The sequence below is a fragment of the Carassius carassius genome, chromosome 19 (assembly GCF_963082965.1).
Source record: "Carassius carassius chromosome 19, fCarCar2.1, whole genome shotgun sequence".
Lineage (NCBI taxonomy): Eukaryota > Metazoa > Chordata > Actinopteri > Cypriniformes > Cyprinidae > Carassius > Carassius carassius.
Genome location: NC_081773.1, coordinates 11991577 through 12236546, shown reverse-complemented (window position 1 = coordinate 12236546; position 244970 = coordinate 11991577). Strand labels below are relative to the sequence as shown.

The following is a 244970-nucleotide window of genomic DNA, read 5'->3' as shown; positions in this document are numbered from 1 at the left end:
CTGTTTTGATAGATGGCTCTAGCTAAAGCTCAAGGCCATGGTGAGTCCTGCACAGTATAAGCTGTGAGCCATTGTGCCTTTGACCCCATGTCGCTCCACAGAAACTGATTAATTGCTTTGCTCTGTGGTTTTATTTTCCTGTTGACATTAATATTGATTTGAATTTGCATAATCTAACTTTAATACATTTTTAGCACAAGATGCTAAACAGGGGTTATATGGTGTTATTTACATGTACAGATATAAATATTTAAGCTTTTCAGTGTAATGAGCATACATTGCCCACAGAAAACCAGCTAAAGAAGAACGAGTGCTTATCCCCATACTAACCATAAGAGTACAAAGAATGGCTTCGTGCTCAGTTTCAGCCATTTCAAAACACTTTAAGTCAACAGTTGTGCCTGGGAGAAGGTCATTGTGAATCTGTACTTCAAAGGAAGGCTCTTCTGTTACCCTCTCTTCTGTGATCTCAGATCATAATATGATTCACAGGACATCATGCAGCTTTTTAAGATTCATTGCTGATGCAGAATCTATTTTTGAGAAATGTGTCATCCAGTTTTAATGTCAAATATATCAGTTTCTCTGCATGATCTGAAATGTTATGAAGTCAAGCAGAAAAAGTAGAATCTTTTTTGTTTTGTTTTTTAGAAGTGTTGAAAAGATTTACAATACTCACTTTGAGGGATACAGATTCATCCTTTATGAACACTAGGGGGAGGCATGTGTCCACCCAAAACAAATGCTCAACAGAAGAGAGAAAGACATACAGGTTTGGAACAGCTTGAGTGTGAGTAAATGATCACAGAATTTTAATTTTTGGGTGAATTATCCCTTTAAGAAATGCTTTTGCTGGTGACTCCAGAAAAAGGTCAAGATTGACTGTTTTTTCCTTCTATTTCTTTACATATGTTTTAACATTAAAGGATAAATACTAGTACTACTGTTGAGGAATATTGTATGTTTAAAATCAAGTACTCACATGAGACTGCAGTCATATCATTAGGCTAAGCCTTTTTATTTTATGTGGAGGTATTGCCTCAGAGGGGCCACCATGTCAAGATCACATTACCAGTACAATACTACTCCCTTTATCTCAGTAACACTCCTATTAGGTACTTTCAAACACAGAATATGACCAGAATGACATAAAAAAAGATTTTAATCCCCCTTATGTTGGTGTTGTATTTATGTTGCTAGAATAGGCTATCATTTTGTAGTTAGTCAGCTTGCTCTAAGAAAACAATTTGCCTCTCCTGTCAATCCTTTGCTTTTTGCCCTAGAGTTTGTTTGTATTGATTTGGATTTGTGTACTTATGTACCTTTTAGGGTGGTTTCTTTTCAGAAGGCGCCTTTGTATCTAAAGGGAGCATATTATTACCTTAAAGGTACAGTACATATTAGTACCTAAAGTGTATATATTAGTACCCTTTGAAAAGATACTGTCTCAAAGACAGCTTTTATACTTTTTTTTCTGAGAGGAAGGGCTAAATAAAGTACAAAGATCTCTTTGAGGAGTACTGTCAGTGACAAGCTGTACTGCGAAGGTTTTTTATTATTATTGTTATTAGAGAGAAGTTTCATGCATACTTTATCTTGAATTTCTACAACAATGTGGAATTAATATCATATTCTTGTGTAAAAGTATTTGCTGTTTTTCCTTCTTTTACATTTTCAAGGCTGTCTTGAACCTCTGATAAGACTGAAGTCGTCTTAATCGGTTTCTTTTTACAGGCACACATCGGAAATGTGCTATTTTCTGAGACAGCATAGGAAATGTTGGCTGCTGGTCCAGTTCTACACAGCTGTGATTGAATCTGTCCTCTTAACCCCTGTATTCGTCTGGTTTGGCTCTGCATCATCGCACTCTAAGAGGAAATAATTGGTTGCCAGCTCTCCTCACTCACAGACATAAGCATCTACAGTGGGATGAAAATGAAGGCGGCTACCCATCCTACCATAGCCATTTTCTTTTTGACTGTCTCCCCTCACGTTGGAGAACAGTTATGCCCTGAAAACTAGGACAAATCGACACCTGCACAGCTTCTTTCCCCAGGCCAGAGCTCCTGCCAACATGGTCAATTCCCTCAGCATTCCTCTGTAACCCAGCAAACCTTTTTATTCACATTCCAACTTCCAGTAATTTATCTTAAAGCATCTTGTTAAACTTTTTGTTTTCTATGGAAAATAATTCATTTTCTGCCCTTAAGCCATACCATAATGTCACAGAATTATGATAGCATGACCAAGCGAAATTGTATTCTTAAAGAAATATAGCACAAGCTCACTTGCCAAGCACAGTATTTCATAAAAGTTAGCTTTTAAACGATAAAACAACATAATTTTTTTTTAATGATGAGCAAATTTTTATTTTTGAATGAATGAATGAATTAATGTGGACACATTGCTGTTTTTAACTTGAGGGGAACTGACTTTATACTTCCACTAAAGTTATTTTGGGATCAGTTAATGGTCAGACTTGACTTTGTAAACACAACATTTCTATGGACACTGCATTGGTCGTAATATGATGTCTTGCTCTCCAGCATCTTTTTAAAAGCTAAAACAAAATTCCACGTACATTTGGATCATTGTCAATACATTTTTAGGAGCAATATGTGTGTGTATAGGACGTGATTGCTACTGTTAAAACAAGATGCTAGTATTGAATATTTTATAGTTTAGATGCAGTATTGCTGGATACATTGTCTATTTAATTTAAAATGTTCAAAACAAAGACACTGGAGTACAACTGTCTCATCTCTGATCAACACAGTAGTGTTTAGCTGATTTACTTTAGTTTTTGACTAAAAGAGTGTTTTTGTAATCAGTTGAGTGAATAATTCAGTGATTCACTCATAAAAACAGTCATTTGGATGAATGATTCAAATGACGCACACATAAAGACAGTGACTTGTGAAAAATCCCCACCACTAATAACAGGCTGACAGTCTACACAGACACAGACAAGTCCCAGTGCAGATTTTACCTTGTTTTTTTTCTTTCTGTGTAATACTGATGCCCTGCCTTGGCTCTTCTCAAGAACACCCTCAACTTTAGGTACTCTCACCCTTTCAGCAGTACTGAACCCACAGCATTTACTCTTTAGGGTCGCCCACCCACACGCGTAAAGAAGTCAAAGCATCTAACCTCTGCGTTTTTGTCTTTTCAGAAAATTAAAAGAGATTAAAACACATTATGGCTTTACACATAGTAAACAAGTGTTGACAACTGGTGGTCTTTGCATCAAGAAGCCCACACATTTTCCTCAGTTTGTGACTTGCCAGAAAGCTGCAACAAGAAAATTTCTTCCGATCTTCATAACCGGTAAATGATCATGAGTTTTCCTCAATCATCTGCCTCCTCTTTGTTTAGGCCTGTTCCCTCAGAGCTCTTTCCTGAATTTCCTATATCACCTCCCACATCTCTAAATACATCTCCACTGACATTTTGATAAGTTCTTCTTCTCTCTCAGCTGAAATTGCACTTTCATAGATTGAAAATGGACATTCAGTCATCCATAAACTGTATGTATTTGTATTGTGAGAAAGCCCCAGATGCATTTTCACATGGCTAATGTCCATATCCTCCTAATGGCCTTTCTGATGGCTTGAATCTGATTTAAGAGTCATGTGCTTCATATTTATGGAGAGAAAATGAGATACACAGAAAGACATAGAGGCAAAGGGGAGTGAATGATTTCTTTTTTTTCTTATAGCCTACTTAAAAGTGCATCTAGCAGTTTGCCGCTAATTTAAATCTGAATCAAATTTCTGTTCATTTATTTGTAATGCTTATGTGTTTTTTTAGGCAGGACTTTGTTAATTAGGCCAAAATCAGACGCCATATATTCACAGCATACACGAAAGATTTTAAGGCTAAAAGATGCTGCTAACACAGACATTTTGAAACAACTCTAAAATGCTCATAATTTTAGTATTCAATTTTAATCTAAGAGTAATTCAGTAGGACAGATTCAAGATAATCAGAAGCATACATGTTACTGTAAATCATATAGTATATACAATTTCTGACAAAACTCCCTGCCCCCCCAAACACAATTTCTACACAAGAGTCTATCTGCCCCCAAAACTTTAAACAAACCCCTGATATGACTTGATTTTGTCACCCCACTGCATCTGTAAGCATTAAAAAACAAGTTGCAAAATGTAGTAAAAGCTAAGAAGACCCTTATACATTGCTTCAGGGTGCTGTAGAAGAACAATTCATACATCTCTGTAGTGTGAATTCAACAGAACACAGTTCAATATGATACACAACATACAGTTTGAAAGCAGTTAAGAATAGATATAGAATAGCTATAGAAGAATGATGTTTGGTTGTATGTTTTGTGATTTAAAAAAAAAATCCAATGTCAAGAGTATTAAAAAACATACAGGCTCAGCACAGTTCCATGTGGGCGACCAGTGGAAATTCAGAAACATGTTATCGTGTGTTTGATTATTGAAGCTTCCAATGGAGTGTTGGTGAATGCCAGATGACCTTTCAGCACCTTACATTAAACATAACCTTTCTACAAACCTCATTAGCATCATCTTTACCAGGAGAGACTGTTGGTCTGATGGCCTGCACAGCTGTTTACACACCACTATATACATCTAGTGCAAGCAAATTAGCTTTAGTGTTTGTGTAAAAATATCAAATTGCATTTATTTGTCCAATGAATGAAAACACTGCCTTTGTATGCCATTAAAGTGAGGTATTTGGTTTAATGTTTTTTTTTTCTTTGTCCTTGTGAAATATCCGTTATTTTCTTGGCAAGCTTAAGAGGGAATGAAATGTGTATGCCCAGGGAAATGTTGCTTTCTTTTGTGTCTGTCATTTACCACAGGGAACAACTTCTCTTTTAATCCACATTGTTGAAGACAGAAGGGATTGAGATGAATAAAATTGAAACTGACTCTGGCATAAATAAATGTAAGCTCATCTGGGTCTGGGTGCAACACAGGCTGAAAGGAAAAAGACCTGATTCTGTTTGCTCTTTCTCAATAAACAGTCTGTCTGTTACTGGAGGCTTAGAAAAGTGCATTTCATGATACAGACAGATCTATATTATTTGAATTCACAATACAGAAGCAATGAAGGGTAAATTATGTTTATGTAATATTTAAAGAGGTATGTAATTAAAAAAATGCAATTAAATTCTATGGCAGCTTACAATTAAAAAATTATTCCTCTTCTCAGCCGTCTCATCAAAGCAACACTGACTCAATCAGTGCTATTCGAATGGGGAAGAACTATTTGTTTTGAAGCAAAACTTTAAAGGGCTAGTTTACCCCAAAATGAAAAAAAGAAAATTCATTAATTGCTCACCATCATATTTTGGAGCAGTAACACTCTCTGATTAGTGGTGATTTCTGAGCAGAATCATGGGTAATGTAGTTGTCATACAGGAATTTCACTGTTAAAGGCCATTATTAAAAAAAGTTTAAATTATGCACACTTGACTGCTTCTTCAAATTCATAGTCCATTGATTAACAACCCCGTAGTTCACAGTAGGTCTGTCTTTAACAGTTTATATGATATTATTAAAATCAATTCCCCTGTGGAGAAAATGAACTGTTGCACTCTGTAACACACTTCAGATTTAAAGATGTTAAAGCTGAAGTGTGTAATTTCTGCACCACTAGAATCGCAGTCTGTTTAATTCCTTTAGAAAAAGATGTTAAAACCATACTTTGATACTTTATATCATGGTACTAAAATTTATGTAGGGTTTTTACACTTTATTTCAAGGTTATTGACTCTAATATCATACTAGTACCATTTTAAATGTCCAAAAATGTATAGCATTTTTTACTTAAAGTGTCACAACACTGGCTCAACCAATGGCATAAGTGTGAAGTGCGGCTAAACGGAGTCTGAAAATAGTCATCATTTTAACAATTCTTTTTGGTGATTCTAGTGAGTCTCTTTTTTTGAATCTCTGCAGCTTTGCAGTGTCAGATAAAATAGTACATGGCATAGACCTATGTATATTTCATATTGAGCTTACATAGACACATTCACTGCCCATATAAGAGCCATTAATTTTACCCTAGATTGTGTGTCTGATATTCACTGTGCTATAACAACAAAGAATCAACACTTCATCCTCAAAGAGAATGCAGTATCATGCTTTTACTCCAGTCTGCCTCTAGTACCATACTATTATGGCCAGAGATATTAAAGGCCAGAGAAGGTGAGGACAGGGCTCAACTACCAACAAATAAAGCAATGAGACTGAATGTGAATGCTCTCAGGAGTGAACTTCAATAAAACGGTCCTGTGTATTGTCATGATGATTAACCTATCCTTAAACATTGATTATTTAGAAAGATTAATATGTTTAATAAAGTGATATTGCCTGTCAGTGTTAGCTTGTTTTTCTTAGTTGTTATATATAGTTGCAACATATGCATTTTTTTCTGTAGCAGGAGTCAGGGCCGGCCCGCGGCATAGGCGGTATAGACAAATGCTAAGGGCGCCACTCATCCATAGGGGCGCCAGAATGAGTGAATTTTTTTTTTTTTTTTTTGACATATTTTTTTTTATAATAGGCTACTATTTAAAAACCATTAATTCGAAATACTACCAAATAAAGCAAAAAAAAAAAAAAAAAAAAGTCCGGCTCTTCAATCTTCCCCCGTCCATCGAGTGCTTGAAGTGCGACAGAAACAGAGCGCGCGCGATCAGTTGTTGGTAATTTTTTGTTTAGCGTGCCCGACGCCGCATCCAATGTAGTTTTTTATTAATGTTTTACTCTACAGTTGTGCAGTTTTGGGGGGATACAGTACAGGCCAAAAGTTTGGAAACATTACTATTTTTAATGTTTTTGAAAGAAGTTTCTTCTGCTGCATTTATTTATTTGATCAAAAATACAGAAAAAAAATATAATATTGTGATATATTATTACAATTTAAAATAATTTGTTTTCAATTTATTATACTTTAAAATAAATTATCATTTATTTCTGTGATGCAAAGCTGAATTTTCAGCATCCTTACTCCATTCTTCAGTGTCACATGCGACATCCGGTCTATCACATGATCCTTTAGAAATCATTCTGATATTCTGATTTATTATGAGTGTTGGAAACAGTTCTGCTGTAATGTGTGTGTGTGTGTGTGTATATATATATATATATATATATATATATATATATATAAAAAAAAAAAAAAAAAAAAAAAAAAAAAATATATATATATATATATATATATATATATATATATATATATATATATATATATATATATATATATATATATATATGCTAAATCATGAACACAATGACAGGGTGAAATGGGCTGTGATGCATGGGGCGCCAGGTAAAATCTTGCCTAGGGCAGCAAATTGGTCAGGGCCGGCCCTGGCAGGAGGTTTCATGTTGTATTAATTATGAGTGGTTGTGGGTTAACAATAATATGCAGCAATGTTAACTGATGTTTATTAAAAATCCTAGCAATCTCATTAGATTAGATTAGATTCAACCTTGTTGTCAATATGCAGAGTACAAATACAGAGCTAATGAAAGGCAGTTAGCATCTAACCAGATGTGCAATAATATAGTGTTTAATATATATATATAAGTGCAGAGTAAGTGAAGCTATGATTTACAGAATGTATAGTGGAGTTGCTTATATACACTGTTAAGCAGAGTGTGTACAAAATATAAATAGGAATGCAAGGTAGGATAATATGTACATAATAAACAGCAAAAACAAGAGATGGTTGAGTGTACATTCAATAGTACTGTTAAACACTGTATATTCTATGCAAAATATCAGTAGTGCAATAATATTTTATAGTGTGCTTTGTACAGTAACAACGTTAGCCAGTTTACAATGTAATAGCTTGAACAATGTACAGTCTTTGCAAAACATGAGTAGTACAAATACGTGTATGTAAAGTACTGTGACCAGTGCAGTACGAGAGATGGTGCAGGTTAGATTGGTGGTGTGGAGTTCAGAAGGGTCACAGCCTCAGGGAAGAAGCTCTTCATGCTTCTTCTAGTGTGAGAGCGTAGGCTCCTGTAACGGCTGCTGGATGGAAGGAGGGTAAAAAGTCCATGGTTGGGGTGTGAGACATCCCTGATGATGCTCCTTGCCCTGCCCAGGCAGCACTTGTGATAAATGTTCTCACTGGTAGTTAGCTGGGTGCTGGTGATCCGTTGAGCAGTTTTTAATACCCACTGGAGTGCTTTGTGGTCAGATGCAGAGCAATTGCTGTACCACACTGAGATGCAGATTATGAGTATGCTCTCAATGGTACGAGATAGAATTCCACAAGGATCCTGGGATCCAGGGAAGGAGGTGTTTAGGGACCAAGTGAGGTCATCAGAGATGTGGATGATAAGGAACTCGAAACATGCTCCACTACAGCTCTGTTGATGTAGATGGGGTAGGTGGAGCTAAACAACTAGAAGACAAAGGAGATCTCCTTTGTCTTCTAGTTGTTTAGTTCCAGATTGTTGGTGGTACACCACACAGCCAGGTGCAGCACCTCATCCCTGTAGGCTGACTCATCATCATCACTGATCAGACCTACCACCGTATAGTCATCTGCACATTTGATTATGGTTTTGGAGCCATAAACAGGAATGCAATCATGGGTGAATAAGGAGTACAGAAGAGGGCTCAGTACACAGCCCTGTGGAATACCGGGATGTACAGAGGGATGTGAGCAGCTGACAAAGAACAGCATATTTTATTTTATATTTTTATATTTATGCATTCAGCAAAAACTTTTATCCAAAGTAACTTACAGTGCCTTCAGGGTATAAATTGTTTTTTACCAGTATGTGTGTTCCCTGGGAATTGAACCCACAACCTTTTGCACTGCTAATGCAATGCTCTACAACTGAGCCAAAGGAATAGCATAGATCCAGCAGAGTTGGTGTAAGTGTCAATGTCGATGAGAGATTGTGGTGGAATTAGTTGAAGAGTGGAGACAGCAACTTCCAGCCAGATTTTGACAGTTCTTATTGTAGGTTTCACACTTTTGATGATCAGGGTATTCTTGGGGAGCAGCAACAAAAAGAGGAAGTCAGACTGGCCCAGGTGGGGGAGGGATGTGACTCTCTCTTTGGCATCAGTCACATTAGTATATACATGGTCTTATGTTTTATGTCCCTTTGTAGTGCAGGAGACATTTTGATGAAATTTAGGGAGAACAGGTCTTAAAGTGCAGTGATTAAAGTCCCCAGAAACAATAAAGGCCCCATCCGAGTGCAAGGTTTGTAATTTGCTAATAGCACCCAAAGTTCTTTCATAGTCATGTTACCATTAGTGTCCAGCGGCACAGATCTGTGTGATAAAACTAGCCCAATGGCCAGTCAAAAAACAGCCCAAAGTAGCACAATGACCATATCCCAAATATTGAAACTCATATGTTATTTCCCTAAGATTTTACAGTCACTGTTATGCACAATGATCATAAACACAGCTCAAATGCTTCCTACCAGTTTTATCATAGGTAAAAAGGAAAATATTTAAATACAAGCATTTCAGTGAAATTTTATTTGTGCAATATTTTAAATCTAGCCCAATTCCATGGGGAAAAAGCAGACCTGACAACACTGCAACCAACACAAAATACAGGAGTCAGATTTCACTGATTACAGGTCAAGAGTAAGGAGAGAGGGTTTGCTGCTCAACAGATTCTGAGCTCAATGACAAATATCTTTTCCTCGTAAGGATTCTGGATACGATTCAGGAAAGACTCTGGGCTATTATAAGAGCATTAGGTTAGGGCTCCTGCGCATTAGGCCGTTTGTAAAAGGCCAGTGGCATCTGTTACTCTAGGGCCTGTCTTTATGCTGGAAAGGGATGTGGTCCATGATCATTTAAATTAGAATTGGCAGGAGAAAGGCAGGGGTTCCTTAACTTTTTCATGCAATGACCCACCTAGAAAAGTATGTATAAAAAACCACAAGCTTGGTAAAGTGAAATGTGTTCTCTTTAAGTTAGTATTTTTGTTTTCTTTATCGTATTATAAAATGTTTGGATCACTTTCAGATGATAGAAGGTCCTTAGATAGGAGCAGTGTTGGGAAGGTTACTTTGGAAATGTAATAGGTTACAGATTACAAGTTACCCTGTTTAAAATGTAATAGTAGTGTAACTTTTTCAATTACTTTATTAAAGTAATGTAACTAATTACTTTTGAGTACTTTTTGATTACTTTTCTAAATTTGTGAAAATTAAAGAATAATAAATAAAAGCATATACATCAACTTAAATACAGTTATCTAATAAGCATGTGACGTATTCTGTGTACTAAACTCCTGAAACATTGGTGTTTTTTTTTAAACTGCTGTCTCTTTGTATATGATGATAGTTTTCTCAAAATAAGTAAAATGCACATGAAGAGACACAGAGCAGTTCTAGAAATTGTGTTTATGTGCTCGTTTACTCCTATATTGAGGCGGCAGGGGTTGAAAACACTAGTAGGCCTACGTGTAGAAAATGAAACCATGTCTTTGCCATTAATTTACAGGAGGGGCGGACTGGGAAAAAAAATCAGACTGGAAAATTCAAACTCATACAAACAAATTCATGGACAAAACTATTTTTTATCTATTTTAAATCTTTAATTTGGGGACATGCAAAATAATTAAAAGTTCTCTCCTAAACTGCACCTTCACTTCCATTTTTCTCTTCAGTCTCTTTATTTTGCCCTATTATGCATCTCTCTCATGACTTTAATACTCAAGATTGAACAAAACTATACTTTACAATACAATACTCTACAATACTACAATAGCTTTATAGAAAAATCCTAATACTGTACACGAGCCATATTTTTCCCTTACAAAAATTAACCATGCTTTTATTAGCCTATATAAAAGTAAAATAACCTTGTTTATTTTTTTTGCAAATGGATTTGTATTTATTTTTAAATAAATACATTTGTAAAATAATTTTACATTTTTGGTTATCACAGTTAAACAATAGTAACCATTTTCTCTGGATTTATAGTTAAATATTAAAATGTTAATTTTCGTAAGGGTGTTGTTGTCTGTCGTAGCTCCCCCTAAACCTATAAAAAAAAATCGGAATTTTTTTCAGCTAAATTACTGTAACATTACAACAGATAATAATGATGTCCTTTATATAGTATTTTGAGTGATGACTGATGAGAAACGTGCTGCTGCTTGATTAAATAAATAAAAAAACAAAGACAAAAAAGCATCTTTACAGATGAAACTGACCTGAAACCCTGAACAGTAGTTCTGCTTCTCTGCTCCAGCTGTCCACTCTATTCTTTCTCTCTCTCTCTCTCTCTCTCTCTCTCTCTCTCTCGCATTGATTACTCTGAGTCTGATCCAAACCGTTTGGCGGAGGCGCGGAGAGCGCGCGAGTCATGACTAACACTTCATGACTTATTAGAGATTTAATTATCAAATGGCGGATTCGCAAATGATTGCTTTAGTACATTCGGCAGGCAATTATACAATAATGATATTAAATAGTGGGGCAAAATCGGCTGCGAGGTCACCAGGAATTGTCCCGGTTCTCCCGGTGTCCAGTCCGCGCCTGATTTCCACAGACAGGCAGAATGTGCAAGTCATATATTGTATTTTTGGGGCTTAATATTCACAGACACTAGTCCATGACATGTTTTGATTCAAGTGTACTGACCTACTTTTGATTTAGTCATCCAAAATGTGGGATATTCTACGAACCAGACTGTATTTCCGCATCCTGGAAATTATTAGGGCGGTATGTCTCAGAATAGTCAGTGCAATTTGGGAAATAAATCAGCTAAAACTGTATGTGGATCTGTGTAAACATTCAAATGTAATCCCCTTTGTAATCGTTAAAAATTTCATAAGTAACTGTAATTTAATTACTCATTTTTTCGTAGTAACTGTAACTAATTACAGTTACAATAATTTTGTAATTAAATTACGTAACACCGTTACATGTAACTAGTTACTCCCCAACACTGGATAGGAGGGCTGTCAACTATTGTCTTGGACAAAAGTGGGCCCTGAAGTCAAGAGGGTAAGAATTACTGCAACTGGAATGTTTATGTTATGTCTTTCTAACCTTAAACTAGACTGCCAAGACCTGTCAGCTACCCATCATATGGCCAACTAGACATTATCATTCTAATATAATCTTCAGTCTGCTGTCTTTTAAAGCATCAGGAAGTGTAATGAGCTGTACTGAGTTAATGGACATTGTGAACAGGACTGAAAACATCTCACCATGGGTCAAAAGCTTGAATAAAGATTTATGGCTGCAAAAACATGATGCCTTGAAGCAAGAGGAAGTGTGTGTCGATTTCAGGATGTGGATGAATTCCACCTTCTCCACTTAGTATACATAAACAAATTTCTATGTAGAGATTAATCTTTCAGTATAGCCACTCTGTGTAAAAGATTTGGATCCCATGGTGCTAGTAATTTAGAGGATCTTTAAATCATTTATCTGTGTCCCCGATTTTCATCAATAATGGTAAAGTGTTTGCATACTGATAATTGTTGTGACTGGAAATTTGAGCAAACTTCAGCCATCCATGCTTTCTTTCTTTCTTTCTTTCTTTCTTTCTTTCTTTCTTTCTTTCTTTCTTTCTTTCTTTCTTTCTTTCTTTCTTTCTCTCTTTCTCTTTCTTTCTTTCTTTCTTTCTTTCTTTTAAACCAGTGCAATGCAAAATATCCTTTTACTCTTTCTGTTTTCTTGGGTTTAGTTGGAGAGATCAAACATGCTCTACTGAAACCATCAAAACCAGTGCCCATCATAGCAGGACTCCTGCGGCTTTGCATCGGGTGTGATTCTTCATCCTTTACTCACACTGCAACAGAGCCTCAGACACACATCAGACACACTGTCCTCTGAGGCTGTGTTCTTGCTTTTCTTGTGGGAAAAAATGCCTTGAGTTTGCCATTTATGATGGGCTTGAGCAGCTTTGAAGGTCTGCTTTTCTTGACGAACTCTGCCATTACACTCAGTGCTTGATTTTTAGGTATGGGGGTGATTTTTAACTGAAGTTATGTAAATTTTGTTTCATTGTAGTTTGAGTAGTCTTATTTAGCACATAAACTGATTGAATGGTTATGGAATGTATTTACATTTACATATATATCATTACAATGTGACTATATATTGCCAGCAGCCATATCACCCTGTAGCCCAAGACTAGTTGCCCACTGAAGCTAAGCAGGGTTGAGCCTGGTCAGTACCTTGAAGGGAGACTTAAATGGCGCAGGCCTGTAGGTTCACAGTCAGTCTCACATGGCACAGCTGATTGGTTTCTTTTCACAGCAGTAGCCAATGAGCTTGCTGCTCAACGTTCAAATACTCCACTAGTGCTTGCTGTAGCAGTTGCGGCACTCTTCAGAAACCCTCCACCTTCCCCAGCTCCACCTGTATAGATCTGCTACAGGGTGAATCATGTATGCTGTGGGGGTTATTCATATATGTTATATGTGCAGCAGCTGCAGCAGTATTTCTTACATGCTCACAGCAGCATATCTGTGAATGTATTGTCTCAGCAGCATAGCAGATCTATTCCACCAAGAACAAAAACAACATTGTCATGTACATTACCATGCTAACCTCTCCAAGAGTTTTCATGATAGAACTTTATAACTGCAATGTATCACAATTGCAACTGTTTCTTGATTTATGACTGCATATCTCACAGTTTCAACAATCGCATCATAATGTAACTATATCTCCCAATAGCAACTTTATTTTTTTAGAATAGTGACATTGTATATCAAAACTGCAGCTGTTTCTCATTTTTGTGATTTTGGGTCTCTCAATTGCAAGTTTGCTACAGTGTGGCTATATTTTTATTTTTATGTATGTAATGTATATATACAGTACAGACCAAAAGTTTGGACACACCTTCTCATTCAAAGAGTTTTCTTTATTTTCATGACTATGAAAATTGTATATTCACACTGAAGGCATCAAAACTGTGAATTAACACATGTGGAATTATATACATAACAAAAAAGTGTGAAACATCTGAAAATATGTCATATTCTAGGTTCTTCAAAGTAGCCACCTTTTGCTTTAATTACTGCTTTGCACACTCTTGGCATTCTCTTGATGAGCTTCAAGAGGTAGTCACCTGAAATGGTCTTCCAACAGTCTTGAAGGAGTTCCCCGAGAGATGCTTAGCACTTGTTGACCCTTTTGCCTTCTGTCTGCGGTCCAGCTCACCCCTAAACCATCTCGATTGGGTTCAGGTCCGGTCCCTGTGGAGGCCAGGTCATCTGGCGCAGCACCCCATCACTCTCCTTCTTGGTCAAATAGCCCTTGATGCCTTCAGTGTGACTCTACAATTTTCATAGTCATGAAAATAAAGAAAACTCTTTGAATGAGAAGGTGTGTCCAAACTTTTGGTCTGTGTATATCAATCACACTTGTGACTGTGTCTTGTTTTGGGACTTTATACTTCACAAATTACAATTTTACATGTCAATGTGACTCTATATCTCTTAGTGTGACTTACAGTATGACTTTTTATAGATCACAATGTGACTTTAACTTAAATTTGATAAATTTGAAGGTTTTCTCTATGGTGGCTTTCATAATTTGTAGTTCTTTGATTTTTGGTCTTTCTAAAGAAGATTACCTCAGTGTTTATGTGACTTATTTATCTTGTTTTTGCATCCATGTCACCTGATAAAGCCTTTAAACAAGGCTGGTTATTTTTGTCCAGTTAGCCTCTGCTAGCAGATAAGCAATTTTATCCACTGTTGACTATTCAAATGTTGGCATGTCTTTTTTACAGTTTTCTTTTTTTGCATGGGTCATGCAACAGGGTGGCAAATGCCATTGAGATGATGGGAATGCTAATGGACATCTTTCTCCAGGAATAGCAGGCATATTATAAAGTTTAACCCATTGAAGTCCTCAAAAAGTTTATGAACCAGGTGACAAACAAACATACTCTTTTCAACTTGAATCAAAGCAAATTCCCATATTTTAACGTATACAGAGATGCAGAGAGGCAGTATTCAGAGAAAGTCACCTATCTCTCTTGGCACTGTACATCTCTCTATCTCCAAAGACAGCACATGCACACAAGCATGAAATCAAAGCTCATTCTCTCTCATCTTTTCTCAAGGCCTTGATCCCTTTTCAGTTTTTCACTCACATACTGCCTTGCTTCCTTCATTTTCTCTCTTTGCCTATCATTTCACCCATATATTTCTTTCTATTCTCTTTTCACTCTAAATCACTTCACTCCTCACTGTCATATTTGCTTTATTTCCTCTAGGAATATCGGTAATAGAATTTGCAGATAATTTGCTAAATCAGTCACAGTTTATCACCATATATGATGCATAAATATATATATTTTGTATAAAAATAAAATAAACATCCAAAATCCCTGTGACTGAATGGACATCTTTGTTATTTGTAACTGAAATTCCAAGAGCACAAAGCAATAATATATGCAAAAGCCTTTGCAAAATCTGGCCTATTGCATAATGCTCTGCTGTCTCCACAATATATTTACAGAAAGTCTAAAAAAAGCTCTCTTTCTCTCTTTCTCACACTCCTCTTCACACCTGCATCTACACATTAACACAGGTCATTATCACTTATCTTTCTTCTCTGTTTCCTCATGCATTCTCCTCTCTGCCAGTAAAATCTCACTTTTTATTTCCAGCTACTTTTTGAAAGCATTTCCTTCATTTTGCCACCAAACACTCATGCGTCCTATTTCTTAAATCTTTTGCCAAGACAGTCTAGTATCCCCTGAGACACAGCTTGCCGGTAAAGTGAAAAGAAAGAAAGAAAAAAATCACACAAAAACAAAAACTCTTAGTTTGTAAGTTTCTGTCAAGTATACATAGGATTAGTGCAACAACATGCTCTTGTTCTATCTACCTGGTTTGATCTAAACTCTGAGGGAGATATTTCCATGCTCGATAACAATACTCTCTCAATTAAACTCAGAGGAACTTATTTGATAGTGTAAGGAATGTACTTTTCTTTCTGCTCTGTTTTCTTAACATATGATGCCCATCCATTCGTTTAATTACTTAAAGGGAATTTATTTAGCAAAATTCACTTTTACATGTTGTTTGAACATAAATTTGTGTTGGCAGTGTGTGCATACATCCACCCTATTATGATAAAAATCTACCTGCTCCTTTTTTAAAAATCCCCATAAATCATCAACAATGTCTAAGAAAAAGCCGTTGGCACAATCTGTAAAATGTGACGTCACTTTTTTTCAGGCCCCACCCACAGCTGTTGACAGACACTGCTGTATTAGCAGAAACCCCTCCCTGAGATTGCCGCAAACACACAATCCACCATGTTTATCTTCAAGCTTGAGCATTTAAATGTCTTCTTATTGAAGCTATAGACGTTATTCAGTCCAGAGCAGTGAGTGATTTTCTGCTTTTATTTTATAGTTTGGGTCATATTAACAGCGCAGACAGCAGGTACTGTATATTTGGCTGCTTTCACTTAATACACAGATCTAATATGCAATTTCTTTCCCAGCTGTTTAACTTCACAGACATAACTGACTGTGTTTTTAGCATAAACATTTGTGTATCTGACAGTTTAAATGCAATAAGACATGAAAGAGAAGTACTCACATGTAGTAGGCCTACTCACATACTCAGATTTGTGCGCTCAGAAAACCATATTTTAGAGGTTATGGCTAATATGGCTTCAAAACGCATTATTTCAGGGCGACACACAAAATGAATAAACCCAAACATGTTTTTTTTGGCAAAGTATCTGAGGTATTCTCGAAAAGGGCGCGGGGAGCAGCAGCTCATTTGCATTTAAACAGACATTCACGAAAACAGCATGTTTCTGGTTCCACTTAACATAGGCATTTTCAAAATGGTATAATAAACGATCTGTGGGGTATTTTGAGCTGAAACTTCATTGACACATTTTGGGGACACCAGAGATATATTACATCTTGTAAAAAGGGGCATTTTAGGGGGCCTTTAAGGTAATAACTGAAAATATGTGTTAATGTAGCATTACTGGACTGGGAAGGTCATTTACAAACTATAAAATAAAAGCAGAAAATCACTCACTGCTCTGGACTGAATAACGTCTATAGCTTCAATAAGAAGACATTTAAATGCTCAAGCTTGAAGATAAACATGGTGGATTGTGTGTTTGCAGCAATCTCAGGGAGGGGTTTCTGCTAATACAGCAGTGTCTGTCAACAGCTGTGGGTGGGGCCTGAAAAAAAGTGACGTCACATTTTACAGATTGTGCCAACGGCTTTTTCTTAGACATTGTTGATGATTTATGGGGATTTTTAAAAAAGGAGCAGGTAGATTTTTATCATAATAGGGTGGATGTATGCACACACTGCCAACACAAATTTATGTTCAAACAACATGTAAAAGTCCCTAACATGCTTTACATGGTTCTGAATGAGAATGAATATTTGTGTTTAATAATCTGGTGTGCAGAAATTTAGAGGAATTCTGTATGTTGCAGTTTTGAGTGGTTCCATTGTGAATCTTAGACTGAAATAATTGAGGATTGGTCTGTTTGTTGGTTCACTCAAAGAGAAATTTGCCAATACATCGAAAAGTCTTGTTATCCTTGTGCTTCCTGCCAACATATCCTACACATACTATCCTTGTTTCTTGCTGCCCAATAATAATGCTGCAAAAATAAAATTGCATTTACCATGGAACTACAATTGAATTAAGTTCAGACAAAGAATAATTTCTTTCTTTCCCGCAATGTCTATCGGAAAGTCTTCCCAGAAGGATGGAAGCTTTAAGGGGTGTTTCTCTGCAGGGGATGATGGGATGGATAAGATACTAATCAGCTACGGAGCTTCAGGAACATCCAGGGGCGTTACCGTGACAAGCTTGAAGGAGCTAGTGGGCCTTTCCAAAAGACATTTGCATTACACTCAGACTTGTGCACATGTAAAACTCTGATTCTTCCTCTTTCTTTTTTATCCTACTTTTCCCCCCCGGAAAATGTGCTCTTCTTCTGCCACTTCCTGTATGTGTAAATTAATGCATGTGCATGAATCACTAGTCTTGTAAATCTTTTTTATAGCAGTTGATTTACACTGTGTGCAAGATAAGATATGTAAAAGATTCCTTCATTGCTTGCTATGAAAGCATTAAAAACTATTTTTGTATACAATATTCACTCATTTACTCAGTTTGTAGCAAATCAACGCATAAACGAAACAAATGAAATTTTGAAGAAATGTTTAATACATATACTCTAATAATCTTAATATTTACAGTGCACTATTGTGGTCTCTCATCTTGGGTCATACTGTACATTTATGCAAAACCTCAGCAGGAAAAGCACAGAGTTTTAAAGGAGTCATTGGATGTGACACACACTTTTAGAAGTTGTTTGAACTGAAATCTGTGTTGGCAGTGTGTGTACACAACCACTCTAATGATAAAAATCTACCCAGTGGTCTACTAAAATCATTACCCCTTTCTCAAATCAAGCCATTCTCAGCTTCTTGTCTGTGTGAAGTCACACGGATGAAGGCCGCTCCCATGATTGTTGATTGACAGTAGTATTTCAGCATTGACCCGCTCTGAGTGAGCTGTCATCAGTCCACCATTGTTTCCACACTAGAGCAGATGTAGACAAGAATGTCTCCTAAGCGTTTGAGGTGTTTTGTTGTTGGATGTATAATGAACATAGCAGTCATCATTTACTCCCGACATTTGAGCTGCTGAAGACACAGTGGATTACGTTTGTTTTTGAAGGCAATGTGCCCTCAATCCTCCTAAATGCATTTACGTTCACACAAATCATTCGTGATCCAGCCTCACCTACAGAAGTGAGTATAAGATTTTCATGAATCTTTGCAAATCACATTTCCTAACATGCTAGTTAGCAAGTTTCATGATTAAATTTTACTGTCTCTCAGAAAGCAGCTTGGAAGAGAGGGGCGGGGTGAGCACAGCTCATTTGCATTTAAAGTGACATGCAAGTAAATGGCTTGCTCTGTTTTTGACAAGGTAAAAATGGTGTTGTTTTACACTACCATTAAGACATTTTAAACAAAGTATGTTTCTTTTCATGTTTCCAAAGTATGTACCTTTTCATTAAGACCATAAAGAATCATATCATCTTGTGGAAAATGGGCATCTGATGACCCCTTTAAATAATTATTCGCATGAACTATTGAAATTTTTATTCAGTCTTCTGATATGTTAGGTGGGGTAACAAACTTGGCACTCGCAAATTTGGCCTATTTATTTCCAACTGGCACTTAATAATGACTTATGTGGATTCGCTGATGGAATTAACAGAACATGTCAGATCTTCTCTCAGTCACTGAATGTGAACACAATAATGCATTTGTGCTAATGAATCGGAGTTCCTAGCATTTTTATTATACATACTTTTAAACAGTGTTTGCCTGTAAAAATTCAACTTTAAATCCAAACTTCAGCACTTGTCCTTCTTAACAGCTTCATAATGGAAATATTGATGAATTGAGTGTGAATGCAATTATGTTTGATATTTATTTGTGTTTTTAAACACCAGGTGGTTTAATTTGAGCAAAGACCATACAAGAATTTCTTTGCTGACAAAACAATTACCAACCTTTTTCAAATGCAGCAAGGACATTCTATTATAAGGTCATCATGAATCATTGTCAGCCTCTCTGCTGTGTGTGTGGTCATAGCGTCAGTTTTTGTCCTACTGACTTATCTGTGAACAATTAATGTTACAATTAATAATATATATTTCTACACTCACCAGACACTTTATTAGGTACACCTGTTCAATAGCTTAACACAAATTATAGTTATAGGTAACACAAATTGCTAATCAGCCAATCACATGGCAGCATTTAAGCATCTAGATGTGGTGAAGACTTGCTGAAGTTCAAACCGAGCCTCAGAATGGGGAAGAAAGGGGATTTAAGTGACTTTGAACGTGGAATGGTTGTTGGTGCCAGACTGAGAATTTCAAAAACTGCTGATCTGCTGGGATTTTCACACACAACCATCTCTAAGGTTTACAGAAAATGGTCAGAAAAAGAGAAAATGTCCAGTGAGCAACAGTTGTGTGGATGAAAATGCCCTGTTGATGTCAGAGGTCAGAGAAGAAAGGGTAGATTGGTTAGAGATGATAGAAAGGCAACAGTAACTCAAATAACTACTCGTTACAACCAAGGTATCCAGAATGGGATCTCTGAACGCACAACACGTCGAACCCTGAAGCTGATGGACTACAGCAGCAGAAGACTACACCGGGTCCCGCTCCTGTCAGCTAAGAACAAGAAATAGAGGCTACAATTTGCTCAGGCCCACCAAAATTGGACAATAGAAGACTGGAAAAATGTTGCCTGGTCTGATGAGTCTCGATTTCTATTGCAACATTCAGATGGTAGGGTCAGAATTTAGCATAAAGAACATGAAAGCATGGATCTATTCTGCCTTGTCCCAATGATTTAGGCTGCTCGTGGTGGTGTAACTCATGACAATGAGTTCACTTTACTCAAATGGCCTCCACAGTCACGAGATCTCAATCCAATAGCAGCTTCGCATCATGTGTGTGTGTGTGTGTGTGTGTGTATATATATATATATATATATATATATATATATATATACTTTAGGCTTGCTCACTGATGGGTTGTAAAGCATTATTTAATTTAGTTTCATTTCATTTTTATTAATTTTATTTATGCATGTATACTTTCAGCTTTTTTTAATTTAATTTAAGTTTATTTGATATACAGCTATAGTGCATTTGAATTTCAACAACTGCTGTAATTCAAGACCTCAATAATAAGTCCAATACATTTTAAAACGCTGAAATACAATTAAAACCAACCTAGGTATCCCAATTTAACTTTTTGATTTTGTATAACTCTGTAATGTTTGAAGATATATAATAGTTCCAGAGTGTTCAGTTGAACATATGAGGATATGTCTGCCCTGTTTAAGATGGATATATAACTACTGGAACCTAAAACTTTTAACTGTCACTGTATATGAAGTGAAATCGACTCCATACAGCTCCAAAGTTTAGCAATAAGCTGTTCAAATCGGTCTCTTCTAGGCAGGTGTAGCTGGTTATGTGAGCTTTGCAGGCTTGTGAAACAGCACAACTATTCTGCCCGAACAGCAGCTAATTAGCAGATTGTAGATGTTTCATGATAGGGTTCAACACAAAGCAGGACAGCAGCGAGAATCCCATTGCTTAGCAACTATAAGTCAAGACTCAAGACACTGGGCAACTGGCACCATAATGGACACACATACAGTATAATTTTTATCAGTTTGCAGGCCTGTTTATCCAACAATCTCCATCAATGGGGACATTTGGCTTCTCCCAAGTTATGTTGTTTTGGTATCTAGTATCATTATTGTCATACTTCATTGTGGAATTACTCAAATGTGTCTTCAATAAATCATTTTGCATCCCTGTCAGACAAATAACAGTGACAGCTACACAGAGAGCGGATGAATTAGTAATGAGGAGACATACGGTACAAATGCTCTGGGATTTTCAAGCATATAATTTTATGCAGCACCCAGCGAGGGAGCCACTTTGACGGCAGATGCTTGGGATGGCTGGCACAAATATTGTTGAAGCAATGGCATCACCATCAATGCATATAGAGTTACTCGCATTATTTGTGGAGGACAGATAAAACTCACTTTTGTTCCTCTTGTTGACATTTGTACTATAAAATTCTTGTCTAAATAACTTAATATTAAGAGTTAACTTTCCACAAAACTTGTCATATTACAATAAATATGTCACATTATAGTGGAAATGTTCGGTGTGTACCAAGGACACAGAAGTGAAAATTTAATTTAGCACAGAGCTGAATCAATCTTTTGGTATTATTGGAAAGCATTAGGCTAGTTTACACAATATTGCATCCCGTATCACCAGGAAAGTTAATCTTTTTTAAAACAACACATTGTTTCAGTCATAGACGAGATAAATATATCAACCACTTAATCTAAAAATCTTAACACCCAATACTCTTATCTGAAGACAGCTTACACATTCACCTGCACTGCTCGGTATTAATAATAGAATTGGAGGGAAGAAATGCCACAGTCAATATGACATTTTCCCTTAATGCTCCTAGTGGAAGTTTATATGTGAGAGCAAAACCTAGCACAAGACAAGCCGTCTGCTCTTATCACACAGCTAATGACAAAACATTTGTACCAGTGTGGTAAAATTTGAGTTTGTCCTGTTTATCTCTGTCAGCTTGACATTTTCACCTCAGAGTCTTTTAAGTCTCTTTTTTTAATGACATTGCAACTCAAGCATTTCTAGAGACATGATGTTGTCTCAGCTTGTTTTCCTATCTCTAAAAAACAGCTTCTTTAATTCATCCCATGCCTCGATTCGTTGTTAATGCTCTGACATGTTCGACAGTGGCAGGAGCTAGCAACGAATCCACTGAGCTGATGATTCATTAAATCAATTAAACCCGTCACTGGGTCACTTCATTGCCGTCCACACGCTCACTGCACCAATTAGTTTCTCCCTCTTAATGTTTTTGTGCACGCATCTCCCATTTGCCACAATGCTGCTCCACAATTAGCGACCAAACAAACAAGATCTTGCAGTTTCCACAGCATCAAGATCTTAGTTTGTGGCTCAATGAAAGCTTTGTGTGGGTGGGTATTAAACTTGCTGCAATCTGTGATTACAACAAATTATTAAATTATCATAAGTGAAACATACTGTACATGTATATGCAACCACCCTGAGCTAAAGTGGCTTGTTCATAAATGCAGTGGTGAAAGGAGAAACCTTTTATGGATCGCACCTTCTAAGATCTACAATCTTTAGGTCTCAAGACCAGACTGCACCACTTTCTTTGCCAGCATCTGAGGCTTGGTCAGCTGCTTGAATGATAGTTATCAAAGTACGGGCTACTGAATAAATGTACTTTGAGAAAAAATTTAATAACACGTACACTTGACAGTTTTGTACCAGTTTTGTCAAGTGTGCAATATTAATTCAAATAAAAAGCTCAGCTCTTTGTCTCACAGCAAAAATAACTTTCTTAATCACTAATTTAAATTTTTAATTTGGTCTCATTTTCCAGTAAAAACATCAAAACATCCTTAAAACTAGCTAAAATGACATAAAAAGACTAATGATAAAAATACATTCATTCAGAATAAATCTTGAAATAATTAATATAATTTATATTATATTGTATTGTATTATATTATATTATATTATATTATATTATATTATATTATATTATATTATATTATATTATATTATATTATATTATATTATATTATATTATATTATATCCTTTGAAAACAAGTCTAATGAAAGCAATAAAGCAATACTGTATGCCAAAGTAAACTGTTTTAATTATTATATATTGTTGCTGAAAAAAGTAAAAAATAATCATTATTATTATTATTATTATTATTATTATTATTATTATTATTATTGCAGTGTATGAATTGGCTGGCTGATGGGGAGTCTGAATATCAACCATAATCTCTGAAAGCACAGTTGTGTGGTCATGGCTGATGTGACCTGAGGTGACTATCATCAAGCCGTGGCTGATGAGTGATGAGAGGGGACATCTGCTCCTCATGTTCATCCTCTCACCCACATCTGGCTGACATTCAGACCAGCACAGCTTGCTGTCACACACCATCAAAGGCCTGTGGACAGTGACAGCATGTGACATGCAAGAACAAATACAGCCAAGTGCTTCAAACTGTACATCCTCAGAGCGAGATACAGGGTTCACAGGATCAGTGATGGAGCCTGTTTTTTAAAACGCATCTCAGAATGCAGTCTGAAATTGTTTTAAATGGCAGGTTTCTAGGGAACCCGCCTCAGGGGGCCAGACGCACTCCAGCCAACCTGACGCTCAATCATAAAGCAGCATGATTGCCTCAGTCACATTATAAATCCATGTACTTAACTCTAACTGTAAGAGAATAAGTTCCACTATATGGCCATCATGAACAAATCTCAGTGTGTTCTGTTAACTCTGTTACAAGTGAACTTTTTACTATTCTGAAGAAAATATGATTGCAGTTATGATCACATTCCTTTTTAGATGCGTGTATGTAGCTTGTTGATACAAAAAAAAAAAGGCACATAATTGTCATTGGGGCAGGACCCTTTCAAACGGTATAGTGGCTCTCGCACCGAGGACTCTTTTTATGGTTCCTAGAAATATGGAAGTAGCGGCTTTTTGGTGCGTTCGCACTGCATGAATTAGGAAAGTATTTGGTTCTTCTCCATTCAGGGAAACTAAAGGTGCTTTCACACCACGTAGTTCTAAGAGCTTGGTGTCAGCAGGGTCATACCTAGAGAACCAAACATCCATTTTCCTGTTTCCATTCGCAATTGCAGTGGAAACTCTGAAGCAGCCAACAACAAAGTCTTTTTTTTGCAGCATTTACAAACACAAACAACCGGAGAATGGACAACGGCGTATTTTGTGTGTGTGTGTGTGTGATGTGGGTAGCATGATAACAGAGATGGAAAGTCTAAACTGACTAAATCCCCTGACAACTTGAAGAGTTTCATATCATTTAAGCTGAGAAAAGAACAAAATGCTGCAGACAACAGGTAAATGCTGTTATCGCTATTCTCCACGTTCGTGGAGTACATACCTGTATTTTTACATAGCTTTTTAAAAATGCTGGGTAGCTGGAGTTTCGTATGCTTTTGGCCAATCAGCATATACTTACCTCACTAATTAATTGTTTTAGACCCTAGTCTGAAGTAGGAGCTAATTTAGTTCCCCAAAATGGAGTTCCTAGAACTAAATATGTTCCTAGTTCCTGCTATATGAATGCGCCAAAAAGTGGGAACTTCTGCTAAAAGTTCTAGGAACTATGAAAATGTTCCTCAAGTGCAAAAGACTCTTAAATTAGCTCCTACATCAGAAGAGGTTGTGCACCATGTAGTTTTAAGAACACAGTTCTGGGAACTAGCAAGGTGGTTTAGAAACCAATTTCCCCTTCTGACCATTTTCCTGGTTGCATTCACACCAGAAGCAGGAACCGAAGTGGCTGACAGTGACGTCTTTATTCATGCCATATATATATATATATATATATATATATATGCCGCTAATAAAGATGTCAGTATCAGCTGCTTCAGAATTTCTGATGCTTTTTCTAGAATATTTGGGGGTATTGTTTGGGGTATTACTAGTATTTCTTGGAAGTTGCTGTGTCTGTTTTTTAAACTTATTGGCATATCAAATAGTGTCTTGGGAAGAAAAAACTATTTACAGTTCACTGTCTAAATATGCAGTCATCAGCACACCTCATACTTACATCTCTGTGGATTCATTTAGCAGATAAACCTGTTTTTAGATGAGAACTTAATTCAGCCCTGACTTCTCATTTTACAGGAAGCTTTGAAAGAAGCTTGTTTGGCCAGTCAAACACTGATCGGTTTATTAAGTCCTAATGGATGTTGATAAATATTGAGCATGACAACAACGGTGTTGTTCATTATTCCTGGTTACAGTCTCCATGAGCTGGCTTCTGTTGTTTCAGATGTGCTGCTCCGAGGAGGAGATCTGGTGAATCTGAGTCACTTCACTGGGATAATGCACATTTCAATGCTAAAAGCTGACTTTTTATGGTAGTTTATGGAAAAATTATTTTCACTCAATCAGAAATGCTGTTTTGAGATATAAGTAACTGGCAAACACGGACATTAGATTTTGTTTTTCTTCTGATTCGTTGCTGACTGAACTACAATACTACTAATCCACACATAGTTGTGACACAAATCTGTGTATGCAAATAAAAAAAAAGAGAATGGAAGCAAAATGAAAAACTCAAGAATGTTTCAGTGATTTGTCATCCACCTCATTATAGCATGTTCCGTTTCTGTGCATTTCATCTTGTATAAAGGACTTAGTCACAGACCAGTGGCTGGGCTTAGTCGCTCTAAATGTTTCCGGGCCAGTCTCTTGTTGTAGATTTGATACATTTCCTTGCAGTAATCACCACAGATGTCTGTTCTCCACAGTCACAGCCCTCTGACTTTAGCCCTGTTTGAAAGACACTCATTTTCTCAGAGGAGGTTAGGTTCATTTTTGTTTTAAAGAACAAAACTTTGTTTTTCCTCAGCCTTTTTAACAACCTATTGTCTGAATCAGTACTTAGAATAATGAAAATTCCATATTGATATTTGTAGCATAAAAGTAGTTTGGAAAATCATATATGTTTGGAAAAAACAAGTAAATGATGATAGAATTTTCATTTTTGAGTGAACTGTCCCATTAACTGTACATCCTTATGTACAATTATTATCAATAGAAAGGACAGGATCACTGGGTTAGAAATTATAATTTAAAATTGAGTCATCCTAATATGATGACATCTGCATTGGCTAAGCTCCATATCAGCACTATTCGCACGTTTCAGTTGCTGTTCTTTATAGAGATAACAAATTCACAAATATCATCAAAATAGTGCTAGTACAATCCAACTTAACCAGCTGTTTCATGCTTCATTATCATGCAAGACACACACATTTTCTTGAATCTTCAGTTGTAACCTCTAGAGAAACATACGTTTGATAAATTAGATACATTTGAATGATCTATAACAAATTTATCTGACTCTTCAACTATTTTGGTTGCATTTGGTACCAGAAGAAAAATCAACCTTTATTTTGCTGCATCTTAGTGAAAACACTGAAGCCTCGAAGAACATCTGTCCATTTCCATCATTTAAAACATGTTTAAAATGACACGCGCACATCAAGCTGCCTACATGTGTTGACCAAAAAATGAATAATGAGTTATGACTTTTTCCAGTGTTCTGGAAATATAGAATCCTTAGTACTTTCAGAACAACTACTGAACAATTATTTATTTATTTATTTATTTTTTTTAGAGAGAAATTCTGTGATATATTATTTACATCTCAGACATCAATTCTATGTGACATCACTGCTATTTGACTTCATTTACACAAGACTGACTTTATCAGTCATGGGAATACAACACTGCGCTTCAGTATTGTCTTATTGCCAGCAATTGAGTGTCTTCTGTGAAGCTGTTTATTGATTCTCTCTATGACCAACAGTGAGAGAGTTTACACATGATCTGTCACTGCTCAGGTGAAAGATTCCAGAGTGTCATATCAGAAAAAAAAACTGCTTCCTGAGGGAGATGCTAGGCTTGTGTTTCTGTGTTACAGTTTTGCAGAAGCTTTCATATCAACCGTGTGAAGGTATCTGATACAGTGTTTTCCTCTTCTGCACATTAACACATACAGTGTTTTGAAAGGAAAGTGTGTTATTTAATTTAATGTACAGCACTTTACACTACTATGCCTTTTTTGCCATTTATTTTTAGAGTTTTTTTATGATTAACATTTTTTAATGTTTCTGAAATAAGAATCTGATGCTAATTTAGGCATTCCATTTATGTAATCAAAAATATAGTTAACAATATTTTTGTTAAATGTTATTACAATTTAAAATAGTTTTCTATTTAAACATATTCTAGAATGAGTTAATGGCAAAGTCATTAATTAGGTTTTCAGTGTCATAAAATCCTCCAGAAAGCCTCCCCCCTCACAATGTAAAGTGCTTTGAGTACCTGGAAAAGTGCTATATAAATGTAATGAATTATTATTAAATTATATTTGTAATGAAAAGTTAAGGTTGCTGGTTTAGTTAAGGTTCTCTTACGAGAGTTCTCTTGTACTGCGTCTTAGCTAAGACGCTACGGGAAAAGTCTCTTTTCACGAAATACTGAAGCAAAAAATTATCCTTAATTTTGAATTGTTGTAAAGCGCATTTGCAGCAGCACACAGCCATAGGCGAGACGGCTCGCTTGCTCATAGGCTGCTCTGCGGCAACTGCACAAGCCTATCGAGCGCAGGCTGATGCAACAGGCTTTGCGCCCTTCATGCCACTTCCCGCCAAAACGGGTGTGGCCCAACCCTATAAAAGGAGCTCGAAAAGGCTGACTCACCTGATTTTGCATCTCTTCAGCGAAGCTCATGCATCGTTGGATCACGAAAGAAGCAAGCGCCGTCTGATAAGCATCTCAGCGGGACGAGCCACTTCTGAAGCCGCTGGCCTTCGCCGCCTTCCACTGCCGTTCCTGCTGCGCTCTCTGGCACCTATATCCTTTTATATCCTTGTGTGTGTTCGCCCTGCGACACACACTTGTAAAAGAGCTGCGTCTTTATATAGATGCCTTCTTGCGGCTCGTGCAGAGCCCCACTCAGCGAGGGACACCGTCACGTCATCTGTGTCTCCTGCCTGGGTGAGGATCATGCAGCGTTCGCGCTCGCTGACGGTGGCTGCCCTCACTGCGAGCTACTGCCGATGGTGACTCTGAGGACTCGCCTGGCATTCTTCTCCGAGCCTGCATCCTCCGCGGCGCCGCAGCGCCGTAAAAAGCGCCGCTCCCAGCGATTACCGGAACCGCCTCCAGCTCTACCGAGCTCGCCGGTTCTCCCTGCTTCACCGGCCTCCCCTGCATCGCTTCCCGATGGTCAGCGCCCGCTGTCTGCTGCCGTGTCTTCCGAGGAAGTGGATCTCAGGGCCGCGTCGGAGGAAGAGGACACGTGCTCTCTGGTAGCTTCGGGCAGTGAGGGTTGGGCGAGCTCCGGGGATCTCGCGCCTTCTGCTCAGAGGCCCGGCAGACGGGCTGATATCGAGAAAGAGCTGATGCGAGTACTCACGCTGGCCGCGGCGATCTTCGGCCGCGAGTGGTCTGCACCAGCGCCCCCCTCTCTTTCCCGACTGGATGGTAGCTTTCTGCCGGATGAGCGTAATTCTCCCAGCTCGAAGCCCGCCCCGTTTCTTCCTGAGCTTCATGAAGAAGTGGCGAAAGCTTGGAATGCTCCATTCTCGGCGCGAACTCGTTTGTCTGTTTCGCCAGCATTCTCCACACTGGACTATGCTAAAAACAGAGGCTACCAGTCACTTCCGCCGGTGGAACAGGCTATAGCAACGCACCTTTGCCCACCCTCTGCTGTACGGCAGACGAAAGCGGCGTTGCCATCGAAAGCCTGCCGCATGACGTCATCTCTGCTCGCACGGATCTTTTCTGCTGCTGGGCAGGCTGCGTCTGCGCTACACACCATGGCCACGCTGCAGATTTTCCAGGGCAATCTCCTCCGCAAGCTGGATGAGATGGGACCTGAAGCTATCTGCCTCGCGGATCTGAGGAGTGCTTCGGATCTCTCCCTCCGCGCTACAAAGGCTGCTGCACAGGCCATGGGACGGGTTATGGCTTCCGCTACGGTGGCTGAGAGACATTTGTGGCTGACGCTTTCGGACATGGCAGAGTCTGACCGCGCTGCGTTCCTCGACGCCCCGCTGACTCCTGCTGGCCTCTTCGGATCGTCTGTCAACGAGTTTGTCGAGAGATTCGTCGAGGACCAGAAAGCGTCACAAGCCTTTAAGCACTTCTTGCCGAAGCGCTCCGGTTCTGCAGCGAGTCGCGCTAGACCGGCCCCGCAAAGCTCTCAGTCACGCCCACCGCCTCCAGCTGCTTCATCCCGACAGCATCAGCAACGCAGCTCGGGACCCCGTTCTCGCTCTACCAGCCGTCGCCCCACGCCGCGGGAGTCACGGCAGAGGATTACGGTGAAGCCGGAAGCCCCGAAGTCATCCTAGCACTTCTAGGAAAGTGCCGGTGTACGAGTTCCGCTGTGGCCGAGCTCTCACCCAAGCGCCGCTGTTGCAGTTCCAGGAATTGTGACTGTCTCAGCGTTTTCTGCAACGCGCAAGCCTGCACAGTTGCCCGCTTGCCTGCACACAAAAGCCGTTATGATGGCTACCCAGATATTTCCCGAAAAGAGTGTTATTTCTGGTGTTCCGGCCACGGCCGATGGTGCTATAAATGTAGTGACGATGCCCACTCCTCAGTGCCCATCTCCACATATAAGCACAGCCCTGCACACAGGCCTCGCGCCCATAAGATCGACTCAGGTCGGTCGCGCGCGCTACATAGTAAACGTGCCCACTCCTCAGTGCCCACAAACACTATGTCACACACGGCGCGCGGTTTCTGTAAAAACGAAACCCGTGCACGTACGCTCTGCCCAGGCAGACAGCGAGTCGAAAGCAGTAAATGTGCACGCTTACAGCCCACAGTTACTCGCAGACATCACGAGTCCCACGGGACCCGCTCAGCCCTCCCTCAATCGGTTAAGCACCGTGGCGGGGTCGAGGAAGAGCGATCTGCCCGCTGTGATCAGCGCGCTCCCCGCCTCAAATGCCACAGGCATAACGCCCATGGTGCAGCACATTGAAGCGCCGCTGTTGCGAAACGTATGTTTCACCGCTGTTGCTTTTCAGCGCGCGTCGAAACTACGGTCAAATCAGAAGTAGCACACATACTTCGGGCCGAAATATCAAAACTGTTGAGCAAAGGGGCTGTGGAGCCTTTATCTCAAGCTCAAAGCGAAGGGGGGCTGTACAGCAGATACTTTCTAGTGCCTAAGAAAGACGGGGGTCTCAGGCCCATACTGGATCTAAGACAGCTGAACAAGGCATTGGTGAAACACAGTTTCAGAATGCTTACGACCAGGAAACTCCTCGCGCATATTTGCAGAGGAGACTGGTTCATGTCAATAGATCTGAAGGACGCGTATTTTCAAATACAGATAGCGTCACATCACAGGCGATACTTAAGATTCGCCTTCGAGGGCCAGACATACCAGTTTACAGTCCTGCCATTCGGCTTGTCCGTGGCTCCTCGTACGTTTATGAGGTGCATGGACGCAGCGCTCGCTCCTCTCAGACTCAGAGGCATGCGAGTGCTGAACTATTTGGATGACTGGCTGATTCTGGCTCAATCACGATCAGAGCTCGTGGAACACGGGGCCATTTTACTCGATCACCTCGAGAAACTCGGTCTCAGTGTCAACTGGACGAAGAGTTCGCTGAACCCCAGTCAGATGATACTGCTCTTGGGTATAGCTCTGGACTCACGTTCCATGACGGCGCGGCTGTCACCACAGCGCGCGTTGGGCATTCAGCGCGCAGCGAGTTCTCTCCGCTGCGGCGCGACCGTCTCGCTCAGAGAATTTGAGAAGATGCTAGGTCTCATGGCCTCAGCATCACCAGTTCTTCAGTTGGGCCTGCTCCGCATGCGCCCCCTGCAGTTCTGGCTGAGGGCGCGAGTGAAACACAGCCCTGAAACCCTGGACAGCGAACGACTGGTACCAATCAGGTGTAAGCCTGGGGACTTCCTCGACAGTGAAGATGGTGTCGACGGACGCCTCCACTTCGGGATGGGGAGCGCTGCTCGAGGGCAGACCGTCCTTTGGCCTGTGGTCAGAACGGGAAAAGCTCCAACATATCAACTGTCTGGAAATGGTGGCAGTGGAGAACGCGCTGACGCGTTTTTGTCCCCGAATCAAAGGCCACCACGTCTTAGTCCGTTCGGACAACATGTCTGTGGTGTCCTACATAAATCGCCAGGGCGGTCTCGGGTCTCGAAACCTGTACAGGTTGGCGGAACGCCTCCTGGTTTGGGCTCAGCGCAACTTGCGCTCGCTGAGAGCAGTTCATGTGCCTAGGCTACAGAATCTGGGACTAGACAGGCTGTCCAGAAACAACATTCCCACGGGCGAATGGTCTCTACACCCGCAAACAGTCCAGCTGTTGTGGGAGAGATTTGGCAGGGCGGAAGTGGACCTCTTCGCGTCCCACGAAAACGCTCACTGCCCCGCGTTCTTTTCCAAGAACGAAAGCGCGCTGTCACAGAGATGGCTGTGCTGCCCGCTTTATGCTTTCCCCCCGTCTCCCTCCTTCCGCAGGTGATAGAACGGGTGAGGGAAGCGAGATGCTCAATACTGCTTGTAGCACCATTTTGGAAGAACCAACCATGGTTTCCAGATTTGATGCAGTTAGCAGATACTGCCCCGTGGCCAGTGCTGTTGAGGAGGGATCTCCTCTCGCAGGCTGGGGGCTCGATTTGGCACCCTCAGCCGGAGTTGTGGTCCCTCCATGTGTGGGCGCTCAACGGTTACCCGCTGATCTCTCAGTGGGAGTGCTAAATACCATCACTCAGGCTAGAGCTCCGTCGACACGACGGCTGTGTGCCTCGAAGTGGTCGGTGTTCTCCAGCTGGTGCACAGCTCGAGGATGTTCACCCCTTGTTGTGAGGTGACGGAGGTTCTCTCCTTCCTACAGGAGCTGTTGGATAAGGGCAGAGCCCCCTCCACGCTCAAAGTTTATGTGGCGGCTATCGCAGCGTTTTCTGAGACAGCGCTCGGTCAGTCAATAGGAAGGAACGATTTGGTCATCTGCTGCCTCAGAGGAGCTAGGAGGCTGAATCCTCCCAGACCTCCATCAGTCGGTTTTGGAGGCCATGAAAGGTTCCCCTTTCGAGCCTATCCTAACGATTAGCCTCAAGCATCTGTTGTTCAAGACAGTGTTCTTGTTGGCTCTCGCTTCAGTGAAGCGTGTGGGTGACCTGCACGTGCTCTCGGTGAGCCCGTCGTGCTTGGAGTTTGGGCCTAATGACTCAAGGGTCATACTCAAACCTAGGCACGGTTATGTGCCGAAATCCCTCAACACGCCGTTTCGGGCTCAGGTTATTGCCCTGTCTGCCCTGTCGGTGTCAGGAGAGGATGGAGACTCGAGTCTTCTTTGCCCTGTTAGGGCTTTAAGAGCTTATGTGTCTCGCTCCGCTGTCTTTAGACGGACTGAGCAGCTGTTTGTCTCGTTCAGTGGACGTTCCAAAGGAATGGCTGTTTCGAGACAGAGCCTATCCAGATGGATAGTTGACGCCATAGCGTTAGCTTACGCTTCCAGGGGCCTTCAGTGCCCACTGGGCGTCAGAGCACACTCCACAAGAGGCGTCGCCTCGTCGTGGGCGTGGTCTACTGGGATCTCCTTGCAGGATATATGTATGGCGGCAGGTTGGGCCTCGCCGTCTACATTTATCAGGTTCTATAACCTGGAGGTTCCCGCCTTGCAAGCAAGGCTGCTGTCGGTATAGTCGAATCAGGGCCCTATTGGAACTCTGAGATCGCGAGCGTTATGCGCTGCTGACTGTTATGTGGGCAGTATTGCGTAAGACCCGCATTACCACATTGGTCAGGCCTTGCCTCGACTGTGTGATGTCATATTGCCGCGTCTACGGGCGCTGCTAGATATGGGACGGAGGGCCCCCCCCCTCCTGTCCTGGACTCTCTGTGAGTCCCTCGGGTGACTGTGCACTGTAAATCCTGGGCGTTGCTTCCAGATTTATTGGTGTGTGATCCCTGTGCGCACGGCGCTTTACATGGGGTTCCCGTAGCGTCTTAGCTAAGACGCAGTACGAGAGAACTCTTGTAAGAGAACGTACTCGGTTACTAACGTAACCTCGGTTCTCTCTAGAAGAGGGAACGAGTACTGCGTTCTCTGCCGTGCGTACGATTCACTCTGGTTTGCTTCGGCGATGAAATGAATCAGGTGAGTCAGCCTTTTCGAGCTCCTTTTATAGGGTTGGGCCACACCCGTTTCGGCGGGAAGTGGCATGAAGGGTGCGAAGCGCCCTTATTGGTCTGATGTTGCATCAGCCTGCGCTCGATAGGCTTGTGCATTTGCCGCAGAGCAGCCAATGAGCGAGCGAGCCGTCTCGCCTATGGCTGTGTGCTGCTGCAAATGCGCTTTACAACAATTCAAAATTAAGGATAATTTTTTGCTTCAGTATTTCGTGAAAAGAGACTTTTCCCGTAGCGTCTTAGCTAAGACGCAGTACTCATTCCCTCTTCTAGAGAGAACCGAGGTTACATTAGTAACCGAGTACGTTTTACTATTTCTATTTAAAATGAATGCTTTTCTTTTTAACTTGTTTTTAACATTGAAATTAATAAGAAAGCACAGCTAATTCTGAATGCATGTTATTGGGGGGAAAAAAATGTTTTTTTTTAGCAAGTCCAAACGTCTCCATGCTAATTAGCTAAACCATGACTCCTCTGTCCCAAAACAGCAACTTTAACTCAACCAATGATGCAAATTTTAGACCGGGATGAACTGTTCTCAGGTGTCTCCAGGAAACCTATCGCTAGCAATCTTATTTTTTTTTTTGCAAATAAGTTATTTATACAGACACAGCAAGCAAGGGAATGTGAGACAAAGAGAAAAGGTCATGGTGAGCGAATCTCTGAAATCAGACTGAGAGTGTTATTTGTCATCCTTTTGTTGCAGCCATTAAAGCTAACATCCACATGACCTTGACACATGATGTCTTGCTGCTCTAAGGGTGTGTATACAGTAGCAACCACCAGAAAAATACTACTGGGGATAAAAGCACCTCTTTTCATACTTAGTAAAATCTGATAGATTTTAGTATGTGCCCCTGTGGAGAATTCCATGGTAATTGTTAGCATTGAGCTTGCAGAGCTTTAACTGGTGACCACTGTGAGAGCTATGGATCTAAAACAGTCTGAGTCACGACTGAGTCACAACTCAGTCCTTCCTTACTGGCCTCTGAGTACACCTACATGGCCGCCCGTGTCTTTCTCCCCACACTGAGATCCACACACCTCACCCATCAAGCCACACTTCCCTGCCTTCCTCTATCAACATCTCTAAACACTCATTTTTCCTGTAGAGTGAATCATCAGTTTATTCTAATGCTCTGTGATCATGCCTAACATACGTTTGGAAGAGACAGGCAGGTTAAGCAAATATATTAAAAGTTAATTAAATATGCCAGTGCTCTTTAAACTGTTTTTTAGTGACAGGACGGAGCAGAGACCTTTTACGTGTATGTTGCATTTTTAATCTGGCCTAAAATAAGTGTATATAATTTATAAACATATTTTATAATTCCATTAGTGCATTGACATACACCGCGATGTACTGTATAGTAATCATTATTGATGTATAAAGTAATAAACTTGTGCATTTTATATAATTAGGGACCAGGGTTATTAAACTAAAACTAAAACCAAATGTACTAAATAATAAACATATTTTATTTCAGTTTGTTGCAAGGAAACGTTTAACATTTTTATTTAGATTAACTTGATGTACTAAAACTGTAATAATAAAAAAGATATATTTAAAAATTTGTATAGATATATTATAAAATTATTATAAAACTTTTATTATTTAAAAAACAATAATTAAATAAAAATGACAAAAACAATAAAATGTGTAAAACTTTAAAAATACAATAAAAATGGAACATGTAGAAATAACAGTGAAGCATTTAGATTTAAATGCAGAATTAGATTTTTAACTTTACTCAACTTTTTGATTTTTTTTTTGTTAACCATTTTATTTTATTTTAAAGGAAAATATTTATTTATTGAGAAAAAAACAAAACAAAACTAAACATTACTTTAAAGGTAAATGTTCTGCCATTTTTTTAACCTGTTCCGCTCAAAACATAGTTTTGTTTTCTCTAGTTTCGGGGTTTGCACTGCTAATAATAACAGTGTTTAATTAAATTAATTAAAAGTAATTATTTACTTGAATACACTTACACTCTGAATTCATAATACATTGATTATTTAAAGGTTAATTCAGTGGTAATTTGCAATATTCTTTTCAGCGTACATGTAAATGATTGATAAATTATTATATAAAGAAACAAACTCTTAATTAACACCAACGGTTTTGAAGCGAAATACTCACAAAGTATATATGCGTGGTTCTCAGATATTGGCCATTTAGTGCATATGCTACAAGGTTGAATGAAAAATGACAAAATGTGAAAAAAAGGCCATAAAAAAACCCCCACCATAAACGATTGTTTGAGCAGGAGATAGGTTATCTATAGTAACGTGGTTGTGAACTTTCAAGGCTGGAGTGTGTGGTTAGTGTTGGGAAAGGAAAGAGTGACAGCTCTCCTCCCCGATGCCTCTTTCAGGCTGAGCTGCTGTCATGGTGACTGACTCCACCTGAGACAAGCATTGAGAAGAGAGAGAGAGAGAGAGAGAGAGAGAGAGAGGATGAGGGAGGGGTGACCTGACACACACTCAATCAGCTATTAATGCTACAGTTCATGAGGAGCTCTGAAGAGATGCATGCTGTGTGTATTAATGCTCAGAGGTGACTGATATCGGCCCTCCCTCTCATCTCTGAGTGTCATAAATATGCTTTAAGCATAAGCCTCTGTCATAACTGTCACATGTCTTTACCACTGAACATTCATTTTGCTATATATTTACATTTAAGATGCATTGCTTGACATCATTTGCATGATATGTTTTACCAAAAATACATATGAATATCTTCGTTAATTACACACATTCAAGCACATACTAAATGTCAGAGGTATATGTCATTTTTAATATAAAGCTCATTGTGTTCATGAGGAATAAATTCTAAGATTTATGAATTTGTATAAAATAGATTAATATTACATAATTATATAATCTGACCACATGCTGTTTAAAAGCCTAAATATGCTAAGTAAAACTCATCTTGTATAGCAAAGTATAAGTGAGAATTAATTTAGTAAAAAAATGAGTAATGTCCTGACAGAATATTACCTGTTCCTGTTGTGTAGCTAAATTTTGTCCTGCTAAGTTTACAGACACAAAACAATGCAATGCGTAATTCAAAATACAGATAAAACATAAATGTTAAAGAAATCTGTACAGAAAATTACCTCATATTAACATTTTGCATTGTACCTTAACCACTTCAGCTGTTATTTTGATTTTTTGAGAATTAGGCATATGCAATATTGGACCCACCGGTGGGTCCCCAGAGTTGATGTGGTTAATCTTACAGACTTTTTTTACTCAGCACTTTTTTCAAGATAGGAGAAAACACTTTCCTTATCTTTTGTCATTGACATCAAACTGCACAGTATTTTGGCACAAGCTTTTCTGTCACTTAGTAAAAGCAGCCAATGATACAGATCATAAAACAAAACATTCTGAGGATGTTTTTCATCTGACTCAGATCTTCTGTGTACTGCATGTGTGTTTATAACAAAGAATGTCCACAAAGACTTTTTGTCTTTCCTATAGTTTTCTGGTTTCCATTGACTTCTGAGCTAATGATTCTTTCTTTCTTTCTTTCTTTCTTTCTTTCTTTCTTTCTTTCTATATGCACAATATAATTGTGGATGCTCATTTCTTCTATTTTTATACTTTGATTACATGTTCCAATGCTCACTTTGTTTTATTTGAAAACACTATAATTTAATAACTTTCAAAATGAATATCCAGTCTATCAAAATGATGATTGCCATAGGCTATTATAATATTGATAACAATGAATATTGATGGCTAAAATCACATTTTAAATGAAGGATAATTTTTTTTATATACTAAAATGTATTTAGACCAAATAGTATAGCATTGTATTATATATATATATATTTATCCTAACCTTCAAACAAACCTTTTTTTTTTTCGTTTGGATTATTATTAAGTGTGTTATTAAGCCTGTTTATCTTAGAATACATTTTATAATTTGTGCAAAGAATCATGGGGGCCAAAGTGTCCGTCATTAGGATTAGGGCCCTTTGAAGTGGCCAGTTTTGAGCACTTCGGTTTGAAATGGCCCTTCAATATGGCGGCCATAATTGTTTTCACTCTAAAGTGCCATTTGGAGGGCAATATATCCCACTTGGAACGCACAGCTAGTTTCTGTCTCCCCTCGATTGTGTCATTCTGTTCACCTTATGTTATGGGAAGTCGTGGCCTAATGGTTAGAGAGTCGGACTCCCAATCGAAAGGTTGTGAGTTCGAGTCCCGGGCTGGCAGGAATTGTGGGTGGGGGGAGTGCATGTACAGTTCTCTCTCCACCTTCAATACCACGACTTAGGTGCCCTTGAGCAAGGCATTGAACCCCCAACTGCTCCCCGGGCGCCGCAGCATAAATGGCTGCCCACTGCTCCGGGTGTGTGCTCACTGTGTGTGTGTTCACTGCTCTGTGTGTGTGCATTTCGGATGGGTTAAACGCAGAGCACAAATTCTGAGTATGGGTCACCATACTTGGCTGAAGGTCACGTCACTTTTTTTTTCACACCTTTGTCTAGTTTATTATACTCATTTGCTTGTGTATTTAAGTTCCATTGTATTCAGGAAAACAGACCCTAGCTGGCATGTGGCTCTCATGAATGTTTGTTGTGTAATATGATGATGCAGAACAGCATGTGTATTCGACCTGCATTAGACAAGATTATAATTTATTTATGCATATGTTCCATCATCAACAACAGTTTTGCTTTGTGTATCACCGCGTTGTTTGTCTGACAGGATTTTGGAATTTAACGGAGTGAATTTTTGAAAGTTCTTCCCAAAGTGACATGATTGTTGACCAGGACACTGAATTATGGATGAGATACAGCCACTTATTTCTCCCTGAGCAACCTCTTGCTGTCTCTCTCATTCTCCTTCCTCTCTTTCCTCTGTGTGTTGCTAAGTGCATTATACAATTGTCGAGGGTTTGGGAAACAGATAGAAGATGGGAATGTGACTGTGAGTGAGTGGGAGAGAGCTAGAACTTTTAAAAGAGAGAGAGAAAGAGAGGCACACTGTGTCATCCCTTGTGATAAGCGCACACACATGCACACAAACACTGCTAGTGAGGACACTAGCTCAGTGTGAACCGAAATAAGCCTGTGAAATTGCCAAGCACCTCAGAAAGTCAATGAAAGTCATTACTAGTCCACCTGGCCAGAACACAGTCTGTGTCTCTCTGAGTTATTATGTCTGCTTTTCTGTCCTCTGTGTAGTCGCTTATATCATGTAGTTTATGATATGTGCTAATGCAACACATTGATTCGGGGGCAATAGATGCAAGGCATTCTTGTTTTTAGAAAATCAGTATGCTTTTTTCCTCCAGTGAGCTTTGATGAGCTCTTTACTTTGAAATCATGTCTCTTTCTAAAACCCCAAACTGAAGTTAAACAAGTGAGTCTTTAATTACAGCATGCTGTTTGTGATTGCTTTTTAGGACTTTATTTTAGTACCCAGTAAACCCAGATGCACAATGAATACAGTGAATTGGAGAGCATCTTAACACTCTAATTAAAATGTACAAACACATGATAAACATCCTAACAACAGATTCACCATGGCACTGGATGTAAGTATACATTTTATACTTTAAACACCAGCTCTTTTTCAATTCCAAAAATTGAGTCAACAGTTTACTTTAAGTGACATGACATTAGGCCAAGTATCGTGACCCATACTCAGAATTAGTGCTCTGCTTTTTTCCCATCTTAAGTGCACACATACAGCAGTGGCCATCCATTTTTTGCTGCAGTGCCCGGGTCAGCAGTTAGGGGTTCAGTGCCCTGCTCAAGGTTTCGGTTATGAGTCCAACTCTCTAACCAGTAGGCCACAACTTCTCCTTCACATTAAATGTCCCATTATTTATTTCAAATTTTCACTGTGTGTAGTAAGGGAACTTACCTTCTGTTCAGTTAATGGGATATTACAATTTTTACAGCCATTTGCTGGTAAACTTCCACTGGGTTTTTTCAGTGTGTTTGCTGATGATTTAAAATCTATTGGAATAGTTCAACCAAACATTCTGTCATCGTTTAATCACCCATATGTCATGGCAGTCCTGCGTGACTTTGTACAGTCCTTGTGTAGCTAAACATTCAAATAAAGTCATATAGGATTTAGAATGATATGAGGGTGAGTATAGTTCACCCAAAATGAAAAATTACCCCATGATTTACTCAGCCTCAAGCCGTCCTAGGTGTATATGATTTTCTTTTTTAAAGTGAATAAAATCAAGAGTATGACAATTAGTGGAAGCTAGAGATTATGGTTTTTTAAAGTTTTAAATACGGATATTTTTCTTACAAAAAATACAAATAAAGAAAAACTTCCAGGTGGAGCAGTTTTTATGATGGATTTATGCACTTTTATTGAACTTCATCCACCTAACTTTATCTTAAACCCCATTCACTGCCAATTATAAAGCTTGGACATTTTTAATATAACTTCATTTTATTTGTCTGAAAGAAGAAAGTCCAGTACACCTAAGATGGCTTGAGGGTGAGTAAAGCATAGGGTCATTTTTATTTTTGGGTGAGCTATCCCTTTAAGGGTACATTTACTAACATTGATGTACTAAAAATGGTAATGTTTTTCCTTTGTCAAAATAATCCAGTTCATGCAGATCCATGACAATGACTAATAACACTGTATTATTCCTGCCAGGCCAGTAGTTGACAATGTCCCTTTTTTGGATCCCGACAGCCCTTAGTCACTGTGAACCATCATTGTATTGAAAAACAACTGCATATGGGGTTGAAACAACATGAGGGTGAGTAAAAAATAAAAGAGTCAAATTATTCTTTAAAGTGAATTTTGTTCACTATAAAACATTAATCATCAGCGCTCAACCCTTCCTTTCTCCCCGCTCAGCACTCTGCTTTTCATCCTCCACCACCACTTCACCTCCACTGCGTGTCCCAAACCAGCTCACTGTTTTCACACCCTCTCAAGCTCGAAAAAAACAATTACATAACTCACTGTTGCTCAGTAGAGCTTATGCCACTGCTGTGAAACATACAGCATCGGGCATGCAGTGGGAGTGATTAAACGTCAGTGTTTTCATCAGTGCGGATGCTGTGACTGTGCCAGGCTGTGGCCACTCCAGCAGCTGCCCATGATCATCGGGTGAGGAGTGATTGGCATTGTGCTCAAAACAGGTGGGCTCAGTGTGCAGCTGGACCCCTCATCATCAAACCCCGCTTGATGAGAGCAAACAATTCATGGCAGTGACTTCTGGAGGACAGTGTGAACCCAGCAGGAAAAAAGATGCCAGCAGCTGAACTGTTAATGATGATAATGACAATGTTGAATATGCATGTGGCTACAGCTGGGATATGGACATAAATGCTGAATGTATCAACCAAAATGAGTCTCAAATTAATTTAAGCTTTGAGCTGTAATGTGTTTTTGTTTGCTGAAGGATAGTTTAGAAATGTAAAGTGAGTTATCTCCTCCACTCTCTTCCTACAGCCCTCTTGTGTGGTGATGAGCATCCTCTTTAGAAGTCGGAGGCTGTTTTTGAAACCTACCTTCACAGGAAATATACAGAGTTAGGGAGGCATTAAGGCACATCTAAATCTAAAGTTTAAAGTAAAGCACTGATGTATCCTTTCCTGTCTATTACATCACACAATCCTGTGTCCCAGCTGCCTTTGGTGGAAAGTATAAAAATGCTGTTGGGTGGAACACTTTAAAGAATTAAACGCCCATTTTTTTACATTTACAGAGTATCTATTTACACTAAGTGCAAATAGCCATCTTGTTGGCAAAGGCTATTTACACTAACTCCACCCACCATTGTCTGCTTAAGCCAGACTAAAATAAAGGCAGCATCCGTTTCAATAACGCTGAGGTGCAAAAAAAAATAAGCTTAAAATATATTTCCATGTTATGATTGTCTAAAAATATGTGATTTGTTTTTCTAAAAATCTCATCTTTGTTCTTAACCAATAGCTGTGACATTGAGGTGTCTTGGAAGTCTGTCTGTAACCAATTTTTTTAGTAGGTACAGCTTGTTTGGAAACATTAGTTTAAAGTTTTCAATTCATATCCACTGTTTTGAATAATATCAGTATAAATTGTTGGTCTAAGTGCATTTAAGCACCTACAATTATCTTTAGTTATCTAATCCTAACTTCGGCAATCACAATGATGTCATAAAATAATATTGGTTTGGTTCTCTAAAGAACCTTTGAGTATAAGGTTCTTAAAAATAACAGTTTTCTGTGAATTTTAGTGCAAAGAATGACTTTCTGCTAAATCTTTTTGTGAAAATGGGGTTCCATGAATGTTAAAGGTTATTCAACAACAAACTATTACTTTTCTGAAATGCAATATATGTTCTAAGTTTTACTGATTGATTGCCAAATAATAAAGTTAGTTAAAAACCAGTTAAAACAGTTTAGAGGTGACTTTTAAAAAGCTCTATTTACCTTTGTTCTAAATTCATTATTATAATTGCTATTGTTTATTTATTTAAAAGAAAAATGTTTTCACCGTTTATGTTGTCAATGCAAAGTCATGACAAAATAAATTTATGCTAATATTGTCAGAATATTTGGAGGACCCTTTTTGCACAAAACTTTTAAGCCTGTTAAGTCGTTGACCTCTGGTTTTGTATACAAACAGAATCCCTTGCACATATGAATCACCTGAATAGGTGGAGAGCATATGTGAGCCTGTTAAAGCATGCGCACATCTGCCAACCTTCTCCGTTAATGTAATGATTATGAAGTTGTAGAGCAGCTCATCATAATGATCACCTTTATTATAGAGCGAGTCACAGATTATCGACAGACTGGGAAAGATGGAATAAATGGAAAGAATAAAGACCGTGTCTGATGACCCTGCTGTCATGAGAATAAAAGAGTACATTAGAAAGGACTTGTTATTGGGGAATGAATCTTCCTGGATTGCACTTACCCTGGACTAATTCACATTCACCATTCACAAAGCATTTCAAAGCACAGCACATTTTATTTTTGTTTGCATGTTTTAATAAATACTGTAAGTCATCATTCAGAAATAACAGCCACTGGAGGAGCAACAGCATCAACAGTTATCATATGTCATATTTTTTGGTGAGCAAAAATAATTTAGCATTAATTAATTGACATATCATACGTCATTTCTAATCAATATTTCTAATCCAATTTGCACATTACAATTTGTGTACACCCCACTGATGTTTAATTTATGGATGGGCCATCATGCTTAAAAAAAAATCATATACAGATTAATACTAAATAGCCACCTCATAAAATAGTTGCATTTTCTTGTGAGACCAGGTTAGTAAATGTACTATTAGTAGCTTGTGTGAACATTAAAAAGAGAGTTATTTTATAAACTGCAAAAGAGGAAAGGAAAGAGTCATTTTATATTAATACTTCACATAAAAGTCTCTCTGATGAATAATTGATTCAGAAAAAAAATGTAGCAGTTTGACATTCCTGTGTACTAATGAATGGTATAATGACTTTGTCTTGTTATACCCTTAAGTCAGGGCTCACAAGTACAAATTTGCAGGCAAAACCATTCTACAGTACACGTGTTAATGGAAATTATTCTTAGTCAAACATCTATTATTTGTCATAATTGTGTTTGTGACTAAAACCAAGTCTCTGTGAAAAATTACATCGTTTTTTCTCATTTATCTCTCTTTGGTTCCTATAATAATTCACTATAGGTCCTGGGAACATCATCAAAATGAAGACAGTTTTGTTGGACATCTGAGGCAGTGTGTCTGGTTTTTCCTTTCAGAATCTCCCTGGGTCTTCACAAGCTGTCATACACAGCTTTGTTACATCCATTTACACATCAGCTCCTTCAGGAGTTGTAATAAAGAGTGATTTCTCACTCTCCAGGTTGTGTCTACACCCATCATACAGCAGTCTGTGTGAAAGCCTCCATCCAGGCCGGAGACGAGGAAGAATTGCCTCTCCAATGACAATCACATTGTCATGTCAGAATGTTCTCATATCCTGTTTCATTAAACTCTAATTTTAGTTATAAGAGATATTACACTGTCAGGTCCTATTGACCTTGCCATTCTGTTGTCGGCGCTGCTCATATTAGAAAAGGAGGCAGAGGAGAAGAGAAAAATAACAAAAAGCACGTTTTCTCATTCTTACAGCTCATTAATATGAGCTTTTCATCTCTGAGGAGTTATTCCCTCACCAAAGCCCTTTTTGCACAGGATGTCATGTTTTATTCAAATAGTCTCCGCATAAGACATGAGTAAAGTTAACACAATATAATGAAATATTCAATAATTCTTTTGTATTCCATCTCTTCCTCTCTCCAATAGACTCCACATGTCTTGCTTTCTTAACGTTTCTCAATTGGTCTGAAGTTGGTACTTCCATCCAGAGCACATGTTTGTGATGCTCATAGTTCTTGTCATATGGGACCCTGGACCACAAAACCAGTCTTAGGTCGCAGGGGTATATTTTTAGCAATAGCCAAAAAAACATTGTATGGGTCAAACTTATTGATTTTTCTTTTATGCCAAAAATCATTAGGATATTAAGTAAAGATCATGTTCCATGACAATATTTTGTAAATTTCCTACTGTAAATATATCAAAACTTAATTTTTGATTTGTAATATGCATCGCTAAGAATTAATTTGAACAACTTCAAAGGTGATTTTATCAATATTTAGATTTTTTGCACCCTCAGATTCCAGATTTTCAGATAGTTGTATCTCTGCCAAATATTGTCATATCTTAATAAACCACACATCAATGGAAAGCTTATTTATTCAGCCGTCAGATGATGTATAAATCTCAATTTGCTTCAGACGTAATTATTGTCTCCAAATTTCTTTTTTTTGATGCAATCTGCTAAAAAGAGAGCATCCAAGCAACGCAGCACATTACATCGCCTTGCACTTTAATTACTGTGATGATGAAGATGGTTCAGTTCAGCTCTCAGTCTCTTTTACAAGGGAGTCCTGTATAACATGTTCAATCATAAGTTGCAAGACAATAAATCACAATATAAAATACAAAGCATATTTACACAAATCTGCTCAAAGAAATGTTGAATTTGCCCCACTAACACCTCTTCCAGCAGCAACCTAGTTTTCTCAGGAGGTCTCCCATCCAGGTACTGACCAGGCTCTGCCCTGCTCAGCTTCAGTGGGCAACCGGTCTTGGGCTCCAGGGTGATATGACTGACCACAATATATTTTGTGTGACAAACAAATGATGGCTTTGTTTGTTACAAACATGCTTTTCATTTCACAAGATGTTGATTGATGGACTGGAGTCATTATTATGATGTTTTAATGTACTCTGACGGCACCCATTCAGTGCAGAGGATACATTGGTGAGTAATTGATGCTACATTTCTCTAAATCTAAGGAAAAAACAAATTAATCTACTTCTTGGACGGCCTGACGGAGTACATTTTCAGCTATCTTTTATTTTGGGGGTGAAACGTTCCTTTAATTCCAGTGTTTTATTTACAGGTTATTTTAGTGGTTGGTGTCTAATGTAAAATCGCGTCCTAGTTGAGAAGTGGTTTTGCTTGTAGACATTTTAAATTCTTCAACTTATTCTACCCGGTTGTAGTGACTTGATAGTAAGCAGTTTTTTATTCACATGTGTGTGTGTTTTGTTTAAGACTGTTAATGTGTGTGTGTTTTTCTTTGCTTGTGTGCACGTGCGTGTGTGTGTGATTGGACACACTGGAAGAGATGAAGGAGAAAAGAAAAATGGCTCTCACATTTTAGCTCAGTATCCCTTATGAGCTCTCAAAAGAGCCCCAGAGACACGGCAAATGGAAGAAATGAATGATTTATTTACTTTCTTGCAAAATATGCAAACGTCAGATGAAAAGCCTAAGCAAATCTATCTCCCTGAGGCAACAACACAGTGTTAAGTTGCTCCTTGAAGTCATCATAAAGCTTTAAAAACTGACCATGAAACCATTTTTTCTTTCCTCATTATGGGATTCAAAACTATTAAGCGGATGCCTCATTTGTGCATCTTACATATGAGGTTTGGGAATGAATTTAAGCAGATGATCTGCTTTCATAAGGAAGGTAATGTAAGGTATCTGAAGGTGCCTCAAGGTGAGGGGTCATTGAAAAGATTCTGTAGGTTTCTGGTTTAATAGGTCTAGCACTGGTGATGCTGTGCAGAATTGAACAAATATGTACACAGCTGCTAAACATTCACATAACTGCAAAAAAAAGAAAGAAAGAAAAAAAGATACCATTTAAAGGCTTAGTTTTTATTTGTATGATTATTTTAATATTATTAAAAAAATATTTCCTTTTTTTTTTTTTACGTGGAGCAAACTGCCTCTTGTGGGTCGAGATCACAAGACCAGCCAAATGCTACCAGAAAAATAACAGGAGATGGACCTGTTAAATATGAATTGGATATATGAATGGGAATTATGGCTGGTACTCTCTTAAAAATAAAGGTTTCAAAATGGCCATTTTTGGTTCCTAAAAGAAACTTCAATGTTATTTTTCTTAGTCTATAGAATATTTTTTTTAACTGAACATTTTTCCAATTTAAAGAATCTATTCGTGAAATTGAAAGGTCCTTTGGATGTTGAAAGTTCATTATGGAACCATCAATTCCAAAAAAGAACCTTTAAGTGTATAATGACTCCATCTTGCAGTTAAAAGCAACAGTCAGTTTTCACATCACACATCAATGGCACAAAAAAAATTACACACAAACATTTTTATTAAAAAGGTTCTGGACAAGCTGTTGATAACGAAACGGTGAGATAACTGTAATGAAACATTGGCAAGTTTATCATCATCACTTTTTGCTATTATAAAACACTTAGCTATCTCTCTTTGTATATCAAATGACTGACAGCAATCTTATCTTTGACCTTTAAGTATGATTGGGTTTGAATTGATTTTGTAAAGCCTCATCTTGGCAGAGGCAGACGTTAAGTGCATTGCTTCGGGGCATGATGGTGGCGCCTGGAGCAGGACTAGTGAAATCCACTGGGAACCGCTTCAGTCCGTTTCCTAACAGTGATGGAATTAAGTTGTTCAAACTTCCTGATTATTTGTGCTTCTAAACCAATATTCTGTTCCAAAAAGTGGAAAAATAATAAAGTAAGATTAAAACTATTTTTTATTAATGGGGAAAAACTGTCTAAATGTCAGAGCAAAATATTATGCCCACAGTATTCTCTAACAAAAACAACACAGAATGACCGAGTGTTTCATTACAGTGAACAATATGATGATATTGCATCTGGCTTGTTCCCTCATTAGATCATATTTCTTTACATTGACTCAAATATGTTTTTTGTTCCATGCATTGTGATGGTATAACAAATCCCAATTAAAAACAGACCAGTATTGTACTGTATATGCAGCAACAACAATGGAGTGATTGTCCTCATGGTCCGGAGCACACTATCCCTCCACATCCAACCGTGACTGACTGCTGATCAGAGTCCAACCTTTATCATACATGAGATCAGTCTCTGACACTGACTCTCATATCAATAAAGTAATTATAGGCTACACGATGAGTTGTAAAACCATCAGTTTAACCAATTATACATGAGCAGGACAGGAGTGAAATTATACATGAGCACCACCCTCCAATATTATAAAATAACACAGTTACAGGTCAAAAACAAGGTCAAAAACAAGGTGAGAAGAAATCACATCTGGCTTATAATTTGATTTGTGACCACGTCAATAGATATTGAATGACACAACTGATATAATCTGAATCCACAGGTAATTTAATATAAAACTTCCTCATGTTCATTTATTTATTTATTTAAGTTTATATTATGGCTTATCAGATGAGGAGGGTTATAATTTTCCCAATGTACATTCATATTAATGTATAGTTTTCAATTTCACTTGCTTTTACAATTTTACTTTAAATTTGGGGTGGCTGGGAAATACAATACATTTATGCACAAATCTGAATATGCCCATGTTTTCAGCTAGTGGTTCAATTTAGTCTGATACTAAGGTAGCTTGATATTTTACATAAATATTGATATATTTAATATAAGTATATTGAATACTATACATTAATTTACACACTTTAGTGATAATAGGAGATTTCTAAACAAATTTGTAGCGGAATCAAAAGTTCGTTCAAAAGTTAGGGCTGAGGACTAAAAAATGTTTTTTTTAATGTTTTTGAAATGTGTCTTTTGCTCATGAAGGTTGCATTTATTTAATCAAAATACATTATAGTAATAGTAAAAATATTATTTTTTTGACATTATTGCAATTTAAAATAATTGGTTTATTTTAATATATTTTGTTATTTATTTTAATAGCTATATATATATATATATATATATATATATATATATATATATATATATATATATATATATATATATATATATATAATTTATAAAGGCTAGCTATGATGCAAAGCTGTGTCAGTGTCACACGATCCTTCAGAAATCATTCTAATATGTTTGCTGCTTATGAAACATCCCTTATTTTTAGGCTATATAAGCATTGAAAACATTCACGTTTGTTTTTGCAGGATTCTTTGATAAACAGACCCCCCCCCCCCCTCCCCAAAAAAACAGCATTTATTTGTAATAGAAATCTGAAACATTAAACAGAATGTGTAAAAACATAAATTTCCCCAATCCCCATAATACTTGTTATTCTTTAGGCACTGGTTTCTAAACTAGGGGGCAGTTGTTACCTGATGGTTCAGTATGGCATTACGCCAAGAGGGCGGAGTTACGTAGGCTACCGGTAGGTGGGAGGGGCGATAGTTTGAAAGCGCAAATGCAGGACAGCAGGATATACAATTTCAAATTCCCATAATTAGAACTTTCACCTGCGGCGGCGTATGTAAACAACATAATAACACCAACAATACACCTCACAGGAGTGACAGTTTACAGAGCTCGCTGCTCTCCTCTAAACCAGTGGAGATTACTGGTAGCGTGTAATTTCGTGCAACACGCTACGTAACATGCGAAGCATGCGCTGTTTAAAGGTTATTCGAGGATAATGTCAAACAGACTGTAAATGAACTTGAGTAGGCTATCGTTCAAACTAAAACGCACACGTAAATTGCAATTCTTAATGATAAGCATATGCGATATACGATTCGTCTGGACTTCTATCAAAGTAAACGGCGCTTGCGCTTCTAATTCAGGATAAACTGCACCGTCGCTAGTGACAACTGAATCTAGGCAACATAATACTGATAAAAAAAAGTGATTTAGCCATCCAAAACGGTCTAAAGTAGATTTAATTGACCGGTCTCTGTAGGATTCCCTCATTTGCTATCCCCAGGCACCAGCCCATGATTGAAAGTAAGAGATGGGCTGGGCCGCCTCTTTGTGACAATAGAGAAGAGCTGAAGGTGATCACGGGAGCGGCAGCATCACCGTATTGCTCTTCACGGAGAACAGACAGAAGCACCACATCTGCTCTTCAGTCTGACCAACCTACCCCAAGTTTATCCACGACCACAGTAAGCCGGTGATTTGACGCGAACTGGACGAGCTGGTCTCACTCCTCCTCCACGCGTGGGCTGTTCGCGCTGGGAACTGGAGAGCGGCACGAGAGAGCTCCGATCCATCCCACCGTTCAAATCACTATGTTGGGATTCATTCGTGAACGGCGGATGTAATTTATCGGAGGCAGCCATCCAAAGGATTTTTTCAATTGCACAAGCGTCTTCTTAACAAACACGGCTGTTGTTCGGAGGCTGGACACCCGTCTTTTAACCACAAAAGACGCATTTGACTCGGGAGAGACTGAATCGTTGTGGAGTCGGTATACGCACTTTCACGCGGTCCGAACAGGTGTACGCATTCAGAACTCCATCCGGACTGATTTCTGAAGGGCTGAGTGACGATTAGGAATTTATAACCACATTTGCATTTTTTTTTTCTTTGCAATATTTGGACTTAATCGGCAGTGCAGAAACAGTAGAACTATGGATATCAAATGGTTTACTATAGCCTTTGCGGTTTTGGGTAAGTTATGTTTTTATTACATACCTATTCATGATTTTGTGACCCCCCCCCCCCCGTTTAATTACCCCAGAGCTGATTAATAAGAGCTGAATAATAAGATGCCCTTCTAATTAATTACACGAACTTGTTGCAGTTTTGTATCATTTTTGATTAATGGTCCTTGTATTTGAGATGATACATTGACGTATAGGCTGCATCTGGTGATGCTCGACTTTCTTTCCTCGTCTACTTCGAGACGTTTCCATGACTGGATACATGTACCTAACCCAAGTTATAATTCTATGCAATTAGTACATACTGGAATAGTAAGTAGTCTTCGATGTGGTCCAGTCAGCACTTAAACACAGAGTGATAGTAAATTGATGAAGGGTATTGAAAGTTTTCTTAGTGTGATGTTAGATGTTGAAAAGGTTTCTTATGATTCTGTGTATTCCGTAAAACCTCTTAAAGCTGTCATTCTGGCTACATACCAGAATGCAAACATGTAGCCAAATATTCAAGATTATTGTACATGTGGATAATGGGATGCACCTCGTTGTGATGAAAAGGTGTAGATTCTGTATGAGCATGGTTTGAATGTGAGATGTCAATTGTTTTTAAATCTATTTGCATGTTTAACATGGATGTAATGGTGGCTGCTGATTGACCAAGCATCACTAACTTGTTATCCATGTGTTGACAAACATGAGACAGCTGGGTCTCAACAGCTCTGGTCAGATGAGTGGGGGTTTGTTTGGGGTTAATGTTATTTTAGAAAGCCCAGATTAACATTCATTTATGGGGGGCTTTAAATCAACTAAACACTGGGGCATTGATTTGAATTTGATTTGATTGATTTGAGGGCAATACACACAATTTCACTCTTAAAAGTGCACCCAATATATTTTTAAATTCTTTTTTGGCTTATTAGTGTTTAATTTCAAAGAAATTAACACTTTAAAAAATAGATTTACAGTTATATGAATAACATTATATAAAGACTTGAGGCTTGTCAGTGTTCTGGAAAAATCTGATTTTATTGACATGGAGTGGGTTGCCCTCCTATGGGTGCTGTCATGTTGACTGTGTTATGAAATTTCTGTAGATATGGTTCATTTAGGAAAGTCTGTATTTATGAGATAGCACCTTCATAAATTGAATATACACATAAAAGATGCAAAAACACACCTGATGCACATTCTCTATTTGTCATTTTGTGTTTTATAAACTTTGCTGTATTTGTCTGTAGAAAAGGTAGCATACATTGACCAAGGTGATTTGAACCCGCATGACACTGTAATCATTATGACTTTCCCACTCATAAATATGAACTTCTCAAGAGATTTTGAACTACTACTGCTACTACTACTGCTTATGGCAATATATAACAATAAAAATACTGATTGTGATGAATAACAGCTCAATGTAGGCCTACACAAAAACTTTTCAAGTGCCGTTTTAAACCTTATAACAACAGTTTAAAATCTTGACCTACTGCTTGAGGGCAAAGACAAGTCTGTGTCCTTACAAGTTTATGACACTGAAACGCACAATGTCCTTACAAGCCAGACATCACACACACCTGGATTCATTTCAGACTCACCTGTGTGATGCCATAGTGTGTCATTGGGTTAACAAGCACAGTGTGTTAGTCATATTGTATCTCTGTTGATGATGACACTATAGGTTATACACTCAAAAACGGCTGGACAGCCGGAGCTGTGTTTTTGTTGTGAGAAAGCATGTTTTGCCAATTAAATTACAGTAGGTTAAGATGACATTGAGCTTGGACTTCCATGTATTAACCTTACCCCATCCGACTGTATCCCCATATCCGTGTAGATAAGGGGAGTCAGGAAAGAAAAGTCTTATTTTATTAATTAACACTCTTTTCGTCATGCAAAACACTTTTTAAGCTGCTGTCAGTGCTCACTCACAGTCTTTCCCCTAGTGTCAGTCACAGAGAAAACCATTAATGTGTACATTTACATATTCTACTACGTAATCCCTCCCCCATTCGTATTTTTCCTCATCACACAAGCAAAAACCATCATACTCATTCACACAAACTCTCTACCTCCAAACAAGCAACAGATGGCTGTACCATCCTGGACAAGAGGCATGTTAGTTCTGCAGAGAGGGGCCTGGGTGAGAATAGAGCATTGGCTACTGTTGGCTTTCTTCTAACTTTTGATGTAAAAAAGAAATGGCATCAATGAGGTTGCATGCTTTTGCGTTTGCTCTCAGCAAGATGATTTGATCAAATGAGTGCGAGAAGTACAGTTAATTTGTACCATTTTTGAACTTTTGTGTTACTATAGCACACCAGTTCCCTAGATCATCTTTGATAGAAACTTGTACTGTTCCTTAGTGTTGAGGTTCTATTAAATGATATGCCTTTATTATATTTCAATAAAGAAGATCTTCAAAACGCTGTGGGTTTGAGCTCAGGGGAACTCAACGGTTTTTGAGGAAATGTACGAACAGCTTATTTTCATATTCACATATGCAGTTGAGCTGTATTTGAGTGAGCAAAGCAAATCCTTCACGAATGGAGCAGAACATATTTAGTTTCTCATTCTGAGTGAACATCTTCCCACCTCCCTTTCATGTGTTATTCTCTAAAACTGCTCGCAAAACAGAAGGAGAGGTCATAAAAACCTTCTTCGTTCACACACATTTTATAGGGCCACAAAACCGGTTAACACAACTATAAAAAGTTTTTGTACTTTTTTTTTTTTTTTTAATAGGAGTGTCACTGTTGTATTCATAATTTGCTTTCCTGACTCCTGGGAAATATCTTTTTATAGGACCATGTGTGTAGGGCTAGACGATATTGTCAAAAGTATTAACACACTATTGATATTTGTTTTGATATTAGTTTATCATTAATGTGGAAGGAAATGTTTTTCTACATTTTTGTTAGTCCTTGAGAATGAAGGGCAAAATAGCCTGTTTGGTCAAAATTAAACTCCATGGAGTAGGCTAACTTTTAGTTTAGGGCCCTGTGAGTTCTGAGTTTTATGGTTTAATACAAACGTATCATCAAAAATGGTGTCTAATGCAACAAAGTAATTACACTTTTATAGTTTAATCAACCAATGTAATCAAATGAAAATATAAGTTAATTTACAGTTTGTGTGGATGAAACTACACCAATCAATCAGTTGTCTTGCTTATGTCTGTTGTGTGTGTTTAATGCTGTTTCAATGAATCCATATCGAGTAAAAATTTTAATAGCTTTTCATTGATAGACCAGTTTTATCACAATCTCTATATGATATTGTTTATCACCCGGCCTAATTTAATGTTCATGCTTATCAAGATGTTACACTTGTGGTGTTGTGGTCTGGAGATAAGGCTAATGTGTCTATGCTAGATAAAGTTTTACTGTGTTTGTCTGATAGCAGTGTTTGTTTATGCAAAAAATGTCCACATGAGCAATGTTATCCATTTTGAGAAACACACTAGCCTCATAGTATGATAAATTTAACTACTTTTCATCCATTTTAATGCAGCTGATGGAACACTATAGAGGAAGCTGTCATAAAGAGAATGACAGAATGGAAAAAGTGAGTGCTAGAGAGAGATTATTCAAGGTGTTTGTCTGAAGCCTCTATTAGCCTCCTACTGACTTGGGCACAATTAGCCGAGCTTAGCTTCCCTGCATGGATTTCACACACACAAAAAAACCCCAATGCTCTCATTTCCTGACACTCAGACTGGGCTTAATAAAGCCTCACTGAGTGGATTTTGGTTTTATTAATAAAACAGAGGAAATTAAAGGTGCTGTAAGCAATTTTAGGAATTTTTCTAGCTCTGTTTTGCTAGCATGCCCTTGTCAAAACCCCCCTGCAGATTCCTATCTGACTTTTGCTAGGTCTGATAAAAACCTTTGCACATTATTGTGATATTTTGTTCTGAGCTATTCTTAAACGGTAAGCTTTGCTGTCAAATGGGCTAATATGACTAACAGATAGCTTGCTAAGTAAATGTAAATTGGTCATAAAATGGTCAATTTTTTTAAATTAGCTTTGCTCATGAAAATGTCATGCTGTAAACCCATTTTGTAATTAAGAAGAAATTCACCTTAAACAGATTTTCTCCTATTTCTAATTAGGAATCACATAGTCTACCCTTAAGTTGATAATGTTATGCTAACTTGCAGTTTAGTAAGTGAGTTCATTCAGGCAAGTTCAGCGTTTCTAAATGTTTTACTCAGAGACCCTCTGTTGTATGAAATCAGTGCATGTTCTGATTTAATTTATTTTAAGCATCTTGATTTAAAAAAGCATTTTAATAAATGAATATTTTATTTATTAATTACTGTTAAGTCATTCTGCAACCCATTTCGGATATTTGCAGCAACCCAATTTGAGAACTATTGCCTTAGATTCAAACCGTGAGTCCTTTTGGATGATACATTGAAAGAACTGGCTCGTATATTGAATCAGACTACACTGGTTGTGCAAATATGGTAAAAAAAAGTGGTAAAAACAGATGCAGTGATGGTGTAAATTCAACCTTGATGGTTGATTCTCAAAAACCCCCATTGTCCAAGTCAGCTAAATGATTTACAGACAGTGTTTCTGACTGGCTACATAGCATGTCACAGAAACAGGTGTCATTCCTCAGGACACCCATTTCAGTGATGCCAAGTAGAAGAGGCATTTTAGGTGTGGTGTTCCAGAAAATGTGGCTATCAATCCCATCACTGCTGGGGTGAAGTTGTATTTGAAGTGGGAAACATTGGTAATTTATTTATACATACTAACTCATAATAAATACAATTATATATTACAATTTAAAATATATTTTTTGTGATTGATTTGGTTAGAGGGGGTAGGACTCACCAGCTGACTGCCAAAACTGTAGTGGTCATTCTATTCTGACCCTGCCATGTTCTCAATCTACCAGCATCAGAGCTGTTTACACCCAGTGTTCAGCTTCAACACAATGGGGTTAAGAGTTCCAGTGATGTGTAAGATTCTTGTAGAACACAAACAGACACACATTGCACAGATACACAGTGTGTTCATAGGAACATGATCATTACACTCTTACTGAAGGGCCTATTTACACCTCCCACACAACACTATGGTATCTTGCCATGGCTTTTCAGTCAGTCATTTCACTCTGTTGTAGAACATGGTTGTCCTTCAAAACCCTGAGAATGTTGCTGTGGTTGGGGTGCTCTCAGTTGCCTGACTTCCGAGTGACCCGTTGCTCCAGAATGCTGATCCATGAATGTTTAGCTACGAGCGTCTTGCTGGGTGGGGTCCCAGGACTGCATTTGTCATATGTCTGACACATCCTGTGTATGTTCAGGGCTGCCTTGAGATGAGGCCAGTGCTACACGTGTTTATACATTCATGGCATACTGTTCATTTTCCACGCTTCAGGGGATTATTACCGTGGTGAAGATCTGTATATACACTTAAAAAAGCAATTACATTTCAGAAAGTATAGGTTTTCAGTTACAGATAAAAAGGAATTTGAATTAGCCTACTCTTTCAGGTGTTAAATTTAATTTGCACCTGCTATTTTCTTCTATTTAGGCGAGATTGCATGTATATTTTTTTGAAGAAAAAACAAACCACAACAACCAACAAATTGTTCTTCAGTTTGGGCTTTTTTGTGTTGTGAAGTTGCCTCTGTTTTTATACTTCCATTCTACAGAAAAAAGTTGGTTTTTGATCTAGTTTTCTATGAAAATATGTAGGGAAATGTCTTTGACATATTGTAGTCGATATTACATCAGCTAACCCCATATTCTGGATAGAATTTATAGTGTTCAAATATATGTGCATACATTTAAACTTAAAAGCAAGTATTTATTTTGATGTTATCTTGATTCTCTTCAAATTCTCCTAAAATGGTGTCTTAAAAGTCAACATGTCCTGGATGAACTCACCATATCAACATCGTAATGTTCAACTCCAAAGCTCTGGATTAAAAATGTATGAGAATTGAATGAGGTTTCTGCATGCTTTATGTTGTCAAATACAGTTAACTGTCCAAAATAAGCCACAGCTTCATAGTATACTTTATATCCCTTGGAATGCTGGAAGTTGGTTGTACTATCATGAGTTAAAGTCCAAGAAGGCATTTAGTGTGGCGGTGTCAGTTCCCAGTTGTTCGTCTTTATCAGGTCTACTGCTGTGAGACTTTATCAGCTTAAATTGTGTTGCACCTGTTTGTGTGTGTCCTCTCAGGTTCTTTATAGTTTATTTTTGGTTCCTTCTCTGTGTTTGTTTGTTTGTGCAGGTAGGTGTGTGTTGCCTGAAGTGGCTCAGATTAGATCTAAACATAATGGAAACATGCAGCAGGGGGTTGGGGTTAGTAAGCTCATTTCTGTCCCCTTGGCTATTATACAAGATTACCGTAGTTGGCTCTGATCTGTGCCTGGTACCTGCCTCTGGCTCTTCTACACTTACAGGAAAACAGACCCTCTCTCAAGAGCTGACCAAGAAACTGAGGCTTTTTTCCTGCGTGTTGGGCCTCATTCAAGTAGCTTTAAGTGTTGCAGTCACTTCTTTGAATTTCTCTTCAAGATCTCCTCCCCCCAACAGCTGAGCACACACACAATTGCATGACCCCCATACACAGCAAACACCCACAACCCCGCAGAAACACTTCCGTCTACCCACACAAGACACAAGATAATTGACTATTTAACAACATTTATATCTTCTGTAGTAACACTTCCTAAAGTGTGAATATTAAAAAAATCTTCAATTTTGACAGTCAAAACCCTGTTTTGAGTTTTTGACAATATTAGGTTGTGTTCGTTATCATTAATATACATATTCAGATCTGTTATTGTAGCTCTATATGATTAATATCAATTAAAGAGGAGGCATAGAAATCTGAGACCGAACAGGCTAAAAGACTGTGCAGAGTTTAGTGGACATAGCTTGAGATTTCTAGGAGGATTTAAAATCAGTAGTTCTCAGTGGAAACTTAGAAGGATTTGCTTCTGTTTGAGAGCTTGACATAGCTTGTAACTCCTCTTGGAGCTTTCAGTCAGAACTTTTCAATGGAAACCTATAGGATTTTGCTCTGGTTTGAGACTCTGGTGAGTCCAAATACTCAGAAAAGATATAGCAATCTGAGCCAGAACAGGTTGAGTTTGGTGGATATAGCTTGGGAGCTATACTTTTCAGTGGAAACCAATGGGAAGTGTCCTGTCCTGTATGAGACTCCACAACTGGAAAACGGATGTACAGTAGGTTGAAAAAACTGCAGCAGTTTTGAGTCAGAATAGTTTGTATGTCTGTGACCAGTTTGGCGAATGTAGGTCGAAAGGTGTTAGGGTGCAAAGTTTTGGGTTATGGATTTTGAAAAAAACCTAAGTTCAAGTTTGTTGACTCTTTCATGTTAACTTATCTTGAGTTCCTGTATGCCCCTAATACCAGGCACTACCAATAGTCCTGACGTCCCTCTGGGGAAGGTCCTGAACACCAGTGATCGAGCCAACCCTAATAATTAGCATCTGTCATGCCTGAAAACCGCTTTTGGAAGTAGACGAAAGCCTGACTCTATTGAGAGACACTGCCATTACTGGTTTAGCAAACCCAAGGAATCTGAGTGATCGCACTTAAAACAACAGAATAAAGCAGTCAGTCAGGAGCACGGTGTTGGCAGGGCTTCATTAACTCTGGTCAGATGCCTGCTGTCTGATTGTTTTTCTTTAGAACAAAGGAGAGAATGGATGGGCAAAAATGGTGGCGTAGGAATGAGGGATTAGAGGATAAAGGCTTTTACTTTGCTTTTAGGACACACTGCAATCCAAAGACAGGACGTGACTGACAATTGCTACGGAAGCCAGTCAGAAGAGACTAATTAATTACTAATTAGCTTTCTTTCTAATGTTGTGCTGTATGCACAAACATGGAGATGGAGATTTTGAGTTAAAAGATAAAAGCTGTCATTCACTCAAGACACTCAAGTTTAGCTTGAGGTTACATTGGGTTGTCTTTGACAAGTACCAGTCATCATTCGACATATAATGATTTAGTGCTTTAAAGTGTGTCCATACAAAGGGAGCTATGGAAAGGGGGTAGGGAGGGAGAAATAATCCACAGAAGCGAGACAGTCTGGGGGTTTGTGGGTGGCTAGACTAGACGCTTAACTGGCGCGAGTGGCTATCCCGGTGGGATGTTGGAGCGCAATCAAGTCGACTGGTCACAAACACTAAATTTTTTAGCATGTCCACGGAACTGATGGATGGAATGGTGGAGTGGGCTGTCTGCAACCCCCTCATGAATAATTTACAAGGGCACTCAAGGGACAGTGGAAAGGTGGGTCAGTCTATGAGTGGGGGTTGATTGAATAGATAGAGTGATAAGATGGGGTCTTGAGTAGACACAAAGATTGTACTGTTCTGAGCGATTGACCGTAAGTAGGACACTCCTGGACAGCATCTTTTTTTTTTTGGTCTTGGGCAACTTTCCTGCTGGGGCTAATTGCTTCTATTAGACTACACTGCATTCAAAACCAGCATTTGCCAAAGATTTTAAGGGTTCAGTAACTTTATATATAGATTTCGGGCTGTAATTGTGTAATCACCATGTTCAAGGATTTAAAACATGTCCAACTTGTATAAATTATATCCTAAATTAAGTATAGTTTTAGGGCTTTCTTCACACCTGGTATTAAGATGTGTTTTTAGTGATCGAATCACAAGTGGTCAGTTGAGATGCTATTAAAAGGATAATTCACCCGAAAAATGAAAATTCTGTCATTAATTACTCACTCACTAACTCGTTCATCTTTGGAACACAAATGAAGATATTTTTGGTGAAATCTGTGAGCTTTCTGACAGCAATACAACTGTCATATTCAAGTCCCAAAAATGTAAAAAGAAAGTCATTAAAATATTCCATGTGACAGTGGTTCAACCTTAAAGTGCCCCATTATGTCTTTTCAGCTATTACCGTTCATGCACTGTGTAATGTAACTGTGTGTTAACATAAACTATCTCGCAAACACTGAAACGAGTCGTCAGGAATTTTAATCTTATACTGTTACGGCTCTACGTCACGAAGTAACATATTTGCATTTGACACTGAGAAATGTCCTGCTCCAGTTGTGCTTGTGAATCAGTCTCTTGTCAATCAACCACTTCAACCATTTCATCATCAGACTCCAGCTTGAATTAGTAAGATACAATACATATAATATTTGCTATGTATTAACAAGTCTCCAGGGCTGTCATTCTGTAATGGCTTACAATTGGCGCAATTGGCGTTTCTTTCTGACACGCGCTGTACGTGGTAGACCAATCCAGACCCATAGAGAGATATCTCTACTGCTCTGGACCAATCACAAAGGACTACGCCATCTGACCAATCACAGCAGTGAGGGCTCACGGAAAGGAGGGGTTTACAGAGCCGTTTATGAATATTAGCAAACTTAAAAATTGTATAATGGGGCACTTTAATTTCATGAAGCTACAAGAATGCTTTTTCTACACAAAGAAAGCCAAAATAATTACTTTATTCAATTATTTCTTCTCTTTTGTGTCAGACTTCAAGTATTTTATGCCAGAATTTTAATTATTGGGTGAACTATACCCTTTTTAGCATTTAAAGATGCATCTTCCGTTATCACTTATGCTTAGATTTTGTCAAGATACTCCCCTCTTGTTTCATCACTCTACATCACTTTTACAGGAGTATGTAATGTGAATTCTACTGAATATATGAACCCATGTTGCGTGGAAAAGAAAGTGAGTGAAAAAGATAAGGAGGGCAATGGCAAATTCAACTGCAGTCTCTTTTTTTTTACATATATAATTCTGCAACATTTCAATGGCGTAGATTGATGCACCTTCTCTTAACATGTCTAAGAATGATCATGTGTGGGCAGCGAGTAGGCAGAGCTTCACTTCAGGCAGTGAAGCATTCAGGACTGTAGTATTTCCACTGCAAATGTGATGTGATCGCTTGCGTTTTTGAATGCATACACATATGGTTTCAGTGATTCAATCACAAAGCACTTTAGACCCCGTATCCACCTGTATTTAGCACTGATCACTTGTGATTGGATATTCTAAAACGCATTACAATTCCAGGTGGAAATGGGGCCTAACACAGTCCTGTTCGCACTCGCTACACACTCGGACAATTCTGTTTCACCCATTTTTACCTTGCTCTTTTTTTTACTCTGTGAAAGACTCCAGGTGAAGTTACTTCTGAAGTAGTGCAGCATTGGTCATAAATTTGGGATCATTAAGCTGTTTGTGGCAAATGTAATTTAAAGCTCCTCGAGACCCCTTTATGCTCTCCTGCTGGAAGAATGAAACATGATCTGAAATGCTTATACAGGGCAACTTAGACTAAATATGTAAAAGTATTGTTCATGTTGCTCAGCTTGTATGATGCAAGCAATGTCACTTTGATTTTTAGGGAACAAATGTCTTGATTGATGAATACAATATAAAGACTCACTTTAAGATGAAGAGAAATTGAGGAGTTGTTTTGTTGTCTTTTCTCCCTTTCTGATGATACAGTAAAATAAGCAAGTGGAAACTCCGATTACATTTTATCTAGACTGAAATGTACTAGTAAATGAAATAGCCAGATCAATAATCGCTATAGCTACATTCAAAGTATGCAGCACGAATCACTGCTGACAATTTGAATCTGTTGGGCACTTCCTCTGCCTGTGGTTCTAATGACATTGACTGTTTCCTCTGTCTCAGGATTAAGTGAAAGCTGAGGGGAAGTATCCCTGTTGTATGGCTCTGGTGATATAGCCTCCCCCATTTATCTTCTGCACTGTTTTATACAATAAAACAAGAAGCAGTTTTTGGAAAGTGTTTTGTTTCTTGTTTTGGTAATAAGAAATGCCTCCATAGCATAAAGCAGTGGTTCCCAACCTTTTTTCCTAAATAAGGGATAAGCAATGGCTAGTCGTGCATTAAAGGATTTTAAATGCACATCCCGCTTACTCCATGGTAATTTGCCAAGTTATTGACGAGTTAAATTGGCATCGCTCATTGCAGCACAATATTTTACCAAATGGGCTATGCCCATTTTAAATCATATACAGAGATGAAATATTGCTGTAAGACCACATTTTTTTTAATTTTTTGAATGAATTACAGCATGTATTTCAACAACTTGTTGTTGTTCGTAACAGTACCTGCGTGCTGCGTCTGCGCACATCTCTGTACAAACAATTACTTCAAAAACAGCAATTTTACAGCGATCTGTTATCTAGGCTATTTTATTAATGAAAATCATGGGGACAAGAGGTTTGTGTGTGTGCAGTCCAATCAGCGATCTCTGACCTCTGTGTGTGTGTGTGTGTGTGCGCGCGAGTGATGCTGGTGTCCCCCTTAGGGGGTCCCGGACCCCAGGTTAAGAACCACCGGCATAGAGTATATAAACAACATTTGGAGGCTCATGACTCCATAGGCATAGTGTACTAGCCAGGATATAGGTTTTTCTACTCTTATCTACCAACTTCTTGGTTACTTTTGAATACGCTAGATCAGGGGTCTGCATCTGGGCTCTATGTTTTATATCTAAAGCAGGATTTCTCATCATTTTTGTTACAAAAATCCTCCCTGGGGGGCCCCATCCTAAAATGTGCAAGGGAGTTTTATAATTGAATTGATAAAGAGCTAGTAATATGAAAAAGAAACTATGACTGTCAATACAATAAAACATAAATGTAATAATATAAATTATTATATTAAATCATATAATTACTTGTTTATAATAATCCATTATTATTTTAAAATTATTTTAAATATAGTAATGAACTAAGAGGAAAGCCAAGAAGCTAGAATGTATTTAAATGTCTGTTACTGGTTGTCGCAGTGTTTTAAGTAAAATCATTGCTAAAGATTTGGATCTGGCATGTTGGTGTGTGTAATCAGTGTGTTTGTATTCCACATACATCTGTATGTGTCATCCTCTATAAAGGCTTTGCAACATAACTGGGCACAATGAATATTTAAAATGTGTGTATGAGATGTGTAGACGTCATTCTTTCAGTCTCACCTTTGTGTTGCACAGTAAAGAGCAAAGTGTTAGATGGGTTCATAGATTATTGATGCAGAGAACAGTGCTGAGCAGAGCAGCAGATGGTTGTGTGGCCTGTATGCTCCTGCCGGAGAGGAAAGAGAGAGCACTGATTGGCTGTGTTTGCATGTATGTTGTGCTTTATAGTGAAGCTACAGTAGTCATTCCAACCAGACTTTTGTCTTTTTCGGAATATAAATTCTGGACTGCATTTGTATCTTACTCTGGCCAAGAACCACTTGATTTGTAAGGAATAATCAGTCTGTAAATGGCCAACCACAGTTTTTATTTTATTTTATTTTATTGAAGGAGTCCTTAATGCTTCACTTTTTTGTAAAGTGCTGCCATTGCACATTATAGAGCAAAGTAAAGATTTCGGTTTTATTTTCATCATGCAGACCTAGTAAACATTGTCTTGCTCAGGACCGTGTACCATAAATCAGGATTCGACTGATATATGGGATTGCCTATGCGCTGGACCTTTGCCCCTGACTCCAGGTTCTTGTGTGTTTTAAGTATCCATCAAATGTAACCGTTTACATCTGCATGAAAGGAATCGCATGTGCAGTCACACATGTTTTGAATCAGGCCCAGACCTTTTAATTATATTTAGGACCCTTTTTAAAAAAATTATATTTAGGACCCAATTTTGAGTCATGTTGAGCGTCAGATGTCCTGTCTTTGTATACATGCAGTGTGTAGTGGACCGTAGTATCCAACACCACCTGTTTCCGTGTCCCAAGGATATTGCTCAGTTCATATTGTTTGTGTGTCCATAAAGGCAGCCTAGCACACGCTCTCTGATTCATCTAAGACCCTGACCCAGAGTCTAGAGGAGAACTACCCTGGCCCAACAAAAGGAAAAGTGCTTCGTAGCGCTATAATAAACAGCTAACTGCAAAATCCATGAACTGTCTTATCTTCAGGGTTGAAGCTTTTGCTTCAGCACTGAAAATACTCTGAATGGATAACTATAGGTTCACACTGTGCTCGTCTCTTGAAAGAAATGAATCCATGTTAAACACAGGACGGCTCTCTCACCCATTGTGTGCAGCGGCAGGCTTCCTTTTGAAACCAAAGATGGAGTGGCTGTGGAGGGCTAAATTGTTACCAATTACAGGGATGGGCCACAGAATAGCCTTTACTCTTCTGTTTGTGTGATACATCCATTAAGGAGGAAGGGGCAGAATGCTCAGTCCTAATGACTGGCTTGCCTGTGTTGGCCTTATAAGTGCTTTTTTGCCTCACATTGGCTAATGCATCAGCATTTTAAAAAGCACACGCTAATGCAGACTTCAGTGCCTAATGCAGGATGCTTTCTTCACAAGTGCCGTGCACTTACATATGCGTGTATTAGAGGTGAGCTAAACAACATTTTCTGAATAGACTTGTCGGTGGGTTGATGAAAACAACTAGTCTGTTTAACCCAACACGAGACACACAAATTGATAAATCTAGAAGACACCTGAAGATTTCCGGCTTCTTGGTTTTTCTATCCATCTGGGTTCCCAGCAGCTGAGGCCTGGAGGAAATTGCCTTTTAGAAAATTGAGTGAAAAATAAAATAAAACTAAATCATTTGGTAGTGTGTGAGTCTCTATTTAACAGGAGGTCAGTAGCCTAGCACTGCAGTGCTGACCGGAGACCCCTTTCGCCTCATTCGCTCAACACTTCACTGACCTGCTTCATTACCAGCACTCTCACGGCTGGTTCACGGCTTCATTCACATACACAATGCGTTCACTCATGACATGTTTCATTTGAGAGCTGTGTTCAGTGTCACATACACATCAATCTGAATGCAGTAGTCAAACAATTTGCAAGCATTTACCCTGTTTGCTGCTGGCCTTCTGATGTGCAACCAATGATTACCAGACACAGATTATCTGTGTGACGTATCATTAAATGAGTGCTGTCGCTGCATATACTGTGGTATGTATATCATACTTCGTGCTTTCTTGCTATATTACATCCTCCTGTAAAAAATTTTCTGCAAAACACAAAAGAAGATATTTTGAAAATGTTTCATGTATTTGTCAAAGCAAAGAAAGTCAGTGAGGTCCAGTGGATTTTGTATAGAGAATTTTCTTCCTATTTTGTGTTGTGTGGGAGAAAGTAAGTCACCCAGGTTTGGAACGACATGAAGGTGAGTAAATAATGACAATTTTAGGGTCAACTATTAATTTTTAAACTTTAGTCAAATTCGTAACTGAGGTGGGGAATTCATGAACACAGAATGTCATGAGGCCAGTTTAATGCCTCATCTGAAGGATGCTCCTTTTCACAGTCTAAAGTCGGCGTCGTTATATTTGGACTTTTTGCAGGCATTCAAGCCAGGGATTGAGCACCCACCGCTGGCCATACTAAAACTAGTTGCAGCAGCTAGTTACTTTTTTACAAATGGTCTCCCACCAGTGTACTGTCCAGGCTCTGGCCTCCTTAGCTTTTAGTGAAGAACCATGCTCTGCTTACTGCATGCAACTGCTGCATTTGACCTCTGCGCCTTAATAAAGCCGCTCTAATAGAGGTGTAGCTCATCCTAATGGAAAAGGCTCAAGAGACTTTTGAACGATAATGCATTTGTTCATTAAGATTGCATTTTTGAGTAAAACAGCAATTAAAAATATTTTTTTCTATTTGAACGTGTTAACAGGTGACATCAAAAGTTGTGCAGTAATATTTTAATGAAACCTTAGAAAAAGTTGAAAAGAACAGTATTTTTAATAGAAATTGTTTGTAACATAAGTGTCTTTACTGTCACTTTTAATCAATTTAATGCATGCTTACTGAATAAACAAATATTTGGATGGTTTGAACTTGCCTTTGAATGGTAGCGTATAAGGTAAATATCTATTAGTCTAGATTCATTACCGAAAGAACAACCATAGTTATCAAAATAACAGAGACAATAACAGCAGTAACATTGCTCACAGCACAAGATATAAAGTCTACACATTTCAAGACATTTATTGTCTGAACTCTGAAGACGGTGAATTCTGAAGCAGTTCGGTAGCTTTAACTGCATTGATTAAAAGTACTTGAATTTAGAGACGCCACTACTGGTGCCGACTTGAGCATATAGATGCTATAACAGCATACTTGCACTTGCGTCTCTAAATTCAACCCCTTTGTAGCACAGCAAAGGAAAAAAAATCTCTATAAATTAGTTAACCTTACCAGTGAACCTTAATGACCCATTTTTACTAGCAAAGTTGTTAAATATCTCTTCCATGATGCTATTTGCAGTGCTTGTCATGTGGAGGTCAAAGCCACTTGTGTTGAGAGGTGCGTTCAGGCCTCAACAAGAGTCTTATGAAGGGGCCTCTGCTGTCTGACTTCGTTTATCACCTCCTATGACATTTACAGTATCTGTGCCTGCTGGGTTGAAAGATAAAGCTCTCAGGTATTATTATGACTATATTGTAGAGCGAGAGTGATTTTTATGGTAATTGCACTTCCCCATCGTTTCCTGGAGGGTGTCTGTGTGTGTCTGTCCTTGCCTCGGTTTGATTTAAGTGGAGCACGTCCAGTGGATTTTCTGCCCTGTGCTTGTTATCCTTCTCGGCCAGCCGTGTCTGGCATCACAGGTGTTTATTCAAGTACAATGCACCACTTTGTGCGAGCATGTTTGCGCATTTGCTCTTTTCTCTCTTGCATGGATAAAATGCTGTTGGAACATGGCAAACAAGGTTAACTCTGCGGATCTCCAAGTTTTGGAGCTTGTATCATAAAAATGTTTGAAGTGAGGTCTTTGTGCACCTAAGAGGGAATGTTTGACACAGAAACAGGGCTTTCTTGTTAACTTGCGCGAGTTATGGATGAGTCCCAGACAGACAGAGGTGTACAAGAAGTGGGATTATCCATAGCTGGTTTAAGAACATGGTGTCACATTATAATGAAGCAGTGAGATTGTGCCTCTGTGGAGGAAACGTGGCATGCTTCTTATGGATTAGTTCTTTATTCTCCTTATCTTTGTCGTGTGCATAATCTGCACACAGCGTCCCATGTGAACATTTGTCCTGGTTCCCACTCTCAATGGGACACTGGAGCTCCGAGTCCAGCAATCACAAGCTAGATAGAAGGGAACAGTTTGACGGCACAGTGGGTTGGGTAGATTATATTGGCAGCAGAAGCGAAGGAGGTGAAACTAGATATTAGATGTGGGTTAATGCTGTGTTAGGATGGGCAGCTGTGGTCAGGACGTAGGTAGAACGCCTCTGATGAGGGATTTAGGACCTCATTTTCAGCCAACGTGAGATGTCGTTTCACTTTGAAGTCTTTCTGAGCCTGTTAAACCTCACTGAAAGGGTTCAAAGATCTCTGAGACGGACACAAGCAGCGGGGATTCTCACATGTGGTCATGGGCAGAGCGAACGAACGAAGTGGGAAGAAAAAAGCAAGGGAAACTGAAACCAAGAGAGTGATGTTGCTCTGTCTGAAAGGATAAAATATGGTGTTTGACTTCGTTTTAAGTTGCATCAGCTCCCCTGAACATATGTTTAGCACTTCAAGTGATGATATTTTTATGAGCAGTCATGTGCGGACCTCAATTTGCCGCAATCTTCTTACTGACTGAAGTCAGTCTGCTTACAAGCTCTTCAAGCACAAACAGAGCAGCTCTTTGAAGGAGTATATATGGGTGTTATGTACTTAAGGGATAATTCATCTCAAAATAAGAAGTCTGTACTCAATCTATTTTGTCTTTTCTCTTTTATTTGAACACTAAAGTAGTTATTTATGGGTCAATGGCTTAAAGAGTGTCCATGATTAAAAATCTCACAAGTTCTGTCTTATTATGAAAAAAAAAAAATACTTTTTGGAATAAGTTTAAGAAATAATTTTGTAAGCTACTTGTTTTTTTTATTATTTTTTTTGCATGTTGGTTGGACCTTATGGTATTTGTTGGTTGCACTAATTGATTTTGTTCTTGTGCAAAAGTTTTCTAATTTAAATAAGCTGATTTAGAATATTTTCAAATAAAATTTTTCTCCTGTGATGCCAAAGCTGTTTTTTTGTGCTTTTTTTGATGAATAGAAAATTCAAAACAATAGTATTTATTTAAAACAGAAACCTTTTTTGTATTATAAGTGTCTTCTGTCACTTTTGATCAATTTAATGCATCTAAGTATTTCTTTCTTTCAAAAAAAACAAAAAACAAAACCAAGATTCTCCATGGAAGTGTACAATCAAAAGGAACAGAAAATATAATTTTATGTAAATAATGTGTGAAATTTCTATTTGTTCCTCACACTAAGCGGTTGTATTTAGATAAATTACAGGACAAATCTAGTCTGTATCTATTTTCAATATATACAATATATACCGATTGTACATTATGCTATATTTCTTTTTGCTGTTTCATGAAAGACAGTAAGGTTGGAATGACTTTAGGATGAGTAAATTACAATTTTACTGTACTGTTTGAGTGAACTATCCTTTTAAATGTGTGTATAACTCGCATTGTCCTGAAACACGTCAAGTCACCTTTATTTATGTAGGCCTAGCGCATTTTATAATACAAATTGTGTAAAAACAGCTTTATAGTATTAAAAAGGAAAAAAGTATTTCAATAATGCACGAGGAATACAACCCGAATTCCGGAAAAGTTGGGACGTTTTTTAAATTTTGATAAAATGAAAACTAAAGGAATTTCAAATCACATGAGCCAATATTTTATTCACAATAGAACATAGATAACGTAGCAAATGTTTAAACTGAGAAATTTTACACTTTTATCCACTTAATTAGCTCATTTAAAATTTAATGCCTGCTACAGGTCTCAAAAAAGTTGGCACGGGGGCAACAAATGGCTAAAAAAGCAAGCAGTTTTGAAAAGATTCAGCTGGGAGAACATCTAGTGATTAATTAAGTTAATTGATATCAGCTCTGTAACATGATTAGCTATAAAAGCTTTGTCTTAGAGAAGCAGAGTCTCTCAGAAGTAAAGATGGGCAGAGGCTCTCCAATCTGTGAAAGACTGCGTAAAAAAATTGTGGAAAACTTTAAAAACAATGTTCCTCAACGTCAAATTGCAAAGGCTTTGCAAATCTCATCATCTACAGTGCATAACATCATCAAAAGATTCAGAGAAACTGGAGAAATCTCTGTGCGTAAGGGACAAGGCCGGAGACCTTTATTGGATGCCCGTGGTCTTCGGGCTCTCAGACGACACTGCATCACTCATCGGCATGATTGTGTCAATGACATTACTAAATGGGCCCAGGAATACTTTCAGAAACCACTGTCGGTAAACACAATCCGCCGTGCCATCAGCAGATACCAACTAAAGCTCTATTATGCAAAAAGGAAGCCATATGTGAACATGGTCCAGAAGCGCCGTCGTGTCCTGTGGGCCAAGGCTCATTTAAAATGGACTATTTCAAAGTGGAATAGTGTTTTATGGTCAGACGAGTCCAAATTTGATGTTCTTGTTGGAAATCACGGACGCCGTGTCCTCCGGGCTAAAGAGGAGGGAGACCTTCCAGCATGTTATCAGCGTTCAGTTCAAAAGCCAGCATCTCTGATGGTATGGGGGTGCATAAGTGCATACGGTATGGGCAGCTTGCATGTTTTGGAAGGCTCTGTGAATGCTGAAAGGTATATAAAGGTTTTAGAGCAACATATGCTTCCCTCCAAATAACGTCTATTTCAGGGAAGGCCTTGTTTATTTCAGCAGGACAATGCAAAACCACATACTGCAGCTATAACAACAGCATGGCTTCGTCGTAGAAGAGTCCGGGTGCTAACCTGGCCTGCCTGCAGTCCAGATCTTTCACCTATAGAGAACATTTGGCGCATCATTAAACGAAAAATACGTCAAAGACGACCACGAACTCTTCAGCAGCTGGAAATCTATATGAGGCAAGAATGGGACCAAATTCCAACAGCAAAACTCCAGCAACTCATAGCCTCAATGCCCAGACGTCTTCAAACTGTTTTGAAAAGAAAAGGAGATGCTACACCATGGTAAACATGCCCCGTCCCAACTATTTTGAGACCTGTAGCAGAAATCAAAATTGAAATGAGCTCATTTTGTGCATAAAATTGTAAACTTTCTCAGTTTAAACATTTGCTATGTTATCTATGTTCTATTGTGAATAAAATATTGGCTCATGTGATTTGAAAGTCTTTTAGTTTTCATTTTATTAAAATTTAAAAAACGTCCCAACTTTTCCGGAATTCGGGTTGTACATAATGCATCTCACAGTCTCACTTTGTCATATGTTTTCTTTTGTCCATGATGAATCTGGGACATAGAGCCAGACCATCCACTGTGCCCACAATGCTTTGTTTCTGTGGTCTTCCCTTTAAGGACTGGTCAGACAGAAAGGCGCCATGTTTTCTGTCATACAGTGGTTCTTGTTTGCCCTTTTAAAGAAATACTTTCTTACTTGCCTGGCAGACAGCACTCCAGAAATGTATCAAATTGTGAAAACCATCCCACAATGCACCAGTACACGATTAGAATGAGGTTTAAAACCGCTTGCATTCCTTAAGGCCTCCTTTTCAGCGTCGTGCTTATTGCATTTAATTCATTTAAATAATATCAACAGGGCTGTTGGAGTTTATGGGGAGATTTTGTCTCATCTTAAGAGCCTTGAGCAATGATGTTTCTGAAATGATGTCACACTCAGAATGCAAATCCCATTAAACTGCACTTTTGCAAAAAAACAGAGTAAATTTTTTTTTAAAGAAATTCAAGTTATCAAATGGATTTAGGAGCTCAAGGGAAAAAAAAAAGTATCCTGAGACTGAGGGCCTGACAAAACAGCACAATGAAAGCGCTGGAGGGGTGGGGAATAAAGATGGAGTAGCTTTGCATATATTGTAAATATGGCTCCACACAACCACAAATGAATGTCTTCTATTTCATATCGTTTTTTCGACTGGCTGGGTGCAGCTCGGTGTATGAGGCCGCTCATTTTTCATTTAAATAGCCTTTCCGGGCATGTACGCTACTGCTCGGAGGCGCAAGTCCATTGACTGCTAGTGTGATGGAAGTGAATGGGAGACTGTCAGAAAGAGGCCAGCATGCATTAACTTAAAATATTCTACCATGGTGATTTATTGATGAAGTGAATTGTGCCTAAAGACACACCGTTTGTCCCATCTCACTTGCACTTTATTTTTCTGCTAGGATGCATTTTTGCCCCGACCCAGTGTCCGCAACCAGGGGTTGCACAAATTACATCCATGGTCTACAGGCAACGTGTTTTCTGACTGCTCTTTGGTCCTACAGTCTTCTAATTGACAGACATTTTACCTCCTTTGGTTCATTATGAAGCTCTGTGTACTTTCCTGTATTTTCTGCTGGCCTGTTCTGTTCTCTACCCTAGAAACCATGCAGCCAGTCTCCCCCTCAGGATATTACGTTACATCTTTTTCTCCAAACTCTACATCTGCGTATGACCCTCTCGTACACCATGCTGTCCCTAGATTACCTCTCTGATTATAGCTTTGTCTCCTATTCTGAGCCTATAACCCTGTATTCTTATCAGAGATTGTTTTTATCTGTGGCAGATGCAATGCTGCTTTCCAAAAGAAGGCATCTTAGAAGGAATCTCGTAATTACATTGCATAGCTTTCACCTTGGGATCACACCTATGATTCTTTAAAATGATATTGGAGCAGAGGCTTAAGGCTGAGAAGTATAAGAGTCCACACCACAACTATAATGGTAACAGCACAGAGGAAAGATTTAAAATATATCATATGCTGTGCATGCTTATACTTGGTGTGGATGCTAATAAAGCTATTATTATTTTGTTTGTGTGAAGGGGCCTTCAGTACGGTGGCCCAGTAGTGCACAACACAACAAAATCGCCATGATACAGTGTTTTGGAATAATTTTGTTGTTGTGTGCTAATTTCTTTGCGTTGCAGCATGTTTCCGTTGTGTTGTGCTAATTTGTTGTGGTGCAGCTTTCTTTCATTGTGTTGTGCTAATTTTGTTGCATTGAATCTTGTTTCCATTGTGTTGCGACTTGTTTCCACTGTGTGGTGCTAATTACGTTGTGTTGTGTCTTGTTTCGGCTGTGTTGTGCTAATTTTGTTGTGGTGCGGCTTGTCTTCATTGTGTTGTGCTAATTCTTTTGCGTTGGATCTTGTTTCCACCATGTTGTGCTAATTTTGTGTTGTGGCTTGTTTAGGTTATGTTGTGCTAATTTTATTTTGTTGTGTCTTGTTTGCACTGTGTTGTGCTTATTTCATTGTGTTGCATCTTGTTTGCACTGTGTTGTGCAATTTTTTCTGCGTTGCAGCTTGTTTCGGTTTTGTTCTGCTAATTTAGTTTAATTGCGGGGGGACACGATGCCACTTCAGTTTCGTGATTTCTATTATCCATCGGTGATGGACGATGGCATCGTCTATCGGCCCAACACTAATCCCCACATAGCAGACATCAGGACTGCTGTGGTCATAACTTGCTCACTGAAAGGTTTTGTATTGATACAATCAAACCCAGAGCATGCGGTCTTACTACTCATTTTCTGTCCTTCCATTGGGACTGTTGACCACAGCCCATTTCCCCCCCTTTTTTCCTGCCATTGGACAGTTAAATAACTTCCATTCTTAAATAAAGCTAATACTTTTTAAAAACTCATTCATTGCCACACACACCAGTACAGCTGTGCCTCCAGCTGCTCATCCACACACACACACAGGAAGCAGTGTGCCACCCCCGTCTGCCTGTACTAAAAGACTGGTGTTGTTTTTTTTATGCGGCACAGCTGAGGTGCTGACTGGAGTCCCTGTCCTGGCCTGGAAGAAGCAGCGCATATGCTTTTCTCTTTCACACTCTCACACACACGTTTACTTAGCTAATTGGGGGCATTCCTTATACTTTGTTAGCTAGTTATGGAAAGATTTTCTAAATTAGTTTAGACCTTTTGGTATTCCTAACCCCTTTGTTCATTCTTTTTTGTTTATTCATTCTGTCTTTTGTTTTTGTCTTCCAAATTTTTTTTTTCTCTTAAATTTGTTTCCTAAATTACTTGCATGCTTTAACGCCCTTAAATGCATATATTGTTATGTTTTGTTTGTTGTCTAATGATTTGAAGTTGATCATAAGGAGGCCTCGTGTAGAAGGTACGTGAGAACGTAGCCTATTTTATTGCTTTAATGTTGGTCTAATTACAATCTCAGAAATGCAAACAGTAACCAATAGATCTGCTGGCTTGCATTTCTCTGTTTATGTACAGTATTTTGGCACAGTAGTGAGATGCATGGGCTCTGACTTTCTTGTTTTATGTGACTCTGATCTTGCACCTCTCCTCTGAAACCTCATAAGTCCCAAGTTCCTTCTGATCTTCAGTCGTGACAGGCTTCTTAAATCTGCCTTTTTACTCAGCAGAGCTTGGTTAAACCTTAAACATATCAAAAAGCTGCTTGTCACTTTCTGGTTCAGCTCAGCTCTTAGATAACAGACAGAAAGCCAGCACCTTAAAGTATTACTCTATGTAGAATTGAAGTGACAACAATCACAAAAGAACAGGAAATGGAAAAAAAAATCTAAAATACAAGTTTAAATTAACATGAGAGTGAGTGGATATTGACAGTTTCCATTTGTTTTGCAAATTTTAAAGCTCAACTTCAATTCTATTTATTAATTTTTTGCTCTGATTTGTTTTTATTGGTTTGATATTGTTCACTTTACATTTACTACAGGCTCAAACAGCCAGCTAGCTTGAAAGCAACTCCATTTGCACGTTTACAAAATCAGTAAGTCACACGCAGTGCTTATTATGTGTACATAACAAAATAATTGGCATTAAAGAAACCATTCAATTCCAAACTGATGGTTCACGCTCTGGTCACATGGCCATGAATTGGACACATAATCAGATCGAGGACCACATATCAAAGCTGCCCAAACTGGATTGAAAAGATTGGATTTTTTTTGTGTTCACACTGCTCTGAAAAATGAGATCTGTGTCACACGCAGACAAAAGAAATTGGATTTTGGGTTGCCAAATGCTGTGAACTTATATTCCTTCTCAATATGATCCTCTCTTCTGGTCATTTGCCCCGCTACAACCTCCTCTAATTGGCTGTGGTTTCCCGCCAAGCCCCTTTTTTGCTTTCCTTGTGAGGAAGTGCTTACACTCTGGCTTGCATCAAAAGGGCAGAAGAGATTTTGGTAATTGCTCCGCTGGGTTTGGAATTTGTGAGGTGTGGTGATGGTGGTTATGGTCTAGGCCAATTTGATCCATGTGTATGTGTCCTGTTAAACACCAGAGCTGTGTGTGTATATAAGAATGTCTTTTGAGGGGTATTGCGTTACTCTCTTGAGCCGTGAGACACGGCATCATGGCTTGTGTCTGTATACACAGCGGCTCCATTAAAGTGCTTTTGGACTCGATGTGTGAGAGAGAGGCAATTAAAGCAAGACAAACAGCAGGCTTGGGAAAGTGGTTGTCTCTCATGTACCAGTATTTATCAGAGACTTTTGTGCTGACCGAAGTCTAGACTGTAGTCTCCTCCTGCATTGTCTTCCTCGCTCGTTCTTGTATTCTACCTTTTAGACAGGTTTTCTTTTGATCTTTGCAGCTTTAACCGCATTTGCTCTATTTTGCTCTCTTATTCTTTGTCTATTATTTACTTGCATTGTCTTCTGTTTTTTATTTGTTGCCATAGTTTTAAACTGGTTTTGTTCTGTTCATTTTATTCCCGTGGGACTCTCTTTACAGTGATTTGTGTAGTAAAGATTATGGTTGGGAACTGAGAAAAAAATTCCTATACAGTGCTTTCATTTGTCAAAAAATACAGTATCCAAATGATTTTCATGACATTCAGTATTGTTAATATATATAAATGGGTAAATTTTGCTGTCCAACTCTGGAACACTTTTCACAACAAAAAAAAAAAAGTTTATATAATGACTTGTCCTTTATGTAAACTGTGTGAAATGTTCATTTATTGATTGTCTCGAAATGCAACTAAGCTGTTTCTGGAGAGTTTGCGAGAGAAGTTTTGAACATTTTTAGTGAATTGGTTGGTCCAATTCACAGTTTTTTGGTCTTAATGTCTCCAGTCCCCATCAATTGCATGGGAATCAAAATGCCTTTGGTTCCTCCATGGGAAAGAGAGAGAGAAAGCATGTGTTGTTAGTTGTTTTATACAGTATGTGATCCATATTTAATGCTGCAGAGCTGATGGCAGGCCAGAGCTGGTTATTCTGAGGAAGTCTTCTGTGACCCACATGGAAATGCTACTTTCATGAGCCGAGCTCAAAAAGAGGAATGAACCTGACATGAATGTTCCAGTTAAATATCTCCGAAATGTCTCTGGATTTAATGTGTCATATGTCTTCATCCTGCTGAAATCAGACTGATGGTTCATGGTCTAGCAGGCTGTCGCTTTTATGCATTGAATGACAGGGTTTAAATGCTGGCCTGTCACTCCAGGCGTGCCGGAATTGCAAAATAGACCCTGGTGCACTTAAGAATCGAAACCTGGTTTGATCACATTTCATAACCACATACTGTACTGTAAAGATTTGTTTCTTGAAATGATGAGACGGCATGGTTTACTAGTAGACATAATGACTCTGTGGAGTGTTTTTTTTTTTTTTTTTAGAATGCGAGTCCTGCAAATCAATCTAACAGATGTATGAACTCAAACTTGGAGTGCATGGTGAGCTACTGTATGTAACAGTCAGTACTCTTGCAGTGGTCTGTGCTGACAGGTAAAATCTGGTTTTCAGGGGAAATGTCTCACAGCCAGTCTTTAAATCTCAAGACTCCTGAACAGTGGCTCGGAGGACTTTGGAACAGTGAAGCGAAACTTCAGCAGACAGACCAGGGGTCACATCTTCAATAAGGAAGATGGTTGAAATGAGGATACCAAAATTGAGGGTGACACGGATATGAAGTGCAAAGAAGGGTACATTTTTAAGTTAACCGACTGTCTGATGTAGGTTACTACAAGCAAAAAAAAAAAAAAAAAAAAAAAAAAAAAAAACAATCTGGTCAGTGATTGGTTGGTTGCTATGCATCTAATGAAGGTTATTGTACTGTAATTCAACCAAGAAACGGAGTAGAAATAATGGTGCCAGGATAACATACACCTCTGTTCAAAAGATATACACTTCTATAAGATTTTTTATAATATTTTTGAAAGATGTCTCTTATTCTAACCAGGGCTGATTATTTGATTAAACCTGCAGTCAGTAAGTGTTGCCTCCTTTGTCGCCATCTCTGTTTGAGAACCTGCAATTGCAGCTGTTTGCGTAATTTTCTTCCTTGCATTGGTTGTGCGCCGGCAAGGCTCCAGCTCAGATGAATCTAATGTTCTGAGGAGTGCAGGAGTGTTTGGCAGTCAGTCACCGCACCTGTGTGGATATTTACAATCATAAATTCTAGCCTACATCTTTGAATATATGACCCAAATAAGAATTTTCACCGTACTGTATATTGTCATCTGAACATGTAAGTAAGTATAAAGTCTGCCACGTTTGTTCTGTCCAATTGAGGAATAAAGGATTACAATAAATCGTGAAATATGGTGATTTAATCTGAAGATTGTTTAGCTTGTATCACATCAAAACGTGCATATTATTATTGTTCTACTTTATTCTTAAATTATTAATGTTAACAACATCAGCATTGCGTGACTATGAGTGTATTGTGTATAGGGTTGTGCCGATAGACGATAGTATCATGTATCGACGATAGTAGGCTCATTTTCCTATTAATGTATTGGATAATAATAAAAATAATAATAACTATTATTTTTATTTTTATTAGGCGGCTTATTATAATTCGGCTATCAAACTGCCCAGCTATTTCACTTCAGCACCGCATTTCAAACACACACACCCACATGAGAGCACGAGTAGAGCCTGTATTCGGTGAAGTTGTCCGCTTTGACTCTGATAACTCGTTAAATCCATGAAATGAAAGAGATAGAAAACGAGGAGTTGGTGTCCCACACATTTAATGGCTGGTACACAACAACGCGCTCTTCTCATACATGAGAGATTAACTCCTTCTTGGCGTTACAAATAAAGTAAAGACAAAATAATAACAAGGCGCAGAGCGAAATTAACCATAGTAGTTCTCACGTAGTCCTTCTCTTAAAGACTGATCACTTAACTTATAACACTCACTATGTGGTGATGACGTAGAAGGACTACGTGAGAATAAACTATGGATGATAAGTTCGCTCTGCCACCTTGTTATTATTTTCATGCACACCGCACTATAATGTGAAGCATGCAAAATACAAAGTTTTGGCCGTTACAAAGTCTCCATCCACAAACAGACGTACATCGTCTGCAGATAATAGGTATTTCATTGCACTTTAATAAGTAATCTGAATGGCCTATATGTGTGCAATATTTTAAACGAGCCACAGTTATGTTAGAATGCATCTCATTCTTGTTTCTGTGGCGGTGCATCGGTCTCATCACGAGGCGTGTGGTCCGGAGCACTGTATGACTGATGCATCTGTTCAATTCAACTTTACTCCAAATATATGAACTTACCTGTTTTGAATACTTTATATTTAACGTGTTCGTTTATGCCCAATATTAGTGTTAAACTGCTGGACTTTAAATGTACTAATGATTTTCACCATTGACTGATTTTGCTGGACATGTAGACTGATAAATTCCGTGCGCAGATGCGGCGGATTTGTCACAGGACGCGCATTATGACAGCTGCGTTTGACAATATATGAACTAGCTGTTTTAAATACAGTATTTTTATATTTAACGTTAGTTTATCAGTATGTTTTAAAGTACTGTATATATTTTTATTATTACCGGTGATTCCATAGGCTTTCTTTCGCACACCTGTGTGGTTTAAAACACCAAATAGTTATGCTATGACAAGAACAAAGAGTCTCTCTCTCTTGCTCCACCCATACACGATAATATCGTAGTGCTGCAGATGATAATAATAAAAAAAACTTCCTAAGTAGTTTTTTATCATCCCCATTTGTACATGTTTAATTACTTTATATGTCATCTAGGCGGTCATCAGACTACCCATCATTATAGTCAATTATTGTCTTAAAATATGCCTCAATGTGGTCCAGACCTCATGTCTTGCTCTGTGAGACTAATTTGGCTCTATTTGTTGAGATATAACTGTGACTGAATAGAGAACAATTTACTGCACATGAAAGTGTTTATGGGGAGCCAGGTTGGCAGAACGTAAACATGGGTCTCCAACAGAGCCGGATGTCATGGGGGAGAGAAAAATGCAGGGCATGACAAACATCAGATCACCTTGGGAAGTGTAAATTCCCATGTGCACGGTTGTGCCATAGTGCAGCACAGTCAAGATAACACAGCTGTCTGCTGCCATTCTAGTGAGCTGTTTACTGACATGGCACTAGGATGCTGTTTCAGTGGGATTTTTTTAGAGTTTCTGTGTGTGGGGGCAGCTGGTATGAGGAAAGGACAGGCATGTGTGGGCGTACAGGGGTTATGAGAGGGAAGGAAACGGATAAAGTAAGTGATAAAAGCCACTTTCAGTTCACTACGGGATGGCCCAGAGATACAGATGCATGTGCATATTTAGAAGTAATTAAATCACTGACATCTCTTCTGAGGCATGGGTAGCGTTCACCCACACACGCTCCACACAGATCCACACAGATCCACACCAGACGGGACGCGCTAGCAGATGGGCTGCGTCTTTTTTCTGTTACAGATTGGACAATGACTTTCTCCCGGTTCTCTCAACTCCAAATGTTCACACTTGTCTTTCTTTATCCTACGTTTTTGTCAAACTCGGACAGGCTAGGGCGACATTCGTGTATCGGTTAACATCTCTCATTCTGTACAGAACTCTCATTATTCTGACAGAGGAGGTGTTGTGGCTGTCTCAGAGATGCAGATGCTGTAAAACTTCTGAAAGTAAAAAATATTGCCGCTTGTGTGTCCCGTGGTGGCTTGAGAGAATCATATGGTAAATAGTTAATTTTACACTAATAAAAATTCCTGTTAAATTCATGGTGCGCCTTAAAATTCACATTTAAATTTTCACATTGTAGGTTATTTTTATAAAATAGGTATTGTAATATATGTATCAGCAAATACATTTCTCATTAATACTGATAAAAATCTACACTACTGTATGTAGAGTAGGTGTTTATGTTAATAATAATAAGGTTAATAATAATAATAATAATAATAATAATAATAATAATAATAATAATAATAATAATAATAATAAAGTATTATATGATGATTACAATTAATGTTAATTAATGTATTTATTATTTACGTATATGTATTTCTAGGTAGATATACCCTTTTAACGGAGTCGTTGAGCAAAAGTCCATTTTCCAGATATATTGTCCAAATATTAAAAAATAAATAAACTAAGTATACTATAATTTTACAGGAAAATAACAACTTTATACACTCACACACAGATGAATAATTGTCACTTTCACACATGAAAACCATTAAATTGCACTAAAATCGGTAGATTACCTTTTTCTAGTGAATGTTCCACATCTGCTATTCACATTTTGCTACCGTTCACTCATCTGCACCGTAATGCTGTTATAATTTTATAATGTGATTTTGTCTTCAGTCCTGTTTATTGCTCGTTTCCTAAGCAGGCTAGGTATATATTTTTTTTATTAAATTTTTTTTTCATAAATGAGACAATTTTTAGTTTCAGTAATCAGTCAGTAACGAGTAATCATGGAGAAAGATTTTCCATTTTAAAACCTGTCCAATTTGACAGCATTATTTTCCACATCATTTCCCAATCCAAACATACACTTAATTTAGGTCTTAGGTCTGTTTAGGCACATCTCTCGCTAAGTGGGCTTATTTTTATATGTAAGACCTGAACTGAATGTGTTTACATTAACTTATTATAATTTGCTGACTAGTGATGCACCGAAATGAAAATTCTTGGCCGAAACCGAAAACCGAAAAAGAGAAAACCAAGGCCGAAAACCGAAACCGAAACACCGAAAGAAATTATGCCAATTATTCCATTGCATTTATTGCTATGACCATGTACTAACTTTACTAAAATTAAGACATTGCAATTGCATAAATTAATATTAAAGTTTCAAAGATAATTACAATTACATAAATTATAAAAAACATAAAAATACATAATTACAAATTATGCAATATTTATTAAGCACATTGCAACAATGCACAGTATAAAATAAAATTCAAACTAAAAATGTATCCCACTCATGTGAATATTAAATAATAATGTACAGGCCTACTGGCCTGCAGAAAGGTTTTAAAATGAACTGTTCTCTCATAAAAACAAAGTGCATTTAGGTCAAGTGCATTTGAAATTGTTCTCTGTAGGACTAGAAAGTGCATTACTTCTCCAGTAGGCAAGACTGTTATCACTTCTGGGGATGGGGACTTCAGACAGATAACCATCTAGCTGTTGAGCAGTTGAGCTTGTCATCTGCCTGACATTTGAGAAATATTTGAGAGAGTGTATTTAAATAGGGGCAGGGCATAAATAATTTGTTTTATCAAATTAAAGCAGAAATCTAGCAGAAAATCTAGCAGAAATATGGCTACAATCTGATATTATGTATGTATATATATATGTGTGTGTGTGTGTATATATATATAGGCTACTGTAAATAAAATGTCACATATATAGTAGCCTAAGAACTAGAACAATAGCCAATGTATTATTATTTGAGGCACTTTCTTGCAGAATTTCACTGAAAATATCAGACAACGAGGGTGAATGCCAAGAGACGAGTCTTTTTTCCGCGCTCTGATCTGTCTCCTGCGCTTGGCGCTTCTCCGTCTCCACGCGGGTTCTCCGCATCCAGCGCGGCCTGTATCATTTCTCGTGCCTTATTTCCGCATCCAAGTAATGATCTTTATAACGCGGATCAAGCACATTCGCGATGAAGTGCAGAGGATCCGAAAAGATCTCAGTGAGACGTGTGCTAACAGACTCTATAAGACTGTACCTTTCTTTGTTCTCACTTCGTGGTCCGTCTCAATCTCTTTGTTAGGAGACGCTTTAGTGCTGCGAATAAAGGAATAAGAAGACAGAGAATGTTCTCACTGGTGTGAAGTGAATGTCGCGGGGAGCTCGTGGTCTGCGCTATGCAGGTGCACGTTCAGGTCGCGGTTTCTGTTTGCGTCATCATCACAACATTTCGGCCGTGTTGTTTCGGTGATAAAAGTCTTTCGGCCAAAAACCGAAAATGCTCTTTTGGGCCATTTTCGGCCGAAAATCTTCGGTGGCCGAATATTCGGTGCATCCCTATTGCTGACACTTTGACCTTTATTTGGGTGTTAATTATAGTTTTTACAGTGTAGGTTTTTGATCGCAACAGACACGCTGTTTGTGTTTCTTGAAAGGTGATTCTATTGAGTGGCTGTGTTTACTGTATAATGGGCCTCTTGGCTGAAGGCCACTTGATTTCTTGAAGAGTCGATGGTTCTTCACATGCAGCAAACTCCCCCCCCCCCCCCCCCACACACACACACAAACACACACATTTCAAGTACTCGAAAGATTGAAGCATTTCTTATCAGACAGGAGTAGACTTTAAAAAAAAAAAAAAAAAAAAGTTTTTGAGAAATCACTTTTGACTGGTTATGATTCTTTACCTGATTAAACAAAACACCATTTTAAGTCAAAAATTAAAATATTGAGATGTTTATATTGAATATACTCACATTTTTGATCTGTTCTGTCTTTCTTACAGTGGTCTCCTGCTCGGCCCAGCGGCAGGTCACAGTTCAGCCAGGGCCCTTGATCCGGACGGAAGGCTCTCACATCACCATCTGGTGTAACGTGACCGGCTACAAGGAAGGGGTTGAGCAAGACTTTGAATGGTCCATGTACCTTTATACCACTCCTGATCGAGAGATCCGTATTGTGAGCACATCTCAGCACAGCTATGCCTACGCCTTGTACGCCCAGCGTGTCAACAGCAAGGAGATCTACATCGAGAGGCTGAGCGGAGACTCTGTCCTACTGCACATCACCAAGCTGCAGGCCACCGACCAGGGCATGTACGAGTGCTACACTCCCAACACTGACAGCCGCTACCTGGGCTCCTACAGTGCCCGTACCAACCTCACCGGTGAGCCCCCTCTGAACTCTTACTTAACCCTGATTTATAATATAGCATGCTTCCTACAGCACTGTTTTTTTGCATTCATGAGCTTTATTCAAACCGGACCGGTTTTCCCGCAGGAGGCTGGGTAAATGCGTGTTTCACAGACGTAATTTGTGATTTTATTCTTATCTGAATCAAACACATCTGTGATTTTCTTTCACAACCTAGGAGCAAATTACAGAGAAAATTACCTACCGTTTTTCAGATAACTCAGGGGTCCTCTGAGAAATCCAATTCCATCCGGATAGCAATGTCTGTGATTTGTGGGATATTATTATTATTTTTTCTTCTCATTTTTTTGACCTTTCATTAAAAGGCATAACTAAAGCTGTCAGTCAGCTCGTGTAGAATGTTATAGTTACAGTATTGTCCTTGGATTTTGACCTTTTCCACCAGCTTTCTGTATAAAATGGTTGGTGGTTCCAGCACTAGTGACAGCCCATCCAATTTAAAAAGAGAATTAAATCAATAAAAGATTAAAAAGAGAATTTAAAAAGAGAATTAAATCGATCAGAGACAACCAAGTCCTGTCTGAATCTGTACACGAAATGTCAGGCATCTTATGTTAATTATAGGGATGCACAATATATTGGAATATGTAACAATTATATTTATATATATATATATATATATATATATATATATATACTGTGTGTGTGTGTGTGTATATGTATGTATGTATGTATGCATGTATGTATATACACACACACTGATTTTAGAGTTTTCCCAAGCAATTCTAGCAATGTAGTTTTGGATTTGCTTGGATAGTCACTTTTGAGATCTTTTATTTTTTTTATGACATTTTGAAATGCAGCTTTTTTTGGAGCCGTCAGCCTGAATCCTCTCCAACTCGTCATTGCTCATGTTAATGGATCTACGCTAATTGGTGGACTTTTAATGCCTGAGTGGATTTATGCTGCACAAATCAGTCACTGTTCTGGTGGAGTAATGGAGAATCTACCTGACAGAATGCCAGTCCATCTGTGTGCCATCTCACCCTATTATTAAGTAGGGCACAGACTTGTAATGCTGCCGTGCCACCTGCCACCATGATATCAGTATCAATAGTCCTCTTAATTGCAATTGTAATTAAACTTTATCCTTCCAGCTCTGCTCACACTCACATACCGCCGATGTCTCATCTATTTGATAGCACAGTCACATGGGCTTATCAGTGACCATAACTTATTACAAAAAGCTCATTGTTAGCAGTTCGGCTGTTGATTGTGACTAACCGTGTGGGCTGAGTTGTCAACGCCAGGCGTTGCTGCATAGGCTCACATGCACCGCATGTCTTGAGAGGCTGCACAAATGGACATGTGGACCAGCAGGAACAGTTTTAATATGGGATCGGTGACTCATGAGTCGTGTTTGGTGTGGGCTGGGGAGCATCACACTGAGAGCCACCTGTTTAAGGACAGGCATGTTGTTCAGCGCCCCATTCCAAGATCCCTGTCTCTCTTTAAACATACCATCATTCTTCCTGCTGTCTGTACATGTTAAGAATGATTAATGAATCCGGCCCCAGATGACTGGTTTAAAAAAGTACCCTGTATGCTGTATAGAGTTCAGTTACTGTCTTTGAGATGCTAATGCTAGTAATAAAATACATTTATACTGTTCCATGCCAGTTACTCTCCCTAATGCTGCAGGATTTCATATTCCTAATGAAATGCAGTGTTGATCTAAATTTAATCCTTTCTCTAGAACAGGGTGAAACAGAACTGTTATCGTGTTTTAGATACACAAACAGTGTTTGTGTGTGTGTGTGTTTGTGTGTCAGGGTACTGTGACCTTTGCATCTGATCTTTTCTCACATCCTGAAATTCCCACAGTGCACCAGGATCTGCTCTAAAACCTCCTTCAACCCTTTATGTCTCTTTCAGGCAGTGTTCGAATTGAGGGGGGGCTGGGGGGGTCCGGGACCCCCCATAAGCATCAAGGGACCCCCCATAAGGCCCAAAAAAATGACCTTGGGGGGTCCCCTGGTTTTTCATTAAAACTAAAATAGAAACAATATTTGACATAGCCCTATCTATCTATTTTTTACCAAAGTATTGCGCTGCCGCTCCATAGACTGTAAAAAGTGCCGCTCCCATAAAAAGCTACTTCAAATTAGATGTGCATCTGAAAATACGCTCAAGTGCGCCACACGCTGTTTTCTGAAGGAATTTACAGACTGCGGGCGCGACGTCGCTGTGTGATTGGCTGACAGAGTGATCCTTCGTCATTATTTTACCTCACGATAACGGTAAGATAATATTTCTTTGTTTTATTTATTGCTACTGAATAAGTGTTTATCTTAGAATCAGAGAATCACTTATAATCTTGGTCTGTCAATAGTTGTTTTTTTTATCTTATGATGCTAGCTCACTATCGGCTTGTTAGTTGTAATTAGCCATCTAACGTAATTCTGAGAAAAATAGAATCTTGTTTGGAGCTAGCATTGCACCCATTCTGAATTAAACAAATCATTTTAAATCTAGTAACCTTAACTGCTCAAAAACAGTGTTAATTTAATTAAGGACATTATTACTGATGAAAAAGTTCATCAGGTGAAGGCTTTTTTTGTGTCAACGATGATAAAGCAGGGTTGCTAACTCTCACGAATTGTGCGTGAGACACACATGCATTGATTATTACGCCGAAGACAAACATGCAGATCAACCGTTTTTGTTATGAATTGTATCCTATTTTCCATTATGTATAGCCTAATACAATTAGTGTAGTATTTAAGGTTAAGTGGAGAAAAGGATTTTAAATTCAATGCAAAGAGGCAAATTAAAGTCATTTTGTGGCCAGAAAAATAATAATTTCCATTTGCAATGCCATTGTTTACCCACTCTAATAAATATACATACTCTAGTTGCTCAAAAGAGTATTGCAGGTCATAACTGCTTACTTATTTTTAGGTTTTGCATTTAAATAAATATTTAGACATGATCAAACACTAGATTATACATTTTAAAAAGATACTCGTATAAGCACACACAAGTGAATATTAATTAATGCAAGAAAATACTGAGTTTAACCCAAGAAAAGTAAGTACAGTAGGCCTATTCATGTGAATTGATAGTGAATCAAGAGATCAAAATTGATTAATGGTCATCAGCATCGTAATCGTATCAAATTATTTCTATTTTTTCCCTCTTGTAGAAACACTATTGTGACAAAACATATATTTAAACATATACTCTCATTCACCACTATAGAAGTTTACCCAACTATGACAACTTCTGCTTGAAAATATGAAAGGGTTATGTAACTACATTCAAGATAAATTAGTTTTTTTAATGAAATAAAATGCCTACATGTGCACTGTTCAAAGTATATCACCATTAATAACCTTAATAAGTAGCATGAATAACATGGAGTGCTTTCTTAAATATATTCACAGTAACGACAACAAATATAATATTACAACTTACATCTTACATTATTTTCTCAGATATGGACAAGGGAAAGAAGAGAAGAGCCATCTTGTTATTTCATAGATTTTTATTTAATTTTACATAGTAAATGCTCAGCTGCAAAAACATGTTATGAAACACACAAAGTAAATTAAATTCACAAGTAAAGTAAAGTAAATTATATTATTATATGAAATAAATAAATACAAATATGTATATTATTAGTTGGTTTTTTTTTGGGGGGGGGGTTGGGGGACCCCCCAAGAGCTTTGACTCAATTCGAACACTGCTTTCAGGCAAGCTTATGCATGAAAGACAAGCTAAGGTCAGAAGTAAAATGTGTCTAAATTCAATAGCTCTGGAAAATACAGATAGCAACTGATATATTACAAAATATAGGCTATACTGCTTTCCACAAATAAAAAGAGACCTGATTAATGATCACAAATGAGTTTTACATTAGCACACGTTGCTAAGCTAACAAAGCAATACACTTTTAAGTGTAAACATAGTTAATATTTCTTAATCTTTTCTCGTTTGGCTCTAAACGAAGGCGGGCGCACTTTCTCTCCCTCTCCTCCCCCTTACCTTCCCTGCTTGCTCTCTCGTCTCATCTCGCCTATTGTCTAATACTTGAGACACTCTCTCTGCACTGCTCTCCAAACTGAAAAATCATGGATTTGATCAACGGGTCTCTCAATGCAATTGACACCATCTTCTCGATGAGAAGCTTGGGTTCGGGGGAACCTGACTGCCCTGCCGGAACGTTCGAGGCTGGCTACACGATGGACGCGTGGGAGAGGTGGCAGGTCGTGTGTCTGGCCGCTCTTTCCGTGGAGGACAATGAAGATATCTACCTATTTGGAACCATGAAAACAGGTCTTCTGCTGATTGGATTAGGCTTTGCCCTGGGTTATTGAAGAATTCAGAAAATGGGAACAGCTGTCAAAAGCCTCATAAGGCTGCCCGTCATGATTGAAGCAGTTGGCAGAGCGGTCAGCACTGAGACTGAGACTATTAACTGCAATATGGATACCATCACGGAGAAGCTCATGGCTTTGCAAAGGAAAATGAAGTGAAATGTAGTGAAAAACATGAGAAGAAACGTATTTCACGTTAAACGGGTTGTTTTTGAAAATCAGTGCACAAAATAAAGCTGCTCTTAATTTTCATTGATGATTGCAGTGTTAATAATTGTAATTTTTGGCCTATAATTTGTTGTATAAATTAATAAATCTGTTTGAAAAAAACTAACAAAAAACATATTCAACAGGGATTAAGCTAATAGCCTAAACTTTAATTATCTTTAATTATCCTCACAGGTGATGGGCTATGTAATTTAATGTAATTTAATAATAAAAGTAACCTAATAATAATAATAATAATAATAATAATAAACCTTATTATGAGAAGAATGTAAGAGGCCTACATTAAAATGGAAATGCTAAATCCTCTTAATATTGCTTAATGTCTTTAGCTATTGTCGACACATGACACATCTCAGCACGGGGAGGTTATCGCGGGGCCCCACCGCAATGTGAGCCTGTCCGCTATGCCAAAAAAAAAAGGGTTAGAAATTGATTTTAACATGATTTCCTGCTAGGTGACATTGTGAGTGAGTGACTGACACTTGATGGTCAGAAGAAATTACTATATAGTGTGAAAATATAATAATAAAAAGAAAAGAAAACAATGGAAAAAAAATCCCTACTTTCTCTTTTCTACGTGCGTTCATAAATTTTATTAATTTGTAGACGTCATATTTGGCAGTTGGCATTAGAAGTTATATAACTAATAACAGTGGCATATGAGAAGTTTAATACCACAGATGTTGTTTTTTTATGTAGCTTTTTTCGAAGCTGCTGTATATAAAAAAACACAAGGTGTCTGAATTTGCATGCTATTTAGATAGCTGAAGCTTCTAGATGTTCTTTACTTTCACTCAATTTAATTAGTTTTTTAGCACCCACCTCTGAACTGTTAAGCCCCTCCTTAGCACCCCCAACAAAACATTCCTGGAGCTGCCACTGTGTGTGCTTTTTTTATATATCTGCTAGGATTCCAAAATTGGGCAAACAGACACAGCAGACTCAGCAGTCGAACAGACACAGCAGTTGTGTGACCTTCAGGGATTTTCTAGTCATCGACAGGAATAAGTCGACTAATCAAAAATGTCAGTCATGCTCTATGTTAGTAGGTATCTGTAGAATTCCACAGATTGTATACTGGAGCTGTTTGTGTGTGTGTGTTTAAGCTACGCTAAGCTAACAGCTGAAGCATGTGATGAAGTCGTGGAAGCTGATCAGGGCAAATGTAATGCTATGCATCCTTGCCCTATGTAATAATTAGTATGTGTGTTTTAATAGATTAATGGATGATCAGTATGCTTCATAAGTGGGTTAGGAATGTGTGAGCTGAATGTAGGCCATGACTTGGCTGCTGACAGGAGTAATGGCTGTGCTCATTGTGGCCTGTATTTTTAGGCAGTGGGGTGAGCTGAGAGTAGGAAGCACAAATACTAACTGGAGCCTCTGTGTGTCTCTAACCTCTTAACCTATTTCCCTGCTGCCTTGCTCATATTACTGGACAACCCTCCATGCTTTCAATTCTTCACCCCCTGGCAGCTGCATGCGTGCTGTCATCGAAAATCACCCAGCCCTCTCTTTCTACCTCTCTTTCTCAGTTTTGTATTTTTTGTCCTTAATTCGTTCTGTACTCACAGATAAACTCAGGGTAAATATATCAGTATTCCTGTCAAGAACATGTTTAGATCGTATTTCATCTCAAAATCAAAATAACAAAATAATTATGCAATGATTCACAGGCAGTTCAGAAAAATATATATTTTGTTTTTAAATGAAACTTACTCCCCAAATTATTATTATTATTATTATATCTTAATCACATAAAATTATTTTTATCGTGGTTTATTTACAATGCAAAATCATTGCCAAATCCATTACCCACAAAATTGTTACTAATTCAAATACTTGTAATAATTCAGACTTCCAGTGTTGTAAAAATGTATTTATTATGTATCTATTTTTTAAAGAATTAAAATCACTGAGAGAAATAGAGATTTTCCACTATAAAATGTAAAAGCTAAGCTAAGGAGAAACATGGGTAAATTTGTGTAATGATAAAAAAATAAATAAAAAGGGCTTTTATACAAAATTACATTTTCTTTTTTCCTTCTGGGATGAAATGCAACCAAAGCATGTTTCTGTGATATTCACCCTTGTAGTGTTGTTAGTTGTATCTCTGTGAAATGTGCAGTCTTTTTATCTCTTCTTTATTTGTGTTCTGTCCTTTAAAAGCTTTCTCCCTGTAGTCTGTGATGTTTATTGTGCTTGGCTATATCTGGTGTTTTGCATGATGGAATGATGAAATAAGATGATAGACTTCAGTTCTCCTGAATAAACGGCCATTTCTATGCGGTCCCTTGGCGGCTTGCTGTGTCTGACGTCAGTGGGGGAAAAGGAAGTTCTGCTTGCTCCTGCCAGTAAAACGGTTCAAGCAAACGGGCGAAACATGCTCTTTTAATCTGCTTCACTCAGCTGCAATGATTTATTGAACAGTTTGCTTCTGAAGAAGATTTTGAGTTTTGTAGTTGTACATTTCAAATGGTTTCTTCTCTTCTCTAGCTTGGTGCTTTTTTCAACCCTGTCCCCAGTGATGCAATTCTGTTCAAACATGAGCGACACAATCACTACTGGGTGTTTGGCACTGTGTGGTTTTTGTTTTGGGTATAATTTATTTATGTATTTGTTAGTTGAAACATTTTATGGCTATGAGCTTTCAGGCTGAAATCCTCTTCCTCCGACACTTTACTAAACTACAGGTAGGCTGCATTTACTCTGTCAACCAGTTTAGTGTATTTTCCCCACGGTTATATGGCACCAGATTTGGTTACAGAAATGCTTTTTTTGTGGACCACTTTCATATGTTATTCTCAATCCAATGCACATCCAGCATCTAAACATTCCTATCTGATACTCATTTCACAATTTTCTGTATTTAATATCCACTGTAATATATTTTGAGGTCTGCGCAGTGTAAGTATCCTCTTAAAGGGATAGTTCACCAATTTTTTTAATTCTGTCATCATTTACTCACCCTCATGTCATTCCAAACCTGTATTAGTTGCTTTCTTGTGTTGAACATAAAAGAAGATATTTTGAAGATTGCTGGTAATCAAACAGTTGTTGGTTGCCATTTTTTCCTACTATGGAAGTCAGTGGCAACCACCAACAGTTTGATTACCAGCAATCTTCAAAATATTTTCTTTTATGTTCAACATAAGAAAGCAACTCATACAGGTTTGGAATGACATGAGGGTGAAATGATGACAGAATATAATTTTTTGGGTGAACTATCTCTTAAAGATATTTGAAAGAATGTACAGGTTAAGGTTGTATTTGATGGAGTTAAGTAAAACATTTAAGGAAAGCTAGTACGTATTGGCATGTCATAAACTGTGTGTAAACATGGCTTTTACAGAAACAAAAGGGGTGTGGGCTTTTTTTGTATTTTTGTATTTTGTGCCATGGTCTCTGATCTTGGGCTCCTATAGATCTCATCTATTGAGTGTGAGTGTTTTTTGTGTAAAACAGGTTATCTTCATGTGGGAAGGAAATGGGTTAATTTTGTCATTCAGTGAGTGACATTGAGCTCACACACACACCCACACATTTATGTACTGTAGATTAATTGAAGGTTCCTATTAGAAATCAGTTTTCTTCAATTAAACCAATTACGCACATGCACACCATTATCATCACAAATCTTACTAATGACAAATAAGAGAAATATACCGTGATACAATGTAAAACATTTGTATGAATAAAAATGGCTTTGGCATTTTTAAGATGTGGGTGAAGCCATTATTGTCTTGTCTTGTCTAGTCAGGTCACCTTTATTTATGTAGCACTTTATACAATACTGATAGTTTCAAAGCAGCTTCATAGTAGTAAATAAGGGGTGGTGAAACGAATCGATGCATACTTCATCACATATGAGGCAATGTAAAGCAGTTTTAAAAAAGATAGTAGTGTTATTATTCAGCTGGAGTCAGTTTAGTGTTGGTTCAGTTTAATAACAGTGCAAGTTCATCAATTATAAAACAAGTTCAATTCAGCTATAAGCAGCCCTACAGAAATAATGGAGTCGTTATTCAGCTCGAGTCAGTGTTGATGCATTTCAATGACAGTTTCTGTGTTGCTAAACTCATCAAAAGAATGTATGTTTTTTTTATTTTTTTTATTCTAGAATAAAATTCTAGAACTAACTTCTGTGAAGATTTTCAGCTGTTTAACCCCCAATAGGTTTGAAACGCTCAGATTGTAGCTGCAGACAGCTGGACTGTATCCGAGAGAGCAGAGCTGATATGCATGTAGGGTGTTATACATTCCTCTGAAGTTTCCACTGGGTGTGCATGCCAACATATCCCTCCTTATCTCCTTTTCCCTGAAGCCCAGATCATCTGTACTCCAGTCCTGAAGTGTGTCTAAGCAAAGTTTGGATTTATACTAGTGTCTAGAGTTTATTCGGAAAACATTTCAAACACTTTGAATTTATGAGAAGGTGTACAGAAAATGTGGAGGACTAGAGATGAAGCGGAGAGAGAGCCAACTGAATGTCCTGACCCGTGTGGTTACACATTTGATGGATATATCAGGCAGATTTCTGTATGTTTTTCATTTTTGTATTCATTTGTTCCCTATTAAAATGTTCTCAAAGTAGTAAAACTAAATGAATATTATTCTGACATGGGTTTAAATTAAGTCTGACATGCAAAACCGTAACATAAATTAACAACTAAGACCTCCAGAGGGTAAATGCTACTCACAGAAATCTCATTTTAAAGCATTGTTAGCAATTTAACTTTTAATTTTACCACAACCTTTAGTCCTATGACCTGAATTAATACTTAAATGAATTAGCATTAAATTATTACTGGATTTTACCTGGGAGCAAAAGTAGGTTTTCTAACTGATGTAGTACGTGTTCATTTGTGAATGAGGGATCACACATTTTAATACACAGCATGGACTACTAAAATATTTTTTGGATGGCTTTAAAATTGTATAAAAATATCCAAACTCTCATATCCTTCGTGCATACAAAAAAAAGAGAGAAAAACTTGTGTGATTTTTATATGGGAGAGTTTCTAAGGTAGAATTGCTCATAACATTTTAAGGTCATGGCTTAGTGAAAGGTCAGTTGTGTTGCTTTTTCACGTGCTGTTTTTTTTTTTAAAAACTGCTACGTATGCAGTTTCAGGGACAAGCAATGTCTTATCCTCTCTAACCTGACGTAATTCAGGCCCCTGGCACCAGATCACCTTAAACAACCTGAAATGTGAGTGAGGGCAGCAAAGAGAGAAAGCCAGAGAGAACAGAGTCAGTGGTGAGTCAGGCTGAAACCAGGATGTGAGCTGGAGTCAGTACCGGATCGTCAGTGGTGTGTCAGCTTCATGAGAAAGGGAGAAACCGTATACTTCACTAAAACTATAAACAAGAATCATGGTCTTAGCACACCTGGACAGGCTGCAACATGATACATCTATAAGACACACTCACTTTACCCTGCAGGTTTCTGCCTGTAATGATGAAAGGTACTGTAGAGATGAATCTGTGAACATTGTCATCAGTGCCTGGGAAATTAAGAGTGACAAACCACAAGAACAAGATGATCTTTCTTTTGTCTGTCGTCATCTGTTTGTCCATATATGGCAATGTTTTGAGCCCTCATCGCCATCGCTGTAAACACTGGTGCTTTCACTGTAATCAGTGTTCTGGTGACCTTGAGAACAGCGTGTGGAGCTTTTCTCAACAGTTACAGACTCTGTGTCCTTAGTTTGCCTGTTTTAAACAGTTTTAGACATTCTGAATACTTTTTGGAAGCTACAGTTAATGTTACTCTTTAAATATGTTATGATACTGTAACCCCCCCCCCCATTAATGATTGGGTTACACTTTATTTTGATAGTCCACTTTAGGTATTCTACTGACTATAAGTAACTTTGTAACTACATGTCAACTACATATCAACTAAATCTCAGAAATTTGCAACTACATGTCTACTAACTCTCAGAGTAGACTGTTAGGGTAGGTTTAGGGTTAGTGTTAGGGGTAGGTTTAAGCTTAGTATAAGTTGACAATAAGTTGACAAAGAAAGTGTTAGAAGATATTAAGCAGACAGTCTACTAATACTCTACTAACTGCTAGTTGACATGTAGTTGCAAAGTTACTTACTGCTAGTAGAATGTCTAAAGTGGACTATCAAAATAAAGTGTTACCAATGATTGTCTTCAAACAGGTCCCACCGTCTGCTATTGGTTGGATTAGCATTAAGAAACATTACGCTTTGTTATTTCGTCAAGTTGTGATGTAACATTATATGCTTTAGTGGGACTTATAATATAATGTTACATCTAACATTCCCTAATGCGGGTTGCAAAATATGTCGTCAGCATGTGCAATAGAATCTGAGATGTTTTGAAACATCACTTTCCCAGCCTCTCTCTTAGCATTGATCCAGCAGAGTGGGAGAAGATCTGGAGCTGAGCTTTCCAACCTACGCACCAGTCCTCGCAAGAAACACAGAAAACGACAGCCTGCACTTTATAGCATGTGTAGCAGGGAGTCCTCCACCCACAATAATCACATGCTCACTGCTCCATATTACACTGAGAATGATATTAAACCCTGAACAAGGCTATCAGTGCCTCTGAATGCCAGCATGTGCTGCGAGCACTCGTTTGAGCCGGCGATGAGAGACCTCCCCTTTCTTAATCATGGCAAAACACATGAACAAGTTGGGCAGCAGTGCCTGAGTCATAAAGAGCTACGGCGCTAGCCCGCTTCAAAGCTGTCAGCCAGCGTATTTTGACAGCGAGGGGAGTCCAGAGGGCCGTTAGTAATTTAGGAGCCGAGCTCCTTCTTTAAGAAGTGTGCTAGCATGAGTCAGAGGTTGCAGGCTGGTGTTTGGCTCGATACCTCATTAGAGTGTGAGGAGCAGTGCGGTCTGGACTGACTTTCAGAGAGCACTGGACAGCAGCCTAAACCTCTGAGTGAAACCATCACATAGGCTTGAGAAGTTCAAATGTCTTAACCTGCTGTGGTGCAAAGCTGAAGTGTTTAATTTCATCACAACATTCGAATAGCAGTGAACGGTTTTAACTTTTTAATGCTACAGATCTCCAAATCATGTTTTGTATAACAAGGAGAGCAAAGAAAATGCTTCCAGTTTCCTGAGATGTGCTGTATTCTCAGCAAAGATGAGATAGATAAATAAAGAATGTTGAGGATCAAGTTATGGACCTGCTGGGGAGGAAATTAGTTTTTATGAGAATTTAGGCTATTGTGTGAACAATGTTCGATACAGTGAGATACGTGTTTACTCCAGCAACATTTGGCATGATTCTCACAATGAATTATATTGTTTAGAGGCATAGTTGTTACGTTGTTACTCCGAGCCCAATTCTAAATTGATTAAGAAAGGAAAGTTGCCTCAAATAAGGGGGGTAAATTATTATAGTTTTATCTAAGTGTTTTTAATTGAAATATTTGTGGGCTACTTTGGGCAAGAGTGTCCATATAAATGCACCTCTCATGATAGATAGAAACTATATTTATGACCAGATATTTGACCATTTCAGATTTTCCAGATGCTATAATTGCTGTGCTTTCAATGTTAATCTAAATTGTTTGTCATTTTTTATCCATGTTTTTCCTTTTTGTCATTTTCTTTGTCTTTTTCCAATGGCAGATTGTAGGGGATCTATGAGGTTCAAGTAATTAGAAACTTTGCAAGTTTTATTTTTTCTTGCAAAAGAAGTCTCTTATATATTCACAAAGGCTTCATTTATTTGGTTCAAAATACGGTTTGTCAAAAAGCCTTGGAATGTTGGTTAGCCGATCAGAATGAATCTGTGGTTTGAGTACGAAATCATATTAAAGAATCAGCTCTATTCCTCCTCATGAAGAGGACACAGCGTTGGAATGATTGTGCTAAGGGAAAGGGGTGAAGAGTTCACTTGGAGTCCTGTAGCGGGGGTAATGTAGCGTACTGGAAGCATGTTTTAAACTTGGTTCTGCTGAGATCAGCGGGAGAGCTAAAACTGGAGATAGCTGCTCCTCTCATCTCTTTTAGAGAATCAGAATAGAAGAAAGCAATCTGTTTCTCCTTTTATATTTTATCTTTAAAACTCTTTTCAGGCTAACTAAAATGTCCTTTCCCATTATTCGGTGACTTCAGTACATTCACCTCTATGAGGGAAATTGATTTGAGTGGTTGTGAAGTGCTAAATCGTCTTGCCTGCCATAGTTAGGGTAGACGTTTGGTCTTTTCTTGTGTGAGGAATGTCTCAGTGAGAACATTTTTCTTACGCTGTCTCTATTCCTTTATTTTTCACTATATGTGTGCCACTTCTGGTTTGCACTGATATTTCTATCCCTGTACTGTGAGTTAAGTTTATGGCCAGACCGAAGTCGGAGAACTTGAGCTGCACCTCCTGTCTTAGAAAGGACAGTCTTCATATTAAAGGCTCTCTGAGAGTCAGGAAAAGCTGCTTAAACCAGCCAAATAAGAGAAAGTATGAAAATGAGAAAAATGGAGTAGAAGTTGTGGAGACCAAAGGAAAAGGGGACAAGAAAGACACCGTCCAGATGGCAACAGAGGAGAAGAGGGAGGCTGCTGAGAGGTGATGAGACAGACGAGCTGGGAGCCTGTTATCAATCTGTTTTAGACTGTCAGTGTGCTGTTCATTGTCTGGCATATCTTCATGTCTGTCCTGTGGAGCCTGCAGATTTCATATTCCACAGTTAATGATTTTGTGGTTTGTTTTGCTGACTGTTGAAGCATCTGGATGTAGTTTAGTGTAAATAGTTAGTTCACCCATAAATACAAAATATGGTACTATTTACTCACGCATTCCAAAACCGTATGCTGCTATGTTAGTCCAACACACATCAACATACAAAATGTAATATTCTAAGTGACTCTTCTGAAGTCATACGGTAGCTTGGTCTTTGCTTCTTCATTGTAACCAATGATGTATATTTGTATAGAAGAAGTATATTTGATGGAAGAAAGTATTTTCAATTTGAATGCTGCAGTGGATTTGACAGTTATCCTTGAATAATGACTAATCATTCCTCACACAAAGCTATTGTATCAACTTCAAAGGACTTGACAATGGCATGTGTGACTTATGGACTACTTTAATCGCTTGTATAATGCTTTTTCTTTGGAACTTGACAACCGGTAGCCAATAAGCTGTCACTGTATAAAAATGAAATCTGTGTGACAGTTCTTAAAAAATATTTTTGGTAGAAAGCTAATGGCATACGGTTTTGGAATGATAAAGGATGATTCAGAAGTTTTGCTAACTTTCACCACCACCACTGAATTGGATGGTCCCTATCCACAACTACATGCCTTCCTTCCTAGAGCATGCACAAAGAACATGTACAGATTGACAGGCAAAGATAATTTCTGGTCATTTTTTTAAAGCATGGATTTATCAGGACACCTATTAAAGTGATATCTGTCAGGTAGTAGAGGCATTTTATATGATTTTCCAAAAGACAAATCCCAGAAATCAATTATTTTGATTTTTAAAATCTGCAAGTGCTGACTATACAGACGTGTGCACATATGTGTGAGTAGTCTTTAACACATGCTTTCGTTGGGCACATATGAATTGCACTGTTTGCACTGTAGGATAGATACTTTCTTTCAGTTTGTCTGACAGTCCCATAGGCCATCGGAGGGGCTCCTGGAGTAATGACATAATGGTACAAAGTGTACTGAGATTTGCTTTAGCAGTAATTGAAAGATATTAAAGCTGTAATTTGCTCTGAACAATCTCCACCATTACTAGCCAGGAGCTGGCAGAAGGCTATCAGTAGACTGAAGTGGACTGAACGGTAAATGGCTGAGAAACCTATTAAGAAAAAAATGCATAAGGAGAGAAGAAAGTTTAACAGCTTGACGGAGGAAGAGTGACAATACAGTTAGTCAATCTTTTGCAATTCTTTCTCTTACGACCATTGGGTTTGGGTGATCAATCTGGCACCATGGAGCGGTTCTTCAAATAATGGGTGTCCCATAGAGAAAGGCCTGTGTTTAAGCTATTTGCCATCATGTGCTGGAATTAATGGGACTTGGAACCAATGTGGGCCTGAGAACATGAACAATAACAAGCTCTTGGCTAATGAGAGTGGTTTAATGGGTTTATACATTTTGACTGTGTCAACCAGGTTCATCTTTACATTGGGAAATTGTGCCAAAGCATTTCTCTGCTGCATTGCTTTAGATTTGATTTGCTTAAACCACTAAACCCCAGGCATTGTCTCCTCAGCAGTGTCTAATGAATGCAACAAATCCTCTGGAATAAAAAAATAAATAAAATACAAATATCATTTGTGAATGAATTCAGTGGCTGCTGCTTCGCTGTACACCACATTCAGACATTCTACTGACAGCGTCTCACGCGTGATCTGCGTTCCCGCAGAGTTTACTTCCAAGTCTAATCAAACACAACTCAACCAGCTAATCAAGGGTTTGACTCTGCAGGAACGTATATCTCTGTGTGAAGTATTGAATGTCCCTGGTTTAACGCGAATGAAGATATTTCTGTTTTCTTCCAGTGTGTGCACACAAGCGAGATGTTCAAGGTGCCCTTCTCTTTTGACTGTGAACTTATTTGCATGCAGCCCATCAATACATCTTTTCCCTATCTGCTCATCACCGCACATGCTTTTATGATGCTCACCAAGGCTTATAATTATTCCTAGTCAGTTCACCTTTCTGACTGCTGCTCCTTCAGGTCAGCCCAGAGTTATGAAGCAATAAATGAAGCTGAAGAACGGATGAATAAGATACCTATAAGTCTGCAGCAGCCCATTAAAGCCTGTCATGCCATGATCATGTCCTTTGAAAAAGCGTATTGTCTTCTGTTGGAGTGACCTTGCCGTCACAGACGTTTTGTTCGCCAGGTTATTTGCAACACTGAAAATGTTAATGCCTCTATAAATTCACATCCCATTGTTTCAAGCGATCCCACGCCTGTTGTCTTGTTGCACACACACATTTGCATTGTGTGTGTGCGTGTATATGCACGCCCATGCAAATACACACTTGCATAAGCCATAAAACGAAGGCAGTCGAGGTGCACTGGTGCGTGGATAACGGCACTGTAGCCCTGAATCAATAATCTTTCAACTTTCCCTAGAGTTAGTAAAATATATTACCATTTCACCCAGCTCATTAAAATGTTAATCACTTTTCTCATTATTTGGAATAGTAAATTTTGATTTACTTAAAATGTTTGACATAATTAGTTTAAATTTGAATTAAAGGGCCACAGTGGTTTCTATATCCCTTTTCAGTTACTTCAGTTACCCTTTTCATGAGTTGCTCTAGCACAGCAGTCGCTAAAAAACAGAATGACAATGAAATGTACTATATACAGAAGTGGATAAAAGGAATTTTTATAAAGACTAATAAGGAATTATTGAAGAACTAACAGGTAATTATACATTAACACTTAACTCAGTACTGTTAACTACTAAGGAAGATGTGTTAACATCCATATGTAATACAATTTTATGATTACAATTAGCTAATCAATAACTAATGTATTCTGTCATACCTCCGGAAGAACTACTATTAAGAACCTGTCCTCCAACAAAAAACGACCATATAGGCCGTTTGTGCAAACACCTTATTACGACCTATATTTACGTTTTAAAGTTAAGCCCCCTCTAGCGGGCGTAAAAATAATGGCAGTATCGCGTTGCGTCTGTCATCATGAAATGACGTATAACGTCATTACCAATCAAAACGCACGTTTATTTAAATGCAATGTGTGGACTTTTTACACCGATCTCACAGTATTTCCTACATATTTTACTAGGTGGCTTATTCGTTCGAATGACCACACCTAACCCCTCCCCTAAACCTAACCCTCACAGAAATCATGCTAAATTATGATTTATTGAGCATATACATTTTCGTGCACGTCCGTTCCCTGGGATCGAACCCATGATCACATGATTACATATCAAGGTATAACGCAATAATCTACCAACTGAGCTACACGAAACACAAATCAGAGTGCAAATAAAAGAGTACAAAACATTAATATGAAAATGACCTTTTGCCGATAGGGGCGCAATTGTAGTATACGCTCTAATGGGTCGTATTTCAGGGATTTGGCCAAACGACCTATACGAGTGTATTGGTTGGAGGACAGGTTGACTATTAATTATCTACTAGTAATTACTTTTCATGAACTTTAACTAGTAGATAATTAATAGTAGTTCTTCAGGAGGTATGACAGAATACATTAGTTATTTATTAGCTATTAACTGTTATTTACACAATCATACAATTGTATTACATACTGATTAGTTAACACATCTTCCTTAGTAGTTAACAGTAGTGAGTTAATTGTTAATTACCTGTTAGTTCTTCAATAATTCCTTATTAGTTATGAAGTAAGTAAGAAACGGTATTCTAAAGTTTTACCCAGAAGTTTATCAATGTGTATACTGTATGTAAAAAAAGTATGTACTGGGGATGCTCATTTTAACCGGTTAACCGACTGTAAGAATTTTAACCAATTAATACAATCAGTTAAACTGTTTAAAAACCCATTTATTTCTTTTTTTTTCCCCAGTAATTTATCAAAATACTTGAGGTTTGCTGCATGGCTAAAATACACTACATGCATTAAAAAAAAGCTTTTTTTTAGAGAGAAAAAAAAACATAAGTCGTGTATATGTCACATTTTATTATTTAATTCAGAAATAGGGATAATGCAGATGTTTACAAACATTATAATAAACACTGTAAACATAGCTAGGCTATTTTAGTTCCCCTTACTCCACAACAAATCCTTTCAGATTCCTCATTATTCACAGTTCATATTCAGGAAAAACATTATTTTCTGTTAGATCAACAGACACTCAATTATTTATATTTGATCAAATTCCGAATGTAATTGCACTGATGCCCAAAGCGAATGAAAGGAAAACAAGTAAATGCAGTATATCAAAATTTTGAATGACTGTGACTAAACTTTCAAATATTCAGTAGTGCTGTATTATGACCCAGATGTTGGCATAATATGGTATTACTGATTCTCACTCTTAGCAGTCAGTCTGTAGCTCATTTAACTGTTTAACCGGGACAACACACTCTTAAACCCCTCTTTATCTGCAGCCCAGCCAGCCAGTTCTTCAAAGCCCTGAAGATAAGTGCATCATTTACCCAGTGCAGATGCGTCCTCTCTGCTTGCATCACACCAAGCATTTATGCACACTTACTGAAAATCTTGAGCCTGTCTCATTTTCTTGAGGTAAAGGGCTGGGTGAGTGTGCATTCGAAATCCAAATCAACCAAATCCAAACCCTCTAAATTCATATCCTTAAAACCTGTCCGGAGATTTTCATCGTAATTCAGTTCTGTCTGATGCACATTTTAACCCCCTCAACCTGAGACCAGAATTTGTAAAAGGCACTATTAACATTCAGCTGGAAAGAATCTAATTAAAATGAGAGAGGGAATTAAATGAATTAATTAATGGAATGTCTACCCATAAAGCTTATTCAGCCACTCAGGATTAAGTATTTAATTTTTGTTTAATTATTATTTTTTTTTTAATAATTTTATGTATTACAGGCCATGTTGCAGTGCCAGCACAGGGCAGAGTTGACAATCTGTTGTCTTTAAAATCCAACTCATTAAAGCAATGTCACGCTCATGACTTTTTCTTAAACTCCTGACTGCACTGCTTTCCAATTTCAGCTTTTCAACATGAACCTCAGTGGCCAGACAGCAGACAGGGACAAATATCAATCAATATCCTCCTTTTTAGAGCCCTTCAGTCAGGCACTGGACAGATACAGTATCTACATCACAATGTATATAAACATTAGCAGTTTATATATAGCTTGAATGATGTATTAAGATGGTCTTTGAAAGTTAAGATAGCACAGGCTCAAACCTTGACCCATTAGCCAAAATCAATGCATTTTTACATTTATTCTAAAGCCATTGTTTTTAATGTAACATCTATATTTCTGTTCATCAAACCAATTAATGATTTTTACCAGTATTACAGGACAGCTTTTGTTGAGTCTAGTCACTGTCAAAGGGCCTTAAATAATGTACATTATGCATCTCTCTTTCCTGCTCCCTTCTGTTATAGTGACATAATGGGGGTTGTGTATGCTAATCTCCTCAAGTTTATGTCATCCATATTCAATAGACCAGGACAGTACACATATGCTGCCACCTGTGCCCGTTCGCAGTCGCCTCCGCCCAGCCTGTTATTCTGTAGGGAAAGCTCATTCAGCCCATCCGTACATCCCGCCTTCTCTTGGTTGAAATGGAACGGGTGTTCTTTGGTTGCATCTGCTGCCCACCTGGATGTGTGCCTCTACACTCCCTCCTCATTTCTTGCGTCTCGGCCAGACCCCTGGGCATCCACACACTCGCAGACCCTGCCATTCAGATCCTCTTCTGCTGCCCTCAGCACCACCCGTGATCCTGCAGTCTGGCTGGGCATTAAAGGAATAGGTCACCCAAAAATTCAAGTTCTGTCACTGTTTACTCACACTTACACTACATACTTACACACGCACACTACTCACACGTCATTTGAAGTCACTTTTTTCTGATACTTAACCGAGCATCCAAGCTGCTCTTTTTCAATGCAGTAGAAGTTAATGGTGACTGTTGCTGTCAAGCAACATTAGATGACCTAAATTAGATGATGACCCCAGAAGTGTGTAATGTTGTGTTCAGGTTGTATTAACTGTCATTTCTTAAGCTTGACAGCACTTGGTCATCATTCATCATTCAGTCATCATATGCAAAATAAAACCTAGGCTCATTAAAATGTTCCTCTACCTGCAAAACTCCAACTACCTATACATACAATTCACTGCAGTTTCCAGTTAAATTGAACACTAGTGGCAGTAAAACACAAACTCACACAAATTCTGATTGCAGGGGTGAATTATTGAGTAATACAGACTTATTTTCCAGTAGGTTAGTTCATAATACTGTGTTATGGCCTCATAACATGTCATAATAACCAGCTATATATATATATATATATATATATATATATATATATATATATATATATATATATATATATATATATATATACCCACTCACATTTCCAAACTACTGGGATATGTGCAAAATAATAAATGGTGCCTGATTTACCTTCACCTGTTTTGGGGTTAAAGTTGATTTGTGCTTTAGTGCCACTCAATCCCATTTCACTTTGAAAGTATCATGAAACGTGGCACAGGTGCAAATTTCCAATGAGTCTGGGTTGGGGAAGGGACAGTTTGGACTTCTTGCTTAATCTATTTTGTGTTAGTAGATAATGACACATTTAATTTTTGTGTGAACTATTCCTTTAACAAAGCCTTTCCTTTATTTTGCCCCCATGGTCCAGCTGAAGGCTTGCCCTGTTTGGATTGCTTCCTTCTGTTTCTGTTCACCCTCCGTGGCCAGTTATGATATTAGCTTGGCTCCTCTTACGGCTGATTTCTCACTGTGAGTCCATGGTGGTTGCTCAGTCTAGCAAATAAATGGATTTGACCTCTCCTGATGACTCTTTTGTACTTCTAATGTCCAGACTGGCTCAGTCTCTATGGTATTTGTGGTTGTGTAATCAGAGGGATTTTATTATTGGCTCGCCATGAAGGATATCACACCATTCCATTGTGGTTTACAACCAGCCGCTGCATTAGCACTGTGCACCCTTTGTAGCCTTTGTCGCCTTAATCCTTCGGCGAAGCCTTGGTTCTCCCCACGCATGGTTTACGACAGCAATTCCTCACCCACACGTAATGCTGTGACACACTGGCACAACTAACTTATAGTCACACACATCACGGCACATGTAATGAATCATAAACTCATTTATTCTCGCAATGTAACATTTCATACTCTTATGCACGGGCACATTAAACGCACCTCAGCAGACTGATCAGATGGTAAAGCCTGTAACTGTTGCCATCCTGAGGAGTTGTTTAATTGGTCACCGCGGTTGCCCATCTGTGGTATAGGCGGCTCTTTTGAAAAGACAAATGGAAAGTTGGGAGAGACGTGAGCAGGGGCGAAGCTGCTGAGAGATGGGATGAAAAAAAGAGGAGCAGAAGAGGACAGAGAGCGAGTGACAGAAGGACTGAGAGGGGGGCATGCTTATAGGGGAGGAAGTGGGTGCCAAAACCCCCGGAGCACACGGGGCAAAATCTTTTTCCTCATACCTTTTTTTTCCATAAGCTAATCATGAATTTATTCATTTTATTCATTAATCATGATTTCCCCTTCATTATTTGACTGCAGAAGGATTGTGCAAACTGGAATAAAAGCCTACTCCATGTCACAAAACTAAAACAACACCCATTAGGTTTATTAACATGGAATAACCTTTCATTTTTGTTCAATTGCTCTATGTAATTGTTTATTATGATGATCTGATTTGGGTTTAAAGGTGAAGTGTTGCAATTAAATAATGCAAACACCTCTTGAACACATGGGATTAAAACACAAACAAACAATTGTGTTTGTTTTCAAAAATAGTTTTTGGAATTATCCGATATTTGGCATAAATTAAATTTGCAGTTTGGATAGAAACACAACTTTTGGCTCAATCAGTGTCTGGCCAGTGGCAAGATAAGGGCAGTACTTGGGAAACCTTTGAGAAAACAACTGTGATTTTGCAACAGAAATTTAGAGATTTTGCACTTGACCTTTAATCTAAATTGCTGCAAATAAATAAATGACTCTCCTTTTGTTAGGGAAAGTTCAGCAAAAATGAGACTTCGGATCTACTTGATGCGTGCAAAGTTCATTTGTTCTTGTGCATTAAGCAGCATTCGAGTTGATCGGTGTTTACATGTGAATCAAATCTTTAATTAAATGTATTAATTAATCTCTGATTAAACGGCTTGATTCATATGGGTTTATTTTAATGATGTTTTTATAAACTTTTTGATTTAGAACTTTTAGTTGCATAGCATTTAAACGAATGGACAAACCTGCTAAGAAAGTATAACAAATGCCTTAATTTCTGTTCTGAAGATGAACAGCAGACTTATGTGTTTGGTTTGACATGAGGTGAAGTTAAATGCTGACAGAATTTTTTTGTTGTTGTTGTTGGTGGACTATGTCTTTAAACAGACCAGATAAAAGCATGACATCACATGAATAGTGCATCAAAGAATAACTGGCCATCTCTTTTCTCATGCTAATGCAGAAGCAGACATTTGCTCACTGTAAAGCAAGCACTGGAGCCCATTTATTAGCAGCAGTGCTGCAATCCGATTGGTTCTCTGGATACAGGGAATGTGTTCAGTGTATTTTGTGGGAAATACTAGTAATTACTTCTTCATGTGCCTCTATACCTTTTAAATTTCTGCTGATCCAAGCATTCTTGTGGGGGTGGGGATGGGGGTGGGGGTCAGCCAGACTCTAGCAGGACAGCTGAGTTAGAGCTCAAGAAGAGAGACAGATTCCAAAAGGGGGTTGAAATTTATGAAGAAATCGAGAGAGACAATGAGCGATGTACTCACTTCTGTCCTCTACTGTTTACTTCTCTTTGGGTTTAATTCTCTTTTTTTCTCTTCCTCTTGGATCCATTGTCCCATTGTTGTACATCAATACTCTGTGCCCTCTCATCCTTCCGCCTCTCCATCTTGGTTCCCTTCCTGCTGTTGTCGTGGCGTGGTGTGGGTGCTATCCTCTTTCCTCCCTGTTCTTGCCAGTTCCTTATCTGCGTCTTTCTTTGGTGTGTCAGGGCCTTTCTTCAAGCTGGAACATCAATCGTCTGATTCATTTCTGAAAGGACCTTGGAAGCCACGACAACACACATTATGGTAATGAGACTGTGACTAGATGTCACAGATGTATTATCAGTAATTATGTTCGTGCTATTTTTCTCCAGTGCGTTCAATTACGGCACTAAAAATTCTTGATTCATTTGATGAGATTTACAGATTACTGCTTGCCTATTGATTTGTTGCGGTCCCTTATTGTTTCCTCCTTCTGGAAATCAAATTGCAGAACTTTGCTTGATATTTTGGGGAATAGAGGTATGGCTAATGAGCTCATCGCTGTAATCGGATTACAGGGCTCTTGTACCCCTTTAATGATGGGCTGATTATCCCAATGATAAAGAGCTGGTAATGCAGCACTAATCCCAGCTCTACGAGCGAACAGGGTCCAGACATGCAGTCAGACTCTCTTGACAGACCTCTCCATGTTTTAGTCACATTTTGATGGTATTATGAATGGTTATTTATGATGAAATCATCAATAAATGGTGTTTCCATCAAGGTTTTTGTTAAGTGGAGAACCTCCTGTGACTGTCGGTGGCTCATCGTCCCAGTATGGTTTGCTCCTCAAGCTGGAAAATATTTGAAACTGCTTGTGACTTGTTTTCCTTTTGATGTGTGAAAGAAGATTATTGCTAGCTTAGTTTAGCCTTGACACATTTTAGCAGAATGTAATATTCTATCCATCATCACATGACAACAAAGCTTGTTTTCTAGCCATGGCCATGGAATATCATTGAATGAACAGTTTCACTCTTAATCTTTGCCTTACTAGGGGAAGTAAATCTGCTACTTTGTGTCCTTGATTAGATTTAAAGGTGATGTGTGTTACGTCTCAAACCATAAATGTTTTCAAAAATGTCTTTGTCTGTCTGTCTGTCTGTCTGCCCCAAAGTCATGCCATTGGTTGAACCAGTGTTGTGGTGTCAAGCTGGGGTGCACTTTCAAAAAGCATCCTTAGACAACTATGGTGGCAGCTTCTGTTGGCATAGTTAATCGATTCTGTGTTTCCCAAAACCATAGTTCAAATTAACATTCCCAGATGACAGGTAACTCAATTTTTTTCATTTATTCATCAGGTACCATGCTGAGTAAAGCAGTGTCTCGGAGATCTCGAATCAATTAATTAGCAAAAATTAAAAGTAGTCCACGACATTAACAACGGGCCAATATTGTTGAATCAGTATGGTTCAAATAACGGAAATGCGGCCATGTTTGGGAAACAGTTGTGACTAGCTAAATGCACACTCTTCAAAAAGCCGCTTATGGAAGATGTGCTAAAATTATATAGTTTAAAATCTTTGTATATTAAAGTAGAAAGTAAGATATAGATAACACTGCATGTTACCTTGCTTCATATGTGACCATGGACCACAAAACCAGTCATAAGGGTCAACATTTTGAAATTGAGATTTATACATCATCTGAAAACTGACTAAATAAGCTTTCCATTGATGTATGGTTTGTTAGGATAAAGAAAAATCTATGATTTTGACCCCTACAATGTATTTTTGGCTTTTGCTACAAATATACCCCAGCTGATTAAGATTTAGTTAAGATTAAGGTTTGTGGTCCAGGGTCACATATGTGTTTTTAATAAGAAACTATGCTGTAGTACCAACCACACAAGTTTGTTTTTCTGTTTGCGATTGTTTGTTTGAACGATGGTTTCGGGAAACACTGAATCGTTGAGCTATGCCGGTAACAACAGAAGTTGAGATCATAGTTGGCTAAAGATGTTTTTGGGAAACACACCCCTGGTCGGGATTCGTGATTGAGAAATGTCTCTACATATGAACAGTTACAGTTTAATGTTCATTATAGACAGTAGAGGTTTTCTAATTTCCTAATCTATTGAATTTTGTCAGTATGTTTTATATGCTCTTGTATGCATCCATTCGTGTCTCTCTACTGTTGACTTGAGAGTTTACTTGGAAAATGACTCTGTCATATACAGTATATAATATAATTTTTATCATATTTGTTTTGAGGTGGTGGACAAGCACTAATGAAGTCCAAACATCTGCCAGCACTCTTCGGTGTTTCGGGATCTGCCTGCCTGTTATTGAAAACCCCAGACTTCCCTCACTGACTCAGCACTCTGGTTAGCTATGTTACAGCTCTAGTTGTCTGTCTGGCATCAGCATTTTTTCACTGAGGCGGACCAGTTGTTCAGTCTCTGGTCTACAAGCATCATTTTGCCATGAACGTATTTGCCGTAACTGAAGACACACAGTTGTTCACAAGCTGGGGTTAGGGGAAAGCCCCTGTATGCCCTCTCACATTTTTTCCCTCTTTGTGTGGCAGCAACAAAGACAGCCGACAGAGCGGACCGCACTGCTGTGTCAGGTTGCTTTCTGCACTCATATAGTCACACAAGCACGTATCTACACAAATACAGGCTGTGTGCTCAAGGCTAGGATTGATGGTGTTTCCAATTGGGCATTTTCCCTTCTTTCTTTTGTTGAAGTCCATTGTAGTATTGAAAACAGAGCAGCTGTGCCCCCTGGGGTCAAGGATGGGCATATCAGGGTGTGGTTGTCAGTTGATGTGTGTGTGATGGGTGCTTTTTCACTACTAGCCTGCCATTAACATCAGTTTCGGGTGATCTGATCACAAGTGGTCAGGTAAGACAGATTTACACTTGATATTCATGTCTCAATTAAGTATCCTGTGACTGCTTGTGATCTGATATCGAGGTGATGTCTATTATTTTGTGACTACATTTGTCATGTCACACAGTGTGGCAATTCAGAAAAGAGAAACTCCACACACACACACACACACACACACACACACACACACACATAGTCCACAAACATATTCAAAGGCTCCCTACTCTTAGTTATGTTTTCAAAACTTATTTTAATCTATGGATATTTCTTTTTTTCAATCAATTAAAAAGGAAATGAACTTTAATAATTATAAATGCAATTACAAAAATTATATTACAGTAGTTTTAGGAACTGCACGTTCTTCAGGGATTCCTCTCTTTTTAACATATTAATTTACATGACCTTGCCTGTCATTGTGATTTATTTGTAAATTTGGCATAATTTGTCAAATTCTCTAGCCATATCTTACTCTAGCCCCCGGCCTTTCCTCACTCAAGTCGCTGGCCATTCTCTTTGCAAGGACAGTCTGGTGCATCAGACTCAGTCTGTAAGTAAGTTTTTTTATATGTAAGCCACTGATGATTCAAATGTGTGTTTGAGCAGTGTAGAGTAGCACTTGTCATTTTCCGATAACAAACATTTTCCAGAAATGGTTTTATGTTTACGCGGAGCAATACACAACGCGAAAAAAGACTGCACAAGTCATTATAATAAGTAATAATGTACCCACTGGATGGAACAAATGCCTTATTTGTAATGAATTTTATAATTTTTTTGTCCTGTCGCGTCGGTGTTCGGTGAGGGGCGTAACATTTCTGACACACTCTTGAGGCATTTGGCCAATCACAACGCACTGGATAGCTGGCCAATCAGAGCACACCTCGCTTTTCAGACTGATGTGCTTTGTAAAAAAATTACGCGTTTCAGAAAGGCGGGGCATTGAGGAGAAACAATAATGTACATTGTGGAATTTTTTTTTTTACACAAAATAATGTTCTTGTTAGCAATGTCATATGACCCCTTTAAATGAAAGTACTTTATTTTCTAGTGGACAGATTTACATGTACATACTTCACTGTTCAGGTATAGAGAGATTTCTGAATTTTTGTTACGTCTTTGTTAATGTGTTAGCTTGTGTTCCCTGGTAAGCACAGAAGCATGGATATCCACTTGCAGAAAGCAGCAAATATGAATATGTAAACATTAAAAGCTGGAGAGTTGCTGTGGACACCCTTTCCCAGCAGTCTTTGTGTCAGGGATGTGTGCGCAGAGGATTATAGTATAATTAGAATGACATCAGCAGTGAAAAGAAAGCTGGGTAAAAACATGTTGTGGGGGATTTGACTTATTCAGATTCACGGATGTCGTTTACCTCTCAGCACACAGGTTAGCTTAGCCCTCCATTACTTCCATGAGATGAATGGTGTTACTTAGTCTGTCTTCTATATGTGCTGTGTTCACAGCCAACTGTAAATGACTCTTATGAGCTTGTTATTTTTTTGTGAATCAACAACCTAAAGCATAATGGGTGTAGTCCAACTCCCAAACAAATCAGTTTCTTTTAATGCATCAAAATCATACAGATTTACCTGTTTGGTTCAATTTTCAAATGAATGAATATCATTACCATGTTCTTTTTAGTGAATCAAACCATACAGCTTTAATGTTGTGCAGTCCTCATCTAATTAATCTAATTAATATTGTGACCAGATAATTTTTATTACATCATAAAGCTTTACCAGTCTAGTTGAATGAATCTTATCAGCCAAATATTTTTAGTGAATCAGAACCATAAATTATTACCAATGTTCTCTCATTCCCAAACAAATGAATCTTATGAGTCTGTTCTTTTAAGTGAATTAAAACTCTACAGCTTTAATGTGATTCAAATAATTTTATTTTTATTTTTAGTGAATTAAAACAATAAAACATAACCAGTGCAATTCCCAACTGATTCGGGCAGTTCTTTTAAGTAAATCAAAAATATACAACATTTTAGTCTAACTATTAAACAGCTAAATGTATTATGTAAATTATTCAGTGTTTTACAATGAAACTGTACTTATTTTTTCCCATCAGAAGTACTAAAATTGTTGATAGATCCATTAAGATACCAAAATTGTACCTAAAAAAAAATACATTGTAGTTTTTTTGTTTAGCATATATTCGAGTCTCTCTGTGCCATTGCTCAGCTTTGTAGTATTCACTAGCCTCACACTGTATACAGATAGTTTAAGGGGAGTATTTTAATCGTTTGTCTCTCTTCAAAGGATGCTTTTTGCATAAAAGATGGTATCAGAGTTGCTCTGAGGTCATGTTTTCTCCATCAGCTTCACTGCTAATTTCATCAGCTGATTAGTCTGAGTGGTGAAATCAAAGTGATTTTATGTCTTCCGTTGTCTCTGCTTCGGCCCACAGATGCATCTCATCTGTGAGAATGTGTGGGTTTTTGTTTGTAGAATGTGTGACTTACTCATCGCGTTACTCTTAAGTATCATTTTTGTGACTAGGGTGGTAATAGATGTCATATGCTTGACAAATGTATATCATGTACGTTTATTTCACAATGGTTCAATCGAGTGTCAAGTTGATGCTCAAGACATAATGTGGAGAAGCTTCATGTGTAGGTGGCATGATGCGTTTCATTGTTTTACCTTTAGCTTTAGTTATACATCTGTGGTAAATTTAACTTCAATACGAGATGTTAGATTTTTACTGACTGTGCAGTAGGTCTGCACGTTTAATTAAAATTGCTTGGTTCACAGTAAGTGCTACAGAAAAAAACGTTATATCTACTGTGAATTTAGGCTGTTTATGATTTGCATTTGGGAACACAACATACAACAACTATCTTCTTAAAGTTGAAATGAGAACCACTTATGAACCATCTGTTGTCATCAAAAGAGAAGTTTTGAAGGGGTCCCTGCTGTTTTCCATCACAATTAAAGAGCAGTAGTTTAATGTTTGAAAATTAGGAAATTAAGATGGCATAAGAGAAGAAATCTAATACATATTAGAATTGTAACTTTACAATTTACAAGTTATATTCATCTATTTTTCTTAAATGCTTTTTTTCAGTCACAGGGCCTGCAATTGTGATTTACAGTATCATTACTTAGATGTTTTCTATATTTTGATTCTCAGTATTTATTTCCAAATGTGTACATTTTCTCCTTTCAAATATAGGTTGATATCTAATCAGCTAATATATTGATCAATAATAATACAAATAATTATGACAATATCTATTTATTTCCATCTGCGTCCCTGGTTTTGTTCATTTGATCCTATAACAGTGGACTACCTGTTTTAGGCAGTAAAAAAGTCCCACTTTTTTACTGCCTAAGGTTTCTGCTTCATTTATCTGCCCCCTCATGCCATGGAAGTGAGTTTAGTTCAACATGTTTGGACAGCAAATGATGGTATGGTTTAACACAACCTATTTCTTGAGCATCAGTATTGCATCTGTCATTTGTGGCACACTATGTAATGTATTTGTCTTTCTTCCTGTAATGCCTCAATACACAGATCAGCATTAAAACGCATGGCGTCTCCAAGACGGGACACGAACGTTTGCAGTTGTGCAGCAGTTGGAGACAGATGGCTGCATGCTGCAGCGTTTGATGCATGGGCTGTCTGGACCCCTGCAGGGCAACCCCGTCTCTGGGGACACTCAGGCCCATCTCAGCCTGGTGGCTGACGCTTGTCTCCATCTGCACACAGGTATAATGAGCATGTATATATCCACAGGCGCGCATGCATTTACATTTAGCAGTGCCATGCCAAATTGTAGATTACGTGTACCAACATACATGTAAAACCAGAACAATCGCAAATTAGGAAGTTGGGCAACTGCAGATTGTAATTCTAAAAAGCAGCAGCCTGTGTATGGATTGGATGGATGAAAAAGAGAGAGAAGGATCTAAATCTTCACATTGATCTGATGGATGTGTAGATAAATGGTAATGGAAATGAGAGTGCCGTGACTTTGCAGACGCTGTTCTTCTTCAATGCAAAATGGCCATCACTCTTTCTCCAACAGCTCAGCCTTGCCCCATCGCTGCTGAGATGTGCACTGATAAACACACAGTGGATGTGCTATTATGGAGAGGTTCTACAGATTGTGTGTGCGTGCATAACTATCATCAGTGCAGGTGTCGTAAAAAGCATGTTCTATGTTTATTTGAAGTCGTGCTCTGTCATATTATCAATAAATCCTGTTGTTGGCGGCTCAGGGGTCACTAGTGATGGACTTCTGATTTAAAAGTCTAGAGCTGTTCTGAACACCAGTGAGCTGCCTTTCGGTCTACTGACTACATAAGTAGCTACCTTCTGATGCATCATAACTGAAGTTGGACCTCAAAAAGAACTATGGTCTTGTTCAGACAGACAGCAATTTATTTATTTTTTCTTTTTTTATTTGTAGTTTGAAATGGAAAAGGCACATGAAACCTGATCCAAGCTGATTTAAGTTCCAATTGTGAATTATCTGAAAACTGATTAACAACCGATTTTTATTAATGCATCTCCGTTTGAATGAATGGATTAAAAAAAAAAACTGTTTTGTGCAATGAGAACAAAAACATTACATGCAATATGCCACAATCTTGTTTACACTGATTAATGTGATCAGATTGGGATACTGCCATCTTGATGAGAAACAAAATCAGTTGTGAAACACTCATCATAAGTTCATGCATGGTGAACCTTTTCAAACTTGTGCGGTAATTGACAACCAATGTGGACCTGGTAGCAAAAAAAGTGACTCTTGTCTAAACAAAAAATGTCTGAAATGGCCACATAATACTAGCATTTTTTAATGGTCTATATTGCAGAAAAATGTGACTTGGAATGGTCTATACCAGCTCCCTCAGTGTTGCACATTTTGCATGTTCCCTCTGTCTAATTCACCCATTTCAGTTCTTGGAGTCTCTGCTAATGAGGGGATGACCTTAATCAGATGTGTTTGATTATGGAGACATGCAGTTTTGGGGTCTACAGGGACAAGGTTGATAACCGTTAGTCGACACAGACAGTAAAGCAGACATGTATCAGAAACTGCGCTTATGATTGAATTAAATGTTTTGTCTTTTAGAATGTTTTTAAGATAATGTTATGGTGATATACATTTCAAAAGGTACTGATACATACCATTAACCCTCTGGAGTCTAAGGGTATTTTTGGGGCCTGGAGAAGTTTTGTCATGCCCTGACATTTGTGCTTTTTTCAGTTTCTTATACACATCTAAATGGCTAAAGTGTAATCTCACTGTAATCAGCACAAACTGGGCTGTAATAATATGTGAGCATATATGTACATGCTTGTGTTTTTGAGAAAAAAAAAGTTATGCGTGGTTAGTGAAAAACTAAAAATGTTAAATCACTTGAATAAGGCAATAAAACACATACAGAACATTGGTTCCCGGGACTTTTGAGAACTGGAGCTTGTAGCCTAGAATTTTTCTTTCTAAATTATGTGAAAATCATCTTGTTTACTCACTTACAGAAAACAATATATTGATTAAAATAATCTAAGACACTTTTTGTTGGTAAAAGTCATATGCGAGTAGGCGTCAACTATCATGAATATCATTGTGATTTACACCTGAGAAGACAAAGGCCTGCATAATGAGCTGCATAATGAGCCGTTCAGTCAGCGGTGTCACTGAGAGGGAGGAGTTACAATAAAGAATGTGAGAACAAAATAAATATATAAAATTTTATGTTTGTAGTTTATTTATAATATATTTAATTATCCCACAACATAATTTAATATCCACTTGGGGGAGCAGTTAAACAGTTTATTAGGAACAATCAAAGCTGACTTTCAAACTGAATTTTTTGCATCATTACTCCAGTCCCACAATCCTTCAGAAATCCTTTTAACAATCAGATTTTCTACAAAAAAACATTTATTGTTATTATTATTATCATTATTATTATTGTTGTTGTTATTATTATTAATGTTGAAAAGAGCTGAGAATATTTTTCCAGTTTTTTTAGGGGGGATATATTGAAAAAACAGCATTGTTTGTTACATTTGTTACAGTTACCTTTATTTGTTACATTTTATATTATTAACATCAAGCTTTTGTATTGTATAGTATATTGTTATTGAAACTTCATAATATTTTACTTGATTATGCATTTAGTCAGGGATTATAGTTTGGAAAAAGTCTTTGGAAAAAGTCTAACTAGTAAAATGTTTACACTATATGTGAAAACTAGTACAAGTATATACATACATAAAAAGAGACTTGCTCATGTTTATGATCTCTGCAGAATAAAGTGCTTCATTCTTTTTTTTCTGAGGAAATCCAAATCCTGGTGTCAAATCACATCTTTTTGGGGTGAATTATGTCTTATGTCTCGGCACTTGTTTAGTTTAAAAGTAGACATGTCAGGCTTTCTATAGATATCTCTCTCATGTCTCTTCGTTGAGTATTCACTGAGTTCATTTTAAGGACGCGTTTGTTAATGAAGATCAGCGCAAAGAAAGGCTGCAGACAGCACACCTTGTTTGTTATCTTTATTTTATAAGTGCACAAAGTTATGTTGTTGTTATGTATGTATACAAAAAAAGTAGACCCTTTACAGACTGATTGATGTATTGCTCTTATCTGTATGATCAAAACTGAAAGTGTAATTTAAGTTCTTTTCGGGGTTAACAGGAGAAAATGACTCATAACGCGTATACGCGTTAATCGACTCCAGAGGTTTAAGCTACTAATATGCATCCTTTAGGGGTAAATTAGGTACAAAAGTATATCATTTGAAAAGGTAATGCCCAGTTTGTTCCAAACATGACTTTATTTGTTCTGCATAGCACAAAAGAATATATTTTGAAGAACAGTGGTAACCCAACAACGTTGGCGAGTACATTTCTCAAAAATATCTTCCTTTGTGTTTCACAGAAAATAGTAGGTCATACAGATGTACGATTAACTATCGAAGCATAAAATACATTCCACACACAAATATTAGTATAACAGTCTTTTAATTAGACTGAACTAGACACATAGATTTTGTGTCTGTAACCATTTCTCAAAATGGTTGAGAAATGGTCTTCCCTTTTTCGTGCCAGGAGGGAGATGTATGTCATTCCTGATGAATGACCATGGTGAAAAGGAGACATAGCCGAAATAAAGCTATAAATCGCTGTAACACCCTCCTCTCTGGAGCGAGACACTCTTTTGGAGCCTCTGAGTGACTGTTTGATGAATTCGTGCAAATGGAGGTTATCCCACTCTGTGTCGATTTATAAAATATTGTGTTTAAGTTAGTGACGCGAATGTTGCTTTTGTTGAAAAACTGGTGTTTTTTCACAGAAATCTCTGGTGTCAGCGCAGCTTCGTGATGGAGAGATCCTGGCCCCATGTGTTTAGCTTTCCAACCACTGCTTTATAGCTACTCAAGAGAAGCATTTTCTTAGCCTTCGTGCTCCACTATAGCCATAACTCTACCCTGACCAAGGTTTCTTTCTCAGTAGGAAGGTCAGATTCTTCACAGTTGTATAGCCTGCATCTGACTGGCACACATTTATACAGAACTGGAGAGTCAGAGTTTGTTGTGGCTATTGATTAGTTAGAGTGATTTAAGGGAAGAGCTGACATGGCCAGCTGGAGTGCGGGTAAGAGTGCATCCAGTTACTTTCACTACTAAAAAGAGTTTTCTTCTGTGTGCCTCACAGCCAATAAAGACAGAAAAAGAATAGCGAAGAAGTGGGATAATTGAATATTGAGGAACCAAGATGGAAAAAGGAATGAAGACTGAAGAATGGAAGGGAATTCAGCTTGAAGACTGATATTATGACAGGAAGAGAGAAGAATGAGGTTGATGCACAGTGAAAGGGTAATGGTGCCCAAGAGAACGAGGGAGACAGACTTCCCCTGCCAATCTTGCAATTTCAGGTTGATAAACCCCCCATAAAGTATAATCAACCATAAACATGTTTCACAAAAGTCAATATGACTGTTATATTTAGTGATGTAGCAATGTAACAAAAAAAAAATAATAATTGTCTGATAGTTATTTGTTTATTCAAGAATTATTTTCATGTTTAGGCCAGTGTTAAAATTGTATATTATTTTGTACAAATAAATTAAAAATAAAACACTTAAAGTTAAATAGCCATTTCAAAATGCTACAAGTGAATTAAGGCATCATAGCATTATAATATTTAGCATAAAAATTACGCTTTTTAAGATTTGCTTAAGATGATATATATTATTAAACCAGGTGGTTTTTACATTCAATAAGGCTGCACAAATAATTTAAATAAAACCAAAATCGTGATTAAGGCTTAGTATGATTATTATATTGCAAAGACTGTGATTTTATCCAGTAAATATGTGCGACCTTGAACCACAAAAGCAGTCATAAGGGTCGTTTTTTTTTAAATTGAGATTTATACATCATCTGAAGGCTGAATAAAGCAGCTTTTTATTGATGTATGGTTCCATTATTGTTAGGATAGGACACTATTTGGCCTACATACAACTATTTGAAAATCTGTAATCTGAGGGTGCAAAGAAAAATCTATCCTTTAAATTGTCTTTTAAAGTTGTCCAAATTAAGGTTCTTAGCAATGCATATTACTAATAAAACATTAAGTTTTAATATATTTACAGAAGGAAATGTACAAAATATCTTCATGGAAAGTGATCTTTACTTAAAGGGTTAGTTCACCCAGATAGCAAAATTATGTAATTAATAACTTACCCTCATGTTGTTTCAAACCCGTAAGACCTCCGTTTATCTTTGGAACAGAGTTTAAGATATTTTAGATTTAGTCCGAGAGCTCTCAGTCCCTCCTTTGAAGCTGTGTGTACGGTATACTGTCCATGTCCAGAAAGGTAAGAAAAACATCATCAAAGTAGTCCATGTGACATCAGAGGGTCAGTTAGAATTTTTTGAAGCATCGAAAATACATTTTGGTCCAAAAATAGCAAAAACGATGACTTTATTCAGCATTGTCTTCTCTTCCATGTCTGTTGTGTGAGAGAGTTCAAAACAAAGCAGTCTGGATATCCGGTTCGATATACTGGATATACAGTCTGGATATACAGATATATACAGTCTGGATATACACACAGCTTCAAAGGAGGGACTGAGAGCTCTCGGACTAAATCTAAAATATCTTAAACTGTGTTCCAAAGATAAACGGAGGTTTTACGGGGTTTGAAACAACATGAGGGTAAGTTATTAATTACATAATTTTGCTATCTGGGTGAACTAACCCTTTAATATCCTAATGATATTTGCCATAAAAGGAAAAAAAAAAACTCGTAAGACCTCCGTTCATCCTCGGAGCACAGTTTAAGATATTTTAGATTTAGTCAGAGAGCTTTCTGTCCCTTCAGTGAAAATGTATGTACTCTATACTATCCATGTCCAGAAAGGTAAGAAAAACATCATCAAAGTAGTCCATGTGACATCAGAGGTGTCAAAAAAAATATGTTTTTCTTACCTTTCTGGACATGGACAGTATACCGTACACAAAGTTTCAATGGAGGGACAGAAAGCTCTCGGACTAAATCTAAAATATCTTAAACTGTTTTTCGAAGATGAACAGAGGTCTTACGGGTTTGGAACAACATGAGGGTGAGTCACTAATGACATAATTTTCATTTTTGGCTGAACTAACCCTTTAAGACTGGATTTGTGCTCCAGGGTCATATATGCGGTGTGTGTTTCTGAGCACAAGTAGTTCATTATTCGTTTTTCAGTGTCTCATAGAGACTAAAATAGTAGCTTGATGGTTTAATAATACATTATTATAAATGTATAATAATAGAATACATATTGCCGTTGGTGGTGTTTGTACTTTGAAAGAAATATTGATATATAATAACAAAATTTGGAGTCAAATTGTGCAGTCCTACAAACAAGTACAGCAAAAAAGCATGCTCTGTCGTCCTGATGCTGAGATGTGGCCCATTGTGCCGATTGAGTTCCCAGGTGTTCCTCCTCCTGATTGTGGTCTTCAGTGAATAGACAGCTGAAAGAGTCGCAGACAGAGGGCCGATTACTCTCTGGGAGCTGTACGTCTGATGGGGGTTACAGGTGGAGGCTTGAAGGACAGTCTCCACGTCTCGGCCCCACAGAGCGCAGCACTCTAAGTGCCTCACAATTGGGCCTTCTGCTGACAGCAGGACACAATCTTGCCACGCTCTCTGTCATTATGACTCTCCTGGCAGTGGAAAGCCTTTTAACCTGTCTCATGTCTCTGTTTGTCAGGTTGAAGCTATATGACAAATGTGTTTTTTTTTTTTTTTTGAGACTTTACATGTTTGTCGCACAGGCAGAAGGAATATAGTCTATTGGTATCTGTTTATTTAGTGTGTTATGGTCTGTTATTATTACACTTTTTAACGATTAGAACAAATCCTTAACCATAATGGCTTTATTGTTTTTTATTGTTGTTTTTTCTAGTAAATGTTGGAAAGTAAGGGAATATTACAGATTTTCTAATCGCTGTTATTTAAATGTGTATTCTTATCTTTGCCTGTTTTACATTTAGATTGCCTTTGCCACCATCAAACACTTATCTTTAAAAACTGATTAATTCATTAACACTGTTAATTGTAGTCCTTAGCAAATCATAAGGCATTTCTGAATTGAAATCTTTTTTTTTTTTACATTTATGGTGCATTAATTGCAGCATTTAAAGTTTGAAGTGTTTTTAATCTTATTTAATATTATTATTTATTTGCATTGTAAGTAAACCACCTAACCCTAGCAACATAATAGCAGTACACTGAAAACCACTCTAAACACTGTACAATCATGGTGGCAACTGTTGCTCAGGCAAACGTTTGCTCACTTTTTTTTCTTCTTCAATACATATACGTATGTTGCATTTTTAGCAGAGATTTACGAGTCTGTGTGGGCTAACAGGCAGTTTTTGTCCACGCTATGTCTCAAATATTCACAACTTCCTCTTTCACAAAGAGGCATTAGCAAGGATGTTTCTGCTATCTCTTTCTCTCCCTCAGAAAGCCATGCAGACCCCATGCTGTTGAGATTAGTGGCGTTTGGACATGGTGTAATTTTAGAGAGAGTGTTTCTGGGTCTTTGCATGTAGATGTATGTGTGCGTGAGAGAACTGCTACTGTGTGAATGGCGCAGATGCTACAGAACAATAGTGACCTTTTTACAGGACTGGATCTAATGAAGTGTGAACGGCAAAGTGAGATTTAAGGAGCTGTTGGTTTTCGCTGTGGAGATGCTCATGCACACCCACACACACATTGTGAAGATGCTACAGCATTGCTTCTTACACTCTAGATTTCATTTTGCTCTCTGAAGACTGCATGCATTGTTTAAGAGAGCTCCTTGTAGTAGTTCATGTTTAAAGGGGAAATATTAAAGCAGAGGGGCCAATAGGCCTGTAGATGTGAATGAGGATTGACAGCAGCTCCGACAGCACCATGGATGCTCTCTTTAGAGGGATGGCTAATAGTCTCTCATTATAAAGGCTGGTATGAATTATAGATGGAGCCGTAGAAGCCTGCCTCCCCTTAACTACACGACTATTGATCCCTATTGCAGCATCAAGTGCCAGTACAATTAAGACCTCGCCAAATTGATGTGCTATGGAACCCGTGTGTCAAATTTTCCATTTTCAATCTAGATATATCTGATTGAGGGAATTACCTCAGGCCACTTTAAAACTGACTGATTCATTCAGAAACTGGTCCTGTGTGATTAGTGAAGCCCACTTTGACTATGCAAAAAAAATATATAAAGTACAATTATCATTACAATTCTCATTTACGGTATACAGTAAATATGTACATTTACAGCGTATTCATATTTGTAAGAACATCTAAGTGTTAGCTGGCTAGTTTTCCAGTTCAATACAGTTAGGTTACCTATTTTTTTTTTTTTTTTTATAATAGACATTTAGGCTGGCATTATTGTGGCTATAATACTTAGCTGTAAGTACACAAACATAACTGCTGACACAAAAATGTTGTCAGGTTTTTGCATGTGGTCTATTTAGACCAATGTGAACGGGATGTTCAGAATGATGCAAATGCTTAAAGAAAAGCAGAAATGCACCAGTTACCCTGATATAAATTGCCACATCTCTCAACAGCATCTAAAATAGCACACTCTCGGAGTAGGTACTTTTTTAAAATAAGTAATTACTTTGCCATCTTAAAAAAAATTAAGTAGTATAAATGTAATCTGGAGGAACTACCTTTGTCATGTTTTCATTGTCATGGGGCCACTGTGAATTTGGATGTACTACTCTTTTCACATATTGGTTTACATCTTCTATAGGGAATTGATTGTCAATTTGCAAACTGTGTTTTCTGTGTTTGTGAGTGCCTCCAAATCATAGGTTTATGTAACTGCAGAAGATCTGGGCATTTGATTGCATGTGCTAATCTTATTGGTTAGCTATTTTTCTTTGCAGTGTGATATAAAAGAGATTAGAACACCTCTCTGTAAAAGTATTTGCATTGATGGTGTGCGACTGTTCAGAACAGATGCATTAGCTATGGTGGCCCAGTAGTGCACTACGAAATCTTCGCAACACAATGAAATCGCACAACGCATAGGTCTGATTTCATTGTATTGTACTAATTTTGTTGTGTTGTGGCTTGTTCCATTGTGTGGTGTTAATTTCGTTGTGTTGTGCTCTACTGGGCCACCATAATTAACAGCCATTCATTCAAATTAAAGTTTTTATCACACCGAATTTTCAAACATTCATCTTGGTTTAAACGGGCCTTTAGTCATTGCTTTTCAAATCAGTTCTTTGTTTATTTGAACTACCCAACATGGTAATTAGCACAGTCAGTGCAGTAAGTTTGGGACAGGGGTTTGTTAGGTGCTATTATGGAAGACTGAGGAATTGTTTGGTAGAGCTATGCCGTAAACGCCTTACTTTGCAATGGGGAAGTAATTTCTGTAAATGTGTGAGACTTCGGTTTCATTTGTTGCTTTATGTAAATAACTAGAATAATAGCAAAGTGCAGTAAATGGTAAAAGTATTTGTGCTAGAAACCAGTGTTTATGAATGGGAAAATGCATTAAAAATGAGGTGGCTATTATGTAGGCTAATATTAATTTTTTTTTTTTTTTTTTAAACAGTTTTGCATAAACTACAAGAACTGGGACAAAAACTGTGTTGAACTTAATGACAGGCATTCAGAATGTGCTGTAATCATCGAGTTTCTGCATGGTTCTGTCAGTGCAGATTGTGTGCGAGCCCGGCCTACTCAAAGTCCAGCTGTGGAGTGGTATATTATGGATGGATTCCCTGCTGTGTCGACTGCTCTCATACCAACTCTGTGGGCTAAAAGCCCGAGCCAACTCACCACTCCAAACAACATGACAGCATTTTATCTCTCTCCTTTCACTTCGACGTTAATTTTTTCATTATCTAGTTTGATCTTTTCTTTACGTAACGCTCTATTTAGTAGCTTTCTGTGTTTTTTCTGTGCATCTCAGATTATGTCACAGTACATCACAGTATGATGAATTGAGGCAAACGAACATCACACTAACATTTTTGGATTTGTTCTCAGTTTTGTCGTGAAGCCACAAGGGATGGTTAAAAATAGGTTTCTTTAGATATCCTATGGAAAACCGACAGCACAGAACTCAACAAAAAAAAAAACCAAAAAAAAAACCAAGAGTGGCTGAGAAAGAGAGTTTAAAAACATCTGGTATCTGTCCACCGATAGACACTTCCTGCTTATTTATCACTTTTGATAAACCCCTGACAAAAGAACTTCTCAAGAGTTTTTGCTGCTTGTGAAAGTTTTCCCACTGTCCCTCCAGTAGAAAATGGATTAAATTTGGCAAGAAGTTCCTCAGAAAGGTTTACACAAACACTCACACTCAGGCGCAGCTCTCGGCGAGTCATTGAGTGACATGATAAAGGTGATGGATTCCACATTCACACTTTATTCTGCATAGTCTTGAGAGATTAACTGAGATTGCTACTGTGAGTTGGCCAAAACTGGGTGGAGTCCTGAAAGAAGACATGAATCAGTATGGACATGCAAAAGAAAAGTTCAGTGTTTGCTTTCAGTGTTTGATGTGTGACCGAATCAGCTTTCAGTTTGCCTATGAAAAGCTGTGTGAACTTTTAAAATTGAGTAAACAGTGGTGCCCTATTGAGCAGTAATCTAACTGAACCTGAACTCCTGCTGTTGGGTAGTCAATAGTCTTGCATAGCCAGATGGCAAAGGTCTAGTCCACACTGCTAATTATTCTGGTCAAACAAATGAAAAAAAAAATAAATAAATAAGTATATTTAGACAGGAGGTCGCCATATAACTGAAATTTAAAGCAACCAAAGCTCATTTTGTTTGAAAATTGTGAGCTGTTTTTAGAGGTTGTGGTACCTGGTAAAAGGCAGGTGAATAATAAAAGCCATGTGTGCCTTAACAAAACAGCTGGTTTTGCTGCTTGATATTGAAAATGGATATGTCTTGCCATATTGTTTCAATGTTATTTCAAACTTTTGAATAGTAGTGCGTGTTTAATTTGGTCTAAAGTGATTTATAAATTTTTGGCATGGCATGAATGCATTTGAAATTAATGCATGTTGGTGTATTTAGGTGCATTTTTTTTTTTCACTATTATTTATTCTAATCAGCTTTTTTCAGTTTTGGGGTTTGAAAAGTTTGTGGTGAAGGGAGAAATGTCTTTGATTTTTTTCGTTGTGTGTTATTTTTAAATTCCATAAAAACACTGTTTGAGATGCAGATTTTAGCAGAACACAACTGAACAGCTCATGACTGTATGCTGAAATGCATTTCCTTTATGATTTGCATTTCCTCTTCCATGCCTCCAATGACCTCCACCCCTTCCACACACATGCACACACCATGCATCATCTATTCTGGCCCTTCTCCGCCTCCATCATTCTTCTCTCTTCTGCCTTTCTCATCTCTGATTCACCATCCTTTCAATGGCTATAGCCTTTCTATTCCTGTCATTTGCGATTGTGTGTGCAGAAGCATTAGTGGGGATGTGTGTGAGGGCAGTGGTTTGTGTGTTCCTTCCTTTGGCCGTGTATGGCCATTTCTTCATAATGCTTCATGGTGATTAGAAAGGAACAGATAATAGTAATTACCAGATTTGGACTTATTCTAGGCGAGAAACTGGCTCATGCCAAAAAAAAAAAAAAACTAGATTTTTATATATGTGTTTTAGGGCATATCTAAGCTTTTGGCTCCAAAAAAAAGCATGAGAGGCAAAAGCATATTTGATGATAATATTAGATTAAGGCCATAAGGTGCTGGGATGTAATATAAAATTTATTGCTCATGGCATTTACTGTGTTTTTGAACAGTTTTGGTGGAAGTCAGATGAGCAATAATTGCTAAAATGTGCTGTAACACTTTAATATGTGGATCGATTCTCACTATAAACTAGTTGCTTATTAGCATGCCTATTATTATCAAATTGACTGTTTATTAGTACTGATAAAGCACACATCCCTAATCCTACACAATACCTAAAAACTTAACTACCTTACTAACTATTTATAAGCAGCAGTTTGTTTTGCTCTGTTTTATAGAGGCAAAAGTCATAGTTAATGGTTTGCTAATAACAAGAATCGGATGTTAAAGTGTGACCAAATGTTGTGCTGATTAATATTTTTGTGGAAACTGATTTTTTTTACACATTTAAATAAAATATAAATATATTAATTACGTCATGTTAATTACAAAAATATATATAATAAAAACTTGAAATACAACAACAACAAAAAGTATAATGATATAGCAGCTCATGTAACCCTTTTCGAAATTGAGATTTATCATCTAAAAGCTGAATAAATTTGTTAGGATAGGATAATATTTGGCTGAGATACAACTATTTGAAAATCTGGAATCTGAAGGTGCAAAAAAAATGTAAATATTGAGAAAATTGCCTTTAAATAAAAAATGAAGTTTTAATATATTTACATTACATTACATTTACATTTATTCATTTAGCAGACGCTTTTATCCAAAGCTACTTACATTTGAGGACAGTGGAAGCAATCAAAAACAACAAAAAGAGCAATGATATATAAGTCTCAGTTAGCTTACCACAGTACACGTAGCAAGGGCTTTTAAATAATATAATAAATAAAAAGAAAACAGATAGAATAAATAAAAAAGAATAGAGCAAGCTAGTGTTAGAGGTCTTATATATTTTTTTATATTTTATATTTACAGAAGGAATTTTACAAAATGTCTTTATGGAACCTGATCTTTACTTAATATCGTAATGATTTTTGGCGTAACAGAAAAATTTAAAATATTGACCCATACAATGTATTTTGGCTATTGCTACAAATAAACCACAGCAACTTAAGACTGGTTTTGTGGTCCAGGGTCACATTAAATAATTTAAGTTTTTCTAATAATTGTCCTTCTTACCATGAAAACCCAAATCTGCCAATGCACAGGTTTTAAATTTAGCCCAGTGTTTTTGTACCAGGCACCTGCTGCTAAGTATTTGTCACACTAAGCGAATATGGTAATGCTAGATTGCTTTTCACTATTTTAATTTTCATGCACATTGCAATCTGAGACTTCACTCCAGCAGTGGTAATAACACAATTTAATTAACCTCAGTAATATTTACCTAGAATTGCCCTCGATCCATCTCTAACAGCCATCAAACATATTACTTTTCTTCTTGCATTAGTTGCGTGTGTGTGTGTGTGTGTGATTGCCTGTTTTTTCACATGTCTTTTATACACGTGTACTTGGTTTGGCCCAACACAAATTTATGAAAAACTTGTTTTTTTTTTCTTGGGGGCAGGTACAAATCCAGCCACTGAGGTGCTTTAACCTTATTTACTCTGTTTCCACTCACCAAACCAATTACTGCACTCTCATTGAGTTCATATTGTTTGACCTTTATCAGAGAGAGAAAATGGGAGCAAATCAGAGACCAGGAGAGACACTGTGTGCTCCTTGAGGAGAAACGAGCAACATTCATTCTCATATCCCTATATTCAATATTGCAGAATGCAATTAGAGGAGCTAATTATCTTAGCAGCCTTTACAATGGCTGCGGCTCTGATGGTCTCTAATTAGATTTACAGTGGAGAGAAACCCCCACAGAGTTCCCACATACTGTATACTGCGAAACAGAGGAGAAAGTCTTAATTCTTGCGTTTCGGACATGGGGGAAATATGTTCACTGAGGCATACGGCAACATTGTTAGCTCTTAGGTGTTCGTTGTTTTCATGTCAGTAGTACCAATTGTTGTGTCAGGTGTCACTTGCTCTTGTCCTCGTAAACAGTTTACTGTACACAAGCGCAGTGTGCTGGTGGTTACTGTTGTCATCTCTGAGTGCAAGGAGTCAGGATCAAAGAATCCCCAAACACTGGCTGTGAACAAACCTAACATAAAAGCCCTGCCCATGCAAACGGTGAGCTTGTATATTGACTCTTCTTTTGTATTTTCTCCATCCATCTGTTTTTCTTCTGTTTGTCGCTTTAGGCCTATTGATGCTTCGTTCTTCTCATCTTTCATATAAATCACTTTTGTCCACTTTAGTTTTTTCGCTGATCGTCTGTATAATATAAAACACAAAATACTGGTGTTGGAAAGGTTCCTTATGAAGTGACTAACACATCTGCAGGAGACAGTTGGCAATCCAGTTTTAAAAATCGAAATGTGGTTACTGAATATTTACACAGTTCGGTTCTGAAGATTATTGGCACTGGATGGCTTGATAATCTGTAACTAAATAAGTAAATAAGTAATAAATAATAAAACCACAAAAATAAAATATTTAATTGATGTTTTTATTTATTTGTTATGTATTGGTTTTTATTAGTTGTTATATATTATGTTATGTAATTTATTTATTTATGGTGAAATAATAGTAAAAATTATAATTCAACAGAAAGAAAATGTCTTTATTATTATAATAATAATAATATAAAGACATTATTATTATTATTATTATTATTATGTGTTTGTCTAATATTATTTATTCAACTTTAGCAAATTTGTGTATTCTCTTATTAAGTGATGAAACATTTTATATTTTTGTAAAACTACAACAACAATAATATTAATAATAATACCTTCACAAAAATGGAAATGTTTAAATGTTGTTGTTGTTGTGTAAAATCATATTTAGTTTGTGTGTCTGATAATCACTGATAAACATTTGTTTAATTATTGTCAAATAATAATAATGATCATTTACAAAAAAGAAAATGTCTTGTCATTGTTATTATCATCATTTTGTTTTTGTCTAATATCAATTATTCAAATTCAGCGGATTTTGTCTCCTTAAGTGGTAAACATTGTATATTTTTGTAAAATAATTATATTGATAGTAATTATGCCGTTTCTGTCTAAAATAAGTATTTATTTTACTTCAGCAGTTTGGTGACTCCTGCTTTTATAAAGTTTTTGTTATTTACACATCAGCCTTTTTTTGGCTGTCATCCAGCCTCTCTAGATATGGTTATGAATCAATAAAAACCCTTTTAGTTGACTACTAGCACAAACCAACTCCCACATATACCTCTTCTTGCTGAACTTCTGCAAGTTGAATATTGTTCCTGTGTGTGCATTGAGAATTCATCTTTAGAGACTGTGGGGCTTCATTTAGGCAGTGCAAACAGTAAGAGGGCAACTCGCCCCGCAGTCGTTCACACTCAGCCTAGAGCTTCATTTCTTTAGCAAGCCAATGGAAATGACATTTACTGTCTAAACAGAGTGAAGTATATTTATATCTCTAGGAGAGAGACAGTGATTCGAGCTTGATAGTGTCTAAAAATGTAAAGCAAGTTATTCTTCCTTCCTCACAGCTCTGGAGATTCATTAGGTATTCTTGAAATGTTCATGATTGAGTGTTTGAACTCCTGAATAAGTGTCGGCTCGAGTGGGTTTGCGTTTCTGCCACAGTACTTGAGCGGGTGCATATCAATCTTTTTGTCTGTGTTCCCACAGAGGGTCGGCTGTCACATTGCTCTCCACAAAACCTCAACAGAATGCTGCCTTAATGTCCGAGTTGAAGACAGGAGTCGCTGCCTTCCTCTCTAGGGAATGCTGCTGAATGTTTAGCTCTTTAAGACGGTGTTTTCAACCTTCAAAAAAGGAAAGGAAGAAAAAAACGGCGGCTGGTTTTGAGAGCAGATCTCATTTGAGTCTGGCATACTGATGTCTTCCCCTGGGCAGGGTGGTTTAATGACAGCATGGAAGCACTTTTAAATGCTCCCAGCACTCGGAGCAGGCTTCCGGAAAGCCTTGTGTGATTGTGCATAGATCACTGGATAGTGACTAATGACTCCAGTGGTTTGGAGTTTTTTTTTTTCCTCCCAATGGCTTTTATGAATCGAGAGCTCTTGAACCTGATTCATGTGGGTCTCTGTTCCCTCTCAAGACTGATTCTCCAAGGCTTTAATTTGAAGATTGTGTGGTGATGTGTGATCTCGAGCTCAGTCTTTTGTATTTGTGTGTGTGTGTGTGCGCAAGTGTGTGTGTGTGTTCTATATTGATTGTGTGCTGGTTTGATCATTATCTGATTCATACTGAAGCAGCTCTCTGTTGTGAAGACCAACAGGTCAAGGTTTCTTCTGTTTATCATGGTACAGTTAAGATAAGATGAGATATCTTGTAGAATAGTTATATTAAAATGAATGAATATATGAATGAAAATGTATTATATTATATTATATTATATTATATTATATTATATTATATTATATTATATTATATTATATTATATTATATTATATTATATTATATTATATTATATTATTATGACTCTGCATAGAGCAAGTTTGGAAAATGGATGGATGTATTTTATTATATGGAAATATTAAATAATAAAAAATAAACATTAAAAATAATATATTTAAAAATAAGAGTTTGAGTTTGCTTATTTGAATCTTATTTTGACCTAAATTATTTTAACATTTTATATGATTGTTTATCTCATTTTCTTATTATTTTAATAAATATATTTTATATTATGGTACCAGAACACACACACACACACACACAAAAAGGCAATTATTTAAACAAAAAAATCATCATATCATATCTTTTACTTAATGCTTTCCATTCTTGATGAAATATTCTAAAATGGTCTGTAATGTAATGTACAGTTTGTGAGACCCTGCGATGGCTAGTGATTAGTCACATGACCCATACGGCTCAGATGATTGACCCTAAAGCAACCTGTATCTACTGTACTACTGAGCACCCATGAACAAAGATAGCCTTCATGGAAACCAGTTATGTCTCTTTCTCTTTCTCTTTCTCATATTGAAGAGGTCCTTTAATCAGCTCTTAATATGGCTTAAACTAGAATAATGAACCTCATCATCAGTGCAGGAGAAAGAAAAGGAGCAATAATGACCCCTTGCATTACATTTATCACGACTCCTTGACCTTTATCTCCTCCATCCTCCAATCCAGTCATTCATGTACCTGTGTGCATGTACTGGTTGTATAATTGAAAGCACATATCAGTGTTTTTTCTCCTTCCATGATGTTTTTCTTCTCCCTTTCACATCTTAGTATTCAATGACATCCAGAAACATTTTAATTCAACTGTGCATTAAACACAAAGAAGCCTGTGTGACCCTATGTGACTGTGTGTTCGAATAGCAAGAGAGAGAAAGAGCAGGGTTATGGGGCAGAAAGGAAGGGATGAGAAGACAAGGTTAAATTGAAAGAGACTATATAAATTAAAGTCTGGTGGTGGATTGGGCAGTCTATAGCTCTTTTCACACTGCACGTTGGACCTGGAATATTGCTGGAACATTGCCAGGTCGCCTTCTGTGTGAAAGCAAACATGTCCGGGGACTGATTCCGGGATTGATCCCGGGTCGGGGACCTAGCAACATTGACAGGTTCAGTCCCGGAACGAGCGCTGTGTGAACAAAAGCCAGTACTTATGCCGTGTCGTAGTGATGAGGCATGTTATCGCGTGACTCTTTTAGTGAGGGTTTTGAAGGAAGATCTGCATTCGCGACGAAAAAAATATGTACAAACTGTAACGAAGCAGAGATCAGTTAGTTACTCACTTTCCACGCTGAAACTGAGATCGTTCGCCAGCTTAAGTGAAAGTTAATGTGCCTAACGTTTTCGACTCATACAGTACAGGTAACACCCTGATGTCATGTGTCTTTACAGGACCTTTACGGGTTGTTTGTGAATGCACGCACATACTCCGGGTAATCACTGGCAGTGTGAAAGTGCAAAATCTAGCGACCCGGGAACGATTGCTGGAATACATTACCCGCATATTTTCCGGAATCGCTGTGTGAAAGGGGCTTTTGGTATCTTTGCGTCTGTCAGAGGGAACGAGAGACTGAGAGTGAATAAATGTACCATTTTCTTCCTCTCTGTCCCTCTCTATCTTTCCTCTGTGCTTTTGATGTGACAGTGAATTGCAGCTCTCCCACTGAGTGTGGGGTATACAGTTGTTGTTCTAACGACCTCTTTAAATCTCTTCTGTCCCTGTCTATCTACTCACCTCTCTGTGTCTCTCTCTTTTTCAGACACGCTTTGCCAATTATTTTGCTCTCAGCAGCTGTGTGATTGCACTTAAAACGCTGGCCAGAGGGAGAACTGCTCACCCTTTCAAAGAGGGCAGAATGAAGAAAAAAAGAATAGAAGGAAATTTTGTAGATAATGGGATTGACTGAGTCAGGGCAGGTGAAAATCTGGAGGGTGGAGAGGTGTTCTGTTGACAAGCTGCAAAACCTAGTGTGCTGCCTACATAGTGTCTGAGACTTCATACCCTGCTGAGAAAGAGAAGAAAACACCTTCAAATCAGAAATTAGCATCCGCATGGTTCCCTTGACAACAAGATTTTTGCATTGGCTTTTAGATTATTGTAGATCAACATTTTTTTTCACTTTTTGTTCATCAAGATAATCTTCAAAATGACCTCGTTTAATTTTTAAAACTCAAATACAGACTCGAGAAGGGAAAAGCTAAAATTAGGTTCAATGACTTTAATGATCAAATAAATGTAATCTCACCACAACTAAGAGTTTGATAACTCTTTCATCTTTATTGTAATAATTGACAAGTTGGAAAGTTTGGGTTAGAATAGTTTTCAAGAGCATGAGTACAAAAAATGAAGCTGTAAAGATGGACTAGTGAGTAGATGTGTTGATGAATGTCCCAGACAAACTTAGTAGTTCCATTTAGCCACTTGTTTGCAACAACCTTTTTCGAGACACTTATACAAATGCACAAGTATGGTATTACTAATATATTTTATGTTGTAGATTAAAAAATGAAAATATCTTAAGCATGTATTTTAGGCATTAACCAAGAACTCCACTAACTTTGAGTACGATTGAACTGGAAAAAAAGTGAAAAAATACTCAAAACCTTGTTTCTGGGATTTTAAAACTCATTCCTTCAGAACTCTTTATCGCTCACTCAGCTTAGTGAAAATGTTAATAAAAGATGGCTGATGAAAGGACAGCATATTTCATTCAATAGTAAAAAAAATAATAAAAATGGTTCTAATTAAGAATATATCTGGTTAAAATGCAGTGTTTGTCCAATTTTAGTGATTATGATGATTTGTTTATTAATGGTGTTATACTTCAGAATAGTTTTATTAGTGTTATACTGTATACTTAACACTTCATTTGTTTGGAGTTCCTAACTCTATAGCTTGTTCCAGTCACTTTGGAGATTCAGTTTATGATTTCAGATGCAAATATAGTACAATATGTTGGTAGTATACAGCATTGTAGCTCACTAGGGTTTGGAACAGAATCAGTTTTTACAGTAGTGCACTGCATTTAAGATGCTTCTCTTTGCCATTGTGTTGTTTTCCTTCATCTCATGTTTTAAGGATGTTGCTGCTGAGGAGCGAGATGTTCCCCACTTAAACTTCCTCCTCTCCTCTAATTGTTAAATGAATCCTTAACTTGTTTGCATTTGCATTAACTGCTGGATTATGTTAATTTTGAGGCTTCACTTGGCAGAGTGGTGTGTTTGATATTGTAATAGTGACGAGGTTAGCAGACAGTAGTTCATTTGCTGGAGCACCAGGAGGGATAAGCACTCTTTAGCATGTGTTTTTGCTCATCTGCACGGCAAATTGAATTGCAGATGCCGATAAGAGAATGCAAGTTAGTGCTTGTGTTAACCTCTGATAGCTATTCAGGTTGCTTACTTGTTAAGCGCTGCATGGGTTTTATGGTTAGGCCCTCACCTTAGAGCGCCATCATCACTGCCAGCTCATTCACACCTAGGAAAGCCAGGTGTCGCAGGGAATTATGGGCTCCCTGGGCTTTATGAACACACACTTTTCCTTGGGAAAAAGAAACTGAGAACTAATGGCCCACTAACTGACTTTCCCCTCTCAAAAAAGTTACAAGTGAGCTCTTTTCTCCTCCAACTGAAGTGAACTGACAAACTATGTTGCAATACATTTGCATGGGGGTCTGCTCTTATTTTGGTGAGATTCAATTTGATTTGTTGACAAAGTGAGTCAATAGTGAGAGAGAATGTCAAAGCTGTTAATTAATTAATCACCCGTGTTGTGGTTGTGTGATGAGTGTAATAGACTCACAAGTGAGGATTGCTAGAATTTTCCCAGCACTTCTTTTGCTGTTATTTTAAGTTGCTAAGTGGGCAGCTGGATTATGAAGGAGTCTTTGGGGCACCTGAGTCATGCCATCTGCTCAGGTCAGGGAATTCACATAAAATTTAACAAGGTTCAGCTGCACACTTTAGTGGATTTTCTCATCTGTTACCTTTTAAGTGAATAGATGGCACAGACCAGTGGGATAAGAATGGTCTGAGCTGAGATCTCAAACCAAGTGCAAGCCATCATCTTGCCCTGCTGGCTGCATTTCATTTCTGAGTTTGTGCCTCTGGCATCACGCCTGTATTTTGGCCCTAAACCGGTCCAGATAGAGGTCACAGAATCTGAGATGCCTGACATCAGTGGCTATATGACAATATATGACACAACAGTAGAAATGTCAAATTTTGTTATTACACTCATAATGCAATATTTCCACAGAGGGATTTCAAAAATCTGACACTGAACAGAAATCTACTAGGGCACACGGTGTCCCAACCACAAAGCAGTAAGACTTCAGTAGTCTACCTCATTCATCTGGTACAACACCTTTTTTTTTTGTGAAAGTGAATTCATCAACTACCAAAATATCTGAGATTGAAAAAAAATAGCAGCATTCGTTACTTCAATGGCACATGATCCTCCAGAAATCATGTCCTAATATCTTTGTGGAAACCTTAATGTAATATTTTTTCAGGATTTTTTTTTTTTTTTTGATGAATAGAATGTTCAAGAACAGCATTTATTTGAAAGAAAAATCGTTTTATCGTCACATTTTATCAATATGTGTCCTTGCTGAAAAAAAGTTTCTTTAAACTTTTGAACAATAGCCAATATTTCATATTTTTTTATTTTAATTTGAAACTTAAACAGTAGTCCGACAGGCTTAAAAAAGCAAAATCAAAGAAAGATTTGTTGATTGTAATGGTAACGATTAAATCCTTTAAACATCACACGTCACAGTCCATTGTTGACAAGGTGTAGTTTCTTTGCAGTCGCCAATCAATGGAACTATTTTGCATATTAATATAGAATTCAACTAAATGTGCATATATTGGCTGTTCTACAGATCTGAACATGGCTCATCCAGTAGCATTTATAATGTAAAAGTGTTTCAAGTCTTTTATTTTTAAATCATTGCTTGAGGCAGCACTGATGCCTGATTCATAATTTATTTATTAGGAATCATTTTATCTTTTGGCTTTATTTTCCCCATCAAGCTAGCCCAAAGTACATTTATAAAATATATACCTGGCTGAATTATCTGTTATCTAAGTAAGTATTGTCACATCCGTTGACTTCATATCCCAGAAGCATATGACTTTTGAGTTGTTCAATATTTGTCTCAAATAAGTCTCAAATTTTGAGCTCAAACTAATTACGGAAGTGTTAAACAATCATCACTGACCGAGATCCCTCACTTTCTCCGTCAGCCCTGATGTGCTTGTTAATTGAGTGCTAATAGCATTAGATTAGCACTAGCTTTGCGCTTCAGGCCTGATTTGGTGACTTAACTTGGAGTGCCAGTAGTTGCCATCAGTTTCTTTATGCCTTTACAAGTTGAGGATTTAATGTTGGCATGGAAACAGCTAGCTGTTTCCATGGGACCTTGTTGAGTAGTTGTTTTTTTCCATTGGCTTGCTAAAACGAGCTGTTTTTTTTTTTTTGTAAAATATGATATCTGATATTTCGGTATCGATCGTGTTTCCTCCGGAGACTCTGGGTTTTTATTGTTTGTTTAGCATGCGTTTATGCTAAGACGAAGAATCCTTATTGAGTTTCCCCATTACTTACATCATAATGCATGATGGTTATTTGGAGTCAGCGTTGAGTGCGGGGGTGTACGTGGTTCTACAGTAGTGAAGATTGTCCCTCAGGTCCTCGCCTACATACCAAAACACACTCGCACTCCTCCACAAAGGAATCTGTGTTAACGGTTGCTCCCTTTCACACTCCTACACCATCATCTACTCTTCGAGATGCACACAACATAAGAATCGAAAAATAATCAGATGCCCAAATGGAAAAGTCCCTCTATTTTTATCCTTGTGTTTCCCCACCTCGGTTGTGATCTGTGAGGTGGTTGTTCGTCAGGGTGTGAGAGACACCGTGGGCTTTCTTATTAAAAAACCCAGTGGAGAGCCGCCACCTCAGTCTCTCAGCCCTCCCTTTCAGCCTCATTTCACTATTTCGCTTCTTTATTCTCACTTTTTGTCTTTGTGTCTAATATCTGTGTTTCTTCAAAGCAGCGCTGAAGTAACCTGCTGTTAAACAGTGCCGTCTTTCCTCAGGTTCCTCCATTTCGTACCCCTCGTTTCATTTGCATCGCTGCCGTCTGCTGTTCCTCCTCCGTCACGCAGTCTTTCTACCATTTCATTAGTTTTATATAAGCCGTGTCCCCACCCCACCCTGCTCGCTGTTGATTCATTAGCGTCGCGTACGTATTTTGTGTGGCTCGTGCGCTCTAGCTCAGGAGTGATAATGTGTGAGCAAACATGAAGTTGAATAATTGAGCTCTCGTCCGCAGTTGCCCTCAATGCCTGTGTAGGTAAACCAAGAGGATTCATTTTCACAGTGCAAAAATGTGTAAGGAGTGTATGTGCGAGTTTGTTCACTCAGTTCAATAGGATTTCATTTATTCAGGGCCTTTTGCACAGAGAGAGAGAAAAAGAGACGGGCTGATTGATTTATAAAGGCTTTTACACAGCTCTTTGTAAAGGTTGCCCATGCTGAACCAAGCTGCACATTCTGCAGTTCAAAGTTAGTTTTATTTAGCATTCTCTTTGCTGATTTTGAAGAAACGTATGTGCTATAATGTGTTAAATGGAGCTGAGTATAGTTTTCTCTTATTGCTACTGTAGCTGAACATATATTCGCATTAGTGATCGTATTAGGGTTTGCTTTTATGCTTTTGGCTTTTTGTCTGTGTACACTCTATATGTCTGTATCATATTGGTCATTAGTAAATACTATATATTATATATGTTTAATATATATTTTTATACAAATTGTATTTTTTAAATGTGCACATTATTTAATAATTTTTCATTTATCAGTATTATTCAAATATATCATTGTGCATGCTCACTTTCTCCATTTAGATTACCTGTTGCTGTCATCTAACACTCACTTGAAGTTCATAAAAAAATTACAAATTTAATGAACACTTAAATTTTGTATTATTATTATTATTATTATTATTATTATTATTATTATTATTATTCTACATAGAATTGCCAATTATTGCCAATATTATTACCCCAATTAACAACACACCAGCAAATTACATACAGTTAAATAAAACACCCAGCAATAAAATAAAATTTAAAATAGAAGCTTTATGTAAGGAGCCCATGAGTGACAATCAGATTTATTTTAGCTTTATACAAGTTAAAACCTCTTTAATTCACACGACCGTCCATCTTATACTGTGCATTATGATATTATGATCCATATATTCACTTTAAAAGGGTTAATTTTAGTTTATTTTAATCCATTTAAAATAATATAGAATTTAAGCCATTTATCAGTTATGGGCTTTAACATCAAACAGTTAGTTGTAGAAATTGTAGAAATGTGCATTCTTACTTTTTTTATAATACGACTTACAAATTATGTGTTTAAGCTATTAATGCATTCACTACATATTAAACCCATGACTTTGTCATTAACACCATCCATGTGCTAGCGTGTTAAGCTACAGTAATGCGTTCCAATCTCAGGTAGACCGTTTATTTCACTTTAACCCTTTAATAATTTGGTCTTCATTAGATATTCTTCAACCTGATTGTTGACAAGCAATCATAAGCCAGGTGCATGCATCAAACACTTGGAAAACCACTTTACTAAGGAACATTTCATTACATGCTACTCCAAACACTGGCTGGATGCATTTACATTGGACCTGCTTCAGTGCTGGACACATGAATTGCTGGACTCATGGAAGGGGTGACAAGGTGCAGAAAGCACCAGATGCACCTCATCACGCACTGCCAGCAGGATTCCATTTCCATGCCACTCCTATGATCAGCCTGGAGCTGAGCCAGTGATGTAAGATACATCCATAAGCACATAGTTTTGTCTTTTACCTTTTATGGCCACACATTTAAATAAATTTTTATCTTTGCTACAGTTGAGCAAAAGGTTTGATCAAAATCTACAAATAGTCATGCTTAAATAACTATGAAGTGCCTTTTATTTTGCTAAAGGCCTGCTATATTTAGGATTTGTAATGATTTTTTTAAAGTGTCCTGGAAGAGGAAACTTGAGGCATTGGAGACACTGTCAGCTGTCAGCGCCTCATTCAGATAAATATTGTGGCTGCTAGTTTTCGAGATGTCACACAGGTTTTTTCAAGGATTTTGGTTTGTCACAAAAATCCATTTCTCGCACAGTGATGTCAGAGCTGTTCTTTTCGCAGCCTGTGAGATGCCGTTCCCAGTCTGAAGATCTGACTGGTGCTAATCAATGTTGGCAATTCACGGAGACATCTAGCATTAATGGGATGCAGAATATTACGTTGTGGTGGCTCGGTGCTAAAGGATGGTAGCGTGGTGTCAGAGATGTGCTGGAATGCCCTGATGCTGAGCTGGAGTGCGTAAGCGTGGGTTCGGCCGAACGTTTGCAGTGCAAACTGTCCATGAAAAAAATAAATCTGTGTTTGTATGTTTGGTTTATCTGCAGTCATGGGTCTGCTCTCCTTTCATGCTTCCCCAGCTTCATGCAAACATATGTGCATGTGCATCTGCAGCATATTGTTTTACATGTGAGCCTAGCACTTCACACAAGAGAAAGAGGAGAACTGTATAGACTAAACCCAGGGCCAGAAACACACTAAAGCCAAGTAAACAAATGCATACTTCATTTGTCCTCTTACAAACACACGTACTCTAGACAGTGTTTCATTTATATTTAAGCAGATGTGCCTTAAACCAGATGTGCTGTAAGTTAATATGAAAATATTATATCTGTTACACCTGTAGCTTCTCTCGTGGAAATGCTGAGAATAACATTGTGCACTTACATTTCAGTCTGACACATTTTGGAATTCAATGTTGAACAAAGTTTGAGTGTGTGTGTCAGGGCTTGAAAACGAAAAAAAAAAATTCAATCGGTTCACTCCGAGCAGATTCGATATTTTAACGTTTCTGTTCTGCGATCCTCTGATATTATTATCGTTCCGAAACCGGTTCGGGTGGAAGAAATACCGGTTAATAACGTTATTTTTAAAAAACAATATTATTTGCCTAATAATAATAATATAATAATAATAAAGTATAGCGTTTTCTTTACTCAAAAAGAAAAGGAAAAAATAGAGATCTAACGCTTAGTCACAGCCAATAGGCTACAGCATCATCATCTCTAGATTTTGGCCAAATGTAGGCGAAGCTACTTAAAAAAAAAATGTTTTTTAAAAATTAAAAAAAGATTATCAACACTTTAAAGACAAAGTACTTTGAAGATATTTAAAAATGTTTGCTGCATTGTTAAAAGAAAAAAAAAAAACATTGTAAGATTGCGTTTTTGAGAATTAGAAAAAGTTGCGGCTCACGTCGCATTTTATTAGCCCTATTACTTCCGAAATAATAAAGGCTAAAATGCCTGTAGTCTAAAGCAAAATGTTTAAAAACATTATAAAAACAGTTATTAGTTTAGGCTATAAAAACGTCACTCCAAAAACAAATTAATCTAAGGTGAAGCTGATGCCTACCTCTCTCTTTCGGCACGAATCCAAATGTTTCCATTTTCCCGACGTATCTGGATGCTAAAATTTTATTTAATCTAAAGAATATAGAATAATGGTAAATGTATAATAAGTAACACTGTATATGCATCCGAAAGTCGGACTCCAGATTTCATTCTAAGAATTATTTTGAGGTTAATATAGCAAATGAAAACTGTTCAGCTTCCAGGAAATTTGAGAAGCTCCGCTAAGCTATTTTATTTAGTTGTAAAACAACTAAACCTAAAAGACAACACACACACACACACACACACACACACACACAATTTTTTTAAACAATAGCTAATAAAAATACTTAAAAATATTGTTAGATAAATGATACTAAAATAACACCTAATAGAAATGCATGAATATAATATTGTTTATTAATACATTTAGATTACATCTGATGTCTTAAAAATACCTTATATTTAATAACACTGTTAAATATAATATTGAATATCTTTTTTTTCATACTATACATTATAATGTTGTGGTGCCTAAATTAATTTAAAATAATAACATTTCTCTTAAAAATCTTTCTTTTTAGTTTCATTATTTAGTTTTTTATTTATTTAAAGAAAATAGAATACATTTTTAATACTAGCCATTAATCGGTTCGCAGTCATAACATGAGTTATAGGTTCAGCCAGAATTTTAATACTGATGCATCGTTATTAGCATGAAAACTTAGCATTGAGGTACTTGTGCAGAGTAGGTTTCGGCTCCAACAAAGTACATCTTTCAGTTTGTTCTGTAGTCATACTCTGTCTTTTCGAAATATTCTGCCATATTTTATTGGCTAAGGACCCAGAGGCTGACAGAGGGAGAAGAAGTGTGAAGGGGTTGTTGAGGACAAAAAGAGGCTTTGTTTTTTCTTGAGGCTATAAGTTAATAAAAGGGTAGAGATTGAACCGCCCTACAGGAGAGAATCCTGTTTAAATGTTAATGGGACAAGGACTCAATGCCTTTAAGGGTGTGTTTTGTTGTTCATGAGCTCTACTGTCAAACTAACCTCATGCCCTGGTTTCCTCCACAGTGATCCCAGACACTCTGACGGTGATGGCAACTGCTCAGACTCTCTCAAAAGTGGAGGGGGACACGTTACAGCTGAGCTGTGAGGTCACACGCCAGACGTCCCAGCACAGTCACGTTTCTGTTGGGTGGTACCTTCGACCCTATGATGACCCCAATTCTGGTCCACGTGACCTGGTCACCCTGTCACGGGACTTTGTTCTACGGCCGGGTGGACAGTACCGCCAACGTCTGTCTTCAGGAGACCTGCGTCTGGACAAGACCAGCGCCACTTCTTACCGTCTCACCATCTACAAACTGCAGCCCACAGACCAGGGAGAGTTCTACTGTGAGGCCTCGGAATGGATCCAGGACCCGGATCGCTCCTGGTACGCCATGACCCGGAAAGAGTCGGAGAAGACATCTGTCAAAGTTCAGCCCACAGGTGAGTTAGCGTTGTTTTGGGGGTTCATTGCAACATCTTTCAGAGGTTAATTGCTTATTTTTTATCCTAATGGCTGATTGTTCACTGAGATTGATTTAATTCAACACAATGAAGAGTAGTGTTGGTTAAGAAAAGCAAGTTTTCTTGTGGAAAAACACATATTTGAGCCACATTCAGTTGCAGTGAAAATGTAGCCAAAAGAAGACATTTGAAGACTTTGGAAATGAATCTAAGAAACTTGGAAATATTTGCATATACTGTTGCATATATTCAATCTTATGTAAATGAACGTAACAAAATGAACATAACAATAGTTCTCTTACGAGAGCTCTCTCGTACTGCGTCTTAGCTAAGACGCTACGGGAAAAGTCTCTTTTCACGAAATACTGAAGCAAAAAATTATCCTTAATTTTGTATTTTTGTAAAGCGCATTTGCAGCAGTACACAGCCATAGGCGAGACGGCTCGTTCGCTCATTGGCTTGTTCTGCGGCAACTGCACAGCCTATCGAGCGCAGGCTGATGCAACATCAGACCAATGAGGGCGCTTCGCGCCCTTCTTGCCACTTCCCGCCGAAACGGGTGTGGCCCAACCTATAAAAGGAGCTCGAAAAGGCTGACTCACCTGATTTTTCATCTCTTCAGCGAAGCTCACGCATCGCTGGATCACGAGGAAGCAAGAGCCGTCTGGAAGAGCATATCAGCAGGACGAGCCATCCTGAAGCCGCTGGCATCGCCGCCTTCCACTGCCGTTCCTGCTGCGCTATCCGGCGCCCATATCCTTTACATCCTTGTTCTGTTATATCCTGTGTGTGTGTTCGCCCTGCGACACACATTCACAAAAGAGTTGCGTCTTTTTAAAGATGCCCTCGTGCGGCTCGTGCAGAGCCCCGCTCAGCGAAGGGGATCGTCATGTCATCTGCGTCTCCTGTCTGGGTGAGGACCATGCAGCGCTCGCGCTCGCTGACGGCGGATGCCCTCATTGCGAGTTGATGCCTATGGTGGACTCTGAGGACTCGCCTGGCATCCTTCTCGAAGCCTGCATCATCCGCTGCGCTGCAGCGCTGTAAGAAGCGCCGCTCGCAGCGCCTACCAGAACCGCCTCCAGCTCGGCCGAGTTTGCCGGTTCCCTCCGCTTCGCCGGCCTCCCCTGCATCGCTTCCCGATGCTCAACGTCCGCTGCTTGCCGACGGGTCATCTGAGGAAGTGGATCTCAGGCCCGCGTCGGAGGAAGAAGACACGTGCTCTCTGCTTGCTTCGGGCAGTGAGGGTTGGGCGAGCTCCGTGTACTCTCGCTGGCCGCGGCGAGCCTCGGTCTCGAGTGGTCTGCACCAGCGCCCCCTTCACGTTCCCGGCTAGATGGTAGCTATCTTCCGGATGAGCGCTCTTCCTCAAGCTCAAAGCACGCCCCTTTTCTTCCTGAGCTTCACGAAGAAGTGGCGAAAGCTTGGGACGCTCCATTCTCGGCGAGAATCCGCTCATCTGTTTCGCCAGCATTCTCCACACTGGACGGTGCTAAGAACAGAGGCTACCTGTCACTTCCGCCGGTGGAACAGGCTATAGCAGCGCACCTTTGCCCGCCCTCTGCTGGACGGCGGACTAAGGCGGCGTTGCCATCCAAAGCCTGCCGCATGACGTCAACGCTGCTCGCACGGATATTCTCTGCTGCTGGGCAGGCTGCGTCTGCGTTACACACCATGGCTACGCTACAGATTTTCCAGGGCGATCTTCTCCGCAAGCTGGAAGAGATGGGACCTGAAGCGAACTGTCTCGCGGATATGAGGAGTGCTTCGGATCTCTCCCTCCGCGCTACTAAGTCCGCTGCACAGGCCATGGGACGGGTTATGGCTTCCGCTACGGTGGCTGAGAGGCATTTGTGGCTGACGCTTTCTGACATCAAGGAGTCTGAGCGCGCTGCGTTCCTTCACGCGCCGCTAACTCCTGCCGGCCTCTTCGGATCTTCCGTCAACGAGTTTGTGGAGAGATTCGCCGAGGACCAGAAAGCTTCGCAGGCGTTCAAGCACTTCTTGCCGAAGCGCTCCAGTTCTGCAGATAGCCGCTCTAGACCGGCCCCACAGAGCTCTCAGTCACGCCCACCGCCTCCTGCTGCGTCATCGCGACAGCGTCAGCAATGCAGCTCGGGACCCCGTTCTCGCTGTCGCGGGAGCCGCGGCAGAGGATTGCGGTGAAGCCAGAAGCCCCGAAAGCATCCTAGCACTGCTGGGAAAGCGCCGGTGTTCGAGTTCCGCTGCGGCCGAGCTCTCACCCAAGCGCGCCGCTGTTGCAGTTCCAAGAGTTGTGACTGCCTCAGTGTCTTCTGCAATGTGCAAGCCTGCACGAGTGCCCGCTTGCCTGCACACAAAAGGCGTTATCACGGCTACCCAGATGTTTCACAAAAAGAGTGTTTTTTCTGGTGTTCCGGCCACGGCCGATGGTGCTATAAATGTTGTGACGATGCCCACTCCTCAGTGCCCATCTCCACATGTAAGCACAGCCCTGCACACAGGGCCTGCGCCCATAATGTCGACTCAAGTAGGTCGCGCACACTGCATAGTAAGCATGCCCACCCCTCAGTGCCCACAATTACTATGTCACACGCGTCATGTGGTCTCTGTAAAAACGAAACCCGTGCACGCTCGTTTGCCACGCTCGCACGCCACGGCCGATGGTGCTATAAATGCAGTGACGATGCCCACTACCCAGTGCCCATCTCCACATGTAAGCACAGCCCTGCACACAGGGCTAGCGCACATAAGATCGACACAGATCGGTCGAGCGCGCCGCATAGTAAACGTGCCCACTTCCCAGTGCCCACATACACTGTCACATACGGCGCGGGGCTTCTGTAAAAACGAGGCCCGTGCACGTACATTCTGCACAGGCAGACAGTGAGTTGAAGGTGGTAAATGTGCACACATGCAGCCCACGGTTACTCGCAGATATATCGAGTCCCACGGGACCCGCTCAGCCTCCCCCCAGTCGGTTAAGCGCCGGAACGGGGTCGAGGAAGAGCGATCTGCCCGCTGTGATCAGCGCACTCCCCGCCTCAGATGCGCAGCACACTCGAGCGCCGCCGTTGCCCAGTCAACAGAGCGGTTTCGCATCCAGCCCTTAGCCATTCATGCAGATGCATGGTCAGCGCTTCCAGGGGTTTCGGATTGGGTGCTAGGCATTATAAAGACAGGCTACTCGCTACAGTTTTCTGGACGCCCACCGCGCTTTTCAACGCGCGTCGAAACTACGGTCAAAACAGAAGTAGCACACATACTTCGTGCCGAAATATCAAAACTGTTGAGCAAAGGGGCTGTAGAGCCTGTGTCTCAAGCTCAAAGCGAGGGGGGGCTGTACAGCAGATACTTTCTGGTGCCCAAGAGAGACGGGGGTCTCAGGCCCATACTGGATCTAAGACAGCTGAACAAGGCATCGATGAAACGCAGTTTCAAAATGCTCACGACCAGGAAGCTCCTCGCGCAGATTCGCAGAGGGGACTGGTTCATGTCAATAGATCTGAAGGACGCGTATTTTCAAATACAGATAGCGTCAAACCACAGGCGATATTTGAGATTCGCCTTCGAGGGCCAGGCATACCAGTTTACAGTCCTACCAATCGGCTTGTCCGTAGCTCCTCGTACGTTTACGAGGTGCATGGATGCAGCGCTCGCTCCTCTCAGACTCAGAGGCATACGAGTGCTGAATTATTTGGACGACTGGCTGGTTCTGGCCCGATCACGAGCGGAGCTCGTGGACCACAGGGCCGTTTTACTCGATCACCTCGAGAAGCTCGGCCTCAGTGTCAATTGGGCGAAGAGTTCGCTGAACCCCAGTCAGACGATCCTGTTTCTGGGTATAGTTCTGAACTCGTGTTCCATGACGGCGCGGCTGTCACCACAGCGCGCGATGGGCATTCAGCGCGCAGCGAGTTCTTTCCGCTGCGGCGCGACTGTGTCGCTCAAACACTGTCAAAAGATGCTGGGTCTCATGGCCTCAGCATCTCCGGTTCTGCGGCTGGGCCTGCTCCGCATGCGCCCCCTGCAGTTCTGGCTGAAGGCTCGGGTGCCGCGCAGAGCGTGGGCGTCTGGCCGGCTGCATTTCAAGGTCGATCAGAGCTGTGTTGCGGCTCTAGCACCTTGGACAGCGAACAGCTGGTACCGATCAGGTGTAAGCCTGGGGACTTCCCCGAGTGTGAAAATGGTGTCGACGGACGCCTCCACTTCGGGATGGGGAGCGCTGCTCGAAGGCAGACCGTCCTTTGGCCTATGGTCAGAATGGGAAAAGCTCCATCATATCAACTGCCTGGAAATGCTGGCAGTGGAGAACGCGCTGACGCGCTTTTGTCCCCATATCAAGGATCACCACGTCGTAGTCCGTTTGGACAACATGTCCGTGGTGTCCTACATAAATCGCCAGGGCGGTCTCGGGTCCCGAAACCTGTGCAGGCTGACAGAACGCCTCCTGGTTTGGGCTCAGCGCAACGTGCGCTCGCTGAGAGCAGTGCATGTGCCTGGACCAGACATGGGGACTTGTGACTTGGTGACTTGGACTCAAGTCGACTCGAGTCGCTATTTTTATAACTTGTGACTTGACTTGACAAAAAATAAAATACTTGAGACTTGACTCGGACTTGGAAGTTAAAGACTCCGGACTTGACTTGACTTGAGACAGGATGACTTGAATGACTTGAGTGTTAATCACATTGTTTTCAGTTTGAATATAAAATATATAAATTATTTAAAAAAAATAAAATTGATTACTCAGCTGGAGCGCAGGCTGAGAATCGCGTTGTCATGTCATGACATCATCAGTCATGCCCTCTCTACCTTAAGCAGACCACGCCCACTTAGATCAGATATCACATCACATCACATCAACATCTCAGCTTGAGGGGTACTGAGGGTCATCGCTTTTGTCGTCAATAATTCGCGCCTAAAAACGCGTGGAAATCGCTAGTCGCGCCGCTTTCTCATTGTTTCCAAAGCGCTCGGGCAGTTGCGCCCCTGAGGCGTCGAGCGCGTCGCGACCGCGTTGCTTCCATTATGAGCGCGCATACCGGTGGCGCATACATGGTGGGATAGGCCACATCGTGCTCGGCTTGCAGACAAGACTCTCGAATCTTATATTTTGCAAGTGCAATACCTTGTAATAGAGGTAATGACTTACGGATGTACTCTGAGAGAGAGATTGTGTGTGTGTGTGTGTGTGTGTGTGAGTGTGTGTGTGTGTGAGAGAGAGAGAGAGAGAGAGTGAGAGAGAAACACACTCGTGCTTCACCTGATGAAGGAAACCCAAACTGAGTCTGACTCCAATCACAACCCCAACATTCAGAAACTAATTGACAAAAATCTGAAGTATAATTATGATGAAAAATGAAAAAAATGAATTTGAGCTCCAAACCAAACTCCAGTGTTATTCGGCCCTAAACAGAACCACAAAACTGGCAAATTACTTATCACTCAAGCAATTAAAAGAAAGACAAATCCTTTCAAAATATCGACTCGGTGATCATGATTTGGAAATAGAGATTGGTAGACATAAAAGATCCTGGCTACCGAGAGAAGAGAGACTGTGCAAACACTGTGAGCTGAATCAAACAGAGGATGAGAAACACTTCCTTCTTGTCTGTCCCAAATACAGCACTACAAGAGAAACATTCTTCCCACAGTTTGAAGCTTTGAATCCTTCATTCTTGTCTCTAAATGACTCAGAGAAACTACTCTATATACTTGGAGGGAATGAGACGGCAGTCACAATAGCTGCTAAATATTTATACACCATACACACCATACGAAAGGGATAATTTATTGTATTCAACTGTTTTATTTGATATTCTTAATTCTATATAATTAATATTATTAATATTAGAAATATCATCTGCTGCTGCTATTTTTATTGTATTTTATTGTAATCATATTTTATTCTGTATCTAAATGCTAAATTTGGCAATACTGTAACTCAAATGTCATGCCAATAAAGCAACTTGAACTTGAGAGAGAGAGAGAGAGAGAGAGAGAGGAGAAATGTAAGAAAGTTTAATGTTGTATGTAAACTGTGTTTGAGGGGAAGTTGTGGCCTAATGGTTAGAGAGTCGGACTTGCAATCGAAGGGTTGTGAGTTCAAGTCCCGGGCCGGCAGGAATTGTGGGTGGGGGGAATGCATGTACAGTTCTCTCTCCACCTTCAATACCACGACTTAGGTGCCCTCGAGCAAGGCATCGAACCCCCAACTGCTCCCTGGGCGCCAAAGCATATGGCTGCCCACTGCTCCGGGTGTGTGTTCACAGTGTGTGTGTGTGTGTGTGTTCACAGTGTGTGTGTGTGTGTTCACTGCTCTGTGTGTGTGCACTTCGGATGGGTTAAATGCAGAGCACGAATTCTGAGTATGGGTCACCATACTTGGCCAAATGTCACGTCACGTCGTTTGAGAGAGAGAGAGAGAGAGAGGGGGGGGGGGTGTTCAGAGAGGAGTCTGTTGGATGTTTAGCTGTTATTTATTTTATGGACTCAATGTTGAAAATGTTAAACATTTCTGTTGGCAGAAGTGAAAAATAAATAATTTTATGAAGTTACAATTTTGTTTGATTCCATGATGTATTTTACTGAACATGAGTATTTACAATGCAAATCCAAATTATTTTAATTTACTGTTACTTATATCTTGTCTTTTAACTTTATTAAGATCAGATTCTGCAGGTAAAATTACAATAATAAGGTGACTTGACTTGGACTTGACTTGACTTACTACAGGACTTGACATGACTTGACTTGACTTGACTTGACATAACTTGTGACTTGACTTGACTTGACTTGACTTGCCCAAGAAAAAAATACTTGGGACTTACTTGAGACTTGAAGGTTAAGACTTGAGACTTACTTGAGACTTGCACATGTGTGACTTGGTCCCATCTCTGGCCTGGACAGCAGAATCTGGGTCCAGACAGGCTGTCCAGAGGCAATGTTTCTACGGGCGAATGGTCTCTACACCCGCAAACAGTCCGGCTGTTGTGGGAGAGATTTGGCATGGCAGAGGTGGACCTCTTTGCGTCCCACAAAAACGCTCACTGCCCCGCGTTCTTTTCCAAGAACGAAAGCCCGCTGTCACGGAGATGGCCGTGCTGCCCGCTTTATGCGTTCCCTCCCGTCTCCCTCCTTCCGCAGGTGATAGAACGGGTGAGAGAAACGAGATGTTCAATACTGCTTGTAGCACCTCTTTGGAAGAACCAACCATGGTTCCCAGATTTGATGCAGTTAGCAGATGTTGCCCCGTGGCCGGTACCGTTGAGGAGGGACCTCCTCTCGCAGGCCAGGGGCTCGATTTGGCACCCTCAACCGGAGTTGTGGTCCCTCCATGTGTGGGCGCTCAACGGTTACCCGCTGATCTCGCAGTGGGAGTGCTAAATACCATCACTCAGGCTAGAGCTCCGTCGACACGACATCTGTATGCCTCGAAGTGGTCGGTGTTCTCCAGCTGGTGCACAGCTCGAGGTTATTCACCCCTTAGTTGTGAGGTGACGGAGGTCCTCTCCTTCCTACAGGAGCTGTTGGATAAGGGCAGAGCCCCATCCACACTCAAAGTTTATGTGGCGGCCATCGCGGCGTTTTCTGAAACGGCGTCCGGTCAGTCAATAGGAAGGAACGATTTAGTCATCCGGTTCCTCAGAGGAGCTAGGAGGCTGAATCCTCCCAGACCTCCATCAGTCCCTATGTGGGACCTCGCGGCGGTTTTGGAGGCCTTGAAGGGTCCCCCTTTTGAGCCTATCCAATCGGTTAGCCTTCAGCATCTGTCATTCAAGACAGTATTCTTGTTGGCTCTCGCTTCTGTGAAGCGTGTGGGTGATTTGCACGCGCTCTCGGTGAGCCAGTCGTGCTTGGAGTTTGGGCCCAATGACTCAAGAGTCATACTCGGGCACCTAGGCACGGTTATGTGCCGAAATCCCTCAACACACCGTTTCGGGCTCAGGTTATTGCCCTGTCTGCCCTGCCGGTGTCAGGGGAGGATGGAGACTCGAGTCTTCTTTGCCCTGTCAGGGTTTTAAGAGCTTATGTGTCTCGCTCTGCTGCCTTTCGGCAGACGGAGCAGCTGTTTGTCTCGTTCGGTGGACGTTCCAAGGGAATGGCTGTTTCGAGACAGACTCTATCCAGATGGATAGTTGACGCCATAGCATTAGCTTATGCTTCCAGGGGCCTTCAGTGCCCGTTGGGCGTCAGAGCGCACTCCACGCCTCGTCGTGGGCATGGTCTACTGGGATCTCCTTGCAGGATATTTGTATGGCGGCAGGTTGGGCCTCGCCATCTACATTTATCAGGTTCTATAACCTGGAGGTCCCCGCCTTGCAAGCAAGGCTGTTGTCGGTATAGTCGAATCAGGGCCCTGAGGGGAATTCTGAGTTCACGAGCGCTATGCGCTGCCGACTGTTATATGGCCAGTATTGCGTAAGACCCGGATTGCCACATTGGTCAGGCCTTGCCTCGGCTGTGTGATGTCATATTGCCGCATCTACGGATGCTGCTAGATATAGGACGGAGGGCTTTTTCCCTTTTCTGTCCTGGACTCTCTGTGAGTCCCTCAGGTGACTGTGCACTGTAAATCCTGGGCGTTGCTTCAGGTTTAATGGTGTGTGATCCCTGCGCGCACGGCGTTTTACATTGGGTTCCCGTAGCGTCTTAGCTAAGACGCAGTACGAGAGAGCTCTCGTAAGAGAACGTACTCTGTTACTAAACGTAACCTCGGTTCTCTCTAGAAGAGCGAACGAGCACTGCGTTCTCTGCCGTGCGTACGATTCACTCTGGTTCGCTTCGGCGATGAAATAAATCAGGTGAGTCAGCCTTTTCGAGCTCCTTTTATAGGTTGGGCCACACCCGTTTCGGCGGGAAGTGGCAAGAAGGGCGCGAAGCGCCCTCATTGGTCTGATGTTGCATCAGCCTGCACTCGATAGGCTGTGCAGTTGCTGCAGAACAAGCCAATGAGCGAACGAGCCGTCTCGCCTATGGCTGTGTACTGCTGCAAATGCGCTTTACAAAAATACAAAATTAAGGATAATTTTTTGCTTCAGTATTTCGTGAAAAGAGACTTTTCCCGTAGCGTCTTAGCTAAGACGCAGTACTCGTTCGCTCTTCTAGAGAGAACCGAGGTTACGTTTAGTAACCGAGTACGTTTTATGAACAATTATCACCCAGTTGTTTTCCATTCGTGAATGAGTGTTATTCTCTCTGACATATTTTCCCAAAAGATTTCCATTGGACAAAAAACTATGTAAACTGGATTGTGAACATTATACATAGTCCAAAACTCCAATGAGATAGTTCACTCAAAAATGAAAATTCTGTTATCATTTACTCACCCTGTCGTTTCAAACCTGTATGACTTTCTACATTCAAAAATGATGTTGTGAGAAATGCCACTTTTCGTCCATGTAATTAAATTTTAACGATCACTAAAATGGTTTGGTTCAACATTCTTCAAAATATATTTTTGTGTGTGTGTTGAACAGTAAAATTGTAATACCGAAGTTTCAGATTCAGTTTTGGGTGATATGTCCATTTATTACACTCTGAACAAACTACTTCTATCCCTTACAATTTTATTTTTGTTTATATGAAATGAAATATCTGTTCTGACTAAGATGATAATTATTCAAACACTTTACCCAACAGAAGTACTTACGTGGAGTTCAACCCTGCATGCAATGCAGGGCTCTGCTTCCCTGCAGAAACCCTGCATGCAATGCATGGCTCTGCTTCCCTGCAGAAATCCTTAAATATGCCATGTGAGCTGATCACTATCTAAAATTAAGCACATTACCGGAGTCCCTGAGCGGTGGCTGCTGATCCTCTTAACATCAAACTCAATGTCATGGAGTATAGAGCAGGCATCGGCTCTCACAGGTCCAGTCCTTACATTGATACCATCAGTGTCATGAAGGTTATCATGGAGTGCATCATAGTGAAGTCTCAGTGGTCTCTTAGCATCAGGCAGCAGCAAGCCAATCACATTGACTCATATATCCAACAAATCAGATGAGTAATCATGGCTGACATGTGCTTGATGACCAACACATTTAAAGAGAAAAAAATGTCAATTCTGTCATCATTTACTCATCCTCATGTCATTTCAAACTCAGGATGTTCATTTTGAAGAATATTTCAATGAAATTTAATGCAGTCCAGAACTTTCAAAATCCAAAATTAACCAGAGAAATGAATCCATTCATTTTTACTTTTCAACCCCTGGTGGCAGATGTAAGTTTAAAATTTATCATGAAGCAGCTGTTGCCCAAAATTAATGAATAATGAATGTTATAAATATACATCCGCACAAAATAAATGACCACTGTTTGAAAGAAAACCTAAGTAGTTTTTCTAGGGCCACAAAACTTAATTATTTCTACACATTTTCCAGAATTTGGGTTTAACGATTTACATTGTATGGCAAAGAAATATTGGTACTTCTTAGTTTGTGTTCATGATCATACGATATATCCAGTCAGATGGTCAAATAGGGTCCAGCTACAAAAGTTTAAAAAGTTTATAACTTTCCATCAGAAATTAATGTCTGGTGTTTGTTGGAGATGGCGTAAAAGTGTCTCAAGGCGACTGAAGTGACACTTTTGTATGATGAACAGATCGAAATTTAAGCCTCAATTGACTCTCAAATCAAAGACTATATATAATGTATATAGACTTTATCAAATGTGGTAAATGTGACACAACCCCCAGTTGTCAACTAACATTCTTTTTGGTTCTTGTGTATCACATGAACACACATCATAACGGGTTTGTGTCTACATATGTTATGTTGTCTGTGTGTAACTGATGACTTTGTTGAGTTTTATTATATGGACAGTTAGTTGAAACGTTCTTCAAAATTAGCTTCTTTTATATTCCTCAGTAGATGACTGCTAACCACATGAAGATGAGTAAATGATGACAGAACTTTCATTTCTGGGTAAATTATTCCTTTATGTTGTTGTCTAAGTTAATTGTGCCAGACTTTTTGCACTGAGAACCAAGGATGTTTGATGTTACTGTCAGATCTGATGTCTAATAACCCCACATTTGATTTAAGAGGTAACATAAAAAACTAGATTTTTACTTAAATTTTACTCCGTCACACGCTGCAGTTGTGTTGGGTGAACATTTCAACACAATGCCATAGATCTGAACTTTACCTCTCTCCCGTTCTCCAGAATAGCCATATTTCACGGGACAGAGGCTGGGGCAGAAAAATGCCTCCCTCATCTCCGGCTTTAGTCCATTACTTTCCAATTTATTACAGAGCCGTCACTCCGTCCTGAGCATAAGACAGCATGTACAGCAGACGTGAGTGCTGTATCTCTCTGACTAACTGAACACACAGGGCTGTAACTCAATCTCAAAGCACATCGGCCCAGCGGTTTGATGGGAATGGGAGGTGACAGCACACCTCCTCATCAAATGCACTGCAGGACAGGAGCTGCGAGTGGCATGTTAATTCAGCCCTGTTATTGGTCAAGAGTCTCTGGGGTGGGCAGATTGTACAAGAAGAGGACAGGTTGTGATTTTAGGTTGTGGATGTTGGATGGCTGTCTCCCAAGGGCACCTCCACAGAGTCAGGTTGCAGATGGGGACAGATCCTAATAGTCTTTATGATTTGTGGTCTTCAGTGGTGTAGGTAGCAGTAGGATCAGGGTGAGATGAATGCAGACCAGACAAGCTCCTCATAGAGACAGATTGAAGACTCATCCACTTCCCTTCAGCTCAATGACCAGTGACTCTTGATATATAGGCATGTGACACGAAATAGCCACTTTGAATGTTGTAGAAAAAAACTTGACTGTTAGTAGAAAAACTGACACAAAAGTGTAGACATTTAAAAGAGAAATGGTTCCGTGATTCAGTTACTTTTAATGCTTGTGAATCAGCCAAAATTAAACTGGAACATACTTTTTTTCTGTGTAGCATAAAAGAAAATATTTAAAAGAATGTTGGTTAACAAACTGTATTGGTGTTCACTGACTGATATTGTATGGACACAGAAATATGTTCTTTACTTTAATATTTACTTCTTAGCATAGAACAAAGTTGGCACCGCCTAATTATTCATGATACAGTCACATTAGTGCAGTTTTGGCAAAACAACATTGTAAATGGTGTAGCAATATATGAAGCACCACTCAAATTGAAGTCACTTTTAACCCTGATTTCTGTTGGTCAACAGTATATTTGTGTCATCAAATTGAATAAGAGCTACATCTGCTTTGGGGACTTTTTTGAGTGAAATGCAATCATTTTAATAGATCAAAACTGTGCAAAGTTCCTTTTCACATGGATATCTATTAAAATAATTGGATTATGCTCACAAGAGAAATGTTAATTGTGACCCCACTTTAGAAGTGAACTAAAGTACATTAGAAGTCTAACTGATCATAGCATTTAAAAGGTACAGTAGCAAAACTCCTGCAGCTTCAGAGAGATCGAAAAAAAGTTAATGTAACACTAAATAGCCTCTGTTTTGGTGCAAGAATACTTGAATTTAAGTGGACATCAGGAAAAAGTTCACTAGTAGATGTTAAAAAGAGCTTAGAGTGGAGTTGAATCATTTAGTTGCTTACAATAAACTCATTTATAATGTTTATCGGTAAGTGCTGTTTTGAAAGTCTCAGTATGTGGGGCTATTTACAGTAAATGGCCTTTGAAAGCCTTTAGAGATAGTCATCTGTTTTATTGTAAGCATCTTCCAGTCAAGTACTCCATGCAGTTTTCTAACAAACTACTCTTCATAAAGAACTGACTTTCAGTTTGTTACAGCCCTTTACTATCAAGCAGTATTGTTATTGTCAACTAAAACTATTAAAATATTTTTTTTACATTTAAATAAAGCTGCAAATAAACATAAACATAAAAAACTAAACATACTAAAATTGTTAAAACTAAAACTGAACAAAAAATAAATTAAAACCTGCAGTAAATAAAAATAAAAGAAATAGAAAAACTGAAATAAAATATAAAACTGAAAAATATCAAAATGAATGCAAAATTCGAAATATTAATAAATATAATAATAGTATTTCCAAATTCTAAAAATACAATGCTATCAAGACCTAGTGGACAAAAATCATAATAATTATTCTGAAATTGCACGGCTATATTTAAATCTTAGGCAGTGGATGTTCAGAGATATTTCTCAGAGATTCAGTTTTAGTTATAGTTCTGTCTTTAGGTCATGGACCTTTTTTTCTCTCCTTTTCTTTAAAATATGCCAGCAATTGCATACAGGAAGGGTTTATTAAAAAACTTGAAACTTTATTAGAAGGTAGTTGTAAAATAAATGTTTAATGGATTTTAAAGGCAGTCAAGGTGAAGTCATTACAGCCTGGTCCTTCAGTATGCAAGCCAGGCTTCACCTGACTGAGATTCACATTAGAAATTCCAGAGAGCATTTCAAGAGCAACACTGAGACGAGAGAAGACCGATTTGTCTGTAATCCCCTTTTCTAGCTGGCTGTGTCCAAGTCCCCTTCCAGCTAGACAACACGCTCACAATGTTCTCTGTGTACTAGCCAGTGGCCTGTTAGGCTCAATTGAAAGTGCACATGTCTGTGCAGGAGTGATTGGGTGGCTGTTTTGAAGGATTGCAGCCAGTTTATGTATTTTCATTTGTTGTTGACTGAATTGGCTTTGTTGAATTGGCTAGAAAGTCTGGTTTAAGCTAGGACTAGCAGTTTTGGAACAGCTATGTCATTATCTTGTACACCATCTTGCAACATCAACAAACCACTAACTAACTGCTCATACCAACTTATGGTGCTCAAGCTGGTTTGTATAAAATAATGTCTGGTCAACCATCCAATTACCAACTTGGTCTAACTAGAAACTAGTAACCATGTTCCTAAAAAACAATTTCAACTGGATTTTCCAGCAGGGGAGCTCAAAGCTGCCAAAGAGAGGTGCGCGATTACGCACTCAGTCATGTGCGATTATTCTGTTTTGCATATTTATGTTGACATTAGCTCAATGCACACCATATGTCATGCTCATAACACGTGTAAACGTTTGTGTGTTTTCTCTCATCTGTCTGTTAATGTGTTTATTGCTCTGGTGAACTGTGGGGAAAAACAGAAGTTGTGCGGTAAGCATTAATAGGACATCAAATGGCTCATTGAAGCACATACTACAGCAGTTCGATGGACTCATTTTGTGACAAAGCTTTTGGCAGTGAATCCCACACAGCAGCTTGTTCACACAGCCCCCTTCCAATCACAGTTATTACCGCTCCCACTCAACACAATTGTCTCTTTCTCTCTTTCTCTCTCTGGTTAGCTGTCATACAAATCTATTGTGCATACTAAATTCAAATCTAATGGCGTCATGCATGCTGTGTACCTCAATCCTGACATTTCCTTTCCATTCTAAAACCTTTATTCATGTGACTTTGAAAGTATCCCTCTTCTTATGAATGCCAGATTTGTCCACAGGCATAGTATTGTACTGTACTTGACTATATAACAGAGCTGTAAAAGGAACAAGAACATCTTCATAATTAGATTCTAATAAGATATCAGCCCCTGAGGTCTAGGGTTCAGTGAACATAGTGACTTTGTGCTTGTGACTTATGCCTGTGATGGCAAGGCTGAATTTTCAGCATCATTACTCCAATCTTCAGTGTCACATGATCCTTCAGAAATCATTTCAATATGCTAATTTGCTGCACAAGACACATTTCTTATTACTGTCAATGTGTTCACTGTTACTTTTGATAATTTTACTTCCCCAAAACTTTTGAATGGTTGTGTATTTTTGAGTCATGAATAATGGATGATTAATGGAAATTAATTGAACTTTACATTAAAATCCTTGCAAATTTTGCTTAATTTACAATTGAATGTTAATATTCAGTAAATCACCCAACACTAATTTATGCCTATTCTTTTGCCGTCCTTTTAATCCCCAAATGTACTATGACTGGTAAAGGATGTTTGGATTTTTATTGATATGTAATGTGTTGATTAGCCTTTGATGCTAATTATGAAGCACAGAGCTGGGCATGAAAAATCATTCAGACAGCAATCATCCAGCAAATGCAGACAGATTTCAAATTTTGATGACCTCTCAGTCTGATGTAGAATATAGAGGAATATGTATTCACCTAATGTATCCTGTCTCTTTTCTCTCTGTTTTTTTCCCATTCATTTCCACGAGCAGCCCTTCATCTCCACTGCTAATTAATCTGTCTGAAGCGTGCAGATTTAGTCCTAATACACAGACCGGCTCCGGTCAGGCGGGCAGTAATGTCCTAATGGAGCATCATGCTGCTTGAGTATCACAGGAGGAAAGGAAAAACAGCCACTGGCCTTTGATTCCCTGTGATCTGTGAATTCCTCTTTAGCACAGGCCTGTTTACTGTGCTGTTATTTTGGAGAGTAGCGCACAGCGTGAGACACAAATAATGGCTGCATGTAAAAACACACATCGTCATCATCATCCCTCCCTGTACATTTGCCTTTCTCTGTGTCAGTGCCATGTACTTACGCAGTCGGAACGTTTCTCAGGAAGTTTGTTGTAGTAATTAGAGCCCAGGGGCAATCACCTCTGAAGAAGCCAAATGAAGTGAAGAAAGTGCTTTTCTGATGAGGCGCACAATCTGCTTATCATATGGAAATTAGTTCTATAAATGAAGATTTGTTTTCTTCTGATGCGAGTGTTTTTCGGTTTGAATTTAGTCCAATATGGACCATTTTGTATTGAATAAATCATCTTTTCTCTCTTTTTTTTTTCACTTGCAGATCGGGACTTTAGTATCCAGGTGACCACCGAGCGCCGGGCCTACACGGCTGGTGAGCCGCTGGAGCTCCGCTGCACCATTGATGCTCAGAATGTTCCAGAGCGTTTCTTCTCGGTGTCGTGGGTCTTCAGCAGCTCCCCCGTAGCCGTGATTGGGCCCAGTGCCGTGCCTGTACTGGGACCCAACTACATGGAACGGGAAGCCACCGGCCTCCTGACTGTGCGCAAAGAGAGCCCTTCTGTCCACCTGCTCAAGTTGCAGCGTCTACTGCCAGAGGACTCTGGGAAATACATTTGCAGAGTGACAGAACGGGAGAAGACCCTCACTGGAGATTTCATCGACCGCAGCAAGCGGTCCCGTAATGTTCAGATCACTGTAACCCCTCTCAGTGAGTATCATGGTTCTTTATCGGCCCTCTGTTTCTGACTGGCCCCTAGAGTAGTCAGCTGATACCTCTCAACAGCTCTCTTATTAAATGAAAACATGAAACTTTCGGCCTCAATTCAGACGTTTGTTACTGAAAGTGGATTATTCTGATGATTGGTTTAAAAAAAGTAGAGTTCAGGAATTGATTTAGTAATATTTTAGAGGCAAGCATCTATTAAAGTTCTTATTTCTGCTGAAGGTTTCTAAAGCACAGAGCATACACTCAGTATAGCCTCTTATTTTCTCAGATGCTTTTCAGTTGTTGTGCAGGGTGCTCTCTCTCTCCCACTGTTAGAAGTAACAGTAGTGTGAAAGCAGTTCAGCTGTTTTCTGTTTTCTACTTGTGAGTGGGCAATACAGTACTGTGTCCTGTCTAATTCTTTTAATGCACTGCATTTTTTCAAAACTTGCTTTTGTGGAGGCCTGAGAAGCCTTTGAAATAGCATTGCATTTTAAGTGAGAGTTACTTGAAAAGCCAAGTCTAACAGGCATGAAATGAAAGTGTGAAGGCCATCGCCTTCAGCATAGCCTTGGTAGATCCCCAAGGTGGATGTGATTGTGCCCAGGCTGAGAAACCACAATTGAGCTCAAGGAGTTGATGAAAGCTAGATGGGGGAGAGGAGGTCAATCAAAGGTTAGTGAGAATACATCTGTTCTGCTCGGACTTTGGCCACCCAAATCCAGCCTCTTCCAACAACAGTCCTTTCTCGCTCTATAAATTGAAGGAGATCTTTCTTTCTTTCTCCTCAGGAGAATCAGCTTTCATAGGGTCTTGAAGGATATCCGGCAAGTATGCATAACATCAACACGCCATGTTTTTGAAGTTATTTACAAATGGCTGACCAATCACAACAGACCAGGTGACCAATCAGAGCAGACTTTGTGGTTTTCAAAAAGTCGGGCTTTAAAGAAACTGGAACTACAACAGATGCTTCAGGCAAAAGTGAAAATGTAAAAAAAAAAAAAAAAAAAAGATGCACTTTAAATCATGTAAATGTTTTCGAGCAGACCCCAAAAATAAAATGAGGAACTTTTAAATTTAATTAAATGGGCGCTTTAATATATATCAGTTATCTGCAGTTCCACCACTCATTCTACCCGCTCATTTATTTACCTTATTCCAAACCTGTATGACTTTCTTTGTAACACATATTTAGAATATTCAGAAGATGCCCCTTTTTTATTTTGCCCATGAAATTAAATTAAGTGAGGTCTGATGTGAGTGTGTTGGAGCCCTTGACTTTCATTCTACTGGCTGAAATATTCTGCAATCATTCTGCAAAATATTTTATTTTGTGTTGGACAGAGGAAAGAAAGTCATACATCTTTGGAACAACGTGAAAGTTAGTATGTTTGGGTGAAATGTCCTTTAAAGATGGCTAGAAAAAGGGAAAGGGTTTTTTGGAAAGGTTTGTGAATGAGGCACTATATTAGACCATGCTTTGGTCTTTTTTGTCTTTGCCCCCGCAGGAGACCCTGTGCAATATTTGCAGGGTTATTATAGCAGTAGATTGATAGTTGCAATATGGATTCGAGACAGCACAGAGTTCAGCTCCTTCTTCACCCACATGCTCTCTCTCTCTTTCTATTCAGCTCATGGCCTCACTGACTAGGTACAGTTGATCTTTCAGGTAATATATACGACTGAAGCATCTGCATGTAGAGACACTGAGAGACTGGTCTGAGTGAAGTTACAGCCATACAACAACTGATGATTGTATGAACTTCTTATTCCATCTCTTCAGAGAATAGGAGCACATTAGAAATTGAAGAGGTTTCGTCCCCAGATGTTTCGCTTTTGTTATGTATGAAATCAAAGCCTCTTGTGTTCGTTGCCTGGTTGGTCATGGTGGTTTTCTACTCAAGAAGTTCTGCTAGAGCCTCTTTCTTAAGAGAGCCTTTGGTGACCCATGGGAAGTGTGCAAACTGTCTCATTAAAGTCCCATTTTTGTTTTATCACATGCTGCTTTTATAGGGACGTGGTGGTGTGAAATCCCTGTCGAGAACTCTTGCGATGTCTGCAAAGTCTTTGATCTACACTCATGCTTATGATCTCTCGGGCTCTAGACCTCTTGATGAGAAAACTATTCCAGAGGTCCTGCTGGTCTAAGGCCTAGTCTGCTGTAGAGTGCAACAGAAACATATGGAAGATGCCATTCATATATTAATTTAAGTGATATTGTGCAAACCTCAGACCTACCATGAGCTCAAATGTTGTCAAAGGATTCAGTGTTCAGTAAAACTAACTTTTATCTTCAACTTCAAAATAGTTCTTTACATTGAAAATCTGCTCTACCCATAGACCTATAGAACCCCCACTCCCATAAACCATTGCAAATGACTTCTTATTGTATCGTCAGTCGATATATGCATGTTTTGCATTAAATATCATGTTATTTTATACTTAATCAATGACAGTTGATATAATACCATTCAAAAGTTTGCAGTTTGTAAGATTCTTTCTTTCTTTATTATTTTATTATTGTTTTTCTTTTTCTAGATTTTTATAAAGACATTAACACTTTAGCGGGCAAGACATTTAGAATATTACAAAAGTTTTCTATGTTAAATAAATACAATACTCGAGGAGCCTGTTCTTGCCTCAGGCCTTTATAACATCCATCTCTCCAGTGGTTTTTCAACTGACTCACAACCAGAGACAGTATAGTAGAAGAAAACAGACCATTCATAAAGAAATGAATAGGAGAGATTGAAATGCTAATAATGGTTAATGTTGGTATATAAGTCTGACCTTTAAGTTAAAAAAGATCCTGTTGCCCTTTTGGTAAAGGCAGTGCTTCAATATATTGCTCCAGAATGTGCATTAGCTTGGCCAGCCAGCTATAGATACAATTGCATTGTTAATTTTATCTGTTAATGATAAGCTGTTTTCTATCAAGCAGATGGGGTTGTTCCTATTCACCTAATGCATACAGGGAAAATAGTGTTCTTGTGTACTTGCCTTTTAGGGGACTGAATTTGTAGAGTTGTTTCTTGTACAGCTTGTCATGACTAATTTACTCATACATAATGTAAATGTACTCTAATTAATATGATAAACTAGCACTAGTGTCATGTTTCCAAAGACTGATGTCTCATTTCTTTTGTTGTTTGTCTGTCTCTCATAGGAAGTAATATCACTGTGTCATTATCCAGTAACACTTCAGATATAATGGAGGGGGAGACCGTCCAGTTGACCTGCGTTGTTAGCAGCACTGTGGGTCCCCTGTCTGTGACGTGGCAGTGGACCGATAAGGAGGAGGCGGGTCCCGCTGTAAACGTGGCTTCGGTGGATCGTGAGGGCATGGTCACTCCTGGGCCCACCTTTAGGGAGCGCAGCAGCTTTGGAGAGATCCGGGTGGAGCGGGTTCGACCCGACACATTTACTCTGTTCCTGTATAATGCCTTCCCCACAGATGAGGGGCAGTACAGATGCAGCGCCACCGAGTGGTCTCAGAGCGGGACTGCACCTGACTGGATTTGGCAGCAGATTGGAGATGAATCCGCCACCAAGACCGTCACTGTCAAATCAGTTGGTAAGACCACAAATGTTATTTGGGACCCAGAATACCATGGTTTGGCGAATGAATTAAAACAGTTATAATATAAATATAACTTTATATTTATTTTGCCATTAACTTGTTTATCTTATATTCTTGGCCAGATTCTTAAATAATTATTTATAGCTATTTTGAATTTGATGTGAATTATATTTAATAAGTATTTTTATTATATATTTACATAGGTTTAAAGTTTGTGGTCAGTAAGATTTACTTACTTTTTCAGCATATTTGTATGTAATTAAAAATACATTAAAGACATTTACAATGTTACGGAAGATTTCTGTTTCAAGTAAATGCTATTCTAATAATTAAAATTCCTGAAAACAAATGTATCAGTATTGATTAAGCAGACACAAAAACATTAAGCAGCATGAATGTTTTCTATATTGATGATGATGATGATGATAATAATAATAATGATAATAACAACAACAACAATAATAATAAATCTAGCTTGAGCACCATTAAAAATGATTTCTAAAGAATTATGTGACACTAAAGACTGGACTAATGACTGATGGAAATTCAGCTTTGCCATCACAGGAATAAATTAGATTTTGGAATATATTCAAATAAAAAGCAGTTGTTTTCAATTGTACCAAATACTGGTATTTCAAAATTATGCTATTTTTTTTATGTATTTTACTGTAATTGCAGCCTTGTTAAACAAAACTTAAAAAAAAATTGTACTGACCACAAGCCTTGAACAGTATTATATATATATATATGTGTGTGTGTGTTATAAAATATCCCTTATAAAAGTAAAAAATGCACTTAATGTTCAGAGCCAGGGGACAAATATTTCCCCTTCATAAAAAGTTCATTTCTGACACTGTATTTGCATATATAGTGTTTTTGTACTCATGCAGTCCGTTTTTACTGTCAACATCACATCATATTTATGACATCATAAATTTACTGCTTCATAACACACAGGCGTATATACAAACTCACACTTGAGGAATACATACCCACTCAAGTGGAGTAGAGTACTGAAGTGGCATGTGCACTGTAAAGCTGGATCCCGTCCATATGAAGTCGATATAACCCACTCATGCTCGTGCTTACATTGCATCCTGTACAACACTACCGCTGTCAGCATTCCATCACAATCAATAGCCGTGACTTCCAGTCTGCTCTTTAACTGTGTATGTAATGAGAACACACTCATACACAAACACACACATTGCAGAAAGGAAAAACATGAGTGGAAAGCAAGCTGGCAGATGCTCTGAATAAATACATTGTGTGACATACTGTAGCATGTGTTGCGTGACGATGAGTGGTTTTTAGACAAGATACTGGATCAGTTCTTGATAACATACAATGTCTGTGGTTTTGTTGGTGAAGTGTGTAACTTTTTTTGATACTTAAAATGCTCTCTACTCTTCCAACTTAGTTTGATGAGACAATTCCGAGTCAGTCATTCATGGATTTTCTTTCTGAAGAATTGTTCTCAAACATATGCTCTTGTTCGCACAGCCTTGTATTGGGATTTATGTTTTATCCAGAGGCATGTTTTTGGTGAATTGCCTGTTTGGGGCAGAACAAAAGATTTTATGACCAATTTTAATAAAAAAATAATTTATATTAATTAAGTTTGAAAAAAAAAAATTAAAGAAAACAAATGAAATTAATAAAGTATTACATTAAAATAGAGAAACTGATTTTCTTTTCTTTTTTTAAATCTTTATATTGTAATCACAATGGATTGGAAAAGTAATTTGTCACAGATGTGGGAATCCTAAATGCAGCTTTAAGGTTGGGAATCTTATCCAGAATCAAGTCTTCATGCATCCTGCATATTGAATCTTTGATGAGATGACAAAATCGGGGCTTTTTTATCTATTCCTCTTAATTATTTATATCCATGCTCTTCCTCTGCGATGACATTGTACTTCCTCTGTTGTCAGGATCAGCTTTGTTGAAGCATTTCATCAGCTGTGCTTATGATTTGAAGCTCAAAGAGTGGCAGCATGATGCTCTTGATATCTGCTGTTTTGGCTTTTTCTGTAAGTACAGACTTCTCCAGGTGTGTTGCAGTAGTCACTTTGCTCAAGTAGTATGTGCACATGATGATGTGATAGTCACTCCGTGTGGGCATAGACACGGTTTGTGTCCTTTGCTCTTGCCCTGTGTCAGGTGTGTTGGTGGTGTGTTTTCCAGCGTTGACTCTGGGTGACTGTACGGATGAAGGACCAGGGCTGGGTGTGAAGCAGGGCCCAGTTTGTGGTGTTATTCTGCTCATTAGTGTCTGGCAGTGGTGTGGGTGCTGACTGACTGCAGGCCACCCTGTAGCGGTGGAATCGTTTGGCTGGGTTACACTTGACACCCAGATGTGAGGCCAGACACACATTCTGCCACAATATACTTTTTTGGATTGCTAAGAAAGCAGTTAGAGTTCCCAGCATGTTAATTGGATGGCAGATAAATATACATTTAGTATATTGTATTGTATTTAGTATATTTATTTACATTATAGTGTTCCTGTAGCTCAAGTGGTAGTGCATTGCAAGGTTGGGGGTTCGATTCCCTGGGAACACATGATAGGTAAAAATTTGTAGCCTTAATGCACTGTAAGTCGCTTTGGATGAAAGCGTCTGCTTAATGCATAAATTTAATGTTTAATTTTACATTGTAGGTTTATTGATGCATCTGTTAGTGAGCATGCTATTGGAGATAATTTGGGTAAGTTGTGTATAACTTTTTCTGTAATACAGACTTTTGGAGGTTTAAATAAAAAAAATGAATAGACATAGAGAGAGCTATATGGGAGGGGAATAACTCATCTTTGAATACCTGTATAGCTGTGTTTAGGATTTTGGACTACTCGTATTGATCATTGTTCATAACATATAAATGCATATCAATTACTGTTTTCGAAGGGTTAGGCTGGACAACACTCGTTACATTGACTACCATTCATACGCATATGAATTTGGGAGACAAGGAACATAGGCTTATACAAATTAAATTGCTTTCCAAAGTTCCCGTTTGGTGCAATTTCGTAGCATCTTTCTCATAGAAGATTGATGTGTCACGGTTTGACCTGTAAGCTGATTTCAAAGAATGCACACTTTAAATATGCAGCATTGCAACATTGCTGTAAATTGGAGCATATTGAATATGACAGTATGACATCGTATTAAGACCATTACAGTCTTCATAGAAATCTAATATCTAATGTGACCCCAATTTCAGTTTGATACATTTTTTTTATTTGTTTTGCCCCAAGAAATTAATGCTTTTATTCAGCAAGGATGCATTAAATTAATCAAAACAGTAATTACATATAATGTTACAAAAGATTTCTAGGTAACACTTTAATTATATGGAATGATATTCCGGACTTTATTCAAAAGGAATTGCAAATTGTATTTGCAATTGCGTTTTCAATTTGTGGACACATAAAATGTGACATAATCCAAATGCAAATGCAAATCGCGCATTACCGTTTGCATTTTCATTTAAGCGAACGCACAGTGTCTGCCAAATTTAAAATGGAAATGCAAAGTCTGTTTGCAATTGTGTTTCCCATATCTTACGAGCTATGAGCCTGTCATATTTAAATAGCAATATTAATTACCACATTTGCCTTTTCACTCTCTCTGCACTGTGCATGTAAACTGCCAAAACTCAAATGGAATCGCAATTCCTTTTGCATTTGAATTTCCAACGTCTACACGGAAACCTGTCAATCAAGTGACAGGGGTGGGGCCATTTTATTGGGCGTGTTTGCATTGGGAAGTGACGTCACTCACAGTCGACGGTAATAAAAGAGGCACTTGATATAATATTTAGTTTCATTTGTAATGACTTTATATATACACATTTCCCTGAACTAAGTACATTTCTGCTGCTATTATTATGTTTAAATGAAAAATGAACGACGGTGCGCTGTGAGGGATGACCGTCACTAACCACCGAGCTACCGATCTACACCGAGTTAGCCCCAGATCTCTAGATACAAGACAGGACTCTCGTCTTCACATCGTGCAGCTGCTGAATCAAGGAAATGTGACCGTATTAACTTGTGACCTGTGTTTACCTATTATTAAAATAAACCATAGCAGAACACTGACTACATTTTATGGTTCATGATGTTAAAGAACATTTCATAACGTCTCAGACAAATGTACATTTGTGGCTACTGTGGTTTAATTATAAACAATATCGTTAACTCATATTTACCATAGTAAAAACATGGTACATTCTAGTATGATCGAAGATAAAAAAAATTCTACTAGAACAGAATTGTATATGTGCATTCCCAGAAGAGATGAGAAATGGATCCGTGTTCAGCACCACAAAAAGAATATAAAGTGTCAATATCAGGAAACATCTTTTTTAAGTAAAGCTTCACAGGATAGAAAAGATGAAGTAATTTGTAAGACACATCCTTAACCTTATTGGTTATTAAGTATTTAGATGACAAAGTCCACACTAATTAATTAATAATTATTTATTACCGTCGACTGTGAGTGATGTCACTTCCCAATACAAACACGCCCAATAAAATGGCCCCACCCCTGTCTCTTGATTGACAGGTGTGACGAGTGGGGCGGGGCCGAGGGACATGGGAGCGAGGCCGGGGGAGTGATTGGAGATGAACTACACCTGTTCGTCCCACCGGTCTCGAGGCCCATGGAGGAGATGGAAGGATATAAAACTGGAGCGACGACAGTGAAGGACGAGAGAGGACCAGGCCTGGGCTTTTAGTTGTGTTGTGGTTTTTATTTTATGCGCACCAGTCGTCCGTGAGGGGCTGGTGCGCTGTTTTGTGTTTATTTTGTTATTAAAATGTTTTTGATTGTCCGCCGGTTCCCGCCTCCTTCTTCCGGATGAATATGAAGGTTGATATCGTTACAGTGGTGCCGAAGCCCGGGAGAAGGAGGGACGCGCTGCTGAAGATCCCTCGCCGCTGTGGTGAATCCGCGGTGCCATCGAGCTGGCGAGGAGTGTGCCGCCATGGACGCTCGAGGCGGTGGACTGGAGCGAGTTGCCGGGGACGGGCGAGCTCGCTACCGGCCGCCCACGATGTGGAGAGACGGCTGCCGTCCGTGAGGGAGCGGAGGAGTCGGCGCCGTTCGCCAGGTGGCCGGAGCCTGCTGCCTCCGCCGGAACGGGGAGGAGCAGGGAACGGGGGACTCCTGCCGGCTGCCCAAAACCGGAGGAGCCGTCGCCGTCCACCGGGCGGCGGAGGAGTGTCGTGCCGTCCGCCGAGGGCCGTCCAGTGCCACCGCCAGGCACCGCGGAGGAGATCACCCAGCTGGTGGAGGGCCGAGCAGCGGTGCGTCTGGGAACCGGAATTTTTTTTTTTTTTTTTCCTCTCTCCCCTATCTCGTCTCTGTCGCTCCTCCTTCCATCTCCTTTTCTCTCGCCTCGTCTGTCCTACCCCCAGGTTCCCGCAGGTCCCCGGGAGCGGGCCCCCCCGGAGGGAGGGGGGGGGGGAGTAGAGCGCAGTCTCGGGAGTACCCCCCGGCCTGCGAGGGGCGATGGGGGTATGTGACGAGTGGGGCGGGGCCGAGGGACATGGGAGCGAGGCCGGGGGAGTGATTGGAGATGAACTACACCTGTTCGTCCCACCGGTCTCGAGGCCCATGGAGGAGATGGAAGGATATAAAACTGGAGCGACGACAGTGAAGGACGAGAGAGGACCAGGCCTGGGCTTTTAGTTGTGTTGTGGTTTTTATTTTATGCGCACCAGTCGTCCGTGAGGGGCTGGTGCGCTGTTTTGTGTTTATTTTGTTATTAAAATGTTTTTGATTGTCCGCCGGTTCCCGCCTCCTTCTTCCGGATGAATATGAAGGTTGATATCGTTACAACAGGTTTCTGTGTAGACGTTGGAAATTCAAATGCAAAAGGAATTGTGATTCCATTTGAGTTTTGGCAGTTTACATGCACAGTGCAGAGAGAGTCAAAAGGCAAATGTGGTAATTAATATTGCTATTTAAATATGACAGGCTCATAGCTCGTAAGATATGGGAAACACAATTGCAAACGGACTTTCCATTTCCATTTTAAATTTGGCAGACACTGTGCGTTTGCTTAAACGAAAATGAAAATGCGCGATTTGCATTTGTAATGCGCGATTTGCATTTGCGTTTGGATTATGTCACATTTTATCATTCCATATAATTAAAGCCTTTATTTGTAATGCATTATAAAAGTACAGTAGCTTTTATGCATTAATTATGCATTGTAATTCACCTTATAATACATTGTACTGTATAATTTTACAAATAATTGTAACAAGTTAAAATACAATATTATAATGCATTTTAACTTGTTACAGTTATTTATATAAAGATATAATACATTACACTGTACGTTATGAATACATTTTATAAGGCTTTAAGTAAAGTGTTACAGATTTAAATAAATGCTCTTCTGTACATTAAAAAATCCTTTAAAAAATCCACACATTCTCACAAAGCAAGACAACTGTTTTCAACATGAATAATAAATGTTTCTAGAGCAAAGAATCATCATATTAGAATGATTTCTGAAGGATCATGTGACATGATGATGCAAATTAAGCTTTGCCACAGGAACAATTTAAATCTTAAATTTTATATTGTATTTTTTATCTAATAAATGGAGCTTTAGTGAGCATAAAGACATGGATTTGCATCCCATCATTTGCATTCATCTCATTCAGTTTTACTACCTTATTATGAACCATAAAATTTAGCATAAATAGCAATACTTGTGTGAAGAAGAACATTAAAAATGTAGATTAGATATGTTTATTGGAAAAACAGTTGTAACAGCAAAGAGAAGAAACCTCGGTGATCAGATTAACAGGCAGTTGTATAGGGCTGAATCTTGACATGAAAAGGCATCCAGAGGCCAACTGAAGCTCTCCCCGTCCCACTGTGCGAGAGGGTGGGTGTACGCCACATGTTTTCTGAGCATGTCCGTGTGTCTGGAATAATCAAACACACTACAGCTGTGGCTGTCTGGCTCTGCCTGGGCTCGCTCGTCTCAGACGTCAGCTCACGCTGCTCCTCCACTCACTTCCTCAGATATCACAAGAGTTCCTCTGATCATTGATTACATATTGAAAACCATACAGTGGGTCACACACAGGAACAATGGGAAAACTGTTGGAATGTGAGAAAGATTGTGAATGTGAAAGCCCCGGTGATGGTGTGTCCGTATAGAATCACACTCAGCGTGTGTCCTACAGTCCTGCTCTCTGGAGAAGATGGCATTGATCATGGCTCCCTGCTGTCTGCAGTCAAACACAGGATAGATAGAAAGACATTACTGGTCATGGGTCTACAAGACAGTAAAGCACTGGAATCCATCAAAATATGAAAGATATGCAAATGTTCTCTCTCTGCCGCCTTCTCTTTATTTCTGTCATATCACTCCTTGTAAGCGTCCTATCATTCTTTGGAGATCTATGGACACATGCTTAGACTTGTCCTGTATTTTCCAGCTCTTGTCAATTTTTTCTTTCTTTTTTTCTTTATATGCCTGATCATCAATTTAACCTTTCATTATGTTTGTACTATTTTAGTAATGAATGTTTATGTATTAAAGGAATATCTGTCATCTTCATATTGTTGCAAATTCTTCTAAGGAACATTAAAGAAGATATTTTGAAACCGTTACATCAGACTTCAATTGTATGGCCAAAAAAAAAAAGAAATTTCTTAAAATATCTTTTATGTTCTTCAGAAGAAAGTCAAAGAAGTGATACAGGTTTAGAAATATAATGAGAATGAATGCATGTCATTTAGACTTCCCTTTTAAATTTTAGAATGTGTTTAAAATGGTGTTAGTGTTGCGTGTCATAAGCTTTAAAGTGCAAACAGTGATATGTTTGCAAAAGTTTGTTTTGAATGAGAACTATTTCTCCTTTTGCTCATCTGAACATGGGTACATTAAACCAAAGAATGTACTGACAGAAAAGACGCTTCATCTGGAGTCACAGTATTTCAGTCCATTAAATAGCAGCCAAGCTAAATGTGACCTTTATTATAATCTAATACATTTTTGTATTGTTTGAAATAGCAAAATACCCATAATTATTGCCCATTTTTTTATCAGTGTTAGGACTGGTAACAGCATTAATGATATTTGGTATCAAATCAGAAAGAAAATAAGTGTTGTCACCCATCTCTGGTGACAGTGTCAGTGAGTTATTTATGATTTATTCATTGCTTCATTAGATAAAGGATTCCTCAGACTGATTCATATGTTAACTCTTGAGTCTCCTGAATTGAATCGCACTAAAATTGAGCCTAATGTTGCTTTTTATCGCAGCTACAAGACAACACGAGAAAGATGTGTTTTCTTTGCATTATATTGTGATACACAGTCTTTTTATGTGATCACAATCAATTCTGACTTCAAGCTCACAACTCAAAGAAAATAAGATATTTGTTTTTGTAGAGCTGTGGTTTTAGCAGCTGAATAGCTTTGCAGGAAGCACTGCTATAGATCCACCAATAATAATTTTTTTAGGAATTTGTTTTTTTTCAATATCTGAGCAGAAGTGATTTCATTAAATGTAAAAAAAAAATAAAAAAAAAAAAAGGATCCAGCAGAGTGGATTTCCTGTGTTTTTTGCTTGCAGGATTAGTTTGCATGTGCTCGTGAACACGGGATGTGTGTGTAATCTGCTTTTGGCTGCTCTCCGACGTTGCTGCCCACAGGATTGAGTTGGCATGCTACAGGTCACCTTGTCCAAATTTTATCAAAATAACAAAGAGTAGATTAACTCGCTCTTTCCTCCCAAACAGAACAAACTCCTGATAGCCCTTCTACGCCTAATGAACAGCTGAACTCTGGGATTTCTCCAGGGAAGTCTTTGAGGCTCATTAGCATGCAGACAGAGTAATCTGATAATGTAGACATCTAACTTAACTGCCCCGTTCCTTTAATAGATAGTTTGCATAATTGAAGGACACAGAGGCTCTCCAAATGAAATTCACTTTCCCAACTCTGCCAGGCCCTGTGGTACTACTGAGATCTTGGCAAAGCTTGTGCCCGACGGGTGTTGCATTAACCTGCCCTCTGTTACAGCCCAGCTGCATGGCATCATTAGGGCACTGGCAGGTAGGCTGGAAATGGATCTCGTTGTCTCCAGCTCCTTATGGCCTCCAGCTGCTGTCATCCGTATCAAGCACAAACACTCAGAAGTAGCCAAATGACGCTTTACCCCTTCCACTGGGAAAAATATTTGAGTTCCAGAAATGTCTTGCAGAAATTTTCTTCTTTCAAACACAAAGACAAAACAGCCGGGGCTTTCCATTCTAATGAGTTTATTTTTCCTATGATCTTGTATAGTATGAGCAATGCCGATGTAAATTGTTGCTGAAGGGTGCTGGTAGCAGCTCGCCAGGGAATAGGCTTGTTGTCTATATGCCCATTAGCAGCTTCACATACTCCTCAGTATCAGCTGTGAATTCACAATTAAGTCATCCGCAGTTCCCTCATCATGTTTACTTGTGTGACAGGCTTCAGCCGAGGGGGCAATGCTATCAGTTAAACACAACTTTGTTTTTAAGGCAAGCAAATATAGATGTTTCCACAGGAGACATTAAGTACTTGAACAGTATTGCAATCGTGCTGCGGTGGCATACAAGAGCAATTGTTGCAATGCACACACTTTTATCTTTATATATATATATATCATTTATATTATTTGGAAAAAATTTAAATCCTGGCCAATTCGGTAAAAAATGGTTTGATATAGCTAAATAAATGCAATGTATGCTGCTGCTGATAATTAGGGGCCAAGCACCGAAGGTGCAAGGCACCTATTGTATCCGTTAGTGTCATTTTTTTCTTCTGCCGCAAGTCTATGACAGCCCATAGAACCGATTGCGGCAAAGTTGTATAATTTGGCACACTGATAGAGGACAGTCCCATCATTAACTACAGCAAATTTGTAAAAAAAATTCAAAAATCGCAAGGTTTAGTTTTTTCGCTATTTTCGATTGTTTGAAAAAACTACTTTTTCGAACTCGTCCTAGACGGTTAGTCCGAATTTGACGAAAATTGGCTCAGACCATCTTCAGACAATGCTGGCTAAAAGTTATGGAATTCAAGTTGATTCGTCTAACAATTCTCGAATAACACCTGAACAAATTTGACGAAAAGTACGCAAATATGCATGTGAGGCTATATCTCAGCAACGGTTTGGTGTATTTAGACCAAACTTGGTGTGTGTTATAACAAGCATGACCTGAGCCTACCTGCAGTGTTTCGACACAGTGCCACCTAGTGGTCAGGAGATATGAAAAAGGCATATTTTTGCTTATAACTTCAGAATGGTTTGGCCAAAAATCAAAAAACTGGTCTCTTTAGATTCGGTGGGTCATGTCGAGTCGAATGATATCCAATTTTCCCGTGTCAGCCATTTTAGGCGTCGGCCATTTTGAATTATGTTTTAAAATGCTGTATTTTTTGAACGCATTACCGTATCATTACGAAAATAATTACAAAAATATTCAGCTCCATGCCCTGAAAGTACTCAAAAAGTTGGGTGGCAGCGCCACCTTGTGGTCAATATCTAAAAAATGCTAATAACTTTTGAATAAATTAGACTATTGAAATGAAGATGGTATCCCTATATTCTTTGTGACCTGCCGAGAACATAGAATCTAATTATTCCAAAATTGGCCATACTTCCTGTCCACCATTTTGAGTAATGTTGAAAATCTACTTTTTCGAACTCCTCCTAGACCGTTAGTCCGATTTTCACCAAATTTGACGTGGATCATCTTCAGATGCCACTGGCCAAAAGTTATGGATTTCCTGTCGATATATGAAACGGTTCTCATTTAGCGCATCAACAAATTTGCTGGAAGGATGCCAAAATGCATTTGAGGCTGTATCTCAACAAAGCTTTGACATATTTGCACCAAACTTTGTATGTGTCATTGTCACCTCACACTGACCATGCCACATCAATTTGGTAACAGCGCCACCTATTGGCCAAGAGTAATTAACCATTCATTAACCTTCAATTATGAAATTTCCAAAAATGCTAATAACTTTTGATTGCATTAGGCTATTGTAATGAAACTGATCTCAGGTTGATCTCGGGTTGAACTGATCTCGGGTTCTGCCGACAATAGACATACCAATTTTTTAGTAGGAAATCTGAACGCCCTGTCCGCCATTTTGATTAACGTAAAAATCTACTTTTTCAAACTCCTCCTAGACCGTTAGTCCGATTTTCACTAAATTTGAAATGGATCATCTTCAGACCATGCTGGCAAAAAGTTATGGATTTCGTGTCGATATACGAAACGGTTCTCATTTAGCGCATCAACAAATTTGATGTAAGGGTGCCAAAATGCATTTGAGGCTGTATCTCTGCAACTCTTTGACATATTTGCATCAAACTTTGTATGTGGCATCGCCACCTCAAACTGACCATGCCACATAAATGTGGTAACAGCGCCACCTATTGGTCAAGAGTAATTAACCATTCAATAACCATGAATAATTACACTTTTAAAAATGCTAATAACTTTTTATTGCATTAGCCTATTTGAATGAGAATTTAGGCTCAAAATATTCCCTGGCTTATGCCGATAACATAGATATCAAATGTGCCAGAGTAAGCTGAACTTCCGGTCCGCCATTTTGATTTATGTTGAAAACCTACTTTTTCGAACTCCTCATCAACTGTAGGTCCGATTTTCACCAAATTCGAATCAGATGATCTTCAGACTATGCTGACACAAAGTTATGGATTTTGTGTCGATAGACAAAACCGTTTTTGCATACCACAGCGACGAATTTGAGGCACAATGACAAAATGACACTTGAGGCTGTATCTCTGGAATGCTTTGGCATATTAACACCAAACTTTGTGTGTGTTATTGAAAAGTCACACAGAGTACACCAAATTCATTTTTTTAACAGTGCCACCTATTGGTCAAACTTGATAGGCCAAGTAATCATGCTACTAGAGGTGGTATTTATGATTTTTTTAGCCATTTCAATTACAATAATCCTAAAATTTCTGTTATTGCTCATTAATGCATTTGGTGTGATGCTCCATGCCATGCTTAGCTCCTACATTTGCTGTTGGAGTGCTGCCCCGTAATTGCTGCTTGCAGCTATATTGAATTATTTTAGTTATTACTTCTTTTATTACTTATTACTGCAGTTATTATCTCAGTGAACACAAAACAAACGATGATACTATTCATCATTAATAGTCTCATCTCAATTATGTGCTACATAATTGTTTCAAACTGTACTGTTTATACTTTTCATCTGTATTGTATTGTATTTTTTATTTTATTTATTTAGTATTTTAATGCATATTTTGTGTTTTTGCCAGTTTTCTGTTGTTGTCTGCCTAACAATAAACAAATTTGCAGTATAACTTTTTTTTTAAGTGCAAAACTATCTCTGCAACTCTTTGACATATTTGCATCAAACTTTGTATGTGGCATCGCCACCTCAAACTGACCATGCCACATAAATGTGGTAACAGCGCCACCTATTGGTCAAGAGTAATTAACCATTCAATAACCATGAATAATTACACTTTTAAAAATGCTAATAACTTTTTATTGCATTAGCCTATTTGAATGAGAATTTAGGCTCAAAATATTCCCTGGCTTATGCCGATAACATAGATATCAAATGTGCCAGAGTAAGCTGAACTTCCGGTCCGCCATTTTGATTTATGTTGAAAACCTACTTTTTCGAACTCCTCATCAACTGTAGGTCCGATTTTCACCAAATTCGAATCAGATGATCTTCAGACTATGCTGACACAAAGTTATGGATTTTGTGTCGATAGACAAAACCGTTTTTGCATACCACAGCGACGAATTTGAGGCACAATGACAAAATGACACTTGAGGCTGTATCTCTGGAATGCTTTGGCATATTAACACCAAACTTTGTGTGTGTTATTGAAAAGTCACACAGAGTACACCAAATTCATTTTTTTAACAGTGCCACCTATTGGTCAAACTTGATAGGCCAAGTAATCATGCTACTAGAGGTGGTATTTATGATTTTTTTAGCCATTTCAATTACAATAATCCTAAAATTTCTGTTATTGCTCATTAATGCATTTGGTGTGATGCTCCATGCCATGCTTAGCTCCTACATTTGCTGTTGGAGTGCTGCCCCGTAATTGCTGCTTGCAGCTATATTGAATTATTTTAGTTATTACTTCTTTTATTACTTATTACTGCAGTTATTATCTCAGTGAACACAAAACAAACGATGATACTATTCATCATTAATAGTCTCATCTCAATTATGTGCTACATAATTGTTTCAAACTGTACTGTTTATACTTTTCATCTGTATTGTATTGTATTTTTTATTTTATTTATTTAGTATTTTAATGCATATTTTGTGTTTTTGCCAGTTTTCTGTTGTTGTCTGCCTAACAATAAACAAATTTGCAGTATAACTTTTTTTTTAAGTGCAAAACTAGTTTCGAATTATGTTAAAAACAAAACACCTAAAAACTAATAAATAATATAAAGCCTCAGAAAATATAGTAAGTTCTGATTGGATGAGTCAACACGTGAAATGAATTCTATATTAATGCTTTGTGACATTGCAAGTATTTTTAATTACTATACATATTCTCTCTTTTTGTTCTTGCTTCAGAATCTTTCTTCTTCGTTTCGGCCTCCTCTCGTACGCCCAGCGTGACGTTTGGTGACTCGTTTGACCTGCAGTGCATCGTGAAGCCACGGCACAATCCCAACGTTCCTGCTGCGGTCACTTGGCGCTTCCAGCCAGCAGATGGCGATAGAGAGTTCCGAGATTTGGTGACGTTCACGCGGGACGGCACCCTGCAGTGGGGCGACCAGCTGCTGGGCCTGGGCACCCGTACCACGGTGGATCGTACGCCCACGAACACCAACTTCCGCCTCAGCATCACCCGAGCTGGACGCAAGGAGGCCGGGACGTACCAGTGTGCTGCCCTGCTTTATCGAAGGAATTACGATGGCACCTGGAGCACGGTGGCCAACCGCACCTCCAACCCACTGGGCATCAGTGTACTGCAGCCTGGTGAGTCTAAAAACGGCCTCCGTCACAGGAAAGGTGCATGTAGGCTGCCTGACTGCTTGACTGAGGGCAAGAACCAACTATGACTGTTTCTAATGGCACTAGATCGCAGATCATTTTCACTGACACCTGTTAAAGTTTGGATTTGTAATGTTTGCTCATAGCAGAGTGCTGGAGTAACTCCCCAGCCTCTAAAAGTTAGCATAATTCAGACAACTCAAACTTTACTGTCACTACAGAAATAAAGATTTCACTGATAATGCACCATGTTGTAGTGTGGCCTAGTTTCACAGCTTTCACCCTCACTAGATCTTTTTCTCTCCCATTCTTCTGTCGTGTGCATGCATGTGTTTCACGGCGTTATTGGCCTCTCTGTGCTCATAAGAGTAATTGAGGTGATTGGCGTGTGTGTGCAGCTGAGGCAGGCCCTCCTAATGGTCTGGAGTGTGCGAGGAAGAGGTTGTTAATATCCTCCAAAGCGATTAGAAGAGGAGAATATGAAGATGGAAATGATGTTGGTGGTGGGGGTGGGGGGGTAGGTAGAGAGAGGGTCATTAGAGCAAAAATTGGAGCTCATTAAATCTAGTCCCTCTGGACTTCAATCCTCAGACTGAACAAAGTCACTCCCGAAAGGAAGACCTCCTCACTGACCTCACACACACGCTTGTTTTTCTATCATGGTGGGACTTTCCATTCACTGCTGTTGTTTTTGTATGATAATTTATCTCACTTCTAACCTTAAACTTAACCCTCACACACACACACACCTTTTTTGTTAAGATTTTTACTAAGACATTATTTAGTATGTTTTTCAAGATTTTCTCCTCTTGGGGATCACTGGCTGAGACCTGCAGTGTGGTGATTTTTGGTTTTACTGTCCATGTGGAGACATTTGGTCCTCGTAATGTCCACAAAATCTGACCAACACACAGAGTGTCTCTCAGTTAATGTATGCGATCTCGCAAGCATCTGTGAACTCAACAATTATGTAGATTTTAAACCCGGAAGATGATAATAGCGTAAAAAGCTCAAAATTAACCAGTTTTCTCCAACGGTTAAAACTATCAAATGCTAACATTGTCTTCTATAATGTGCAACACAAACACCTCTACATAAATCTCAGAATAAGTAGTCTGGGGTTTCATGACACCCTTTAATGGACATGTGTTGGTGTCCCTAATGAACCAATAACGTGTTTCTACGTCAAGTCAGTCTAATTCCCCAGTCTATAACCCCCAAACCAATCTTTTTAACAGCACATTTCATATTGCTAATACTGTCAAAGTGCTGGTTTTTTTTTTTTTTGCATTGTATTCAGTGCAATTTTATTCGTACACTTTTTTATTTATTTACTTTTCAAAGTTTTGGGGTGGGTAGGATTGTTTTTTTTTTTTTTTAAGACAAAAGTCTTTTATGATCACCAAGTCTGCATTTATTTGATCAGAAAGTTACAATAATATTGTGCTATTATGTTATTACAATTTAAAAGAACTGTATTGTAGTTAAATAAGTATATAAATATTTTTAAAGATATAATTTATTTCTGTGATGGCAAAACTGAATTTAGTATCACATTATCTGTCATAAATGATTCTAATATGCTGATTTGCTGCTCAAAGAACATTTCTTGTTATTACTGTTGAAAACAGTTTCAGTTTAATATTTTTGTGGATATTTTCTAGGTTTCTTATAATTTAAAAAAGAAAAGAAAAATAAATATTTTATAACATTGTATATCTCTTTAGCATCACTTTTGATCAATTCAGTGCATCTTGGCTGAATAAAAGTATTAATTTCTTCAGAAAAAAACATTTTCTATTTTTTATTAGCCAAAGTAATACCACTTACCACTACCATCTAGTAACCATAATTATCAAAACAAGTAATTAAACAAAATGTTAGAATGGTTTTGGAAGCTTCCTTCATTGTTAATAGATTCCAATAATCTATTTTGATTTTACATTTCAAAACCAGCAAGCTGGATCACTCCACTTTTTCTACATCCAGTCTGAGGTGTCTTATGAAGCAGATCTGAAGTGTACCTTATTCCAGCAACTGCATAGTTTCTGATCCAGACCATCACCATAAAGCTCATTGACATGGAAACACACTCCTGTCTGTCCCGCGTCAAGCTGTGGTCTCTCTACAGCCCAGACAGAACAGCAGGAGATGTATTTATTCTTCACCTTCAATATTTATTTTGTGCATATAAGAGTGAGTGTATGTGTATATGTATATTTTGTTGACATTATTTGTAACCTTGTCCCTACATGCCATAAAATTGATTTCAATGTTTGAATGCATAAGAGCTCGTTGCCATCCATCTCTCTCTTCGTTTCAAGTTGTGCTTGTAACTGTTGTTTGACCCGGTGAGGAGCAGAGCCCCTCAGTAAGAATCAATGCAAGGACTTGGCAGGAGTTAATGGCCGTGAGACAACCCTGGGGGGGAAACATGCTCTGCTTTCTCCCGCAAGCCTGCTCCCTGCCCTTCGGCTGCATGCAAAATCAGTGCAGCACGCAGGAGACATGCTTGTAGCTAAACTAGCTCATTCCAGCCTGAGGTTCCCTTGTTACAAAGCGTATCTAAACAGGATTGTGCATTTTTCTTTGTGATGCCTTTTTTGAATGTTAGATGGCTCGAGTCAAACAGACAGAAAAACAGTGCAATCTAAAATATCATGTGCTTGAGAAATATTGAATCCATCTAAACATTTTTAAATCGATTCTGTTAACATTATCATTATGAGTTCTATTAGCATTAACACTATGACCAACATTATCGCCGATTTATTCCTTATTATACTTCCACTTCCTGAAATCAAAAGCTTTATTGCAGCTGACGCATCACTTAAGTCTATCAGGGGATCAAACAACAAGCCTGTATGACTTTATTTCTTCAAATGCAAAAGGAGAATTAAACTGGTTGTTTTCCATGCAGTTAGAAGCCAGGGAGACTGAGGCTTTCAAGCTTTTTAAAGACACAAAATTACCATAATAGTATCATAAGAGTTTTCGGAATCCTGTATGATAGACAACTATATGTGGTTATTTACTGAGACTATTCCTCTTCATTGAGCACATGTGTCATTGTGCCTCTGAATTGGAGAACTAGATCAGTCTGATCCATGAACAAATAATTCAGACCGGTTTTGTGAGCTAAATCAAACAATTTATTAAACATCATCTGACTCAAAAGAACAGTTTGTGCTTTTTAAATCTTCCTCGGTTTCAATTTAAAGTAATTGTGTGGAACAGATTAACTAGTACAATTCTTCAGAACTTCCTCTTTTGTGCTCCACAGAAGACAGGGAGTCATGCAGGTTTGAGAGAACATGGGGGTGAGTAAATGATGACAGGATTTAGATTTTGGGGTGAATAATTTAAGCAATTCATATTTTGTGTATGATGAAGTTGTAGTTTTGTTCGCCCCCCTTATTTATAATTTTTTTTCATGAAGGTCTCTTTAAAGTGAAGTATGACTTGTTGTGGCTGTAAAGGTGAGGTGAGAGCCCAGGTTCCTGTGAGCTCCTTTGCCATGTTAGACTTCTGGCTGGTCAGTCTGACACATTGATGTCTGCAAGACAAGAAATTCTGCAGGTGCTGAGAAATCAAAGTTGTATTGCCTTGAGGTTTGGTTCCAGAAAAGGTCATACAGGAAGTATCAAACCAGAAAGAATAAAAAAGAAAGCAGAAGACGTTACGCTTTGTGGAAGTCATTGAGCAAGCACTTCCATGCTAAACAACATACTGTATTTAAAAAAAAAAAAAAACTGAATATGCCTATTTTCTATATGTATTAGAATGACTGTGTTTTAATAATAACATTAATAATTTAATTTGGAACACCGTCATCCTACTACATTCTTCTTAAGCTGATGTACCATTAAGCACTCAGCAATATATAGAACACTGAGTGGACCCACAAAGCATTGCTCTCAACATCCATTTATTTAAAACATTTTTATAGCATATAGTCAAGTAATGCAGTAGAAGTGGACTACAAAAAGAAAAAAGTACCTTTAACTGTTGTTTTTATTGTTAAAACTAAATAAAAAAAATTATAAAGTAAAATATGCAAATATTCAAATATAACCAAATACTGTTATGGTATATAAATAAAACTAAAATAACTAACTTAAAATATTGCAATTAACTTTTTAATGAGTTATTATGTGTTATAGACTAACATATGACCAACATAACAGTGTACGTAGACTAACATATGCTCTGTTAAAATATTGATAATAGGGCACAATGTTTTGTATTAATATAAAGGATTTTCTATTTTTTAACAGGTTGCATAACAGATTCCATTTTTGCATTTACAACAATGGATTTTCCATTTTTTTATATAACATTTTGTATAACATAGTTTGCTTGTACTATATCTGAGAAGGGATGTAACGATTTACTCAACTCACAATTTGATTCATTATTTTTTTTTAACAAAATGAGATTTAAGACAAAATCATAAATTAATTAGATATATCCTTTTATTATTGCTCGGACAAAATGCTGAACGTTTCGTTACGTGGCCAATTATGTTGATATATATGCTCAATTTATTAGTGTTTAGCCCCTCCCACAGGACAGATACAGTTCTCTAGCATCACCAAGGGCTGTTTTATATACCAATTTGACACTTGCAATATTATTTTCCAGTAAGATTCTTGATTCCCAGTCCTTCTCACAACTCCTTGTGTGTTAAGGCTTTAGTTTACACAAGCACATATGTTTAAGATGCAGAGTGAGGCAGAGCTCTTTGCTCCACTGGCTCCGTGACCTTACTCTCTCAAGGGGAAAGCCGGCACCCAGATGACCCTTCAACATGCATTTGCGAATCAACTTATCATCCTGAGCACTCGTTTAGTTTCCCTGGTGTGTGCTTCACTGTGTTTATTGCACTGAATGGTAGGCCGTTAGAGAGCACAAACACATAGATGTTTGAGCAATGGCCCATGAGTTTCCACAGAGATTTTACTTTATATCCATTTGAATTTAAAAAGTGTACTTCCTATGTTTTTGGGAACCCTCCAACCTCATGGAGTTTCGCACATATGCCCCCTGTGTTTCCGAGTTAAAAAGGTGTGATTGCTTAACACAGTCCTGGTGGATATTTGACGTCTTGACATCATAAAGTTGTATCCAACAAACACTTCATAAACATAAACAAACACAGCCCTGCTGTTGATGTTTACTTCATTACTGACATCTGAGAACGGCACTGATGGTGTCCCGGAGTGTCTCTGTCATCTTCTGTCTCTGAATACAGCCTCCTCCAGTCACTCACAGCTAGGACGCATCGGGGCGTTTGATTGGCTGTGAAGTTTTACAAAGAACTGAAGAGCGAGAGAGAGGCCTCTGCTGTAACCTCACTTACAGCTTCTCTGTTTATAGTCCCAAACTCTGAAGAGAATTAGCAGTTTTGAATCATGTGCTCTCTTGGGAACTTCTAACGGGTTTTTGGAGAAGCTGTTTTCTGTTTATGAGTAAAATAAGGTTGGTTAACATTACATTACAAGAGACTTCTACATTTTGTTCTGCAACAAATTTTAAAACCACTATGTTTTTAAGCAGTTAGCAAAAGTTTAGACTGTGACTACCTTAGAGATGTTCTTTACGAATAATGTTGTAGTCATTATTTAGCAACTTTTCAAAGGAATTGTTAACCCAAAAATAAAGTCTTTCATCACTCATTCAACCCTCATGTTATTCCAAACCTGTATGACTTGCTTTCTTCTGTGGAACATAAAAGAAGTTATTTTGTTTTGTCCATACGGTCAAATTCAGTGGGGCCCAGTGTCATTTTTATTGTATGGACAACAAAATATCTTCAAAGTATCTTCTTTCATATTCCACAGATGAAAGTGGTACAAGTTTGGATCAACATGAGGGTGAGTGATAATGAAGAGATTTCACTGCAGTTGCAGTATTATCTGAAATGTATGTAATCTCGTACACTTGGTCTTAGATTTGTTGGACTATTCAGATCTTATTTCCACTGACAGTTTTATCCTCTTTCTTCACTTTCAGAAAAGAAAAGGTACCGCCCCAGTGGCAACTTTTGTACCTTTTCTTTTCGGAGAGTGTTGACTACTACAAAGCATTTGATTGTTTAGAACATGATTTTATGTTACAGGCTCTGCACAGACTTGGTTTTGGTAGTTTTTTATTTGCAAATGTATTAAAATGCTTTAATAGTTTTATTCGACTTACTAATGGCACTTATTCTAGAAGAGTGGTGTAAGGCAAGGTTGCCCCATCTTCCCATATCTTTTTTTTAATAGCTACACAATTTAAGTTTTCGTATTAAAGCGAGTCCTGTGAAGGGAATTTCTGTTGCTGTACAGAATTAATTATTAGCCAACTAGCTGATGACACGGCATTGTTTCTAAGAGATGCATCTCAGATCCCAGTTGTTTTAACGTCTCTTTTATCTTTCTCAAATGCTTCTGGCCTTCTGCTAAATATGAATAAATGCGAGTTACTCCCCATTAAAAATGTGCTGTATCCTCTATCTGCAAAATTCCCATCAAAGAGTATGTCACGTATTTAGGAATCAAAATAATAATACTAAACTAAGAAGTCAGGAGAATTTTAACCCAATTATGGAGAAAACTAAATAAATAATAATAATTTAATCTTTGGTTATTTAAAGATCTATCTTTGAAAGGTAGGACTCTGCTTACTAAAGTGGAAGGTATCTCTAGATTATCCTATGCTGCTCATTCCTTATTCATAGATAAACCAACCTGTCAGCTGATTGATGTAATGTTGCTTAAATTTCTTTGGAAAAATATACTCATTATATTAGAAAATCTGTCATTTTATATTCTTATAATAAGGGTGGCTTAAATTTTATTCACTTTGATTCTCTTAATAGCACCTTAAAAATTAATTGGCTTAAACACTTTCTCTACAATCTTCTGTTTGGTGTGTAATCCCTTGATAGGTCTTTTCACAATAAGGTGGTATAAATTTTGTTTTGATGTGTAATTATTCCATTAGTAAACTACCTATCAAACCTTATAGTTATCATCAGCAAATGCTTTTGGCTTGGAAACTTATTTACAAGCATAATTTTTTGACCACATAATTTTTTTATTTGGAACAACTGTAATATTTTACATGAGAGGAAATCCTTGTTTCTGAATAATTGGTTCAGTAATGGAGTGTTGTTTGTGAACCAATTGTTTGACAAAGATGGCAATTTGTTTAATTATTCTGATTTTATTTTAAGATCTAGAAATTAATTTAATACCATTTTAAAGGCCATCTCTCTGGAAATGTGTATGAAATGTGTATAACAGTGGCTCATTGATTTCTGTTTGCCCGCTGTGGTTGGTTCTATTTGTTTCTCTCTTCAAAAATCTAATCACAAAATCAGGCCTTTATTTTTGGACCTTGTTACGTCGAATTATTCCTCCATTGCTTATTGGAACAACCTTTTTGATGATATTAAGTGGGCATATGTTTGTCCCTCCCTCTGAAATAATTCACAGGTTTTATCTTCTCAAGCATTTTTTGCAGAAATTGTTCTTTCTGTAAATTCTCTTCTGGAACTGTAGCTCATCTGTTTTGGGAGTCTCCTTTTTGTTCAGTCTTTCTGGAATCATGTTAATCCTGTGATTGTCCAAAATATTATTTATGATTTCTCTTTGTTATAAACATTCTTTTGGGGTTTTATGCTAAAGATAATAATCTATTTAATGCAAGATTTTGTATAAACCTCCTGTTATTTATTGGAAAGTTTTATGTCCATAAATGTAAATATACTAAATGTAAACCCCACTTTAACATCTTCAAATGAGAACTGAAGTTGTATTTAAATACAATTTCAACGTCCGTTAACAAGGAAGCTATAAGAACATCTAGAACTTGTGCCATGTTTAAGATTTTTCCTTAATATACTTGTATTTTTATTTGTGTGCATGCCCTTTTTTTTCTTTCTGTCCATTTCTTAAGATTTTGATATTATATTGCTTTTTCTGTTGTCTATTAATCCATAAGTAGTTTATAATTGAAAGGTATTTTGTATGTTTTGTACGTACTGTTTTTTACTGTTTGTAAATACTGTAAACGTTGTTGTTTATTATTGCAATAAAAAAAGTGTTATCGTGTAGATAGTGAAACTGAGACTTTGGCTTGTGAAGTTGGAGCATATGCTGTTATCTCCGCCTACTTGAAACTATTTTAGGCTTCTGATTGGCCAACATGGCTTTGTGGTTGAGATTATATCACCACCTGTTGGCTTGGCATGCTCTAGACAGTGCTTCAAAGCATGCTTTTGCATTTTCATGTGGACTGAGAGATTATTTTTTTTTAAACGGAAAAAGGAATAACTCCATTTATAAAAATACCATTGTACGTGTGGACATGGCCTAACAGAACTGTGACAACAGAAAGTTATGATGTTTTGAACTTTTTGTCATTTCAGTCGCTTCAAAATATCATCATTGGGTTAACATTTATATGAAAGGATAAGGGAAATGTAATATTTTACATTGTTTTTAATAGTTTTGCCTTCACTAGTTAATTTTAAGTAGTCCTGCAGTATTGTGATCTTAAAATACGAGTTTAAAATAGATGATGTATAGAACTTCCCTTAAGTATTTGATGGCAGCTACCCATACACATCATACACAATGTAGGACATTTTTATCGGCTTTATCTTCATATCTGTTTGTGCTAGTTTTCTAAATGTTAAATACTTCTGGCTAAATGTTGTGAGCTGACATTTGGAGAAACAGGTTGCGTGGAGAAAATTTTCTGAAAGAAATGGAGACTGGAGTGGAGGTAATGATGTGTGAAAACATCATGCATCTGACTGAATGTATTATTGAGAGACATTAAATCATGTCTCCAGAAGTGCCTGTTTAATATGTATAAGGCAAAGCTCCTTCTCACTGCGTGAACTTGAGGAACAGAGGGCTCAGTGTAAATTTAATAAATGAATAAGTTTTGCAAGGATGGCTTGATCCACACAGTGAAAACAAATACTACACACTCCTCATGGTTTGTAACAGAAGTTTGCTTTGTGTGCTAAAGGAAGGTATTGCATCTGGCTTGTCTTGCAAACGTTATTCTCATCTCATAAGGCCAGTCTTGTCTATGCTTTAAAGCCTTTTTATTCATATTTAATACGTATGTCGGCTGGTGTGCTTACCTCAGCACCCACATATGAAGTTCAGCACCATGGGAACAGACCAGGGGGCTACATGTACACCAATTGATTTCAGTTTCACAGCTCATGATGAGAAGAAACGTGAAGACATCAAACAGTCTCTTACTCCCAAACTCTTCCTCCTCACATTTCATTTTAATGAAGAATAATAAAAAATCTGACTTTTAAAATAGCTCCTTTACATCAAGATTTAAATGGCATGATGCATATTTCATCAAACATTAAAGGGTTAGTTCACCCAGATAGCAAAATTATGTAATTAATAACTTACCCTCATGTTGTTTCAAACCCGTAAGACCTCCGTTTATCTCTCAGTCCCTCCTTTGTAGCTGTGTGTACGGTATACTGTCCATGTCCAGAAAGGTAAGAAAAACATCATCAAAGTAGTCCATGTGACATCAGAGGGTCAGTTAGAATTTTTTGAAGCATCGAAAATACATTTTGGTCCAAAATTAGCAAAAACGACGACTTTATTCAGCATTGTCTTCTCTTCCGTGTCTGTTGTGTGAGAGAGTTCAAAACAAAGCAGTCTGGATATCCGGTTCGCGAACGAATCATTCAGTTCACCAAATCGAACTGAATCATTTTAAACGGTTCGCATCTCTAATACGCATTAATCCACAAATGACTTAAGCTGTTAACTTTTTTAATGTGGCTGACACTCCCTCTGAGTTCAAACAAACCAATATCCCAGAGTAATTCATTTACTCAAACAGTACACTGACTGAACTGATGTGAAGAGAGAACTGAAGATGAACACCGAGCCGAGCCAGATAAGAATCGAGGAGCTGATGATACTGTGCATGTGTGATTCAGCGTGAAGCAGACTGACACACAGAGCGCATGAACCGAACTGATTCTTTTGGTGATTGATTCTGAACTGATTCTGTGCTAGTGTTATGAGCGCGGGTAAACCGATGGCTTGAATCAAGGACAATCATCGCAAATGACGCCATTACGTCGAGCGCAAAAGAACCAGTGAACCGTTTTCTTCAACCGGTTTATTGAATCGAACTGTCCGAAAGAACTACTGGTGATCCGAAAACTTCATAGATCTGAATTTGAGTTTACAGTCAGTTGTAAGAAAGGGACGGGTCACGGGAGTAAAACTGATTAAATGGTTGGAGAAGTTCACCAGAGAGAAGCATTTAAACAAAAGGTTGAGTAACATGGTAAAAAAACATCTGTAACATGCATTTCTAAAATATTCAAATGTCCATTTAATTTTAATATTAAATGAAGTGATCCTTTAGACCAAAATTCTGTTCAGTACACTCATATTCCACCTGTCTTTGAAATATTGTCTTAATCTGGTAATGGTTGTCAGGCTGAACATTTTGCCCAATGTTCAGATTTACTTAGACCTAAATTATTTTTTTCAGTGGCTAAATCTTGAACATATGGTCCAGTCCTTCATTTCAGGTTGTTTGTATTCCACATGATTCATTTGTGGTGTCAGACCGAGAACTAGTGGGATTATTTGCTGAAGTATGGAAGAGATGGATGATTAATATAACCCTGAATATAGCTCTAATCATAGCTCATACTCCGAGCACACTGACTCCAATGATTCATAGTTACCAGTGATAGTGCTTTTCTTGCTGCCTTCACACATTAAACAGTGTGTAAATTAAAGGACTCAAGTGTGTGTTATCCTATAATTGTTTATCGTGCTGATTTATTTCATTTTACTGGAAACCGAGTCTTCAATTTGATGTAATATTTAAATAATGCATGTAGGACGGTATTATGTTGTTTTTCTTCCAGAGACAAGGAAGATCTCAACTTGTAGGCGAATATGTGTTTGTGGATGAGTGTGTGTGTAGCCTGTGGGGTGTTTCTGGGGGCAGGAGTTGGCAGTGTTAGAGCCGGTGGTCTGGTGTGTGTGTGTGTGTGTGTGGCCTGAGGAACGGTGTTTGGCACTGCTGTCAGTCACAATCACAGCTCTGGTGTGATAGCCGGCATTGATCGCTGGTTCTTCTCTGAGCTGGTATGTTATCATGGTATCTTCAAAGATCTTAGACTGAGGTCCATCTGTCTGTAGAATTAGCAAGAAACACTTTTTTTTCTCCCCTGAGAAACTTACATTTTTATCTAGAATGATAAAACCACAACACACACACATTTTAAATATTTATGCATCCACATAAACTCCTACACTGGACAGTCGTTCATTCCACCCTTCCTCCTGATGGATTCCTGTAGATCCATATACATAAGATGTGGGTTGTGGAGGCGGTTTATACGATTCAGTTACTTAGGAGGAAGCCAGCACTAATGTCAAGTTGGACGTATGAAGTTTCCGAGAGTAGGTTGTTTAAGGCGTTGCTCTGCGTTCATTAAGCTGTCCCTCTGTTCCACTTCTGCCACTAAATGAAACAGCGCCAGCAGGTTTATCCGAAGCCTTATGGTGTCGATATTCATCTTCAGTTAGTGTTCACGCGTTTTCTTAAATTAGAATTTCTGTGTCTTCAAGTGCAATAGAGGGAAACTCCTCTAGCTGTGATTTCATCAGAAATCCAGAGTGCTGTTGACGAATCCACACATAAACAGCGTCCCAGCAGGGGCTGCAATGTGATTTTCTCTTGTTTGAGCTCAACTTTATAAATCTTTTTACATTTTTAAACTAGATTCGGCATTTAAATGTGAATTTTAGGGGTTTTTTTCCTCCTATGATTGCGTTTGTGCTTTTATGGCGCATGTGAAATGCAATAAGATAACACGTTCATTTATGCCGATCTCGAGGGAAGCTGCCTAACCTTCCAACATTGTGACACAATCTAATCTGTGTGTGGTAATACCAGTGGATGTGTCCTAATGGGACCATTCCCACTCCAGATTAATGAAGCAGTCAAATGTGGAATATGAACATTTTTTTCATTAGTTTCTCAGCACAAACAGGATGAGAAATGAAACAGAAACTGGATTTAGTTTTGCACTACATAGAATACTGGACCGAAAGAGTTCACCTACACACAACCAGATATAAACGCATACTGTTTGCACATGCTTTTAAGACAGAAAACAGATTGCCACAGTCACAGAGCAATTTTGAGTAACATGCTGATATATTAGCTCTGTTCAAATCCAAACCTGGTCCTTACCAGAGAACCCCACAATGCATTGCAGTGAGCTCAAATTTACTTATTTTTCATTTAATACTGCAAAATAATACTCATAAAAATGGCTCCAGCTCAGTTTCAGTATTTGTGTTAGTTTTGTGCTTATCAGCATAGCATATTGTTTGCATAAATGACAATTTCTCTAGAAATAAAACTGCAAGCATGTGAGAGATCTTTCTGAAGTAAAGTATTTTTTTTACAAGAAAATGTAATTTCAGTCTTTCTACTACTAAAATCTTATTTAATGTGTTACAAATTCTTTTTAAATATTTCTAAAATGTACTACTAATTTCTAAGTGAAAATTGTATATTTGAGTATTTGTTTGTGATTTCCATACAGTTAGATAATTAAATGTATATAATTAAAAGTCCTTTATTTAGCACGAGCACATTATAGGGACAAATTAAATTGATCAAAAGTGATAGTATTTACAATGTTGCAAATTTATTTTCTTTGATGATTTGATCAGTAAGTTGTGGCATATAATGTTTTTACATTATCTTAACATCAGAATAATTGAGTAATTTCAACTTTTTAAATAATTTATATGGAATTCAACTTGAATTAAGTCTGTTTAATGTGATTAAGTTTAAAGTTCTTGAAGGATCTTGAAAAAGATATATCACAGTTTTCACAATAATATTAAACAGCACAACTGTTTTCAACCCTGATAATATTAAGAAATGCTGAAATGAGATGTTATTTTCCAGTATACCTTCATTTATATTACACAAGAAAGTACAGAATAATATAAGATAGCAAAGACTTTTAATATTGACATATGGTTAGGTTTAGGATTAGGTTCAGTGTTAATACCTTATAGTAAAGACATTCATGTAGAACAGGACTGTAAGATAAAATGTTACTGAAATGTTTCTTATGCAGCAAACCAGCACATTAAAATGAATTCTGAAGAATCATGTGACAATCAAGACACTGACTCTGTTGATGTTTAACTGGGTTTTATCATGAAACATTTAAGCGTATATGCACACAACTAATTAGTTAACCTAACACCCATTAACACACTGATAGACATGCTATTTACCCAAGGCCTTTGTAGTTATTGAAGCGTCATCTGCTGAGCATTATTTTCTGTTAGCCTACTTCTCACTATGTTACTCGCTTCCCCCAGTAATCAGCCATGACTGGATCCAGCCAGCCAGTCTTACAGGAATATGTGTCACCAGACCCGAGGCGGTAGTCACCTCAAAGCGTCCTCCTCCATACACATCCTTACCTTCAGGATTATGCATGTGAAACAGAAGAAGAAGACTGCGCTGTGTTTTATGGCATAGTCATCAGATTTTAAACAGCTTCCTCTTATCTTAGTTGCTCTAGCAAGTAGTCCACAGTGCTTCCTTGCATTATCTTATTGTTTGATGTCGAGATGCATGTTATTAGCTTAAAGGCAAATCAAAGGGTTATAATTGACAAACAATCAATATTAGCTTCCTTCCCCTCCCTCTCTTTCTCTCATTCGCTCTTGTACCCGGTTCTGTTGAAACTCTTTCTCATTAATACAGTGCTGTCCCAGTGGCCCTCGTTAAAGTGCTAAGTGTCTTTTACATAAATGGGTCCTGGCAGTGACGGATCAATGCTCTCCCACACCTGTCTTACCCAGTGGGCACAGTCATCCTGCCCCGCTGATGGCTCTCACTATGCCTGTAATTGACAGCATCTGAATTGTCATGGAGATGCGCTGGCTCTATGTCCCATGGATGGATCTCTGCTGTCCATCTTCATTAGGAGTGTAGTCTTCCAGCATGCACCACAATCTCCCTCCAGGGCACAGAGGATTTATCAGCCTCTCTCTTTCCCACACACATTGTCCGTTTCTCCTTTCTCGAGACCCTGTAGCTTCGTGTTCTCGTAGTCTCCTCGGTCTGCTTTGAACCTCCTTGTCCATCCCTCTCTACCCCACTAAACTAATCTAGTTCATCTGTCCAGATGTGAACAGCAGGTGTTTCATATCTCCAAGAAACCCACTCTCAGAGGAGAACAGGCTGCATGGTGACACGTTCTGTGCCTATTTGCACTGTTACATGATGTGACCTACAATGGTGGTCCTATTTGGTATGGAGTTTCATTGCCTGCATAGTCTTCTGCAGTGTGGGATGTAGTGTAGCCGTGTTGATCAGTGTCTTGTGCACTGCAGTTTTATTCCAAGTGCTAAAAGGGGAGCAGCAAGAAAATTAAGCCATCATCAAAAGGCGAGATATGATTTTGTTTGGCCTCCAAGTAGCATCTAGATGCTCAATTTCATGAAAGGAAGCAGATTTTAAAGTGGCCAGCTTCTGACTTTTTAACAACAAGCGCCTCTAGGCAGATGGAAGAGGTTTTAAGATCAAATGCATTTATTTAGTAGCAATTTGCTTGAATCAAACTGCAAAGTGGCCATATTAACACCTGTGGGTGAGTATGTATGTGTGTGTATGCAGCAGTATGTATATGTGTGAGTGTGTGTGTGTGTGAGACTCCTCTGTTCATCATCACTGCATTTATTTGATCAGAAAAACAGTAATATTCAGAAATATTATTACCATTTAAATAATTGTATTTGTTTTCTATAATATCAAAGCTGAATTTTCATTAGTCTTATGCAATATGTACAGTACAGTACATATTAAAATTTGTAATTTGCCCTGGATCTGCGTTTATTTTACATGCTGCTCCCTTAAGTTCCTTCAGATGTCCAACAGGGCTGGTCAAGAGGCTGATGGAAATCTTACAGCAACACAGTTCATCTTATTTAAACGAACATTGATATTCATCAGTGTATATAACATTATAATGCTCAGTCGTTAATCTTGCTTTTAGAGCTATTTCCGTTAGTTAGCAGTACTACTTGGATGTTCTGGTTTGATTAAAAGTGATACTTGGCCTGACAAATCTGAGAAGCACTGATCTACAGTATTCTCCAGACCATATCCCAAGAGCCTTTATTTAGAGCACCTTATATTCCTCCCAGAGCCCACAAGCTCTTTGTTCCTAATTCAATCACTGGAGTTTTGTGTGCTCCCTTATTTTTCACCCCAGTGCCCAGCCAGTACACCTTACTCCGTGACATTCACTGATACAATGGAAGATTGATGAAGCACATTTGTTTTTGAAGCATTCATATCCAAAACCATTTTATACGGGTTTGGTAATTAATTAGTTTTGAAGTGATGCTCAAGGTCAAAATATACAGTAGGACACTGTCTCCCACCTGATTCACAAAGAAACCCCTTCAGTACACACAAACTCACACCCACCTGCTTAAACCTTATGAACTGCCTACACAGATAATATTTTAAGCAGCAAAGGTTCATTGAAAAACCTTCATCTACCTACATTTATGCAAAACTCCAAAAATGTACTTATGCATACAATTTACTGCAGTTTCCAGCTAAATTGGACATCCGTTTCTTTACAAATCTTTATTAGAGTATTGCCTTTTTAACTTTGCAACAAAGTCCCAATATCTTTTGAAAGTAATTATTTGTTTTCTGTGCAACTTAAAGGAGGCATGCTATTTGTATGATGCTGAAAGGGATAGCTTACATAAAAATGAACCATTTACTCACCCTCATGTCCTTCCCAACCCGTAAGACCTTCGTTCATCTTAGGAACACAAATTAAGATATTTTTGTTGAAATCTGAGAGCTTTCTGATCCTCTATAGACAGCAATAGCCACTTTTCCACTCGGGCCAGTGAGAGCCAGTACTTCAAACAGGCCAGGTGGGGCTAATATCCTCGGACCTGTAGCACCGAGGCCAAAATAGCGCTGCGTTTCCAGCGTCGGGCCAGAAGCTCCACTGCGCTTCACTAAAACCCGCTCTTTACACACCTCTCAGGAACAACATCATGCAACCCCATCTTTTCACCAACAAAGAGAAGTTATCAGAAAACTTAATAAGAAATAAGTCACAGGAACTAGCGCAATCACAAAATGAACATGATAAAAGCGGCAGTTTGTTTGCATGCTTTGTTAAATATTTAAATCCAAAAGCATCTATGTTTTACTATAATAAGTGATACATTGGCTACGTTTACATGAACACTTTTTGGTTTAATCAGACTGAATTCATTACGATTGATGAATCTGATTGTAGTGTTTACATGAAGTGATCGGGTTGATGTGCGGGTTTATGTCACAAGCTACAAATCGGAAGAGATTTTTTGACATGTGCACACTGCTCAAATAGTGACACAGATAATATAGAGTTTCTCACAGTCTACACATAATAACCCCTCTCCTACATGGTTTCTTTATTTGTTTTAATATTTACCTGTCTATGGATAAATATACATATAAACCGCTGTGCTGCTCATATTTAACATGCAAAAAAAAAAAAAGCCCCTCCCCGCACCCAAAACAGGTTGCCTGTGGATGAGTCTCCAAAACAAGGTTGTCCTGCTCACTTCACAGTTGCTGAGTGAAAGGAGAGTTTTATACATGACAGGACACGCATTTATACAACACTTTATTCAAAAGGAAGAGCCGCTTTTTCCGTACGTCATGTCACTACTTTATTTCTGCATCATTGCACATGCGCAGTCCTTTCAGTTTCGTGGTTCAATCCGTTCGAGTGTTTACATGCACACTCAATCGTATTAGAAGAGGAATAAACCACCCCCTTAAATCCGATCGAAATTTCATTTGGATCGAGCTCAATCGAATCAATTAAGGTGTTTATATGAACGTTTTTCAGACGAATTATTTGGGTGCATGTAAACGTAGCTAGTGATCATAATGAATTAATTTATCAGGATTGAAAATCAGTCACAGAAATAAAGCGTTATGAACATAGCCTGCTTATTCAGTCGAGTCTCTGTTTATTTGTAGTCACAGTAGCCTATACATCACATTTTGCAAGAATGATAATTGATAAAAGAGTGATAATCTATATTTTTATAAAAGATCCCGAACAAAAACCATTATTATATTTTTATGACATAGGCTACGCAGAATTAAACTCTCGAGACGAGACTTATGACAGATAAAATATGTTATTAAATAAATACTAGATTGAGAATAAGAAGCTAAAGTCTGATTTCTCCAAGTGGTTGCATTTACCATGTTTACTGTGGTAACGTTAATGCCTAACGTGCATAGTCTTTTGCATCGCTTATAAATATTTCTGCCTTGTATGGTGATAATCCACATCAGATCAAGTTATTTCAAACACTTGCTGCTGACTGAAAGTGAGTTTTGAGCTCAAGTTATTTTAAAAGTCTTTAATGCTGGTGTTACAGCTGTTATCTTTCAGAAATGATCAGCCCTGACGCTCTCCAGACGTGGAGAAACTCCACCTCTGTTCATAACCACTCCTCTAGCCCCATCTGGCCCACTTTGGCACAAGGTTGGCCCCGAGAAAGCACCAATGAGGCACGATCAAGCACCGGAAGTGACAGTGGAAACGCGACTAGCACTAGCACTAGCACGCCGGTTTTTGCCTGACACCATTGTAACTGACACATTCAAGAAAGTCCCAGAAAGGTAGTAAGGACATCATCAAAATTGTCAACGTGTCATCAGTGGTTCAACTATAATTTTATGAAGCTACGAGAATACTTTTTGTGCATAAAGAAAACAAAAATAACTTTATTCAACTATTTCTTCTTTCTCCAGTACCACAACACAGTTTGACAGTTTGACAACAGACAGAAAGGCATATTTCTAACATGATTGGACATTTTAACTGATGGTGCTCCAAATGTCATTTTGCTTATTAATATATATACCGATATATATTCACTCATATGCATTTTATGGACCATTTGTAAACACTTTTAAATATATGTCCTTGGTTATCACCAGTGCTTATTCAAGCTGTCTGTAATAACTCCCCTTCAGTAATTCCCTGCCTGTATCCATAAACACACTTCATAGAATTTTTAATCAAAGTCTCGGAGGATGTCACTCATCTTTTTCAAAAACATTTCCTCACTCACTGAGCTCCCTAGCTAATATTACTTGACTTCCTCACTCTTCAGTTCCTGTAATGTTTTCATTCCTTTTTACTTTTTGCACTAGTTGTTTTTGCTGATGATACATATGAGGCTCTGATTGCCAAGCAATTGATAGGCCTGGGTGTAAAATGCCGAGAGCATTTAACAGATGTTATTCAGCCACATTCCTCGCCAGACACTCAATCTGGCCAAAAGAAAACTGTGGATTTAGTCCTGTACCCTCTGTGCATATAAACACATGCTACGTACCTATGCCATCTCTAGTAGACCTCAGTGTACTTACTGCATGCTTTCTGATAGCACACAGCTATCCTAGAGTTCCCTGATAATCACACAGAGCTGTTTTTGCTTCATCACAGACCAGAACCTGTACATTTATTGTAAGGTAAGGGAGAAGGGGACACGTCTCAACGGAAGTTGGAAAATTAAAGGAGGGAGGAGGCACAGGACACACAGGGCTCATCTGTGGACTCCCTGCCTGAGCACAGATCCACATAATTACAATATAGCCCTAATTGCATTGTAGAAAACTGCTGGAAATCCTTCTGCAACACAAAGGAATCAGATGTATCGGCCTCATTAGCATAGATATTAGGCTCCCATTATGTTTTTGTAGCAGACGGAGGGCAGCAGTGCTCAAGCCCCATTCTTTACTGTGCAAGGCGGATCTGCTTAAACTGCTCTCCTGAGGGAACACAGCCTCCCACCCCTAAAACACACACACACACACACAATCTGTTTCACTTGGATTAAGCATATTTCAGAACATTAATATGACACATGTCAGGCTCTGCTGCTTGGATTAACAGTTAGAAGAGCTCATGGAAGAGCAGTCAAGTTTGAAGCTCTAAGCCAGCCTTCAATGTGCTTGGGTTAGTGCTGCGTAAAAAAGAAACATGTTTTTTTGATGCGTTTTCAACTGGAAGGGACTTACTCCACTCCATAGTCCATAATTTCACTTTTCCTCTCAATTTGACTCGTTTTCAGCTTATCTCTGTTCAAAGTGAGCAGCTCTTCTGCCATTTTGCGATTCAACGATTACCTCTTAATATTACTGCACCGTTTACTCACTCCCTGATTCTCTTTTTTCCCCATTTTTTAAGTATCTTTTCCCCCTTCTCTCATCCCTTTCAGGCACTCCTCTGTCTGCTCTTTCCATCTTTGATGATTATCCACCTCCACTTGTCATTGCTCCACTTAAAGCCACTTACATCTGCAAGGCAGTTAATGGATCTCCTCTTCCCCCTTTAAAAAAGAGAGCGCTCCACAAAGTCTTTTATGTTTACTGGTACACCTCAACCATTTTTCAGTTTCCACTCGTGCTCGGGCAAATAGACGTGCTTGTGGAACTCATAAATATGCATGAACTGTGAAAATTATTATGTTGTAAGTGATTGACAGTGATAAGGACTCTTCATCTGTCAGTGGGGGTTGAAATTAGCAGCTACCGATTAACTGTTCTTCCCTAATGACTGCTTGTGTTTTTGTGTCATCAACAGAACTCTTGAAAGATCGCTGTTTTAATAATGGATTACGAAATACTTAGTGGGATAGATCCCATTCTTATCGTAGGTCATATAAATGTTAGTTTTAGTCTTTTTTTCTGTTAAATCATATAGTCTTAGGGCCAATTTACACTGCACCAAGGCGGACAATCATCAGATTACAGTATGTCACTTCCCAGACTCTCACGACCCTACAAGTGCTGATTCAGCATGTTCAATCAGCCAAAACGAGCTCTGACAGATGCCAAAAGACACAGACAAGGGTAAAACATTGATCTGACAAAACCAAATAAAGTGTATATCAAAACATAACCATCTGTTTTACTGTATTTTTCTAGAGTCAAGGGTAGAGCCATTTTCTCGATTAGATGTGCATCATGTCTTTGGTCCACTGTGAATAATTAATCAACATTCGAGAATGTGATATGTTGTTTCCTATGATTGGGATTATAGTGTAAATACATTTTTTACCTGTTCTATCTTTCAATAATAGCATTTTTGCAAATCCGCTATTATGTTTGACATTCAGGAAACAATCTACTGCATACTGTTGAGATCAGATGTGTTAAAAATACATTTAAGACCGATGTGTAGAGTGGAAGGTGCTACACCCAGTCAGAAACTGCATACGATTTGTTAAAATGACATATGTGACCCTGGAACACAAAACCAGTCATAAGTCACACGGTATATTTGTATGGGTCCAAATTTTTGCCTTTTTTTTTATGCAAAAAAATCATTAGTATATTAAAAAAAGATCATGTTCCACATAGAATTTTTTTTTTTTTTACATTTCCTACAGTAAGTATATCAAAACATAATTTTTAATTAATAATATGCATTGCTAAGAACTTCATTTAGACAAATTTAAAGACTAAAATTACAAAAAAAAAATTATATCCTCAGATGCCAGATTTTCAAATAGCTGTATCTCAGCCAAATATTGTCCTATTGCCCTAACAAACTATAAATCAATGGAAAGCTTATTTATTCAGCATTCAGGTGATCTCAATTTCACAAAATTGACCCTTATGACAGGTTTTGTGGTCCGGAGTCACACAATTTTTTCTCATTCATTTCTCCTCTTTCCTTTCTACCTCACTGTGACTGAGCCTCTGACAAAGTTCTGGCAGTGTCAGAAATCTAGTGTGGCATTCGTGCTGCATGACTGCTCCTACAAGCTGTACATTCTGACTTTTACCCAAGATCTCACTGGGAACATATTGTTCAGGCTTTAGTTTCAGTAAATGCTGTTTTTGGATTGGCAAGGACATTTTGTTTGCTCATTTATAGTATGTTTTGATAGCACAAACTTTTTCTTTTATTCCTCATGATATGGCCACTTTAAAATCTCCAGTGCATGTGGATGTCACTGGAATAAATGTTTTCTTAATGTAATAAATAATTGTAAAAAATGGTGTTTCTTGATGGGAAGGCTGCATTATCTTTGGAGATTGTGTTATCAATAAATAAACCAAATAAAAGCATCTTTATCTCGGCAGCGCAGAATATTGGTAATTAACTGGGGCTAACAAATTGGACACACGCAGGAGGAGGGAACGCGGCTCGCTGTCTTCTTAGAAAATCACAAATGCACTCAAAACATTTTCTCTGTTTGCTTTTTCCGCTGCCAAACTCCCCCTCCACACCTCCTCGCCCTCTGTCTGAGAGCCGTCACAAACTGCCTCTAATCAAGCTCTGAGCTGTTTAAAATGTGCTGCTTGATTTGCTTCATTTTTACAGTCTCTCTTACTTCTCCCATCTTTCTGTTCCCTCTCTCGCTTTTCGTACATTTATTGATTTTTGTAATTCGATTATACAACGAAAATGAAATGGCTTGCAGTTTTGTCAAGAACAAATATCTTGTTTAATTAAATTGTTTAATCGTGCCTGGTGGAGTCAGAGTCGGAGAGGATTCTGTCAGAATTTAATTGGCCACCTTCCTTCATTATGACACATGGAGGAGGCCCTCCGAAGGATTCAGACCTAGTAAGGGTAACCAAAATGCAAGTGAATGATGGAAAACCCACGCAAGAGTATTCATAACTATGGCTAATATAAGTGGGGAGATAATCTTATCTGCTGCAACTTTTGGGAGCTAATGAAAGCATAGCTGCTCCTGTAGAACAGAAAGTACAAAGAGCAATGGACCTCATTTCCGTTTTGTCAAAGGCTCCCTGCTCTGCTCATTTTCTTTATTAGAAAATTGAATGGGGGAAGAGAGAGAGTGGAGCATCAGTCCTCCGCTCCAATCCACTTATGCATCATGCTTGCTGAAAGAAAAGCATTGACCAGGAGTGAGCTTGAAATGGAGAAAGCAAATGTTTCCAATCATATTCGCTGTATTGCTGTTCTGTTGCCCATGAGACTAAGCTGTGTCTCATCTGTGAGCTGCCGTGCATTACATTTCTCTGATTTCAAAGCCTTATGTAAATCTGAGCAATACTTTATGATTGTACTTAATTGTGGCAACTGCATATATCTGCTAAAAGTGCATTTTTAACATTGATGAGTACACTGGCACATATACGGCTTCAAAGCTAAACTACATGAACTAAAAGCCACATAACTCTAATTTTGATTTCATGGGGTCTTTAATCCCTGACATTTCTTTTTCAGCCTTTGTTTTCTGTCAGAACCGGAGTAATTAGAAAGAAAACTAGAAATCTGTTGTGTGGAAATCCCATCTATTGGTGGTTCTGCTTTAGAGGATTGAAGAGTCATTCTCCTGCGATTAGCTGCTAGCTCTGAAGGGTTCTGTAGAGATTCCCTGTGGAATGACTGCCAGCGCTTTGAGAGCATCTTTAGCGTGCACCCAACCAGTAATGTTTTATGTCTGAGGGCACACGAGATGCCATTTTGCATTTACAGGATAAATGCCTGTTAGCAGTGTCAAAAACTGCAAAAGATTATGTACATTTTTGTCAATTTAAATGAAATTTGGCCCTCTGCAGATTCAGAATGTACTCTTTATCTGTATCCTGAAAACTGCAGTTCAGTGAAAATACACAACTGTTTTTGAAGTCTCCTATAAGTCACAAAGAATGCACTGAAATGTTATTACAATTTAAAAGAACTTTTCTATATTAATATATTTTAAAATGAAATTTCTTCCTGCTACATAAACAACAGTCATTAGTCCAGATTAGTGAGGAGCTGTCTTGCTTTCAAGAGCTTTCTAACATTTTTAACACTTTAGTGAATGACTCATAGTGATATATATTTTTTTGTTTTTGATTTTTTTATTATTATTAAGTAACTTTTTATTATTATTAGTTTTTAAGAGCTATATTAGCAGTAAGTTAGCTGGCTTTATGCCAACAAGCAACTAATTTAGCGCAACTACCATCAACAACTATAGGGACACAGACACCCGTTCTTGTCAGTTTTTTTGGCATCATCTGTTTTGAAGCTGAACTGTGGGGATATATTAACTCTGACAGCCCTACAGGAGTAAACAAAGCTCGTTTTACAGTGTGACATTTTAATTTTAGAAGCTCTTGGCCTGATAGCATGTACAATGACAACAGTATGTCAGCAAGCGCCTGTATTACTGCAAACACACAGCCGTCACATCAAATACAATTGTGATCATTATTATTTGTCTTAGTTTTCTCTTTATTTTTTGGAGTGGTTTGATTTGTTTTGGATTTCTAAGAATTTGGAATATGGTAATCAAAAGTCTAAATTGAGGAACAGCTCCTTTGCAGTTTTATTTTTTTTTATAAATCTTAAAAAACCTTCGAGAAACAGTGTTAAATCGGTGAGATTTGACATTATACTATAGGAGCTTTGCTGCAGGGATTGGGTTTCTGGCCTGCTGGTTAGAAGCATAAGAGTGTTCATGCCACTGTTATTCACAGAGAAGGTCCAGGCTTAGGGATGAATCGGGGGACTTTGCTAGAAGTGCAGAAATGCGTGATGGGGATTACTGGAGCCAAAGTGTCAGTGGAAAATTGGATTTTTAGCAAAGAGCCATTAAAGCACGAAAAACAGAATGTGAAAGTTTCACAGATGCTCATTAATTTTAGGTAATAAAAGATGTAAAACAAACAATCGTATGAAGTCCCACCAATATTGTAATTTCTTTGTAAAAGGCACTGTATGTGTGAGTTGAGGAGTAATGCAATGGCATATGTTTAATGCGTTTGAAAGTGTGCCTGAACTGTTTGCACATTCTCATGCCAAATAAAAGGGGGACATCTGCTCTCTTTACTTTTGAATTCTTCTCTGTTGCACATATCTAATGAACAACATTTGTAAGTATGTAAGACCTTTTATTTGCCGGTGTGTGTCTCTCATCTTCATTGTGTCTTCCTGAGCTCTTCTGGTACTCATAAATCCACTCATGGTGTGAAATATGGTGTCACCCCTTACACAACTGTAGTAGTCCAATGTGTATGCCAAGGATCCCACCGCCCTGCTCCTTCAAGAATGTTTCTGACGTTTTATTTCTTTCAGATCTAAAACAAGTGATTCCAGAACTCCCTCAGCAGCAGTAAATATCCATTCTGGTTAAAGGCCTATTCACACCAGAAAGAAACCGTGGATTCCTATGGATATTATGTTCAGAGTGCACTTTTTTTTTTAATAATTGTACTTTAGTACATTAAGAAACATGAATGTGTACTTTTAAGTGGCCTTTTAATTAATGAATATATTCTCTTCAAGGACCATTTTTTTGTAAATATACTTTTAAGATTTGAAGTACATTTAAAAGTGCACATTTAGTGCAATTAATTGCACTTCTTTTTAAGAAGGGTTCTCACAGACAAGAATATCTGTCTGCCAACAGAGAGAAGTGTCTTTTTTTATGTATTTGGTCTAAATAGACTGTAAATCTTGGTATTCATTGTTCTAACTTTTCCCCTTTTTGTTTTCTCTTCCTTTAGTAAGTAAACTGAAGGTGCACAAGTCCAACCAGAGTCTGCAGTTTCTGGAGGACAGTCGGGTCCGTGTCAACTGCTCCATCACCTCTCAAACCAGCCCGGACTCTCAGCATGCTGTGCTGTGGTATGCGCGGAAGGCTGAGGCAGGAGAGCCGGATGAGCTGCTGTTGAAGATCGAACACTCTGGAGCATTCGAGTATGGAGCGTACGCAGAGGAGGAACGTCTCCGCAGCCGTGTGCAGTCAGAAAGGCTCTCTCCTCGCCTCTATGGGCTTACCTTGCACCGTGCCGAGACCAGCGACTCTGGAACATACTACTGCCTTGTGGAGGAGTGGCTCATGGACCCTGATGGACTCTGGTACCGTCTGGCACAAGACTCCTCCGGCTTCACACATGTGGCTGTGAGACAGCCAGGTAAGAATGCTTGCTTATCAAATGGATGTATATATGTACTTGTATTTTAATGTATATTTATCTTTGTCCCACATTTAGTTTTCAAACATTTTTATTAAGCAAGGATGTGCAGGTATTAAATTGATCAAATGTGATGTAAAGACATTTACAATGTTACAAAAATAATCTATTTGAAATAAATGCATTTTTTTATTTCGTAGTTATCAAAGAATCCTGAAAAAAATATATCATGGTTCCCACAAAAAAAAAAAAAAATTAAGAAGTGCTTTCAACATTTATAATAATAATAATAAGCATTGCTATAAGAAATATTACAACCCGAATTCCGGAAAAGTTGGGACATTTTTTAAATTTTAATAAAATGAAAACTAAAAGACTTTCAAATCACATGAGCCAATATTTTATTCACAATAGAACATAGATAACATAGCAAATGTTTAAACTGAGAAAGTTTACAATTTTATGCACAAAATGAGCTCATTTCAATTTTGATTTCTGCTACAGGTCTCAAAATAGTTGGGACGGGGCATGTTTACCATGGTGTAGCATCTCCTTTTCTTTTCAAAACAGTTTGAAGACGTCTGGGCATTGAGGCTATGAGTTGATGGAGTTTTGCTGTTGGAATTTGGTCCCATTCTTGCCTTATATAGATTTCCAGCTGCTGAAGAGTTCGTGGTCGTCTTTGACGTATTTTTCGTTTAATGATGCGCCAAATGTTCTCTATAGGTGAAAGATCTGGACTGCAGGCAGGCCAGGTTAGCACTCGGACTCTTCTACGACGAAGCCATGCTGTTGTTATAGCTGCAGTATGTGGTTTTGCATTGTCCTGCTGAAATAAACAAGGCCTTCCCTGAAATAGAAGTTGTTTGGAGGGAAGCATATGTTGCTCTAAAACCTTTATATACCTTTCAGCATTCACAGAGCCTTCCAAAACATGCAAGCTGCCCATACCGTATGCACTTATGCACCCCCATACCATCAGAGATGCTGGCTTTTGAACTGAACGCTGATAACATGCTGGAAGGTCTCCTTCCTCTTTAGCCCGGAGGACACGGCGTCCGTGATTTCCAACAAGAATATCAAATTTGGACTCGTCTGACCATAAAACACTATTCCACTTTGAAATAGTCCATTTTAAATGAGCCTTGGCCCACAGGACACGACGGCGCTTCTGGACCATGTTCACATATGGCTTCCTTTTTGCATGATAGAGCTTTAGTTGGTATCTGCTGATGGCACGGCGGATTGTGTTTACCGACAGTGGTTTCTGAAAGTATTCCTGGGCCCATTTAGTAATGTCATTGACACAATCATGCCGATGAGTGATGCAGTGTCGTCTGAGAGCCCGAAGACCACGGGCATCCAATAAAGGTCTCCGGCCTTGGCCCTTACGCACAGAGATTTCTCCAGTTTCTCTGAATCTTTTGATGATGTTATGCACTGTAGATGATGAGATTTGCAAGCCTTTGCAATTTGACGTTGAGGAACATTGTTTTTAAAGTTTTCCACAATTTTTTTACGCAGTCTTTCACAGATTGGAGAGCCTCTGCCCATCTTTACTTCTGAGAGACTCTGCTTCTCTAAGACAAAGCTTTTATAGCTAATCATGTTACAGACCTGATATCAATTAACTTAATTAATTACTAGATGTTCTCCCAGCTGAATCTTTTCAAAACTGCTTGCTTTTTTAGCCATTTGTTGCCCCCGTGCCAACTTTTTTGAGACCTGTAGCAGGCATTAAATTTTAAATGAGCTAATTAAGTGGATAAAAGTGTAAAATTTCTCAGTTTAAACATTTGCTACGTTATCTATGTTCTATTGTGAATAAAATATTGGCTCATGTGATTTGAAATTCCTTTAGTTTTCATTTTATTAAAATTTAAAAAAACGTCCCAACTTTTCCGGAATTCGGGTTGTATAATGATTTCTGAATGATCGTGTGACACTAAAGACTGTAATGACTGAAAATTCTGCTTTGCAGTCACTAAAATAAATGGCATTTAAAATATATTAATGTGGAAAACTATTTTAAAATTTCCAAGTTTTCTAACAGAACTTTGCATGTTACACATTTGGTGTATTGGAAATGTTTTTTTTTTAATTGTATAATTTTTCTCCCTTTAGTTTTTAGTTACATTTATTATATTTATTTTTAGCTAGAAAATTAGAATAAAATACACAAATTAGGGTTTTTAAACTATAGCTCTTTCTATACCACTCCAAAACAATGCAACTTTTTAATTATTTTGACCAGTTTTCATTTTCTGCAAATAAATGCTCTAAATGACAGGATGCTTATTTGGAATTTGGGAGAAATATTGTCAGTAGTTTATAGAATTAAACAAAAATGTTAACAATACTCTAACGCATACCAATAAATAGTAAAACCAGAGTTTTAATCATTTTTCAGTGGTCTCTTAAACAAAAAACAAAAAATTCCAGAGCTGTGTATTTATTTTGGTAGCAGAATTGCAGAAAATTCTCAAATAAAATGAACAAAAGAAAAAATCTCAGGCCCTCCTGAGATTAAAGATCAACATTTTCTAGAGGTTTTTCTGAAGAATTCTCTGGTCCTGTTTTGTATCTTGTTCATGAAAAGTGCTGGACAGTATTTACAATGGCACCCAACTAGCCGAGTTGGCCTTTATTCCTATAGCAGACTCTGAAGCCTTTGAGATTCAGTTGTAGGTGTGTGTAGCAGTCCCATGGGTTTACCAGGCCATCTGGCATGAGAGGATTGGAAAGAGCAGCATGAAAACATTCTCCCCCTGAGACCACCGTGGAGCGCAGCCATCCTGAGCTCATGTCTGCCCAAACTGAATCATTCATCAGCATGTGTGTATTTATGAGAGAAAGACATAAAGAGAGACAGGATCTTTGTACGCGTGACTCCTTAAACGTAAACGCACAGCATATCAGCCCTTCAGGGAGAACACCCCCCCCCCCCCCCCTCCACACACACACACACAATGGGCCACAGACCTTAGCACTCAGAGTCAGAACCTCATAAGGGACACAATCACGACTGCTGGATCCCAGAGACTTTACTCATGACTCCCTTCTGAGTGCCACACGTCTGCTGCTCCTCTATTCACTCCACGCAGACCCCCGTTAAGACCCCTGCTGCGAACCACCATAGCTATTCATCTGTCCTCCTTTTGCAAATAATGTCCACTTTTTCCTGTAACATCATGACCTAGCTTCTGTATACAGGTCTATGTGGTTCAGGTGACAATGTAGAAAAGGTTTGCATTAGTCTGATGCCATCTGGACTCTTTGACAGCATTGAATCAAAGCTTTGAGGAGCCGGAAGGAGAGATCCCACCCCCACATCCCAACCTGACACAAAACACTCTTCAATATTACTGCACTACACATGGGTCATCCACTTACCACTGTTTCACAGACACATTTTGTTGTGTAGTTTGTTCTCGGGTTCATTGAGCAAGTAGCTTTAGGAGCACAGGTGGCCAAGACATCTTCTCCTCTGAAACAAATCAAGGTTAAGAAAAGTGATTTTGAGCAAGGTTTTTGCTGGTCAGACAACTACAAAAAGTGATAAATTATTATTTTAAATGAATAATGCAAATCTAACATTCACATGGACATGCTGATCATTATGGAAGCCCTTACAGTTGTTTATGCGTCATGCACTTTCTATTCTTCAGCATGAATGCATTTCCCTATACAGTATCTAATCTTCTTCTCAGCACTGCTTTAGTCAAGGTGTCTTTCAAGAATTCTGTATTTTATACCTCTTTCTATTTTGCTTCTCATATATATATATATATATATATGCAGTGCATATCTCAATAATATATCTAAGTATGCACTTAAATTCCAGTCTTATTTCCCTGGGGATGAAAGTGTGTGTGTGTCACCTCCCCGCTGCACAATTGCCTGAAATAGCATCCATATAAATGTATTTACGAATAGATAGCTGATTTAAGGTTCAGCACCTCGAAATCTGCCATCTTCAAAGTTAAATTGCACTGCTTTTACATGAGCGAGCAGAAGATAAGAGGAGCCCCTTAATGTGTGCCAGTCTTATTTTTAGCTGATCTCAGCTCAAGACCCTGCTGAATGAGCTTGTGACTTCTCACACAAAATGTGAGGATCCTCACCTTCATTTGAGAGTGACATTTTGAACTGCTAGTTCCACATACCTGGATGCTTGATGCCCTGCAGAATTTTGATAGAGAATAGTTCCTTTATCGGCATGTTGGAATATTTAAATCCTTTTTGTACTACTAGTATAAACATTTTTAGGTGTAGTTCTGTCATTATTTGCTCGCCCTCATGTTGTTATGAAACTATGACTTTCTTTTATCTGATGAAAACTTTTCTTATTATTATAAATGTTGAAAACAGTTGTGCTGCTTAATTTTTTTTTTCAGGATTCTTAGAACATAAAAAAACTGGATTTATTTCAAATGGAAATCTTTTGTTGCATTATAAATTACTGTTGATTGTGTTGCAAATGTCACCTTGTGTGTTCAACAAAATACACTCATACTGTTTTCAGAGTGACAGAATTGTTATTTTTTGGGTGAATAATTCCTTTAATTACAGCAGAACATTTTATCTATATAAATGTAACAATGAGTTTTCGACAGATGCTACCCCAATCTCTGAAGAAGATTAGAAATGTTGTCATGCACTTAATGATTTTATCATTAAGTTATCATTATTTATTGCAGTGGTGAAGTTGCAGGTGGAGGAGGCAGAATCTAATATCACAGTACCTGAAGATGGATCAATCCGGCTGGGCTGCAGCATTCTGTCTCAGTCTTCCAAAGATTCCCGCTTCTCTGTATCCTGGTATGTGTACCGTTTGGGACAGGAGGAGGAGGATGAACAAGAATGCGTCTTTTCCATCGGTCATGATGCAGTGTTTGGTAATGGGAACTGCAGCCCTACGGAGGAGCCTGGTCCAAACTCTCGCCTGCAGTTTGAACGTGCCACCTCTGAACTGTACAGTCTGACCATCCAGAAAGCTCGGTCCAGAGATGCTGGCAATTACTACTGCCATGTGGAGGAGTGGCTACTGAACCCACGCAATGCATGGTATCGCCTGGCCACCAATAACTCTGGAGTCACCATTGTTAATGTTATGGAGCAGGGTGAGCTTTTGCACATGTGGTTGTTAATATTTTCCTGTGCTTTTACAGCGTAAAACAAATTTTTAGTTTATCTGCCTACATTTAATGTGAAATGATATATGAAGAAACTGAAGTAAACTTAAAAAAAAAAGAAAAAAAAAATCTGTATTTATGCAACAGTAAAAGTGGGCACATAAATTGTATACATATATATATACACATATATATGTATATATATATATATATGTGTGTGTGTGTGTGTGTGTGTGTGTATATATATATATATATATATATATATATATATATATATATACACTGTATATATAAAATATATATTTTACATTTCTGCATAACCACCTACATGTATTATTTTCTGCCCTGCAATTTTTTTCATGTTTTTACACACAGACAGGCAGGCAGACAGTCAGATAGATAGATATATTTTTTGGTTAGCGATGTATTTGGAGTCACATTAACATTTGTGACCCTATCTGAAAACCCAGCTAAAGTCATTTTTTGGTGATTTACTGTTTTCTATATAAAATCATGCTTCAAAAGGTAAAGAACATTCTGTGAAAATGTAACATTGATAACAATCTCAAAGTACAATGATGCGCTAAAGCCTGATTTTGTGGTGGCTGGATTTTCAAAGTCTGATACTGACAGTAATTACTGTTAAGCACTGCTATAAAGCTAACGCTGCCTGGTCTAAATGTTTGAAAATTATTAACAGTTGAAAACATAAATTAAAATCTAGAAAAATACTCAATTGTAATCAGTTACATTACTTTGAAATAGTTACACTACTTACTACTACTACTACTACTTATATTTTGAATAGGGTAACTTGTAATATGTAATATGTTTCATTTCCAAAGTAGCCTTCCCAACACTGGTCAGTTCTCTTTTTGTTTTTACACATTTTTTACTCCCATATTAAATTGTTCTAAATCTTTCTGTCCCCCTCCAGTATCTACCCTACAGTCAGTGGTTTGTTCCAACGACTCCCTCTTCTACTTCGTCTTCTTCTACCCCTTCCCTATCTTTGGCATCCTCCTCATCGCGGTTCTGCTAGTGCGCTACAAGACCCGCAGCTCCAGCAAGAACCAGGAGGGCAAGAACGGAGCGCCGCTCTTGTGGATCAAAGAGCCTCATCTCAGCTATTCCCCAACCTGTCTGGACCCCCCAGCCCTCAGCCTTCACCCCGGCTCTGTGGAGTAACAATGACACGAACGCGATCCTGTCTCACTCAGAGACTCGCTCATCTACACTCTCTCTCTCTGACTCGCTCTCTGTTTTTCTTCTCCTCCTCGTCCGTGATGAGGCCACCAGAAAGTTATCTGGGTTTCTAGCCTGGCCTTTCAATCCGTCCATATGACTGACTAAGACCTTTCTCAGTTGAAGTTGCCATGATTACGGTGGTTGCTGGCGCCGATGCCTAGACATTTGCTTTGCTTTCTTTTTCCTGATCTTTTTTTAAAATATGATTTTACTTTTCTGTGAGCCTTGACGTGTTTTACCCGACTGACACCAAACTCCTTCCCTCTCTGGGATCGGAAACAGCAGTTTCTTTTTGCTTTTTTACTCCCGTCTATGAAGTCTGGTGAAAACCATTACATATTATTTGTTATTTTGTCTGTGCTGATTTTTGCTTCAGACGACTGGAAGGTCATTGCTGGACTATGAACGTTTCTAGAGACAATGGTGTATGGATGAAGGAAGAAAAGGACAGTCTTTCCTCAGAAAAACTCGGAAAGCTGACAAAGGATGTATATTGATTTTGTTAGTGTGCACGTGCCACAGAACTGACCTAAGAACTGCCTCGGTTTAAATGGATATAGACTATGGAGAGCCCTCATTGCCCCCAGACTCAAGGATATACATATACTCCAGCTCATCCTCACTGCCAAATACCAATACAACTTCAAAAGCCACTAATTCAAAGACACTGAATAGGATTAGATCTGTGTAACTCGATGTTGGAAAAGACAGTGAGCTTCCTACACTGACATGTTTCCTCATCGCTGGTGCTTAGATGTTGATACATGCCCCCAAATCCCCCATTTAATTTCAAGGTCTTTTTGACGTTTCCAATGTTAAGAAGTTCAATTTATCCCTAAAAACACCCTTGTGTGTTCTTGTTTGTGTATATATACACAATTGACCCCACATTTAGTGAGTTGTGGCCTCAGCGTCCTCGCATTTTCATAATGCAAGGTTGAAGGGGGCATGAAGGAATTTTCTCTCTGAAATTTCTTGTAAAAACCGTTGTCTTGAGGGAGAAGGCAGACAGGACTATAGACTCAAGGGACATTCTCAGTGCCAAGATCTTTTTATCATCATACGTGCTCTTGTAATGATCCAGATGGAGAGCGGATATTGGCAGACTTCTGCATATATGAGTTATGAAGGGATTTGACTTTTTTGTTAAGTATATATTCTAAATCACATAAAGTGTTGTTCTTCTTCTCTTTATTGGTTTGTGTTTGAAATATGGTGCCCGATCTTTGTGTTACCGCTGAAAAATTGTGAAAACTTATTGCGCAGTGTCATAACCTGTAACCTGTGAAGACCTACTAGAGTGATTATATCTCTGAGGATGAATATAGCATCTAAATTATTGTTGGTCTCCATGGACACTTTGAAAACACTGCCACATTTTATCATTGAAGATGCTATGATCTTCACATTAGCTTTGCAAACCACTCTAGTCATGTTTCCTTCAAGAAAGATTCAGCCTCTATACTGAAAGCATTTAGAGCTTAGCTGTAGCGTGAATGATTGTTGTTCATTTTTCTTTTATTTCAACACGGACTATGAAACACAACGTGTTATCTAGGAACAGCTACCTGTGGTCTGACACCAAACTGGATGTTTCATTATAGACCCCAATGGAGATCTTATGACGGTGTAACTTTCACTCCGTTCTCACAGAGTATCATCTGGGTCGCTGCCACCCTTGTGTAATCTCAACAGTCAACATCGCGGCTTTTCTGTAAATGAAATTTAGATCCATTCAAAGCTTGTGATTGTCTTATTTATTGAATCATAAAACTCCTAGATATAATACGTGAACTTCATAAATGTGAATAGACAGAATGTGGCAGAAATAGCAGTGAACATTTAGGCAACTATAATTTGGCTACTTGCGTGCAGTGGCCTAGAGGATTATGGGAAATAATTCTGAACCAATCTGAGAATCTTCGTACAGATGACACAGAGATCTTTATCGACAACATTTTGTTGAACTGTACAGTGCATGATGATGAGAAAGGGGGACATTTTATTGATGTCTGAAAGTTTTGTCGTGACATCATGTCAGATTAATGGCATCGTCACCATCTCCACTTTGAGGAAGGTCTTGCTGATTCAAAGCACCTGTTCAGGCATTCTAACACAGCATCTCGCAAATGAAATGCAAACTTTTGTTTGATCAATAGGTTGGTCTTTCTGAAGTAGGAGATGTGTAGTGTGATATTGAGTGTGATATTGCGGTTCTGCTGTCGTTCAATCTGTACAGACTTATTCAGAACTCTAAATAGTGGTTTTGTAGTTCAACATGCCCAGCTGAATCATAATGTTCTGACAATGTTGTAAATGCATTTCGAGGGCTGCATGTCATGGCTGTGTACTGGCAGTATACTGTAGCTGCAGAAAAACAAAACAAATGACAAAAAATTTTGTGTTGATGTGTGTTCAGTTCAGCCAGTGCTGCTTTTTAAAGTGGTGATTTTTATGTTCTTTTTTTAAATAAGCAAAATAGTGCACTATACATATATATATATAAATAAAAAGTTGCCATAGTTTTTTCTTTTTTTTATGGTTATGTGTTTTTGTTGTACTCTGTTTAAGTTTTAGTGTTTTTTATATCTATACTTATTTTATTAAACTGTAGCAATTGCTATTATGAAAAGGCACTTTGCTATTGTCAGTTGATTGCAATAAAACATTCAGTGCACCACACTTTAGATTGTCTTTATATAATGTATCAATTGTATTGGGCCAGTTTGCAAATGTTAAGGGATAGTTTAAATATTTTCCCAACTTTTTCACATCCACCAACACTGGACCCCTTTCACTGCCACTGTATCAACAAAACATTCAGAAGTTGTTCAATGCATCATCTTCAACAATGAATCTGAGCTTTGAAAGGAGTGGAAAGTACTGTCTCTTAAGATGAAAATGGGATCTGACATATCTTCCAGTGTCTTATCTGGTCTGGTGAAGTCAAATTCTTTGGATTGTGGGCTGGATGAGTTGGGTGGCTACAGGCTGGTGTGTTATTATAGCAGGCCAGAGCTTGTTAACCTTCAGAGCAGGCGGAGGACTCACATTGAGAGCTGCTGTCCCTCACAAACCTGATTTAATGGTGGACAGTGGCCAGTCGGAGCATCTGTCTGTCTAATTTAGGATGTCTGGATGAAGACATCATTTTGTGCTTTGTTTACCTAGTATTTTGTGATGTTCTGTAATTGCAAATTACAGCAGTTGACTACAGCCCCCAAGTTTGGCATGCAAGGAGTGCAGATATTTGACTCAAACACAATGAACTTTTGTGACATTTTGAGTCTGTGTGCTGCTTGATGGCACGCAATATTTCATAAATAGGCTTCTTATGGAACCATTTGTTGTAACAAGCTGAGAAAAAATATTCAGGCTAATTGATCAAATGTTTTCAGGGACAGAGGTAACTTAGAAAAATCGATTTTAAATGTCCAGCCACTGCTAACGAAGTAAATCAAAATGAGAAAAGACTTTTAAGATTTGAAGACCTTCTTAAATTGATAAGCAACTATGATTAATAAGTAGCTTGTATCTATATAGCACTGTTTGAGACCATTGTCACATTTACAACAATGTACAAAAAAAGAAAAGAAAAAGAAAATAGTAGCTACTTGCTAGATAGTCACAGATTTTGTTGGGGGAAATATATTAATTCTAAACAGCATTCAAACAGGACATATATCTGAGTAAGACTTTAATCTTAAAGGCAAAATATGCAAGATTTTGTCATCTAGCGAACGAGGCATAAAACTGAAAGTAACTGTTTGTTCAGCATGGATGAATATGATGGTTTGAGGCGACTGGGGTTTATTTATTATTATTAATGTTTAAAACTTTAGTTTAAGTTTTTGTGGAAACTGTGATAAAGTTAATGAAATTAAATAATGCTTTAAAAGGCAACTTTTACAGCAACATCCGACCTGATAGCTCAAATTAAAAATCATTATGAGCTTAGCGTTGTGAATCTCGGTAAGCTAAGGTTTTGAGCACCGTAGGCATACTTGCTCTTTTTGTTCATTTTAATCCCAAAAAATCTTATGTAATGCACACAGCCATTACCTAACATTTTCTGTACCTAGTACGTAGCCTATGTATATCTGCTGAATGTGAATGTTCTATCAACGTCTAGCATTTCAGAGTCATCTAAGTAGACACACATGGAGTGAAAGCTACAAACCTCTCATTTTAATTTCACGGGGTCTTTGAGCTAAATCACGCATGCAGTCATCTGAGCTCAGTGGCTCATTATTTTAATTTGTATCATTTGTGGGCGTTTTTTAAACATATTTTGCTCGATTTGTGAAGCAGTGGTGTGTATAAATGATAATTAATGTGTCTGTTGTGTTTGTGTGTGTGTGTGATGGCCTGATGTGAGTAGCACGAGGTTGTCATACAGGATAGATGGTCCTGTCTGCTGTTTCTGTCCTGTCTGCTAACGGTGCATGGTGTGACCACCAGGGGCCAGGACCAAATCACATCACACCTATCATAACTCATCTTGACTCGCCAGCTAAAACTCTATTCTGCTCATGAATATTAATACTTCTCTCACTCCATGATGTATGTCGGATTGTGTTTCCCATTGCTGGGTCTGTGGGAGAAACTGCTTGGAGAATTTGTAAATACAGTCTCCCCGCTACCCTTCATTACATTACCTGTCTGAACACTGTCAAATCAATTTGCTGACACCACCGCCTGTGCTTTGTGTCACAGGACTTATGAAAGCCCTGAATGGAACGGGAATTACTTTCTGATGAAAGCAAACCTGTGCCACAGGTGTGTACCTCTGTGTCATTTGTAATATAACAAAAAAAGTGTTAGAGAGGAGAACAGACACCGTGCATCTGCAGGATTGCAATGAAACATGGTTCTGGGCATTGGGATGCATTCTTCAATAACATCCAGAGCCGGGGTCATGTTTCTGACAGACCACCTCAAAACACAAAGATGGATTAGAGAGCGAATAAAAGTGGATAAAAGATTGCAGACTGATGCATTGCGGAAACAACACAGAAAGAGAATGAAATGTAAAGAGTGTGTGTTTATGTTTACAGCTGGGTGAATCAAGTAGTTATTTTTTCCACTTCAGATGCAAGGTCGAGTTGTCTGATAGACCTTGATAAGATGCATCAGTCTCTCCAATATCTTACAGCTGAGCAGGAGAGGTGTGTTTTTCTCATTAAGGCTGTATGGAATGTGGAAAAAAAAAGCTCAGCTCAAAAGACAACAGTGAAATTCTTCAGACATGCTTCTGTAATTATTCTGTTGTCTTTGTGTTTTATGAAAGCAATTTAAGCATCTATTGGCAACATTAAAAAAAAAAAATTCACTGAAGTCAGAGTGTTATGATCAAATTTTTTAAATTATCTTTCCATTGACATCAATTTAAAAGTTGTTGTATTTTCTGAAGACAAAATTTTTTTACAAACAGCTTATGTACAAGGTAATGCACAATGCAATAAATTGTGCAATAATGGCTAGCTGACTGTATATTTTACATTATATACACACTACCATTCAAAAACATCAGTAATTTTCCCCCCTAAACAACTAAATTTTTTTTTTTAGCACAGATTCATTAAACAGACCAAAACTTGCAGTAGAGACATTGTATAAAAAATAAAATTATGTATTTAAATAAATGCTGTTTTTTGGATAGGTTCCACAAAATATTATGCAGAGCATGAATGAAAAATGAGTGATTTTTCTTAAGCAGCAAATCAGCATATTAAAATGATTTCGCAAATTAATTATTTTATATTGTAACATTAATTCACAATATTATGGGTTTTTTTACTGTATTATCAATCAAACAAAAGAGACTTCTTTCAAAATCGTAAGGACCCCAAGTGTTTGAACTCTAGTGTATATAGTTTAATTCAAGCTAAACAGTATGCGGTGTTTGTTCAAATTCAGAGCTGGATCTAACATATGAATGGACACATCTCACATGTCATCATCTATAGTCACTGCCAAACGTAACAGAAAGCTCAAGCTACTGCTGTCTTCATGTTCTCAGATTTTTGCTCAGTTGTTGAACATTCAACTCTCGCCACAATCTACAGTCATCCATAATAGATGAGCTTTAAAATGTGTGGATTTCTATGGGGGCCCAGCACAGCTTTAATGAGCTCTAGTTCCAGGCAATGTGAAATCTGAAGCATTTCAGTTGAGTATTTCTGTCTTATTCATTTGCCTCAGAGCAAGTGTTGTGTTTAGTTGTTATTGTTTACAGAGGGAATGTTCCTACCATCTTGTTTTGCTGCTTGACATGTTTTAGATGGTGCCGAAGGATTTCATTATTAACCTCCCCATTAAATCCAGTCTCCGGTTAGCTACTGTTGTGTTAAGTGTTATGTAAATTAAGGGTTTCATTAGAGGGAAAGCGAGGTAATTTAGATTTGTTAACATTGTATTGATTTGTCTGCATCATAGTTTTCTTCACTAACCTGAGCTTCAAGTACACATGAAGATTTGAAGCATATCCACACAAACCCTTCTGAGAGCTCACAGTAAAAAAAAAATAAAAAAATTCCTTGATATGCTGGATTTTAAGCGATTTACATTCCTGATCCAAATCCTAATTAGCGGTGTTCTCAAGAAAGAAATTCAATTCAAGTTTACAAATCGTTACAAAGCAACTTTACAGAAAATTATGTTTCTACAATATTTAGTAGTAGCTTATAAGTGGTGACTATCAGTCTGTGCACGTATGACAGGGTTTTTAGAAAAATTAATACAAGACGTAGTCAGCCAGACGATGAACATTATTAATATTATTAATAATTATTATATGATGCAGTCACACTTGTAGCAATATTTGTTAGTTCTGCTTGTTGATTCAGGGTTAGTATCATCTGGGGTCCTCTGAGGGGGTCAGCATCATCTCTCCTCAGGTGTTCTGGATCCAGACTGGAGCTTGTGTAAATCCTAGTTACCACGGGATGTAAATCCCGTGGCAAAACATAGAAACAAATATAGACATCATTAGCATAGCTGCTGATCCAACAAAGTAAAATTAATTTGTTTGACCCAAGCTAATGAATAAGAATGCACATTTGATCAGATGCAACTACACTCACAATTTAAGAGATACATTATTCGAATGCTTGGCGAAAGAGATGCGCTTTTAATCTAGATTTAAACAGAGAGAGTGTGTCTGAACCCCGAACATTATCAGGAAGGCTATTCCAGAGTTTGGGAGGCAAATGTGAAAAAGCTCTACCTCCTTTAGTGGACTTTGCTATCCTAGGAACTACCAAAAGTCCAGCGTTTTGTGACCTTAGGGAGCGTGATGGATTGTAACGTGGTAGAAGGCTAGTTAGGTACGCAGGAGCTAAACCATTTAGGGCCTTATAGGTAAGTAATGATAATTTGTAACTGATACGCAACTTAATAGGTAGCCAGTGCAGAGACTGTAAAATTGGGGTAATATGATCATATTTTCTTGACCTGGTAAGGACTCTAGCCACTGCATTTTGGACTACCTGTAGCTTGTTTATTGAAGAAGCAGGACAGCCACCTAGAAGTGCATTACAATAGTCCAGTCTAGAGGTCATGAATGCATGAACTAGCTTTTCTGCATCAGAAACAGATAACATGTTTCGTAGCTTGGCAATGTTTCTAAGATGGAAGAATGCAGTTTTTGTAACATGGGAAATATGATTTTCAAAAGACAAGCTGCTGTCTAATATAACACCCAGATTTTTGACTGAAGAGGAAGTAACAGTACATCCGTCTAGTTGCAGATTGTAATCTACAAGATTCTGTGTAGTGTTTTTTGGTTCAATAATTAATATCTCTCTCTTATCCGAGTTTAATTGGAGAAAATTATTTGTCATCCAATCTTTTAAATTTTTAACACACTCTGTTAGCTTAGATAATTTAGAAGTTTCATCTGGTCTCGTTGAGATATATAGCTGAGTATCATCAGCATAACAGTGGAAGCTAATTCCGTATTTTCTAATAATATTACCAAGGGGCAACATGTATATTGAAAATAGAAGGGGACCTAGGACGGATCCTTGTGGCACTCCATATTTTACTGATGATAAATGAGATGACACCCCATTTAAGTAAACAAAATGGTAGCGATTGGACAGGTAGGATCTAAACCATCTTAGAGCCTGCCCTTGAATACCTGTATAGTTTTGTAATCTATCCATGAGTATGTCATGATCTATGGTGTTGAATGCAGCACTAAGATCAAGTAAGACTAGAAATGAGATGCAGCCTTGATCTGACGCAAGAAGCAGGTCATTTGTAATTTTAACAAGTGCAGTTTCTGTGCTATGGTGGGGCCTAAAACCTGACTGAAATTCTTCATACAGATCATTTTTGTGCAGGAAGGTGCTCAATTGAAATTTTAGACATAAATGGAAGATTTGAAATAGGCCTATAATTTGCTAGTACACTAGGATCTAGTTTTGGTTTCTTAATAAGAGGCTTAATAACCGCCAGCTTGAATGGTTTTGGGACGTGACTTAAAGATAACGACGAGTTAATGATATTGAGAAGCGGTTCTTCGGCTTAAGGTAACAACTCTTTCCGTAATTTAGTGGGTACAGGATCTAATAAACATGTTGTTGGTTTAGATACAGTGATACGTTTATTTAGTTCTTCCTGTCCTATAGTTGTAAAGCACTGCAGTTTATCTTTGGGTGCGATGGATGAAACTGAAGTGTTAGACGCTGTAGAATCTACATTTGCTATTGTATTTCTAATGTTATCTATTTTATGAGTGAAGAAATTCATAAAGTCATTACTATTAAACGTTGGTGGAATATTTGAATCAGGTGGCGTCTGGTAATTTGTTAATTTAGCCATTGTGCTAAATAAAAACCTTGGATTGTTTTTGTTATTTTCAATGATCTTGTGTATATGCTCTGCCCTAGCAGTTTTTAGAGCCTGTCTATAGCTGGACATACTGTTTTTCCATGCAATTCTAAAAACTTCCAAGTTAGTTTTTCTCCATTTGCGTTCAAGACTACGAGTTACTTTCTTGAGAGAGTGAGTATTATTGTTATACTATGGCACAGTACGTTTTTCTCTAACCTTTTTCAATTTGATGGGGGCAACAGCTTTTAATGTATTAGAGAAAATAGTGCCCATGTTGTCAGTCATTTCGTCTAATTCATGTGTATTTTTGGGTACAAATAGCAGTTGACATAGATCAGGCAGGTTATTTGCAAATCTGTCTTTGGTGACTGGAACAATAGTTCTGCCCAGACGGTAGCGCTGAGACATATAGTTAATATCAGTGATATGAAGCATGCACGATACAAGGAAATGGTCTGTAATATCATCACTTTGAGGTACAATATCTATAGCAGTAAGATCGATTCCATGAGATATAATTAAATCTAGTGTATGATTAAAACGATGAGTGGGCCCGGTGACATTTTGCTTGACTCCAAAAGAGTTTATTAGGTCAGTAAACACAAGTCCTAATGCATCATTTGTATTATCAACATGAATATTAAAATCTCCCATGATTAGCGCCTTTTTTTAAAATGCCTTTGTTTAGCAAAATTGCTTTCATTAGGCAAATGCTACTTCAGCTACCCTTTACAGGTACACTGCTAACCCTGTGATTTTCACCAGAGGAGGCCAAAGTGAGCTGCTGAAGAAAAGTACTATATGTATCAGAGACCAAAAACAGAACACCCTTTCATGTGTTATAGTTGCATTTGACTCTATCTGCTAAAAAAAAATGTAAACCTTAAGGCAGCCTACAGTAGGTGGTTAGCAGGTCTCCCAGCCCTGGCCAAGCTGTTTGATGGTTTATAGGGGTATAGCCATTATAGCCATTGACATCCACATAATAGAGGTCAATGTCTACTGGCAACTGTTTGGTTACCAACAAATTTTAAAATATCATCTTTTGTGTTCGAAATGGTGAACCTATCCCTATAAGTTAGCTACCCCTGCTAGCTGATTACCTGAGTACATTTAAAAAAATGCTAATATTTTCAGACACCGATCAATCCATGATACATCAAAAGACTTAGCAATAAAGCGAGGCAGGATTGCATGGTTGCACCTATGATTTCATGCTCACATTCCCTATCTTTCACACACTCACAAAAAAGTATATGAAGAGATAAGCAATTGGTTTTGGATTTGCTAGCATACATGGGTAAGCAGATGCTTCTTAAACTCTGCATGGTGAACGAGGTTCAATCAGTTTATCAGTTCTTCTGTAATAATGTTTGTAGTTCATTTTACACTGCTAGCGCGAACTGAAGTAATGTTTACATTAAATGTTGTCACAGCAGCAAACTAATATGCTGAGCTCTATTTATTTGCTCTTCTGGGACTGGGTAATTCAGAATGGATGGGAGTAAGATAATATGATTATAATTAATCTTCTGATCGCTTTTGCTAAGAGTCTTAATGAATTCCATAATACTACTATAAATATATCTGAAGTCGTTTCTTATATAGAGACAAAGATTAAACGTCTTAATAATACATCCCAAACTAGTTTCATGAGGCCAAAGGAATTGCCAATAGTCACTAGAATTTGCACTAGTATTCTCTAAGGCAAATATTGAAGTGACTATAGCTTGTCTGAATACACAATCCTCTGTTTATTTTTTGTTTTATTTTTTTGGAGCATATTCTAATTTCCTAGTTCTGTCAATAAAAACAAAAAATTATGAAGATGAGTTGTCAACAGCTTTTGCACCTTTGGAGTTTAATTTTTGTTTGTCCCCTGTATAAACCTCTTTTCTCAGCTCAAGAGAAAGCCAGTAGTGGTTCTCAACCAGATAACCTCAGCAGACTTCCAGCACAGGTTGACTTTGCAGTAAAGTGTGTCAACGTGTAAAAATCTGTAAAAAGTGTGAAATTTTATTCTAATGTAAATAATACACTGTATACACAAAGGGCTCCAACCTGGAGCTTGGGCGGCTGCTGATTAAAGGGAATGTAATGCTTTAATATTCTGATTTACACACTTTCTTTTTGTCCTGTCTCTCATAGCTCCCCAGAGTCAAAGCTAACAGTTCACATCAGCCTGTGTTCCTCCGGGGCTGTAGTAGCCTACCTCAGGGAAGCAATGAGTGAAAAACTACATACCCACAGAGGAGCTGAGAGCACTTGGCACTCTCCCTAACAAGATTATCCCTCACTGACGGTGCTGTCTCCACTCATGTGTGGATCACATTCTTAATATGTTACCTCAATGAGTGGCTGCAGGTGATGTATATGTGGCTGGGGAAGTGGGGGGTGCTCGCTGTCACAGTTAGACATGGAAACTTGAATTTGTTTCACTCTCATTGAGCAACCGTAGCATTATGGGTAAGGCAACAGTAGCTGCAATCCCACATGATCAATAATTAATTGACTAACATACACTTGGCTAAGTTCTGTCAAACATTCTGTGACCAGCTCAGACTTCAGGGGATGGGTTTGGATTTTTAGAGTCAGTTGTTGTTATGCTGGTGCTCATGGTCCCACAGTAGCCTACAGTAGCTGTAAGCTAAACTGTGTTTTTGTACTTGTCATTTTCCTGGTCTTTCTGGGAGCATCTGACTCCCAAAGCAAAGCACAAACTGTCTGCCTAAAGACTGTGTGCCTAAATACAACAATTTCGTCACTGTGTCATCACCAACGGTATAGCTACACAAAGAGAGTTCTGTTTATGTGTTTGGGTTACCCTTGGGTACGCTCTCATGCTAATAGGCTAGTATTTAGTAGCCGTCAATGACAGTAAGTTATTCTTCATATAATAGAACAGAAAAAGTCAAAACATATCATTTAATAACATTTAAAAGTCATATTCTAGATGTAACACTATGCAAGTTTCTCTGTGTGTGGCTTTAGCGGTAAATAACTGCATTACTGTTGGGTTTTCACTTAACTTTTACTTTTATTTGAGATGAGTAGCACTCATGTGTCCTTTTCATGATGCTAAGACATTGTATTGCTCCAGATGGCATTTCACATAATTCAGCAAATGTTTCTTTGCAGAGCAGGCAGAGATGATAGCTACCTGACTGGAGAAGAATCCAGCTTCAGACGAAGCGTAAGCTGAGCAGATGCTTTAATTTGTATTGTCAGCATGTGCTTTTTCATCTGAGGCATGTATAGGCCTACACTCGTGAGAATATGAGACTTCAGATACTTTATTGTTTATGCATAATGAAATAAATTCTGGCTTGAAAATTACAAATACTGTCTGGAGGACACATAGATTACTGCAGTTATGTTCTTAACTAAATAAACTGCCTAAAAAGATTAACAATTATGACATAAAACAAATAAAGCATGCTTATTCCTGTATTTATATTTTTTTTTTCCAATAATTAGATTGATAATATTTATTATGCTTTTAGTAATACTTAGAGGTGCGAGTGGAATCACAATGAGATTCATATTTAGTCATTTTCCAAGCTGAATTTTAGGAAAAGAAAGTTACAAAATGGATAATGATGTAGCCTGATGAAGGGGCAATTTTTAAAAACAGTTTGGACCGAAAAGGCCCCAAATAGAAGGACTTCTGTTGTCTATGAAATTATTTTCTAAAGAGGGTGATGAACCAATTTTTCTAGAAAAAAAAAACCTGTCTTGGAGATGAGTTTCTTTGAAGCAAAATATGATTAGACCAATTTTTATGGAAATCTTTCATCAAACGTATGATTTTCCTCTGACTTATGGTCAGTATTTCATGGTCAAGATGCTATGAATCATATTCAGAACAAAACATATGTCCGTTCACGTGCCCATGGCTCCACCTGCTGTATAGCACGTACATGTGGAATTGATATATTTTTTTCAGTTTGGGGCAACGTACCTGTAAAAAATTTACCATTGTAACAAAAGCTTCTACCAAAATAACATAGTTACTACTTTTATTGTTACTGCTATACAAATGTCAGTATATTAGTAGGCCTACAGTAGTTTCAGTAAGGCATTTATTGGCTACAGTGCAGATTACGTCATCATAATCGCGACAGTATTTGTGTCCACAGTCAAAGAGAAGCCGGTGATTTAAATGAAAAAAGGCGCTGTCATAAACTGAAAAGAATCCTATGTGAAACACACGTTACGTATCGTAATCTCGTTTATCACAGTGTGAAGGATCGATATTTTGCGGTTTTAAAGAAATGTGTGTTATATATATATATATACAGACACACACAATACAAAGGGCTAATTCGACCTGTGTTATTCAGGTAGTACATGCTTGCTGAAGAATGATGTTAAGGAAGGACCGAATAAGGGCAAACGTTTTTATATCCTCACTGCGCGTGATGCAAAGCCATGCAACATGTAGACTGCCTACAGAGTGAGTAACACACAATAATAATATGACTAATAATTTAATCAAATTGTATTCATTGTATTTAAGAATAAGTGGTTTTGTATATTGTTCATATAAATCAAATGTGCATGAGCCAGTGTGTTGCCCTGCTCTGAGTTTACGTATGCTTTTCAGGATCCCACCATCTCACTGCTTCAGCACGAGGACTTCATGGTTGAACTTCAAACACTAATTTACAATGAAAAACAGGACAAATACAAGGGTTACACTGTATATCTACTGCGAGAATGAAAATTCATAGTGTTGGGAAGCACAGGTCCAGTAGAGACCGATATAAACAAGTTCCAGATGTCAAAATAAGACTTTATTGTACATTGCAACACAACTGCGATGACTTATTTGAGTTGTACCTGTCATATTTTGTTCACTGGTAAAATCCAAATGGAAAGCACTGCAATAAGATGATAAAGTCTGTTGATTTTTTTTAACCATACATAATATTTTGGAGTAAAATAACACAATATATTGAGGTGTCATAATGTAGGTTGTTCTGAGGTTAGTAACAAATCAGGAGGACTCTTTTCTGAACATGTAAACATTTTTCTAGCTACAATCCTTGTAACTGACTATTAGATGGAACAATGAACGGTAAAGTGGAAAGGATTCTAAATCCTTGCTATTAATACTTTATTTCTTTCATAATCAGGTTGTTTTATCACTGTATGATTGGAAAATCTGAAAGAGAGAAGTGGTTTGGTTGTTTTTCTTGGAGAGAAAAAAAAAGTTACCATATTTGTGTCCACAATATATTGTCCACTTTTTGTTTTTAAAATCATGAATTTACTACTACCTTCCTGCAGAAAGACCCTGAGAAAATGATTGATTTGTCAGAGAAAGATCTTCAATCCTCACTCCTGTCACACCCTTTCAAAGTCAAGACAAAACAGGACAAATCTTCAGAACGCAAGAAGAATCCAGATGCTGAAAAGCATAGAGGAGAGATCAATGGTGATAAAAGTGTGAACGGTAAAGATCATAGTAGTGCTAAAAAGAAAGAAGAGCGTTCCAAGACAACAGAGATAGAGTCTTGGAGGAACAAGAAACTTCCCGCTGGGATGAAGATAAAGAAGAGAGTGTCTGATGACGAGAGGCTGAGGAGCACGGCACAGGACGGGGCATGTCCTGAGAGTCCAAACTCTGTTAACGAAAGAATTGAAGGACCGGGTGAATCCAAGACCAGCCTCAAACACCTACAGGAGAAGAAGACTACAAAAACGGGCATGAGAATGAAACATGATGACCACTCAAACAGACAAATCACAGGTAATTCAAAATCAGTTACAGATAAAACCCAAATACTGCAGAGCAAGAGCAGCTCACCCTCATGCTCCACATTACAGGATGTACCAGTTTATGAAAAACCCACAGCATTTAATTTTCAGTAAACAGTACCAAACCACCCACCCTGAAGAGTGCTCCGACTCCAGCTGCACATGTTCAGAAAACACTCACTTCTTATCCTGGTTTCCAGCCTGCTTCTAAAGTTCAGGCTCGGTTTGAGGACCCCAGGGCCCTCCACAGCCATCTCACAGCCCAGCTCAAGCAGAAGAAGGTTACTCATCCTTTACTGTTTTCTTGTTAGTTACTGTTAATATTATGTAATAGTTATAATAATAGTGTTGTAATACATGCAAATTTGATTCAGCTGGTTATGCTTGAGATTCAACACTCACTTTTTGTTCCTCTGTGTGTGCTCTATCTTTCCTAGGCCACTCTTTCAGTGGTGAACGTGTCAGCTCTGCCAGATAAAGGGGAGCATTTGAAGAGTCAGGTGAAGGAGCCTCTGGAGTCTTTGAGTCTGACCACAGCTTCTCTGTCTGGTGAGACTCACTTTATTTGTGGGTCGAGATCAGCATACATGAATTTATACATACTATGGCTTGAAGGTATCTCTTCTATTATGAGTTTTTATTTTCCAAATTTTAATTTGTAAGGATGAATAAAATACTGTTCAAAAGTTTTGGTAAGTTTTGTTTTAAAGAAATGATTACTTTCATTCAGTAAAGATGCTTAAAATTTATATAAAGTGTCAAATACATCTATAATTATACAAAATATTTCCATTTAAAATAAATACTTTTTTTTTTTTTTTACTTTCTGCTCATCCAAGAATCCTGAAAAAAAAAACATTTTTTTCAAAAGAAAAAAATTAAGCAGCACAACAATAAGAAATGATTCTTCAGCAGCAAATCAGTATATTATAATAATTTCTGGGGGTCATGTGATTATGAAGCTTTGGTGACACTTCTTTAAAAAACAAATTAAAAAAATCTCACTGTCCCCAATCAATGTGTAAACGTATAAATGTTAGGCTGCTACAAAAGCCTGATTATCATGATGACATTTTTTAAAACAAAACCTCAAGTGATTTAGCACAATGTTTTATTATTATTTGTTAGACAAAAAATATTTTTAGCAAAATTACGGTTTGTCAATATTTGAAAAACTGTTCAAAATCATGTGGCCTATCTAACTTGTAGAAAAACAAACAAACATAAAACGGGAAAAGATGTTATAGTGAGGAACCCTGCATCTACTCATGGCTTTGTCAATAATAGTAAGTTTTTAGGTCATCAGATAATCTGACTTTTTCATGACAATTCAAGGTTTGTTCAGGTTGCAAAAATGCTCCCTAAAAACATTATAATGCTTATTGTATTAATAATTAAAAATAATTCAGCTTGATAAATTGAATACCCTCATACTGAGGAAATTATTGAAGAAATCTAAATGGAATCATCTCACTATTTAAATATAGGGTCTGAAGATAAAGACAAATCAGAGGCAGAACGTAAAGCATCACACAGCCATTCCAATCCATTCAGTCGTTCTGGAGGCACCATCCTCCTGCCCACAGCTCCAGCTCCCATGATGAAGGAATCCTCTGGCAGCTCACTGGGTCTGAACCTAAGCCAAGGCTACTCCCAGATGTTCGGAGGTATAGTGTTTAATCCTATTCTTCTCCTGCAAATTGGTGCTTTCTGTGCCCATTTCATTAGTAAGTGTATTGATGTACTGATTTGGCCGGTTGTCTCTGCAGTGAATCCTCAGAGCCAGGCTTTCTATGGTGGCAGGATGACTGAGAACAGACAGCTGGCAGTCCACATTGCCACCAGTGAGGCCATCGACCATCTGCACGACTCGCTGGAGTCCTGCCCTACAGAAGACACAGAGGCACCGGATCCCAAAGGAATCAAAGTCAGTCAGTTCATGCTAAAACATAGTTATTTTGTTAATCACTTTCAATTATTGAAAGGTTTAATGGGGAACTAAGTGACCAATTTTAAAGTTGTATACACATAATGCTATCAAAAGCCAAATATTAACAAGTGTTTGTAACTTTTTGGGGAAACATTTTTAAGAGAGATGAGCATGATTTGTTAGTTTAACATTTTTGTGCAATTATTATAATGGTTAAATTAAAATTTTGTTAGTAAGATAGTATAAACTGTGTAAAAATCACTTCACATCGTTCATATCATTGTAATTATAACAGTGTCATGATGATCTTTCTTCACAAGGTAGAGCTGTTGCCTCATCAGAGGAGAGCTCTGGCCTGACTGCTGTGAAGAGAGACACAGAAACCATGTGGAGGAATATGGCTGATATTCAGTACTCCTATAAGATAAATTGATGTTTTTAATTTTAAGATACATAATCCCTGACAGGATTATCAGGACACCATTGTAAAGCAGACGTGTTTTATATCAACCTGTGAGAGATGTGCAATGTTATCTCACCTGTTACATGGATGATTGAGTTGACAATAAATCTTGATTTTAGTTTTTTTGTTAAAGAAGTTTTTTAAGTTTTTTGTCTTAATTTGTGCTGGAACAAGCCGGATCCGGATCCGGCACCTCCGAAATCCGATCCGGCACCTCATTTGGCGGACCCCTCTCCTCCTTTTTACGCCAGTCGGGCAGGCCTCTGGTACATTTTCACATCATAGTTCAGACACGGGTCGGGTCTGTTTTAGGCTTCTCCTTATTTTTATATTTTATACATACATCCATTAGTGATGGACAAATAATAATAATTGCCGCCCTGATGGAAATAACAGGAGTCCATGCTGCCACGACTGTCACGAGCGACTCGACGGTGTTTCGTGTCCCGCAGCAGCAGTGTGTAACAGTTTTGCTTTCAAATACACGCAATAAACTTAAGCTTGCCGCTAAGCACCGGCAAAAGTAACGATCATAAATGTGACAGGGGGAAATAGTAAGGAGATATTTGAATTATTTACTGATAAACTAGTGTTTTCTGATTCTGTGTCAAAAGGATGAATTGCCGATCCTGACTCACCATCTCCATTAGACGCGCCTTTAAAGAGAAGTGCACCTTTATGGATTATGATTATAATGAAAGTTTTTGTTTTCGATTTGTTTTATTTCCTTAAGTAGTCATTTAAATCCTTATAAAGATTTATTTATCATGTCTGTGAGGCATGTTTTCGCTGAGTGTCGGTTCATTTTTGTTCTGCTGTTAAAGACAACACGGCAGAAAGCACATCAAGTTGTTTTTCCCAATTCTACAAAAGCACAACATTTGTTGTTATTGTGACTGCACACAAATAAAATCAGATCACAGCCACGAATGAAACTTAACCTTAATAAAAACTAAACGAAATATAATCACTTGATATTAGCATATAAAACTGGACTATTTCGACACGGGCCGGGTTAAAGGGACAAAATTTAAGACCCATGCATGGCAGAGAATAACAGTTGCCATGCCCTAACCCTGTCAGATTTGCCGTGAAAAAACGGTCCAGACTATAATCCGTTATAATTATTTTAAATCAGAGGGCTTTGCAAATATTTAACCAATGACAAGTATTAAAAAGAGCTTGTCAGTAAGATCTATGTAAGTTACACTGGATCCTCAAGCTCTCAGCGAAACCTCGTCACTTCACCACGCCTCCACTCAGATTGACGCGCCGCGCGCAGCCTGCAGGAGACAGAACTCACAAAATTCCAGATTGTTTTTTATATAATGCATTTTAAGTCATTTTATGCAACAATAACAACAACAAAAATATTACAGTATATTAATGCTTCTTTGTAAATTATTATTTGAAGTAACAAAACCATGGTTAATTTTAAGTTACCATGGCTACAAGAACTATGATTTGTGGTGTTATTGTTAAAACCATGGGTAATTTTCGTAAGGGAACCTGAAAAAAAAAACACTTTCACAGGAATGTGCCTGAAAGTGATAAACGGGCCTTGTTTTTACCTAAATGATTTATTTATTTTAATACATATTAAAAATGTATAAGGTGTGCATTGTAGCTGACACCTAAATGAACACATTACAATTGTTTTATGACTGCAAGTCTTTCTCCTCAAATGCTATTGAGCTTCTAATTTGCGTTTGAGCCCATGTGAAAAAGTAGCATAATTTATATATGATTTACCGTTCATTTTAATAACTATCAAACATTCAATTCAATTGTGCATTATAGCTGACACCTAGATGAACAATTACAGTTGTTTTTATGAAAGTCATTCTCCTCAAATGCTACTGACGTTAGAAAAGTGTATACCAATATCGCATGTAACTTTAGAGACGGTCCCTAAATGTGAGACTGCCGAACATCCAACGTCAAGCCAACTTTATGCCTGTTTTTTTTTTTTTTTTGGAGCAACTGGGATGGTGCCCCCTCTGGGTGTTGGTGCCCTACGCAGACTGCGTACTCTGCGTATAGGGAGCGGCGATACTGCGCATGTGCAATTTTTCTCCCAATCCAGAACCTTCCAAATGGAGCAGGGTCTCTTCGAGCCAAAACTTTCACCATTGGCTCTGGCTTCAGCCTATAGAGGGTTTTCACCTACGTCACGATTTGGTCAGTTACCCGGATGCGCGGCCATATTGGAGGTACTCGGATGTAAATAACGGCATGGATTGCACTGTTTATGTACTACTGAACACATTGTTACACTAATTTCTGATGTCTAAACCACGGGAACAACACATGGAAGCTGCAAAATCATATAGAGAAGGACTTAAAGCAGGAAAGAGCTCAACATTTTGACAAACTTAAGGTAATATGTGGTAAAGATCTGAACGAGCTAGCTTCTCTAACTAGTCCTTACTTTTATTTCATATCCCGACATTGACTAACTTACGTTCAGATTGTCAGTCCAAAAAAAAGCACATGAAATCCGTTTCAAGCTATACATCCATATGTGGTTTAATATCCTATTCAAATCACATATCAGGAAATCCACCAGTCTGAACGCTCTTTCGCGTGGTTCATGTGACTTTCTCACGCCACGTAAAATGTAAACATCAGACGTTGTTATAGGGAACATGCTGAAAGTCGCTGCCGAAACAAGGCTGTGTTGTTGCAAAGTGCCGGACGAGCAGAAAATTATTATTTTTGAAAAGTATTTTGAAACCGGCGTGGAAAAAGAGTTGTGCAAACAGTAACTTACCAGCCTCCTACAGTTCTGCAGCTCGAGACGCAGTAACTTAGTCCAGCGCGGCCAGAGCCGCCTAAACCACTGTCCGTGTGTTGAAAAAAAACTTAGATTAAACACACTCGCAACAGACACACCCCAAAGCGGAGACGTTACAGCGATGCCATGCGCACTGAGCGGACTTTTGCTGCTGTAGTGGACAGGACACGCACTGAAAGGTGCGTTCAGACCGGACGCGAATAGCGCGTCAGGCGCGAGTGATTTCAATGTTAAGTCAATGCAAAGTCGCGTCAAATTTAAATAAGAAAACATTTATATTGCAAATGCAATACCCCTCCATCAACGCAACATCATTGCCGTGTTGTCAAAGAGCTGCGTGGACACACAAATTGGACCTGAACAGTTGCAATACAGCATGGACATCATTTTAGATAATATTCCAAACGGATACAAAGATAATCGGATTGACAGTGTGTATGTACCCATAGTTAACTATTTTACGTCAAAAATGTAGCCATAGATAATGCTTCATTTACACATGTGGCTGATGCTGTGCCTCTCTCTACCTCAAACGCCATCTTTCATCAGTTTTTTTGCACTCTTCTCTTTAACTTTCGGCAGTCTATAGAACTAGAAATGTTTTTTCTCGGTGCGACCAATGAGTACAGACCAAAACTTGACCATTTTTCAGAAGCAATAATCAGCCAAATTTGCGAGTCCATTCAGTTCAATGGCACTGTTTACGTTCAGTGCCTCCAAAATGGCCGACTTCCGGGTTGATGACGCGTCGTGAAAACCCTCTATTGTTATTGACTTACATTTCAAAATTAAACTTTATAAATTAAACATTGTTTCTAGTTGATCTAAAATAAAATATGCTATATAAATAAATAAGCTCTGAGAGAGCAGAGCCCAAAGTTTGTGGCCAGTGGTGTTCGGACAGGGCCATCATTAGGGGGGTGCAACTGGTGTGGTCGCACCAGACCCCGTGCTTGAGGGGGCTCCCCATGCTGAACGGACCGGGCCCCACGTCAGCTAAGGACGGACCTGTGTCGGCAACAGAGTTTGAACCTCTGCTTCATGATATAAAAGGGAATTACCCATGAGCTGTCCCAGCGCACACAGGGAAAATATTTTATTCTATTGTTTTTTTTTTAAGCAACGGGGGCGAAGGGGGTAGTAACACTTGGTTTAACTAAAGGTGCCATTGTCTGGTGAGGTCCGGTTGGGGAGTTACAGAACAGGCAGTCAATTTCATATCGCAAAATCCTAATAACTGAATGAATAAATGAATGATCCATTTATATATCTTCTGAACTGCAACTTTCTTTACCACGCTATTCAGCGCAAATCAGGCTGTGCTGTCAGTTTCACTGTTTGGTTAGGGTCAGGTGTGGGGTACGTTTAGGGGTTATCATTTTTTGTAGCACAGTGTAGGAACACTGTGATTTACTCTACCAATAAAATCTTTAGAATCAGCTATGGGGCGGAGTTTGTGCTAAAGAGGATTGGGAGAAAAATTTGTGCATGCATGTCATGTGCCTGTCTGTCAGTGGAAGGAAGCCACACCGTTTTGGAGTTCCCTTCTCCAGTCTCCAGTGCAATCTCCAGCTCCAGTGCAGATACTCTTCCCTCTTTCCACCTCATATTTTAATGATTTTTAAACAAAATAAAAAACTTAAATGCTTTATTTTCACACAAAATCTTTTGCTCCATTAATGTTCAGTACCAAGGTATATATATATTTTTCTGCAGTTATACATTTTAGCCCCGTTGTACCCTACTATTACCTGCCTGCATTAAATGTATCAAAATGATTGACATTTGAAAACATTCATTAGAAATTTGTTATGCACACCAAGGCTGCATTTATTTGATTAAAAAATATGTAATCTGAATCTGAATTTTCATCTCTAGAATTTATTTTACTTACAGAAACAAAAATATTTTATATTACACATACTCAAGTGTTAAAAGCTAAAAAACTTAGTGTTGCAATAACTCTGGTCATTTTGCTTCTCTGAGGATTTGCAGCTATAACATTATTATCCTTTTTTTTTTTTTTTTTTTTTTACTTGCCAAGTAAAGTTCTGACCAACTTGCAAAGCACTATTATGTCATGTTATCTAAACTAATGATCTTAACTTAAGGGATAACCAAGCAAAAAGATAAAAGTTTTCTTCAAGAATTAGGTGAAAAGCAGCCTTTTTTTTACAATCTTTTCACCAATTTGTTTATAATGATTCAACTGAGAAAAACTGTAACTAAAAATAACAAATGTAAATGTTTACCTGACACGTTCAGGTTTTGTGAGGCTTTATTAAAGTCACTGACCCAGGGAATAGAGGTATGCAGTTTATAAAATCACAGATTAAACAAGTCTCTAAACAATCACCCCACAGAAACAGACATTGCAAAATGATGACTTGAAAAATTTACTCCTTCTTCTTTTTCTGAGTTTTCTTGAAACACTTCCTGAAACAGAACATGCAGCTTTTGACAGTCACAAAAATAATTGTCACTAGAATGAGAAGGAGAAAGCCAATGACGTCCAGAGAATGATACTGAATCCAGTTCAGCTCATGGGCTGCAGGTCTAAGATGCGCTGCCCCTTTGTGTCTCATAACAAACTCAGTCCAGAACACAGCCAGGTCCAAAGGCTCAATGGGACGGTCTCTATGAATAGCTGAAAGCTCGGTCATCTTGTCCTTGTAGCTGTTGAGTCAAAGATGGAGGAAGTATGTTTATATTTATCTTTGCATACAAAACTACTGCAGTCCTTGCAATAATGTAAACATTTCAATGTGTGGTATGGTTAGAAACAATTTTCACTCAGAAAATGTTAGTAAATTTCACAAATAATTAAAAAATGGAATGTAAAACTTTAAAGTAGAAAGACTTCAAAATCCTAGAAAAAAGAATGTTCTTGGAAAACGCACTATACTATTTTTTGTACAACTTTGAAAAATCATTTTTACAGTGCAGTACTCTAAATAAGGACTAATATTCCACTTTGAATTCCATACTAAATGTGGCATGAATATAAACAGTTGTCCTATCTGTAAGCCCCTCCCCTCAAACGCAGATGAGCCAATGGCGGTCGAGTATCAATTACTCTGAACTCTGACATTTTTAGGTTTCAGAGTCATAGAGAAACAATGGAAGATCAGAAGCTCTCATAGGTTTAATGGTGTTTATGCTCCAAACATTTAATTTGTTTTAATTTCTTTTATATATCCCTCCATGGCATATTTAAGTCCTACTTGAAGGTCCATCTGTGTCCTAAATTTATCAGAAACACCTCAGTAGAAGTAATTGTCATTGTAAGACAGTGAGCAAATTTGTCAGATTTAGCAACAGTAACTAAGGGGGGCAGGGCTTACCGATAGGTCAATTGCAAACTGATTTCATGCACAGGCTAAACATGATTGTGTTTACCTTTTATCACTGATGACCTTTCTCAATGCAACCAGCAGTTTTTCTGCGGTCAGATCATGGATACTCAGGGTTTCTGCAACTCCTCGAGACACTAAGCGTTGAACGTTATCCCCTTGGTCACCAAACAGAGGAAGCATCACCATTGGCACCCCATTATAGATTCCTTCATAGATTCCATGTGATCCACCATGTGTAATGAAAGCCTTAACCTTAGGATGGCCTAAAGGAAAACACATTCATTGTAATAGTGTGTTAGCAATTGACATGATGAAGTCAATTATAATATGGCATATTAATTCAAACATCATGTACACTCTGAATTTTATTAGCAATGCAAAAAAAGCTAATTTCTATGAATAAAATGTCTTACAGGAGGGCTAGAGGGTCAAAGGAGAATATATACATACCCAAGAGATCGTTTTGTGGCAGCCACTTCATAAGTTTGACATTCTTTGGAGCATTTTCAGGGACTGGTCCAGTGTACCTCCATAGCACCTGCCAATCAAAGAGAATCATGAAGGTTAGTAATATCCAGCCATGAAATCCTTGACATGCATTATTTGGTATAACATTATTTTGTTTAACAAATATATGCCTGGCCTTACTTTGACCAAAAAAATAAATAAAAAAATGAGTTTACATTTAAATTGCATCTAAGTGTTTAAAAGTAGTCTTTTATTGATTTATTTTTAAGTCTATCATCACTTACCCTCTGAGGTATCTGCCTGAATGCCTCAAAGAACTCTCTGGCTTTGGCCTCGGGTAACTGGGACACCATGGAGCCCAGAGTGAAGACCACAAACCCATGCTCTCCAGAACCGTTGACAAACTCCTCCAGCTCCTGCACAGAGAACACATGTCAGCACTGAACAGGTTTCATGTTCTGCGGACACAGTGCAGCAAGCTTTCACAGTGAAGCTTCGCCTCTCCATCCTTCCTCTTTCTTGCTTCGTTATTCTTTACAGATTCACAGATATCCACATAAAACTTTGAAAAGCAGCATACTGCAACAGTTAGTTCAAGTTTTTTAGCTATTAACATATAAACAGATCTACCTCTTGATAAAAGAAGAATTTACTTAACAGTAAGAGTTTCCTTACTTAACATTGCACAACCATACAAAAAGCTTCTTCTGTTTCATACTGTAGACACAAAGGGGCACCTCATTTCCTCTTAAAGATTAAAGTGGTCAAAGTCCTAAACTGACTCTCTGAGAGTTATGTTTAATGGAATAATACACATCTTCAGAAGTATAGCTTATGACCGTAGTGGATTGCATTTAGATATTTAACCCTTAAACAGGCAAGAGTGGACAAATCTTGACAAAACACATGTCATCAGAAAGTTCTTAGTCTTACGGTCCCATCTGCCAACTGTTGATATTGAGACTGAAATGTATAAATTTGATACAGGAGAATGCAAAAAAAAAAAAAAAACACCCAGTGGCCATTTTTGATACAACGCCTAAAATTCTCATGGGAAGTTAAATTTTGTGATATCAAATTAAAATTTAGAACACAAATTGGTTATACATATGACTTTGATTTGATAGTAATTTTAGAGTAAAAATTATTTTGTAAAATATATATTTTATATAAAATATTTAGAGTACATTTGATTTACAGTAAATGTAATCATTTTTTGAAGTTACTTTTTCTTTTTAAAAAAAAACAAGACCAAACTTATGTCTATATTCCAAAACATTCTTAAATTACAACCATTTAAATTTAGTGTAATGTTACGTATATTCTCAATATACTCAATACTCTCTTTTTTATACCCTAAACAGGCAAATTGACTCAGGAGTCATACATTTCAAAACTTGCTAAATAACAACATAAACAACATATGACTATTTTTTTTTCTTCAGCACCCTAAGACAATCTTCAGAATTAATGTTAGCAGTAATATAATTTTTTTTTCCAAAAGAAAAGTAAGTTTAATATATAATTAACTACCTCAAAATCTGAATGTTCTCCACCACTGGCAGACATGTTGGATTTAGATCAGGCTGACTAATAGATCACTGAAAACTTGAAGCAAATCATGTGACCAGCATACTTGAGGCAGACCAGGCATTGATAAATGATAAAAGGATTTAATTAAAAAATTATTCTTATGCCCCAAAAAAGACAATAAAAACTATGTGACTCGTGGGTCATGTTGCCTGATTTAGGGTTAAACATAGTTTATGATTATGTAGGTTGGCAATCTCCAACAATGTCATTGCAGACAAGCTCTGCATAACAGAAACAACAGAAACTGTTTCATAAACATCATGTGATGCAACCAGTCTCTTTCAAAGTACATAGTACATCATGTTCTAATGTTACTGCTCATAAATTCATGGCATCAGCATGGATTAGGTCATGTTGACCTGGACCAACAGCTTCTAATTTGATCAACAGATCTAACCAGCCAGGCTTTGTGCATGGATGACATAGTGGGGCAGAGCATAGTCCACTCTAGACTAGTTGTTAAAAAATGTATTGAATAATGTATTATTTAGCATCTAAAAGGCCTACTGCAAACATGGCCTAAATGCTTTAACTGCACAAAGTTTTACACTGATGAATTTGCATCTTACCTTTGTCAATGGGGTCTTCTTAGCACAGTTGATGCCCCCTATTTGGACCATATTCGGCATTTGGGGTTTTGGATACTCAAAGGTAAAGTCATACCTTAGAAGCCAGACTGCACCGTGACTTAAAAGCTCTTTGTATGTAGTGTCCTTCTGCAGATATCTGCTGGCCAATTCATCAGTGCTAGCAAACAGTTTGCGGCATAGGAAAGCATCAAAAACTGCCATAATCGTGTTTTCTATTCTTTGAGGGAAAGTCATCTTATCTGTGTAACCAGTGAAGAAGCGCGGCACAAAAGACGGAGGTGAGGGACACTGTGTGGCTTCCACATCAAGCAGACAGGGAATCATACGCAAGAAGTAAACGGCTGGAATCGAGAAGGAATCTGCAATGATGGCGCCACAGGGCAGGAAAGGGTCAGTGAGCAAAACATCAAATCCTGTTTCTCTAAGACTCTTCATCATGGACTTGTCATACAGCAGCCATTCACAGGCTGTCACATGCATATTCAAGAACTGAATCAGGTTCCCCAAATTCTCAAAAATATCAGTCAGTTTCGGAGGCTTCTCAAATGCATTCCTCTCTATGTTGTCCAAGTTGGCCTTCAGATCAGCATGGGTGTAGGGCACACGAAAAGATTTAGTGGTGTAATTACCAGACCTCCCAATCAGAACACTGATTTCAGGAACCAGGACCACGATCTCATGACCCCTTTGAGAAAGCTCTTCCACCAGGATCTTCATGCTCAACCAATGGCTGCCATCCACTGGCAAGACAAGCACTTTCCCAGCCTGCACAGGCTCCGAGGGGAACAAGCATAGCAAAGCTAGAAGCCCCAGAGCGGAAACAGTCAGTGCTCTCACCATCTTTCTAACACTCATACAGCAGGAATATGATACATTTAAGGGGGCTGGGAATGATTTCAAAAGAGGTGGGGCCTCAAAACTAGACAAAAGGGAAATGGGTGTTCATATGTCACTGGCAGCATGTGTGTACAACACAACGAATGAACTTTTTACATTCTGTCATGATATCACTGTAATGCAGTTTAAAGTTTAAGAAGTGTGTTAAATGTAGCTCTGGGTTAATCATTTCAAGAGCATACAAACATAAGAAGTTATCTATAGAATGCTTTGTTCATACAAAAGAGGACCAAACTAGATTATATATCAGTAACACTTTAAAGGTTCGATATGCCAGTATTTAATGAATCAGGTAGCATAAACTAACAAGTCGTGGCCTAATGGTTAGAGAGTCGGACTCCCAATCGAAAGGTTGTGAGTTCGAGTCCCGGGCCGGCAGGAATTGTGGGTGGGGGGAGTGCATGTACAGTTCTCTCTCCACCCTCAATACCACGACTTAGGTGCCCTTGAGCAAGGCACTGAACCCACAACTGCTCCCCGGGCGCCGCAGCATAAATGGCTGCCCACTGCTCTGGGTGTGTGCTCACAGTGTGTGTGTGTTCACTGCTCTGTGTGTGTGCATTTTCGGATGGGTTAAATGCAGAGCACAAATTCTGAGTATGGGTCACCATACTTGGCTGAATGTCACTTCACTTTTTTTTAGTTTACAAATTTCTCAAAAGGAAACATAAAGTTTTTCAATAAATATCATGATTTCAGGGAGCGGCGTAGCATGAAACTGAACTAAAATTATATTAAACTTTTTGACCTTGACACATAGTCATGAGAGTCTGCAGTGATCACTCATATAATTTCCTGTTTTATGTTTTTTTTTTCTTCTACATGTAGCTTGATTGTTATAATAAAAGATTGGGCAAAACTACTTTTCAAGAATTTACAAGAAGAATAAAAATTCAAATAATTATTAACATTAAAATAAATGATTGATAATCATAAGAGGAGCTACTTGCTACTTTCAAAACAATTCTGCAAGTCATTATGTATTGGCAGTAGCAGGATCACCTTACATATTGTGCAAACTCAATTAGTCCCAGCTCCTCCCTATACACATGGGAACAGAAGGCAGTCACGCAAAAAAACATGAACTCTCACTTACAAGGGCTGTGGTGATCATAAGATCTCTTCTTTGAAAATACGTGCTGAGAGAAAGATTACAGAGCACGTTTTACACAAGGACCTGTTTGCAGGTGAATCACTCTCACTTTGATTCATTGGCTGCAAAGATAAGGAGCTGATGATACAATAGAGAAAAACAATATGTTGACAACATGTCTAAAGGAAAGAAATGTTTGAGAGTCTAAGCTTTTCCAGCTTACAGTTAAAATAACCTATAGGCGTCTTCACACTTTAATGATGCAGTGGAAACAGATATTTAACAATGGCTCAAACAAATGAATTGTACTTTTGAGTGTTGTCATGAATACCCAGAGATACTTGCTATAATAAAGTACATATTCAGAATGCACCCATACCATACTTTACATCAAATCTACTATCTCTCTTTCTCTGGTTATTAAAAAAAATGTATGCACACTGAATTCAAATTTAATGCCATCATATTTATCAGTGTCATCAACAATAATAACAACAGTCAAAGCCACAAATTACTAATAATGTCAAGAGTTTACAATGTAACCCCTTATGAATTCAGCTAACGTCCTTATTAGTTTGGTACTAAAACTGGTCCACACCAAACAGGTTTGCTCTCACTGTCTGTATGAAAGATGAAAGAATGTGGCTTTATATATATCCTTGAGTGTCACCTACTGGTGCATCTATGCAATCTGCAAAAAGATTCGTTGAAAAATTCCCACCATTAATTCACAAACTGACAAATACAGACAAGCAGAAAATGAAAACCTGACAAATGTGAAAGGTCTTAGAGCTTTGGACTAAGTTGCTAAAAACATCAAAACACCTACTATTCTTATTTCTGCTATATAACGATATGGCAGCAGAATAAGTAGGAGTAGTATAGGGTCAAGCATCTGCCATCTGTAGGCATCAGCAACAGCTTCTCTGCCCATACTTGTAGATCTTTAAGTGTTTTTTATGAGTTCTTCACAGATATTATTATTATTATTATTTGGATAACCGTGCTTATCCAGTCATACTGGAGACTGGGTTGGGTAACTTACATGTCGCTTTTTTTCTATTTCAGGATAACTACAAAGATTAAACAAAAAATTTGTGTTTTTTAATAAAATTAAATCCACACATACAGCACTAGTATAATCCTATTAAGAACTGAACAATAACGACTCACTTGTGACAGAGGTTTGGGTTTCTGGCTAACTGTTGCTCCAATCATCACCATGTTAGGCATCACTGGACGTGGGAATTCCACAGCAAAGTCAAAACGCAAAAACCAGAGAGCTGCATGGCTCATGATCTCCACCATCGATGTTTTTCTCTGAAGTACATGTGAAGCGATCTCATCTGCATGAGCAAACATTCGCTCACAAGCCATGGGCTGAAGAAGAGTCCTCACCAGGTTCACACTTCTTTGCCAGAGATTCATGCGGTCAGTAAAATGAGTTAAAGGCTGTGGAACATAAGAAGCTGGTGCTGGACATTGACTGGAAAGAGTATCGACACCACAAGGATGGTTTATTAGCATATAAACAGCTGGAATGGAGAGATATTCACCAGCTATAGCTCCAACAGGCTCAAATGGATCTGTGAGAATCGCATCAAAGTTGTACTCTTGCAGTTTCTTCATCAAGTCTTTGTTGAAGAGCAAACCCTCTGCATTCCTCAATATAAACATGGGCAGAACATCCAGTGAGATAATGAATGCCTGAAACTTGGCTAGGTCTGTAGAGATATCAATGCTCAGAATGGTGTTGAATTCATCTGCTATGCTCGCTTTTAATTCAGCCGTGGTGTAGTTCACTGCATATGTCAGAGTGGTGGTATGCTCTGAAGGACCCATGCTCAGACTCGCCTCTGGGATGACAACCACCACCTGGTTTCCTCTCCTCCCCAGCTCCTCCACAATAGGCTTCATCCCCAACCAGTGACTGCCATCTGATGGTATAACCAACAGTTTCCCAGCTTCAGCTGAACTAGAAAGTAAGAGACCCAAGAGCAACCACAAGCTAGCCATTTTATCAGTGGTGTGAAGGACAGTGGCAGTTGAAGGAGATCAATGAAGAAACACACTCATGCAGTCTAACCACACAGGTTAAAGTACCATCTTAAAATGAGTCAGGACAAGGTTCAAATGGGTGGCGATATTAACAGAAAGAAGGATTATCTCAGTCCTGTAGCGCAGAATCAATCTATGCATCTCAATCACTAATAAATGTTTGTGGATTATGTTTATGCACAAAGGAGAACTTCCCATGGACATTTTCTACCCAATTCACAACACGTGTGCACTTGTGATTTTGTTCTTATGCTTGTTCCAGTGAATTTGGAGCATTCAAAATGATATCTTGGTTGCCCTGGCACTGAACATTGTGTGATGTAAAATACCAAATATTCAACAAATATTCAAATGTTCTTTCAAAGTTCATGTTTTAGTATTACTACACATAAACTCATGGCAATCAAAGGGATCAGGGTATGTTGACTTAGACCTACAACTCCAACCTGTCATAATGACATAGCAAGTATAGTCCACTCTAGTAATCAGAAAAATCAGTGAATAATATTTTGCCTGGGGTCTAAATAGCCTTTTGCATACATGATCTAAACCCCTGAAAAACCGGCACTGATGAATTTGCACAGAATATAAACAATCTTTCTGATCTGACTCCATGAAAATGCAATAGTGCTGAATGGTTTATTTTTTTAAGTTTTATTATTATTATTATTATTTGCATTATTTGCATTAACAGTAAAGTCTTATCAGTAAGTGCATTATACATTTGTAAAATGTATGTGCCAATGTGAAAGATTTGCATTTTGTGCACCAGACAACATAGAACAACTAAGAATGACTGTTCATTAACATCTTACCTTTGTCAGTGGACCTTTCTTAGCACTGCTGATGCCCCCTATTTGGACCATGTTCGGCATCTGGGGTTTGGGATACTCTAAGGTAAAGTCGTACCTTAGAAGCCAGACTGCACCGTGGCTCAACAGCTCTTTGTACGTTGTGTCCTTCTGTAGATATCTACTGGCCAGTTCACCAAAGCTGGCAAAAAGTTTGTGGCATAAGTACTTTTCGAAAACTGTCATAAGTGTGTTTCTCACTCTCTGAGAAAAAGTCATCTTATCTGAGAAACCAGTGAAGAAGCGTGGGACAAAAGATGGAGGTGAGGGACACTGGGCAGCTGCCTCATCAAGCCGACAGGGAAGTCCACGCAAGAAATAAACTGCAGGGAGTGAGAAGGAATCTGCAATGATGGTGCCACAGGGCAGGAAAGGGTCAGTGAGCAAAACATCAAATCCTGTTTCTCTAAGACTCTTCATCAGGGACTTGTCATACAGCAGCAATTCACAGGCTTTTACCTGCATATCCGTGAACCGCATCAGGTTCCCCAGATTTACAATGATATCAGTCAACTGCAGAGGCTTCTCAAGCGCACTTTTCCTTATGTGGTCCAAGTTATCATTTAGTTCAGCAAGGGTGTACGGCACACGAAAAAACTTAGTGGTGTAATTACCAGACCTCCCAATCAGAACACTGGTTTCAGGGACCAGGACCACCACCTCATGACCCCTCCGAGAAAGCTCTTCCACCAGGATCTTCATGCTCAACCAGTGGCTGCCATCCACTGGCAAGACAAGCACTTTCCCAGCCTGCACAGGCTCCGAAGGGAACAAGCATAGCAAAGCTAGAAGCCCCAGAGCGGAAACAGTCAGTGCTCTCACCATCTTTCTAACACTCATACAGCAGACAGCAGAAATGTGATACATTTAAGAGGATTGGGGATATTTTCAAAAGAGGAGGGACCTCAAATCTAGACAAAAGGGGAGTGAGTTTTTGATAGGTCACTTGCAGCATATGGGTACAGCACAACGGTTATACGCTCTTTCATGATGTCCCTGGACTGCAGATTAAAGTCTCACAAGTGAGTTAAATGTAAATGCGACTCTGGGTTAATGATTTCAGGAATGTACTAGCATAAAACAACTTTTAAAGGACTTGTTAATACAAAGGTAAATAGGACCAAATGTCTGTAATAGGTTAATCATACTATTGGGGAGTTGCACCACATGAACCAAACTAACATTGTCTTATCATATAAAGTTCAGCTTATCTGATATTTCAAGAGACTTTTGACCTTTATACACAGTCATGAGGGTCTGCAGGGCGCGTCTTTGTGATATAATTTCCGTTTATTTTATTCCTGCATGTAGATTGATCTGAACTATTTGAATTCACCATGAAATCAAATTGAATGGTTCTTATTTTTTATTAAATATTGCCGTTTATTTACTATAAACAATTTGTCTCTAATGATGTGTTTACTTGCATGAGGGAGATACAACCTCTCTCTCACATAAGATCACAGCAACAGCAAATGATAATGACCAACCGATCCAATCAAATTAATAAAAATAAGCCAAAACTAAACCAAAGATTACCTATATTTTCCAGTGGTTGTTTCCCCCCACAAATGTTTATAAAACCATACATTATTCATTTTCTTTTGTTTTCATAAGACCAGAGTTTGTTAGAGGCTACAGTTTTTGCTTTTATCTTTACCTTTGTACATAAATAGTGGCATGCTACTCTCAAAACAGTTTTGCAAATCACTATGAATTGGCAGTGGTAGGATTACCTCACATCAAGTTCAGTGATTATTCCCAGCTCCTCCCTATACACATAAGAACACAAGACAGTCACGCAAGTACATGAACTTTCACACAGGGGAGGTCTGTGGCATGAGGGGCTTAGCGGCCAAAAGCACACTACTCAGAGTGAAAGAAAGTCCTGAAAGATGTTTTTACACATGATGACCGGTTTCATTCTTTTATAATTAAAATACCTACAATCTGACAGAGCACTTTCATGATACAGGTGGGTATTTATCAACAGCTTTAGAACATTCTTCTAAAATGTATCTTAAAAAGTATTTTTAAAGGTCGTCATGAATACTTTGAAATTTCATAGCTAGCAGTACAGAATGCATACACACCCTGACTAACATCAAATGAAATGTCTCTTTTTCACTCTTGTTAAATGTTAATATGTAATGACATCATATATTTCTAATGATTACTTCTCTAAGACCTTATAAATCAGGGGTTCTAGTTAGTTTTAATAAAACCTCCCATTTAGGTCGTTGTCCTTGCCTATTAAAACATTAAAGAATGTAGTTATTTTTATATACTCAAGAACTCAAACAAGAGTGTTGTTGTTGGCCCATGTTGATATTCAGACTAACAGCACAGTTGAGAGTTTTAATGTAATTACCATTTAAACAGCAAAAAAAGAAAAGAAAAAAAACCTAGTATGGTAGTGTCCACCACTAGTAGGCTTCATCCAAATGTATAGATCTTTGAGGTTCTTGTACAACTTACTGAAAATTTATGTTATTCTAGTTCTTATTTAACAAGGTTGACAGAGATTAAGAATTAAATATACACATCCAACTATAGCACCTGTAAAGCCTCTTAAGAACCCATAAACACTTGCCTCTGGGATCACAGCACCACCTGGTTTCCTCTCCTTCCTCCTCTACAATAGGTTTCATCCATAACCAGTGACTGCCATCTGACGGTATAACCAACAGTTTCCCAGCTTGAGCTAAAATTAAATACGTGCAGACTTAGAAGCACCCACACACCAGCCAGTCTACCAGTGGTATAAAATACAGCAGCAGAAGATTAAGCAAGTAAAACACAGTTCTATTGTCTTTTTTAAAGTACAATCTTAAAATGAGTCCGAAATCAAGACTCGTTTCAAAGGGGTGGCGAAGTCTGCAGCTAGTAGGATATGCTTATCTAAATATTGGCATTGACGCAATCAATGGGTCTCATTCACTAGCTATTTGAGTATTTGTATTTATACTCACAAATGGACTTCCCATGAAATTTCTGCACAATTTACAACATGTGTGTTCATATTAATTTGTTCTTAACCTCTTCTAATGTTAAAGGAGTATTCTAAACAAGCGACTGCATGCCAGAAGTAAGTAATTCACATAAAACATGCCCAAACATCTTCATTTAAGGACTTTCTGGGCTTTAGTCATTCTAAGCAAATGTGACACTGTCTAAATACGTACTCTTGATTAGATCACTCACAGCCAAGGTGTGTCTTTCTCAAAACAAGAAGCATTTCTTTTTCTACTGTTGTAGGTGCTATTAGTTTGGACCTCTTATTAACCAGCTGTACATATGTAATGTATATATTTTCATGCAGAGAAATTTTGGAGCCTGAGCTATTATGCACATTTTTGTACTTTATTCCATATATGAGGAAATTGTATATATAGCTTTTTAATCTTAAACTTAAATATATTAAAACATTAAATATATATCTTAACACATTAATAAGCCCACAGAGAGTGTGCAATTTTTCTTATGTATGAAGTTACATATTAATTAAAACTTAGCCTACATTTAAATCAGTAAGAGTAAAACAAATCCATTTCTCTCATATACTGTATTGTCACCAATATAAACGCAAACTTACAGGATATTAAATATGATGCTCAGTTGTTTGCTTTATCTGCTGAAGCTTTTTTATCTGGCTAGAGGGGAAACAATAAATGTAAGATTTTGATTAATTTTTTATTTTGAACAAACGCAAGAACTGTGATTGCACTTAGATATACTGTATATCTTCCTCAACACTTAGCTTTAAGGCTATAAAACACGGTGTGTAATTTAATAGGTCCCACTCCTATGGAGCCAAAAGAGTCTCAATAAAGATAAATGCACACACTACATTCACATATGCACACACAGGATTCATACACGCACACACATGATTCATAAATACAAACACAGGATACACAAATGCGCACAAAATTTACAAATGCACACACAAAATTTAAAAAGCACAGAAGATTCACAAATGCATACAAAATTCAGAAATGCACACAAAATTCAGAAATACACAATTCAGAAATGCAAACAACATTTATAAATGCGCTCAAGATTCATAAATGCACAGGACAAGATTCAGAAATGTATTTCTGATGCACACACACACATATATCTTGATTTACAAACTGCTTGCGGTCTGTGAACTTCACTGCATTTGTGTGTGAATTTTGAGACTCCCCTGACTTGGCTCAACACACAAATGCCTTTTTTAAACAAAGAATGATCTGCAACCAATCAGATATCTCCCTTCTTTTAGCCAATCACAAGAACGCACTCCACGTGGGGGATTGTTTACTTATAAGCCAATCACATGAACGCGTTCACACAGCAATATGCCTGTGGTGCATATTATAGCCTACTTATTTATGAAATTGTATGAAAATACAGATGTTTAGATTACAATTCAGGTTTATTTTTTATTATTTTTTACAAAATATAAATTAAAAAATGTCTCAATACATATAGCCCAGAGACTGCAGAAAAAAAAGTTAACAATGGATTCATAAATTTGCAATAGGCAATTATTTCATTTTATTGAAATATTTTAATGAAAGTAAAAAAAAAATTTACACCTTTTTGAATATTTAAATATATCTAAATATTCTTTTGGATGCAATATAGAAGTCACTTTAATTATAATATTCCGTCCCTACATGAAGAGAGAGTCAGTGGTCCGCTGCGAGAGGAAAGTGACTCTCCGACTGCGAAAAGTGGGTCTCCGGCTGCGTGAGGAAAGTGAGTTGTTCGCTTAGGAAAGTGAGTTGATCGCTGCGTGAGGAAAGTGAATCGTTCGCTGAGGAAAGTGAGTTGCTCTCTGCGTGAGGAAAGTGAGTCATTCGCTGCGTGACTCGTGAGGAAAGTGAATCGTTCGCTGCGTGAGGAAAGTGAGTCGTTCGCTGCGAGAGGAAAGTGACTCTCCGGCTGCGGAAAGTGAGTCTCCTGCTGCGCAAATTGGGTGTCCGGCTGCGTGAGGTAAGTGAGTCGTTCGCTGAGGAAAGTGAGTCGTTCGTTGCGTGAGGAAAGTGAATCGTTCGCTGAGGAAAGTGAGTCGTTCGCTGCGTGAGGAAAGTGAGTTGTTCGCTGAAGAAAGTGAGTCGTTCGCTGATTGGCTTATAAGTAAACAATCCCCCACGTGGGGTGCATTCTTGTGATTGGCTAAAACAAGGGAGATATCTGATTGGTTGCAGATCATTCCCTGTTTAAAAAAAGGCATTTGTGTGTCGAGCCAAGTCAGTGGAGTCTCAAAATTCACACACAAATGCAATGAAGTTCACAGACCACAAGCAGTTTGTAAATCAAGATATATGTGTGTGTGTGCATCAGAAATACATTACTGAATCTTGTTCTGTGCATTTGTGAATCTTGAGCGCATTTGTAAATGTTGTCTGCATTTCTGAATTGTGTGTGTATTTCTGAATTTTGTGTGCATTTCTGAATTTTGTATGCATTTGTGAATCTTCTGTGCTTTTTAAATTTTGTGTGTGCATTTGTGAATTTTGTGCGCATTTGTGTATCCTGTGTGTGTATTTATGAATTATGTGTGTGCATGTATGAATCCTATGTGTGCATATGTGAATGTAGTGTGTGCATTTATCTTTATTGAGACTCTTTTGACTCCATACACTCCAGCTAGATTTTTTAATCAGCTATCATGATAACATGTGCTCAAGTTAGGAAATAGTTAACTGACAGTTTATTACAAGAAGGAGGCGTCAACCTTCAACAAATCTGTACTTTGCCTCAGTGTCCAGAAATAGACAGTCTTTTTAATATTACTATAGGTAGAGATGTTTAAAGAGAATGTGTATTTCTAAAATGATTTTGCTCTGTGTGAAAAGACCCAAACAGTTTCTACCTCAGCCCATTAGCTGTCATTCATTCAAACAAAACACTCTAAATGGTTTGCTGGCTATGTTTACAGTCCATGACAATGACAGAGAAAGACTGAGAAACATCACATGAAAAAGAGAGCTACGGCGCTGATAATTTGCATGCAAATAAGAGCTTACTTGTGTCAATGGTTTTGGCTTCTTGGTTGCCATTCCTCCTATCATCACCATGTTAGGCATCAATGGTCGTGGAAATTCAAAGGCAAATTCAAAGCGCATAAACCAGAGAGCTGCACGGCTCATGATCTCCATAACTGATGTTTTTTTCCGAAGTACACGAGAGGCAATTTCATCTGCTTCAGTATGCATGTATTTACAAGCCATGGGCTGCAGCAGAGTCCTTACCAGGTTGATACACCTCTGCCACAAATTCATCTTGTCTGTAAAGTGAGTATTACGCTGTGGAACATAAGAGGGTGGACTTGGGCTTTGGCTGGCAAGAGTGTCGACACCACAAGGAAGGTTTATTTGCATATAAATAGCTGGAATGGAGAGATATTCACTAATAATAACCCCAACAGGCTCAAATGGGTCGGTGAGAATCGCATCAAAGCTGTAGTCTTGAAGCTTCTTCATCAAGTCCTCTTTAAAGAACAGACCCTCTGCATTCCTTATTATGAACCTTTGAAGAATGTGCATTTGGTAGAAGAAAACCAGGAACTTGGACTGGTCAGAAGAGAGGTCGGTACTCAGAATTTCAGTTAAATTGCCTTCTAAATGTGTTTGTAGATCAGCCTTGGTGTAGTTCACTGGATATGTCAGGGTGGTGGTATGCTCTGAAGGACCCATGCTCAGACTCGCCTCTGGGATGACAACCACCACCTGGTTTCCTCTCCTCCCCAGCTCCTCCACAACAGGCTTCATCCCCAACCAGTGACTGCCATCTGATGGTATAACCAACAGTTTCCCAGCTTCAGCTGAACCCAAGAAGAGACCCAGAAGCAACAACAGGCCAGTCATTTTTTTCCTCTGGTATATATATATATATATATATATACATATGCAAGCTGGAGCAGAAGTCCGCAAAATCAGTTTGGTAATGCACAACTTAAAGTCCTCCAATGTCTCACAAAGAGTAGGATTTATGTTCAGTGGAGGTGGAGACCACTGTAAGTGGGTGGGACTTTATATAAGGCAATGAGGCAACCAATATGGGTGAAAGTTAAAAAAAAAATGTTATGTCATGCAAAAAATATTAAATGGAATAAATGGATATGGTTTTTAACATTATAGATGAAAGTAGGGAATAAAAGAAAAAGCATATGACTATGTAACCTTTGCACAGATAAAGATAACTTATTTTTTATAAATTATCCTTGTTCTTGTCAAATGCAAAACTCATTGCAAAAATTGGATGTGTCTACAGAGTAATGAAAGTAAAAAAAAAATGCCGTAGTACTCGCATTAAAATGTGCAAATTTATGTCACATTTTACCAGAAATTGAAATAAAACACTGTTAATATTTATCAATAATCTATCACCTATTAAACAACCCCTATCCAAAAACCAAAATGCTTTATTACATTTGAAGTGCTTGAAGATAAAAAATCAAACACAACACACCCTTAGATGCTGGGTTATTACCTATATATTGTGCTTACAGAGATAAAAGCAATATTGACCAGTTAATCATGCAAATTGTGATCATTATGGGACATCTGGCAAAGTTATAAAACAAACAATTCAAAACCATGTATGGTTCAGAGTTTCCAGCACTTAAGACTATCCTCAATAGGAATTGCAAGGTAACTGCATCAGTTTCAGAGTACACATCTAATGGAATTACTGTAAACTATGGTGCCAGGGAGGTGACATGTTCGGTTCACTTAGTTTTGTCATGGCCACAACAGAATAACTTTTGGGAATGTGATTATTTTGTCGAGGTAACAACATCCTTATGTCATGGCCTCGAGATACTATGTTGAGGGAACAATATCCATTTCTCATGATGATACAAAGATAATAATCCACACAGAGATAATCCATAAGGTGAAGGCAGAAACACATACACATCGACAAGACCGGACAACCAAACATTGAACAGAATTGAACTTATAAGGGGAACGTGGGTAATTGACACAAAACACCTGAACATGATGACACAATCAAGGGGAGACAGAAACTAGGTCAAAGAATATAGGGATGGCAATGAAAACAAACACAAAAGTCCAAAAAGTGTGACAATAATATTTATAATTACGTTCTATTAATAAGACAAAATAAAATGAAATATATGTTAAATATAAACTGCATTTCAGCAGAAAATTCCAGTCAGCATAATCAAAGTACATTACAGTAGGCTATTATTTACAATAATGATGTTGTTACCTCAACAAAATGATCTCGTTGCTACCACACAAAATGACGTTCCCACGAGTTAATATGATGTTCCCACAAATTTATATTTCATAGCCATGGCATATTTTAACTTTCCCACAAGTTAATATGTCGTGTCCATGACAAAACTAAGTGAACCGACCATGTTACCTCCTGGGCACCACAGAAAACAGTTAGCTAAGACATTAATTAAAGATTTGGCAAAATAAATAATAAAATTGATGGTATGACTTAAAATACTGGTTACAATGCCATCTACGTTGAGAAAAGGGAAATGTGTTTCAGGCGATACATATTTTATTGAGCTGAAAAGGGGGCAGACTGCACTTCCTCATACATAAAAACTGGAAAACAGGTTTGTAGAGTTTTGTAAAGTGTTAAAATTCCAGAAACCGTCAAAGATGTTTTAGAACTACTGTTTTCTGTTCAAAGAGGTTCCCTCTTCACCCAACATCTTCTATGAACTACCTGAGCTCATGTACAGGTGTGATTTTCACAAATAATCAAAAATGTCTAAAAAATAAATAAATAAATACAGATTTATCATGAAAAGACCTATTGAGAACTTTTTTCCAGTGGCGTATAGAGGTTTGTGTATGTTTACTTCTATTATTAAAAAGGGTCTATTTAAAGTGTCTTTAATTCTAATCTGTGATAGTGGCACGTTCTCTTCACATTTGAGAGTTATTATAGGCAACAGCACAGCCAAATCTGCAGTAGTGCAAAATAACAGCTATCAGAAGACTTACAGTACCTGTGGCAAAGGTTCTGCTTTCTTGTTGTCCATTCCTCCGATTATGATCATGTTAGGCATCAACGGGTGTGGGAATTGAAAGGCAAAGTCAGAATGCACAAACCAGAGAGCTGCTTGGCTCATGATCTCCACCACTGATGTTTTTCTCTGAAGTACATGTGAGGCGATCTCATCTGCACGAGCAAACATTCGCTCACAAGCCATGGGCTGAAGAACAGTCCTCACCAGGTTAACACTTCTTTGCCAGAGATTCATGCGGTCAGTAAAATGAGTAAAACCTTGTGGAACATAAGAAGCTGGAGCTGGACATTGACTGGCAAGAGTGTCAGCACCACAAGGATGGCTTGTTTGTATATAAATGGCTGGAACGGATAGATATTCACCAACAATAGGTCCAGTAAGCTCAAATGGATCTGTGAGAATTGCATCAAAGTTGTACTCTTGCAGCTTCTTCAGTAAGTCCTTGTTGGAGAGCAAACCCTCAACATTTCGGGTTACAAGGACATTCAGCAGATCCATTGTTCTGATGAAATTCTGAAGCCTGGCCAGATCTGTAGATACATCTACACTTGTCAGAGTAGTAACACCTGCATTCACTTGCTCCTGTAGCTGTGCCTTGGTGTAGTTCACTGGATATGTCAGAGTGGTGGTATGCTGTGATGGACCCATGCTCAAACTCACTTCTGGGATGACAACCACCACCTGGTTTCCTCTTCGTCCGAGCTCCTTCACCAAAGGCTTCATGCCTGTCCAGTGGCTGCCATCTGAAGGAACTACTAATAGCTTCCCAGCCTCTGCTGATCCCAGGCAAAAAAGACACAAGAACAATACAGAAGCAGCCATTCTATCATTCATAATCAGCAATGATTACAAGCATGTATGCTGGTAGTATTGCTTGTCTTGAAAGTCTGCACGCAGGGTAGAGGCTTTTATCCTAAAAGGGGAGTTTCAACACCAAGTCAAAGGTTGTGCTCGAAAAGATCACAATCTTCATTCTTCAACAGCAAAGCATGCCCTTAGTAGCAGAGTGAGAAAAGTATCTAGATCTAAATGAATAAAGCTGAGTGATATTAAGCAAAGATGCAGCCGTCTGCATTGATGTAGACTTATTCAAGAAGATTATAAAGGCAGACCTTTTTTTTTTTTTCAGATAACATGCTCTGGTGAATCATTCACTAGCAAGACCAGAACATGCTGGTTCTCTTCAAATTTGCAGTTGATGACAGGCAGCAGCAGCAAAGTCAGCAGAAGTGGCAAAATGACTGATATTAGAACTAATCTGTTGTGACAAAGTTGTTTTATGACTAATGCAATGAAATGTATACATTTTAAGGTGAGCCTTTTTGGTGCAACAGTATGCATTTTTAATGTATATTTTATAGAAATTGTATGTTGCGATAGACTGTACACTGAGTTTGGTCCTTGCATAGTTTATGCTTGTTGTACTGCTTTTAAAATTTTATTACACTTTATTATTTTTATATTTAACAGAAAATACAAAGGGGAGACTTTGAGCTGATTTGAATACTCCAGTAAACTCTAACAAACAAAGCACATCAACCAAGCACATTTTTGCAAAGTACACTGACCAGTTAGGTTACTTATTATCTCTTAAAAATGCACATGGCCATGTTTGCACTGCAGTGGTGACCCAAACTATGTAAAATGTTTTAGAGTATGGTTATCCGACAAAAAAGCATGTTCTCTTCATGCTCTGATTAGCACAGGTATGATACTATAACATGCTGAAAGGAATACAATCCTATACTAGCTGTTTGTTAAATGTAAGTGAATAATGTGAATGTACTTGACATCTGGTGTTTCTTACATAGTCAGGACACATGTTTCTTAAAAAACTTTCAAAGTTAGATGAGAAAAAGTTCCATTGTCTGCTTGGTTGCCATACACAATTCAATGTAGAAACATTTAATACTTTCACTCAAGTTAATTTTTTGACCAGATACAATGTACAATCTTTATTCATTTATTTACTATTGAAAGAACAGTTGATATTTAAATGAACAGGCTACAATGCTCTGAATTATTACTTTTTTTTTCAGGTACATGGTGGCGCTATTTGACACAAATATTGTTGGACCATGTTGCACTGCCCACAACTGAATGCAACTCCAGTAACCCGGAAACAGAAGCAATGCTTTTAAAATGCTTTAGCTGAACTAAAGAGGAACAGATTCAGGACCAACCACAAACCAACCATTTTATCAGTTGCAGCAGTTGAAGGGGATTATTACGATTAATGCATAAATAAAATTGAAAAAAGGGTTGGGCATATATGGGCTGTATTATTGGGCAACTCTTGACATTTTCACAGCTAAATATCTCTTATGAATGCTTCTTATTCTTATTAAACAGTGTAGTTATAAAAACCCATAGTTTAAATTTATGAAATATTTGGCAAGAAATGTGTTAATATACACTATATGATTGCATTACAACTATTAGAAAAACTTACTTGTGACAAAGGTTCTGCTTTCTTGCTGTCCATTCCTCCAATCAACACCATGTTAGGCATCAGTGGACGAGGTAATTGAAAGGCAAAGTCAAAATGCATAAACCAGAGAGCTGCTTGGCTCATGATCTCCACCACTGATGTTTTTCTCTGAAGTACATGTGAGGCGATCTCATCTGCACGAGCAAACATTCGCTCACAAGCCATGGGCTGAAGAAGAGTCCTCACCAGGTTCACACTTCTTTGCCAGAGATTCATTCGGTCAGTAAAATGAGTTAAAGGCTGCGGAACATAAGAAGCTGGAGCTGGACATTGACTGGCAAGATCATCAACACCACAGGGATGGCTTGTTTGCATATAAATGGCTGGAATTGAGAGATATTCAGCAGCAATAACTCCGACAGTCTCAAATGGATCTGTGAGAATTGCATCAAAGTTGTACTCTTGAAGGTTCTTCATCAAGTCCTTGTTGGAGAGCAAACCCTCTGCGTTCCGGGATACAATACCTTTAAGCATATCCATGGTGTTGATGAAACTCTGAAACCTGGCCAGATCTGTGGATACATCTACACTCAACAGCTTCTCTAAGCCTGCATTCATATTCTCTTGTAGCTGGGCCTTTGTGTATGGCACAGGATATGTCAGCATGGTGGTATGTTTTGCTGGAGCCATGTTCAGACCTTCCTCTGGGATGACGACCACCACCTGGTTTCCTCTTCGGCCGAGCTCCTCCACCAAAGGCTTCATGCCTGTCCAGTGGCTGCCAAACGCTGGAATCACCAGTAACTTCCCAGCTTCTGCTGATCCCAGGCAGAAAAGAAACAAGAGCAATAGAGAAGCATCCATTTTAGCAACCATAGCATTCACAATCAGCAATAATTACAAGCCTATGAGCTGGTACTGTTGAAGAAGAGTTGGTTGAAATTCTGCAAAGCACTTCTGAATTTGCACAGGTTTATATATCTTGAAGGAATGTTGTTACAGCTAAAAAAGAAGCCAGGACCAAAAATGCGTCATCCACCTTCCACTCAACCGTGGAAAACCAAACCCTCAGGAAGTCTTGATATACTTCAAGCCAAATCAAAGAACTACTGCAACACATTGGCTGCTAAACACCCTCGAACTGCTATTGGTCCATGGTGATTACACATTATGCTCTGGGGCTCCACCTTCTCATTCATTTTCCGAGGTCAAAAGCAGATATGAGTAAAAACATACATTGGAGAGTTGCTTTATTTGAAACTGAACTTTGCGAACACTGACACAGTTTTTCCCCCACTGTAACAGTTCTCATCACTATTATTTTTGTTATGTGTTAATTGAGTTTGATAAAATTGATAAAATATGTAGACAGCAGCGGAATGTTTGCAAAAAATAGACTACTCTGTTGCCCATTCATTACGGCAATAGTGTAATGAAGAGCAAAAAGAAATTAGCCGTGATGATACAGTGTTGAGAGGAAAGTGAAG

At 38.3% G+C, this 244970-nt stretch overlaps 3 protein-coding genes across 8 annotated transcripts; 2 read left to right on the top strand and 1 right to left on the bottom strand.

The window, feature by feature from the left end:
• Positions 1-48659: 48659 nt before the first annotated feature.
• On the top strand, positions 48660-204021 carry LOC132095082 (immunoglobulin superfamily member 3-like). The gene is made up of 9 exons (XM_059499835.1): positions 48660-49370; positions 80061-80441; positions 135702-136121; positions 151873-152259; positions 155426-155833; positions 169478-169885; positions 194546-194956; positions 199657-200079; positions 201029-204021. Exons 1-9 carry the CDS (start codon positions 49331-49333, stop codon positions 201277-201279), a joined length of 3129 nt encoding a protein of 1042 aa, XP_059355818.1. The 5' UTR covers positions 48660-49330; the 3' UTR covers positions 201280-204021.
• Positions 204022-211476: 7455 nt separating this feature from the next.
• On the top strand, positions 211477-218301 carry LOC132095616 (transcription termination factor 2-like). Its single transcript, XM_059500758.1, is given in 12 exon segments — positions 211477-211480; positions 212082-212169; positions 214320-214397; positions 214528-214620; positions 214750-214872; positions 215319-215395; positions 215477-215935; positions 216055-216224; positions 216381-216492; positions 217431-217610; positions 217713-217870; positions 218194-218301. Coding segments are annotated over 12 exon segments (1650 nt in total).
• A 5073-nt stretch (positions 218302-223374) lies between these two features.
• LOC132095083 (UDP-glucuronosyltransferase-like) lies at positions 223375-244517 on the bottom strand. Of its 6 annotated transcripts, none has more exons than XM_059499839.1 (5): positions 243505-244517; positions 225242-225373; positions 224940-225027; positions 224533-224752; positions 223375-223809 (listed from the first exon to the last, which is right to left on the bottom strand). In XM_059499839.1, the coding sequence occupies exons 1-5, from the start codon at positions 244357-244359 to the stop codon at positions 223530-223532; spliced, it is 1575 nt and encodes a 524-aa protein (XP_059355822.1). In that variant the 5' UTR covers positions 244360-244517; the 3' UTR covers positions 223375-223529. The 6 variants fall into 6 exon arrangements, with proteins under 6 accessions (XP_059355822.1, XP_059355821.1, XP_059355824.1 ...); XM_059499838.1 differs by lacking the exon at positions 243505-244517 and adding an exon at positions 241032-241916; XM_059499841.1 differs by lacking the exon at positions 243505-244517 and adding an exon at positions 238060-238914.
• Positions 244518-244970: the final 453 nt, after the last annotated feature.

Excerpts from the sequence above, each read along its gene's own strand:
- LOC132095083 (XM_059499836.1), bottom strand. The coding sequence starts at position 232,906 with ATGTATCACATTTCTGCTGTCTGCTGTATGAGTGTTAGAAAGATGGTG. Across the intron at positions 225,028-225,241 it reads TCAGGCAGATACCTCAGAGG|GTGCTATGGAGGTACACTGG; the intron begins GTAAGTGATGAT and ends TTTGATTGGCAG. Across the intron at positions 223,810-224,532 it reads AAGGTCATCAGTGATAAAAG|CTACAAGGACAAGATGACCG; the intron begins GTAAACACAATC and ends TTGACTCAACAG.
- LOC132095082 (XM_059499835.1), top strand. The coding sequence starts at position 49,331 with ATGGATATCAAATGGTTTACTATAGCCTTTGCGGTTTTGG. Across the intron at positions 49,371-80,060 it reads TATAGCCTTTGCGGTTTTGG|TGGTCTCCTGCTCGGCCCAG; the intron begins GTAAGTTATGTT and ends TCTTTCTTACAG. Across the intron at positions 136,122-151,872 it reads TGTCAAAGTTCAGCCCACAG|ATCGGGACTTTAGTATCCAG; the intron begins GTGAGTTAGCGT and ends TTTCACTTGCAG.